General features: G+C 45.0%; 3 protein-coding genes and 1 pseudogene across 3 annotated transcripts; 2 read left to right on the forward strand and 2 right to left on the reverse strand.

Moving 5' to 3' along the window:
• The first annotated feature begins 7,568 nt into the window (after positions 1 to 7,568).
• LOC142244415 (cyclin-G1 pseudogene) lies at positions 7,569 to 7,919 on the forward strand (annotated as a pseudogene).
• Positions 7,920 to 16,014: 8,095 nt separating this feature from the next.
• Positions 16,015 to 135,738, reverse strand: SH3BP5 (SH3 domain binding protein 5). The gene is made up of 9 exons (XM_075315214.1): positions 135,493 to 135,738; positions 85,823 to 85,885; positions 57,836 to 57,964; positions 32,743 to 32,907; positions 26,920 to 27,050; positions 22,934 to 22,976; positions 22,052 to 22,268; positions 19,905 to 20,165; positions 16,015 to 18,009 (listed from the first exon to the last, which is right to left on the reverse strand). Exons 1-9 carry the CDS (start codon positions 135,574 to 135,576, stop codon positions 17,798 to 17,800), a joined length of 1,305 nt encoding a protein of 434 aa, XP_075171329.1. The 5' UTR covers positions 135,577 to 135,738; the 3' UTR covers positions 16,015 to 17,797.
• A 51,963-nt stretch (positions 135,739 to 187,701) lies between these two features.
• Positions 187,702 to 206,034, reverse strand: METTL6 (methyltransferase 6, tRNA N3-cytidine). The gene is made up of 6 exons (XM_075315215.1): positions 205,870 to 206,034; positions 202,587 to 202,897; positions 196,810 to 196,944; positions 191,994 to 192,164; positions 191,459 to 191,600; positions 187,702 to 188,237 (listed from the first exon to the last, which is right to left on the reverse strand). Exons 2-6 carry the CDS (start codon positions 202,884 to 202,886, stop codon positions 188,098 to 188,100), a joined length of 888 nt encoding a protein of 295 aa, XP_075171330.1. The 5' UTR covers positions 202,887 to 202,897; positions 205,870 to 206,034; the 3' UTR covers positions 187,702 to 188,097.
• EAF1 (ELL associated factor 1) lies at positions 205,803 to 231,313 on the forward strand. Its single transcript, XM_075315216.1, has 6 exons — positions 205,803 to 206,030; positions 210,631 to 210,725; positions 216,371 to 216,507; positions 219,667 to 219,830; positions 223,322 to 223,537; positions 229,499 to 231,313. The coding sequence occupies exons 1-6, from the start codon at positions 205,925 to 205,927 to the stop codon at positions 229,543 to 229,545; spliced, it is 765 nt and encodes a 254-aa protein (XP_075171331.1). The 5' UTR covers positions 205,803 to 205,924; the 3' UTR covers positions 229,546 to 231,313.
• Positions 231,314 to 279,541: the final 48,228 nt, after the last annotated feature.

Raw genomic sequence — 279,541 nt, forward strand, 5'->3', positions numbered from 1 at the left:
GCAGTACTGATATTTTTTCCAAAGTGGTAACTGAGGAAATACAGAAAATAATTTGTAAATATGCTGCTGTTGATTCCAATTTATCCTTCCAGAAAAGGGAGGCATTTTCTAATTTGACGAAAAATGTCAAGATCACTATCAAACTTTGAGAAGGGTTGGAAAAAGCTTATGAATAATAAGTACTTTAAAATGTCATTCTAATCAGACTGTACAACGTATGAAATTCTTCCTAAGAATCCTACTGTAGACCACGCTTAATTATTGAATAGCTTTACAATAGCATTACTGATTAGTGTCGTCCCCCCAAAAAATTATTTGACTTTCTATTTCCAAAATATCCTTTTACTGCAATGTTTTATGCCCTCCCCAAGATCCATAATGGATTGAGTCCTCTTTGGAGACGTCGCATCATCTCTGGAATGGATGCGGTTTATCAAAACTCCACAATCCATCTTCACCAACCTTTACATAACTTTGTTACATCATTGCCATTGTATCTAAGGGACAGCACTGATCTGTTGACTAAACTGTAGGACATTACAGTTGATTCTGGGACCATCTTGCCTCAATTCATGTAAAATCTCTATATAGCAGTTTCCCCTCCCACATCGAGCCTGATTGATGTGGAATATTACGTTAACATGAGGTACACATCTTATACAATTACATAGTTACTTAGGTTGAAAAAAAGACCTAGGTCATTCTAGTTCAACCTCCCTCCACCAGTTCTACATTTGGTCACTAAGTAATTTATAACCGACAATGTTGTGTGTACTGAGGAAATCATCCAGCCCTTTTTTAAAAGCTGTTATAGTGTCTGCCATTACTACCTCTTGTGGTAGGGTATTCCATATTGACTGCTCTAACTGTAAAGAGCCCTTTCCTATTTAGCTGTTGGAATCGCTTTTCTTCCACTCGCAGTGAGTGCCCCCTGGTCCTTCGTATTGTCTTTGGAAGAAATAAGTCATGTGCCAGTCCTTTATATTGACCACATCACAGTAGATTCATGTTGAAACTTCTCTCTGGCTATTTCTAAGGAACCTAATGGCTCTCTCAAGCCCACCATCCTTTCTAAACCTACAGCAACGAATAACTTGCTGAGATAGGAAAGCCATCGTCCAATTAGTTGGAATAAAGGTATCCCATAGGAATAATCCGTTAGACCGCAGAAATTGTTCAACCCTTAGATTTTCAAACTCAGGCCACTATTCTGAAAAGGAGATTTACTCAAAAGAGCTATCCACCAGCTATTGTCAATTTGGCATATAAACATGCACAATTAGATTCATACTACCCTGTTTCCCCGAAAATAAGACAGACACTTATATTTTTTTTTTTTGCCCCGAAAAAAGCATTAGGTCTTATTTTTAAGGGGTGTTTGATTCTCGAGGAGACATGGTTGGGGGTAAGTTCACCCCCCACAAAAGCAGACCCCCCCCTTCTTCCCAGGATTGTCATAGTTACCAGCTCCGTGCGCCTGTGTGGCTCCCGGATCTCCCTGTGATCTCCCAGCAGGTGTGCTTCACACCTCCCCTGTGTCCTAAGTCTGGCGCGCCCGCGCGCGCACACACACGCAAGATAGCATACACACATATAGACACCCACACATCAGATTCCATATCATTTTTCTCTGTGCAGCATGCTGTCCTTCCCTGCGTGTGACTCTTTGGATAATTGTTACTCATTCTTGACTTGGTCTACATTTGATTTTGGGTTTTTGTATTTTTTAAGTGCACTTTTAATATATACCTAGTAAAAAATACTTTTTGCGGAGGTTTGTTTTGTTTGGTTGTAATATGTATGGGAAACCTGGAGAATTGAATTGTCAGAAAAGTTAAAGGATCTGGGGTGTCTGATTTGAGACTGGTAATGTTATTGTTCTCTTAGATGAGCCTCAGCCAGACATGTCTGGCAGCAGCTCTGTCAAACAGAATACAGCTGATGGCTCAGCAGAGATAGCTGCCAGCTTAGCAATCGTTCAATGGACAGCCACCTAATGTGCAGAGGGAGCAAAAGCTAGTGAGTTGAGTTTGAATAGGTTTTCAGAGTTATATTACTAACTTGTGACAAAGCCATCAATGACAGACCTGTCTAGCATGTGCATGGGGAGCTAATGTATCACATTTAGCACCTGCTGCATCCTCTTCATTACCTTTCTGTACACAGAGTGCTGCTCAGAAGTTGTGGCAGTTTCTAGAGCTGCAGCTCAATTCCAATCATTTGAGTAGGAATGAGAAGTCATGATATGTAGTATGCATGTGCCTACAGCCTTTGCTAACAGGCCTTGGGTCTCTAGCAAATAAGTATGAATACTTTCGCCCCACTTCAACATAATGATGAAAGAAGAACTATAGTCTAAATCGCTTTGAAAAGTGGCAACATTTTGCTCAACACGGAGTTTGAGACGTTGAGCTGTTTCATGACAATTTCACCCAGATACCTCAAAATGGGTGGAGCTGGGGTGGGATGCCACAGCTAGTCTAATTCAAAAAGTTACGGTAGTCACTCTGCCTGGAGTAAGATTTATAGCGAGGCACAAACCTTGTCATACACGCCTGATTCATTAAAGGGAATCTGTCACCCACACTCCTTGCCATAGAAATAGACATGGAGGATCTGATACAACTGCACAATCACCCTAATCCCACCTTTTTTTTTTTATTATTATATTAAAGTACACTGTCCGTATCCATTCTCCTTCCAACCTCTAAGTGGTCATCATCCTGACTCCCCCCAAGCCTGGCCACTGTCATTATTGACCAGTTCTTCACCTAGCTTCTACACTGTCTCTCTGCTGACATTCCCACCACCATCACCAGTGACAACATTTCCGCTGGCAGCCTCCAAACTCCTGTCAAGTGCTTCTCAAACTCCCATACATTAGAACTTGAGACCAGTCTCTGCTCTCTGCCTAACCTCACCTTCTCCCCTCTGACCACTATCTCATTCCCATCAACCAATTCTATCAGCTAGCACAACCACACAGAAACCTCACTCACGCTGACTTCTTCTGTCCTCCATATCTTCACTCCATGTAAGGCTGGGGCCACACGGGGCACTACTGCGATGCTCGCATGATACTCTGCTCCCGCCGGCAGCACAGCAGGAGCAGAGTGTCATGCTAGTATCCCTGAAACTGCGGTCCGACCAGGCGAGCGGACCTCAGCTGCGGGGGGGGGGGGGGGGCCGGGCCGGGCCGGCACGGAGGAGGGGAGGGAGGGGTTTCTCTCCCTCTCTCCTCCATGGCCGTCTATTGCGATTCTCGCCCTGCACATGCGGTACACTAGTGTATCGTGAGTGCAGTGTGATTTCTCTCTCGCCCCATAGACTTGAATGGGGGCGAGAGAAAAGAGTCTCGCATTAAAATCACAGCATGCGGCGACTGTTTTCTCGGTCCGATTAGCGCTGAGAAAATAATCGCTCATGTGTGCTGACACAGGCTAGAATTGGTCCGAGTGGAATGCAATGTTTTATCGCACTCCACTCGCACCGATTTTCTCGCCGTGTGGCTTAGGCCAAACAGACAGTGTCACTGTTCTCTACAACACCACACTCGGCTATTGACTTTGCCATGCACAAGATGGGTGACCAAGTGTGAAATCAATACACAAGCTGGCACGCCAGCCTCACTAAAAGGATTCAGCAAGTGTCCAGGGTTGCTGAGCGGCACGGCACTAGAAGAAAATGCACTCACAAGAAGACTTCACGTTGAAACAAGGAACTTTCAAATTCAAGTTGGCTCTTACCTTTGCTAAACAGGAGCACTTCACAACCCTCATATCTAATTTATACCACAACCCCAAACAGTTATGAAACACCTAATGTCCCCCCCACCACCTATCAATGTCTATCTGACCTCTCTAATCATTGCAAAAGACTTTGCTACAAATTTCACTACTACTCGCATCTCTGCAGCATAAATTGACATGTTGCATCTAGGGAAGCTGCACTGTATGTCAGTTCTCAGGTGAGAAAACAGAGCGAAAGTCCATAGCGCCTCAAACCGAGATAGTGGGCGCAGGTAACTGAGGTCTCCTGCAGAGAACACTGTGTCTAGGACGCAGCATGTGCGAATTGTGGGCACATACCTTAAATCTCTGAAAAAACAGGATTCCCAATGGAAAATTTCCTGTAATGAGACAGAGGGAGTCATTTTGACCTCACATCTGGCCTGTTGTTCAGCGGTGTCATCTTTTTAGGTGTGCACAAAAGTGCAGTCATTAACAGTTTTTTTAACTTTTGAAAAGATGTACACCTGAACATAGGTCTAAAAAGTCCAGAATACCTCTGCTCCCTCATTAGTGAATTAATCCGTTGCAGGTTTCACTTGAATCACATATTTTAAAAATGTAGATGGAAACCCCAATGTAAGTGCTCAGCTTAAAGGGAACCTGTCAGCAGAAATTTCGCCCAAAACCTAAAAGATTCCCCCTCTGCAGCTCCTGGGCTGCATTCTAGAAAGGTCCCTGTTATTATTGTGCCCCATGTGAGACCAAAATAAAGACTTTATAAAGTGGTACCTTTTTGTATTCAGATACTGTAAATGTGACACGGGGGCGGGCTCTCTGGCATCCGTTATTCTGCCTCCTGGTCCTGTATGCCGCCCCCATCGCTCCTTTCCATAGCTGATGCACCGTCCACTGCTCCAGCCATCCCCGCGCATGCCCAGTGCCAGTCTCACGGGACTGAACAGTGTGACCGCTGGTGACGTGTGCGCAGGCAAGTGATTATGGCCGGGGCTGTGATTGTTATCAGCAAGTACCCGCCCATAATCTCGTGAGCGCGCAAACCTCACCAGCGGTCACACTGTGCTCAGGGTAGTGCTAGACTGTATGGGCTGCTTCCAGGGATGACGTCCCTTTTGTCACGTGATAGTATTTTGAACACGCCCCTATCACGTGACAAAAGGGACGTCATCCCTGGAAGCAGCCCATACAGTCTAGCACTACCCTGAGCACAGTGTGACCGCTGGTGAGGTTTGCGCGCTCACGAGATTATGGGCGGGTACTTGCTGATAACAATCACAGCCCCGGCCATAATCACTTGCCTGCGCACACGTCACCAGCGGTCACACTGTTCAGTCCCGTGAGACTGGCACTGGGGATGGCTGGAGCAGTGGACGGTGCATCAGCTATGGAAAGGAGCGATGGGGGCGGCATACAGGACCAGGAGGCAGAATAACGGACGCCAGAGAGCCCGTCCCCGTGTCACATTTACAGTATCTGAATACAAAAAAGGTACCACTTTATAAAGTCTTTATTTTGGTCTCACATGGGGCACAATAATAACAGGGACCTTTCTAGAATGCAGCCCAGGAGCTGCAGAGGGGGAATCTTTTAGGTGAAATTTCTGCTGACAGGGTTTCCTTTAAAGCATAGGATAAATGGGAAATGATCTAAAATGTTCTGCACCAAAATCGCCACCAAATAGCATTCAATTCAACCCATGAAAACTAAAAGTCCCCACTCAGGTCCATCATTGGTTCACAGAAATATAGGGAGGCTTTCACATTACTGGTAGCACAAAGGCACTGGAAAAACCGCTATACCCCCCCCCCCCCCCCCCCCTCAAAAAAAAAAATTAAATACAGCAATATCTGCGCTCCCAAATCCAAATGCACCTTCTCTTCCGAGCTTCCCCATGTGCCTAAACCACAATTAGCGTCCACATGTTTGGCAGTATTGCAGTAAGGAGAGCCCGTCTAAGGCTATGTGCGCACGTTGCCTTTTTTGTGACCACAAAGATGCAGCGGTTTTTGGCTACAAAAACAAAAAAAAACGCACCCGTGGCAAAAACGCATGCGTTTTTGTTCACTGCGTTTTGCTGCGTTTTTCCAATGCATTGCATGGGTGGAAAAATGCAGAAAATAATTGACTTTTTTCACCTCAAACGCAGCTAAAAAAAAAAAAAAAAGTGCGGTCAGCAAAAATGAAAACTTAGACTTTGCGGGAGAAGTAAAGTCATGCAGTTTTCTAACCAAAAACGCCGCGAAAAATGCACTTTGTGCACATAGCATAAATTTACGTGGTGCAGGTTTCCAGAAACATTGACCTGAGCACAATGAATGGGCACTACAATGTACTGGGCACAAGAACTTATTCACAATTTTTAATTCTGCAACATTCACTGTTTTTGACACCATGGGTGTTTTCCAGAGACTAAAATCGCCACGACACCCATAGATGAATTCCCAGATGGGTGTAATTTCTAAAATTTGGTCACTTAAAGGGGGATTTCTTCTGTTCTGGCACTTAGGGGCTCTGCAAATTGAGTCCACAAACTTCTAGGAAAATCGGTGCTCCAAAAATCAAATAGCACTCCTTCCCTCTCTGTGGGGCAGCCAAACAGTCCTGTTACATGTGGGGTATTTCCACGTTCAAGAGAAATTGTGTAACGCATTATTGGGCCCTTTTTTTTTTTTACCTACTTCATTGTGAAAATTGAAAATATGGGGTTAAAACATTTTTGTGATAAAATTGTAATTGTTTTGTACACCGCCCAATAGTACAAAATTTTGTGACACATCTGTAGTGTCAATATGCTCATTGCACCCCCTGGATGAATTCACTGAGGGGTGCAATTTGTAAAATAGGGTCACTTGGTGGGGGGGGGGGGTGTTCTGCTGTTCTGACACCTCAGAGGCTCTGCCAATGTGACATGGCACCCGCAAATCATTCCAACTAAATCTCTGCACTCCAATATGGCATTAATTCCATTCTTCACTTTCTACTGTGCCTCAAAAGTAGTTTTCAACCACTTATGGGGTACTGGCTTTCTCAGGAAAAATTGCACAACAAATTGTATGGTTCATCATCTCCTGTTACCCTAGTGAATTTAGCCAAAAAAAAAAAAAAAGTTGCATTAGCCCCCAAATTTGCCGAAGATTTATATTTTTCATTTTCACAGCTCAACATTATAAAATTCTATAAAGCCCCCGGGCGTTACAAGTGCTCAAACATCGAGCTAAATTTCTTGAGGAGCCTAGTTTCCAAAATGAAGTCACTTGTTGGGAGAGTTCCACTGTTTAGGCACATTATGGGCTCTCCAAATGCAACATGGCGTCCGCTAAGATTCCAGCCAATTTTGCAGTCAAATGGCACCCCTTCCCTTCAGAGTCCTGCCATGCGCCGAAACAGTTGATTCCCACCACATGAGGTATCAGCGTACTTAGGAGAAGTAGCACAATACATTTTATGTTGCATTTTTCTTTCCTGATACTCTTGTTAGAAAAAAAATAAGCTATTTGGTTGAAGTAACAATTTTGTGGTAAAAATGTAATTTTGGAGTAGAGGAGACCTGAGGACGGGTGGGCGCTGGTTTGGGGTGGGGGACGCTTAATGAATCAACTTCTCCGAAACATCCAACAAGAAACCATTTTCCAAGAAACTTTGTAAGACGTGGACCTCCCGCACCCCGGACAAGATGATTGACCTTCTTGTAACGTCAGACGCTCAGAGCCTTCTTTACCAGCTGAACTCACTCTTGGAGCGGGAGCAGAGGTGCCAGCCAAAAGCTTGTGGTCTGCGCCTGATAGAAACTGCTCACGACAATGGCCTCCGGAGATACATATGGCGGTTGAGATACAGGATCAGAAGCTGCTTGAATTATCAGATGTAATAGAAAGTCTCCAGAAACATTCCAAGATCAGCAGAGGAGACCTTTTGTGCTGGAAAGAATTGGTATCGAAGTGCCTCGCAGAATATTCTTCAAGCAAATATTCAAAGCCAAACGTTCAGAAGCTGAAGTGGATTGTATCTGGCCGCACGGCGAGACAGCTGAAGCACAGCTACTACAGGATAGCACATCTGCCCACCATTCCAGAATCTGGCTCCTAACACAGGTTTTGTAAAAACTGACCTGTGCCCTGGACACTGGACCTCGTGCTGGATCCATAAACTGTGAAGCCTAAAGATGACTTAGCTGCTAGTTAAACAAAATGTGATATAAGGGTCGTCAAGACTTGGAGAAATGTGCACAGGACATGAGGCCCGGTGTTGGTAGGACTCTGCCTTAGGCGGAGCGCAGGTGAAGACCTGAAGGGACTGCTGTATGTTCACTACAAACTGGATGCACAATTTTGTGGGGGGAAGTTATGCAGAACGGCCAACGAGGGATTTTCCAAAAGCCAATTCCTACTTCTCATCCCTCCCAGATGTTAGTGTTGGGATACAACTGCAGTCCGTCCATTCTGCATAGGTCAGTTTTTTTTATAAAGCAGTCTGGCTCCAAATACTGCGACACGAATGTGAACTGTGACTATACCACACATGGAACATCAATATTGGCCTAACTCCATGTAAGCTCATGGCCTGTGTAGTTTCTCCAGGGAAAAAAGCACTTTACTAGTTTTTCATGTCAAGCAAGACACAACGGTCATACATGAGCTGTTAATGCAGATTTGCCCCTTGATAATATTTCTGTGCTGTGCGTCACTGAAGGGCTAGGATTTAAGTTATTAAAGTAATTAATTTGACCTTTATAACCTGATTCTGGATGGAGGCCTTCTAGGTGCTCTGTATAAGCTGAAACTTGGTCAAGGTTACTAACGGTACATGGACATCTCCTGTCCAGAAGGAAGAGGAGCTCGATCCCATGGCTTTCTGACACTAATGACAAATTAAGTAGGATTGAGGTCACTTGGTATGTAGTGAGGAAGGACAGACATGGGTACAGCCTCCATTACATTTCAGAGTTTTCTTCTACTGGAAGTGATGTATTTATATTTATTAGATGGTATCGCCAATCTACAAATGGCCTGATACTAGAGCTGCCTACAGGCTGGTACAGGCAATGCAAGTGTTACAAGGATGTGCCTCTGTACAATGCAGTAAGAAGTGAACCTTTCAATAAATGTATTGAAAAGAAAAAAAAATGTAATTTTTTTTATATTCCTGGCTCAACGTTATAAGCTTCTGTGAAGCCCCCGGGAGTTGAAGGTGCTTGCCAAACATCTACATAAATTCCTTGAGGGGTCTAATTTCCAAAATGGGGTCTCTTGAAGGGGAGCTCCACCGTTTAGGCACCTCAGGGGGACTCTAAACACGACATGTCTGCTAATTTTTCCAGCTAATTTTGTTTTCAAAATTCAAATGGCGCGCCTTCCCTTCCGAGCCCAGTCGTGGGCCCAAAGAGTAGATTTCCACCACATGTGTGAGGTATCAGCTTACTCAGGAGAAATTGTACATTTTCATTTCTTTTGGCTATCTTTTGTCATCTAGGCCCCTCAGTCACTTCAAATGTGATGTGGTCCCTACAAAAAGTAAATTGTAAATTTTGTTGGACAAATTGCACTGATGTAGAGTAGACATGAGAAAGTTATTTTTGTCTGACATGACTCAGATTTTTGGGCATAAAATTGCAAAGTTTGAAAACTGCGACATTTTCAAGATAAACACAATAAATCTGCCTAAATTTACAACTATCATTAACCCCTTCACGACCGCGGGCCGTAAAATTACGTCCTATTTTAACGTGACTTAACGACCAGGGACGTAATTTTACGGCCTAAACTTCATTTGATTGCCGTGGCCATAGCAACGGCTTTCAAATGATGTCCCCTGCTGTTTCTTACAGCAGGGGGACCTTTGCTTGACCCCAGGGGGGGCGGCATCGCCACCCCCTATCGACGATCGATGTGATTGGCTGTTCAAATCTGAACCGCCAACCACATCGATCGCACTAATTTCGGCAAAAATAATGCCCGAATTAGTGCGATCCTGTGAGATCCAGCTATGAGATGCCGCAGCTGCAGCAGCATATCATAGGTGGACCTCAAACATGCCGCCCCCAGCCCCTGCAGCACTGATTGGAGCGATCGTGCTATGACGCGCAATCGCTCCAATCAGTGTGCAGTGGGGCGGTCTGATCTGCCGGTGGCCGCCCTCCCCAGGCCTGTGCTGGCCTGTGAGCCCTCCCCCAACATGTCTGCAGCGTGGAGTGGCTGGTACTTTTGGTACCACGCCACCGCTGCTGCTGCCGCCGCCCGCCTCTGATGTCTCCGCCGCTGCAGCTCTAATGGTAAGTATTCCGCTCCCTGCGCGCTCCCGTGAAGGCCCCTGCGCGCTCCCGTGAAGGCCCCTGCGCGCTCCCGTGAAGGCCCCTGCCCGTGCCCCCCCCGATCTGCCCCCCTACGCCCCGATCTGCCCCCCCCCGGCATCCCGATCTGCTACCACCGCTGCTGCTGCAAAGTGAGTACTGTGCTCACTTTGCAGCCCGTGCGCGCTCCCGTGGTGCCCCTGCGTGCTGCCGTGATAGCCCCTGCCGTGCCCCCCCCCGCAATCTGCTCCCCCCAACCACCACCCCCCCCCCGACATCCCGATCCGCTCCCCCCGCGATCTGACTGCCTCCCCCATTATTTCTATTCTGCTTCTGCAGCTCCCTCTCCGGTCTCCCCCTCTGCTCTCCCCCCCCTCCCCCCTCTGCTCTCCCCCCTCTGCTCTCCCCCCTCCCCCTCTGCTCTCACCCCCCCCCCCCCTCTCCCCCTCTGCTCTCCCCCGACGTCCTCTTACCTGTCTTCACCGGCCTGATCACATCTGCGTCCGTCGCTGGGTCCTTCCTGGGCATTCTGCTGATCTGCCTGCTGCTCCTGTAAAGCTGTCCATCTCTCTGCCATCTGTTCCTCTGCAGCTCTTCTGGTCAGTGATCCTCCTGCTAGTCCTGTGGGTACTGTGAGTATAACTTTTTTTTTTTTTTTTTTCCGTATCCCCTGTCCATTTTTACACCTCATCCGTCCGTGCGTCCCGCCAAGCGCTGATCAGGGATGCAGATAACGGATCTGCATCCCTGCTCAATTTTTGGCGTGACTTTTTTTTTCCGTATCCCCGACGCTTTTTGTATCGCATCCGTCCGTGCGTCCCGCCAAGCGCTGATCAGGGATGCAGATAACGGATCGGCATCCATGGTCAATTTTTGGCGTGACTTTTTTTTCCGTATTCACGACGCTTTTTGTATCGCATCCGTCCGTGCGTCCCGCCGAGCGCTGATCAGGGATGCAGATAACGGATCGGCATCCCTGCTCAATTTTTGGCGTGACTTTTTTTTCCGTATCCCCGACGCTTTTTGTATCGCATCCGTCCGTGCGTCCCGCCAAGCGCTGATCAGGGATGCATATAACGGATCGGCATCCATGGTCAATTTTTGGCGTGACTTTTTTCCGTATTCACGACGCTTTTTGTATCGCATCCGTCCGTGCGTCCCGCCGAGCGCTGATTAGGGATGCAGATAACGGATCGGCATCCCTGCTCAATTTTTGGCGTGACTTTTTTCCGTATTCACGACGCTTTTTGTATCGCATCCGTCCGTGCGTCCCGCCGAGCGCTGATTAGGGATGCAGATAACGGATCGGCATCCCTGCTCAATTTTTGGCGTGACTTTTTCCGTATTTGCGACGCTTTTTGTATCGCATCCGTCCGTGCGTCCCGCCAAGCGCTGATCAGGGATGCACATAACGTATCTGCATCCATGGTCAATTTTTGGCGTGACTTTTTTTTTACGTATCCCCGACGCTTTTTTTTATCGCATCCGACCGTGCGTCCTGCAGCGGCCGATCAGTGCACTGCGTCTGTGCGTTTGAAAAGTCAAATGGCGCTCCTTCTCTTCTGAGCCCCGCCATGCGCTCAAACAATTACTTTCCACCACATATGAGGTATCTGCGTACTCAGGAGAAAATGCACAATACGTTTTATGGTGCATTTTTTTCCTGTTACCCTTGTGAAAAAAAAAGCTACCTAGTTGAAGCAACCGTTTTGTGGTAAAAAAAAAAAAAATTCTTTTCACGGCTCAACGTTATAAACTTCTGTGAAGCCCCCAGGTGTTCAAAGTGCTCACCAAACATCTAGAAAAATTATTTGAGGGCTCTAGTTTCCAAAATGGTGTCACTTGTGGGGGAGCTCCACTGTTTAGGCACCATAGGGGGTCTCCAAACGTGACATGGTGTCCGCTAATGATTCCAACCAATTTTGCTGTCAAATGGCGCTCCTTCTCTTCTGAGCCCCGCCATGCGCCCAAACAATTACTTTCCACCACATATGAGGTATCTGCGTACTCAGGAGAAAATGCACAATACATTTTATGGTGCATTTTTTCTTTCCCGTTACCCTTGTGAAAAAAAAAGCTACCTAGTTGAAGCAACCGTTTTGTGGTAAAAAATTGTTTTTTTCTTTTCACGGCTCAACGCTATAAACTTTTGTGAAGCCCCCAGGGGTTCAAAGTGCTCACCAAACATCTAGAAAATTATTTGAGGCCTCTAGTTTCCAAAATGGGGTCACTTGTGGGGGAGCTCCATTGTTTAGGCACCTCAGGGGGTCTTCAAACCCAACATGGCGTCCGCTAACAGGTGCAGCTAATTTTGCACTCAAAAATTCAAATGGCGCTCCTTGCCTTCCGAGCACTGCTGTGTGTCCAAACATTTGATTTCCACCACATATGAGGTATCTGCGTACTCAGGAGAAAATGCACAATACATTTTATGGTGCATTTTTTCCTGTTACCCTTGTGAAAAAAAAAGCTACCTAGTTGAAGCAACCGTTTTGTGGTAAAAATTTTTTTTTTTTCTTTTCACGGCTCAACGCTATAAACTTTTGTGAAGCCCCCAGGGGTTCAAAGTGCTCACCAAACATCTAGAAAAATTATTTGGAGGCCTCTAGTTTCCAAAATGGGGTCACTTATGGGGGAGCTCCATTGTTTAGGCACCTCAGGGGGTCTTCAAACCCGACATGGCGTCCGCTAATGAGTGCAGCTAATTTTGCGTTCAAAAATTCAAATGGCGCTCCTTCCCTTCCAAGCTCTGCCGTGCGCCCAAACAATTGATTTTTACCACATATGGGGTATCAGCGTACTCAGGAGAACATGCACAATAAATTGTAGGGTGCACTTTCTCTTTTCTCCCTTGTAAAAATGAAAATTTTATGGCTAAAGTAACATTTTTTGTGTTAAAAAGTAAAATTTTCATTTTTTCCTTCCACATTGCTTTGGTTCCTGTGAAGCACCTAAAGGGTTAATAATCTTATTGGATGTGGTTTTGAGCAGTGTGAGGGGTGTAGTTTTTAGAATGGGGTCACTTTTTGGGTATTTTCTGTCACCTCGGCCTCTCAAAGTCACTTCAAATGTGATGTGGTCCCTAAAAAAATTATTTTGTAAATTTTGTTGGAAAAATGAGAATTTACTGATGACCTTTGACCCCTTCTAACTTCCTAACGGAAAAAAAAATTTGTTTCGAAAATTGCGCTGATGTAAAGTAGACAAGTGGGAAATGTTATTTAGTAACTATTTTGTGTGACATATCTCTCAGATTTATGGGCATAAATTTTCAAAGTTTGAAATTTGCGAAATTTTCAAAATTTTCGCCAAATTTCCTAAATTTTCACAAATAAACGCAAAAAATATCGGCCTAAATTTACCACTGACATGAAGCACAATATGTCACGAAAAAACAATCTCAGAATCGCCAGGATCCGTTGAAGCGTTCCAGAGTTATAACCTGTCAAAGTGACACTGGTCAGAATTGCAAAAAATGGCCCGGTCATTAGGGTGTTTTAGTGGCCGGGGGTGAAGGGGGTTAAGTACAATAAGTCATAGAAAAAATGTCAATCACCGGGATCTGTTGAAGCATCCTAGAGTTACAAACTCTGAGTGACACTGGTCAGAATTGTAAAAAAAAAAAAAAAAATGGCGTGCTCAGGAAGGTGTTTTTCAGGCGGGGGGGGGGGGGGGGGGAAAGGGGTTAATTCCTTTACCTGATCGATCATAATAAAATGACATCACACTTTCCCCATCATATCCAATTAAAGCTTGTAACATTGACCTACAAAACTGTCCATAATCTGTCTCCCCTATATATCTCTGAACTAATCGGATTTCTTCCAACATGTAATATCCGCTCCTTCCAAGACCTCATTCTCTTCTCCACACTCCTACGTTCCTCACCCAACCTCCTACAAGACTTCTCCAGAGTATTCCCTATCCTCTGGACTTCTGTGCCCAAACATGTCCAATTACAGAATGTCTGTCTGATCCACCTTGCAGCCTGCAATGACCCCACTGCCTCCTCACCGCCAGCGGAGCCCCTGAAACCCTCCCAACCTACTGCTGTCCTCCACTTTGTCCTGTAGACTATAAGCCCACAAGGGCCAAGCCCTCCACTTTCTGTTCCAGTTTGTCAATGTTATTTTGTTCATTGTATGCTGTATGTAAATTCATTTTCACATGTAGAGCACCATGATATCTATGGTGCTCTCAAAATAAATACATTTTTTCCTTGGTTTCTCTTTGTCTCATGGCCAGTGTGAACATGGTCTCACAAGTTCCATGTATACCATCTCATACTCCGGCTCACTTTTTGTTTTTATGTAGTTTTTTTGTATTCACTACAAACAGGGAGTGGCCCCCTTCTCAGCGAGCTGGACATTTCATTCTGTGAATCCCCCTGACTGTGTGTGTCCTGTTGGGACCCGGTCGCTCTCAGCCCTTAGCCACATTGAGGCCTATTTTAGACCCATGGTAAGGTTTTAATATTCGAGAGTGTAGGTACTATCCCAACTGGGTACACCCTTGACGTTTGGTGGGATAGCTTTATGCTTTTTTTGATCAAAAACAGTGTTTACTAAGTACCCTATGTTTATATGCACTATGCTTTTATTTAGTTACAGCAGGGTATGTTTTCACAATTTTTTTCCCTTGGTTTCTCTAACACAAACAAGTACGTTATCCCTGAGTGAAATTTGCTGTTAAAGGGAAGCAGTCACCCGGATTTTCCCTTATAGGCATGTCATTGTTGGAAGGCTTTGTACACCTTTCTATTCCATATCTGTTCCATTATATCTAAAATGAAAAGTAAAGCAACTTGTACCTCCAGCTTCTGCGCAGACCTATGTGTGGCCATACAACAAATACGGTATCTATCAGATTCACTCATACACCCTCTATCTGTTCCATGCATCTTCCTACATCAATTTGGTAGATTTGCATAAAGTAGAGGACAGCTGGAAGGTTACATGACCCCAGCACGGGATATACAAGTTTTGTTCTTAAGACATTTATCTAGATATGAATATTTATAATTAATTCTGTTTGTAAAGTTGCTTCATATTTTCATTTAAATGCATTAGAATAATAAATAAAAAAAATTGTTTGCACTGATACACTGGCACTAAATCACCTTCATAGAAATATTGAGTGATACACTGTTGGGAGTACTTGAGAAATACTTGCCATATGCTAATTAGGACATATTTATGTAATAGTGGGACTTAGGAAGACCCAGAAAGTCAAATTATGCAATTCTTAAGAGAAAAGTAACATAATAAAGAATAGGAAAAAGAATAAGTCTGTCTAATTTAACATCTCAGAACATTGGTCTTAATTGATGGGTGACATGAAATGTGTTACATCGGTTATAGCTAGTCATGAGCATGACCATGCTCAGTACTAGTGATGAGTGCGCACGACCATGCTCAGGTGCTCTGTACTAGTGATGAGCGGGCACTATCATACTCAGTACTAGTGATGTGTGAGCACTACCATGCTCGGGTGCTGGGTACTTGTAACGAGTAGTTGGATGCTAGGATGAGCACAACTAGAGTACCTTAGTATAATGGAAGTCAAAGGGGGAACTGGAGCATTTTTCCAGGAAATCTTCCACAAAAATGCTCAGGTTCCCCCATCGACTTCCATTCTACTCAGGTACTCAAGTCATGCCCATATGACTGCTCGTTACAAGTGCAGAGCACCCAAGCATTGCAGTGCTCACTCATCACTAGTATCCAGCACCCGAGCATGGCAGTGCTCACTCATCACTAGTATCCAGCACCCGAGCATGGCAGTGCTCACTCATCACTAGTATCCAGCACCCGAGCATGGCAGTGCTCACTCATCACTAGTACCAAGCACCTGAGTATGGTAGTGCCCGCTCTTTACTAGCTAGAACATCTGCTGTAGATAAGTGTCAAAAGCTCTTTTATTCAGAAATTGCCAGTTAACATTTACAAGAGTTTAAGAATAACAGGAAATATACAGACATTATTTGCATGAAACACCCTTTAATACACTTAACTGTACAGAAACATACAAGTTGTGACACAAAACAGACAACGGGACGGGTCACATTCCAGTAATACTAAAGTGAAAATGATACAAAGCAACCAGATTAGTAACATAGAAAATACGCCAGACGATGCTACGCAGCTACTACAAACTAGCAGCATGGACTCCGCCGACTCGGGAGAGCAGCATCATCGCCTCTTCTTCCTACATCAGTAAGACCATGCACTATACATGGTGGCCACATATCCGTTATCTCTACTATATATCTAGGGCAAGGTACAATATGAAGATGGGAACTGAGAAGACTGCACAGACCTTTACTAAATCGATCTTCCCATATTGCTTACCCCAATGTAAATAATGGGGTCATGTAGACACCGTAAAGCAAATAAAAAACAGTGGTGTCTAGATCGGAGGCCAGCTGTCATGACATGAGCTAGGATTATATTATGTTGTCTTGAATGACACATTTAATCTTCATAGAGCTAAACTGGTTATGAAATTATCAGGATTCGGAGTATTTCTATGGCACAAGGTAGAAGACAGTCTTATAAATATAGTGGTCATTATCACTTGTCTATATATAGGGTAAAAATGTAAAATAGCCATGTGCCCACAATAGGGTAAATAGGTCTCTTATGGCAGGCAATGGATAATTCACTCATCATTTTTCACATTTTCTTAAGTCATATTTCATTAAAAATAAAGGCCTAGTGGGGGGGGGGGGAAGAGTCGAGAGTTTTAGGAATTAATATTTGTAATATAGCATTATAAAACAGCTAATTTGATTGACAATTCTGTATGATATTGTTATCAAAAATTTAATAGAGAATTTGGAGAGAAAAAAATAAAGGCCTAAGTGCAAATTTTTAGAATTTAATTTTTGTATTTTTTGTCTAATATACTTATGTGCTGTAATAATGAATGTAGATAAAAAGACTTGAGTAGACAGGTTGGATAGATGACAGTGTAGGAAAATGCTGATGCAGCACATTTGGCAGAATATCTTGCTGGTTGGAAAATATACTTGAACTGACTAATTTGGGGAGCAGCTTAAAAGGGATAGGAAAAGAAAAGGGAGACACGCCAATTCGATGTGATTCTAGCTCTACACAACCACTAGGCTTCATTCGATATACTGGTCAGTGTCCAGAAGATAAAATAGCGTTATGGTTGACTATGACTAGTCTTCATGGGGAATGGATGGCTGGGGATATGAATATGTACAAGAAAGTGCACAGGAATATAGAGGAATAATGGCCTACATGTGTAACTGGAAAGGTTCAAAAAAATGGTTTATATGATGCAGCTAATAAGTCTAGTTCACATTGAAGTCTTATGACCATGACATTCAATGGGAGACAGAGGGCAATATTATACACTGGACGGCAGCATTTCTGAGTTACCACGCAATACAGTCGTATATAGCAAAGACTCGACAAACAGAAAACCTTGTTGCTAACACTCATTTTAGGATTTCTCCCATTTGGCAAAGACTCTCGGATGCATTGCTTCAGTTATTGCTCTAATTATGGATTTCTTGCATTTCAGTCTTGGTTTCAGGTTATATGGTGAGTTAAGGCAGCAAACAGTAGAGTGGCCGCCTGCTGGCAAGCCAACTGTTCTTGCCTCATCACGCCGGCTCATGCTGCACATCCATCCTTCAAACCAGGTTACGTCCCAGCAGTAGGCACAGCAAGTGCCGAGAGAAAAGTTGTTGGCACATACAGTCTGATCCCTAATCCATATGTCACATTATTCACACTGCATTGACCAGCATTTGCGAAGCAAGAGACTGAGATTGCGGACATTTCTTTATGTCTGCACCACTTTCAATATCCGCACGCTCCAAAGACAGTCGCTTCATCTTGTTGTCCAGAATAGGGACAGCTCTGGGCTTGATGATGCTACTGCCGCTGTTGTTATTTATTCTGTCCTGGGCTTTGTTTTCCGATCCTTCAGCCCGACTGCCTTTAAAAAAAAAAAAAAAAAAATTAAATTACAGAACAATTAAAATCCTGTTTCCACATAAGAAGTTTTTGCCACACTGTACACGCCAATACACTATCTAGCAAAATATGTTCAAAGTAAGTGCGTGCGTGTAAGCAGTCAAAGGGGTTATCTACTAAGGTTTTTTAGTGCTCTTTGTAACATATAAAAGCCTTATACGCACCACCCACATTCCAGCAATGTGGATGCCAAGATGTACGCTGAGTGAGTGCTGCAGCCTATCAGTAGCTGTTGTGCTAAAACCTTCTTTGAATTAAACTTGGTCATTCGAGTTGTGTGTCTCGGTAGAGCCAGCACCAACATCGTTGGAGTGGCGTTAGTGTGGTAGACAACTAAAGTTTTTCAGTTTTTGTTTTAAATACTGTAGTCCACCATGTAAGAAGGTGTTATCCAAGTAGTGGTCAACCTCTTAAAAAGGAACCTGACAGCGAAGCAGATCTCTGTGGGAAAGTCCATCCACCATCGGCACTTGACAGCCGTAGTTTGGGGTCTAGTGAGTGTGATTTCTGAGGGAGGGGGAGGAACTCTCCTCTTTTTAATAGTGCATTTCATTAAAAATGTTTTCCAGAACAATTACATTGTTGGTTAATTCTAAGTTTAAATCTCTACTATGTCAAGAGAAGGGATCTGGAGAATCACACATAATAGGACTAATCTCATTGATGTTCATAAAAATGTATGAACATTATTGTCCCCCCCCCCCCCCCCCCCAGTCTAGCATCGAGGATCAAATCACCTGGATCCAAAGACTTTTCAACCCCAAAACACAGAAGTTTGAAAAGATAACCCCATAAAACTCATCCTAGTTAGAACTTTTATTGCATTAAGGGTAAAATAAGATATCTGTTTTGCCTGTAGTGTTTTTCCTTCGTTTTCTAACTTACATGTTTTCTCATTTTTAATCAGATTTCCTTGATAATAAAAGCAGTTAGCAGTTTGCACCATAAATACTGTATCTCATCGCATCCTGGATCCACCCTACAACAGGGGCCAATAGACCCCACTGACATATATTGAGGTCACCAGATTCTGATGCCTCCAATGCACATTTGGATATACCCTTAGCTAGCCATAACTTTTACTTCCCAATTTAGTGAGCCATTTTTGCTATTAGAACATTGGTTGGGACATATTAATTGATATTTATTAAGATATGAATTGCTTTTACCAGGAGTTAATCTGGTACCTTATTACCCCAATGTACATTTAATTGGAAATACCCATATAAAAACAGTCTAACAATGGCATTTATTAATGACAATCAATAGTGGAGTCAACTAATATATACTGAGCACGTTACTTGCGTACAGTTTCTATAACATTCCCTTTCTTAAAATCAAGTTTTTAGATCCAATGCGTGGTTGAAAAATTGTTGATAAAGTTTTATTTTTCACATTACGTTCTGTATTTACACACTGGTCACTGGGGATATTCTAGACCTAAAACTTCCTGGTTTTCCAGGAAATCAACTAGTAAATTTGTGAGACTGACCAAGCACCTATTTCATGGTATTGAAATAAGTGTGTGCAGAGGTAATTGTAAATGGAGGGGGAGAAATGGGAGCTAAGACATTACCTGCTGTGATTCGTGTATCCTCTGTCATCAGCTGTATATAAAAGTGTTTCCTGTCATTGTGATCCTGACTGAGATGATAATGTGACCTCTGAAAGGTGTTCTGCAAAGAACAGGAAGTAGGGGGCTAAAACAGCCCCAAGTGGCCAGTGTGAGAAATGCAAATTGTAATAAACTTTGGCAAACAACATTCACCATCAAAACCTGATTTAAACAATAGGTTTAATAACAATAGGTTCCAGTGATACATTCCCTTTAATCTGCCTTATGTTTCATTGACTTACCTCTTTCCACATCACACTCGGGTGATGACGCTCCACTGCATTCACTTCGAGGACCAAGAACAGGTGATATCAGTCCAAATTCAGAGAGAGACATAGGGCTGGACAAATCTAAGCTGCCGGGTCGGTGTGCAGGGGGAAAAGGACTCGGAACCTCTGAGGGACTTGTTGGGCCAGAGCTAAAGCTTGATAGAGACTGAGTCTCAGAGTCTTCTTCAGAAACCAGACTACTGAGATTGTCATCTTCAAAAACCTCAGAAGTCACTGCAAAAATTAAAAATGACATTTTAAAGTACAAGAATTGACAAATATCTTTTTCAAGCCTGCATACTTAAATAATCATTCTTAAAAATGTCCCATGATGGAGGTTTGCTTTATTATACATAAATCAGAGCTATATGTAAAAAGAAGGACAAACCTTGGGGAAATCGCAATTCAGGCAAACGTACTTTAGCTACAACTTCCAGCAATGATTGGATGTATTGATGGAGGTAAAGGTGGTAATTTAGGGTTATTTTGCACATGGGGAATCGCTATAATATCTTGGACTGCTAGATTAGTTCTCGTGGGGACACTTTGACCATCACCCAGTCAACGAAAACCCTCATCTCACCTTCACAAATCACTCTTAAGAAGTCTCTTATTCGGTTTAACATTTATCAATATGACAGGCAGTCTAAGATGGAAATGAATAAAAGAAAGATGCGGCATGGAGTGTTGAACAAGCGCAATTAGATTTTAGAACAGCGAAGATATATACCATGGACATCACTCATTCAAATGTTTGGAAGTTAAAAAAATTTAAAAAAAAAAAAAAAAGTATACAGCTAGCAATATAGGCAATAACCATCTTAAGAAAGTCGAGGAGATCCATCAGAAGAAGAGCTGACTTTGCGCTTTCCTACCACAGCTGGCACTTTGTGGCAAATTTATGGAAACTGTCTTAAGGAAGAGATAGTCTTCTTTCAATAGAAAATAATCACAACACAGCCTTCATTTCGCAAACTCCCCTTGAAAATAAAAACCATGTTTAGATTATTGCCAATTGCAACCAAAGACTGTTTCCACAAATCTGCCACTTACGAATTACTATCATTCCATGGAACAAAAACATTTCACAAGAACAAGGCCAAATCTAATCATATGTACTCAGAAAAAAAAACCTTTAGATTCTTCTTGCTCTGATAAACATTTTCAGAAGAGAATGAGCGGCTGTCTGGAAACCTTATGTCAGAAATTAGACAAAAGTAGCAAACTGCTCTCCAGAATAACAACATCCCACGTCAGTAAACAAGCAATGTCACGCAGGCGACAAGGCCGGCTCTTTCCTGTGCGGCAGAACAATCACACCACTTGACTTGCTTTTGTCAGGTCATCCCCTTCGACTAACTACAGGATGTTGGGTTTTGACTGCAGTAGTAAGATGCCTTTTATTTGCTGGCATTTACGGAAGATCTGTATACACCATCACCTTCTGACATGATTTAGTTCAGCACTAAACACCATTCTGTATCGTCTTTTTAAGCCATGTTCAAAATTGTTTGCCAGCCAAATTGTTACCGTATCTTTGGATAGTCAGAATCCAATTCTGTTCACCATAGAGCAGTACCTGATCCATTACAAGGTGAACACTAGCAACGCTGAACAGACCCAATTGACTTATGTTAATATTTTTGGGAGCCATCATCATAAAATGTATACAAATGAAATAAGTTATGAAACAGACTGCAGTAATCTCAATCTACCGTAGAGGCGGCAGAAAGAACTGTTTGACTTGGTTATACGTCTGTATGAATAGAAGCACAAGATTTAGACATAGTATCAGTCAAGTTCTCTCATTTCTAATGATGTATTATGATACTCATCAGCACAGAATATTCGACCCAAAAAAATGACATGGTGATAAAATTAAATCTTTGTACATCTCCATCATATCTTGGTCTGCCACAATGGTTGTCACCTATCTAAAGCTATAGAAATCTCGATATAGGTGGGCACTCTTGTGTAGTCACCGAAAGCATCAATTAGTAGACAATATATATTATAAAAATAAAAAAAAATATCTAATGGAGTGCGCAGATATCTATACACACGCACACAAATACATTTTTGTAAACGTAGGGTGAAAAGAACAGAAAAAGTCAACTTACTGGAAATTGTGTCCGACTCCAGCTTACATGCCGAGAGATCTTCTACTGAATTATTGCCCTCAGCGCCAACTCCACGTCCTCTTGGGCCCATAGCTGAAGACCGCCTACGCTCATGTATCTCATCAGAAATCATCTCAAGATTCTTCAGAGCAGTCTTGTATTCACCTTTTGCCAGGGAAAGCTTGGCTTGAAGGTCATCTACAGTCTTCTTCAGTTGCTGAAGATAGAGGGTAGGTCATTACTGATAAAGTACACCCCAATTTATACCACAATGTAGTCATGAATATTTGTCTAGCCCACTGTTTGATAAGCAGCAACTAATTAGATAGCTTCCTAACTTGGCTAGAGGACCACCAATACATACATGTTTGACTACTTTTGAGGAATGTTTTCATTGTGGATAGATGGTCAATGCGCACCCTGCCAATAAGTGTAGGTGACATTCACATAATGTGAACCAAAGATGATCTCTCTTTGCCAACAATGTGTACCTTATAGTGGAAAAAGTTAATTTATTATTATTATTATTATTATTATTATTATTAATATTAATATTTGATTTATTTGTTATAAAACTTAAAATGCATTGCAAAGTTAAAGAGGAGGTGAAGAGGACGTAGCTCCAAGGAAAGTCTGTTTAGGGGTTAACAACATCAGAGTTAGAGTCCACACAAATACAGGTATGAAAAGATTGCTTTATTTATTTAATTTGGTAGCTTACTCTGTTCTATAGGAATTGTTCTACTGGGTCTAACCTAGTAGCAGGGGTAATAGCACATAGCTACTTGATACTTAGGACCAGTCCCTATGACTAGATGTGCATACTTCTCTGCCTATATGGGTTTCCTATTAGGTTCTGGTTAATCAGAATTCTGTACAAACCTCAAGCTGCAGGTAATACTTTGCCTTCATTTCAAAATAGGGTCTGTACAGGAAAAATAGAAAGAAATATTGGTTATCAAAAAGACTGGAATAAAGAAAATGTCAGGCAGAATACAGAAACAGTGGGTAGCAGAGAATCAAACGCAGGTCAGCAGCCCAATAATAGTAAACCAGGAAAACGATGAACGGAAAATGCGCTCAGCAAGAGAGGTCCTAGCCCTGAACTAAGAACAAAAACCCCCTCCATACAGAACAATACGGAAAGCAGACAGGAGGCGATTTATATATCTTTCCTACAGAACAAGGACCATGCCCTGGGCTTTACAGTCATATGACGAAGTAACTGTCCTTTCCATATGCCCCATTACTGGGAATTTGAGATTTAAAAAAAGTTTCAGATTTTTGGATAAAATGTCATATCAATTACTATAGCCACTTTGAAACTGAAAAATATGATTTTTACATATGTTAGTGGTTCTGTTTAGTTATTAAAATTGCAAGTTTAAGTCTACAATCTGATTTCCTTCATTCATTGTGAGACCCCCTGATATGCAGTTTGTAGCCTGATCCAAGCCTCAGTTTTCTTCTTCTGTGGGAGTGACTCTCCCAGTAATACAGGCTGGAAGGTGAGGTCTCCGTGTATCCACAGTACTGAGGTATTTAGAAACAAATCTATCATTACAATTTTTATACCACATTTTTTTCTCTGTGCTATCCTACTTTTTAGACTGTGGTTTTATTTTGCCTTCGGTTATATACTTTCTCCTCTCTGCAGAAGTGCTTGTTTTTGTACACGGATCTCAGTGTGCAATTTACTGCTTATTAAAATTTGCAGCTGTTGTTCACATATTAACAATTGTTTATATCTCAATGCTTAAGATATGGACCACTGCTACTGTCTAGCTTGTCGGCACTGTGCTGAAGCTGGTCATGATTAGGAGCGACAGCGCACTCCAGCAATACTAGACAACTTCAAAAAGAGTGCTTACAAGCTCAATAGCAAAGAGCTTGTAAGCACTGCACATTTTGCAGTTTAGAAGTAGTGGTCTCCAAGGTAACTAGGTAACAAAGCAAGTAAACAAGTGTTAATCTCAGAAACAGCTGAAAATTTTAATAAGCAGGAAGTTGTAAGATTGCTTGTATTTTAGAGCACTGACAACCCATTTCTGAAGATGGGAAGAACACTTTAAAGACCAGATTAGAAAGGACAGACAATGCACATATATCCATGGAGAATTCCATGATCTGAGCACGCATTCCTGCAAATCACAGAACTTCTACTGAAATCAAAAAATAATTAACACCTATGGGCAGAAATAAGCTAAAAGTATACATACTTTCTGCAACCTCGCTGCACTATCAATGCAATTACCAGCATGGGTTGCTCTCATTAATTCAGGATTACGGCCTGAAAACACAAAACCATAACATCCATCATCCATTCAACCGAACAGTGAAATGCCTCTTATTTCATTACTGACCCCAGATGTGACTTATTCCCGAACCCAAAATAGCCGACATATCTCACTGCTTTCCTGGCAGAAAAACACCATTCTATTAATATCGCTCCCTGACACACATGAGCAGAGCGAACCCGCTGTCTCTGGGGCATCATTACCACATAAGCAATTCATCTAATTATAGGGTATAAGAGAGCACTCCTAACACGACATAATGCAACTGCTCATCTGCACAGTACGTAGGAGGCATTTCATTGCCCAATTTCCACCAAACTGCAATCTGTTCAACACCAAGTGAAGGTTCATACATCCACACTGTAGAATACCGCAATGAGAGGTTTAGTCTATTCGTACAAGAGCAGTGGAGTATGTGGCACTACTATTGCCAACAAGATGACAGCAATCACAAATGAACCCTATAGATCACACTATAAAGGCAATGAGCACCATCAGTCACTGCTGGGATGCATCCATCAGAGGAGATGTGGCACATTGACCTGCAGGGGCGGCCATATTATTGGTGCATTCTGTGCAGCCAACGAGGGGCCCAAGACAGAAGAGGGGTCATTTCCAGCTCCAAAGCAGGTGGAATTGTACTTTATGACAAGTGATGAGCAAGCACAACCATGGATCGGGTGCTCAGTATTTTTTAAGAGCAGCTGGATGCTCGGATGAGCAAGACTCAAGCACCCAAGTATAACTGAAGTCTTCGGAGGGGGGAAACAAAAAAAATAAATAAATATCGGCCATTTTTCAGGGAAATCTTCAAAAAAATGCTGAAGTCCCCCCTTGACATCCATTATACTTGGGAGCTCGAGTTGCACCCATCCATGCATCCAACTGCTCTTAAGTATCGAGCACCCGAGCATGGTCGTACTCAATCATCACGATTTATTATGAGCTATTGGCTGCAAAGGGCACAAATATTGTTTGAGCACAGGGTCCCTCTTCTGCCTATGTCCGCTCCTGGTACAATGGCGTGCATTATGGACAGAAGTCATGACTTCCTGACTACCATTCAAATTCCTCCTACTTGTTATCATGCAGATAAGAGTTCGGACCTTAACACTGATTATCTCACCACAATGAGCCAGGTCTGTTCAGGGGTGGGATATATTAGGCAGAAAGTTAACCATCAGTGTTTGAAGCTACTGTTTTAAAAGCATGAAAATAGGCAAACGCCAAATTTTAATTGAATGAACAAATGAACAAAACAGATGTTTTGTGGGGGCCACACGTATGTAGTGATTAGCACTTAACACTAGAAGTCCCAGAGAGGGATCATTTAACATTTCTACAATTGAAACCCAATGGAGCTCGAAATTCCTGGGACTTCTAGTGTTAAGGGGATTGGCCACTACTTGGACAGCCGCTTCTCAATCACTATGATCACGTCAAGTAAAATAAAAGTTCACTCTCACACCGATGCTGGCGTTTTTCCAGCAGTGTTGCACTTGCTCTCCTGTGGTTTACGTGACATTATTAGGTCATGTGATTCCTGCAGCCAATTGAAGGTCACTTCACACAGACAAATCTGACATGCTGAGGAAGTGAGAGTGAAGCAGGACAATGTCACACAAGCCCTGGGAGATCCAGTGACAAAAACACTGGAACGGTGCCAACACCGAAGGAGAGTAAGGCTGTTATTTTATTTGGGAGCAACATGACGGAAAAGGGATTGTCTGAGTAGTTGACAACCCCTTACCAAAGTGTTATTAGAAAGGACAATCGATGACAGAGTAATGCGCGAACACAGATTACCAAGGCATCTATGGAAGCAAAATGCTAGCCTCTCTGGTCCAATCCTATACAGGCTTCTGAAATTCAAGGCGCAAAAAAAGTTGAAGTGGTTTTTCAATTGGTCTTTTTTTAGCTAGTGTTGTATTAAAATAATAAAAATGAGCTTGTTCTCGCCCTCCCCAGACCCAGCCTCTACTCTCCGCCACGGCTCTGGTCTTCATGTTTCAGATGCAGTGGTGACACCATGACTACAGCACACTTTACGACAGAAGAGAAGCTGCAGTCAGTGATTGGCTGCAGCAGTGATGTCCTATGTAGTTATTACATCAAACACTGCAGCTAAATAACAGAGCGGAGCAGTGCCGGAAAGCCGGCGCTGGGTGTGGGGAGGGCGAATACTAGCTCATTTTATTATTTTAATACGGCTGGCCAAAATAAGCCAAACACCTAAAAGTGAAAAACTCTTTAGTTCTGGCTATGATAGAAAGGCGTCATTGTTAGTCAGATGGCTACATCCAAAAGTAATTACCTGTTACAACCAATCATGGGTACCATTTATGATACTTTACCTAGTGTATTAGTCGAGAAGAATGGCAGACCAACTCATAGTGACCATAACCAACATAGGACAATGAAAATGATGGTCTAGTATGTCCCACTGGAGGAGCAATCACCGACAGTTTAAACCTCTAAGACCAGGCTCCTAAGCAGGTGCTGTTCCCATGTCTGATGCTTGGATCAGCCCGATAAATAACCCATTTGTAGTGGTGTTTTCTGGATACCTACTTGGATTTGTTTATGCTTCTCCTTAACTTCTTCTCTAATTGTTTCATCCTTCCCATGGCTGCATTATATTTAGCAGCCGTTTCTTTGTGTACCAATTCACTACGAGTCTTCTTCTGTTCTTCTTCCATAACCTAGAATATAAAAATAACCATGACACATCACTCATCTCCTATAGAAAAAAAACAGATACTGATTTATTACTATATATTATAGTGTAAGTACAAAGCAGCAGAACAGCGGAATATTCCACATCTCTTCCTCAAACTCAGACCTATTATTTGTGTAACCTAAATAGCATTGTAAGAACTGTCCCTGCATTGTAAAACCATCAAAGATTTGATCAGTCAAGCAGCGGACATGAACACAATATTGACACCGATCAGTGAACATTCTCTATGTTAGTACCTTAGAAATGTATTAAATGGGTTTTCTAGTTTACAAAGCTAGTTTTCCTTGGAGAGTTCTGAATTCCAGGGTAATTCTATGTTTATCGATCACGGATTCCCATCTCTTGCCAAGATGGAAAGTGGTTACATAGAGCGAGTCTTTGGAGGATCTGCTCACCCCCTCTCCAGCAGCACAAAGAGAACTAATTCATTTGAATATGAACTGTGTAAAGCATTTTTTTTCTGTAAAGAAATGACCCTTGCTGCACTTCTCTGTGTTCATTGATATTATTTTATGTTGAACTTGAAATGTATGTGTGTTGCCCAGGGTTATGGGGTACTCGGTCCGGGGCGGTGTATAACTGCGTAAATGTCACTTGGTGGCAGTTGCCCGGTTCTATGCCCTGGGGGCTTTTTAAAAAGGGGAATATTTAGAGGGGATAATAAAAGAAAGTTTATACGTGACGCCACTTGCGGTTTGCGGCTACGTGGATGGAGCCACAGCTGCATAGTTCTCACTACTGGGGCTGGTGTTATTGGCAGCCTGGATGTTAGGCCCTCCACAAGCAGGGCCAGGCCCCAGAGGATAGGTGAGGTAGATGGGTGTTGAAAGAAGGTAGGCCACACCAGGGGTTGCAGTGTAACTGGTTGTTTTACTCACGGCAAGGTGGAAACTGGTCACCCGAGAAAGGCTGGTGCTGACCGCAGGTCCCCTTAGTCCCAGTCCCAGTGCTGGTTTAGTGACCTGGTGGCTTCTTTCCCCTGCACCTCTCTTTGGTTGGTGGGTCCCTGTGGCTTGGAGCGGCTGGGGTCCCCTCCTGGTTGTTTCTTAACGGCAGTCCGTATGACGGTAGCGTGAACCCTGTGGGGTCAGAGTCTCTGGTCCTATTCCCCACTTCTCCCGTTGCTACTGAGTCTCGAACTTCAAGGTCAGTGAGGTCCTTGATGGTCTCCTCACTGTGCAGATTTTATCAGATCTGCTTGGAGCGTTTGCCTGACCTAAGATTCTGTACCCAGTCTGTGCTATGGTTCCGGGAGTACTCCACCGGCAACCAACCGCCTGGGCCCCCAGATCACAGTCCTGTCAGTGCGTCCGCTCACTTCCTCTCTGTCACCGTCTCCTACAGACTACTGTCTGACTGTCCACGGTCTGCCCCTCCCACCTGGTTGTCTAGTGGACTGGATTGGCTCCACCTCTAAGTGGCCATCCATTAGTCCAGCCCTAGCCTGGTACCAGTCTATCGGGAATTTGGGGAAAAACAGGGATTAATGGGAATGTTTTTGTTGTTACCAGCACTGGTTTTCCGGGTTCCTGGGGGTAGGCCCTGCATCCTGGTGGGGATGCAGCACCTTGTAGCTTCTTGATGGCTTCAGGGGCGCTACATATGTGCGTCAAAAACCACAAAAATCTACTTCAGGTCCAAAAGGGAATATGGAGCAAATCCACTTAAACATCCATAGACAAAAAAAAAAAACAAAAAAACATAACCTTACCACTGATCATTAGGGTTCCTAGGAGGGGAACATTTTAATAGGAACTGGTTGTCAAGAAATGTTTGCGACAAGTGGTCAGATGTGAACATTCTCACTAACTTTGTTCTGGCAAGATCCATATCCAGGAACAGACATCTCACTAGTGCAACCTGTGCAGTTGCACAGGGGCCCAAGGGGTTGCGGGATCCATTACTACCTCCAAAACAGGTGGAATTGTGAATTTTGATATGAGTTATTGGACTGAAAAGGGCCCATACACGGTTCTTGTACAGGAGACCATTTTTGTCTGTGTCCACCAGTGTCCATATCCTTTTATTACAAGACGCAAATGATGAAGGTCTTTTTGCGGTGTCCATTTTTGTGTTTAAATTTGAACCTTCTTATAGTACAGCTTATTAACAAGAGCGTCTACCATTACTAAAGGGCGCTTTACACGCTGCGACATCGCTAGCCGATGCTAGCGATGTCGAGCGAGATAGCCACCCGCCCCATCATACGGCCGATATGTGGTGATCGCTGCTGTAGCGAACATTATCGCCACGGCAGCGTCACACGCACATACCTGCTCTGCGACGTCGCTGTGAAAGGCGAACCGCCTCCTTTCTAAGGGGGCGGTTCGTTCAGCGTCACAGCGACGTCACTAAGCGGCCGCCCAATCAAAGCGGAGGGGCGGAGATGAGCGGGACGAACATCCCGCCCACCTCCTTCCTTCCTCATTGCTTACGGGACGCAGGTAAGGAGAGGTTACTCGTTCCTGCGGTGTCACACGTAGCGATGTGTGCTGCCGCAGAAACGAGGAACAACATAGTTACTGCAGCAACGATATTTGGGAAGAGGGGGGGGATGTCACCGATTAGCGATTTCAAACGTTTTTGCAACGATTCAAAATCGCTAATAGGTGTCACACGCAACGACATCGCTAAATGTGCGTCACAAATTCCGTGACCCCAACGAGATCGCATTAGCGTTCTCGTAGCGTGTAAAGCCACCTTTAGTCTTCTACACAATCTTTACATACAGAATGGTGAGTGGTCAGCACAGTTTTCCCAACGGGAATCAATTTATTACCCCATCTGAGAGTAGAAATGATGTAGGGGCAGAGACCCGGATTCCAGCGATTTATCACTTACTGGGCTGCTTGTTGCAGTTCAGATAAAATCATTGTTATCTGCTGCAGATCTAGCAGTTCTCAATGCTTAACTCTGTCTAACCCTAGCTCACACCACTGATTGACAGCTTTCTGTGTGGACTGTGCATAGGCAGAAATTTAATAATCAGTGGTGTGGGCATGGTTACACAGAACTCGTTAATACGGGGGGCTACATGGCAGAAGATTTCTTCATCCTCTAGTGATAATCTCCTGCTGATAAAACAGTTGTCGCGGGCAGAGGAGGGGACGCTGCGCTCTCCCACTGCTCGGGTCCGGCTGCTGCTGCTCGGTGGTGGCTCGAGCGGTGGGCCGGATCCCGGGGACTTGAGCGGCGCTCCTCACCCATGAGTGAAAAGGGGGGTTTGATTGTGGGGATTTGGTATTGTCCGTGACGCCACCCACGGTTGTGGTGAGATTGGTGACACCACCGCTGCTCTGGACGGGGATCCCGGGAGCGATGACAGGGAGCAGCCTGGATCTTAGTTCTTCCCTCCGTGGGTAGGGGGTCGGTTGTCCCGGGGCCCGGTGATGGGGGTAGGGATGGATGGCAGGCGGGTTACGGGGCCTGGTGAGGTGCAGGGTCGCGGGGGCAGCGCTGTGCCGCACGGCACGGTGGTACTCACTCAGCCAGTAACGAATACACAGTCTCCGGTGAAACAAACGGCTGGATGGACGGGTCCCACAGACGGCTGCGGTGTTACTCCTCCCGGCAGGTTGATGGTGACTGCCTTTCCCTGCACCTGTGTAGTGTGTACGGTTCCATTGGGTTCCCACCGGTAACCCGCTCCCCAGCTTGAAGGTTGCTGAAGGAGCCCCTTTTGCCCGCAGGCTATGGCCCTGGGAACCTTAGCCTTGGCGGTGACTGTGTTTCCCTCTCTCGGTTGGACTGTTGCCTTCTGTCGGGACTTGGCTGCTGGGAAACCCAGGAGGTTCCCTTAGCTAACGGATTTGGCAAATTCACGGCGACTCCTAGCCTTGCCGGGGTCCGTAAGCCCCTGCCGGATGGTGCTGGCTTCTCTTTGCGTACCGGTCCGGTACCGCCGGGCCACCGCCCGTCCACGGTCCTTATGGCTAGCTCCAATAGGACTCTCCTGCAGACGGTCACCACCATCTGCCAACCTTGCTGTTCCATCCGGGCCACACACCCGGACCAACTTCTGTCTGCTCCTCTACCACTTTCCTGCCTCTCACTTTCACTCCCAAAACTCAACTCCTACTTTTCCCGCCTCCAGGACTGTGAACTCCTCGGTGGGCGGGACCAAACGCCTGGCCCAGCCCCTGGTGTGGACATCAGCCCCTGGAGGAAAGCAACAAGGGTTTTTGTCTGACTTAGGTGTGCCTGACCGGGAGTGTGGGGTGTGTTGGTGTTGTTCTGTGACAACCTGGCTTGTCCAGGGCGCCACACAGTGATTTTGTTAAAATTACAGCAAGCAGTGCAGCAAGTGAATCTTGTCTTTATATCATGCTGCTCTCAGACTAGGCGGCAAAACACTGGTGACATTCTCTTTTAACCACAGGAGTTTAAGGTACAAATCTGACTAAGGCTGACGTTCCCTACTAGGCTTCAAAAACGCACCGATAAGGTAACAGGCTTTCTATGAACACTGGAACTAGTAAGTGGGGGACAGTAGAAAATTTACAACAGTGACTGAACCCGATGGGCTGCACAATAGATGTACATGGCTCTGGAATATGTTAGTATTACTTAAAGCAACAAAAATACAATTAAAAAAATAAAATATCCACAAAACTTTCCACATTATTACATCATTTTCACTTCCATTTGTGTGACTTCTCTACAGTAGGTCTAGCTAGTTCTATGTGATGCAGCTTCGTACCTCCTCCATATTATCGTGTAAAACAAAATCTGACCCTCAAAAGAAAATTGTGAATTTCAGTTTTCATTTTTCACATAACCTTTTTATGTGCCTTAAAGTGTTTTTCCTTATGGAGCAACGCCCTTCTCTAAATATCAGCACATGGCTGTGTATTTTAGCGTCGCTACATTGGTGTAATGCCTCCCAGAAATGGGCTAGGTACATTATTCTCAAGAAGACCAGGGTCATTTTATTCAAGAAAAACATTGAGATGATAGAGATGGTGTAGAGATAAGTGAACTTGTGGAAGTTTAGTTCGGTGGGTTCAGTCAGACTTTAGATAAAGTTTGGTTTGGGACCCAGACTAGACCTGAACCCCAATGGGAGTCACTAATTGGACAGTTCCAGTCTCCACTCACATGCAGCCAGCCATAAACAGGTCACCTCCGGGGGAGGGACGGTGAGGTTTTTCCTTTTTTGCGCACACTACATCTGATCATGCTGTTACCCCCAGTGTGAGACGATCAAACACTGCAAGCGGCTCGCACTGGGCTGAGCACAGAGTGTACCCGAGCACAGCGACGCTCAGCCTAGTGGTTTGAATATGTAAGGCACCCAAACTCCGGACCCAAACTCAGGTTTTTTTTGTAAAGTCTGTGTTTAGTACCAACACTGAACCTCAGAATCACTCATCTCTAGCGAGAACTTAAAAAAAAAAAAATATGTAGCAGTGTCAAAGTAAGCCTCCAACAATATAATTTATCATGAAATATTTCATTTTTGTGTCCTACAAATCTGCAAAAACAGTCTATGCCCTGAGATCATAAAATGAGGTCAACACTTTTCTGATAAATGATCACCAAGGTGAAGGTGAAGAGTGAGACAGAATCAAAGTTTTCAACTGAAAGAACTCCAATTATTGAATGATGGCATACAATATATGTTCTACAATAAACGCCAGTGGTTTGGGGCCTACCCGCTGCGTGGCATGGTTCAGCATCTCCTGCCAGGCAGAATCAAATTGCCGCTTGTCATCTTCTAACAACCGCTGTTCTGCGAGGGATATGGTCTCCTTAGCTGCTCGAAGAACCTCCGTGGCCCGTTGGAAATCTTGTGTTGCTTTCTGCGCTTCCAACTGAGCCTGAGTGTGAAAAAAAACAAATCACTAATTAATAATCCCAAGAAACGCTATACCATATCTTCCTCAAAGTAAACGTAAACCTTTAACATCAGACCACTTTAGGGTAGAAACACTCTGTGCTCATTATTTGAGGTCAGAACTCGATTTTTTAAATAAAACTCTAAAAATATAATCATAATTTCCATGGCGCCAACATGTTCTACAGCGCTTTACAATTCAGAGGTTCATATACAAACAGTCATAAGTAGCCGTTAAAGAAAATACAATAATAAAAGCAAAAATAAAGACATCTCTGTTCGAAAGCACTTACAGTCTACAATGGGATGAGGTAGAAGTGCTTATTTACACCTACGGTCCAGCCATCTCAGAGAAATGGGGGATGGATAAAGACTGCGTGAGCCGGTCACCAGCCAATCTTTGTGAGGCTTTTCAATGTGGTCGAGTCGGATGTTTGAGAAGTAGGTGACGGGCTTTATAAAAATTGACTTCGATTAGGGGAGGTGATAGGCCACCCTAAAAAGATGTGTTTTTAGAGAACATCTAAAGCTGTGTAAGTTGTGGTTCGTCCTAGTTTCTTGGGGTAGAGCATTCCAGAGGATTGGTGCTGCTCAGAAGAAGTCTTGGATACGGGAGTCGGAGATTCGAATTACGGTGGATGTTAGTCGAAAGTCGTTTGCAGCGTGTAGAGAACGGGTAGGGTGATAGAGAGGAGAGTAGAATGTAGGACGTTCCGCACTGTGGAGAGCTTTGTGGGTAAGGGTAAGCAATTTAAAAATGAATCCTATGATGTATTGGCAGCCAGTGCAATGACCAGCACAGAGCGGAACCATCCGAGTAATTGTTAGCCAGGTAGGTGACCCTGGCTGCTGAATTAAGGATGGACTGCAGAGGAGAGAGTCTAGTTAGGGGAGGCCAATTAAGAGAGACTTACAGTAGTCAAGGCGAGAGTGGATCAGGGCCACGGTGAGGGTTTTTGTAGCTTTCATGGTGAGAAAGGGGAGGATTCTAGAGAGGTTCTTCAGGTGTAGGCGACAAGAGTGGGTGAGAGATTGTATTTGGGAGGGGAAGGAGAGATCGGTGTAGAGTATAACACCCAGACAGCGAGCCTGCGGCCTCGGAGTTATTGTGGCGCCGCTCACAGACGGAGATGGGAAAATTAACTGCTTAGAGACAAAAGTTAAATTCTGATTGATGGTAGCGGTCATTGGGCAAAGTTAAAAGGATTACTACATGCGGTTATTATTGAGGTCACAGCCCATCTGCTCCCTCACAGCAGAACACTGCAAGCAGGAGACGCGCTGTGCTGCGACAAGCGGTGAAACACCGCCCACAGCTCAGAGAGTCAGGAAGACTGCAGCTGGCCGCAGGGATGTGACGTGTGCGGAACTTGACGTGACGTCACCGGAGCAGGGAACAACGGTCTGCAATAGTGCCTCTCACAGGCACGATTGCCAACATAAGGTATTTGAGAGAAACATTGTTTCTCAATATATCATCGAACTAAACAAAAAATATGGGTGAACCACCGTTTTAATGGGAAAGCCCCATAATGTCTGCTATTGCTTTAGATGAAATTCGTTGATTCTCCAGTATGAGGTTGTGCACAACATCGACGATCTCCGGAACAACCACTATCAGTCGTCCAGGACATTCCTAATTGGTGCTGAAGTGGCCTGTTTTAAATTTGGCAACCCATTTCTTAACTGTGGAATACGAAGGACATTGATCCCCCAATGTCTGCGACATACCACCATGAATATCCTTCACGGTCTTTCTTTGCAAAAACAAGAATTTTATTACTCCTCTGCTCAGTTGCTGTGAATATCGCATAAGACTCCACCATTTTGTTTTCCCACGTGTGTATGTTGAGGAGAGCCATAAGATGAAATACTTAAATTAACCTCTGGACATAGAGCACTGTGAGAAGTGTGTGCAATTAAATCAATTCTCTATACATAAGCCAGTCACTCTTCAGAGGAAGCAAAGATGGCCCCCGATGACATCACAGACCAAACCATCAGCATTGATCCACCAGATGACGTCCCTCCCATCACCATCACCATGGATCCATCCGATGACGTCATAGACCCACCTACGACACCCACCAATCAGCTCATGGACTAACACATTGTTCAACCCACTGACCAATGGACACATCCAAGTATGCTCACTGTGGGGCTGACCATGCCCCTTTGCAAGGTTATATCAGAGCAAGCTCAGTTGTAATAAAGCAGAGCATGGGCTGACTTCTGTCGAGGAAAGAGGAATATCCGACTGTGTTTGATCTCATTTTTCAAGCATGCCCTCGATCCACACCAATTAGGCTAGGCAGTAGGCAACTAGTGATCTCTGATTAAGAGTTCATCCTAACACATAGAACACAGTTCCATAAGCAACAAACACTAAATTTTGAAAACATATATTAGACACAAGGCTTTCATGTGATGCAACATTCATTACCATAGAAACAAAAATAAGATCACAAAGCCAAAGACTCATACGCAGCCCATCATACCACCACCTTGCAACTGATACCGTATATTGCCGGACTCCAGTGTTGATAGCCACGACCATGGACTGAACAATGTAAGAAGATTATGTGAATCCGATGAATACAATTTTCATACTTTTATTTGCGCATAACATAATAAAACTCCATAGTGACGGAGATTTACAATTCACACGCGTTTCTGGCACTATGCGCCCTTGATCACTGAATAAAACATCGTGGAGTTTTATTAGGTCATGTACAAGTAAGGTATGAAGATTTTATTCATCGGATTCACCTGATCATCTTACATTTACTTTTACTTTATTTCCATATATGCATTTATGCCGAGTTATATGCCAACATTCTGCCATTAAAAGGGTACAAGTTTTAATACCTGCAGATTTTGGACAAAAAAAAGTGACTGATTTTATGCAACACCTGTTATTTTTGAAATTTGGGTGGGAAGGTGCAGCAAGTGTAGGCTTGTCCCTTTAGACTGATGACGTAGTTAAAAGGGAACCTGTTAGGTCCCCAATGCCCTCCACATGTGCATGCCAAAATTCCCTGCCTAGGCAGCCTCTGTATAATTCTACTCACTAATGTCAATGTTTGCAGAAAACATTTATAGAAGTACACTGTTCCCGTGACTAATAGATGGGGACGTTGTTGCCCCAAACTAGTCAGCCCCCTTTCCATGTTATCACGCCCCTGTGGGCTGTGGACATGATTTCCAAGAGCCGGTGTCATCGCAGCAGCTGGAAATCTTGTGTATGCAAGGGGATCATTTCAGCAGCGTAAGTGCACCTCTGAAGCTAGGCAGCATATACCTGGCTTCAGAGTCACACTGGGCATTATCGAACTAACATCACGCGCAGTGCGCCTCTCTGAAGATGGAAAGCGTACAGCTGGCTTCAGAGTCACACTGGGCATTATCGAACTAACATCACGCGCAGTGCGCCTCTCTGAAGATGGAAAGCGTACAGCTGGCTTCAGAGACGCACTGGGCATGATCGGACTAACATCATGCGCAGAGAGCCTCTCTGAAGCCGGGAAGCGTACACCTGGCTTCAGAGACGCACTGATGCTGCTGAAATGAGCCAAGTACATGCACAGGATTTCCAAGAGCTGTGATGATGCTGGCTTTTGGAAATCATTATCACACTCACGGGGACGACTACAGTGCCCCTTTTACCAGTCAAAGGCCTAATTAGCATAGAAACAGCCCATTTCATAAATACCTTTTTTAAACTTTGATTTTACTTAATGGCATACACAGGGCTGGTTAGGCAAGGAATTTTGGCACACACTTGTGAATGCTGCTGGGTTCCCTTTAAAGATAAAAGGCCTCCAAAATGCAAGCTGATAATCTTCAGCTAAATGAAGCTCGCACATAAAAGCAGTTTTCGGTGTCTGCCATGGTCATTAAACTATATCAATTACTGAAAGTAGACGGTGGCCAGTGAACCAGAACAGATAGATCGCTTCCTGTCACAACATAGACATCAATACAACAAAGGTATCTGGAAGTTTAAGCACACTGCTTATACGTGGAGCTGAAAATTACGGTTTCCTGTTATATCTAATGCATCTATGTGTATAACACAAAAGAATAAATACAGAGAAAATCGTATGATATATAGACTATAGTCTATATATCATACGATATATATATTCCCACAAGGTGTCCACTGTAAACTGCCGCAATTCCGCACTTGGATTAATACTCCTCAAAAGGAGCAAATCCGCGTCCTTCCTATCTGCTGGCAGCTTCCTTTGAAATTCTCCATGTGTAAGCATAGCATAAATGCCTGCACATGGCGGGTGCTCACACAATCTGATCCAGATATGCATGAAGATTCTCACATTCAAAGCATTGTATATCCAGCACTTTACTAATGTAATTCATCCACAGGAGCATCTGCCCATTTATTTCACACTAGAAGGAGGTGTTAGCTATAAGATATTCATTGAGAGACCTCAGCAATTTTGACAAAACTCAGGACAAACTCTAAAGTCTATATCTTTACTGAATCGTGTCTCCCTAAGGTATTTTTTCCCTAAATTTATGCATATTTATCCATGGTGAAACTCAAGGCTCCTGGACCTTAATGCCATGTCTATATAAACCTATAAAAACTACCACAAACAAAATGTAAATTAAATAATCTACCGTATATTGTAGCATTAATTACAAGATTAAAATCTATTAAAAATACAGTTGTGAGGCAAATCCCGGGATATGAAGATGAATTATGACTCCAGTCATAATCCCTCATCACTCCCTGGCAGTGCCCCCTCCCTTCTTGTTCTCAGTGTTCCACTTACACCTCCATGGCCATGTCCTGTGATATGGAAATTAGGTGGCTTGGGGACAATGGACACAGGATGACTCCCTGCCGTGACCCTGTAGTGGGGGCTGCTAGCTAGTTAGCAAGGCTATGGAAATAGCCAGACAGAACGACTCCAGTAAAAAAATGGTTCATATCTCGCAAGCCATATTTCCGATAAATATGGCAACCATAAAAATGGTGTCTCCGCATGCGGACGATGCCGGCACACCCTTTTTATGGGAGCAGGACATTGGGAAATGCCCCAGGCGTGATATCAGCCAATGGGGAACTGGCAGACAGGTCATGAGTCCCCTCATTCTGTAGCTAAATTCATAACTGTCACAATGAGAGCATTGGCGTCCGCCTACGACGCTCCCAGGCCAAGTTATGGCCATATTCCATGTTGTGGATTTTGTCCATAACTCCAGCCAGGGGTGGAGCAGTGCTCCCTCTGAGGTCACGAAGGTAGGAGGGGACCTGGATTGGCCCAGGTTGATAACCCTACTTCGGCCATTTTCCAGTGTTCTTTTCGCTGGGGGCACGTGTAGGAAACATCTGTGGGAAGGATCCTAGAAACCTGGGTACAGCGCCCCCCTGTGGCCAGACGCAACAAGGTAACTGCTGGAACTGTGTATGCCTGTTTGTAAACCATGCTTTATCTGTAACTGTACTCTGACATATGTATATTCTGTAGATTCCCTATTGTATATATTGTAGTTCTAGTGTGCTTTAGGCTGATTAAATTATATAATTAATCTTGGGCTGTTCTGTTATCTCGATCTTGAATCCCACGTCTGTGTGTTCGGCTAATAGTTACCGTAAATCGGTTGGTGGCAGCGAATTGTGCCAAGGATTATTGTGGGGAGGCCAGTGAGATTCGGGGAGATTTTATATATTCCGCCCGCGGAGGTCGGGGGAATATATACCTTACTCTCACCGGGGACCCTTCAATAATCGGCATAAGTAGTATAGCGGCCTCCTTGCTTATGGTCGGGCAATTCCATAATTGGCCTGACTATAAGAGGGGCGCTAGAGAGCGCGTCACGTGCTCTGTCTGTCGGTCGGGAGGTATAAAGGAGGGGTGACCCCCACTTGTTACCCCCCGATTGTGACGTACTGGTAGCCAGCGCGGGGGATTTCTGAGTGACCCCCCCGGTGGTTTGTGACAACAGTAAATAATGTTATTGATCAAATGGGGGTATACATAATTATTGCACATACATATAAAAGGACGTCACTTATGATAAATATGCTGGGGATATGAATATAGCTCAAAGCCTCCAACTATTTCGCCCTTTGAAAAAACAATGGCAAAATAGCACATCAGGCGCATACTGTGGAGTACAATCCAGACACACATCTATCTAATATTATATACACACACACACCTATTTTGCCTGAGTGATCAGTGCCTGATTAAACACGATTAAGATGTAGTGACTGCTACAGTGTTTCCCCAAAAATAAGACCTAGCAGGAGTTTTCGGCAAGGCTTAAATACAAGCCCTACCCCTAAAATAAGACCTAGTCTTGATTCAATAATAAGTGCTCATGCAGCTAAAAAAGTTAAAAAATGCTGCAGCACACTTCATTATAAAAAGCAGATACCCCCCAAAAGAAAGAAGACCGAAGACCCCACAATCATATTCACCAGACACCGACTGGGAGCAGTGTAACGCACCAAGGACCTGCGGCAGAATGCACACCCACACACATCAGATCACAAAAAAACAAACAAACACACATCAGATTACTAACACACACACACACACACACACACGCACACACACACGCACACACACACGCACACACACCGATATTGAATGCTTCAGGGTGGCATAAGGACCTGCTGTGCAGTGCCAGGACCTGCAGGTGGAACACATTGAGGACCCTGCGGTGGAACGCATCAGAGACAGGAGAGCAGAGTCCCCTCCTGGCTGGAAGCAAGTGGTATCTCCGAACGTGGTGTGTGTGGGCGTGCGTGCAGTGCGTGTGTCAGAAGGATTGGAGGACGGCGTGGAGCATATCTGCTGGAAGCGCCCACCGGAGATCACAGGAGGACTTGGGAGCCACGCAGAAACCCGGTGTCTGGTAAATATGACCATCCTGGGAAGGTGGATCTCCATTTTTTTTTTTTGAGGGGGGATAAGACCTAGCACTTTTTTCGAGCCAAAAAAAAAATAAATAAAAAGACTGTCTTATTTCAGGGAGACAGGGTAAGCTATCGATGTGACAAATATATTGTTCAACTCCTTGCATAATTTTTGCAGGGCTGTATGTACAGTATATCACAAAAATGATTACACCCCTCACATTTTTGTAAATATTTTATTAAATGTTTTAATAAGAGTACAGAAGATATGAGACTGATGCAATGTACCATAGTCAGTGTACCGCTTGTATAACAGTGTGAATTTGGTGTGTCCTCTTAACTCAAACACACAGCAATGTCTAAACTGCTGGCAACAAAAGTGGAGTACACCCCTAAGAGAAAATGGACAAATTGTGCACAATTAGCTATTTTTTTCCCAGGTGTCATGCGGACTCAAGTGTTACAAGGTCTCAGGTGTCAATGGGGAGCACGTGTGTTACATTTGGTGTTATCACTCACACACTCTCTCATACTGGTTACTGGAAGTTCTACATGGCACCTCATGGCAAAGAATTCCCTGACAATCTGAAAAAATAAATAGTTTCTCTACATAGAGATGACCTAGGCTATAAGAATATTGCCAACAGCATAAAACAGAGCTGCAGCAAGATGGCCAAGATCATGCAGCGGTTTAACAAGGCCGGTTGCACTCAAAACACGCATCGCCATGGTCGACCAAAGGAGTTGGGTGTACGTGCTCAGCGTCATATCCAGAGGTGGTCTTTTCAGAATAGACGTATGAGAGCTACCAGCATTGCTGCAGAGGTTAAAAGGGGTCGTTGGTCGACCTGTCAGTGCTCAGACCATATGCTGCACACTACATCAAATTGTTCTGCACATCTGTCATCCCAGAAGGAAGCCTCTTCTAAAGATGATGCACAAGAAAGCTCACAAATAGTCTGCTTGTCTTAATCAAACTAAGGATATGGATTATGGGAACCACGTTCTGTGAACCGAACAAGTTTATTTGGACTCATCAGATCACACGGTATCAAGCATGTGTGGCGACAACCAACCAGGTGAGAAGTACAAAAATAGTGTGTCCTTCCCAAAGTCAAGCATGGTGGTGGGAGCATCATGGTTTGGGGCTGCATGAGTGCTGATGACCGTGCGGAGCTACAGTTCATTGAGAGATCTATGAATGCCAACATGTACTGTGACTTCCTGAAGCTAAGCATGATCCCCTCCTTTTGAAAACTGGACTGGAAGGCAGTATTCTAACACTATGACGACCCCCAAACATACCACAAAGACCACCACTGCCTTGCTAAAGAAACTGAGGATAAAGTTGCTGGACTGGCCATGTCTCTAGACCAATACTCTATTGAGCATCTGCAGGGAATCTTCAAACTGAATGTGGAGGAGCGTAAGGTCTCGAACCTCCACCAGCCCCGTGAGGTCGTCATGAAGGAGGGAAGAGGATTCCAGTGGCAACCTGCGAAGCTCTAGTGAACCCTAAGCCTAAGAGTAAGGGTAATGTGTGCACGCTGCAGATTTGATGCAGAAATTTTCTGCATTAAAATCTGCCCCTTCTGGCAGAAAAACACACAAAAAAAACGCATCTGTTTTTGTGCCATGCTGGGTTTTTTAATGATGTCAATGGGTGGAAGTGCTGAAAAAGAAAAAAAAAAAAATAATGAAATAATACACCAACAATTGACATGCTGCAGTTTATTTTCTGCACGAAATCTGAAAGTTAAAAAAAATAAATAAATAAATAAATGAAAATAAATAAGCATCGTGCGCACAGCTCTTCAGAATTCTAATTGACTTTGCTGGCGTAGCTGGCATAAAGAGCCATGCAGATTTGGGCCACAAACTGCACCAAAAAATGCATCATAGTGACTGTGTGGCGTTAATTAGAGCAGGGGTCTCAAACGCTATCGGTACATGGGCCACACACAAAAAAAAAAATTTATCTGGGGGCCGCCTTGTTTGCAGAATAAAGTGACATTTTTAGTGATACCATGTATTTTTTTTTTCTATACACCTTTGTATCACTATTTCTGAACATTTTTTGCTAGTTTATTTTATTTCTTTAAAAGACATTTATCGTATGGTTATGGTACAGTTTTATAGCTTAAGACATTACGGATGTGGCAATAACAAATGTGCACTATTTTGGTTTTTTTAGTTGATATATGAAATAGCATTTTTAGTGTTCAAGAAAAGTGGGTGGGGGTTTTTTTTTGTTTTTTTTACACATTTTGTCCCCTTCTTGTAAGAGATTGTTTAACAAGCACCATTTAGTAATTTTAGCCAACATCTTGTAGTAATCGTCCCATCCTGTAGTAATGTTCAGCATCCTGATCCTAATCCTATAGTAATGTGCCCCATTCTGATCCTGTAGTAATGTGCCTCATTCTTGTCCCCATCCTGTAGTAATGTGCCCATGCTGGTCCCCTTGTAGTAATGTGGCCATCATTGTCCCTATATTGTAAGTAATATGCTCATGCTTATCCTCTTCTTGTAGGAATTAGTCTGTCCTGGTCCTCTTGTAATAATGTCCCCATCCTGGAGTAATGTGCCCATCCTTGTTCCCTGTAGTAATGTGCCCATCCTTATCCTCATCCTGTGTTTATGTGCCCATCCTTGTCCATGTCCTGTAGAAATGTGCCCATGCTGGTCCTCCTTTAGTAGTGTGTTCTCTGGATTTTATTATTTTTAATAATTTGCATCTATACTTTAGTTAAATAACTTTTACAACTGAGGTGTTTAATATATTAATATAGCTGACATCTATTCATGAGCTTTATTGCCATGTATGAACAATAATTTTATATACTCCCTCTTTGATTTTTGTTAACCTGATTTACCATATTGATTGTGGTAATTTATATATATCATATCATATCTCTATAGAAAGTTTTTGGGGAATATGTTAACAGAATTGGTTGGTCACGTGGCTCTGCAGCTTAGGCAATTTTTTGTAGGTTCCAATTTAATGGTAAGTGTATGTAGCAGGACCCTCTCAACACCCCACGCAATTTGGTGTGCTTTTTTTTTTATATAGTCATTTATGTGCTCGCTGTTACAAGAGTCTGGGTCAGAAAGCACCGGCGCACCCTAGGCAGCTGCACAGCGGCCCAAGTAGTAAGGAGATCCTATTCCACATCCAAATTATTTGGAATTGTGCAAAGGGCCCACATTTTGCTCTTGCACAGGGGCTGTCCTAGTCACCTCTATAGATAGGGGTTACACTTGTCAGCACAGATCTTCCTCTATTCTCTAAATTCTATCTTTTACATGCAGACGTTAAGAAATACTAATGCTCTACACGTAGAAGGATGTGCTGAAATCATGTGTTCCCCACCCCAACTGTTCAGTGTTTAAACACAACCTAATCAGAAGTCATCCTGAAAACTGTGCCAATATCAGAGGAGAACGTGCTTAATGTCACGATGATTATGCCAGCTCCATATTTTCTGCAGCGACAAATCCAGCTTAATGGGTCTCTCAGATGTTTAAAAAAAAAAGGAAGTGGCTGATCTAAAAATAACAGGAATGCGCTGCATTGAAATTAATCTTGTGCTTCATTAGACGACTCTCACCCCTCCCCCGTGTTACAGTTTCAGGTGTAAAAGACTGCAGTGTGAATATATAATAGGCTCAATGTAATACTGCACAGGAAAACCAGTCCCAAACATCGTATATAATGTATCACTGAATGTAAAACCACTATACAAATACAACAAACGTTTGGTTCATAGGAGTAAATGTGGCAATCACAGCCATATTCAACTTGTGTTCTTTTTAGTCAGGATCACTGAGCCAGTGTTCGGAGGAATTGAATGCCTAGATCCTTAGACATAAAGCCGACTCGAACCTTGTAGAAAGCAAATGAGAAAGCCATGGAACCCATAGGGTGGAGGGGCGACATGACTAGAGGGAAGGGAAGGAGTGATGGGGTTAATGGAAACAGGAATGGTTTGTTTATAAGGCAGAGTAAAGGGATTGGTGGGTAGGAGGAGTTCCCTGGAGGAAGAGGTGGGACAGTTGAGGGGTGTAAGTAAAGGACTTTGACTTACCCCCTCTCTCTTGACTTCCGGATATGGAACGATCTGACTGGAGAGGTTCCTATAAGGTGTCAGGACGTCACCTTCTATTTCTCCATGGAGGAGTGGGAGTATTTAGAAGGACACAAAGATCTGTACAAGGACGTCATGATGGAGGTTCCCCAGCCCCTCACATCACCAGACTTCCGGATATGGAACGATCCGGGCGTGCGACAGGATGGCTGCTACCCGGGAGCAGCGGATTCATCATGGCAGTGCACGGGCCCCTGGCAGCGCGGTCCCACGTCTTGGCTGCTGGGGGTTAACCCGTTGGCACTTTCCCCTCGCTCCCCTGTCAGCTGCGGGCGGCGTCCCCCCTCCCTCATATCTCAGGTACTTGCCGTGTGCGGGGGGAGCGAGGAGGAGATGCGAGAGCCCCTTCGGGGACCCTCCGCGGTAAGACGTGGGCAGGGCAGTACTCAGCTGCTGCTCCGGCCGCGGGAGGAATCTCCGTCCGGGCCACGGCAGCCGGGAGGGGGGCGTGGCTTGGCTGCGGCCTACTTCCGGTCCGAGCCGCGGCCTGGATTGCTGGATGCGGCGGCTCCCGGACGGGGAGAGCGCCCGGCGGTGACAGAGGCCAGCTTTACCCCTCGCGGAAGGCGGGGGGGGGGCCGCGGAGCTGCAGCCAGTGGTGGGTCCGGCACCAGGGCAGGCGGGCCTGGGGCGACGGGTGCCCAGGAAGCGTCGGTGAGTGGGGGTGACGGCAGGGGCCCTGCAGTTCCTGCTTGGTCACCGAGATCAGGTTGCAGCTCCCGGCCGCGGAGGGCCCAGCGGACAGAGGCTTTCATGGGGCCCAGGAGGGCTGGATGCGGCGGCTCCTGGCCAGGAGAGCGCCCGGCGAGGACGGAGGCCAGCGTTACCCCCCCCCCGCGGGTGGAGGGGGGGGGGGGTGGGGGGCTGCAGCCAGCAAGGGGTCCGGCACCAGGGCAGGCGAGCATGGTGCGACGGATGCCCGGGAGGCGTCGGTACGTGGGGGTGACGGCGGGGGCCCTGCGGTCCCCGCCTGGTCACCCAGAGCAGGCGTGCAGCTCCCGGCAGCGGCGGTCTCCCCCAAGGGGGGGAGGGCCCGGCGGACGGATGCCTTCTGGGCCCAGGAGGGCAGGAGGCTGGCGGCTCTGGATGGGAGTCTGCTGGCAGCGGGTCGGGCCACAGGTACCCCCTGTCCTTGCAGGTAGAAAGGGGGGGTCAGGCCAGAAGATAAGGCCCGCAGTGGCAGCCCGTAGGACGGGACGGTTTCCGGGGTTGTCGCCGCGGGACAGAAGATGGAGCTTGGAGGATGGTGCCCACGCGGCGTACCAGGAGGACGGCCGTGGTGGTGGCAGCGCTTCGGCGGCGTCTGCATTACATGAGCCAGAGGCGGTCGGCTCCAGCGAGGAGGAGGAGGAAGCAGCGACGGATGAATCAGACGTCCGGATGGCGTGATTTTTATTCCAGGATATGCCGGGTCGCGGTCGGGTGAGACGGCCGTGGATTTGGCAGGGCTGGGGGGGGGCGGCTGCGGACACGGCAGCGCCGAGTGGGTTGGTGTTTTGACCAGGTATGGGGTTTACTGAAGTGGTGTATACGGTTGTGGAGAGTGCGCATGCACCGCCGGCGGCATGGACGGGATCGGTGGTTAGTAGGCGCAGGTGCGGCAGGCAGAGTGAGGGCGCATGAGGCGGCAGGGGAGCATTTTCGGGCAGAGGCGGCAAGGGCTGTGACAGAGTGAGTGGTGAGGAACGAAGAGGTGGTGCGTCTGGCTGACAGTGGCCAAGTGTGAGAGGTATGGGTGCTTCAAAGGCCCGCTGGGGGGGCTCACTTGCTGGAGGATGTGAGGGATAAGATTTGAATGGGGAACATGTAGCAATAGTTTCGCTGCTCCCCCGGGAACAGTTTCACCTGGATTAGGTTAAGCCAAGTGATTCCAGGAAGGATAAGTAGAGGGAGGGGAGCGCCGGTGGAGGCTCACCCTCGTACATTTGCAACGTGGCTGCGGGCATTTGCGTTTTTTGGCAAGGGTATCGGGGGAAGGAATTGGGTAATTGGTTCGGCATGGTTCGGTTATATGGATCCATTTGGGGTGGCTTGTTAGGTCATATGGCGGTTTATTCTGGCTTCAGTACGCCGAGTAATTTCAGCAAGGGAAGGTGTTGCGTGCCAGTATGCGGTAGGATCATACGGGCACATCCTTATGGCTGCAGTGGATGGCGGCTCCTAGTCAGCCCCCCCCCCCCCTTTTTGGGGGGTAGTTGGCTGTTCGGGGCTTGGAACCCCGGCGACACGGACGATGAGGGTTTTTTGGGGGGAATAGAAGGATGGGTGGTGCAGATTTGGCGCGGACGGTTGTCTTAAGCATAAGTGTTGTAAGTGTTGGGTTGTGGTAAGGAACATAGTAATTCTGCGTCATTCTATTTATATTGGTGGATCTTTGCCTCCTTATTGGAAGTTTGCGCTGGGCTAGGGGACACCTGGTGGTTGTCAGTGGAAAGAGGGGTCAGGAAGTGGTGTTGGGCAGGATGGGTGGGCCATTCGGGGCCCTCCTTGTCACGATTGGGTTTCTCTGTTGGGGGGTAGTGCCGGAAATGAGCCGTATATAGATGTATATATTTCGGCTTGTTCAAAACGTATCTTATCTGGAGGAGTCATCGGTGTATGCCTGCTTGGCTCCAGAATTGTCGGCGGTTTATTATGTGTCGTTTGACAGAGGGTGGGATTTGGTAAAGGCGGTGAGCCGGGGAGCATTGATGGCAAAGGCGAATTTGGAGGCGGCATTTAGGTTGTTACTGGTCCACCCTGCTAGCTAGCAGTTCTGGTGCTGCGGTGGGGAGGGGAGTTATTATTATGTTGATCGGTGGGTGCTAATGGGTTGTTGTACCATTTTATGTTCCTTTGGAGGCGGTTATTTCTTGGTGGAGTGGTTTGTGCGTGGTGTGTCCCAGCTTACACCTCTTATTCATTATAGGTTGATTCTCTTTACATCGGGTTGGCGGGTTGATGATTCGTTGAGGTTGATTGTTTTATTACAGATGGTGGTGGATACTCTTTTGGGCCTGTTGGCGCAGGCGACGACTGAGGGTCCAACGCCAGTGATACGGTTTGTGGGGATAAAGTTTGATGTTATGGTCAGAGGGGTAGGATTTGTGGGTAATTGTGTGGTCCTATGGGCTGCAATAGAGGCAGTTAGGTCAGCTAAGACGGTGCGGTTTCAGGCGGTGCAGTCTTTGCAGGGGCGGTCGAACCACGGGTGCAGAGTTACGCCGCTGGGGTGCGTGTCTGCTGGACGGCTGGCGATGGCTGCGCCAAGGGTGCAGCCATCGGATCCTTTGTGTGTGGTCACGAGGGAGATCAATGATGATCTGATGGTGTAGGAGGTTTTTTCTTACGGCGATTTAGTGGCCGCGGATTGTGGCTGGGTAAGGTGCTACCTGATGGAACGTAGCTGCGGTACTCGGAGGCAGCGGGTCCAGTTGTTTTCTGGTTGGGCATTGTGGGGTAGCGCTTCCAATCGGTGGTAGTGGTCGGGTGGTGGAGGTTGGCAGTTTTTTCCAAGAGGAAGGTGTGCTGTCATTCTGGCTATCAGTTGGTGGAGAATTCGATTAATAGTTGGTTTGCTAATCCTGGGGCCAAGGGTGGCGTACTTGCGACAGTTGGTTTCTCAATTGGATGTGTTTTTAAATAAAAAAAAAAAAAAATGTTATGCGTGGCGCAACCAGTACTGGGGTTCGCCTAGGGAATAGCAGCTGCTGTGTTTCCTTCCAGTTCTGCAGGTCTCGGGAGTTGAGGCCGGGTAGCAGACGAGGTGGGCACGGTGTGTCCGGAGGGCTTGTGGAGTCTGGTGTGGCTGTGTTGGGGAGCGGCTCGGTGCCCAGTGACTGAGGTTATTTGGGGCTGATATTCAGAAGTATGGGTGGCGCGGATAACGTTTGGGACAATGTGTGAGGAAGGCCCGGTGGAGTATTTGATGGTGGCGTTGGCAGTGGTGAGTAACGGTTTTCAGGCTGCTAGGCCGGCGTCCGCAGTGGAGCAGAGGGTGGCGGCTGTGGCTGTCTTGTTAAGGATTAGATGTGGAGAGATGTTTTCGCAGGATCTTAGGGCGCGGCAGGCCTTGAAGGGTTTGGTCGTAAGGGTGTGAGGGAGCGGGATACAAGGGTCCGTCTCCGTTGTTTTGTGGCAGCGTTTGGTGAGTGGTTTGTGGCGGCTATGTTCATCTGAGCATGAGCGGGTTTTTGTTTCCCTTGTCCAAAATGGTTTGTGTTAGCCTTTTGGGGGGCTTTGAGATTGTGGGGTTGGTCAGCCCATCTACGGTCAAGAGCGGAGGTTGGATGTTGGAGGATGTGTCCGAGGTGGTGCAGTGGGTTGAGCGCCGGCTTTGTCGCTCACCGAATTAGATTAGGCGGGTGGTGAAGGTTGGTGTTGTTATACGCGGTCCCGGGTGCGGAATTATGTTGTGAGGGCGCCCAGGCTCATTATTGTGTCGCGTTTGTTAAGGTACCATTTTGTGGCAGTGCTGCAGACTTGATTGCAGGTGGCGGGGGTGGGCGCCCGGAATACTATGGGTCGTATTCCTTCTGGATTGGGCTGCCACGGAGGCCCCTCGGTGGGCTCAGAAAAGGGGTTGTGAGAAGTATTGGGAGGTGGGAGTCCTCTTGTTTCGGTGTTACGTTTGGCCTCAGTTGTTATCGGGTTAAGGCAATGGGGGCATTTGAGTCTTTTGGGAGTGGAATGGGTTGGCGTAACAGGTTGGTGTTATCTGTGGGTTTATAACCCCTGGGTTTTTGTGGTGAGGGTGTGCCTCATTTGGATATTTGGGCATTCGTTGGTTCTCGGGGCCTCGACGGTCTGAGGCTCGCCTGAATGTTGCCAGTTGGGTCTGGACGGGTCGATGGTACTGGTCCAGTAAATTGGAGGCAGCGATTTGGTATCTCGAGAAGTTATTTATGAATGTTTTAAAAAAAAAAAAAAAAATTGTTGGTTGTTGCATTGTGTAAGACATACCTGAGCTTAATCGTGGGGTAGTTTTGATAGTGTGACCAGGTTGGAATGGCGTGTGGCTCGTGCGATAGGCAGTATCAATCGAGCCTTATTGGGGGGGCGGCGCCAAAAGTTGGTGGCGCTGAACTGGTGGTTTTGGGGATGCGATGGGGGTGCATCTTCACGTGCTTGGTGCTGTTTTGTGGACGCTGGGATTGCGTGGAGGTGTGGTACAAGCTTTTGGTGTGTGGCGGGTCCAGGCCACGTAAGGAGTCACGTGCCCTGTCCTGTGGCGGGGGGTAGGTCTGGTCCAGAGGCGGTTGAAGGCAATGGTAACTGGACAGAGAGACACCATCTTGGTATGGTGGCTCCAGGTTCCGGGATGTTGCAGGCACGGGGTTCTGCAAAGTTGGGGGGTTAATCCGTAGGTGATTAATACCTCATCTCTGGGTCGGTGTGTTGCGGCCAGGGATACTGGGGTGAGAAGTGGTTCCTGGACTGGGCCTACTCAGGGTTGTATATTTACTGTATTGGTTACTGTGTTACCTATTGTTATTTGTTGGGGTCGCCTGTTGGACGGCGCCCCCTTGTGTTAGTATGTAAATAATAGGTAATAAAGGCTGCTGTGGCCAATTTTAAACCAAGTCACATGCAGTTCGTGTATTATTTACAGATGGTATGGGTGGGTAACACACATACAGCACGACTGGAGAATCCTTCCTCAATGGTCAAGAAAGCCATGGAACCCATAGGGTGGAGGGGCGACATGACTAGAGGGAAGGGAAGGAGTGATGGGGTTAATGGAAACAGGAATGGTTTGTTTATAAGGCAGAGTAAAGGGATTGGTGGGTAGGAGGAGTTCCCTGGAGGAAGAGGTGGGACAGTTGAGGGGTGTAAGTAAAGGACTTTGACTTACCCCCTCTCTCTTGACTTCCGGATATGGAACGATCCCCGCCCACCCTCCCTTGTGTTTAATGCCGAGGGGAATTTGGTCTGGGTTGTTTCTTTGTCACAGCAGCGGGGGGTAGGTCTGGTCCAGAGGCGGTTGAAGGCAATGGTAACTGGACAGAGAGACACCATCTTGGTATGGTGGCTCCAGGTTCCGGGATGTTGCAGGCACGGGGTTCTGCAAAGTTGGGGGGTTAATCCGTAGGTGATTAATACCTCATCTCTGGGTCGGTGTTTTGCGGCCAGGGATACTGGGGTGAGAAGTGGTTCCTGGACTGGGCCTACTCAGGGTTGTATATTTACTGTATTGGTTACTGTGTTACCTATTGTTATTTGTTGGGGTCGCCTGTTGGACGGCGCCCCCTTGTGTTAGTATGTAAATAATAGGTAATAAAGGCTGCTGTGGCCAATTTTAAACCAAGTCACATGCAGTTCGTGTATTATTTACAGATGGTATGGGTGGGTAACACACATACAGCACGACTGGAGAATCCTTCCTCAATGGTCATGAGAAGCCATGTGGTGTTAATTTAAATGGATTGTCAAGAGAATGGGATCTGCTCAGTAACACCCAGCAGTGGCTGCTGCAGACTTAACACGACTGGAGTCTGCAGCTCTGTCCATGTCTTTATATTTGGTGGCCTCCAGGGTAAATAATAGCCATTATACACAGGGCCAACCACTCCACTGTCCATCACAACAAACTCCCTCAACGTTACAGATTCCTCCTCCCCTCTCGTATGTGCCTGACTAGCTACACCTATCCGACTTCACAACATGCCAAGTGTAAAATTCATCTTACACTTCTGTGCATTGTCTGCTCCTGTCTGGCTGATTTTTCCTTCTGCCCTGTTCAGCAGTATAGCTGCAGTATGATTTTACATCATTAGCTGGGTCTACAAATTGTCTCTCCAGGAAAGGAGACAAACTAGCCCAGTGCCACCTATTGGAAGTAGCGATCCTAAAAGTCACAAGTGGATTTTTAACAATCCTTTGCATATGACTTCGGATATATAAGCCAGATCAGAATCACAATTTTCAGACACTGTTTCGGGGTGTTTGCCCCTCGTCAGTGCAAAGTATGGGGTGTCTGATCTGGCTCTGAATAGCTCTCCAATAGGTGGCGCTGCGCTAGAGTTGTCTCCTTTCCTGGAGAGACAATTTTAATAATCCCCAGAGGGGCATTGCAGCTATAAGTCCAGTCTCCTTAAGGAGAATAGTGTTCCCCCCGTAGCTGGTTCTAGTACATCTCAACTCTCCTGCAATCCTCCACAATGGTAGCACAGAGTGTTTATTGCCTGCTGCTGACAAATCAACTTTATGAAACTGCAAATATCACTTTATTGATACATACATTTTCAACAGCAGGCCAAAAAAAAAAAAAAAAAAAACAAACAAAAAAAAAAACAACTAATTTCAGCCTCTCTATACACAGAGTCCAATCCTATAGTATGCCTTTTCTTTCTGTCCCCTGCATACAAAGCTCCAACCTGCAGTACGTCTCTCCTCTGAACCCCTGTACACAGAACCTCGTTCTGCACTATGTCTCTCCTCAGCTTTTCTGTACAAAGTCCATCCTGCAGTACACTGTATCTCTACACTCAGGTCCTTGTATGCAGCCCACCCTGCAATAGGTCTCTTCTCACAGCCTATTATATACAGCTGATACTGCAAAATGACACTCCTCCTAGTTATCAGCACCAAGATAACAAATATTCCAGATTATAGGCATTGAAGAGTATAACAACAACTATCAAGACAGGGAAAGTTTATGTTCCATCCTGGGACTAGGTAATAATAAAAATATGCCACAGGGAACTGTGTCCTTACCCAGGGTGAATGGCCTACGCCTCATAGTTCCAGGTACTCCCATCTGCACCTCAAAACCCAATCACCTCACATCAGACACTGTCAGACACACCAGTGGGTTGGTCTAGTTGGAAAAAGGGCCACCCACCTAGGTGTCAAGCAGACTGAAAGAGGGAGAGAGAAGAAGTAGGCTCCAGAGATTGAGGAGCTGGGAGAGAGCTCCTGGGGAGCTAGTGAGACTGATTGGGTCACAAGAAGTGACTCGGGTCCAGAGGAGTCGGGGACCGGTTGCAGGGACGTTAGACAGGGTATGACGGACATAGTCTTGGAGGGACTGTCGGCACCAGAAGGGCCCAACAAAACAGACCGGTACCTAGCATGATTGGGTACAAGGACCCTAGGTCAGGAGCAGATTCAACGTCCTGACAATTCACCTGAAAGGGAGAGGATCTTCAAGGACTTCCCTACACACTCAGAGATTGAGAGCATCAGCACAACGAGGGGGACAGGGTTTTTCCAGACACAGCAACCTACTAAAGTCCCAAGTGCTAACCCTTAAGAGCACAGCTACACTAAACTACACATAGTGATCAGGGCCCCCAACAGCTTCAAGCCACGGGGACCACCTACGGACAACAAATTGTGCACGGAGGCAGGCTCCGAATCACTAAGTGGGACCGGGTACTTTGACAGGCTCCCAGCAGCTATACGCAGAGACTTAGGTTTACCTACAGTGTGTGTCTCCTTTCTCCACCTCATCCAGCACCAAGACTACCCGCAGTGAGTACCCTGATCCCTGCACCCTGTCCTCCCAGGACCTACCAACCCCTTGAGCCCGGGGCCTTCCCTACCGACGGAGGGACTGACACCTTGCGGCTTCACACCATCTGCCCTTGTCCTCCCTTCAGCAGCGGCAGTACTCCCATTACCGCAACCCGCAGATGGAGTCTCGAACTTTTTCGCTGTAAATAACCCCTTTTACGAATCAGTGTGTCCGCCAAGCCTGGTCCGGACCCCACGAGCCACGACGATCCCGGATCTGAGCAGCCCAACCAACACCGGGGCGGCACACTTAAGAAGGAAGGAAAAAAAAAACAAAACATGGAGTAAAATGTAATCAAAACCTCGCATGTAAATAAGCATGGTATTTCTGGAAAGGTCATCTTATCACGACAAAAAATTAGCCCCCATTCAGCGCGATCTGCAGAAAAATAAAAAGCCTATAGCTCTCAGAATATACGGATGCATAAATATTTTTTCTCTAAAATTATTTTTATTGTGTAACAGCGGCAAAGTATACAAAACTTACATAAATGGTATTGCTGTCACCTAGATTGTCATAAGTTTGTCTTTTCAGTGGTGCATAAAAGCATTGTTGCTCACAATGTTGTACACTTATGAAATGGACAATACTGAACAGAGGCCAGACAGAGTCAAAAGTAACTCTGCTGTAGTGAATGGATGTGTCATCTGAATCACATCCAAGATTTAAATGGAAACCCTGATATAAGTGCTCCGCATAAAGCACGGGATAAAATAAATGCAAAATCTTCTTATGTAAAATGTGCCCAATAAAAGATGCAAATCCCCACTCAGGTTAGTCATCTGTAAACGAAAATATAAGGGGCTTCCATGTCACTGGTAGCACAAAAGCTCTGGAAAAGTGAAAGGCTCCCCCCCTAAATAAAAGGAAATCCCGCAAAATCTGTGCTCCCAAATCCCAACGCCCCCCATCCTTCTTGCTCAGTCTCTGTGTGCCTAAATCATATATAGAGTCCACATGTTTGCCATTTCTATAGCAAAGAAGCCCCTTTAATTGGGTGTGTTTCTCCAGAAGAATGAGCTGGGCACAATGTATCGGCACAACCACTACACTACAATGTATCGGCACTACAATGACAGATTTGACATTTTCGCACAGCATTATCCATTACTGTTCACTTCAGGAAAACACTCATTAAAGTCTAATCATCCCTATACCTGTAGATAAACCAGCAGAGGGAGGGATGTCATTTCAAAAATGGGGTCACTGGCAGTTGGGGGCTCTGTATATGGGGTTCGAAAACTACTGCACGAAAACTTGTACTCAGAGTGAAAAAAAAAATTGCTCGCTCTCTCCTGAATCTCACCTTGTGGCTAAACAGTACTGTACAGCCACATATGGGGTATTGCCACGTTCGACAGAAATTGCTTGACAAATTTTGGTGCCATTTTTTTATGGGGTTAAAACAAACTGAAAAAATTTTCTTCACCTCAGATTGGCATAAATTTCTGTGACACATCTGTGGCATCAATATGATAATTGCACCTCTAGATGAAGTCATTGAGAGGTGTAGTTTGTAGGATAGGGTCACATGTGTTCTCCTAGTACCTCCAGCAAAATCTGCGCTATAATATGATGTTCATGTTTTTAATCACATATGGGGTATTGACGTACTCCGGAAAAATTGCATAACAAATTGTATGGTTCATTTTCTCCTATTACCACTTTTGAAAATGAAAAATTTGGGCAAAGCAACATTTTAGTACAAAAAAAAAAAAATATATATAATTTTCATTAACTCTCCTGTTACACTTGTGAAAGTAAAAAAAAAAAAAAAAATGGGGCTGAAGTAACATTTTTTGGGAAAAAAGTAAAATTTATTATTTTTTCCCTTCCACATTGCTTAATTCCTGTAAAGCACCTAAAGGATTAATAAACTTCATGAATGTGGTTTTGAACACTCAGGGATGCAGTTTTTTTAACAAATAGTGTCACTTGGGTATTTTCTGTTACATAGGCCCCTCAAACTCACTTCAAAAGGTGATATGGTCTTTAAACAAATAGGTTTTGTAAATTCGTTGAACAAAATGAGAAATTGCTAAGTTAGAAGGGTTAAACGTTTAACAAAAAAATATGCTTCAAAAATGGTGCTAATCTAAAGTGGACATGTGGGAAATGTTACTTATGAACTGTTTTGTTTCACCAAATTTCCAATATTTTCACCAACGCAAAAATAACCTCCTAAATTTATATATATATAATTTATAGTATAATGAAGTCCAATATGTCACGAAAAAACAACGTCAGAATCGCCGGGATCCGTTGAAGCGCTCCAGAGTTATTACCTCAAAGTGACATTGGTCAGAATTCGAAAAATTGGCCGGGTCAGGAAGGTGGAAACAGGCCGGGGGTGAAGGGGTTATTGGTGAGATCCGCCACTACACCCTTTCCTGAAGCCGCAAACTGAACATCTGTAACAGAACCCCCATTTTAGGTATAGAGGAGAATCCAGAGCACCATAGGCTGCACTTATAATGCACACCTACCTTGCCTAAAGGAGGTATGAGCTACTTTGCAAATTTCTTTCTAGAATTTTACAGGAGGCCTAAACATAGCCTCTTCCAAGAGACACTCTAAGGCCAACAGTGAGGCCTAATGCCCTACGTACGCATGACCTATTTTACTTCCCTCCTCTTCATTGTTCAGAGAAGCCAGCTGTCTGTGACATCATTAGTGTTTTATTAGAGAAGGATGTGAATTTATATAACATGGATTCTCAGCTGACTCACGAAAACAAGGCTTGTGTATATCACAATGACTATTTTAGAGCACAGTCCCGGTTAGCATTGCAATGAACAATAACTCATGAAGTCATCCAAACAATATAATAATACGAGACACCCTATTATTAGTTTCTCCATTTATGTCGAGTAGAAGATTGGTTACTGGAAGATTTCGGTTACTTATCTTATTGCTGATCTGCTTTCACAATGTCTTTTTAGTCAATGGGAGTTTTAAAAAAATTGGAACATTGTTCTAAGAAGTCAGAAGGCCACTTGTTAGGCCATGTTCCCGCATTGCGTTTTTTGCTGTATTTTTTATGCCAATAAAAATTTGCTTTTTGCAGTACCAGCAAAAGCTCTAAGATTTCAGAAATGTCCAACACTTGTTAGAAATTGGAAAATTGCTGCATTTTTTTTTTTTTTTTAAACTGCAGCATGTCAATACTTTGTGTTTTTTCTCCCATAGAAAGCAATGAGTAAGGGTACGTGCCCACGATGAATTTTTAGTTGCTGGGTATTTTCGCGGCATTAAAAACGCAGTTATACAATTCAAGCAAGCACTGAGTTTTCGTGTGGAATTTACCCACAGCCTTGCATTAGAGGAGTTAAATCCACAGGTAAATGCACATGCATTTAGTGCGTTTTCTCTGTAGAAACACATTAAAAACTCATGGAATCCACACCTTAGAATGTCAATGCCAGTACGCTTATTTTTTATGACACACTACATCTGAAAACGTTGCTTTACCCCCAGTGAGAGCCTTTCAGAGACTGCGACTGGTTCTCACGCAGTGAAGCAAGCCTGTGCATTGTGGTCGTTGTTTCAAGGTCAAAACGTACAAGCACCCACGACACTCGGTCAAGCTCCTCGGGTACCCAAGCGCTCCGATGCTCAATCAACTAACGAGCATTGCCAAGACGCTCATCACAAGTTAGAACAGATCTAACAGCAATTAATTTGTCCAGCTTAGAAAAAAAAAAAAAAAAAAGAACTGATTTTAGCTTAATCAGTTTTTTTACTGTAACCTGAAAACAGCATGCTCCAAGAATTAAAACACAAATTTCAGCCCTGCTGTCTTATTTCATAGTCTGCTTATGTTTACTGGCAATTTTAATTTAAGCCTCTTATCTTTATTATTAGTGGGTCTCAGCAATTGTAGTTTGACTCCACCCCCTCTGTGATTAGCAGCTTTGCTCTATGTAAATGTACACTTGGGCGGAGGAGCTCTCAGATCTGCCACATAAAAAAATCTAAAATCTTCCACTGTCAGAACGGCTGCACCCAGTAATATAAATAACACATTGCTGGAATCAGGGCCTCTTTGCCTATATCATGCTGCTCTCAGATGAGATAGCAAAGTTTAAATAATATGCAATGTTTCCTTTAAAACCTTTCCCTATGCTGTGTAGGCCAATGGTCATTTCTAATAGATCAGCGTTTATACTGAACAAACGTTATATACAGTGGAACCTTGGTTAACGAGAACAATCCGTTCTGGGAGTGTGCTTGTTAACCAAGTTACTCGTTCAGCAAAGCAAGATTTCCCATAGGAAATCATTGCAATGCAGACAATTCGTTCCACAACTTGTTAAAATGTCCCATCCTAGTCCCTTATGCCATTAAACACACGCACAAACACGCACACACCTTACCTTCAGTTCCATCGCCGGCCTCCTGGGTCTTGTAGTTCGCCGAGAGGATTCCTCCCTCGTCACAAACTACAAGAACCATGAGGCCGGCGATGGAACAGAAGGTAAAGTGAGCATAATTCTGTATGTGTGTGCGTGCTTGTGTGTGTTTGCGTGGACTGCAAGAGCGGATTACAGCGTGGTGGATGTACGGAACCGGAAGTGTGTGCGGTATTTTGCTCGTACAGCAAAGCTTCCTTGTAAACAAAGTTACAAATTTACAGAAAGCTTTGCTTGTTAAGCAAAATTCTCGTTAACTGGGTTACTCGTTAAGCGAGGTTCCACTGTAATTGATTTTCACACTGTACATTTATAGGATCCAAAACTTTCCATAATAAAATAATTCCTATACAGTCTCATGAAGATTTGAGACCTTAAATAACTCACTAAAAAGTTTCCCAAGAAACACAGATTTGTTCTAGTCACATGCCATCCTTTTAATTTTGCTCAAAGACATTGAAGTAAAACAGGAATCTCTAAAGCTGGAGGTCAAAAGTAATACATGGGATTATCTTAAAAATAGAAAATCTGAATATTTTTTTTTTTTATCTGCTACATCGACTTTATATTATAGAGTTAAGACTTGACCGGCCATAAAAAAAAAACAGAAGAAAAAAAAAAAAGAAATGTGCATTGGTACCTATATTTTCAGCCATACAAGTTCTTGCTGATTTGATATTATTCTATTTAAGTCCTCTGCATTATAAGCATTTCCTAAATATGCAGTGAGTAACAAATTTTTTTTTAATGGGACTCAGATCCTACTGTAACGGGAAATGCGTAAAGGCAGTCAATCCCATCCTAAGAGGTGTAACTAGAAGATCCGAGCAGCATGACTGTCACTTAACATAGAGGATTTGGGCTATGTACTGGTACACTGTTTTATGGGACCTGACAGGCTCTTTAACCATTTTCCAGTTCCTAAGTAGAACCTCTCTGCAGGGTCATTAGTTACATACCTGTCTGGCCACTTTCCTGGCCTCCCAGTATGGTTTGGAATCTTCCACAGATCTCCCGATTTTTTTCACCATTTCATCCAATTTCAGAGTTGCTTCTGTCAGCACAGAGCGGAACTTCTGTCTGGCATCCTGAAAAAGACAGAAAGATGTTCAACCTTTCCTGTCAAAATATATCATTAAAAAGTTTCCTCTTGCAAAAAGAGAAAATGTTATGTTCAAAGTATGAAAAACCTACTTGAAAAATTTTGAAATAGAAGAATTTGGATGTCTGAGTCTTCAGTAATAGTTCTCCTACTCGCATTACAAGTTAAAAATAAAACTCCGTAATAATTTTAAAGGTAAAATAACACACACACACATTATATATACACATAGTATTATTTATATATAAATATAATATATTTACTGTGTGTACATACATACATTATAAATATATATATATATATATTTTATTGTTTTTTACACACACACACACACACACACACACACACACACACACACACACACACACACACACACACACACACACACACACACACACACACACACACAACCTAGAAAACAATTCAAAATAATGAATAGTGATGAGTGAGCACTACCATAGTTGGGTGCTCGGTAATCTGAATGAGAATTTGGATGCTCGAGCATGATGGAAGTAAATGGGGAACTCAAGCATTTTTCCAGGAAATGCTCAAGTCCCCCATTGACTTCCATTATACTCTGGTGCCATTTATCCAAGAATGTGTACATTAATTCTTGAACAAAAAAAAATAATAAAAATAAAATCTATTATTAAACATAGTGATGACCAAAGCCTTTACTCTTATCAGCAACCCATTCCCAGATCATGTCTTACGGCTAAGTGTTGCCGACCTGATCCACACTTGCACTTCTTAGCATTTCCCTTGGTAATTTGTTGACAGAGGTTATCATACTCTGTTGGCCATTTTCAGACCATTATCCCACAATGTCTCTTTGCAGAAAGCAGTAAGATTTTTGCCCTGAGAGTCCTCCACGATTCCTTTCTTGTACGTAATGCAATAGCTCTCATTTTGTCCACATATCTGGGGGTTAATATATTAGTATGGTATATTTCTTGCTCATCTGTTTACATACAGTACTGTACTATAAGATTTATAGACTCATCACCAAAAACAAAAAAAAACAGACACCCAGACACCCCCAAAAGAGTCGCACTCAAAAGACCCAAAAACAAGGGTTATGTGAGGGCCTTGAACTCACCAACCATTACTTTGACTCATGTGGGATCTTTTAAGTGCTATTCTTTTGTAGGCATCTGCTTTCCTTTATTGAAGGGTCAATCTGCCCTGCTGCACTCATTTTATTGCCTATTGACATTTTTTATGAAATGTAACCAGGGCTTATTTTTGGAGCAAGGCTTATATTTCAAGCATAAGTGAAAAAAAATTAAAAAAAATAAATCTGAAATTCATGCTAGAGCTTATTTTAATGGTAGGTCTTAGTTTGGGGGAAAACAGGTATCTATCTTCATGAGAGCTAACCAAATCTGCACATTAAAGTTTAAGGAAAAAAAGCATTTGTCAAGTATTTCTCGATGGGAAAACAAATGAATGGGTTCAGGAACAAAAATTAAATTAAACATGGCGCTCCATTAAGCGGAAGAAACATCAAGAGATTTGGCTGCATAATATTATGCTAACGCCTAGGAAAGTAAAATGTCTTGTCAATATGAATACAGACCTGAGCCACACCAATATTCGATTAATTTTGTCATCATTCATGGACAATCTTAATATATAGGGTGCATCCAACAACCAAAGATGTAGCAGTAAACAAGAAATTTGCATGTATTGGCATCATAGAAACTAAAGAGAATAGTACAGTATACCTTGGTAAACATGTCTTACTTTATATATGTTAAAATGTAAATCGTATCTACACTGAATGAGCTCTATTCACCACACTGAGCGTGCACCTCTACGCACAGCTGTCATACAAAAGCTGTTTACTGGCACCTTACCTGACTAATTTTTTTCCCTTGCTTAAGCTAGCTAGTATTCAGCACTATAAGAATAGCTAGACAAAGTATAATCTATGTTCTTTATGTTTACCTAGCATTATGTAACAGGTAAAGTTGCATTTTAAGTAGTTTCTAGAGCCAAAGTAAACTAGCTGAGACGCGAGGCACACTACCCAAGACACAGTCCAGTTAATAATTAACTAAGAAATAGCCCTGTTCCATTTCTGCAAAACTAAAGCCAACATGGTTGGTTTAAGAGGATGCTGATATATTTTATTACAAATGTTTATTTGTATAAATCAATAATTACAAAAAAAAAAGATGAGAAATCTTTCTTACATCGGTAAATGTTCCAGTAAACAGACTGGAGGGGTATGAAGCTGTTGTAGGCATATAGTGATGTTACTGGCGATATTGGGCTTTTAGAAGTATGTTCATATAATACAGTGCGTCCACCCATATGCTGTCCACCGCCATTAACTTGAGAACGGCGGCAGCTATAGGCATAGAAGTGGTGTCTAGGTATAGTAAAGTAGCCATGCGCTACGCAATGAAACCACCTATAGTGCCACCTGGTGGAAAACAACGGAGTTAGCATTTTTATCTCGAAAACGGAACGAAAGAGAAAAAGTGAATTACAAAGTTGCAGGGCATCATCAATTCAATACAAATCGACACCTTGCATACAGAAATGTTTGTTTTAAATTATTTATTTAATGTAAAATAACAGCGTGGGGTGCCCTCTGTTTTGGATTACCAGCCAAGGTGAAGCTGCCAGCTGTGGTCTGCAGGCTGCAGCCGTCTGCTTTACCCTAGCTGGCTAGAAAAGATGGGGGGACCTCACGACTTTTTTTTATTATTTATTTATTTTTTGGCTAAATACAAGGCTAGGCGCCCTTTAGTGCCACATGAAAGTCACTAAAGGGTGCCAGCTTAGAATATGCAGGGGGGGTGGGATATTATATAGGTCTTTCTCATCTATTCATCTATCCATCTTTCCCTCTATCTCATTATCTGTCTATCGATTATCTATATTATTTATTGCATTTATTGCAGTTCAACATAAAAAAAAACCGCAGGGACCAATCTGCGGAAAAACCGTGGCAAAAACGCATGCGGTTTTCCCGCGGTTTTGGTGCGTTTTTTTTACCGCAGGTGCGGTAATCTCAACTCCCAGAAGTTTCTCAAGAAATTTTCTTGAGAAAAAACACTTTTCTAGTGCGCACATAGCCTTAATACCAATTCTAATTGATCCATGAATCGCTCAATAAATTTTGGGGTTCAAACATTTTACCATTAAGTTCCTTGTTAGAGAACAGCAAGTTGTGAGAAAAGTAGTGAAACATTGAACAGATGGACATCTGCATTGAAAAGTTTAGAGAAGGTTTCATTAAGTTCACCTGAAAAGGCTACAGGGCATTAGGGATTATCCTGAAATTTCACCCGAAAGACAAAATATCCATCTATACACACACACACACACACACACACACACACACACACATTTAATTTTCCTGTATAGCAGGACAAGCATCTGTTATACTGCCATGTTACTTCTACATGTGTAAAAAACATGTTGACAGGTCACCTTTGGTTACGGTTTGAGAGATCTCCCCCACTTTGAATTTAGTACAGATCAGTTTATTTTAACACTATTTTAGGAATGGAGACATGATGATGATTTTTCTAATTTCATCTCATCATTGTAGGATAAGGTAATAACAGATGGTAAACCCAGTATCTGAATAAATCAAAACATAATTGTAGGTGAGGTACAGGAACAAAGACAAATTGATATAACCATTGATTTACTATGCAATCCAAAAATCCAGGCATAACAGACTAATGGAAAATTATTATTATGACAACATATTTAATTGATGTAGCCTAAAAATCTGTGAAGAGGCCAGGACAAATGAATATGTGACAATTTCAGTAAATACTAAGAGAAGGAAAGCAAGGGCATACCATCCATAGAGGCACACCATGCAGCTGCTATAGGGCTCGTGAGTTTGTGGGGCAGCCAAAAAGTATCATGTCTGCATACTCCATACCCCCCAACTATTGTGGACCCAACACCTCTTTAATTAATGGACAGCATTATGGTCAATACATCCCTTCCTCTACACAGTCTGAGCCCCCAAGCCCCCCCATACACACACACACACACACACACACACACACACACACACACACACACACACACACACTACAGACCAAACGTTTTCAGGACTCTGAAAGTTGTAGATTCACATTGAAGACATCAAAACTATGAATTAACACATGTGGAATTAAATACTTAACAAAAAAGTGTGAAACAACTGAAAATGTGTCTTATATTCTAGATTCTTCAAAGCAGCTACCTTTTGCTTTGATTACTGCTTTGCACACTCTTGATAAGCTTCAAGAGGTAGTCACTGGAAATGGTTTTCAACAGTCTTGAAGGAGTTACCAGAGATGCTTAGCACTTGTTGGCCCTTTTGCTTTCACTCTGTGGTCCAGCTCACCCCAAACCATCTCGACTGGGTTCAGGTCTGGTGACTGTGGAGGCCAGGTCATCTGGCGTAGTACCCCATCACTCTCCTTAGTCAAAATAGCCCTTACACAGCCTGGAGGTGTGTTTGGGGTCATTGTCCTGTAGAAAAATAAATGATGGTCCAACTAAACGCAAACCGGATGGAATAGCACGCCACTGCAAGATGCTGTGGTAGGCATGCTGGTTCTGTATGCCTTCAATTTTGAATAAATCCCCAACAGTGTCACCAGCAAAGCACCCCCACACCATCACACCTCCTCCTTCATGCTTCACGGTGGAAACCAGGCATGTAGAGTCCACCCGTTTACCTTTTCTACAAAGACACAGTGGTTGGATCCAAAGATCTCAAATTTGGACTCAGACCAAAGCACAGATTTCCACTGGTCTAATGTCCATTCCTTGTGTTCTTCAGCCCAAACAAGTCTCTCCTGCTTGTTGCCTGTCCTTAGCAGTGGTTTCCTAGCAGCTATTTTACCATGAAGGCCTGCTGCACAAAGTCTCCTCTTAACAGTTGTTCTAGAGATGAGAATGTGTGTCCAAATTTTTGGTCTGGACTGTACATACATATATATACACACATATCTATATCTAAATATATTACTCAGTCACATTTCCAGATTTACAACTTTGGTCTTTGCAATCTGAGGCGCCACACAGCAGGCACAACCAAGTGTTGCCATCATGTCCCCCCTATAGCAAAACAGTGATCGAGGAAGCAAATCCAATACTTCCATTACAGTATATTGTACAGGGGTGGTAAGTATATTACAGCAATTATTAATCTTACTGGAGTTGTAAGGTTTTAACGTTCCTGTCTAATGTTTATGGGGCCTTAACCCACAGCATTAACAGTTGAACCCGTCAGTAGCAACGAGTTTGGTCACCCCTTAGGTAATGTTGAGGGACATAAGGAACCAGAATATCTGGCAAGTTTACAAACATATATAAATTTTGTTCATCATGGAAAGTTTATAAATGTATATATACAAGTTTAATTACTCTTCCAATCTTTTCATGTATTCTAAATGGCGCTAAAATAACCAATTACCATGTCTACACTATCAAAAGAAATTGTAAGGAGTTGGTCAGTATACAGTCAGGGTCAGAAATATTTGGACAGTGACACAAGTTTTGTTATTTTAGCTGTTTACAAAAACATGTTCAGAAATACAATTATATATATAATATGGGCTGAAAGTGCACACTCCCAGCTGCAATATGAGAGTTTTCACATCCAAATCGGAGAAAGGGTTTAGGAATCAGCTCTGTAATGCATAACCTCCTCCTTTTTCAAGGGACCAAAAGTAATTGGACAAGGGACTCTAAGGGCTGCAATTAACTCTGAAGGAGTCTCCCTCGTTAACCTGTAATCAATGAAGTAGTTAAAAGGTCTGGGGTTGATTACAGGTGTGTGGTTTTGCATTTGGAAGCTGTTGCTGTGACCAGACAACATGCGGTCTAAGGGAACTCTCAATTGAGGTGAAGCAGAACATCCTGAGGCTGAAAAAAAAAAAAAAAGAAAAAATCTATCAGAGATAGCAGACATGCTTTGAGTAGCAAAATCAACAGTCTGGTACATTCTGAGAAAAAAGGAATTGACTGGCGAGCTTGGGAACTCAAAAAGGCCTGGGCGTCCACGGATGACAACAGTGGTGGATGATCGCCGCATACTTTCTTTGGTGAAGAAGAACCCGTTCACAACATCAACTGAAGTCCAGAACACTCTCAGTGAAGTAGCTGTATCTGTCCTCTAAGTCAACAGTAAAGAGAAGACTCCATGAAAGTAAATACAAAGGGTTCACATCTAGATGCAAACCATTCATCAATTCCAAAAATAGACAGGCCAGAGTTAAATTTGCTGAAAAACACCTCATGAAGCCATCTCAGTTCTAGAAAAGTATTCTATGGACAGATGAGACAAAGATCAACCTGTACCAGAATGATGGGAAGAAAAAAGTTTGGAGAAGAAAGGGAACGGCACATGATCCAAGGCACACCCCATCCTCTGTAAAACATGGTGGAGGCAACGTGATGGCATGGGCATGCATGGCTTTCAATGGCACTGGGTCACTTGTGTTTATTGATGACATAACAGCAGACAAGAGTAGCCGGATGAATACTGAAGTGTACCGAGATATACTTTCAGCCCAGATTCAGCCAAATGCCGCAAAGTTGATCGGACGGCGCTTCATAGTACAGATGGACAATGACCTCAAGCATACAGCCAAAGCTACCCAGGAGTTCATGAGTGCAAAAAAGTGGAACATTCTGCAATGGCCAAGTCAATCACCAGATCTTAACCCAATTGAGCATGCATTTCACTTGCTCAAATCCAGACTTAAGACGGAAAGACCCACAAACAAGCAAGACCTGAAGGCTGCGGCTGTAAAGGCCTGGCAAAGCATTAAGAAGGAGGAAACCCAGCGTTTGGTGATGTCCATGGGTTCCAGACTTAAGGCAGTGATTGCCTCCAAAGGATTCGCAACAAAATATTGAAAATAAAAATATTTTGTTTGGGTTATTTGTCCAATTACTTTTGACCTCCTAAAATGCATGGCATGCAGAGCCCAACTCGCGAAAATTGTGTCACTGTCCAAATATTTCTGGACCTAACTGTAAATGGAGGCAGACTACAGAGAAAGCTGAAGCTCAAGCTCAGACTGGGTACGATTGAAGCCAGGGAAAAATCCTAGTACAGTCTTGTTTTACGTATGCCACAAGTTCTATCTCCAAGAATCTTTCTAGTCATCATTGGTTGGAGTATTCTTTCCTCAGCCATCCTTTCAGAGTAGAATAAAATATATCAATGTTATAACATTGGTATTGAGAAATATATTTGGTCAAAATTTTCCAGAACGAACACACGCACACCTTTCCCCCCCCCCCCACTATATCCCAGTCTGTTAAATTAACCTTTGCTTCTATTCTTCCTATATCAGTTTGTACTTTTTCATGGTACAAGCCCTTGGCATAGCCCATCATCTTCAGATGACGGCCATACGCAGCCCAGACCTCTGACTCTGCCTCTGTAAACAGCTGCTCTCAAAATCACTTCATTAGTCTTATTTTAATATGTATGAGGCAGTTTAGGGAAAAAACCTAAAGAAAATTCTGATGATATAAATAATAATGCCATTTCTATGTAGTGTTAGCTACCCAAAACAAAATGGGAAAGTACAGGGAAGTTATACAAATCAAACTTCTCCTTTCACTTTGAATAAACTGATTTTACTTACACACTTCGCCCTAATACACTGCTAAATGGAACCTCAGAAAAAGACTTCCACTTTCATTATGGGCCTTTATATAATGTATACTGCCCTCTAGACTGCACAGACAAAAACAAAGAACCATTGCATCCAAATAAAGGCCCGTCCTAATGAAATAAAGACAGACACCATTTTGTTGGCAGATATCGGTCACAGCTTTACTGATATATTATTATTTTACAAACTTTTCCAAACTCATTAAAACTTGTAAAACATTTTATAAGCTTTTTCCAAACTCTTTAGAACTTGTAAAACATAACTTGACTCCAGGTGAGAAGGGACACTACCACAGGACCAAGGACTTCCGCTCTCTCACCAGAATGCTGTTGACACATGCCAAGGAGGAGACCAGTCTCAAACTGAACTCCGACCCCCACCATTTGGAAAAAAGGCTTGCTCCAGGCCGCCCTGGATCATAGATAAAATTGTATCCAGACCGATATCTGCCAAGAGCACACCATCTTGAAGCATTAACCTTCAGTTGTCACCTTCCAACTAAAATCATCGGAGCAGACAACTGCCTGCTGATGGCAACCACCTCCAACAAGACCTGAGCCATCTCAGGCCTCGAACCCAACCACTAAGCAGTTCGACAGAGTAGAATCCAAGATTGCGACTGTTACCAGCTCTCTGAACAGCCCAAAACACGTAGAAATGGCCAACAATCCAAAAACTTTTTTTTTTTTTTTTTTATAGCAATGCCGAACCTTTAAAGAAATTAAAGTAAATGTGCTATAAAATTGGTTACTTCCTGCAATAAATCGTGCGATGCATATCTGACAAAAAAGCAGAGCGCAATTTACCAATATGCACTGTATATCAGAGTCTGATAAAGCCCGCCCTGGCAGCCTTAGTGGCTGCCACAATGAAAAGGAATGAGTCCCAAAGTGATCAGCGGGTGGAAAAAAACGCAAGCGGTGAGGCAGCACCGAAAAAAGGAGCGGTAAACTGGTACCTAGTAAGGGGGGAACCATCCTAATAAACTAACAGTGAGGTACCAGTAGACCGACAAACGAAAATTCCATCAAACGCAAAGGGCAGGTAGGGCCAGGGGAAGGAACAGTCTAATCCCAGAATCTCTGGCCACTTGGTCAGTTTGGGCTCCTGAATGCGGATACGCATGAAGGGTCAATAAGTAGTATGGCACACAATTGAAGGCAACAAAACTATTCTTGGACGGTGTGGCGAGTTCACTGACTCTGAGGGCCCAGAAAAGGCCAAGTTAAAGGTTGTGGACAACAGGGATATCTCCCGTGGGATTGAACAAACAGCCTGCATAGTCGATTAACTGAAGAAGCATCAGGTAAAAAAATTGGGATGCCTCTTATCTATGGATTGGTGGGACTTAAACCAGCCATTAAAGGGATTTGCAAATAACAAGATTTAGTAACGTAGAACATCCCATCAAAAAATGAAACAAAATACAAATAAATGCTTCTGGGCTACAGAGGCGAAAGAACCAAAGTTATAAAGGTGCATCAAATATTAGAGGGTAACCTCCGAACAGGTAAAGTTATCAGAACCGAGGGACCAGCTACCAGCATACCTATACCTAACCACTGTTTCACGCCTATCCATAAAGTTGCCACTTTGAAGGGGGATCTGAAGTCCTAATCTCTGTCAGGAGTTGGTCCCGACAAGATCTCGCAGCGGTGTGGTAATGGCAACCCACCGGGCTGGCATTGGGTACCAGCTGAAAAATCCTGCAAACAGAAACGAGACAATCAATATGGAGCATTACTCTGAGAACCTGTAGCCCATGCTCGGATCCAAATGTGTATTGTATGCAGCGTAACAGCAAACAAAATATTACAGTTGGCTAGTGACTTGTGGCAAAACTCCACAGCAATGACAATAGGGAACGATTCTGAAAGGGAAAAATTAGCAGTAAAACAAAAAGTTAACAAGGTGAGGGCCAGGTGCCCCGGCACCACTGATTGCCAAAAACAGCGCTAAAACCATCAGAAAAAAGACGCATTGGTGAGCAAAAATAAAACCTGGTTAGACACCACAGAACACATGTTGTACATGCACTCATTAAGGTGAAAAGGAATTGAGACCAAATCAGTAAGTCAGAAGTAATACGTAATCCTGTGGTCAGGGTGAAGCGCCCTTCTGGTGGACTTATGAATCCTGTGGTCAGGGTGAAGCGCCCCTAGTGGACAATGAGAGGCGGTGAACTGCATTTGGCGCAATGTAACTTTCCTGTAAAGACACAATTACTTATAACTATACTATGCCTGTAATTCTAATTAGCTCGGACTGTAATTCTGACCTTTCTAATGCTGCGGTTCAGTAATATAACATCACATAAGCAACAAAATTGTCCGACAGAATTACCAATTAGACAAAGTGAATGTATTTTCATGGTATGTAGAAAATCCCTTTAAGCTGCACCGTACAAAAACAAAACCCACACTCAATTGAAACAGGGTCTGAATCTTTCGTGCCCTACGTTTGTTTGGGGGCAAAGGGACAACAAACTCAATATCAACTGAAAAAAATGGCAAAAATTGTTTGCATTCATCGAAGTCACTAGAGCAATTAAAGAAAATCATCAAGTAGTGAGTGACAAATTTTGAGACCGTCTCACACCACCGCACCCATTGAAGAAATGAACTGAAGAGTTAAAAATAATGGAATGACAAAGCATCCCATGGGAAGTCAAGAATCGCAACAAAAATTGCCCTACATGCAACAACCCAAACTATGGAACAGTACGGATGAACAGGTAACGGACAAAACACAGATTCAATATCAGATTAAGCAAAAGTGCACTGCGTCCGAACTCCCGTATAAGAGAAATTACACTGTAAAAAGACACAGAAATCAAAGCTTACTCAGGAGGGATACCATGATTAACAGACCCACCGTGTGGGTGAGATACAGTAGGTGGTGTATCAATTGAAATCTACTCGGTTCCGTTCCTTTTAGCGACAATAAGGGAGCAATTAGGAAAATTAAATGGAATAAATAAAGTGAAAGAAAAATACAAAACTGATATGACCAGCCACATCCTTATTGGGATATTTGTCAAGCCACAAGGGGCATCTCTGATACCTTTACCGGGGTCGTCTGAGACATTCGTACCATTTTTACCAAGGACCTTGGAAGAAGGGTGAGGGCATCTAACAGCCAAGTGGCTCCGCAGCAAGCAGAACACTCGTGCTAGGATTGCATAACCCAAAGAACTAGAAGTGTCAATCATTAAACAACCAACATGCTCCTGGGCGGCGCACGGCCACCATGGCTGGACCTTGTAAAGCTCCCGGCACAGTGGCCGTGGATTGAAAAGTGGTATACTGGCTTCTGTACGGTCATTAACCTAAGCCAGAAATCCATGGCTTGGACACCCAAACCAATGCCAGGGTGTAGGGGCAAGCCAACGCTGAAAATCCTCATAATACCAACTACACCCATAACCACCGTGAGTTTATAGGAACTATAAATTAGGTATTGATAAATGAACATTTCAGGACCACGGTCGGGATGTTTCTGACCCAGGACTGAAAAACCTGTAGCCAATTACTAATCGTTCTCGTGACCCTGGGTTTCTTATCATAAGTACTGGGACAAATATAAACGTGGCTTAGTCAACATGATGCTATCCCAGGGGGAGTATCCATCAAAACACCACCGCTGACGTGCAGCACAAGACCGCCAGGCATCCTCGAAGCGCCCGATCTCTCAAACAATGAAGATGGAGAATGCCACCTTAAGGAGCTGTAATGCCTTAATCCCCCAAGCCTCCGTGAACACGCCGGATGTTGATGTGGATGCCATCTCTGTGGAATTCGCCGTAGATACACCACCGCTGACGTGGGAAGGGGCATACCTCACATCCCCGGGCTGTTCAGTAGCAGACCAAGTCCTCTGTGTCCTCGTAGGCTGCACCATAGATGTTCGTGCACACTCATCAGTCACCCTCGAGACGCTTGAGCCCTCAAAAGGAATTCGAAAGGCGACTTCTACCAGATGAGTGTGAACGCCGGCTTCTGTGTGTACGGGAGAAGTTACGTGAAGAATGCCTCAAGCGCCTCCTGCACCAATCCGGCGAGCGACGCTGATCGTGCAGATCCAACCGATGCAAGGCTATGTGCCCACGCTGCGTTCTATCCCTACAGAAATTTCCGCAGCGATCTGAACAGCACACGTGCGCCCCAAACCGCCGCAGAGACAGTCCGTACTGAAAAGCCGATTTCATGCGCTCCGCACGCAGCCCCCCCCATAGACAGAGCAGGGGCTGCATGCCGAGCGCACCAAAGAAGCGACATATCACTTCTTAGAACGCAGCGCCCCGGCAGAAGCCGAAGCGCCGCGTTCCAATACGCCATGTGGGCATGAATTATGCACAATCTTCATAGCTTGTGCTGGGGACGCAGGACGCATGCAGCCACGCTGCGGTGCAGAACGCAGCGTAACTGCATGAAAACACGCCACGTGGGCACATAGCCCAACGCAGAGGGGAAGCGGGACCGATCACTGGTAGGACATAAGCAGGACCCCTGTGGTCTGCAAGGATTTAGACATTGTGAAAGTAGCTGTGGATGTGAAGAAGGGGACAGCTTACGCATCAAGGGTTAATTGAGAACGTGGCAGACCATCACAGGTATGCAGCACAGGAGGGGATTTAGGGGTGGGGGGGCCAGGGATACAGGCTGGTGAGCAGACACACTGCCCAAAACCTGCAGAAGAGGAAGTGGTGTCATTGTCCATGGCAGTATATGAGGGGTTAAAGTAATACTGCTGTGATGCTAATGCACTAGAAGTGCTGAGAGCTGCAGGGGAGATGAAGGGGGCGTGGAGCAAACTGTGCTGTGTGAAAACAACAGGGAGGGGGGCTGAGGGAGCAACAGTTGTGAGGTGTTTATTAAAGCCTGCCTGCCGTGCTAAAGGCAGGGGCAGGAAAAACAGGGATGCACGTGGGGCAGGGGCCCGAGGGAAGCACCTAGGAGAAGAAACACTTCCCCGGCAGGTGCTGCAGGCTCTGCAACATAGCCCCTAGCTGTGACTGAGGAGAGCTGAGCTCTGCAAATAAATGAGCCAGTCATCCCTAACCTTCATGCCACGCATGGGCCTGCAGCGTCTCAAGGATGTGAAGGTCCATCGGGTTTCTCCTGCTTCCACCGGGCAGAGCTGCTCCGGATCCTGGGACACCAGGGGAAGAGGCCGGACACCGGCCCAGACCCCAATATATAGGTAGAAATTACACCCTATAGGTGGGATTGGGAATTCGGGAGGGGCCAGGACGGAGTCCCCTCCCAAACACAGGAAGAGCAGGGCCTGGACGGGAGAGGGGGCTGGACAAAAACAGCATTGGGGTTAACCCCTTGCTGCACAGTCTGGGGCAGTTTCATTATGCACTACACTGCCCACCATGTCATACTGTGATCACAAAACAAGAGTAATTACAGCAGTATTGTTAAAGGGCATTTACAGTGAACGTTGACTGACTATAGAACATTACTTGGTATATCGAGGATAGGATTTTTTCAGACCTCTCTATCCCAATTAAAGGGAATCTGTCAGCAGGTTTTTGCTATGTAATCCGAAGGCGCTGCAAGAGTTAACACAGAATTCAGGGATGCCTGTCTTGTCAGGGTCTGTTCTGTGGTTTTCCTGGAATGTTTGTTTTAAGCAGCAGGACTTCTTGTTCAGGCTACAATGTCATGGGCACAGGAGTTCGGCATGCCCCCTCCTCTGACACCTCATGGTCTATGCACAATCTCCATAAAGAGCCTGGGGTAGACAAGACAGCTCTGCTACATGACTAAATCTAAGTGATACATTGTTGGATTCAGGGTCTCTATCTATATCATGCTGCTCTCAGATGAGGTAGCAAAAACCTGTAGACAGATTCCCTTTAAAACCCTGTAGACCCTTTAAAATCATGTCACAAAATGCACACCTGCCTGCCAACTAGAAGAACCCTCAGTCTCGCCCTCTATTTCATGCACAGTGGAAAAATACATGTTATAGACCTGGTATGGCAACTTAAAACGGCAGTCCATATGGAGGAGACCACTTAGCTATTACTTTAGATAGGCTTTTGTGAATCTCGCAGTATAAAAAGGTGCTTATAACCAAAAAGCTAAACTATTAAGTCTTTTATATTGTTAAAAACTTTGGGAATAACTAAATCTTTGGTTAGAAAAAAAAAAAACCTACTTACATAATCTGGCCAATTATTTACAAGGCATAATCTATACAAAGCAAAAATTACAATAGACATTACTATGGGAGGAGCGAGCTTTACCATGCTCGGGTGCTCGGTACTCATGTACCGAGTAAAATTTAAAGTCTATTGGCATCTCGAGCATTCTTCCGGAAAAATGCATTAGCCCCCTCCCCCCCATAGACTTCCATTATACTTGGTACACGAGTCGAGCCCGTCCAAGCGTTAAAATGCTCGTTAGGAGTACAGAGCACCCAAGTATGGTAGTGATCGCTTATCACTACTCATTAGGTTTTGCTTATGCAGCACCACTGCTTAATCATCTATCGGGGTGCTCGGCCAAGTATTGCTGGTGCTCAGATGCATCATTTGTGAAAGATCCGACATAAAGCCAGCTCCCCTCAGTGAATGATGGGAGCAGACATCCCAGTGAGAGCCGCTTGCATTCTTTGAATACCGTTCAATAGTGGTAAAAACCACATGATTATAAAAAAAAAAAAAAAAAAAAAAACACGTGAATCAGCTCACCATGTAGTCATTCCATTCAAATTCGGACGATGCTTGTGGGTCAAGAAGGCTGTAGTCAATCAATAAGGATGAGATGCAAAATTGTTAAAAATACTAACAAAATCGCAAGACACAAGTCCATCTCCATAGATCTTGATAGTACTTTGTCCACAGCGTGCAACATAAGAAAGAAGTTTACAGCCCATGACACTGTAGCTGATCTCCAAGGACGTGGAAGGCAGAAAAAAACTGATGAAAGGTTGCAACGCAGGATAGTCCGGCTTGTGGATAAGCAGCGCCAATCAAGTTACGAAGAAATTCAAGCTGTCCTGCAGGCTCAGGGTACATCAGTGACAGTGCAAACTATCCTTCCATATCTGAATAAACTGAAACGCTATTGCAGGAGACCCATGAGGACTTCATTGCCGATGCAGAGAGGGGGGGGGGGGGGGGAAGATAGAGTACAGTTTGCCAAAATGTAACCGAGTAAGCCAAAATCATTCTGGGAAGCATCTTGAGCCCAAGATAGAGCTTTTTGGTAAAGCACATCAGTCTACTGTTTACAAAATATGGAATGAGGTCTACAAAGAAAAGAACACAGTACCTACAGTCTAATATGGTGGAGGTTCAAGGATGTTTTGGCACTGTTTTGCTGCCTTGCACCCGGTGCCAGAGGCATCATTAAATAGGATTAACAAAGGATTTTGGATTGCAATGAAATGGCCAGTGTCTGAAAGCTGGGTTTGGGTTCTAGGTCATGGGGATCCAACAGGACAATGAACCCAAACAACTTCAAGAAGCACCCAGAAATGGGTTGAAACAAGATGCTGGAGGATTCTGAAGTGGCAGCAATGAGTTTAATCTAAATACCATTGAACACCTTGAGGAGAGATCTTAAAATTGCTGTTGGGAGAAGGCGCCCTTCCAAAATAAGAGACATGGAGCAGGCTGCAAAAGAAGAGTTGTCCAAAATTACAGTTCAGAGTAGTAAGAAGCTTGGACAGTATAGAAAAAGGGTTTGATTGCAGTTATTTAATTCAAAGGGTGTGCAACCAAATATTAAATTTGAGGGTGCCAACAATTTTGTCCTTCCCTTTTAGGGGTGGTGTGTGAAATTAATGTCCAATTTGCATTTTTTTCTTCTGTTCCAAAACATACAAAAAAGGAAATAGAGGTGTATGACCAAAAAATGTGCAACTCAATTTTCTAGGAGAAATACTTCATTTTTTGTAACAATTTCAAGGGTGCCAACACTTTCAAATCATGGCTGAACTTATATATTCAATAATGAAAATTACTAAATAAGAATGTTAGGCTTTAAACCAAATCTTTTTAGAATTAATATACTGTGCCCATTTGTTATAATCAGCTGAAGACTGAATAGGAAAACAAATCTTTCAAAATGAAACTGAGTTTTTGCATTTATGTCACTTTATCCGGGCGTAGGCAGCATTTAGCAAGCACCAGAATATAGAGATGCAACATATTTTGTCCCTGTTGTCTATTCACAACATAGACTTAAAGGGTAAAACCCAGAAATGGTTGATTGAGTTTTTTATTTAACTCCTAACTAATGGTTAGCCCGGGAGATCATAGTAATAAGTAATGATGGGCCAATGATCAGGCAATGTTAAAATAGAAAAAAAATAAAGTACTGTGTGGTTATCTGGGAGAGCCATCACATGAATGCGGAGGTATCCGATATATCTCAGAGCTATAAACACATTCTGAAATTAATTTGACCCCCCTGCATTTTTGTTTAGGACATATTAGGTCTTTAGTTAGCTAGATATGCTTTTTCTGTAAAGCCTTATATTAGCTATATCATTTTTACTGAAGTCACAGACAGGCCACGGCTAATAACTGGCACGGAAAGTCTGACAGAGGAGTAGGTTGGGATATATACAGTATGACCTGTTGGACAAAATTTTTACATATACACACTATTCTCTATATATATATATATATATATATATATATATATATATATATATATATATATATATATATATATATATATATATATATATATATATATATATTTTTTTTTAAAAATGTAATTTTATGAAAGAAATATGCATCTTTCCACACTGCAGAATTCACTGCTCATATGTCACAGGTGTGTCATATGTGACAGCCAGTCATGTGGTTTCTGGCAGTAGACGGTCATAATGTTTGGCTGTGCAGAATGCTCTCTGACTTTCCATTGTTCCTGCTGTCAGTATTCATTGGTATAGGTAGATTTCCTGTTAGATTCAGCGCTATTCGTTTTGGACCTAGCAGGAGCTCAACTTCCACCCAGCTGTTGATTATCAGTATTCCCTTGGTGTTTAAATACCGCTTCCTTTCTTTCACCTGTGCTGGTGATAGTTTCAGCACCTTCAAGCCAAGGTTGCAAAACAGGTGGCTTGTACTACTCTGATATCGTTGCTGAAAGCTCTGCTGAATTTCTACCTAGTAATCTTTTGAACAGTAGCTCATGCATTTTCCCCCCTATGTGTCCTCCTCATGTCGTCTATAGTGTTTAGCGGGGTTGACGAAGAGCTCACACCATCCGTCCCCTATTTAAGGCCCAGCAATAAGGATATCTAGGGTCAGAACCCATTTAGGGTGGTGAGGGACCCCAGGGACCAGCAGTAGGTTCGGTAAGGGGTCACCATCTTCCCTCTCCCTAGACTCAGGATTTCCCTTCCCTTTTGTTGTGCGCTTGGTACTTCCCCGTACCGAGCGGGACATCAAATCTGTCTTTGGTGAAGACGGATTTCAGCTCTCTGAGGGATCAGATTACAGTAGGTGTCAATAAAAGTCACTGTATGAGAAAGTACACATGGCACTTAGCTCAGATTCAGTCCCTCATTATTGCTATATTCAGTGCATGAATTACAATGATGAAAGCAGAAAATGTAGCACCCTTGAGGCTCCAGTCGCCACAGAGTATTCCACCTTATTTAAGGTGCAATATTCGCCTCGGTTAAGTAGGGGGTTAATCAGGTTTAGAAGGTAAATCATGGTAGTGCCAACCTATAGAAGTCTAAGGCTATGTTCACACACTGCATCTTTTCTTAACCACAAAGATGCAGCATTTTTGGCCCATATTTTAAAATCTATTGACTGGAAAGGCTCAAAAACGCTGGAAAAAACGCAAAAAGAATTGGCATGCTGCATCTTCAAAAACGCAGCCAAGATGCAGACAAAAAAAAAAAAAAGATGCTTAATGCGGACAGCAAAATAGAAATCTCAGACTTTGCTGGGGGAAGGAAATGCATATATTTGGGTGCTTCTTGGTCACCTCAAAAATGCACCAAAAACCATGTGAACATAGCCTTACAGTGGGTACGGAAAGTATTCAGACCCCTTTAAATTTTTTACTTTTTGTTTAAATAGTTACATAGGTTGAAAAAAAAAAAAACAAAAAAAAAAAACCTAGGTCCATCTAGATCAACCTTCCTCCACCAATTCTACATTTTGTCCCCAAGTCATTTATACCAAAGTATGTTGTGTGTACTGAGGAAATCATCCAGCCCTTTTTAAAAGCTGTTATAGTATCTGCCATTACTACCTCTTGTGGTAGGGCATTCCACAGTCTGACTGCTCTAACTGTAAAGAACCCTTTCCTATTTAGCTGTCGGAATCGCTTTTCTTCCACTCGCAGTGAGTGCCCCCTGGTCCTTAGTATTGTCTTTGGAAGAAATAAGTCATGTGCCAGTCCTTTATATTAACCACACATGTATTTATACATATAAATGACATCTCCTCTGAGACGTCTTTTTTTCTAAGCTAAACATATCTAACTTTTTCAACCTGTCATCATATGGGAGGCCTTCCATTCCTTGTAATAGTCTAGTTGCCCGCCTTTGAACTGACTAACTTCTGAATGTCCTTTTTAAAATGTGGAGCCCAAAACTGGATCCCATATTCCAGATGTGGCCTTGCAAGTGATTTATAGAGGGGTAACAATACGTTGGGATCATGGGATCTAATCTCTTTTTATACACCCTAAAATCTTGTTTGCTTTTGCAGCTGCTGCTTGACATTGAGTGCTGCTGCGCAGCTTATTTGTAATGAGAATACCCAAGTCCTTCTCCTGTTCTGTAGTCCCGAGTTTACATCTATTGAACCACTTCTTTAATGAGAAAAAGAATTAAACTTTTTTGAATTTACTAAATGGCTGCAATGAAACAAAGTGAAAAATTTAAATGGGTCTGAATACTTTCTGTACCCACTGTATGAGAGATTAGGGGGATCAGGATGATGAAGGAGCAAGAGGCAAAACATTTTTAAGAAAAAAAAATAATACAGGATACAAGTGATATAATGGCCAGATAGTGTTATTGAGAGAGGGTGGGGAGGGGGAAGTAGCTATAGACAGAATTGAGGGGGGGGGGGGGGGAAGTAGCTATGGATACAGTATGGGGTACAGGATGGGGGGGGGAATTATCCATGGACAGTATGGGGAGTAAGGGTTAAGGGGCGATGTATACAGATAGTATGGGGAGTGATTGGTGGAATGTATGCATAGTAGGTGGACCAAATGGGAAAAATTTTGAGGACACAAAATAAAGAGTGAGGGGGCAAATTTGAGGATATGGAATAAGGAGCAAGTGGGCAGGATGGCTGCAGACAGTATGGGGAGCGGGGGGGAATTTATATGGACACAGTACGGGAAGTGAGGAGGGCTGAGTATGGAGGTAGTGAGGAGACTGTACGGGATGAGAAAAATGTGAGGGGGAACAGAATAGAGAATGGGTACGGGCGAATGGGGCATTATGGGGGGACAGTGTGAGGTCATAGCGAAGCGGGGAGTGTGATGAGTGGGCACAATATAAAGGTTGGGCAGTATAAGGGGACACCATGTGAGAGGACAGTGTGAAGTGCATGTACCATAAGAGGGAGAGTGTGCATCATATTTTGTGCACAGCAAGGTGCAATTATTTATTCTAGGGCACAGCGTAGGGCAGATAATTTTATACAGGAGTATTCTAATCATTCTGATATTTTTAAGAATATTTTGCCAGAATGTGTTTCAGAAGACCGGAGAAGATGGAAGTCTGCAGAGACTAGCTGTGGATGTGAACAGTAATCCTGGCATCTGGACAAGAAACGACTCCGATCAGAGACTAAGGGGTACTTTTCACACTACGACATCGCAGGTGCGATGTTGGTGGGGACAAATCGAAAGTGACGCACATCCGGCGTCACTGTCGATATCAGAGTGTGTAAATCCTTTATGATACGATTAACGAGCGCAAAAGCGTCGTAATCGTATCATCGGTGCATTGTCCGACATTTTCATAATTTCGCTGCAGCGACGGTACGATGTTCCTCGTTCCCCTGCAGCAGTACACATCGCTGTGTAAGAAGCCGCAGGAGCGAGGAACATCAACGTATCTGCGTCCTGCGGCTCACGCCGGCAATGCGGAAGGACGGAGGTGGGCGGGATGTTTACGTCCCGCTCATCTCCGCCCCTCCGCTTCTTTTGGCCGCCTGCCGTGTGACGTTGCTGTGACGCCGCACGACCTGCCCCCTTAGAAAGGAGGCGGGTCGCCGGCCAGAGCGACGTCGCAGGGCAGGTGAGTGCATGTGAAGCTGCCGTAGCAATAATGTTCACTACGGCAGCTATGACAAGATATCGCTGCTGCGACGGGGGCGAAGACTATCGCGCTCGGCATCGCAAGCATCGGCTTGCGATGTCGTAGTGTGCAAAGTGCCTTTAAGTCATCTATAAAAAAGGTACCTGAATTTAAATGTTTGTTATACTAATTCTCATCATTAGGCCTTGGACCAAACTTGTGCTATATGATAATGACCCTCGGCTCCTGCTCTGTTGCAAGTATTAGCGAAGTGTCATGCAACTTGCGATCAGATGACAGTTGCAGGAGAAGAGGGAAGGGAGCACTTTCTCCCTCTTCTCTGCGGCCTGTCTCTGCATACATCACACTGCACTCTGATGACATCTGAGTGCAGCACAATATTTCACACTCTCCCATAGACTTGTATGGGTGTGTGAGAGCCAAAACGCTCTGCCAAACAGCATGAGGAGATTCTTTTTGCCATATTAGCATGAGAAATCAATCGCAGATGGACACTGCCCTATAGTTCTACACTGGTGTGAGTGCAATCCGGTTTTATCGAATTGCATTCGTCCGTGCAAAACACAAATGGAACTGAGGCCTTACTGTGGTTCCTGTATGGTTCGCATGACTGATAATAGTAAGGAGATGCTTGGGAGTTAACGGGAATCTGTTACCAGGTTTTACTACCCATCTGAGATCAGCATAATGTAGGGACAGAGACCCTGATTCCAGCAAAGTGTCACTTACTGAGCTGTTTGCTGTCATTTTGAGAATATCAATGTTTTCTGTTCTGCAGATGTAGCAGTATTCAGAGCTCAGGAATATGCTGCACTACCTGGCAGCAGGCCAAGTAGTCCTGTAATGATAATCTACTGCTGATTAAACAATGATTTTAGCAAAACTACACTAAGCAGCTTAGTAAAGTGACACCACTGGAATCAGGGTCTCTGCCCTACCTTATGCTGCTCTCAGATAAGGTGGCAAAAATCTGGTGACAGATTCCCTTTAAAAGTGTGACAAACATGCAAAAAGATAAATCAGGAAGGGGGATCTTTTTACACCTAAGCCTGCAACGTGGACAATAGGATATCTTCTACTTCTACAGGAAAGGTTTAATCATAATCATAGTCACAGATTCTTTACTGTAAGAACATTGAGACTATGGAACTCTGGCAACTAAAATTAAAAAAAAAAAAGGACTATGCTTTTCTTGAAAATTATAATCTTGCACGTTATGGACACTAGATTCTGTGCTGGGACGTTGATCCAGTGAACTAGGTCCAATAGCCATATGTGGAGTCAAGAAGGAAGGTTTCCCCTCATATGAAGCCATTGTCTGCTCCATGGGGTTTTTGCCTTCCTGTGGATAAACATCTTAGAATCTCGGAGATTGGAGTACCCCTTTAAGTCATCCAGTTCAACCTATATCCTATCCCAATATGTAGTAGGTGTAAATCATAATATTAGCAAATTCCTTCAAATTAGAAATATAGTACATTTCTCCTGATTAACTAGGTCTCTTACTTCATGTGCAGGGTATTGCAGGTTAGGTATCCATGTTTACAAACACTAGCAACTGTCACTATGTGTGATTGTTACCATGGATACCTAAGCTAAGGTTTTTATTCACCTGACTGACCAAAAGAGTGTCCTTATAACGTTTGCTAAGCCTGCTTTCACACATCAGTTTTTTGCAATCAGGCACAATCCGGCGCTTTGCAGAAAAAACGCATCCGGTTTTTTTTGCTGCCGGATGCGTTTTTTCCTTATAGACTTGCATTAGCGCCGGATTGTGCCACATGGCCTTGCGTTGTGTCCGTTTTTGCCGGATGCTGCATATTTAGCTGATGCGGCGGCCGGATGGAACGTTGCTTGCAGTGTTTTTTGTCTGCGGCGAAAAACCACATCGCGCCGAATCTGGGGCGATTTACAATGCAAGCCTATGGACGCCGGATGCGGCAGAAAACGCATCCAGCGGCTGGATGCAGTTTTTTTGAACTGCACATGCTCAGTATCAAACCAGATCCGTCAAAAAAACAGATGGGCCACATGGGAAAAAAAACGTATGCAACAGATCAGTTTTTTTTCGCCGCATCCGGTGCATAGCATTTTGAGCCGGATTGTGCCTGATGCAAAAAAACTGATGTGTGAAAGCAGCCTAAGGCTTCTTTCACACATCCGGCTTGAGCTCTGCGGCTCAATCCGGCTGTGCAAGCTATGCAACGGATGCGGTGAAAACACCGCATCCTTTGCATAAGTTTTTCCCTTGCGGCCCGTCCGGTTTTTGCCGCTTGCAGCATGCTACTGAGCATGCGCAGTGGCAAAAACCGCATGCGGCGGCCGGATGCGGTTTTTGCCGCATCGCGCCGCATCCGGCCGCCATAGGCATGCATTCAAAAATGCGCCGCATCGGCCGAATGCGGCGCGATGCGTTTTTTTTTGCCGCACGAAAAAACGTGCTAGGCAACGTTCCATCCGGTCGCCGCATCGGCTAAATCTGCCGCATGCGGCAAAAACCGGATGGAACGCAAGGCCATGCGGCACAATGCGGCACTAATTAAAGTCTATGCAGAAAAAACGCAACCGGCAGCAAAAAAAAAAAAAAAAAAAAAAAAAAAAAAAAAAAATCGGTTGCGATTTTCCTGCAAAGTGCCGGAGTGTGCCGCATTGCAGAAACTGGAGGTGTGAAAGCAGCCTACACCGCCATGTAACAGGATATTTTTTTTTGTAACTGCATAGGAAAGAACTTCAGTATGTGATTGGCGTGGACCACTACAAAGTCAATTATATAAATCACATATAATATAAATTATAATAATAATAATAATAATAATAATAATAATAATAATAATAATAATAATAATAATAATAATAATACATCTTTTTTTCTATAGCGCCGACCTATTCCGCAGCGCTTTACAATTCAGGAGGATCATATAAAAACAAGTAACAGTTATAGAAAATACAATATTTAGAGGGGGAAAAAAAAAAAAAAAAAACCCTGCTCGTGAGAGCTTACAATCTACAATGAGATATGGGGGGGCAAGGTACAAGTGCTCATTTACAATGACAATCCAGCCATCTCACGGAAATGGGGGATAGATAATGGCTTCGTGGACCAGTGGGCCAGAGCCTAGATACACACAGTTACAGTTTATATGGAACAAAAAATATTTATGATCAAAACAGTTACCATTGGGTGTAAAAAAAAAAAAACAAAACAAAAAAAACAGAAATTATTCAAAATACCGTACTATAAAATAAATAAATAAATAAAATGTCAGAAAACCACTATAATCACTAAATAAAAAAAAAAAATATATAATAAAAACACAGAGGGACCTTTGGATGGATAAATTCATAATAATCAGCCTTTTGTGGAAAGGAACAACACTTTGTGCCACAATTGTTCACCCATTACACAAAGCCCTGCCTGACATTCCCTCTGGCTGTCCCAGGGAACACAATGTCTTACGAGGCACAGCGATTATTATATTTCACATCAGATTTTGTCCTATGTGACTGTTTGTACTTTGTACTAGTGTGACCTTTCAAGAAAATCGACAGCAGCTAAGAAAAACGTCTCAAAGAACATACATTGACCTGAAGATCTGGCAAAATATTAACAGAAAAGTCAATTTGGTGTTTGCGAAGTTAAATTGTCTGACAAAGCGGGAAATAAATCACAAATGAGATTATGGAACTTTACAGGAATTGCTCAATGTCAAATAAATCCTAGTCATGACTTAGGGCGGCTTTGCACGTTGCGACATTGCACGTGCGATGTCGATGGGGTCAAATCGAAAGTGACGCACATCCGGCGTCGCAGTCGATATCACAACGTGCAAATCCTTTTTGATACGATGAACGAGCGCAAAAGCGTCGTTATCGTATCATCTTCTGCAGCCTCCGACATTTCCATAATGCCGGTGCAGCGACAGGTACGATGTAGTTCCTCGCTCCTGCGGCAGCATACATCGCTGTGTATGAAGCTGCAGGAGCGAGGAACTTCAACTTACCTGCCGCCGGCTGCAATGAGAAGGAAGGAGGTGGGCGGGATGTTTACATCCTGCTCATCTCCGCCCCTTCACTTCAATTGGCCGCCTGCCGTGTGACGTCGCTGTGACGCCGCACGACCCGCCCCCTTAGGAAGGAGGCGGGTCGCCGGCCAGAGGGACGTCGCACGGCAGGTATGTGCGTGTGAAACTGCCGTAGCGATAATAATCGCTACGGCAGCTTTCACTATATATCGAACGTGCGACGGGGGCGGGACTATCGCTGCAGCATCGGTAACACATTGTTACCGATGTCGCAGCGTGCAAAGCCCGCCTAAGGGTACCTTCACACTTTAGCGATGCAGCAGCGATCCGACCAGCGATCTGACCTGGTCAGGATCGCTGCTGCATCGCTACATGGTCGCTGGTGAGCTGTCAAACAGGCAGATCTCACCAGCGACCAGTGACCAGCCCCCAGCCAGCAGCGACGTGCAAGCGACGCTGCGCTTGCACGGAGCCGGCGTCTGGAAGCTGCGGACACTGGTAACTAAGGTAAACATCGGGTATGGTTACCCGATGTTTACCTTCGTTACCAGCGCACACCGCTTAACTTAGCGTGTGCAGGGAGCAGGAGCCGGCACTGGCAGCGTGAGAGCTGCGGAAGCTGGTAACGAAGGTAAATATCGGATAACCACCTTGGTTACCCGATGTTTACCTTGGTTACAGCTTACCGCAGGCTGTCAGACGCCGGCTCCTGCTCCCTGCACATTCAGGATTGTTGCTCTCTCGCTGTCACACACAGCGATGTGTGCTTATCAGCGGGAGAGCAACAATAAAAAAAACGAACCAAGGCTGTGTGTAACGAGCAGCGATCTCACAGCAGGGGCCAGATCGCTGCTCAGTGTCACACACAGCGAGATCGCTAATGAGGTCACAAAAACCGTGACTCAGCAGCGATCTCAGTAGCGATCTCGCTGTGTGTGAAGTACCCCTAAGAGCTCGTGTTGACGGCTGTAGATTCTCTCTTCCAAAAGACAAGGGCCAAATAGGCAAATGACACTGATCAGAGCGTCCGCATAGTCTCAAATGGGAGAACCAAAGCACATTGTGAGAAGATGGGGAACCAAATTTCTCCATCTTCACTTTGTTGTGTAAGTGTGAGGAAATTGGGCTGCCCTCGGATGTCATCGGAGTGCAGTCTGATGATTTCCCACACACTCACTGACTTTCATAAGAGAGTGTGATCAGAATATTGGATCCAACTTATACAGCAATTTTCTTTTCCTCTTGCACAAACACTGAGGAAAAAAAAAAAAAGTGATGTGCTCAACCCCATAGACTAAACATTGGTCCAAGTGTGATTTGATGTACTCGGAATCAAAATACCCTTGGGGCATGGGCAGACTGCTGTATGTGCAGACAATGTCTTTTAGATACCAAAGCAACTGGCTTTTTTTTCTTTTAGGTGAAGCGGCTTCTAGAAAACTATGCCGTTTTCCTGGAGCAGCTGCGCCAGTGTCTTTTCAGACATTTTTTGCAGGGACCCTACTGCCAACATGTTTTACGCGATACTTTCAACCATTGAGGGCAGGCAGCCTCCTAGCAGAAACCACCAAAATAATGAACATATTAGTTCTTTTAAACGCTTTACGATTTGCAAACCATAAAGCAGTTAAGAGAGTCAACATAAGATTTAACACGTGCACAACAATCTCGTTTTAACATTGCTGCGCATCATGCTCCTTTTATAGAGGGATTTTTCAGGGATATTCTAGGTGTAAACCGTCGGAAAAAGATGACTTGTGCACATACACATAGATAATAGAGATGGCCATGCTAAGCAATCTTAATACTCTACTGCAGTGTATTCTTCGCTGGGAAAAAAGCAACACAAACTGCCAAAAAGGATAGCGATCAAGGTTATAAGGATTAGTTCTTAATCAAGTAATTCCCTATCCATAGGAAAGGAGATAACTCATGATCCAACAAAAAGCGTTTTTTTTTAGATCGGGGCTGTAGGACCCTAGAAACCTTCAGTCCTGCCCTGATGAAATGGAGGTGTACATAACAAACATTCGCTTTATTCATGATCTATGAGACTCCCATATACAGCTGAGTACCAAAAGTCCCAGAGACAACGAATGCAGTAGATGCGAAGCATGTGCTTCAGCACTCCTTTCAGGATGAGGCAATAAAGCCCCTTCTCGGAGTGTCAAATCCATTTCCGCATCGTTCAATTTAAGGTAAAAATGACCTGTCCACACGATTCTTCAGATCAGAAAAATCAAAATCTGTAGATTTTATGGCTTTGCAGCTGTATATTGCTCAGGCCAAAAGACTACTACTACTCCAGCAGGATACAGCTAAACCCCCACTAGGTGGAGGCAACACAGGTGCAAGTAGAGCCATTCACACTCACTTCCAAATATGGAGGAGGTGATGGCTGGATGGTAAAACTGCACACTGGTGGCTTGCATAGAGCACTGTTCACACTAGCAGACGCACAGTCACAAACCCGCAGCCTATTAGGTGACGCCCATACTATTAGATCAGGCGGGCTGCCAAGCCGTACCCCCACTGTGCGCTACGTAGGGACAGAAACTCTGATAGCAAGGCCTAACAAAAAGGGGCCTGGCTGTATCCTGTACAAAAAAGTTTGAGGTTTTTTGTTAGCGTTATGGCCATAAGACGTAAGCCTACAACCCTCGTCACGGGAACCTCATGCTTGTAGGTCCCTACACTATATATAATATAAAAAAGCAAAAAAGAAAATATCATTACTTACAGCAAGATGGAATTGCAGCTGTATATTGCTCAGGCTATGCAAGCCACCAGTGTGCAGTTTTACCATCCAGCCACTGGTGGCTTGCATAGCCTGAGCAATATACAGCTGCAATTCCATCTTGCTGTAAGTAATGATATTTTCTTTTTTGCTTTTTTATATTATATATAGTGTAGGGACCTACAAGCATGAGGTTCCCGTGACGAGGGTTGTAGGCTTATGTCTTATGGCCATAACGCTAACAAAAAAACCTCAAAAACTTTTTTGTACAGGATACAGCCAGGCCCCTTTTTGTTAGGCCTTGCTATCAGAGTTTCTGTCCCTACGTAGCGCGCAGTGGGGGTACGGCTTGGCAGCCCGCCTGATCTAATAGTATGGGCGTCACCTAATAGGCTGCGGGTTTGTGACTGTGCGTCTGCTAGTGTGAACAGTGCTCTATGCAAGCCACTAGTGTGCAGTTTTACCATCCAGCCATCACCTCCTCCATATTTGGAAGTGAGTGTGAATGGCTCTACTTGCACCTGTGTTGCCTCCACCTAGTGGGGGTTTAGCTGTATCCTGCTGGAGTGGTAGTAGTCTTTTGGCCTGAGCAATATACAGCTGCAATTCCATCTTGCTGTAAGTAATGATATTTTCTTTTTTGCTTTTTTAGATTTTATGGCTTTCAAAATTTCTGAACTTAGTAAAAATTTGGTTTCCCTATTTTTTGAGACCCAGACCCAGGACTATGAGGAAGCTGTAGAAGGTCCTGTTTTCTTGAGGAACAAGTTCTTAGTATTTAATAGTATTAAACAATACATACAACTTTTCATTTTATTTGCGATGGTGAACTTTAGGAATTAACTACAACAAAACTGGATTTCACCTACAGCTCAGAGTCAGTCAATTTCTTAAGCAATTCCTAAAAGCTACAAGATTACATAATAATGGAAATACGGCTGACTACTTCTGAACCACAGGATAGTTATTTCACCACAATACAGGAAATACCAAGCTAAGAAGCGCATTGTTGAGAGCCGGGGCAATAAAGATTGTGATGGATTTCCGCTCTTCTAGCTTTATTTTGACTAGTTCTAAACAGATAATACATGACTACCGGATATGGATATATTCTATCACAGTATCACATGGAATAAGTCTTGGCATACCTCAAGTTCAATTTCCCTTCGGTTGATATCATCCGTTGACTGATTGAGCTTCTCCAATTCTCCCTGGGGTTAAAAAAAAAATAAAATAAAAAATTAGTTAACTAGAAAAAAAACAGCATAAAGAATTTAAACTATGTTGTTTTTTTTTTTTAATAGTAGATGTTAGGCCATTAACAGTCGAAAAACAAAAGGTTAATATTTGACCAGGTCTTTAAGAAATACCCATGCACAAAAAAAAAAAAAAATGAAGGAGGTTTGTATAAAGCTTAGGGTAGAACTTGCAAATTACAGGACTTCTTGCATTTACACTACTTCTTTATATATTCTCTTATTCCTTAGGTTAAGTGGGAACCTGTCAAAAAAAAAAATAAAAAAAAGCTATTAACCTGCAGATAGGTAGGTTAAAAAACTGCCTGTATGCTGCACTGAAAGCATGGCTACCAGGAGTAAAAGCACTTTATTCATCCAGGCAGCCTCGGCCTTTCAGTCATTCTCCGCGCCACCGTAGCAGTTTCACTGACCGCTTAGTACATAGTGAAGTCTGAGCCGGCTGTCCATCAGAGCCGGCTGTGGTTACATCCGCAGCCCACTATGTACTGAGCAGTGACTGTGAGAGCCATTAGAAATTATTATTGATGAGAAGTGGAGGGTGTTCATGTAAATGTATAGTATCTGTGGAACACGGGGTGATCTGTATAAATGGAAATTCTATGTCAGAAAAACAGATTGTTACTTTTAAAATGTCTTTATTTACTTTTATATATTCCTTCCCATCAACAAACAGTCTACGCTAACTGCTAAAAATGTACTTTTGTTAAATATCTCATAATATGTAGCTACACATAATATTCCATACCCAGATGTGTATCCATCCAACCCCTTCACACACCATAGGTCTCATGCCAACACAGCAAACACTTTTCTCCAGCATCAAAACCAGACCAATAGAGGAACTGCCAGAACATATCAGGAGATCAGGTCAAGTTAATTAAATCAAATATATGAGCTTATTTGGTTTAGAACAAGGTCATGTGTGTGAACATTACTGAGAACACCATTTCTGGATATCATATGACGTGTACCCTGCATTTTCAACCAGCTTTGCCTTCTGTAGTGGTCCTTCAGTTAGTAGGTAGACACTAGCTCCTAAGATGTCTCTGATATACAAACACAAGGACACAAGGGATTCCTGCTTCTATGTAACACATGGCCCTAAGCAGAAGCAGCAGCATAGAGATCATCATAAAGCAATAACAAAACAATGTAACTGTGAATCCAGCACTAGGGTGAGGTGAACACCTTTTTCACTAACCTATTCCGTTGAATAGGTGAGTTTGGTCTACATATTGGAATAAAAGTAGGACATCTCAGAGTTTTTGTTTTTTTTTATGCAAACTATCATAAAAAAAAAAAATTATGTGAATGGGTCCATAAGGTATGAGAGCAATCCGTGAAAAAAGCAAACAGTACACGAACAACAAGCACAGATTTGGCAATGAGGCCTTAGGCGGGCTTTGCACACTACGACATCGCAGGTGCGATGTCGGTGGGGTCAAATTGAAAGTGTCGCACATCCGGCATCGCATGCGACATCGCAGTGTGTAAAGCCTAGATGATACGATTAACGAGCGCAAAAGCGTCGTAATCGTATCATCGGTGCAGCGTCGGCGTAATCCATAATTACGCTGACGCGACGGTCCGATGTTGTTCCTCGCTCCTGCGGCAGCACACATCGCTGTGTGTGAAGTCGCAGGAGCGAGGAACATCTCCTACTGGCGTCACCGCGGCTTCCGTAGGTTATGCGGAAGGAAGGAGGTGGGCGGGATGTTTACATCCTGCTCATCTCCGCCCCTCCACTCCTATTGGCCGCCTGCCACATGAGTGTCACTTCCTGTTGATTAACTAATTTGGTTCTCGTGCTGTCACAATGACGCGTGAGCCCGAACTGCAATTACCGAAAGTGCTGGAACAGCGCCAGAATGGGAGGAGAGTACAGGGTCTTTAGTCAGAAGGGACTTGTTCCAATAGTGGGCAACCCCTTTAAGTGACCTTTTAAAGAGCTCATTCAGATGACCACAGTCAGTGTACTCAACGGACTGCAAACTAATCCAATAATATCAAGAGTCCCTCTTCATACAAACGATTTTTTTCACACTGACCTATGGTCCATGTAGAAACATTGCAGCTTGTTCTAGTCAGAACCAATTTACAGGCCGGACATGTGCATGTCAATAAGAAGCAGCTCGACTGGCCAACCACAATCTGGTCAAGCACATGGAACCAGCAATATCTGTTATGAACTGGTAACCGTGGACGATCACAAAAAATCCCTTTAATCAGGAAAAAAAAACCCACAAGTGTAGTTGGAAACTAAGCTGACAGCAATCTCCTATCAGACAACACTAGAAGTAGCAGTGGGATGTTCCTAACACCTAGACACCTCGTAACTGCTGGAGAAACTTGCTACACCTCAAAGATAGAAATGAGGAATCCTAACTTGCCTCAGAGCAGTCCCCAAAGGAATAGCAAGCCCCCAACATGTAGCGACGGTGGGGAGAGGGGAAAAAAAAAAACAAAAAAAAAAAAAAAAAAAACACCCGTAGGTTTAAAGCCAGCAATTAAGCAAAGAGAAAACCTGCAGACTTATCTGGAGTGAATTCTGGCGCAGGATAAATTGAGGAAACTGAAAAGGACAAACTCCAAGCCATCTTCAGAGGCAGAAGAAAACATTTATCACCGGCAGCAGCTAAGCAAAAACTGCTCTCCTATATACACGAGGCTGGTCGGCAATAGAACTTCCTGGATTGCCAATTAATACCAACACCTGTTTGAGTCACAGATTCAGAATCAGCTTCGTTACCATTCCTGGCCACTAGAGGGAGCTCCAAGCCGGCACCCACTCGGATGACATTCACAACACATCTGCAATTTATGAAAATGACTGGCTCAGATTATTAATAAGGCCACCTGAATCTGGTGTAAAAGAGGTTTTTTATTATTTGTTACACAAATTTCATGCCTGTAAAAGTTAGAGATATATCGATATATTAATGCATATTTAATGTGTATAAGTGAGCATCAGGGAACATGAAAAAAAGAGAAGAAAGATGTAGCTTAGGCCTTGTGCACACACTGCGTTTTTACCCGCGGTTTTGCTGCAGAAATTTCTTGAGAAATGTTTGTATTCTTTCTGCAGACATTTCCCAGCAAAACCTATGGCTGTGCGCACACTGCGTTTTTTTCCTCAAGAATATTCTTTCTGCAGAATTTTCTTGAGAAAATTTCTTGAGAAAATGTGCATGTCACTTCTTTTCCGCAGGTACCTGCGGTATTTCACGCCATTCACTGTAACGTAATCGCGCAATACCGCAGGTATACCGCAGGTAGCAAATGATGTGCGGTATACCCTCGGTATAGATGCGGTTTACCTGCGGTAATGTTCATCACTGCCTGCGGTTTGCAGGGAAGTTATGTCATTATGACAGGAAGAGGAAGCGGAGCAGAGTAAACACATATTGAATGTTCTCAGTGAGCGGAACAAAATTATAATCTTGTGATACCTTTTAATGGCTAACTAAGATAAAATAAAGTGATGTTACAAAGCAAGCTTTCGAGACATCTCAGGTCCCTTCATCAGGCATGGTATGACAAAATATCTGAAGAAACACAAATATATGCACAGAGCAGAGGGATGGCATAATAAAAGACATTTAAATAAACAAACACTGAGCTTAGAAAGTTAATCCTTAATTAGCTTTGATTAGTGGTGTGAGAGTTTTATTGTCCCAATATCCATGTAGGATCAAAGGTCTGGTGAGTCTCTGGAATGACTCCTCAGATTTTATTGAATGTTCTCAGTGAGAGAGATCCTCAGATTTTGTAGTGAGCCATAAATCCTCCTGACTTGTTGAGTCCTGTGTCCACAGAGTTAAACATTTTAATGAATTTGTATTCCCAAACCCTGTGATGGCTCTGTGATCTGAAGTTGCCTTTTAATATAAAAACTTTCATTTGGTTTATCTTGTGTCCTGAAGCGCAGAAATGTTTGGCCACAGGTAAATGGATCCATAAAGAGCGGCGGTCGGCAGCAAGTGACAGCAGTGGCAGAGACAGGAGGGCTGGAGAAGGTGATTAAAGATTTGTTATTTTTTTCTCTGACACGTGTCTTCTCTCTGGTGCGTGTCACACGGGACCGCATCGACACTACATCCGTGTGGTCCGTATGCGGGCCGTGTGACACCCGTGCTGCCGGAGAAAAACGGACATACATCCGTGTGGAGCACACGGGCTAACTTCTGCTCCACACAGAGGCACGGGCCAATGGCTGTACACGTGCGTGCACATAAACCCATTGATTTTAATGGTTTAACGTGTGCCCGTGTTTCCGGTATATGTGGGCACGGACCTAGCACGTATCGGAGACACGTGCGTGTGAAGGGGGTCTAGGGCAGTGTTCACACATTACCAAATACTCAAAGTTTTTTTTTCCTCATTATTTGTAGCCTAAACAAGGAGTGAAACAATCAGAGGAAAAGTATAATAAAAATACGGCACCACTTCTGTATTTCTTACTCACTCCTGGTTTTAGCTTACAAATACCAAAAAGTAAAAATTTCACCAAATACTGAACGTGTGCACATGGCCCCAAGACCGAATTCCAACGTTGCCTAAATATTGTTTTTCGTTTTCTGACAACACAATGTTACTCTTCTCTGATTATTGCATAATTTTGCTACATTTTTAATGCCTTTTTCTATGTGCAAACTTTGCAGAGATTTCTGCACCAAATCTGTATCTTGTGGCACAAAAAAGAAAAAAGCATTTGGGCTTGAATGATGCTGGCAAATGCAGAAAGAATGGACATGCTGTAGTTTATTTTCTGCATCAAACCCGCGAGGAAAAAATAAGCAGTGTGCATGACACTTCAGAATTCTCAGACTTTGCTGGCATAAGGACTTCATTGAAGTTTTGTTACAAAACTGCACATAAAAAACGCAGTGCATGTGCACACAGCCTCAATGTCTAAGCAAAGTAGGGCTATGTGCGCACGCTGCGTTTTTTTGAAGCTGCGTTTTTTTGTGCGTTTTTGGCCACTAAAAACGCACAAAAACGCACCTGCGTCGAAAAAACGCATCAAAAACGCATGCGTTTTTACCGCGATTTGGTGCGTTTTTGGCTGCGTTTTGCCGCGTTTTTGATCTCTGCGTTTTGCTGCGTTTTTCCAATGCATTGCATGGGTGGAAAACGCAGAAAAACGCAGGAAAGAATTGACATGTCCATTTTTTTTTTTCAAGCTCAAAAACGCAGCTTAAAAAAACAGTTGTGTGCGGACAGCAAAAATGAAAACTCAAACTTTGCTGGGGAAGCAAAGTCATTTTTAGACCAAAAACGCACCCGAAAAACGCAGCGAAAAACGCACTGTGCGCACAGCCTAGATGTGATTTTTTTTCCCCTCTCTATAACCATCTATGTCCATTTCTATCCATTTTTGTAATTGTTGCTCATTATTCCTAGCAGTTTTATAAGAGCAAAAGGGGAAAACAAAAAAAAAAAACAAAAACAAAAAACACACAACACCCACTGACTGTCTTTGCTCTAGAAAAAGTATACCAAATCCTCCTATGCTCCTCAATGTGGGCAGTGGTTCATAGGTTGAGCTGCCTGCCGGGACAGCGTGACTGATCACTCAAATCGGGACAGTCCAGCTGAAATCAGGGATGGTTGAGAGCTAGGAGCTCTCTGTGTGTGAATGGTGATGTGACAGTTGCCATGCGTGTAGTACCGTAAACCCCATGTCCAGGTTCTCCTTCTTTACAGTCTTATATTAACTAAACAAAGACAGTAATAATGTAAAAAGAAACAAAGGTTACAATCCTTTTAAAGTTCAAACATTTACCAGGCATTTCCTAAAGCAGAGTTAAATTGCTGTAAACTTTCCAGGAATGTTAACTAGAAACAGACAGCGTGGATCTTATTACAGAAATCTGTGACTATGTCCCAGGACGGCCTTTGCTGCCATAATATTCAATCCTAAAACAACAAACCAAGATTGGATTGGTTACAAGACCCTTAGTTGATGCACGGCTATATCTGCAGATTGGAAGGTCTTACATTGTCCAACATGTTGAGAGTTATAGCTTCACAAGACCAAAAAAAAAAAAAAAAAAAAAAGCTCAAATCGGATAGAAATTAATAAAAAAAGTAACTTGGCCATAAAATACAATAGCCATAAAACAATGTAATAAATACGATCCAGTTAAAGCTCTGCTACATCTTACGGCTGGAATGCTCCTCTGGACTTGTCTGCACAAGGCTCATTTACATGCATAGGAGGAATGCTGAACTTTTCAACCTGAGCTACACATTACAGATAGGCACTGGCAGCGCATGGTTAATAAAAGTTTAATGCGTTTGCAAGAAATTATCCACTTTATACTGATCTAATGGAAAAAGAAAGGCCCAAGTGTAATGGGCGATCCTTTTCATGCATACTGCATGTATCATAGGTTTTAGTTTGTTCAGAATAAAAGTATGAAATAGATCACGTCTGTTAAGCGCTGTGGCATTAATAGCGCTATAAGCGAGTAAAATAAATAAGAACAATCCTCCTTCAGTCTTAAAGGGGTTGAACGGTCTCAAATAAGTCAGCAGTCACTATGTGTCGCACTATAGATCCTCCGGTGTCAGAACCGCGAGTATGTGATATGTATACTCCCGGACAGAATCCGACTAGATGGGCACAGCCTAAATCAATACACTTGCTTTGAGTGTGGTGGTCTCCATCTAGTCTGCTTCTGGCAGGGAGTATGTGCAGCACCCTGGGATATGCTACCCCAGTGGTCTGCAGGATCCTAAGGCTATGTGCGCACGTTGCGTAATTGCGACCTGCACCGCAGCGTAACTGCATGCGTCCTGCGTCCCCTGCATAATCTATGGAGATTGTGCAGGAGCAGTGCGCACGTGACGTATTAGAGCGCAGAGCTTCGGCTGCTGCCCAAAGCGCGCGTTCTAAGAAGTGATATGTCACTTCTTCCGTGCGCTTTGCCTGCATCCCCCACCCTGTCTATGGGAGGGGCTACAGGCAGAGCGCATGGAATCTGCTTTTTTTTCCATTACGGACTGTTTCTGCAGCGATTTGAAGCGCACGTGTGCAGTTCAAATCGCTGCAGAAATTTCTGCACTGACAGTACGCAACGTGCGCACATAGAGGGCATTCCAGAAAGCCTTAGGCTGACAACCCACACCTCACACACAGGTAGGGGCACATTACTTGAGAACTGGGAGCAGCATGTAGAGGGTTAACAGTGGGCAGATGTGAGAACCAATCCCTTAGCTGTTAGCCTGGGGAAGGGGCATGGCTAGTGGGAAGCAACAAGGGTTGCTAGGCAGAGTAGGCAAAGGAAAAACGACAGTTGAAGGAGTGACAGTTGAAAGGAGTCAGTGAGTGAGAAAGGTGTAAGGATTGTGAGGAAACCCCAAAGGGCAACTAGGAGGTAGTAGCCGGAGGGTAGATAGAAGATCCCAGGTACTACGCACGACGGGGTACTGGACCCCAGAGTAGACAGCTCCAGGCGGACTGCTGATCCAGCCGTATATGGTGACTTCCAGGGTACCACACCACCCATAGGCTCAGGGACACAGGCTCATATATAGGACCCGGGAGAGGACACCAAGAAGTAGCCTACCCTACAAGGGACCGCAAGGCCTGTCATACTGGGCTCGGAAAAACAAAGGAGCGGAGCGCTGCAGGTCACCAACAGCTTCAGGCAAGGGGACCATCAGCTCTGCATGTGCACGGAGGGCTCAACTGGGTCTCAAGTCAGCACCGGGACAAAGGAAAGTCGGTAGACCAGCCGTACCAAACTGCACTTGCAACATCCAGTGAGTAAATACCAGTTAATCTGCAAGAACTGTGTCGTGTCTATTACCGGTACACCACAAGGCACAGCACACCTACATGGAAGTTAAGCCCCTACTGGAGGAGGGCGCAAACACACTTGCTGCTATACAATGTGACCCTAAAACCACAACAGCGGCAGGACATCTTATTACCGCAACCCGCCAGTGGCGTCACGAGTGACATACAAAATAACCCTGTTACCGAGCGCCCCCCAGGTCACGGAACCGGGCACGGCCACCTGTGACGGTGATCCCCATTATCCACCACTCAGAACCGAGTATCCCAAGGGCCTAGGGCATGGCAGCGCTCTACATATGCACATCACATACTCGCATCCACGTGACCGCCGTTCCGGCTCGGACACCGAAGAATCCTAACAGTGCGGGAGATGTGAGGATTCACAAGTCTGCAGTCACAGTGTCATAACAAGCAGAAAGCAGAACCTAGGTAAGACATGACAGCCAGGACCTTCTTGTTGTGAGACCTCAGCATCTGAGGTTTAAAACCAATACAAAAATTTTAATATTCATTCTATAGTAGTTTAATTTTGACCATAGACTATAGTCGCATTACATATGGAGCGGTCATTTGTATGTTGCCATGGTTGGTGAATGGTACTTGTTTTGCACTATTAGGCTGGACTCACACGAGCGTATGGCATTCGATGCGAGAGCATCGGATGCGATATGCTAATGTCCCCCGGCTCAGGCTCTGCTGCGGGCGTGAGCCGGGTGTCATGCGACTGTAACCCGATCTTGCGATCGGGTCACAGCTGTGAAGCTGAGTGCAGGCGCTGCGGAGGAGAGGGAGGGGTTAATCCTCCCATCTCCTCCACTGTCAGCCTGTGCGTATATCGCACTGCACTGGGATAACATCCGAGTGCAGTCCGATGTATCTCTCGCATCCATTCACTTGAATGGGTGCGAGAGATACGGCGGTAGCAGCAAAACGCAGCATGCTGCCGCTTTTCTCGCATCCAGAATCTGGATGAGAGAAAAGCTGACCAACAGCTCAACCTCATTGCCTAACATTGGTCAGAGTGCAATGCGAGAATTTCTCGCATTGCACTCGTCCGATTTTCACGCTCGTGTGAGCGTACCCTTACTTTGATAGTTTAGTGAATAGGATGGTTTTTTCAGTAACTGTGGATTATTTGGAGGAGGCACCTACTGACACATGGGCATGATATTGCTTATACTTAGGCACTGTATGCCCACACCATATGAGGTGGCACCAACTGAAAATGCCCCACAGGGCACAATCCAATATAAAGCCTTGTAAGAGCCAGAACTGTTCTAATTTAAATCCAACTTGGGGTTTTCATTTCTAACAAATTTAAAATAATATGCTGGGCAATCGAAGACTTTATGGCCTCATTGTCCACTATTGACAACTATGTAAGACACTTTTTAATGGAGTGATCTTTTGAAACTCAGAAAAAAAAAAAAAACAGACAACAAGAACAAAAACACTACAACAGCCTCAATAACAAAAAAAAGCTGTCACAAACCACCGGGGGGGGTCACTCAGAAATCCCCCGCGCTGGCTACCAGTACGTCACAATCGGGGGGTAACAAGTGGGGGTCACCCCTCCTTTATACCTCCCGACCGACAGACAGAGCACGTGACGCGCTCTCTAGCGCCCCTCTTATAGTCAGGCCAATTATGGAATTGCCCGACAATAAGCAAGGAGGCCGCTATACTACTTATGCCGATTATTGAAGGGTCCCCGGTGAGAGTAAGGTATATATTCCCCCGACCTCCGCGGGCGGAATATATAAAATCTCCCCGAATCTCACTGGCCTCCCCACAATAATCCTTGGCACAATTCGCTGCCACCAACCGCTTCACGGTAACTATTAGCCGAACACACAGACGTGGGATTCAAGATCGAGATAACAGAACAGCCCAAGATTAATTATATAATTTAATCAGCCTAAAGCACACTAGAACCTACAATATATACAATAGGGAATCTACAGAATATACATATGTCAGAGTACAGTTACAGATAAAGCATGGTTTACAACAGGTATGCAATTCAATCAGTTACCTTGTGCGTCTGGCCACAGGGGGGCGCTGTAGACCAGGTTTCTAGGAACTCCCGCAGATGTTTCCTGCACGTGCCCCCAGCGAAAGAACCCTGGAAAATGGCCGAAGTAGGGTTATCAACCTGGGCAGATCCAGGTCCCCTCCTACCTTAGTGACCTCACAGGGAGCACTGCTCCACCCCTGGCTTGAGTTATGGACAATATCCCAACATGGAATATGGGCCATAACTTTGCCTGGGAGCGTCGTAGGCGGACGCCAACGCTCTCATTGTGACAGCTATGAATTTAGCCACAGAACGAGGGGACTCATGACCTGTCTGCCAGTTCCCCATTGGCTGATATCACGCCTGGGGCATTTCCCAATGTCCTGCTCCCATAAAAAGGGTGTGCCGGCATCGTCCGCATGCAGAGACACCATTTTTATGGTTGCCATATTTATCGGAAATATGGCTTGCGAGATATGAACCATTTTTTACTGGAGTCGTTCTGTCTGCTAGTTCCATAGCCTTGCTAATGAGATACAACTCTTGTTACAGGGTGACGGCAGGGAGTCATCCTGTGTCCATTGTTCCCACACCACCTAATTTCCATATCACAGGACATGGCCATGGAGGTGTAAGTGGAACACTGAGAACAAGAAGGGAGGGGGGCACTGCCAGGGAGTGATGAGGGATTATGACTGGAGTCATAATTCATCTTCATATCCCGGGATTTGCCTCACACCTCCCCCCTTTTGAGGGCGCTAGGGGGCAGCACACTCCGGTGTTCCCCCGTGCGCCCGTCCGCGACCTCTCCTTGTCGGGACAGCCCGTCTGCGTTACCGTGGTCACGGCCCCTTTTGTGGCGAATGGTGAAGTTGTATTGCTGGAGCGCAAGGCTCCATCGCAACAATCGCCCATTCGTCCCAGAGACGGTGTGCAACCAGCTGAGGGGATTGTGGTCCGTCTCCACGATGAAGTGGCGCCCGTATAGATAGGGTTGCAGACGCTGCAGGGCCCACACTATGGCCAGGCACTCCTTCTCCATCGTGGAATAGGCAACTTCCCTTGGTAACAGCTTCCTGCTCAGGTACAAGACTGGGTGCTCTTGGCTCGCAGAGTCCACCTGGCTGAGCACCGCACCGAGGCCGAAGTCACTGGCGTCGGTCTGTACTACAAACGGCCGCGTGAAGTCGGCTGCCTGTAGCACGGGCGGGCTGGACAGGGCGTCCTTTAGGGCCTGGAAGGCTGTCTCGCAGTCCATTGTCCAATCGACTGCAGAGGGCAGCTTCTTCTTGGTGAGGTCCGTCAAGGGCTTTGCCAGGCTACTATAGCGTGGAACAAACCTCCTATAGTACCCGGCGGTCCCCAAGAAGGACATCACCTGCTTCTTGGTCCTGGGGGTGGGCCAGGATGCGATGGCCTCCACTTTCTCAGGCTCGGGCTTCAGTGTTCTCCCGCCTACCCGGTGACCGAGGTACTGGACCTCGCTCATGGCCAGCTGACACTTTCCCGGCTTGATGGTCAAACCTGCCCGGTGGATCCGCCTGAGCACCTGTGCTAGATGCTCTAGGTGGTCCTCCCAGGTGGGACTGAAGACGGCAATGTCATCCAGGTACGCGGCCGCGTACCCTTTAAGTCCCTTGAGCAGGGTGTTGACCATCCGCTGGAAAGTGGCGGGGGCATTCCTCATCCCGAATGGCATCACCGTGGACTCGTACAGTCCAAATGGGGTAATAAAGGCAGAGCGTTCCCTGGCCTTGCGAGTCAGGGGGATCTGCCAATATCCCCGGCTCAGATCCATGATGGTCAGGTACTGAGCCCCGGCCAACTGATCGAGCAGGTCATCGATGCGTGGCATTGGGTACGCATCGGCGACCGTGACCGCATTGAGCCCCCTGTAGTCCACGCAGAACCGAGTGGTTCGGTCCTTCTTAGGGACGAGGACTACAGGCGAGGCCCAAGCGCTGTTGGATGCCTGGATCACCCCCAGCTTCAGCATCTCGTCAATCTCCTGGCGCATGTGTTGCTGCACCTCCAGGGAGACCCGATATGCTGAACGCCGGATCGGGGGATGATCCCCAGTGTCCACGTGATGGACAGCCAAGTCAGTCCTTCCGGGCTGGTTGGTAAACAACCCCCGGAAGGGGAGGAGGGTGGCCCACAGCTGGGACCGTTGGTCTTCCAAGAGCTGGTGGCCAACCTCCACATCCTCAATGGATCCGCCTGCCCTAACCTGGGCTAGCATATCCAAGAGGGTTTCCGCTTCTCCCTCCTCGGGCAGGTTGCACACGGGGAGCGCACATGCCTCCCGCTCATGATGTGCCTTCATCATGTTCACATGGAAGGGCTTCCGCCTTCCACGGGCAGGGTCCAGGGTGACCAGGTACGTTACAGGGTTGAGCTGCTGGTACACGAGGTATGGGCCTTCCCAGGCTGCCTGAAGCTTGTCCTGTGGTACGGGGACCAGTACCCACACCTTTTGACCCACTTGGTAGGTCCTCTCACAAGCGTTCTGGTCGTACCAACGCTTCTGATCGGCCTGGGCTTGAGCCATATTGTCGTGTACCAGTTGCGTCAAGGCCTGCATTTTGTCCCGGAAGCGCATGACATACTCGATAACCGACACTCCAGGGGTGGCCAAATCCCCTTCCCAAGCCTCTTTCACCAGAGCCAGGGGGCCCCGCACACGTCGCCCGTACAGGAGCTCAAACGGTGAGAATCCTGTTGAGGCCTGTGGAACCTCCCGGTAAGCAAATAACAGGTGTGGGAGATACCGCTCCCAGTCACGCCCATGGGAGTCGACCAACATCTTAAGCATCTGCTTTAAGGTGCCATTGAACCGCTCGCACAGGCCATTAGTCTGTGGATGGTACGGGCTGGCCACCAGATGTCGCACCTGGACTTGCTTACAGAGGGCCTCCATCAGCTGGGACATGAATTGGGTCCCCCGGTCAGTGAGCATTTCCTGGGGAAAACCCACTCGGGAGAAAATCTCCAGCAATGCGGTGGCCACCTTGTCAGCCCGAATGGACGACAAGGCCACTGCTTCTGGGTACCGGGTGGCATAGTCCACTACCGTCAGTATGAAGCGTTTCCCGGAGCTGCTGGGGATGGCCAGCGGGCCGACCAGATCCACAGCCACCCTCCTGAAAGGCTCATCGATGATTGGCAGAGATACTAGTGGGGCTTTGGGGCGTGGCCCCGCCTTCCCCACTCTCTGACAGGTTTCACACGAACGGCAGTAGGCAGCCACATCGGCCCCCATTTTTGGCCAGTAGAAATGCTGGTTTAACCTGGCCTTGGTCTTAGCGATCCCTAGGTGTCCGGCCATCGGAATCTCATGTGCGATCCGCAACAACTCCGTCCGGAACGGATAGGGTACCACCAACTGTCGGTCCCTGGGCCACGCCTCCGGTGAACCCTGCTGGACCGTGGCCCGGTACAGCCGTCCTTGGTCCCAGACCACTCGCTCCGGGTCAGAGTCCGAGGAAGGCTGTGCCGCCTGCTCCTTAAGAGCTTTCAGGCTGTCGTCAGCTTCTAACGCTGCCTGAAACCCCTGACTAGATGTGGCCAGAATCGACGAGACTGTCACATCTTCAGTCAGTACCCCGGGACCTGTGTCCTGGCCTCCACCTGACTCGGCTGCCACTTGGTCAGAAGGGGAAGAGCCATCGGACCTCCGGGAGGCCCCTTGGCTTCCAGCACTCCCACTGCGGGTGACAGCGGCCACAGCCGCTGCGACCGTGGGTCGTGCCTGCTCCTCCTCCGTTCCTGACCAAGTCGCCGGTTCAGGCAGACCTACCTGGCTTCCTGACACCCCGGTTGTGGGGGAACCATGCACCGAGATCTTACCTGGGAGCACTTCCGCTCCTGGACCGGCCCCAATCTCACCTGCCTGTTCCCCTCCTGCAGCAACAGAACCCCGCTGTGAAATCTCTGGGGACCCCACATTTGCTGTGGTAGCCCCCACCCCACACACTGGTCCTCCCCCTGCAGCACCCTGCTCTCTGCTTATCCCTGCAGAGGGCAACAGATCCCAGCTCACAGGCTGGTTACTTGTAGAGGCATTGTCACACCTTTCTCTGACCCCCTCCCCTGTCACAGCTGCAGCTGAGTGTGTGTCTATGGTGTCTATGCAAGCAGAAATATCAGAGTTCACTCCCTCCTCCCTTACATCATTCATAGATAACACATTAACATTGTTAGGAGTCATGTCAGTACGGGCTGAAGGTTCAGCCCTTGGGGGGGGCCCAAACTGGGAGGTTATCTGCCCCAAATCTGTCCCAAGTAGCACGTTTGCAGGGATCCGATCAGTTACCCCCACCTCCCTCACCCCCCGCCCTGCGCCCCAGTCCACATAAATGTCAGCAACAGGCAGCACCGGGTCAGTGCCTCCAATCCCGGAGACAGCGAGGGTTTTTCCAGGGATCAAGTCTTGGGGGGACACCATCTCAGGCCTCACCAGAGTCACCTCCGAGGCGCTGTCTCGCAGTCCTATGGTCACAGACCGGCCGACGGTGACAGGTTGGAAGCTGTCCAGGGACCTACCACCACCCCCACCCACACAATACACCTTGGGCGGCCCTTGGGACGGGGACGGAGCCGGGGCCTTGGGACGCTGAGGGCACATGGCCTTGAAGTGTCCAGGTAGGTTGCACTGGTGGCACCGTCTTGGTTCCGCCACGGGCCTGGAGAGGGGAGTTGAGGGGGACACCCCCTGCAGTCTAGGGGCAGGTGGGGCAGTCGCAGAATTCATCTTACCCCCTCTCCAGGTGCTGCTGGTGGCCGCTCTCCTGGCCTCAGGGGCCCGGTTGTTGGTGTAGTCATCGGCAAGGGCAGCTGTAGCCGTGGACCCCTTTGGCTTCTGGTCTCGGATGAACTGGCGGAGATCCTCAGGGCAGTTCCACAAGAGTTGCTCCGTGATGAACAAGTCCAGGATCTCCGGTCCGGTGGAAAGCTGCAGGCCTTGGGTCCAGTGGTCGGCAGCTCGGGCAAGTGCCCGCCGGTGGTCAGCCCAGGAGTCCTTTGGTCCCTTCTGCAGGGTCCGGAACTTCTTGCGGTAGGACTCCGGAGTGAGGTTGTACTGTTGGATCAGGGCCCGCTTGATGGTGTCGTAGCCCTGATCTGCCTCAGCAGGCAAGTCACCAAGGATATCCAGGGCCTTACCCCTTAAACGGGGGGTCAGGTATTTGGCCCACTGGTCCTTGTCCAGATGGTGCTGCAAGCAAGTCCGTTCAAAAGCAGTCAAGAAAGAGTCCAAGTCTCCATCCTTCTCCAGCACTGGGAAGTCCTCAACACGGACCTTTGGAAGTTTGGTGTCTCGAAGGTCACGTGTGGCTGATGAGGGCCGGAGCTGAGCTAGCTGCAGCTGGTAGTCACGGTCTGCCTGTCGCTCTCGCTCTCGCTCTTCACGCGCTGCCTGCCGCTCTCGCTCCGCAGCCTCACGCTCTGCGTGCCGCTCCGCAGCCTCAGCGTCACGCGCTGCCTGCCGCTCTGCCCTGCACTCTGCCAGGAGTTCCTTGTAGCCCTTCTGGTCTCCAGCCTGGAGAAGGGCCATAGCCATTTGAAGAAGGCTATCCGAGCCTCCCAGGCTCGGTGGAATGGCACGTGGTGATCTGCGGCACGCTGCAGAGCTAGGCGATTCACTGTCCCTTTCAGAGCGGAGGGCTGGCATCTGGCTCGTTGAGGAACCTTGGGTGAGCTCCTCCTCATCTTGTCCAGCAGTGCCAGGTTGCGCAATGTCCTCGGCAGAACGGTTTTCTGGCGTCGAGCTCCTGGAGGACTCGTGGGCAACCTCCTCATTGCTGTCCACAGCACCGTCCTCCCTCTCTTCGGCTCCTGCCTTAGCATTGGCCAGTTGCATAGCTCTGCTCCTGGTGCCATCAGCCATTCTTGCAGACTTTTGGTCACTGACACAGAACTGACACCTGATGCCTCCACACACCTTACAGTATCTGCACTCTGACACTCTAGTGTTGAGCTAGTCTGAAGACCCCAGCAGCCACAGCTGCTGCAGGCAGTCTTTAGTGTCTGGGAGTATGGGTCTCACACTCACACACACTATTATCTCGATCCCACCGCTATGCCACCAATATGTCACAAACCACCGGGGGGGTCACTCAGAAATCCCCCGCGCTGGCTACCAGTACGTCACAATCGGGGGGTAACAAGTGGGGGTCACCCCTCCTTTATACCTCCCGACCGACAGACAGAGCACGTGACGCGCTCTCTAGCGCCCCTCTTATAGTCAGGCCAATTATGGAATTGCCCGACAATAAGCAAGGAGGCCGCTATACTACTTATGCCGATTATTGAAGGGTCCCCGGTGAGAGTAAGGTATATATTCCCCCGACCTCCGCGGGCGGAATATATAAAATCTCCCCGAATCTCACTGGCCTCCCCACAATAATCCTTGGCACAATTCGCTGCCACCAACCGCTTCACGGTAACTATTAGCCGAACACACAGACGTGGGATTCAAGATCGAGATAACAGAACAGCCCAAGATTAATTATATAATTTAATCAGCCTAAAGCACACTAGAACCTACAATATATACAATAGGGAATCTACAGAATATACATATGTCAGAGTACAGTTACAGATAAAGCATGGTTTACAACAGGTATGCAATTCAATCAGTTACCTTGTGCGTCTGGCCACAGGGGGGCGCTGTAGACCAGGTTTCTAGGAACTCCCGCAGATGTTTCCTGCACGTGCCCCCAGCGAAAGAACCCTGGAAAATGGCCGAAGTAGGGTTATCAACCTGGGCAGATCCAGGTCCCCTCCTACCTTAGTGACCTCACAGGGAGCACTGCTCCACCCCTGGCTTGAGTTATGGACAATATCCCAACATGGAATATGGGCCATAACTTTGCCTGGGAGCGTCGTAGGCGGACGCCAACGCTCTCATTGTGACAGCTATGAATTTAGCCACAGAACGAGGGGACTCATGACCTGTCTGCCAGTTCCCCATTGGCTGATATCACGCCTGGGGCATTTCCCAATGTCCTGCTCCCATAAAAAGGGTGTGCCGGCATCGTCCGCATGCAGAGACACCATTTTTATGGTTGCCATATTTATCGGAAATATGGCTTGCGAGATATGAACCATTTTTTACTGGAGTCGTTCTGTCTGCTAGTTCCATAGCCTTGCTAATGAGATACAACTCTTGTTACAGGGTGACGGCAGGGAGTCATCCTGTGTCCATTGTTCCCACACCACCTAATTTCCATATCACAGGACATGGCCATGGAGGTGTAAGTGGAACACTGAGAACAAGAAGGGAGGGGGGCACTGCCAGGGAGTGATGAGGGATTATGACTGGAGTCATAATTCATCTTCATATCCCGGGATTTGCCTCACAAAAGCGCACAGACAAAAAAAAAAAAAAGGCAGACATTTCCCAACACAAACACTATCAATGCACTGCAGGATGTAAGCAGACCTCCATGATAACGGCTGAGGCAGCACATGTGCAGAATAATGATAAAACCACCACTCGCACCCCTACCATTCATTGAAATGGTGGCTGCCTAGTGTTATAGATGTTAACAGATACAGTACAGCTTGTATAGGGCGCCAGCCTCTAAGTGACACCCGTACTATTAGATCAGGCAGGCTGACCAGCACTATATATTAGTGCACCTCAGTGGGACAGATCCCTCAATATCCAAAGACAACTACTACCACATGCAGTACATTAAAGGGGTTGTCACCTACTTCGCAACCCCTTCTCATTCCCCTTGTTTGCCCCCCATAAAAATAAGCCTATACTACCCTGAGGAGCGACCGTGGTTTTAGCAATGTCAAATGTCTAGTTCCCTTTGTCCACGTGACAATGGTATAAAACAGGAACCCCGTGACCAATCAGTGCTGGCTTCCTTCACCCAGTCTTCGAACATTTGAGCAGGACGTCAGTGAAGCGTTCACATCCTGTTTAAAATGTCCAAAAGCGGGGAGACAGACGCCGGGCGCCAATTGGTCAAGGGGCGCTGGACATCGCTGGAACCGGGGTCGCATCGGAGGAGAGTAGAGTATAGGCTTAATTATTTTTGCAGAGGTGAAAAATGGAAATGAGTAGGGGTTGTCAAAGTAGTGGACATCCCCTTTAATATTACATCTTTGAGGTGTAGGTAAATATGTAGGTAACATTTTTGTTACTTTGTCAATACAATACTCACAAACAAAAAGTGCTATGTGTGATAGGTACACACTGGATATATAGGGTATCCTGGGTTCTAGGGACCTGAGGTGATGTAGTCACGGATAGGATATAGTCCTCAAAATTAGGGCAGCAAAAGGGAAATATCTGTTCCTCCACTATATCCTGCCTAACAATGGGGCTTTAAGCACCCTAAATTGAGTGGTGCCCCCATTCAACGATGGCTGTCCCCGATAGACCCTGTCTACCCTGTAATACCCTTCACCAACTTCCTATAAAGTGCAAGACAATAAAAACACTTCAACACGCATCCACACCAACCAGGAGAGGAGGGGTGGTTTTACAAAAGCATGTATAGAAACCTCCCAACAAGGTGTTCTAACGCAATGATAGTGTTGCATGTTCAGAAATGGTTCAAAATACTGATACAAAAAAGCCCAAGGGTCAATCTCAAAGCAATAACCAGATATAGAATATAGCTCTCAGAATCAGAACATGCATCTTCATGGTTCAGAAGCATGTTCGGAGAAGTGGCATGCGCTTCTAAGCGCCAGACCAAAAATCTCATGCCAGTCAAGAAATGTGGGAGATTTCTGGTATATGGAACGCCACGGGTCATCATGAATTAGACAATCTGTGGTGTCCTCAACCCACCGCACCCCCTTCTAGCCCCAACCATACCCATTTTGGTGGAGTGTCGATAAGCTGAAAACGTTAAAAAAAAAAAAAATTTACTTAGGCCCAAGCCAAGTAAGTTGCGCGAAAATCTTGTGACTTTTCAAAGTTTCTACATCACTTACAGAAAACGAAAAAATTATAAAATGACAATCTAAAGCAAATAAAAAAAAAACAAACAAAAAAAAACACACTTTACAAGTTTGGTATCATGTTGTACCAAAACGCAGAATTATTTTACTGCACAATGAGCACGTCTAAAAATCAACCGCAGAAAAAGCAATATTTGAAGGGTAAGGGTATGTGCACACAACATCTTATTGGGACAAATTCAAATTGCAAAGTGCTAGAAAAAAATAAAATAAATAAAAACAAGCCAAAAATAATTAACAATACATAGCAATATCTAAGAGACTTGGGGCTCATGCGCACGTTGCCGAATTTCATGCATTTACGCTGCGTATTGCATCGCAGCGCAGCGTAAATGCATGCGACCTGCGTCCCCTGCACAATCTATGTAGATTGTGCATGAGACGAGCGCACGTTGCGTTTGAGAGCACAGCGCTTTGGATGCCAAAATTTTGTTCCAAATCGCTTCATTCTAAGAAGCACAATGTCAATTATTCCGTGCGCTTTGAATGCAGGTCCCGCTCTGTCTATGGGAGAGGCTGCATCCAGAGCGCATGAAATCTGCTTTTTTTCTGCAGAAACACTATACTCATTATGCAGTGTTTCTGCAGCGATTTGACACGCACATGTGCTGTCAAATGCCTGCAGAAATTTCTGCAGGGACACGACGCACCGTGCGCACACAGCCTTAGGGTTCGATAGCTGAAGTGGCTAAAATAAGTCACAGGTTCATTATTCAATCAACTTCCGCTTGGAAAATGCCAGTATCTTCTATATGTAATTTAAAAAAAAAAAATGTAAAAATAAAAACCCTGGCGGCAAAGCTCCAGAATAGATATCCAAAAAGATAGCATAGAAATGCTTCAGGGAAAACACCGCCAGTGTATTGCTTCAAAAATAATGTGGGTATGCCGGAATCTAAAAGACGCCATGTCCACATGTCCTATGCCACCTGCATCGCAACTGAAAACCGAAAATGCACTTTAAAAAAAAAAAAAAAAAAACCATGCGTAGCAATTAGTGATGGCATACCCAGACTGTAAAAGTCCGGATCTGCGCGGTTTCAAAAGTATCAGGGTTCTCGGGGAACTCCGGCTAATCGTCCGGAAACTCTGGAAGGGACACAAAAATAAAAAAAAAAAATAAAAAATATATAAGAATAAAACAAGCGTGTTATACTTACCAAGTCTCCGGCTTGGCTGTAACTGCTTCCAGGTCGCTCATTCGTCTTCCGGGGCCACTTATTAGCCTCATACATATTCACTGCTTCCCCCACCCATCGGCAGTCATGGCATCTGTGATTGGTTGCAGTCAGACGTAGCCTGTGTGACAGCACGTCCTACTGCTTGCAATCACAGACCTTGTCTGCATGTCACTATCGTGGTATAAAAGGAATAAATTGGCAAAGGGTCCCCCTGTATTATGTTAACCAGCACACAAAGCATACGGCCAAAGGCTACAGCCCCAGCCGTGCACTTATCTTGGCTATGTATCAAAATAAGAGTAACCGCATGTGGCTTTTTTTAATTGTTTAAATAAAGACAAAACACGGTCTCCCCCAAATTTGATACCGGTCCATTATAAACCCCAACAGCTTTGTCTCTGCCTGAAGCTCACAGCCTGCCATCATTGTTCTATGGCCACGTGCTGTGTCTTCAGATGTAGTAGAGCTGGATTCGCCATGGGACCACGTGTGGATTACCTCGGACCTGGGTGTTTTGGGGGGTTAATAAATTGGTGAAAGATGGTGTTTTTTGTATTATTTCAAATAAAGGATTTTTTGGTGTTTGTGTTGATTTCTTTTCACTCACAGATTAGTATTGGGGATTGCATAGACGCCTCGATTTATTAATATAGGGCTTAGTGGCAGCTGTGGGCTGTTATTAATCCCTTCTTACCCCAATTGCCACTGCACCAGGGCAAATCGGGAAGAGCTGTGTAAAGTTCCGGGCTTGTCACATCTAATGGATGCAACAATCCTGGGTGGCTGCAGGCTGACTTTTTACGCTGGGTATCAAAATTGGGGAGGATGGGGGGGGGGGGATTTGGGGGGACCGCACGCCGTTTTTTTTAAATTCTTTATTTAAATAATTTGGAAAAAAGAAAAAGAAAAAAAAAAACAAGACGCATTCAGTTTCTCTTATTTTGATAGACAGCCATGTTCAGTGAAAGTCTGGGGGCTGAAGCCTGTAGCCGTATGCTTAGTGTGTGCTGGATATAATATTGGGGGACTGTACACCAAATTGTTTATTTTTATACCACAATACAGACCAGCAAAAAGGGTCTGCGATTGGTTGAAGTCAGACGCTGTCACACAGGCTGGAGGAGTGTCTAACTGCAACCAATGACAGACTCCAGGTGGGCGGGAGAAGCAGTGAATATGCATTAAGGTAAACTGACCGGAAGCAGTTACAGCCGTGCCGGAGACTCGATAAGTCTAGCACGCTCGCACTAAACCGCCTATCCTTTCTACCACCATTTTCAAGCGCCGGATTCTGGTCCTGTCATTCCCGGATAACTGGGAGTCTGCCCATCACTAGTAGCAATGTAAAAAGGATATGCTGTGCTTTTTTTGTTTTGTTTTTTTTTTTAACTGCTTCAGGCTTTGAAAGCTGTGAAACATCTTAGAGAAATAAGTAGACTAGTCTTTAGATGGATTTTGCTTAGAAGCCACTACTATCATACACTAAATTTAAAAAAAAAAAAAAAAAAAAGGAGGTCAAAGAAAACACCAGGAAAACTAAAGTTTTCCTGATAGCACCTCCAGCTTCAAAAACAATGTGGTCTGCTGGTGCATAAAAGACATTGTGCGCATGTACCCCAACAATGCTGACCGAGAACGAGGTGTCAAACGTTTCTCTTTATCTGAATATGCCTCTTGTTGCTTTAAGAAAAGAGGAAATGGATTAGCTGGTGAGGGATTACAATATACAATGAATATCCCACACATCTGTTTATTTAACACGGAGGAAATTGAATATTTCCTTTGTGAGAAAACTGTAGGGTCGTCCTGCCTACATCCTCTTCACAAACATTTCAGTGAATAGTAAAGAAACTAATCCAATCTCACAATAGTTTGCAAAATTTGTTAGACCATGTCAGAACAAATACAAGACTCACAAAATGTCTCAAATTATTCACTTTGTACCTTTATAGGTGGGTTTAGGTGTTCACTAAAAAAGGGTCATATATAAATTAATAATAATTATAATAAAATAAAAACAGCAGCAAATGTAAATTATAAAAAATATATAAGAACCTCTCTAAATCCATTTTACAAGCAGCTGGCATAGGACCCTTATTACTTATATTAAACATTTAAAAAAAAAAACAAAAAAAAAAAACCTGATCGAGGAATAGATCCACATCACCACTTCTGCATTTTTCACCTACTTCTGGTTTTGGCTACAAATACTGAGCTAAAAAAAATCTCACTTAATACTGAACATGTGTACATGGACTAGGGCGTTGTATATAAGTGGGGTTATCCAAGTTCACATGTCCATGTAATATTGCACTTGAAAGGAATCCAGCAGCAATCATATCTTAACAGGACCAAAAAAATAAATAAAAAAAATGGGAAAATGGATCTGCTCGGCTATGTTCACACAGGGCAGTTTTGCGCTTTTTTTGCTATGTCTGCAGTACATATTTAAATAAAAGTTAGTTTTATTCGAGGAAAAAAAAAAAAGCAGGTGCAGAGGGGTGTGTGTGTGTGTGTGTGTGTGTGTGCCCGCAGGGTGATGCAAGCCCCGCACCCAATCACCGCCAGATTCTCTCTCCATGAGCAAATAAACAATCACCAGGAAGCAAGAGCAGCCGAAGTGTCACTTTATGTTGATGAACTCATTTAGTCTGAAGGCGGGGAGAGAGAAGCCGGTAGTGATTGGACGCAGGGCTTGCGTTTGCAGTTATCAATAGCGCTGGAACTGTGCCAGAACGGGAGGTGAGTACAGGGTATTTTATTTCAACTAAGTAAAACAAGTGGAATCAAAGGAGGTTTTCCTGGTACTGAACAACCCCTTGAACTTCATGCAATGCTGCGTCGGCTGTCAGTCAATTCAAGGACGTGGTTACAGCTGATGTTCACTCTGTACTGAGCGGTAACTGAAACCCTGCTAGCCGTGCCCCTATGACTGACAGCCCAGAGAAACTAGTGGAATCAGAAGGGGTTGCCCCAGAAGTGGACACCCCCTTTCATTTTCGTCAGCAGGGCTCTCAATGCAGCGGCTGAACAGAGTCAAAACACTATTAGGCTATGTGCGCACTTACCGGATTTTGCCGCGGATTTGCTGCATGTTTCGCTGCAGAAAATGTTCATAACATCTCTGCAGTGAATCACCAGCAAATCCTATGGAGAAAAAAAATCCTGTGCGCACTGGGCGGAATTTGACAGCTGCATGTTTTGCTGCGGGAATCCCGCAGCAAAAACAAGTGCATGTCACTTCTTTTCCGCACATCGCTGCGGGATTTCACTCCATTGACTCCAATGTTAATCATGAAATCCCGCAGGGAATAACGCAGGCAGCAAATTCTGTGCGGTTCACTGCGTTTTCCTGCATTATTCCCTGCGGTATTTCGCGGTTTACCTCCGGTAATGTGCATCGCTTGTCTGCGGTTTGCAGGGAAGTGATGTCATTACAGGAAGAGGAAGCCGTGCAGAGTAAACACACACACAGACACATCACAGACACAGAACACAGACACAGACACATAGAACACACATAGCAAGCAAACGGAAATATAGAAAACAAAGAACGTGGGCTCCGCTGCATATTTACCTTCCAGCCGAGGTAAGCACACAGCGGCGGCCCGGTATTCTCAGGCTGGGGAGGGCGAGGGGCAGGGTTAATGTCCCCTGCCTCACTCCCCCTCCCGCAGCCGAGAATATCAGCCGCAGCTGCCCCGGCACTGTCGCATGCGTTATGCGGCAGCACCGGCGTGTCCTCGGCTCTTCCTGCCGCCGTGTAGCAGTGGCAGCAGGGTAATACAAGGGGTTAATGATGGTGGGGGACCACCGCCATTAACTCCAGGCTTGATCATGGCAGCGTCTATGTGACAGCTGACATGATCAACCCGTAAGTAAAGTGAAAAACACAGACACCGAAAAATCCTTTATTTTAAATAAAAAAAACAAGCCTCGTTCACCATTTTATTAACCCCTCCCGCACCAAAGCTCCGGCGTAATCCACAGGTCCTGCGCTGCTTACATCCAGCCGCGACTGTCACAGACACAGCACTGAATGAAAGCAGCAGACAGCAGAGGTAATTACCGGTCATTTCCCACGGCCGGTAATGTGAACTCACTGCTGACCGTGGGAAATGCAGCGATCTGTCCTCTATCTATCTATCTATCCCTCTATTCTTCTGTCTATATCTACCATCTCAGGATTAAATGATTTTTTTTTTTTTTTCTTCAATGTGCTTTATTGCATTGAATGCAATAAAGCACATCCCAACCCGCACGCGGCAAAACCGCGGCAATACCGCGAACAATACCGCGGTAAAACCGCAGCAAACCGCATGTGGTTTTCGGGTGCGGTTTCCCACGGTTTTTTACCGCGGGTGCGGTAATCTTTGAGAGCATGCGGAATTTTCTCAAGAAAATTCCATTTCCCAGTGCGCACATAGCCTTAACCTGCAGATTAAACCCATATCAACAGGTCAATAGCGCTTTGTTTTGTTTTTTTTTATATGACCGATTCCCTTTAACTTCCTGTGAATTTCAACAAAACACACAAGTCAGATTTTACAGCATAAGGCTACATTCACACGACCATCCCATTTTTGCAGTCCGCAAAAAACGGTCCTGTTTTTTCACGAATGCATCTGTGTGGCATCCATGTGACTTCTGTTTTTTTTTTTAGCGGAACGCAAAACACGGATGCAGATAATTAGATATGGATAAAGGGATAGATAAAGGAATGAATGAATGAATGAATGAATGAATGAATGAAGGGTTAGAGGGATAGCTAGAGAGATAGATGAGAAAGATATATAATGTCCCACTCCCCAGCATTTTGTAATCTTGCACCCTTTAGTGCCTTTCATTTGGCACAAAAGGATGCCTAGCCTTGTATTTAGCCAAAAGATAAAATTTAAAAAAAAAAACAAAAAAAAAAAACTGTGGTCCCCTCAATTTTTTGTAGCCAGCTCGGGTAAAGCAGACGGCTGCAGCCTGCAGACCACAGCTGGGAGCTCCACCTTGGCTGGTAATCCAAAACAGATGGTACCCCATGCAAAACTTGGAGTCCCCCACCCCCCCCAAATTGGATAACCAGACAAGGTAAAGCAGACAGGTGTGGTGCCGTATTCTCAGACTAGGGAGGTCCGCGGTTCTTAGACCCTCCCCAGCCTAAAAATAGATGCACCAATGCTGGTGATTTTCCCCAGCTCATCCTGATGCCCTGGTGCGGTGGCAAACGGGGTAATATATGGGGTTGATACCATGTGTGTAATGTCACCTGGCATCAAGCCCTGGGGTTGTGATGTCACAGCGTCTATCAGATACCAGACATCACTAACCCATTCAGTAATAAAAAAAAAAAAAAAAAAAAAAAAAAAAAAAAAACACACCTCACATTCCGTCTTTCAAAAATTTATTGAAAAGAAAATACAAATCAGTGTCCAGAGTAATCCAATAAGGGAATCCCACGATGATCCATTCTCACTGTCCCAGTCAACGAAGAACATAACGTTCCCCATTGGCTGGGAGTGCAGTGCAGTGACCTGAGCTAACATGAGGTCAGCCCAGGTCACTGCAGGGCATGACCAGCACTGACTTCAGGAAGTTAGCGAGGTACTTTACCTGCGGTGTTGGAAGCCACTGCACTCCTGACAGAAGTCAGTGACCAGCGCTTACATGTCCGCCGCGTTCTCACATCACTGTGACGTCACCTCTAGTCACAGTCTCGGGTCGCCCGCGAAAGGACGTGGCGGGTATAGAAGTCAGTGACAAGCGCTGACGTCAGGAGGGCAGCAGATTTCATCACCGCAGGTAATGAATTTTACTAACCTCCTGACTGCAACGCGCACCACCCCCGCAGCTGCTCGCACTGCAGTGCGGGCAGATGCTGACACTGCAGTGGCGGCGCAGGAGCACTCGACGGAGGTCACACGGAAGTGCTTCCGTGTGGCTTCCGGGGATTTTGCGGGCCCATTGACTTGTATTGAGTCACGGTCCGTTATTACGGAACAGAATAGGACATAATAACGGAACGGACATATGGCATCCGATGTGTTTTTTTTATAGGATCGGATGCACACGGAAGTGCTACCGTGTGCCATCTGACCCTACACAAAAGACATTAAAAAGATGGTCCTGTCAGTAGGTACGCAAAAAAAAAAAAAAAAAAACACAACAGGAACTGAACAGGACGAACTGAACAGGACAAACGTAACAGTCGTCTGAATGAGCCCTTAAGCAAAAAAAAAAAAAAAAAAAACACACAGTGGGCCATGAGATTTACATAAACTGTAATATTGGGTGTTTTTTTTGTAAATGATAATATGCTGAAGAAAAATTGCAGCAAATACTCATTGTAAAAATTTAGCTTTATGTTGCAAATTTGCTGTAGAACGTTTCCACAGATTTCACCCTTTGAAATATAAAAGGATAAAACTCACATTTAATCTGATGGACAACAGTGAAAGATATCCTGGAATTACATTATTTTTTCCCCAACACCAAAACAGAACCAAAACCACCAGCAGAGCACATACTGTATATCGTTTCCAAACTGAATCTTCTTTTTTTTTGTCTAAACTTTGTTTCTTTTTATTTTAATGCACAGGAAATCTCCAATATAAAATAAACAAACGGATGATAAATAATTTGTATACATGACATCAATGAAATTATCTTAGTAATGCTGGCAAAAAGCCCACGGCAAGGCTGAAGGAGAGATCGTACAGAAGGTTGGGTAAAGTCCTGTGTAATTTCCTGCTGACTCAAAACAGCTTATGAAAATAAAATTAAAAAAAAATAGGAGTATTTGTAAACGGAGCACACAGGCCCTGATTCAGCACAGTTTTTGCCAGCATTCTAATGTAAAACTGCTTGAAATGTTGCAAATTTATTTTTTTTTAAACTTGTTTTATTTAAAGATTTTGTTTTTGTTGTTTTTTTTTTTATTGTTGCAAAATTTTAAACACAACTCGTAATTGCACAAAAATTTTACTTTTGTTGTTTCTATGCCAGTCCTGGGCAGAACGGACAAACCTGAAAGTGGGCAGAGTTTAGTTGACTGGGGTTGTGACCAGAGCCTATAAAATTATCAAAATTTGCACACACAAAAAAAAATTATGACAATTTTATTCCAGTCACAAACTGGAATTCATTTTTCTTACAGTTATGCACAGCAGCAGAAAATGATGCGCTTAATTCATAAGCAGCACAGAGCTCCTAAGTAGGAGTTAATCGAACCAGCCAAAATCCGGGCCCGGCGGATCACTGCCGGATTGGGGGAAAAAAAAAAATTAAAAAATCCGGATCCACTCCGGATTCCGGTGCCCATATAAGTGTATGGGGACCAGAATCTGGATATTAACCCCTTCAGCCCCCGGGCACTGTTTTTGCATTTTGTTTTTTGCTCCTTTTCTTCCGAGAGCCGTAACTTTTTCATTTTTCTGTCAATCTTGCCATATGAGGGTTTGTTTTTTTGGGGGACGAGTTGTACTTTTAAATGAAACCATAGGTTTTACCATATAGTGTACTGGAAAACAGCAAAAGAATCCCAAGTGTGGGAAAACTGCAAAAAAAAGAGTGATCGCACAATAGTTTTTGGGATGTTTTATTCACCGTGTTCACCATATGGTAAAATTGATGTATCTATGTGATGCCTCAGGTCGGTGCGAGTTTGTAGACACCAAACATGTAAAGGTTTACATGTATCTAAGGGGTTAAAAAAAATTCACAAGTTTGTCCAATAAAAGTGGCGCACGTTTTGCGCCATTTTCCGAAACACGTAGCGTTCTCATTTTTCGGGATCTATGACTCAGTGACTGCTTATTTTTTGCGGCTCGAGCTGACATTTTTAATGGTACCATATTTGCACAGATGCTACGTTTTGATCGCCTGTTATAGCATTTCGCGTAAAACATGCGGCGACCAAAAAGTGTAATTTTGCCGTTTGGTAAACGGCGTAGTGGCTAAAAAATTCCAATCAGATTAATTGGTTTTATATTTTGATATATCGGGCATTTCTGAACGCGGCGATACCAAATGTGTATATTTATTTATTTTTTAACCCTTTAATTTTCAATGGGGTGAAAGGGGGGTGATTTGAACTTTTAGGTTTTTTGTTTTTTTTTATTTTTTAACTTTTTTTTTTACTTTTTTATTTTACTAGTCCCCCTAGGTTGCTATAGCGATCAGCAATCCGATCGCTCTGATCCATCTGCTGACCACAGCTACACAGCTGTAAACAGCAGATACGGTCACTTCCTGTTTCATTCGGCCCCGGGCCGGGTGAAGCGTCATAGCTGCAGGCGTCATCACATGACCCTGTGCTACCATGGCAACCACCGAAAGTCACGTGATCACGCACGTGACTTCCAGTGGGGGCGGCGGTAAGTAAAAATCATGGCCACGCACATAGATCTCGCTGCCAGACTTTGGCAGCGAGATTTAAGGGGTTAAATGTTGCGAGTGGAAGCGATTCCACTTGCAACAACATGCAGGCACACGTCAGCTGTTGAAAACAGCTGATGTGTGCCGACCACTGCCTGCCCGCGGCAGGGGGCGGGGCTTAACGTGACACGCTCCATGACGGATAGATCCGTCCAAGGTCGTGAAGGGGTTAAAAACGTTTGTTGAGGGGATAGATTGGTAGGCGCGCACGCGGTGTACTCACCATATGCTGTGTCATGGCCGCATGCTTCTTCCGGGTCACGCTTTTCCCTTCCGCAGCCAATTCAATATTCATTGTTTTGCCCGCCCACCGGCGCGTGTAATTGGGTGCAGTTAGACGCGCCTCCACCCTGAGTGGCAGTGTGCCAGCTGACTGCAATCAATCACAGGCAGCAGGACGGCCGGTGGGCAGGGAAAGCAGTGCAAGTGTCTGCGGGTCAGAATGGTGAACCTGCATGTGTTTCAGAAACACATGCACGTTCCTGTCATAAGTGTGCGCGGCTGTGTCGGTGATGACAGAGCATGACCGCTGGCTCTGCAGACAACGACTGAGCCGCGATGACTGCACAGCAGGGAGATACTGTCATAGGCTGGGGGCGCGTATGCCTGCAACCAGACGAGAAGATGGCCAGTGGGCGGGAAAAACATTGAAAGCTGTGTGTATACGATGCACAGTACAGGAAGTGAATGTGCATCCTGGAAGCAGTGTGCCGCCATGACACCGAGTCTCGCCAAGTATGAAACGCTGTTTTATTTCTGTTTTTCTTTATTTTTCAATTATTTTCTCCAGTGCCAGATCTGGATCGTGCACCCGGAATGCCGGCATCTTTGAAACCCGCGGATACGGACTTTTACAGTTCCGATCCGCTCAGTCCTACTCCTAATAGATTGGGCACACCTTACCCCAGGACACTCTTCATTAAAGGCCCAGTCACACTAAACAACTTACCAGCGATCCCAACAACGATACAACCTGATAGGGATCGCTGGTAAGTTGCTAGGAGGTCGCTGGTGAGATGTCACACCAAGCGACGCTCCAGCGATCCCACCAGCAACCTGACCTGGCAGGGATCGCTGGAGCGTCGCTACACTGGTTGCTGGTGAGCCGTCACACAGGCAGATCTCACCAACCAGTGACCAGCCCCCAGCGCCGCGTGGAAGCGTTGCTGCGCTTGGTAACTAAGGTAAATATCGGGTAACCAACCCGATATTTACCTTGGTTACCAGCGCACACCGCATAACGCTGGCTCCGTGCACACCTAGCCACAGTACACATCGGGTCAATTACCCGATGTGTACTCTGCTACGTGTGCAGGCAGCAGGGAGCCAGCTTCTGCGGACGCTGGTAACCACGGTAAACATCGGGTAACCAAGAAGCCCTTACCTTGGTTACCCGATATTTACCTTCGTTACCAACGTCAGCCGCTCTCACGCTGCCAGTGCCGGCTCCCTGTTCCCTGCACTCCTAGCCACAGTACACATGGGGTTAATTACCCGATGTGTACTGTGGCTACGTGTGCAGAAAGCCGGCACTGACAGCTGAGAGCGGCGGACGCTGGTAACGAAGGTAAATATCGGGTAACCAAGGTAAGGGCTTCTTGGTTACCCGATGTTTACCGTGGTTACCAGCGTCCGCAGAAGCTGGCTCCTGCTCACTGCACATTTAGTTGTTGCTCTGTCGCTGTCACACACAGCGATGTGTGCTTCACAGCGGGAGAGCAACAACTAAAAAATGGTCCAGGACATTCAGCAAAAACCAACGACCTCACAGCAGGGGCCAGGTTGTTGCTGGATGTCACACACAGCGACATCACTAGCAACATCGCTGCTACGTCACAAAAGTTGTTCCTTAGCAGCGATGTTGCTAGCGATGTTGCTTAGTGTGACGTGGCCTTAAGACTTCATTAAACATTAGAATGATGAGTTGGAGGCACAACCTTGTAGGCAGAGTAATAGGTCCTTTAGTAATTGCAGCCATCGGACACCAACGCCACTGCTACTCTCACGTTTAGTGGCCTACAATTTTCACATACCCCCAGACATGGAAGCAGACATGGTGGAGGTGTTGGTCTGCTACTTTCATCACAACGTGCTTTCCAGATTATCTCCCCGGTAGCCTCACTTAGGTTTCTGTCAGACTTCAAGTCCTTGTCCCTGCGAGTGGCAGTTGTGTACCATCCTACAGGCACAACCAACCATTTCCTGGATCACGTTACCACCTGACTTCCAAATCTGTTATCCTGTGACATTCCCACTCATGGGGAACTTTACCAATCCTATTAAACCCCCTCTCATCAACTGTACCACATCCTCTCTTGGCCATTCACAGCTTAACTCTCCAACTTATGAAGACGAGAATCCGATGCACCTAGTCTTCTCCCAGCTCTTCTCATGATATGACTTTAAAAATTCCCGTCTCGGACCACTTTTTTTCTGTCAATAACTGATATCCGGCTCAGAATACCCCCATTTTCCACATACAGAGATCTACATGGCATCAATTCAAGCAGCTTGTCAACAATCTACAGCCGTCCTTCGCTCTGATCTCCCCCGCCCCTCCTCTATTCCGCCTTAACATTGTGACATTTTAAAAAGCCATTGGAAAACATGCTGGATGAAGTGGCACCCCCGCAGAAAGGCCTGACAGACGCCCACAACCCTGGCACACATAGCAAACATGGTTTCTCAAACAGTGTGTGGCGCCCTGGACAAGCCAGGGGCCACAGAGAACAACACCCACACACCCCACACTCCCAGCAGGCACACCGAGGTCAGACAAAATCCTTGTTGCCTTCCTCCAGGGGCTGATGTTCACACCAGGGGGTGGGCCAGGCTGTTGGCCCCGCCCACCGAGGAGTTCACAGTCCTGGAGGCGGGAAAACTGACAGATTAGTTGGAGAGGTGAAAGTGGAAGGAAGCGAAGTAGCAGTCGAGCAATCTGAAGTTGGTCCGGGTGTGTGTCCCGGACGGATCAGCAAGGTTGGCAGACGGTGGTGACCGTCTGCAGGAGTGGCCGATTGGAGCTTACCGTAAGGACCGTGGACGGGCGGTGGCCCGGCGGTACCGGACCGGTACGCAAAGAGAAGCCAGCACCATCTGGCAGGGGCTTACGGACCCCGGCAAGGCTAGGAGTCGCCGTGAATTTGCCAAATTCGTTAGTGAAGGGAACCTCCTGGGTTTCCCAACAGCCAAGTCCCGACGGAAGGCAACAGTCCAACCAAGAGAGGGAGACACCGCCACCGCCAAGGCAACCGTTTCCCAGGGCCAGAGCCTGTGGGCAAAGGGGGCTCCTCCAGCCCATATCCAGGCTGGGGAGCGGGATACCGGTGGGAACCCATTGGAACCATCTACCGTACATAGGTGCAGGGAAAGGCAGTCACCATCAACCTGCCGGGAGAAACAACACCGCAGCCGTCTGTGGGACCCGTCCATCCAGCCGTGTGTTTTACCGAGAACGGTGTCCTCATCATTGGCTGAGTGAGTAACACCGTGCCGTGTGGCACAGCGCTGCCCCCGCGACCCTGCACCTCACCAGGCCCCATAACCTGCCTGCCATCCATCCCTACCCCATCACCGGGCCCCGGGACAACCAACCCCCTACCCACGGAGGGGAGAAATAACAACAAAGCTGCTCCCTGTCACCGCTCCCGGGATCCCCGTCTAGAGCAGCGGTGGTGTCACCATCGTCACGGACAATAATCAAAACCCCCACAATCAAAATCCCCTTTTCACTCACGGGCGAGGAGCGCCGCTCGAGTCCCCGGGATCCGGCCCACCGCTCGAGCCACCACCGAGCAGCAGCGGCAGCAGCGGCCGGACCCGAGCAGTGGGAGAGCGCAGCGTCCCCTCCTCCGCCCGCGACAAGTGCTCCAGGGGGTGCAGGGCTTCAGTGGAGAACATCACTTTTAGGCTAGAGACACGCTACCATAGATTCTCTAATCCGAGTGAAAGCTGGTAGATTATGCCAATGACACTGATCAAACTCTGATATGCGTTTGAAATGAGGGTCAGCAGCAGTGTCACCCGATTCTCTCGGATGAGAGAATCAAAGCATAGTGTGAAGAGAAGATGAAGAACAAAATCTCTCCATCTACTCCATTGTGTGAGTCCAGGGGAATCTTTATCAGAGTGAATGGCCATTCTCAATCGTTCAGATAGCAGCATACAGCGATTTCTATTTCATTCACTGACAGATGATGACTGAAAAAAATTGGGCACCAGCAGTGTTATTACAATGATCCGAGTGACATCAAAACTCGAAGAAATAAAAACCATACTAAAATCGGATAGCACTTATCCAATTCCTACGGTGGTGTAAGCGGCCTCTTAGCAGAAGACTTCATCCACTTTAGGTTCATGCTAACAAAAAAAAAAAAAAACTTCACGGCTTTCAATTTGGTCAAACAAGCCTACTTCTCTGCCCTCATCACAAAACTATCCAACAATGCAAAACTCTTCAAAACTTTCTATCTTCTGAGCTCTAAAAGCACAGGTCAGCACTGACGATCTGACCACATATTTCAAACAAAAAAAAAAAAAAACAAATAATATCGGTCAGGAATTTTCTCCCAATCCCCTCAAGGCTTAGATCCCATCCCTGCCTCAACCTCCAATTCAATTTCCGCCTTTGAACCGGTCACAGAAGAAGAAGTAAGGCTTCAAAAGGAACCTGAAAACCCACCTCTTCCGACAAGCCTACAATCTGCAGTACCCCTCAGTCCACCATGACACTGCACGACCATCTCTACCCTCACCTCCTGTATCCTCACCCATTCCTTGTAGACTGAGCCCTCGCAGGCAGGGTCCTCTCTCCTCCTGTACCTGTCTGTGCCTTGTTTTGATTATTGTGCTTGTCCATACCATGTATACCCCTTTCAAATGTAAAGCGCCATGGAATAAATGGCGCTATGGTAAATAATTAATTATTAATTATTATTAATACTGAGCACGCTGCATACATTTTTGCACGAAAAAAAAAAAACGCACCGTGTGGCCAGAAAACGTGATTTTGGTGAGTTGTTTTGTGAATGCAATGGCTGGAAGGGATAAATTATAAATATATATATATATATATATATATATATATATATATATATATATATATATATATATATATATATATATATATATATATATATATATATATATATATATATATATATATATATATATATATATATATATATATATATATATATATATACATACATACATACACACACATACACTTAGCTAAAGGGGAAAAAAAAAAAAAAAAAGAAAGAAAAGACAAAATTGACACTTTTTTGCACCAAGAACTGCAAGACTTTGCTGGAGGGACATGCAGATTTGGGCAACAGTGTAGTCAGAAGGGTAGAATTTTTTTTTTTTTAATATAACCACATAAGGATTTATATTCAAGTTTATACAGCCTTCAGACCACCCCTTTAAGCTTAGTGGTTTTAATCCATTCTGAAAAAAAACAAAACATACCAATTAGGCTATGTGCACACAGTGCGTTTTTCACAGCGTTTTTGCGCATTTTTCGGGTGCGTTTTTGGCCTCAAAACTACATGACTTTGCTTACCCAGCAAAGTCTGAGTTTTCATTTTTGCTGATCGCACACAAACTTTTTTTTAAGGCTAGGTTCGCACACTGCGTCTTTTTGACGCTGCGTTTGTGCGTTTTTGGCCTCTAAAAACGCACAAAAACGCACCTGCGTCGAAAAAACGCATCAAAAAAATGCATGCGTTTTTGCCGCGCTTTGGTGCGTTTTGCTGCGTTTTTCAAATGCATTGCATGAGGGGAAAACGCAGAAAAACGCAGGAAAGAACTGACTTTTTTTTTTTAACTCAAAAACGCAGGTAAAAAAAAACAGATGTGTGCGGACAGCAAAAATGAAAACTCAGACTTTGCTGGGGAAGCAAAGTCCTGCAGTTTTAAGGCCAAAAACGCACCCGAAAAACGCGCAAAAACGCCGCGAAAAACGCACTGTGCGCACATAGCCTTAAGCTGCGTTTTTGAGCTTTAAAAAAAAAAAAAAAAAAAAAACTGGACATGTCAATTCTTTCCTGCGTTTTTCTGCGTTTAATGGAGTTTCTGCGTTTTCCCCCCATGCAATGCATTGTAAAAATGCACAAAAACGCAGCGTCATAAAAACGCAGCGTGTGCACATAGCCTTAGGGTGCAACCTTGGTGAGGCTTAGAGGCTCAGCGCTCCATTCTGCACACCCTTGCCTGAGTGTTTGAAAGTGCGGACTTATGTGGAGTGGGCAGTGTAGGCAGAAAAAGCTCAGGCAAGCCAGCACCGGCGATTTTTTTTGTGATAGTTATACTACAATATTACAGTACATGCAGAAAACATTGCAAAACTTCCTAATTATTAATAATAGAAGAGTCAGGACAACTAACTGATTTCTACTGGAGTGATTGACAATTGCCTGTATTTTGGGGCCTCCTGTCTCTCTTGACATCATCTGGGGGCTCGGGCGGTTTAGTTTTAATCTCCTGAGCTTTTGGAGCTGCAGACAGATAAGTACAGTGGAACCTTGGATTACGAGCATAATTGGTTTCAGGAGTGAGCTCTTAAACCAAGTTACTCTTATATCAAAGAAAATTTTCCCATAGGAAATAATTGAAAACGCAGACAATTCGTTCCACAACCCAAAAATATTTCCAGTATTTATACAAACCTATTACAGTAATACAATATAATGTACTGTATTCATATAAAATTACACTAATACAAAATATGGTACAGTAAAAAACAAAAATTAAACTGTACGTCAACCTACCATACAATTGTTGATGTGTGGGAGATACAATACAAGCAATGTGCTGTACTGGTTATCAATAAGAACATACAATACTGTATCAACCAATGGAAATTGATAGACATGCTGTATAGTATGTGTGACGCCCTGGACTAGCAGGTAGTCACAGACAGGCCCTTGCACAAACACCTGTCCCCTAACAAGGTAACAGCAGCCAACCTAAAAAAACCTGAGTCACCCCTCTCAGGTCTTGACGTACACACCAGGGGGCGAAGCCAGGCGGTCGGCCACGCCCACCGTGGAGTTCAGATAGCCTGAGGCGGGAAAAACACAACAGATCTGTTGTTAGGAGGGAGAGGAGAATAGTCTAGAAGGCATAAACGTCTGTCAGGGATCTGGGTCGTAGCTCAGATACCCTGTGGCCAGGAGACAGACGGTGGTTGCCGCCTGCAGGAGCCGGGAAGACTGCTGGCGGAACCGTAAGGGACCGGGACAGGGTAGTGGCCCGCCGGTACCAAACCGGGGAACCGACTGGAAACCGGAGCACCAGGAAAGGTACTCAGACCCAGAACGAGGCCCAGAATCCATTGGACAGAGTTAAATTCACTGATTGGGGTCTGGACCTTAGGTTCTTTCCCACCCAAGTCCCGACTGAAGACAACAGCCCAACGAGGGGGATAGAAAGCCACCACTCAGGCAGAGAGATCCCACGGGCCAGCGTCTGCGGGCAAACGGGCTTTCCCGGCACACACCAAGCCGGGGAGCTGACTACCGTCGCTGAAGCATAGGCAGTCAATCTACAAAACGTAGAGGAGAAAGGCGGGAACCACCAAACCGGGTGGGGGACCAGAAACAGCCGGCTGCAGGCACCGACCACAATCCTTTTGGTTTACCAGAGACTCCGGTGGATCTGTCATAGTGAGTACAACAGTGCCCTCGGGCCGCGCACCGCACTAACACGCCCGCACCTCGCAACCACCGGGCCCCAGGACCATCATCCTCTGCCCACGGAGGGGTCAACACCAGGCTGCACAACACCGTCCCCGGGAGCCTAGTTAATGGCAGCGGTGGTGTCCACACTCACCACAACCTGTGGGTGGCGTCACGAACTTAAATCCCTAAACACCACGGCCCCAGCCGTGAACCTCCCCACCGAAAGCCCTCACGTAGCGCCAGCCTCCCTTCAGAGCGACGTGACCTCCGGGTCCGGAGGTGCTTGAGCCACCCACTGATGAGCCCGGATCCGAGCAGCTCGGCTGCCAGCTGAGCCCCGGGGCGGTACACATGTACTGTACAATGGTATACTGTGTACAGTATACAGTACATATTTATAGAAAGTTACCTCTAGAGCGTATCAGAGCGTGATGAAAGGATGGAACTGGAAGTGTACACGGTGAGCATTTGCTCTTATTGCAAAGCATTGCTCTTAAAAGAAGTTAAAAATTTTTAGAAAGCTTTGTTTGTTAAGCAAAACGCTCTAAAACAAAGTTACTCTTAATCCAAGGTTCCACTGTACTGGTAGATTCATGCCACTCTGCCCATACAGACTACATTAACTCTTGGGCCATGTTTTCATATGTAGTTGGGACAGATAGCTAGGTGTATGGTGACCATTACTCTCTTTTATCCATTGAAACTTGATCCTGCATGGGTATTGGGACATTTGTAAAAATAGCAGTATTATATATTGTATATTTGCACCATCACCTATTCTATGATTTATTATATTGTTTCATAAAACAACCGGTCCTCAAAAAAAAAAAAAAAAAAAGTCATAATTCTGAAATAAGCAGAATTACCCAACTCTTACTGTAAGGATTTTACATTTTGGTTAATACAATTGATACTCACTGGGGAAAACGGCAAGAAATCTAAATCTAGGTCAGGGCTATCCATTAGCAAAATGTATCTAAACAGTCAGTGAACTCAGTATGGGATTGTAAGGCAGAGCGGCACAGTCTGAGCTGGAAGGCAAGTTATAGAAATACTGAACATTCATACAGAAAGTCAGCGACCTGAAAACTAAACGCTCAACTCCTCCGCCAATATGCCAGTCACTGTACAAGTATAGAAAAGAAGCTCTGCTGCAAGGCAAGTTTTAACCACTAAGCCAAGAAAGCTGCTCAATGATTAGTGATGGGCGAGTTCTACCATGCTCGGGTGCTCGGTACTCGTAACAAGCAGTCGGACGCTCAGACAGGCGCAACTCGTGTGCTAAGTATAATGGAAATCGGTGGGGATCTTGATCTGATGGAAAAATGCTTGAATCCTGAATGACTTTCACTATACCTGGGTGCTCAAGTTGCAACCGTCTGAGCATCCAACTGTTGGTTACAAGTACTGAGCACCCGAACATGTTAGTGCTTGCTCATCACCAATTCTGATATTTTAGAAGCGATGCCTGCAGACATTAAAAAATGATTACTAAAACAATTGTGATTGAAAGTACTATAGTTTCTTCTGACTCAGCATAGGAGGAAATGGCTCTCCCACCTAACCATGGGCGTACCCAGGATCAAAACTGGGGGGGGGGGGGGCAAGCCATGGTCGGTCAAGTACCCATTACTTGACGACACTGAAGGAGGACATATACATTATTGGGAGACGCTGGGGGCCTGTGGGATATAAACATTACTGAGGTACAATGGGGGCATACACATTACTGGGAATGTTGGGAGGCATGCACATTATCTACTGTACCCTCACCCATCCCCCTCACCCCACTATACCAGTGCACGACCAGCTCTGCCCTCATCTACTGTACCCTGCCTCACCCATCCCCCTCACCCCACTATACCAGTGCACGACCAGCTCTGCCCTCATCTACTGTACCCTGCCTCACCCATCCCCCTCACCCCACTATACTGCTGCACAGCCCATCAGCCTCACTTCACTATACATATAGAATTATATACAGAAATTTTCAAGAAAAAAAAAAAAACCACTCATGACAATACAAATAAAAAGTCAGGTTTTAGTGACGTCTTTAAAAACAAAGCTGGCCGACACACACAAGTACAAGATAAAAAAAAAGAAAACAGTGGCAATAACGCATTTAAGGCCTCCGGCTCTGGCTCTCCTTACCTGGGCTTCTATTCTCATGTACCGGACCCACTTCAGGACTGGAGTGACAAGGTCCTTATTGCAAAGAGTGAGAAGAGGCGGGGTCGACGCCGGCGTGCGTTCCAACGCTTATAGATCGCCGTGGGAAGAGGAAGCGACGTGAGGGGGTGGCCGCTGCAGGATGACAGCAGGAGGTTGGGGCAGGTCCAATACGCTCCACTCTCCACATTGCAAAGAGTAGAGAGAAGGCGGTCTCAGCATGCATTCCACTGTGTAACTAATAGGTGCGTGCCCTGCCTGCTTCTAGGGGGGGTGGGGGGGGGGCAGCTGCCCCCCCTGCCCCAGCGTGGGTACGCCCATGCACCTACCTGTGTCGAAACTTCAGTAAAACATGTGACCGACCAAGTTTAGCGATCTACTCTGATGTTCTAGGCCATCCTCCTTCAATCCTGGCCTCCTATAAAGGCCCATCAAACGCCCATGACTTTTCATGCATGTATAAAATTGGTACGAGGGGCAGTGTTTTTGATCAGATTTTCAGCAATATTTGGCGAGTTGGCACTTTAGTTTTTACCGTCAGTGATTTTTGCATCTGTATAAATTACAAAGCTTTTCCTATCCATTATATATAACCACGGGCGGCACATAAACTTAACATGATATGAGGCATCAGTGTAAATGACGGGCAGCACCCAAATCCACAACAAGCCATTTTTCTTGTGGGCACGGAGAGTTTTATGTCCAGATTTTCCTCACAGAATTGAATTAGATGCTGAAATGCGTTTTTTGTGTGCCTAACGCACAAGCAACGTATGGAAACCGCACATGACTATATCAATAGAGTTTTGTCAAAGCCAAATACCAGGGAAACACAAAAACTAAGCAGCTTTATTTAAAAGCCTGAGACAACAAAAGGGCAAAAATCGCAGAGTTAAAAATGTTTGTAGGGAAAAAACAAATAAACCAGGGTGGATAAAAAGCAATTTTTTTTTTATTTTTATTTTTTTTAAATAAAAACATTGATTTTTTTGATTTAAATCGGATTTTTTTGATTTAAAAATCGGATTTTTCTCAATAAACTGCTTTTTGAGAAAAATATTTTACGATCCAAATGTTCTATCATGAGATAAAGCCGAGTTGTTTAACTCAGTAGAATAAAGGCTGTATGTGTGTAACATTCACAATGCCATGCTCTTCCAGAGGTTTCTGTAGGATTAGTGCGCAGTTTCTCTCCTATATTATCACAGACGCTCGCTTTACTTACGCAGTTCTCAAAACTGAATTTGACTCCGCAGAGGTCCCAGCCTCTTCTTCACGGCAAAAATATTACAACATGAACAGAGTTGAGAAAAAGACCTTAATCCTATTGTTCTACAAACCTATGAATACAGAATCAACCCCTTTAGTGCCAAGTCCAAGAAGTTAGACAATAGGTTTCTGATTGTTTGGAGTGGAATAGATCTGCACAACACAAGAAGAATGTGAATCTAAGTGTGAGGAGGAGGAAGGGCAAGCAGACAAGAAAATGAAAGTGAAACTTTGAGCACAATACTGCAGCATAGCCACAGACAGACAAGTCTGGATCTGTTTGTGTGTACGATCTGAGGTTTATTACATTCTTTCCTTATAATGGCAGCAGGCCGTAAAAGAGACCCAGTTTGGGAATATTTTAATGAAGCTCCTTCGCCTATCGGTAAGGCAGGCATGCGTGCAAAATGCAAACGATGCAACAAAGAGATGCAAGGCCTGGTGGCGCGAATGAGGCTACATCATGAGAAGTGCGGTGATGAAGATGACCAAACAAAGACTTCTGAACAGGCAGGATCTTCAGGTTGGTAAACATTTTTATTGAATCCTATTTCTAAAGACTGAACTGTCATGTGTGAGAAAAATTATATTTCTTATTATTACTGCATGTTACTGTCATTTGGTACAGTTATGAAGAAAAACAAATATTCCTTTTGGGGCAGGGGCAGTGATGTGTTGTGTACAATAAGCAGAAATTGTATAATAAACAATAAAATAACAGCATTGACTTTTTTTGTTTAGGGGAATTCATGGATTCTGGAAACTATCCACCTCCAAGATCACCATCATCCTGTTCTACAGTTTCAGAGTTATCCATCCAGGATAGTGCTTCATTAGCAGCAGCATCATCATCAGACACCCACAGCCACATATCACCATCACCCAAAAGGAAGAAAAAACCTTTACCTCCTGGAACCACCATAGATAGGTTTGTGATAAGAACTAGCAGATTAGAAAAAGAGTTGATTGATGAAAAAATTGCCCAGTTTATTTATGCAACGAACTCTTCTTTCCGTCTGACTGAGAACCCACATTTCATTAATATGGTTCAGTCACTGAGACCAGGATACAGTCCACCCAGCAGAGCTGATGTTGCAGGGAAGCTGCTGGATCAAGTGTATGACAGAGAAATGGAGCAATGTGCAACAGCTCTGGAGGGTAAAATTGTTAACCTAAGTATTGATGGGTGGAGTAATGTCCACAATGATCCTATTGTATGTGCTTGTATAACAACAGAAGAAGGTAAAGTCTTCCTTGCACAAACAACTGATACATCAGGAAATGCACACACAGCAGAATACTTACAAGAAGTGGCAGTAAAGGCTATAACGACATGTGAACAAAATTCAAATGTCTAGTACGCAGTTTGGTCACTGACAATGCTGCAAACGTATCCAAGATGAGAAGAGATTTAGAAGAGCAGGGAGGGAATACAAAGCTGCTAATAACATATGGTTGCAGTGCTCATTTGCTGCACCTCTTAGCCAAAGACTAAAGTGTTTAAGAAATAAAGGCTAATGTTGAAATTGCTAAATACTTCCGTAATAATCATTTTGCTGCAGCAGCTCTGAAAAGGATGGGTGGAACCAAGCTAACGCTCCCACAAGATGTTAGATGGAACTCTGTGGTGGACTGTTTTGAGCAGTATATCAAAAACTGGCCTATTCTGATGCCACTTTGTGAAGAAAATCGAGATAAAATAGATGGCACTGTCACGGCCAAAATCCTCAACATTGGGCTTAAGAGAAATGTTGAATATATGCTGAGCTTCCTGAAACCCATCTCTCAAGCTTTAAACAAAATACAGAAAAATAGCTGTTTTACTGCGGATGCTGTTAAAATTTGGAAGGAACTGAGTGAACACTTAAAAACAGAACTACACATGGACAGAATTAAATTACAAGCAGTAAAACGAATGGGACAAGCACTGACTCCAGCTCATTTTTTGGCAAATATTGTCAATATCCAATATCAGGGTCAAAACCTAAGTGCTGAAGAAGAGGAGTTAGCTATGACATGGGTATCCAGCAATCATTCATCTTTAATGCCAACTATAATAAACTTCAGAGCTAAGGGGGAACCATTCAAGAAATCTATGTTTGCTGAAGATATTTTAAGGAAGGTCACACCAGTAAACTGGTGGAAGTCACTTAAGCGCTTGGATTTAGAGACTGTTCAAGTAATGATTTCACTTTTAACAGCAGTAGCTTCTTCTGCAGGCGTTTAAAGAATATTCTCTTCCTTTGGACTCATTCATTCTAAATTGAGAAAATCGGTTGAGACCCAATAAAGCAGGAAAGCTTGTTTTTCTTTTCCAGATTATGAATAGGAACAAAGAAGATGATGATGATGATGATGATGATGAAGATGACAACAAGTGAGCTACAGAGTACAGCAGGGACAGTAGTATTTAAGTTTTTCATGTGTCAGCTGGGCTGAGAGTCTAAGTGTCTTAAAATATATATATATATTTTGTTTAGCCAAATTAGTTAACAAACATGGATGTTTGTTTAAGCAAATAACTTATGCTGTAATGTTGTTATTGTTTCAGTTGAATAAATCTATTTAAATTGTTATTAAGGTCAGGATTATTTTTCTCCTTCCTAAGTACAACAGAACAGTGGTGTCCAAATATGAATGATTAACCCATTAAACTGGGGAGAAAAAAGTAATATAAAAAGTGATTCTAAAAATCTTCATCTACTTGCATGTTAAAGTAGCAAGAACTAGTTTAGGTAGAAACTTTGACTTAAATCACTGATTTAAATCAAGCCTTACTGACTAGTGATTTAAATCGTGATTTAAATCAGTTAGATTTAAATCAAATCCACCCTGAAATAAACACTACACTCAAGGCGCAAAGAAAAACTGCAAGCGCCCTCGTTTCCTTAAATTTGCAACAACAAATACTCTTCGTGGGAACAGAGCCTGAGGGCCCTTACCAAGAGCAACAGAGGTAGAATAGGCGGCGTGCTGGGGAAGGAGCTGTGTACATCTTCAAGAAAACATTAAGCATATTTCTACAAAAATAAATCCTGTAGACATGTCTAAAATAGGTAAAAGGGGAAGACAACACATCCTGAACATTACACAGCTTTGTAATCTCACCTAAAAAAAAAAAAAATATATGGAGGAGACTTTACAGCAGCAAAGCATTTTCTGCTGTCTCCTGGTAGTGACCAATGGAGGAAATAAAACACTCTTGGTCATAGATTTGCACCATAACAAGAAAGCCTAGCCGTGCATGCTCACATTTCACTGTGGCACTGCAGATAGGCACACCACCAGTACCCGCGTATATATGGCGGTGTGGACGGCTCCCAGCTGGTGCTGTGTCCTCTGTGCCCTTCCAGAAGGAACAGTAAACAGTTGCTTATGATAACAGGACACCTGCAGGTCTGTTCCCCATTCTACAGCTATTAGCTGGGCTCCGCAGTGTCTTACCAATTTCAAGATTTTTGTTTACTATCAGTGGATAAAAACATGGTGAGTATTCAGAGGCTGAAGGCACAGTATGTTTTATATAATGACAGCAAAGATCCTGAAAACAATGAGACATTGTGGGGCCCTGCAGAAAGCTTCTCACCTGTAGAATGGGAAGTAGACGTGCGGCGCCTGAGGAGTCCCGTCACCTGCTCTATACTGCGGAGCCACAGGGAACTCCTGTCCTGACGTATGTTGGGAATGTAACTCCGTAACATGTCATTTCATGGAGAACACCACTTTTTTTTTCTGCTGGAAGCTTATGGTAGAGCAGGGGCCAAAAGACGTCTTAGGCCAGAGTCACTTGCTAGTGCCTCGTGTGTAACTCGCGCGAGTCTCTCAATGAATCACCCGGCATGGCCGCACACTATGCATACAGGAGCGTCTGAGCTGCATAGATACATGCAACCGATCCGCTCCTGTCAGGGGAGTGTGCGGCCAAGCCGGGTTCTACCATGAGAGACTAGCGCGAGTTACACGCGAGGCACTAGCAAGTGTGATTATGGCCTTAGGGTGGGTGCACACAATCAGCACACACTACCTCCTGGACGCAGCGTGTCCTCTCCTGCGAGGGCTCTCTGCAGGAGACCGCAGTAGCTCATGCGCACACACAATCAGGGTCCGAGCCGCTACGGACCTGGTCAGTGTTCTCCCTGCAGGGAACACACAAGTCTACACAGCATAACGGTTAGTTCCCACGTTTCAGATTTGGGTGCAGTTTTTCTGCACCTAAAACTGCATCTGCATCTCTTGGCAGGAAAACGTTGGGGGGGGGGGGGGAGACACATTTTCTGCGAGTTTTTTTTATGGTTTATTGCATTGTTAGGAAAAAACACTGGAAAAAAAAACGCAGAAACAATTGACAATTGTTTGGTGCAGTTTGTTTTCTGCAAAGAAATCTTCAAGGAAAAAAAATCTGCAACATGAGAACAGCACTTCACGATTCTCGTAGACTTTGCTGGGACGAGTTTTCCCTTGCAAATTGAGTAAAAACTGCAAGGAACCAAAACAAAAAAAAAAAAAGTGTTAAAGACAAAGAAAATGCAGTGTGTGCACACAACCTAAATTGACATGCTGCAACTCGGGAAGCCGCACCGTATGCGTCAGTTTACATTGTCGAGAAAAGAAGCACAGTGGGCAGGAGATTTCTGTAAGGCTATGTGCGCACTTTGCGTTGAGTTACTTGCAGTTGTAAACGCATCCTCTGACAAATTGTCTGTCAAATTTGGTTTTGACCACAAAAACGCTAAAAATACGCTTGCGTTTTTACCGCATTTTAGCCGCGATTTACATGCTTTTTCATTGCTTAAAGTGAGATGCGTTTTGAATACAAATACTACTAAATAAAGTTTAAACATTCAAACACTATGAAAAAAAAACGGGAAAAATTGATAACAAATATAATGATTAAAATCATGCACAAAATAGCTAATTTTATTAAAACAATTGACATGCTGCTTCTTTAAACTCTGACTTTTTGTCAAATTTTCTGCAACTGAAACGCTGCGCTTTTAACAGCATTGTGAGCACAAAAAAAATCCCTTTTTCCCATAGGCTTTGCTTGAAAATCAAAACGCGTGCATTTTGACATTAAAACGCTGTAGTTTAAAACGCAAAGTGTGCACATGGCCTAAATCCCATCCACTGTGCTTGTACTGCAGTGAAAATACACTGAGCAAAAAGCTATTAGGCTATGTGCCCACGCTGCGGATTTACCACGGATTTTGCCACGGATTTGCCGAAAATCTGCAGCAGCGGCACTTCCAAGCCATTTGAATGGCATTTTGGAAATGCTGTGTCCATGCTGCGGATTTTTCCGCTGCGGATTTGCCGCGGAAAAATCTGCAGCATGTCAATTGTTTGTTGCGGATTTTGGTGCGGATTTGGGTATAGAATGGGAAAAAAAAAAAAAAAAAAATCCGCGGCAAATCCGCGGGTGCGGATTTGCCGCGAAAGTCGCGGATTTTCAGGCAGAAAAGTCCGCAGGTACATTCTACCGTGGACATATAGCCTTACTGATCGTAGCCACGCAGCCTTAGGCTAAGTTCACATGTTGCTCTTTTTGCATGAGTTTTATGCAAATTAAAAGCTGCTTTTTACAATACCAGCAAAAGCTGAGATTTCAGAAATCTCATGCACTCATGCTTGTTTTGTTTTTTTTTGGCTGAAATGGAGAACTACTGTGTTTTTGAAAGAAGCAGCATGTCAATCCTTTCAGGGTTATTGCAGATTTTTCGCCATTGAAAGTAATAAGACAGTGCAAAAATGCACCTACTGGTTAATACACCAACTATTTAGACGTAATGTAGACAAGTTAAACACCAAATAAAGCAACTTTAAAAAAAAAATAAAATAAAAAAATGTAGCAGCAACACAGCAAAAAAGTAGAAAAATGTGCTTTTTGAAGCAGCTTTTTTTTACTGCTAAGAGCAGGTTTAGCTGCTGGAAAACAAAAATTTGAGCATAGCGTTATAGCTCTGTTGTATTTAAGGGGGGGGAGGGATGTATGAAGCCATATTACTGCCATGTACATGAATGCCATGTTATTCTTAGTACAGCATTGAAAAGCTAGTAAAGGGAACCAGTCATAAAAATGCTGTCCTTTTGACAGAAGTATGTTATAATATAGAGTGGGTAGTAGATTTAGTAGGACTTGTCATTTATTGACCAAAATCACTGCAATTGTGGACTTAAGGTGACGGGCCTAATCAATCCGCGTCCAGTGGGCGGGCCTAATCAATCCGCGTCCAGTGGGCGGGCCTAATCAATCCGCGTCCAGTGGGCGGGCCTAATCAATCCGCGTCCAGTGGGCGGGCCTAATCAATCCGCGTCCAGTGGGCGGGCCTAATCAATCCGCGTCCAGTGGGCGGGCCTAATCAATCCGCGTCCAGTGGGCGGGCCTAATCAATCCGCGTCCAGTGGGCGGGCCTAATCAATCCGCGTCCAGTGGGCGGGCCTAATCAATCCGCGTCCAGTGGGCGGGCCTAATCAATCCGCGTCCAGTGGGCGGGCCTAATCAATCCGCGTCCAGTGGGCGGGCCTAATCAATCCGCGTCCAGTGGGCGGGCCTAATCAGTACTCAGCAGTCTTTGTATATAAACTCCTAGAAGGAAGCGCAGAGTTGTTCCACCTATTGCATGAGCAGGGATATAAATCAATAAATGACACGTTTTATAGAGTCCATATATTATGGCCTCCTCCTGCTCTATAACCATGTGACTAGTTTCCTCTATGTACAGTTCCTTTAATATAGACATCTTGACAGTTTCTGATTTTAGTGATTTTTTTTATCTTTTTGCTAAATGACAACAGGAACCATAGTCAAGTATAATTAATCTCAAGTCATAGATGCAGGTCAGCCTTATTATCTAGCTGGGATAAAAGAGCCCTATTGGGGGTAAATAACTTATTTTTTTTTAAATGCCATTTTTTTTTTATACACGTTGTGTATTTCTTCACTTTCAGGAACCTTATAATGATTGTGTGCAGCAGAAAGTGAACACATATACCATAGCACATGATCTGTTACAGTTATAAAACCATCTAGGATGTATTCAGCAGCCGCTCATCAGACCACCCTCATTTACAATTAGATACACCCTTCAGGCAATTACAGAAAGTCCAATTAGATTTGTTGATTTGATTTAAGGAACAGATGTGATGAGACTTAACAAAAATCTCTTTCTCTGGCTGTTTACACACACACGTCACTGAGTAACCAGAAGCCAAATTACTGCTCCAACCATATTAGATATAAAGCAAATTCGACTATCAGATTTACTCCATTTCTTATGTACCAGGCCTATTAAATCAGCAATCACGAGAAAAGCACCTTGGCCAAAGCACGCAAATGCCCTGCAATCCTTTGTTTCCTCACCATGTGCTACAACAAGTGCTATGTGGTATTGTGGGCATAAGGAATATGGCACATTTACCAAATTGTGACATATGATTATACACAGACTGATATACACATCACACCCCAGACCTTCAGAGCCCTACACTACTGCAGGCTTGTACATGTTGCCCTGCCAGTGTGAGGCACATACCCAATGCTGGGTCAAAGGCCCACTGCCAGCCAATGATTCCCATACCAATGATGAGAGATCCCTGGATCATCTGACATTGTGATGTGTGAGCTCAAGTGTTGTCATTCCAGCACTTATTGTAGACCAGTCTCATGCCGTGCCTCCACACCGTGTACTGTAAACCAGTCTCATGCCATGCCTCCACACCGTGTACTGTAGACCAGTCTCATGCCATGCCTCCACACCGTGTACTGTAAACCAGTCTCATGCCATGCCTCCACACCGTGTACTGTAAACCAGTCTCATGCCATGCCTCCACACCGTGTACTGTAGACCAGTCTCATGCCGTGCCTCCACACCGTGTACTGTAAACCAGTCTCATGCCGTGCCTCCACACCGTGTACTGTAGACCAGTCTCATGCCATGCCTCCACACCGTGTACTGTAAACCAGTCTCATGCCATGCCTCCACACCGTGTACTGTAAACCAGTCTCATGCCATGCCTCCACACCGTGTACTGTAGACCAGTCTCATGCCGTGCCTCCACACCGTGTACTGTAGACCAGTCTCATGCCGTGCCTCCACACCGTGTACTGTAAACCAGTCTCATGCCGTGCCTCCACACCGTGTACTGTAGACCAGTCTCATGCCATGCCTCCACACCGTGTACTGTAAACCAGTCTCATGCCATGCCTCCACACCGTGTACTGTAAACCAGTCTCATGCCATGCCTCCACACCGTGTACTGTAGACCAGTCTCATGCCATGCCTCCACACCGTGTACTGTAGACCAGTCTCATGCCATGCCTCCACACCGTGTACTGTAGACCAGTCTCATGCCATGCCTCCACACCGTGTACTGTAGACCAGTCTCATGCCATGCCTCCACACCGTGTACTGTAAACCAGTCTCATGCCATGCCTCCACACCGTGTACTGTAAACCAGTCTCATGCCATGCCTCCACACCGTGTACTGTAGACCAGTCTCATGCCATGCCTCCACACCGTGTACTGTAGACCAGTCTCATGCCGTGCCTCCACACCGTGTACTGTAAACCAGTCTCATGCCGTGCCTCCACACCGTGTACTGTAGACCAGTCTCATGCCATGCCTCCACACCGTGTACTGTAAACCAGTCTCATGCCATGCCTCCACACCGTGTACTGTAAACCAGTCTCATGCCATGCCTCCACACCGTGTACTGTAGACCAGTCTCATGCCGTGCCTCCACACCGTGTACTGTAGACCAGTCTCATGCCGTGCCTCCACACCGTGTACTGTAAACCAGTCTCATGCCGTGCCTCCACACCGTGTACTGTAGACCAGTCTCATGCCATGCCTCCACACCGTGTACTGTAAACCAGTCTCATGCCATGCCTCCACACCGTGTACTGTAAACCAGTCTCATGCCATGCCTCCACACCGTGTACTGTAGACCAGTCTCATGCCATGCCTCCACACCGTGTACTGTAGACCAGTCTCATGCCATGCCTCCACACCGTGTACTGTAGACCAGTCTCATGCCATGCCTCCACACCGTGTACTGTAGACCAGTCTCATGCCATGCCTCCACACCGTGTACTGTAAACCAGTCTCATGCCATGCCTCCACACCGTGTACTGTAAACCAGTCTCATGCCATGCCTCCACACCGTGTACTGTAGACCAGTCTCATGCCGTGCCTCCACACCGTGTACTGTAGACCAGTCTCATGCCGTGCCTCCACACCGTGTACTGTAAACCAGTCTCATGCCGTGCCTCCACACCGTGTACTGTAGACCAGTCTCATGCCATGCCTCCACACCGTGTACTGTAAACCAGTCTCATGCCATGCCTCCACACCGTGTACTGTAAACCAGTCTCATGCCATGCCTCCACACCGTGTACTGTAGACCAGTCTCATGCCATGCCTCCACACCGTGTACTGTAGACCAGTCTCATGCCATGCCTCCACACCGTGTACTGTAGACCAGTCTCATGCCATGCCTCCACACCGTGTACTGTAGACCAGTCTCATGCCATGCCTCCACACCGTGTACTGTAGACCAGTCTCATGCCATGCCTCCACACCGTGTACTGTAGACCAGTCTCATGCCATGCCTCCACACCGTGTACTGTAGACCAGTCTCATGCCATGCCTCCACACCGTGTACTGTAAACCAGTCTCATGCCATGCCTCCACACCGTGTACTGTAAACCAGTCTCATGCCATGCCTCCACACCGTGTACTGTAGACCAGTCTCATGCCATGCCGCCACATTGTGCCCAGCAGCCTACATATTACATGCCACCCTGCAGAGAATGTCTTGTGCCTGTATATAATTCATGTTACCATGTTTCTATATTGCACCAGGGCAGTAATGTCCTCATAGACTGCACCATCATGTAGGACCCCTCTGGTGCCCACACGCCATGCTGGAATATCGCACAGTACCTGCCGCAGCCGGGCACACACCTCCTGCCGGCGTCTGGGTGGCACACAATGGCAGTGCCCGTGCAGTCGTACCTGTATTCTGGGGTCCACCTCCTCCTCCTCTTCCTCGGGCTGCACAGTCTCCTGGCCTTTGCCTCGTATCCCCATTGTGTCCATTATGCGGCAGACATACGTGAGTGGTGTCCGGAGGCTGCCGGGCACCGGAGGACGCAGTGTGAGCGCTCCCCGCCTCGTCCCGGGCACACACTGCACCGCCGCCGCCGAGAGCTGCTCAGCCTGGAAATGAGACGGAGGGAGGAGCAGCGCCGCCCCCGATCACCGACAGCCGATCTATGGCAGGACTGGCTGTGTCCGCCTGTCTGTCTGTTTCTCCTACATGTTCTTCTGTCAGCCCCTTCAGCCATCTAATAACCATATATTCCAGTCTGTCAATCATTCTGTCTGTCAATCAATCTGACGGAGTTCACACAGAGCGTTTATTTGCCATATTTTCTGCAGGTGTCTGCACCAAATACAATGGAAACATCAGACTTTTGCTTTTTTCTCCATTTACCTATTTATTTCTTGCCCTTTTTGGTGCAGATTTGAATCAGTGTTTAACCCCTTCTCCCTCCCGACATTTTTTTTCGTTTTTACCTCTCCTTTTTCCAAAAGTTATAACTTTTTCTCATTTTTCTGTCAATCTAGCCATATGAGGGCTTGTTTTTTGTGGGACGAGTTGTACTTTTGAATGACACCGTTCATTCTGCCCCATATTGTACTGGAAAACGAAAAAAAATCTAAAGAGTGCTAAGTGCCGGGAAACTGCAAAAAAAAAGTGTAATTCAACAACTGTTTGTTTGTTTTTACCGTGTTCACTATATGGTAATACTGACCTGGCGGTATGATCCCCCTCGTCAGTGTGAGCTTCTAGATACCAAACATGCAAAGTTTTACTTTTAGGTAATTCGTGAAAAAAAAATCAGAAATTTGTAAAAAAAATAAATAAATAAATAAAAAAAAATAGTTACGTTTTTGTCGCCACTGTTCGCCGAGATCTGCAGCTTTTGTCGCCACTGTTCGCCGAGATCTGCAGCTTTTGTCGCCACTGTTCGCCGAGATCTGCAGCGTTCTCAGTTTTTGAGCTCTGGGGCTCAGTGATGGTTGGGTTTTTTTTGCTCCTTGAGATGGCGTTTTTAATTATATCATTTTTGGGTAGATCTGATGTTTTGATCGCCTGTTATTGTAATGTTGCAGCAACCAAAAAACAAATTCTGGCGCGTACAACAGAAATGCAGATCTCATATGAACGCTGGCGCTCATCAGGTTACCCCTCTCTGTCATGATAACCCATCAGCACCCCGTGATCACGTCATGGGGCCACCAATGGTGGCAGGAAATGGCACATTAGGCCACATTCACACTTCCGTTGTTTTAAATCAGTCACAATCCGTCGGCTTGAGGAATTACGGTATCCTGTAAAATATTTTGCAGGAATCAATTTTTTCCTCATAGACTTCTATTAACGTCGGATTGCGAAGGATGCGTTGCATCCGCCGCGTGACGGATCCGTCGTTTATTGACTGACCGTTGGGCAGTAGGAGCGCACAAATGTAACGTTTTTTGGAGCTGCAAAAAAACGCACTCAGCAGGTGTACGGCGCAATCAAGAGCAATAATGGCTGTCTATGGTGCTGGATTGTGTCGTAATCCGTCACACGACGGACTCCAGTGCTGGATTCCGTCATGCTCTACTGAGCATGCCCAGCATGTCTGGCACTCCCATTGGGCTGTCCCAAACACAAACGGATCACGATTGATCCATCAAAAAAACGGATGCACAACGGATGTAACAGATGCGACGGATTTTTTCACAGGATTCCTACGATCGGAATCCTGTGAAATAACACATCCGTTGCGTCATTTGACATCTAAAAAATGACAAATCCGTCATTGTGTCGCAACGACAAACCTGACAGATTTAAATCAACGGAAGTGTGAATGTAGCCTTACCTTCCGTCAAGCGTTAAATCCCTCATTCACAGATTAACAGCAGGATTTAACTGATTAATAGAGAGATCCACCGGCGCCTGTTAACTGCGCATTTTATGGCTGATCAAGGCAGCCGACATGTGGGAAGAAACATGCGGGCTCACCGTGCCAGCCCGCACTAAAGGGACAGACACAACCTATTAATGTACCGGTACTTCAATGGTTGTGAAGGGGTTAAGATCAAAATAGCATAGCACAAAAAATGCTATAGCCTGCGTGTTTCATCCAAAGAATAAAAACATTTCAAAAATACTAATTGTGAACATATCCTAACAAAACGAAACTTTTAGCCACCACTGTGACCCCTGAATATATACAGTGGGTACAGAAAGTATTCAGCCCCCTTTACATTTTTCACTCTTTGTTTCATTGCAGCCATTTGGTACATTCAGAAAGGTTTAATTTTTTTTCTCATTAATGTACACTCTGCACCCCATCATGACAGAAAAAAAACAAATGTAGAAATTTTTGCACATTTTTTTTAACAAAGAAAACCTTAAATATCACGTGGCCATAAGTATTCAGACCCTTAGCTCAGACACTCATATTTAAGGCAAAAAAACGCAAACTGCATGTCACTGGATCCTGTTTTTATGGATTATTAGGGTATGTGCGCACGTGTGCGCTCTGCACCGCACCGAAAATGTGTGCTTCAGAGCGCAGCTGAAAAGCTCCGTTCTGAAGCGCATGGTGCCGGCAGATTCGTGCGCTCTGCATGCTGCCTTTCCCTATAGACAGCATGCAGAACGCACGAAAGAAGTGACATGTCACTTCTTAGAATGCAGCAATTCGGCAAGCAGCCAAATCGCTGCGTTCTAACATGCCACGTGCGCACGGCCCCTGCACAATCTCCATAGATTGTGCAGGGGACGCAGGGCGCATGCAGTTACGCTGCGGTGCAGAACGCAGCGTAACTGCATGTAATACGCACACGTGCGCACATACCCTTACAATGCATGCCACTGCTAGTGACCTGAACGTTTTTTTTACTGGATCCATTGAATGGATCCTGCAAAAAAACGGATCGTTCACTTGCATTTGCATGCGTTTGGGTCCTGTTTTCCTGCTTAGTTTTGACGGATCCGTTTATTCTATGTCATCTGCCATTCAGCTCTGCTACATGGCCGGTGACAGCAGCCACAGACAGAGTGATGTAGCAGAGCTGAATGGCCGGTGACAGCAGACACAGACAGAGCGATGTAGCAGAGCTAAATGGCCGGTGACAGCAGACACAGACAGAGCCGCACGATCAGAATGAAGTCGGATGAACGTCACCTGACTTCATTGTCATCCCGTGGCTCTGTCTGTGTGGCATGGCCTGATTTTCGGTCACCGGTGAAGGTCTCACCGGTGACCACAAATCCCCCGAGTGACCGCAGTGATCTGCGCTATCAGCAGTGCCGTCACTGAGGTTACCCGCATCCACAGCTGAAGTCCTCCTGCTGAGATCTGTGGCCACGGGTAACCTGAGTGATGTCATCGCTGATAACGCGACTCACTTCAGTCGCTGCAGGGAGTTCACAGAGAGCGGTCGTGGTCTGTGACTGCTCTCTGTCAGCTTCTGATGTAGTAGAGCTGACAGCGTCGTGGGACCTTATTGGATTACGTCGGAGATGGAAGGGTATTTGGGGACTTTAATAAAATGGTGAAAGAGGTTGTTGTTTTTTGTCATTTATTTCAAATAAAGGAATTTTTGGATGTGTGTTTTTATTTTCTTTAACTAACAGGTTAATCATGGAAGGTATCTTGGTGAGACGCCTGTCACGATTAATCTAGGACTTAGTGGCAGCTATGGGCTGCTGCCATTAACTCCTTATTACCTCGATTGCCACCGCACCAGGACAATTCGGGATGAGCCGGGTACAGTTCCGGGACAGTCGCATCTCATGGATGCGGCTATTCCGGGCGGCTGCTGGATGACATTTTTAGGGTGGGGGGAGCTCCCCATAACGTGGAGCTCCCCATCCTGAGAATACCAGCCTTCAGCCGTGTGGCTTTACCCTGGCTGGTATTAAAATTGGGGGGGACCGCATGCCGTTTTTTTGTTAATTATTTATTTTACTTCATGATATAGACCCACCCACCGGCAGCTGTGATTGGTTGCAGTGAGACAGCTGTCAATCATCGTGGGGGAGTGTCTGACTGCAACCAATCATATGCGCCGGTGGGCGTGGAAAGCAGGGAATACGAGACTGAATAATGAGCGGCCGGCATTTTCAAAAGTGAAGAGCAGTGAGACCGCCATGCAGCGCCGCACCGGTGATTGGGGATCGGTGAGTATGAGAGAGAGGGGGTGAGAGGGATAGACCGACATGGACAGAGACAGAGAGAGACTGAGATAGAGACACACCGACCGACCAAGAGAGAATAGAGCCGTTTAATTTAAAAATAAAAGTTAGAAATTGATACATAGATATATAGATTTATAGAAAGATAAAGATAGATAGATAGATAGATAGATAGATGCATAGAAATATATATATATATATATATATATATATATATATCTCTCTAGACATGGATAGGAAGTAAGCCACGTTAAGGAACTTAATATAGATCGATAGATAGATAGATAGATACAAAGATAGTTTAATTTTGAATATAAATTATATTAAAATTTATAAAAAAAAATATTGAGAGATTGCTATAGATAGATTTGTTAAGTTAGATGAATATTGATAGATATAATGAAAAATAAATATATATTTAATGTACATTAAAATTCCATTTTATTACTATATATATTTTAAAATAAAACTATATAAATGTTGTATGTAGATTTATAGGGCTAAATAAAGATTTTGAAGACTTTAAAACAAAACTATGTTCTTCTGATTTTGTTTGTCAAGGGAAAAAGGATCCTTTTTGCCGCATACAACCGATATTGTGAAAACACAATCTGGTGCCCATTGAAATACATTGCAGCTACTGCTGCAATGTACAGGATCCGGTGAGCTGCTGTTTTTGGTCTGAGACAAAAACCGCTGCATGTAGCGTTTTTGAAAGATGGTTAAAAACAGCAACTCACAGGATCCTGAATCTGCCACATGCAAACGGATGCAAACGCATGTTGCTCCGAGTCCATTGACAATGCATTGAGCAGACAACGGATCCGGCAACATGTAGTTTGCGTTTTTCTGCCGACCGGCAGAATACCGCTGATGTGAAGCTAGCCTATGTCAGATGCTGTCTATTTCCTTGTGATCCTCCTTGAGATGGTTCTACTCCTTTATTGGAGTCCAGTTGTGTTTAATTAAACTGATAGGACTTGATTTGGAAAGGCACACACCTGTCTATATAAGACCTCACAGCTTATAGTGCATGTCAAACCAAATGAAAATCATGAGCTCAAAGGAATTGACCAAGGAGCTCAGAGACAGAATTGTGGCAAGCCACAGATCTGGCCAAGATTACAAAATAATTTCTGCAGTACTCAAGGTTCCTAAGAGCACAGTGGCCTCCATAATTCTTAAATGGAAGAAGTTTGGGACTACCAGAACTCTTCTTAGACCTGGCCGTCTAGCCAAATTGAGCAATCATGGGAGAAGAGCCTTGGTGAAAGAGGTAACAAAGAACCCCAAGATCACTGTGGCTGAGCTCCAGAAATGCATTAGGGAGAAAGTTCCACAAAGTCAAATATCACTGCAGCCCTCCACCAGTCAGGCCTTTTTGGCAGAGTGGCCCGACGGAAGCCTCTGCTCAATGCATATGAAAGCTCGCATAGAGTTTGCAAAAATACAAGTTAAGGACTCCCAGACTATGAGAAATAAGATTCTCTGGTCTGATGAGACAAAGGAAGAACTTTTTGGTAATAATTCTAAGCGGTATGTGTGGAGAAAACCAGGCACTGCTCGTCACCTGCCCAATACAATCCCAACAGTGAAACATAGTGGTGGCAGCATCATGCTATGGGGGTGTTTTTCAGTTGCAGGGACAGCACGACTGGTTGCAATTGAAGGAAAGATGAATGCGGCCAAGTACAGAGATATCCTGGAAGAAAACCATTTTCCAGAGTGCTTTGGACCTCAGACTTGGCAGAAGGTTCACCTTCCAACAAGACAATGACCCTAAGCACACAGCTAAAATAACAAAGGAGTGGCTTCAGAACAACTCTGTGACCATTCTTCCCAAGCAGATCCCTGACCTAAAACCAATTGAGCATCTCTGGAGAGACCTGAAAATGGCTGTCTACAAACGTTCACCATCCAATCTGACGGGACTGAAGAAGATCTGCAAGGGACAATGGCAGAGGATCCCCAAATCCAGGTGTGAAAAACTTGTTGCATCATTCCCAAGAAGGCTCATAGTTGTTCTAGCTCAAAAGAGTGTTTCTACTCAATACTGAGCAAAGGGTCTGAATACTTATGACCATGTGATATTTCAGTTTTTCTTGTTTAATAAATTTTCAAAAATGTCTACATTTTTGTTATTTTCCCCCAAATGACTACAATGAAAGAAAGAGTGAAAAATTTAAAGGGGTCTGAATACTTTCTGTACTGACTGTAGTATATCACAAAGGTGAGTACATTCCTCACATATTTGTAATTATTTTATTATATCTTTTCCTGGTACAACACTGAAGATATGACACTTTGATACAATGTAAAGTAGTCAGTGTACAGCTTGTATAACAGTGTAAATTTGGTGTGTCCTCTAAATAACTCAACACAGCCATTAATGTCTAAGCCGCTGATAAGACAAGTGAATACATTCCCAAGTGAAAATGGCCAGTTGCCTTAAGAAGTTATTCCCATCTCCAAGATCCTATCCCAATATGTAATAATATTAAGAAATACCTCCAATTAAAAATGTAGTATAGTTCTTCTGATTCACTATGTCGCTTACCTCATGTGCAGGGCATTGCGGGACCTTAGGTATCCATGGTTACGACTACGCATATGGTGACAGTTAGTTGCTCATGGCCGTAACCATGAGCAACCCTGCATCTAGGGAAGGGGGTAATGGTGACTCCTGACCAAACCTAGGTTCCGCACCTATGCACCAATCCGGATACCTGACCCTAGAGCTGGGTCCCAGACAGGGAATGGGTGGGGTGAGCTCTTTTTCAACCCTAGTAAAGACTAAAAAAGACACAGGGAGCACACACATGGGGAAGTGCATGAACAACTTATCTCCAGATGCCTCGGGAAGAGGTTCAGCAAAAATCAGCAACGATCCTACAAATGAGTGCAAGCCACCTGCCTGCATCCAGAGCTTAAGGAACTAAAATTTCACCAGCACAAGTCCAGGGAAAAACCCAAAGGGAACTACAGATGATTAGCAGCTGAAGAGAATAGGAGCTCCCTAGGGTCTTAAAGGATGAAAACCCAGCAGAGGAGATGCCTAGTACACTGATTACTGACAACAGGAATAATAGAGGCTACAGTGCCTTGCGAAATTTTTACATCATATTATCTGGACATGGATGCTGGAAATATTTTTCTTTTGCTTGGATTCTTCAGTCCGGCCAGCATACTTTCCATGCACCTGTCCCTCATTCAAGTCTCCACGTGGATCGGGTGAGCTGAATCTCTTTCCTTACCAGTGCCTTGCGAAAGTATTCAACCCCCTTGAATTTTTCAACCTTTTCCCACATTTCAGGCTTCAAACATAAAGATAAAAATGTTAACGATATGATGAAGAATCAACACCAAGTGGGACACAGTTGTGAAGGTGAACAATATTTATTGCTTATTTTAAACTTTTATATGAAATAATAAACTGAATATTGGGGCGTGCAATATTATTCGGCCCCTTTAAGGTAATACTTTGTAGCGCCACCTTTTATTGTGATTACTTTGGCGTAGTGTTGGGGCTCTATTGCATTGATCAATTCAGTAGCTAAATTTCTCTGGATTCATATGTTCAGGGCAGTAATGCAGATTCCATTTTTCACATTTTCACTCTTACATATAGCTATTGGATTTTTCAAGTCAGTATTCACACAGCAGTTTCTGCTATTGCATGTATTCCCCTTCCATAGTCACTGGTGTGCATACCTTTATCTCCCCATAGTGATGTTTTTTTAGGTTTTTGCACCCAGTTCAGACTTAGAATGGTGTTCCAAACGTTATTCCTTATTGTGATTACAGCTGCAAGTCGCTTGGGGTATGTCTCTACCAGTTTTGCACATCGAGAGACTGAAATTCTTGCCCATTCTTCCTTTGCAAACAGCTCGACCTCAGTGAGGTTGGATGGAGATCGTTTGTGAACAGCAGTTTTCAGCTCTTTCCACAGATTCTCGATTAGATTCAGGTCTGGACTTTGACTTGGCCATTCTAACACCTGGATACATTTATTTGTGAACCATTTCATTGTAGATTTTGCTTTATGTTTTGGATAATTGTCTTGTTGAAAGACAAATCTCCGTGCCAGTCTCAGGTCTTTTGCAGACTCCAACAGGTTTTCTTCAAGAATGGTCCTGTATTTGGCTCCATCCATCTTCCCATCAATTTAACCATCTTCCCTGTCCCTGCTGATGAAAAGCAGGCCCAAACCATGATGCTGCCACCACCATGTTTGACAGTGGGGATAGTGTGTTCAGGGTGATGAGCTGTATGGCTTTTATGCCAAACATATCGTTTTGGCATTGTGCCCAAATAGTTTTTGATTTTGGTTTCATCCGACCAGAGCAACTTCTTCCACATGTTTGGTGTCCCCCAGGTGGCTTGTGGCAAACTTTAAACAACACTTTTTATGGATATCTTTGAGAAATGGCTTTCTTCTTGCCACTCTTTCATAAAGGTTAGATTTTTGCAGCGTATGACCGATTGTTGTCCTATGGACAGACTCTCCCACCTCAGCTGTAGATCTTTGCAGTTCATCCAGAGTGATCATGGCCTCTTGGCTGCATCTCTGATCAGTCTTCTCCTTGTTTGACATGAAAGTTTGGATGGACGACTGGGTCTTGGTAGATTTGCAGTGGATACTCCTTCCATTTCAATATGATCGCTTGCACAGTGCTTCTTAAGATGTTTAAAGTTTTGGAAATCTTTTTGTAAACAAATCCAGCTTTAAACTTCTCCACAACAGTATCACGGACCTGCCTGTTGTGCTCCTTGGTCTTCATGATGCTCTCTGCGCTTTAAACAGAACACTGAGACTATCACAGAGTGGGTGCATTTATACGGAGACTTGATTACACACAGGTGGCTTATATTTATCATCATCAGTCATGTAGGACAACATTGCATCATTCAGAGATCCTCAATGAACTTCTGGAGTGAGTTTGCTGCACTGAAAGTAAAGGGGACGAATAATATTGCACGCTCCAATTTTCAGTTTAATCTTTTTTACAAAAGTTTAAAATAAGCAATAAATTTCATTCAACTTCACAATTGTGTCCCACTTGTTGTTGATTCTTCACCATAACATTAAAATTTTTATCTTTATGTTTGAAGCCTGAAATGTGGGAAAAGGTTGAAAAATTCAAGGGGGCCGAATACTTTCGCAAGGCACTGTATGTGGGGCTATGGGCAATGTATATAGGAGGCTGTGTGGGACTCATAATATATTTAAGAGGCTATGTGGGGCTCATATTGTATTTAGGAGACTTTTGTGGGGTGCATATAGGAGGCTATGTGAGCACTCATACTGTATATATGGGCCATGTTGGGGCTCATAATGTATCTAGGAGACTATGTGTGGGCTCATAATGTATTAGAAGACTGTGGGGGATCATACTGTATATAGTGAGCAATGTGGGGGCTCATATTTTACATTGTGGGGGCTCACACTGTATATAGAAGGGCTATGTGGGGCTCATACTGTATATAGGGGCTATGTGGGGCTCATAATGTGTATAGAAGGCTGTGTGGTGCTCATAGTGTAAATAGGAGGCTATGTGGGGCTTATATTGTATTAGGAGACTGTAGGGGCTCATACTGTATATAGTGTTCAATGTGGGGGTTCATACTCTACATTGGAGGCTATGTGGGCGCTCACACTGCATATAGAGGGGATATGTGGGGGCTCACACTGTATATAGAAGGGCTATGTGCGGGATCATACTGTATATAGAGGGACTATGTTGGGGTCATACTCTATATAGGGGCTGTGCCGGGGGGGGGGGCATAGACTGTATGTAAAGGGCTGTGTTGGGGCTCATACTATTTATAGCAGGGCTGTGTGTGGGCTCATATGGTATATAGTAGGTTCTGTGAGGGCTCATCCTGTATGCAGGAAGCTATGCGATGGCTCATGCTGTATATAGGGGGTCGCTGTGTGTGGGCTCATACTGTATATAAGGGCATGTCAGCATACTTAATTCTGCTCAATATTAAGTGATACAATTAATATAAATTATAATTAATATGTTACTATTAATATGGAACAAAATGAATTTAAGCCTATTGGTTCGGCCTTCCACAGCATGCACAGTCTCTTATGTGGTCTCTCGGGAAAATTAATTGTCCACCTCTGGCTTAGATAAATAGTAATAAGCTGGCAACAGAAAGGTTATACCTGGCATGCAGTGGGATAGCCCCTGCAGGTGACATCACTTGTCTGTGCCAACTTACTATTCATCTGAGCTGACAACAGAGCACGCGCTGTGCACATCACACAGTACGCAAGGACAGAGCATGGATGAGTCCTTGAAACGAGCATCACTGATGACGCTTCGTTTCAGGTAGTGGGCAGAGACTGTGGCGGTGACCACAGGCTCTGCCCCCTGCTCTAATGACACTTTGTTTGACTATACCAGCATGCACTGGGAATTCTCAAACAAAGACAGGAAGTGGAAAAAAAACAAATAGAAAAGCAGTTTGATAGAGTAATGAGAAAAGGATAGGGAATTTTTAAAGCAAGTATATAAGAAAATAGCTTAGATTATGGCATCAAATAGAAAGGAAATAGGAAGTAAGGACGAATATGGCTTTGCCTTTGTACGACCCCTTAAAGGTAAGTTATATATAAGGTATAGTTATATATAATTATGTGTCATATCAATCACAAACCAGCCCCCACCCGACCTTAAACCAGACTCCAAATTATTCCTTTACAGGCAACAGACCAGATGATCATCTACTGTCACCTTCCATTCCTGTGCTTTTCTGCATTTCAAGGCACTGCTGCAGCTAATGTCCTCACAAGTCACAGGACATTTTGTGCATGGCTAGCGCGGAGCAGATTTAGAGCAGGAACCAGGTGAGTAGGTGACGTATCTGGGAGATTTGCTGGCTCTTCAGAATCTCTTTTAATACATGGCCATTATAAAGTACCCAGCCATTTCTCCTCACTGCTCTCTCCATGTAGCTCCACAATCATGTACTATCTGGTGTCTGCAGCAGCCTCAGTCAGAGACAGGTCCTCTTGGTTCGCCATTGCTTTAAGGGGTTTTATTTAAGGACACAGTAACACCCAATAGGACCAACATTTATTAAAGCAGTGCACATACATGTATCTTTGAGCACTCACGTCTATGCACTGATATTGGTGATGGCTATGTGTCTTGGATTAGGAGCCTGGTGTAGGTGCCATCTAAGATCCCTTATGACAGTGAGATAACAAAAAAAGGGAGAGTGATTAGATGAAAGGTCAACTTTTTGTGCCTAGAATCTGGCAGGTAGTGTACCTTGTAGAGTTTCAAAAACTAGAACCTTCACAAAAATCTCAGCGTTTCTTGGGTATGTCTTAGGGGCTTACAGCCTGTAATCTGGTGACCAGTCTGAATGGAAATTAACACGTTCCACTTAAAAAAAAAAAACAAAAAGAAAAAAACATTTCTCCGTATTCAGATCAGAACACACAGTCCGACCAGTGGGTTTCCTGTCCTGAGCTAACTGCATTATATTTACATTTGAGGCAGGTCTAAGGGGTACTTTGCACACTACGATATCGCAGCTGCGATGTCGGTGGGGTCAAATCGAAAGTGACGCACATCCGGCGTTGCAGTCGATGTCGTAGTGTGTAAATCGTTTTTGATACGATTAACGAGCGCAAAAGCGTCGTAATCGTATCATCGGTGTAGGGTCCGACATTTCCATAATTTCCCTGCAGCGACGTTACGATGTTGTTCCTCGTTCCTGCGGCAGCACACATCGTTGTGTGAGAAGCCGCAGGAGTGAGGAACATCTCCTACCTGCGTCACCACGGCTCACGCCGGCTATGCGGAAGGACAGAGGTGGGCGGGATGTTTACGTCCCGCTCATCTCCGCCCCTCCGCTTCTATTGGCCGCCTGCCGTGTGACGCCGCTGTGATGCCGCACGACCCGCCCCCTTAGGAAGGAGGCGGGTCGCCGGCCAGAGCGACGTCGCAGGGCAGGTGAGTGCAAGTGAAGCTGCAGTAGCGATAATGTTCGCTACGGCAGCGATCACATGATATCGCAGCTGAGACAGGGGCGGGGACTATCGTGCTCGGCATCGCAAGCATCAGCTTGTGTTGTCGTAGTGTGCAAACTACCCCTAAGGCTAGGTCCACATTTCCGTTGTTTAAGATCAGTCACAATCCGGGGCTCTGATAAACAACGCAATCCGTTTGGCGGATTCCATTGTACCCATAGACTTGTATGAGCGGCAGATTGTGACTGATGACGCTGCGTTGCATCCTCCGCCCTACTGATCAGTCGTGGAACGACTGACCATCGGGCGGCAGGAACGCAGCATGTAACATTTTTTGAGCAGCGGAATCCTTTTGATTTCGCTACTCATGCTCTCTCTCGGCGGCCGAACGATCAGCTGATCAGCCGGCAGCCGTCTTCTGTGAGCGATCAGCTAATCACCCGGCGGCCGGCTAATGTGAGCAATCAGCTGATCGCTCTCTCTCTCACGTTTAACAACGGAATCCGACAATGAATTCTTATTCTTATCATCTGTTGTACAACACATCAGTCACAAGCATCAAGCATCGCATGTGACTGATGCAAAACAGCGGAAATGTGAACCTAGCCTAAAAGGGAATTTCTCTCCTATACTGTTTTCATTACAGCATATGTGTCTCTCCAGACTCTAGACAGTATGGTTAGACCTCAGTGGTATCAGAAGAGCTCATATAAATGCGGAACAACAATGTTTGTTATTGTTACAAGGTACAGCAAGAAAGGGCAACAATGTTTACCTGCCCAGGCCACAGAAATAATTTACTAAAGGGCAGATGGGGAAATATAACTCCAGATGGGGACCTTGGATCAGCAACTTCACAAGAACACTTAAAGCATAGCCGGCTGACGACAAGAACAACCTATTTAATTGACAACACGTCATAAATATAAAGTGTGGACAGCAGTGTAAACAGATTGCAGAAACTACAAATGATAACTTGGGCATTGAGTGAAAAAAAATTAATGTAGGATAAACTGTCACCGGTTCTACCTGGTTTTCTTCCCTGAACTTCCCCAGTTCCCCTATAACCGTCCCTATCTATCCCCCCAGTTACTTTACATTAAAGGGAACCTGTCATCAGAAATTTAGCTTTCAACCTAAAAGTTTCCCCCTCTGCAGCTCGTGGGCTGCATTCTAGTAAGGTTTCTATACTTTTTGTGCCCCCTTTTAAACCAAAATAAATACTTTATAAAACTGTACCTTTCGATTTGAAAATCTTGGAAAATATCCATGGGGGCGGGCCGTGTGGCGTCCGTTGCTGTATCTTACGCCGTCCCCCATGCTTCAAATCATCCCTCAGAACGCCGCCCACTGCGCCCGAGGTCCCGTGCACGCCGGGACACCTGGTGACGTGGTCGCAGGCACGAGGTTATGGGCGGCGCTGTGATTGCATCGCAAGTGCCCGCCCATACTCTCGTGCCCGGCCCTTTCCCCCACTGCCTCCAGCTTTCTGCGCCGGCCCGACGTCACCTCCTTCCCATCGTACCCTGCAGCAGGAAATAGATGGGAGGAGTGGAGCAGCACAGCACAGGAGAAGCAGAGGATCTGAGCGACGTACAGAGGGGAGAGCGCGCCCACGAGAGTATGGGCGCGCACTTGCGATGCAATCACAGCGCTGCCCATACTCTCGTGCCTGCGACCACGTCACCAGGTGTCCCGGCGTGCACGGGACCTCGGGCGCAGTGGGCGGCGTCCTGAGGGATGATTTGAAGCATGGGGGATGGCGTAAGATACAGCAACGGACGCCACACGGCCCGCCCCCATGGATAATTTACAAGATTTTCAAACCGAAAGGTACAGTTTTATAAAGTATTTATTTTGGTTTAAAAGGGGGCACAAAAAGTATAGAAACCTTACTAGAATGCAGCCCAGGAGCTGCAGAGGGGGAAACATTTAGGTTGAAAGCCAAATTTCTGATGACAGGTTCCCTTTAAGTATTAAACTCCGTATCTTTGATTGTGGAATGCGAGCACAGATGAAACGTATTGATCTCATTTAGTAAAATGTACATCAGTGATTTACGGTGTTATTTAGTACTATATTCATAAATCATAAAGAGTTCTCTTATTTTTAATTGTTAGGAACACTTCCCCCTCCCCCGATCCCTTCCCATTTTCTCCAATAATATTCTTCTAATAAGATGTTACCTCATTTACCCTTATTTCCCCCCTCCCACATAAATTGGTATATTTATCTGTAATGTCTGTGTTGGAATAAATCTAATAAAAATATGTTGCACCACAAATCCACTAACAGGATGCAGCAAAACCCTGTAACAAAGATGGGAGGCAACAGGTGCAAAACAAAAAGTACCTTTAAACATCATTGCCCTTTCTTGCTGTGAAGTTTTCTGATTTTTTGGGGGATAATTCCTCATCTTGTGTGGTTTAGCTTTACAATGTATAGTAAGTTAGGAAACCGAAACCCAAAAGGTTTTTATTTTGATTGTGTATGTTTGGCGTTTGCTCTGAGAGATGTTCCCATTGGATATGCTGGAGAGATCCACAAACGCCTATTAGCTTAACAATGTAAAGAGATTGTCTGTTAGCATCTGTTAAGCAGGTGTAAGTTAAGATACTAAAATACCCATTTTCTGCTGTATTGGAAATAGCAGTATATTTGAGGAAATATGGCACTCTTAGGATATGCAGGTGCTTGAATAGGGTCACACTTGATAATTAAAAATCTAGAATGAATCCAGCACATATTTATGTGTATCATCCAAAGTATATAAGGTAAGTGTACAATGGGATACAGTGGTACCTCGCTTAACGAGCAACCCACTTAACGAGAATTTCGTTTAACAAGCAAAGCTTTCTGTAAATTTGTAACCCGGTTTACGAGAAAGCTTTGCTGCACGAGCAAAATGCTCACCGCACACACTTCCGGTTCCGTACATCCACCGCGCTCCAACCCACTCTTGCAGTCCACACAAACACACACAAGCACGCACAAAACACACACAAACACGCACGCACGCACACACATACAGTATTATGCACACCTTACATTCTGTTTCATCTCTGGCCTCATGGTTCTTGTAGTGCGCTGGTACATCGCGACGAGCGAGGAATCCTCGCAGCGAACTACAAGATCCAGGAGGCCGGCGATGGAACGGAAGGTAAGGTGAGCATAATATGTGTACCTTCCGTTCCATCGCCGGCCTCCTGGGTCCTGTAGTTCGCCGGCTGTGTATCGGCAAGCATTGCGACGAAGCAGGAACTTCCGCTGTCAGTCACTACTCAAGGGTAGCGCGCTGACCAATCAGAGGCAAGCGGCTCCTACCTTTGACGTCAGCGCTCTGGGTGCGGAAGTTCCTCCCTCGTCGTGATGGTAACCCGATACACAGCCCGTACTAGTGAACAGCAAGTCCCAGGAGACCGGCGATGGAACGGAAGGTAAGGTGAGCATAATATGTACGTGTGCATGCGTGATTGTGTGTGTTTGTGTGTGTTTGTGTGAGTTTGTGTGTGTTTGTACGTGTTTGTGTGTGTTTGTGCATGTGTGGAATGGCACAATAGGGGACCAGGATGGGACATTTAACAAGTTGTGGAACGAATTGTCTGCATTGCAATGATTTCCTATGGGAAATCTTGCTTTGCTGAGTAACTTGGTTAAAAAGCACACCCCCAGAACGAATTGTTCTCCTTAACCAAGGTTCCACTGTATTTCAGTGCCAGAAGACCTTTATCAAACATACACATCAGTGTTTGCTTTGGGAAGTATGAGCCATCTAAAGGCAGAGTAATGGGCGCTAGGGTTAGAGTAAGAGTAATCTCTGGTTAGTATGTGGCTCCCTTTATTCTAGTGGGAATAGCAGTATGTTTTAGTGTGTGTGTGTGTGTGTGTGTGTGTGTGTGTGTGTGTGTTTGTGTGTGTGTGTGTGTGTGTGTATGTGTGTGTGTGTGTGTGTGTGTGTGTGTGTTTGTGTGTGTGTGTGTGTGTGTGTATGTGTGTGTGTGTGTGTGTGTGTGTGTGTGGTGGGGACAACGCATGTAAGGATGGTCTCTTGGCAACATAATGCAGCTTTATTGAAATTATTTGCATAAATTGGTAGCTTATTTTTGGCACGTGTCAAACTTTTTCATACTTTCTACAGTATGATCTTAACGTGGTTTTAATAGATTTGTTACATAGGATGATGCATCTTTAGGCCCTGTGCGCACTGTGAAATGGAATTTTCTTGAGAAAATTCTGCATGCTCTCAACCGCACCCGCGGTAAAAAAACGCGGGAAACCGCACCCGAAAACCGCATGCGGTTTGCCGCGGTTTGCTGCGGTTTTACCGCGGTATAGTTCGCGGTATTGCAGCGGTTTTGCCGCGTGCGGGTTGGGATGTGCTTTATTGCATTCAATGCAATAAAGCACATTGAAGGGAAAAAAAAAAAAAAAAAGTCATTTAATCCTGAGATAGTAGATAGATAGACAGAAGAATAGATAGAGGGATAGATAGATAGACAGACAGATAGAGGGATAGATAGATAGAGGACAGATCGCTGCATTTCCCACGGTCGGCAGTGAGTTCACATTACCGGCCGTGGGAAATGACCGGTAATTACTTCTGCTGTCTGCTGCATTCATTCAGCGCTGTGTCTGTGACAGTCGCGGCTGGATGTAAGCAGCGCAGGAGCTGTGGATTACGCCGGAGCGGTGGATTACGCCGGAGCTTTGGTGCGGGAGGGGTTAATAAAATGGTGAACGAGGCTTGTTTGTTTTATTTAAAATAAAGGATTTTTCGGTGTCTGTGTTTTATTCACTTTACTTACGGGTTGATCATGTCAGCTGTCACATAGACGCTGCCATGATCAAGCCTGGAGTTAATGGCGGTGGTCCCCCACCATCATTAACCCCTTGTATTACCTTGCTGCCACTGCTACACGGCGGCAAGAAGAGCCGGGGACACGCCGGTGCTGCCGCATAATGCATGCGACAGTCCCGAGGCAGCTGCGGCTGATATTCTCGGCTGCGGGAGGGGGAGTGAGGCAGGGGACATTATCCCTGCCCCTCTCCCTCCCCAGCCTGAGAATACCGGGCCGCCGCTGTGTGCTTACCTCGGCTGGAAGGTAAATATGCAGCGGAGCCCACATTCTTAGTTTTCTATATTTCCGTTTTCTTTCTATGTGTGTTCTATGTGTCTGTGTCTGTGTTCTATGTCTGTGATGTCTATCTGTGTCTGTGATGTGTTTGTGTTTACTCTCTGCACGGCTTCCTCTTCCTGTAATGACATCACTTCCCTGCAAACCGCAGACAGGCGATGCACATTACCGGAGGTAAACCGCGAAATACCGCAGGGAATAACGCAGGAAAACGCAGTGAACCGCACAGAATTTGCTGTCTGCGTTATTCCCTGCGGGATTTCATGATTAACATTGGAGTCAATGGAGTGAAATCCCGCAGCGATGTGCGGAAAAGAAGTGACATGCACTTGTTTTTGCTGCGGGATTCCCGCAGCAAAACATGCAGCTGTCAAATTCCGCCCAGTGCGCACAGGATTTTTTTTCTCCATAGGATTTGCTGGTGATTCACTGCAGAGATGTTATGAACATTTTCTGCAGCGAAACATGCAGCAAATCCGCGGAAAATCCGCTGCAAAATCCGGTAAGTGCGCACATAGCCTTAGAAACACAACCATGCCCAACCCGTTTCAGTTTTGCTGAGAATATGCACCTCCACTCCATTCAGGTTTTCAGGGTCTCATTGTAGAGATATCCTATAAGTTAGGCTGAGGCCACACGGGGATTACTGCGAGTGCTCACATGACACTCGGCTCACGCTCGCAACAAAGTGGGAGCCGAGTGTCATAGGAGTGTCATGCAACTGTGGTCCAATCGTGCGATCAGACCACAGTTGCGGAGGGGAGGGCCGGCGCTGCGGAGGGGAGGGATTTGTGATGCCATGGACCTGTCAGGTCATCACAGAGTTCTGCACAATCTTTCTCTCCCTGTGCAGGGCTCAACCCCCCGTGGTTCTGGTTCCCCATCTTGCGGTACTGCCTCCACCAGCATTCACAAATCCTAGTTGCATCTCACACCACACCTGTCAGGCACACCAGTGGGCTGCTTAAGCTGGAATAGGGCCGCCCACCTAGAGGTCAGGCAGGGAGGTGACAAGTCAGTTGAGTGGTAGCCCTCGAGCTGTGAGGAGCTCGAGGAAGCTGGAAGATGGAGCTCCCAGGGGAAAAGCAGACTAGGTCGCAGACGGTGGTCTGGACCAGGAGGAGTCGGAGACCCGGTTGCGGGAGATTGGGACTGGGTGCTTGGCTAGTCTTGGAGGATAGCCAGCAGCCACAGTTCAATAGCCAGGCTGGGACCGAAGGTACGACGGGGTACATGGACCTTAGGTCGGGAAGAAGCTTCAAGCAACCCAGCAATTAACCTGTGGAGGACAGGGCCTATATGGACTGTTCCCATGAAGCTCAGAGATCGGGGCCACTAGCGCAACGAGGGGGATAGGGCTTTCCAAGCAAAGCAGCCCACTGAAATCCCAAGCGTGAGCTCCTGAGAGAAAGCTCCTCTTGCTACTCATAGCAGGGAGCAGGGCCCAGAAAGCTCCAAGCTGATTTGCCACAAAGGAAACTCTAAAATACGGTGCCAGGAGGCGGGCCACAGACCACCAGGCAGTACTGCAGGGGACGGGACCCGGACGAGCTCCCCAAGAGGGAAGCGGCACCCAGAGACTTGGTTTACTACGTTGTCAGCGTTTACTTTCTTGCTGAGCGAGTATCTGATTAACCCCTGCAACCAGCGAGCCTGCGCTCCCCCTGCACCCTCATCCCATCATCCGGGGTCCCGGAGCCTTTCCTAACCCGTGGAGGGTAACATCATCTAGCTGCCCCACTCAATCACCCCGGGTACTCCCAACGGCAATGGTGGTACTCCCTATTACCGCACACCACGGGTGGCATCACAAACTGTTTATCTCGTCTTCATTCGGGTGTGACCCTTAGCCCCCGAGTCCGGAGACCCTCGAGCCACGAGCAGCGACATCCGGATGCGAGCAGTTTGACCGTTGCTGGAGGCGGTACTGATTTATCTCCCTATCTACTCCATTGCCAGCTGATGCGAGAGTCGCACTGCTCTAGCGTTACACGGTGTAACGCGAGAGCAGTGCAATGTTTCTCTCGATCCATAGACTTGAATGGGTGCAAGTGAAACAAGATTGCATTCCACCTACAGCATGCTTCGACTGTTTTCTCGGTCTGATTAGGGCTGAGAAAACAATCGCTCATGGGAGCTGCCCCAAGGCGTAATACTGGTCTGAGTGGAATGCGATTTTTTTTTTTATTACATTCCACTCGCTCCGTATTACTTGCTGTGTGTGCTGACCCTTAGGGGATAACTCTCTGAAACGTGGGAGTGCAACTGTGATTTCCAGGGATAAGCAATTTGTTTCCTAAACTAAATATAGAGTGTAAGGGCTTGGTTCCACTTGCTCATAGCTTCCAATGCGAGAGCATCGGAAGCGATATGCTAATGACCCTCTGTTGCCGGTGTGAGCCGAGGGTCATGCGACTGTGATCCAATCTTTCAATCGGATCACAGCTACGGAAAAGAGGAGGGGAGAACTTTCTCCCTCTCCTCCCTGGTTTGTCTCTGTGTACATTGTACTGCGATTGGATGACATGTGAGTGCAATGCGATGTTTCACATTCTCCCATTGACTTGTATGGGTGCATGTGAGCCGAGACTCGCTGCCAAATGCAGCATGCGGCGATTTATTGCTCATGCCGAAATGGCATGAGAAATCAATCGCAGATGGACCCAACCCCATAGTTTTGCACTGGTGCAAGTGCAATCCGCTGGTTTATCGGATTGCACTCGTCCGTGCCAAACGCAAATGGAACCGAGGCCTAAGATGGTGACTCTAGTGTCTATAGTACTATGACACTAATTAGGGCGTGTTTGGCTATTCACATACCTCCACCCATGGGTGTGTCTCATATGCTACAATGATGTCTGTTTGTTTGACACATGGTCAGTGTGTGGAGGTTGTTATACATCAAGAAGAAACCTCTGAGATAGTCCTTCATCTGTTTTTTTGCAAACTGTATGCGGGCTTTCATATGTCTTGCACTGAGGAGAGGCTTCTGTTGGGCCCCTTTGCCATAAAGACCCAACTGTTGGAGGGCTGCAGTAATAGTTGACTTTTGGAACTTTCTCCCATCTCTCCACTGCATCTCTGGAGTTCAGCCACAGCGATCTTGGAGTTTTTCTTTACCTCTCTCACCAAGGCTCTTCTCCCATGATTGCTCAGTTTGGCTGGATGGCCAGGTCTAGGAAGAGTTCTGGTGATCCCAAACTTCTTCCAATTAAGGATTATGGAGGCCATTGTGATCTTAGGAACCTTGAGTACTGCAGAAATTCTTTTGTAACCTTGGCCAGATCTGTGCCTTGCAACAATTCTCTGAGCTCCTTGGGCAGTTCCTTTGACCTCATGATTCTCATTTGGTCTTACATGCACTGTGAGCTGTGAGGTCTTATATAGACAGGTGTGTGCCTTTCCAAATTAAATCCTATCAGTTTAATTAAACACAGCTGGACTCCAATGAAGGAGTAGAACCATCTCAAGGAGTATCACAAGGAAATGGACAGCATGTGACTTAAATATGAGTGTCTGAGCAAAGGGTCTGAATACTTATGACCATGTGATATTTTAGTTTTTCTTGTTAAAAAAATTTGCAAAAATTTCTACATTTCTGTTTTTTTTCTGTCAAGATGGGGTGCAGAGTGAACATTAATGGGGAAAAAAATAACTTTTTGAATTTACCAAATGGCTGCAATGAAACAAAGAGTGAAAAATGTAAAGGGGTCTGAATACTTTCTGTACCCACTGTATGTCTTAAAGGGAACCTGTCATGTAAAATAAACACTATTAACCTATTGACATGAGGTTAATCTGCAAGTTATTAGTTTTAAAGCCTTGAAGCTGCTGCAGTGAAAGCTCAGTAAGGCCTAAAACACACTTCCGCAAAAAAAAGTACGTGTCTCACGGTCCGGTTTTCGGGTCCGTGTTCCATTTTTTAGGGGCGTTTCTCCGGTACGTATGGCATCCGTGTGATGGCGTATGCGAGCCGTGTGTGCGTGTGGTATGTCCGTATTGACATAAAATACGTACGTGTGCTGTCCGTGTGCTGTCCGTTTATAAAGGCCCGCATTCTTACCCAATTAACGTTGTTAATCATTCATCATGAGATCCTGGTGTTTTTGTTTGCCATCAATTGACCTGATAGATTGGTAACAAGTGTTTCAGATTTCGTGATTAAAAATGGACACGGACGATACATGCTGAACACGGACATACTCCGTGTGCGGTCCGTGCAGGCACGGACCCATAAACTAAAGCGGGTCCGTGCCTGCGTGCTGCCGGCCAAAAACGGAAATGTCGTCCGTGTAGAAAAGCACACACACGTACTTACAACACGGACACACGTTCCGTGTGATTTTACATGTGAGTGCCATCTACCATTGAATAACATGGGTCTCCGTGTGTACGTGTCTCCGGTACGTGCAAATACGTACCGCACACGTACAAAAAAAACGGATGTGTGTTGCGGGTCTTATTGGGATAAAAGGAACTTTATTCCTGCCTGCAACCTGACTGAAAACTGGAAGCTGCTGGGAGGAATACAGTTAATTTCCTCCCTGTAGCCGGTCTCTCAGTGCTGCAGCCACGCGGCTTTAGAACGCTATTAACCTGCAGATTAATCCTATATCTGCAGGTTAATATCTTTTTTTTTTATACATGATAGGTTCCTTTTAAAGCATTTGTTATTTAGTAATTTCAGAAACGCTAATACAGTCATATGAAAAAGTTTGGGCACCCCTATTAATGTTAACCTTTTTTCTTTATAACAATTTGGGGTTTTGCAACAGCTATTTCAGTTTCATATATGTAATAACTGATGGACTCAGTAACATTTCTGGATTGAAATGAGGCTTATTGTACTAACAGAAAATGTGCAATCCGCATTTAAACAAAATTTGACCGGTGCAAAAGTATGGGCACCCTTATCAATTTATTGATTTGAACACTCGTAACTACTTTTTACTGACTTACTAAAGCACTAAATTGGTTTTGTAACCTCATTGAGCTTTGAACTTCATAGGCAGGTGTATCCAATCATGAGAAAAGGTATTTAAGGTGGCCACTTGCAAGTTGTTCTCCTATTTGAATCTCCTATGAAGAGTGGCATCATGGGCTCCTCAAAACAACTCTCAAATGATCTGAAAACAAAGATTATTCAACATAGCTGTTCAGGGGAAGGAAACAAAAAGTTGTCTCAGATTTAAACTGTCAGTTCCACTGTGAGGAACATAGTAAGGAAATGGAAGAACACAGGTACAGTTCTTGTTAAGCCCAGAAGTGGCAGGTCAAGAAAAATATCAGAAAGGTAGAGAAGAAGAATGGTGAGAACAGTCAAGGACAATCCACAGACCACCTCCAAAGACCTGCAGCATCATCTTGCTGCAGATGGTGTCAATGTGCATTGGTCAACAATACAGCGCACTTTGCACAAGGAGAAGCTGTATGGGAGAGTGATGCAAAAGAAGCCGTTTCTGCAAGCACGCCCCAAACAGAGTCACCTGAGGTATGCAAAAGCACATTTGGACAAGCCAGTTACATTTTGGAAGAAGTTCCTGTGGACTGATGAAAGAAAGATTGAGTTGCTTGGTCATACAAAAAGGCGTTATGCATGGAGGCAAAAAAACACAGCATTCCAAGAAAAACACTTACTACCCACAGGAAAATTTGGTGGCGGTTCCATCATGCTTTGGGGCTGTGTGGCCAATGCCGGCACTGGGAATCTTGTTAAAGTTGAGGGTCGCATGGATTCAACTCAGTATCAGCAGATTCTTGACAATAATGTGCAAGAATCAGTGACGAAGTTGAAGTTACGCAGGGGATGGATATTTCAGCAAGACAATGATCCAAAACACCGCTCCAAATCTACTCAGGCATTCATGCAGAGGAACAATTACAATGTTCTGGAATGGCCATCCCAGTCCCCAGACCTGAATATCATTGAACATCTGTGGGATGATTTGAAGCATGCTGTCCATGCTCGGCGACTGAACTGGAATTGTTTTGTAAACAGGAATGGTCAAATATACCTTCATCCAGGATCCAGGAACTCATTAAAAGATACAGGAAGCGACTAGAGGCTGTTATTTTTGCAAAAGGAGGATCTACAAAATATTAATGTCACTTTTATGTTAAGGTGCCCATACTTTTGCACCGGTCAAATTTTGTTTAAATGCGGATTGCACATTTTCTGTTAGTACAATAAACCTCATTTCAATCCAGAAATATTACTGAGTCCATCAGTTATTAGATATATGAAACTGAAATAGCTGTTGCAAAAACCCAAATTGTTATAAAGTAAAAAGGTTAACATTAATAGGGGTGCCCAAACTTTTTCATATGACTGTAAAAAGCTGTTAAGAATAAGAACTAAATAAAAACCAAGTTATATGCCTGTTTTTCATATTCAAGAAATAATCAAAATGTCGAACAGAACTAAACCCAGGATGTGTCTGATCATTGGAAATTCTCATTTATATGACCTGAAAGCTCAACATCTGCAGCTTCTGCATCTTGACTTTTAATTAAGCGTCCTGTGAATCATTGTAATAGTTGGGTAGGAAAAGACCGGGGACATCAATCATGTCTATCTGGTTTGACCTCTGACTGTTTTTTTTCCTTGTGACCTATATTTTCGGGATTGTAATTAGGAAATCATAAACGAAACCTGGCTGGCTTTTCATTATTGTTGACTCATATTAATAATCATTTATATTTAATGAATTCTGGTTCATGTAAGGGTCGCATTGAAGTTAGTGCTTGTCAGAACAAGTCATCACTTGTCACATCTATTTGCTAAACAGCTACAAGTGCATAGAGATAAACTATGTCTATGGGAAATCCCGCTTCGCCAGGTTTATATGAAGTATTAAACATGGCTATCATTTGCATTTTATATAGATATATATATATATATATATATATATATATATACATCTTTATTTGCGTGTTAGAACAACACAAATCTTACAAACAAATCCATAATTAAGGTCTAAATTGCATTAAATCCTAAAATGATATAACATTATATACTTGTTAGCGGCTAATGAGCAGTTACTAACCAGACAATTACAATAGTGGTTATTCTAGTATAAACCTTATTAGATCAAACACTGACATTTCAAAAGCACAGAAGGGAGGAGTGATTTGGGTTAATATACATCAGGGGAAATAGGTATTGAACACATAACCAATTTCTAAGTAAATATAATTCTAAAGGTGCTATTGACATGAATTTCTCACCAGATGTCGGTAACAACCCATACAATGCATACAGGCAAATAAATCAAACCATAGATGTTCATAAATTTAGTGACGTGTAATAATGAGAAATGATACAGGGAAAAAAGTATTGAACACGCTTACTGAAATTTGTTTAATACAGTGGAACCTCGGTTAATGAGTAACCCAGTTTGCGAGTATTTCGCTTAACGAGCAAAGCTTGCTGTAAATTTGTAACTCCGTTTCAAAATACTCACCTCGCACACTTCCGGTTCCGTACATCCACCGCGCTCTAACCCCCTCTTGTAGTCCGCACAAACACATAAACAGGCACAAACACACACAAACACACACAAACATATTATGCTCAACTTCCCTTCCGTTCCATCGCCGGCCTCATGGTTCTTGTAGTTCGCCGATACAGGATATGTATCGGTAACCATCGCGACAAGGGAGGAACTTCCGCTGTCAGCTGCTACTCAAAGGCAGCGCGCTGACCAATCAGAGGCAAGTGGCTCTTTTCTTTGACGTCAGCGCTCTGGCAGCGGGGGTTCCGGCATCGGTCGCAATGGTTACACAATACACATAATGTATTGGCGAACTGCAAGAACCAGGAGGCCGGCGATGGAACGGAAGGTAAGGTGAGCATAATATTTTTGTGCGTGCGTGTTTGTGTGTGTGTGTGTTTGTGCGTGTTTGTATGTGTTTGTGTGTGTTTGTGTGTGTGTGGAATGGCACAATAGGGGACCAGGATGGGACATTTAACAAGTTGCGGAACAAATTGTCTGCATTGCAATGATTTCCTATGGGAAATTTTGCTTTGCTAGACGAGTAACTTGGTTTACAAGCACACAACCAGAACGGATTGTTCTCGTTAACCAAGGTTCCACTGTACTTCATACACAAGCTGTTGATGATGACAGCTTCAAGGTGCCTCCTGTATGGAAAAACTACCATACTTATGGCCATGTGATATTTCAGTTTTTCTTGTTAAATACATTTGCAAACATTTTTTTTCTGTCAAGATGGGGTGTAGTGTACATTAATGAGAAAAAAAATTAACTTTTTTGAGAATCTACCAATTCGCTGCAATGAAACAAAGAGTGAAAAAATTAAAGGGGTCTGAATACTTTCCATACCCACTGTATATATTATACCGTTTACAATATAGAAATCCTTCCCCCTACAATCCCCATAGTAAATAAGACTATGCTGCTTCTTTCATATATGAAATCAGTGACTAGTCCTCTTCACGTAAAAAAAGGTTGCTGTAAAGACATTGGGAATGTTGTCGTTAGTCTGAACTGCTTCATCCTTCAATTGATTATAATACTATTTTCCATCTGGCAGAGAAGTAAAATTACTTGTATTAAACTTTCACCCGTCACACTTGTTGATGCTATTCGCACATCAAACAGTATGTGGTGGCAAATTTACAGATTTATTCTGCATCACATATTCATTATCAGCAATAGTTATGTTGTACTTAATATATCATTATTCATATGAATCTAATGTCGAGTATAATATACTATAACAGGGACACTCAGGATCTTCGGATCCAAATGAACAGGCAGTACTTCTTCTATAAGAAGATATTAAAGATTAAAGGGTTTGTCTAGGACAATTTTATTTTTTAATTATGGGCTTAAAGGGGTTGTTCAGTCTAAAATGACAATTCTGCAGTCACTGGAGGTATCACTCTATATGACTGCAGACTTGGGAATCCTCCCATCTCCCGCGCTGTGAGGATTTGCCGGTGTCAGAGCCGGGAATAGCCATGGGAATGCAATATGGAGACTCTCGAACTTTATCAGACTATATGGGTGCAGTCTTGCGCAATACAAGTGTATTAAGCAAAGCTGTGCCCATCTACTTTGATTCTAGCCGGGAGTATGCATATCACATACTCATGGCTATGTGACCGCCGTTTTCGGCTCTGATACCAGCAGATCTTCACAGCGCACAGTGCAGGAGATGGGAGGATTCACAACTCTGCAGTCGCATAGAGTGATGCATAAAAGAACTGCAGACTTGTGGATTTAGATTGACCAACCCCTAGGAAAGAACTAACATGCAAGTAGTTGATACCCAGCACTGGGTCATTGCCGCCACGGACCGCTCTTGTCAGCGATTGTGCTGCGTCACGTCAACAGAGGAGCTGTTCCTTTTCTAGGCTGCTCTGACGATGGGGTATTACTGCAGACATCATGCTAATTGTCAGCTGGGTAGTAGTGGGAAGCCGGTTGTCAATCAGCACGACATTGGCAGTAATAGCTCGTCAACAGAGCAGAGAGGAAGAGAAGCTGCTGCTCTGTCGATGTGACATCAGCAGAAGCTAATCGCCAGCATCAGTGGTCTGTGATCGCTCTGTCCAGCAGATATCTGAACTGGACAGCCAACTACCTGCATGTTAGTTTTTAGGCCCAAAGTTAAAAAAAAAATAGTCCTGAACAACTCCTTTATTAAGGAAGATTGTGTTACAAGGTATTTTTAGGGCTAAATGTAGGACTGGTCTGTTTATTAAAAGAAAAATACATTATTTTTTGTTTGTGTTGCCCAGGACTATGGGGTACTCGGTCCCGGGCCATATATTTATGGGGATGCTGTCACGGGTGAATGCTGGCCGTTGCCCGGTTCCGTGACCCTGGGGAGATTAAAGTAATTGGTGTAATGCCACCTGCAGGTTACGGTTAAGATGGTGGAACCGCCACTACTGAGTTTGTCATCCCTAGGGCTGGTAGTAATGGCAGCTGTGGTAGTAGGCCCTCCACAGGTAGCGCTGAGCTCGGGAGATGTATGGTGGAAACTTTCGCCGAGGAAGGGAGGCCGCACCATGGGTTGTAAGTTAACAGTCTTTACTCACAGTTGAGCCCTTGGACGGCTGGTTCAGGTCCCTGTATTTCCAGTGCCAGATGACTCGGTTGCTCTGTCCCCGGCACCCTCAGTGTAGTTGGGTCCCCGTAGCTTGGAGTTGTTTGGGCCCAATCACTCATCTTACAGTTATAAACAGTTTATATAGAGATTATAATATCCATCACTGAACCCTTAAAACTTCAAGGGGTTATCCAGAACTTTTTTTTTCCCTATGGAGCTAAGCACCTGTTGGCAAAAAGCTAATTACATGCCTGTTCTGTCTGACGATGACCTATCCTGGGTCAGAGCTGTTAGGCTATGTGCACACTAGGCGTTTCTGCGTGTTTTTTGGGTGCGTTTTTGTGCGTTTTTGGACTCCAAACTGCATGACTTTGCTTCCCCAGCAAAGTCTATGACTTTTCATTTTTGCAGTCCGCATGTGATAGGGTGAGAGTGTATTGATGACCTTTATTCCCTGTGAATGCAAAATGCTTATTTACTATTCATTGTATGCATTGTTACTGACCAGCCACAAGAGGCCACTGTTTTGCATCTGCCTTTGACTGTTTAGTTACTATAGCAACAGCTCAACTGACTTTGGCTGTGGACTTGGAGACCTGAGGAGGTGCTGTGTGTGAGCTGAAGGGAAAGCGAGAGGTGTGCGTAACAGAAAGGAGCCGCCGCAGAAACACTTTGAATTGGGAGAAGACTCGTATTAGAGTTTAGTGAGGAGGACCGTGACGCATGTGAGCAGCATCCTGTGCCGGAGATCACCATTCTACAGTTGCTGACTATACTGGTCACCGTGAGAGGATCTTCATGTCTCTGTTTATGGCAGCTGGACACCATAGTACCCGGGTACGGTAGGCTGGGCCCAGGACTGCGTGCACGCAACACTTTGTTTTGGTACCAAAACACATATCTGTTCTGCTTAGGCCAACTATATATACACAGTAAGACTTGCCGGCTCTGCTGTGTCAGTTTGTCAGTTACCTTTAAAACCTTAAAGAGACAGCGCCACATGTTTGCATTGACTGTTGCTTTAGAAAGTTTCAAGGACTGTGCTGCTGAGCTGTGTGGTTCACCTTCCCACTTTTGCCATCTGCCTTATCTGTGAGGCTTCAGCAATTAAGGGTATTCAGGGGTGTTAATGGGTTTTGTTTATGTTTAGGTAGATAAGTAGTAAGCTCTTGTGCTGCACCACTGGTAGGGCGTGTTCACACACACACGCACACACACACACGCACACACACACGCACACACGCACACGCACACACGCGCACACACGCACACATGCACACACACACACAATTACTCCTGCTACCCAGAGGGATTACCAGGTATTAGGCGACTGTTTAGACAGTCCCCTGGTTAGGCAAAGGTTGGTGAGAAGGCGGCATAAATCGCCATTATGGGTGGTGCAGCACAGGGGTGTAGGATTTTGGCCTTGTAAACATATTGTTCTATTCTTTCTGTTTTATGCATTTTTTTGTTTTGGTAAAGTAAAACAATCATTTATCAATCCAACTGCCTAGAGTCCTTTTCCTGGTGCATGGTTTTGCTGCATACTGGGGAGCCCACCCTGTACACGACTTACATTTTTGGCGTAGTCGTCAGGATACAGCAATTGCCATGGACGGGAACGGAGAGGCACTAGTAGTCCCGCCCCACGTGTCAGATCAGCCGACGCCCCTGGTATTAGCTCAGATAGAGTACTTTCCAGCAGGGACTTTGTTCCCTCCTTTGGTTAGGGTGGATGGTGGCAACATCAGCCTTCAGAATTGGATGGAGGGGGTTCGGAGTGCAGTTAAGATATGTAACTTGATTCCAGAGTTACAGGCAGAAGTAGCTCTGAATGCTCTAGACTCGAGGGTGATGCCCGATGGACACTGGTGCGCCCTAAATCCGAGAGAGAAACCACAGAGAAGGTATTTACCCTGCTGGAGAGGATCCATGGGGCCCATGTGCAAGTGGCACAGCTGAGAAGTGGATTCTTCAATCGGTCACAGCGTGAAGGAGAAACACTTATGCGGTATGCGAACGCCTTGCAAGAAGTAATGCAGGAAATCCGGAGACATGACTCAGTGGGCATGGGCGCCTTTCAGGAGCTGGAAAAGATCCTGAGGGACAAGTTCATTGCTGGAATGGCTAATAAGTCTTTACAGGATAAGCTCAGAGAGATGACTTGGAGCAACTCAACTCTGACATTTGATGACAGTTATCTAGCAGCTTTAGAACGGGAGAAGGAGTCAACTCCTGTGATCAAGAAGTGGGTGAGCAGTGCCCATATTGCAGTGGGTCAGAAAGGATCAGGAGAGGCGGCTGTCCTGAGGGATGCGATCCAGACTTTAACAGAACAAATGCAAAAATTCCAACTGAAGGTAGCTCAGGTGAGGGACCAACCACTTCACTCACCTCCAATTGCTCCACGACCCCAAGTCTCTATATGCTCCACGACCCCAAGTCTCTATGGCAAAACCGGCCAGGAGACGGAATCCAATGAGGTACGATACATTGGGACCCCAACCCCGCCGTGGGCCTCAATGCTGGCGCTGTCAACAATTTGGCCATATCGCCAGAGACTGCTCTGCACAGATGGGGGCCAAGTTGGCGTTAAACTACCGGCTGCCGCAGTAGTTGGGTGTCCTGTGGCGGTACACCAACAATCAAGCCCAGTGTATGAGGAACACGAGCTGTATGCCAGAAGCCCTGTAATAGAAGCTGAGTTAGAAGGTCAACGGGAACGCTGCCTAGTCGATACCGGATTGGAATGCACAATTATGCCGCTGGAATTCTTTGAGAGACATTTTGGGCACTTGATGGAACCAGAAGATGGAAGTGTCATCTGGCTGACAGCTGCCAATAACAATGAGATGGATGTACAAGAGATAGTCTGGATGCATATCCAATTGTTCGGCCAGAGCATTGGTAAGAAGGGGGTTGTGCTTGTGAACCATCTGTCTTGGAGAGGATTGGACATGACGCTGGGTATGAACGTGTTGAGAGATCTAGATCACCACATGTATGCCAAGGAAGGGCCTACGTATTGGTAACGGGCCACCACGCATCGTCCGACACAGAAAGTTCTACAGCAAATGATGAGGAGCTGTAGCTTGCAAAAGAACGTCAGGCGTGGTCAGCCCATCGGACGAGTGACGGTGCAGCTAAAGACTCAGGTGAAGATCCCACCACAACAGGAAAAAATATTGATGCTGCCTGTGGGTGCTGGGAGATGACTGAATGGGCTGGAGGTCCTGATCGAGCCTGTGACTTAAGGGGAAGCATCCACCCGACCACTGATAGCCCAGGCTCTTGTCACCGCAAAGAATGGAAGCACACCTGTACGATGCATTAATGTCCTAGACAGTGAAATAACCATTCTTGGCAATACCCTTCTGGCCGAAGTCTATGTGCTTGATGGGGAAATTCTTCGGCGGAGGGGTTTCACGCTACTGCCAGATAGGTCAGCCTGGACTTATGCCGTAGGTGTTCAACAAAGAGAGACCCCGACAGCTGAATGGAGTGGCCAAGTGATCATGTCTCTGATGGGAGTGGACTGTTGAACCCTCACTCCAGGGCAACAAAAGCTTCTCGAAGACACTCTTTGGGAATACCAGGAAGTTCTCAAGACATGATGAAGACTTCAGGTGTACTTCCGCCATTGAGCACGAAATTCCTACCGGTGATGCTGTGCCAATCCGGGAACGCTATCGGCAAATTCCACCCAAGATGTATCAGGAGGTGAATAATATGGTGGCCAGCATGTTGGAAAATCAGTGATCCAAGAGAGCCAAAGTCCATGGGCAGCACCAGTGGTCTTGGTGAGGAAGAAAGACGGATCCCTCCGGTTCTGTGTGGATTACTGGAAACTGAATGCCCAAACTGTCCGGGATGCCTACCTTCTTCCACAGATTGAAGAGTCGTTGTCTGCCCTAGGTCATGCAAAGTTTTTTTTGACTCTTGATTTGGCCAGTGGGTATTGGCAGGTACCGGTGGCCGAGAAGGACAAGGCGAAGATGTTTTTCATTCTACCTATGGGACTCTACGAGTTTAATCACATGCCATTTGGCCTGAACAGTGTCCCGGGGACCTTTCAGCAGTTGATGGAGCACTGTCTGGGTGACCTCAAATTTGAGTTGGTATTGATATACCTGGATGATGTGATAGTGTTCAGAACTTCATTCGAGGATCACCTCCAAAAATTGCAACAGGTCCTAGGGCGGTTGCGAGACCATGGACTCAAGATCAAGCCCAGGAAGTGTCAATTGTTTCAACATCGGATAGAGTACTTAGGACATGTGGTCACCACAGAGGGGGTGCATCCAGTTACCAGTAAGGTGGAGGCAGGCCAAATAACCTACGAGAGGTGCGGGCCTTTCTGGGTCTGGCCGAGTATTACCGAAGATTTATACCCAAGTTTGCTCATCTGGCCGGCCCGAAAAATGAGTTGCTGAGGGGCACGGCTGTGGAACCCAAGACTCAGCCCATCGAGTGGGGACCATATCAGCAAGAAGCCTGTGAAGCACTAAAAAAGGCTTTGACGAGTGCCCCGGTTCTGGCCTATGTGCGTTTCGATGCCCCATTATTGTTATATACTGACGGGAGTTTACATGGTCTGGGGGCAGTACTAACACAAATTCAAGATGGATGTGAGAGAGTAATTGCTTATGGCAGTAGGTCTCTGAGGGAGTCAGAGCGCAACCCTGACGACTATAGTTCCTTTAAGTTGAAGCTTTTGGCACTGGTATGGACCATGACGGAAAAGTTTGCTGAGTATCTGACGGGTGCCGAAGTGACTGTAATGACTGATAATAACGCATTAGAACACTTAGGGAACGCCAAACTAGGAGCTCTTGAACAGAGGTGGATGGCTCACCTTTCCAAGTACCAATACCACATCCAGTTTCGGTCAGGAAGTGAGAACAACAATGCTGATGCACTCTCCCAAGTTCCTGTAGGTTTGCCCACCCAGAATGCTGATGAGGAGCTAGAGGACATTGAAACACCGAATCTCGGTCGACTACCTCTATTCCAGAACTTGACACATTCAAGTGGGGTGGCTTTTGGGATGCCAATGGTGTTGGGGAAGGCTTTGGATGATTGGGGGAGAGTCCAGGATGGCTGTCCGGATCTACAGAGAGTGAAGGAGTGAGTCCGGACCAAAGTTTGGCCACGGCCGGAAGAGAGGGCCTGCCTGACCACAGAAGGCCAGAAGTTTCTGAGGCAGTGGGATAAGCTAAATGTTATCTAGGGAGTCCTGTACTGGACTGTATACTTAAAGTCTGAGTTGCAGTACCGACAACAGATTGTTACCCCTATGTCTTTGGGATCAGAGGCCGCCCGGGAAGCCTATGAGAGGGGCGCCCATTTTGGAAGCGATAAGACCTACAAGTAACTCCAACGGCTAGTATATTGCCCTGACTTGGGAGATATGGTAACTGAGGCATGTCTTAAGTGCCGAGCTTGCGGGTTGAGTAAGAGTCCCGAACAACGGGCCCCTGGCCTTGCCATCTTCATGTCTGCACCCCTAGAAATCTTGATGATCGACTATGTACAGATTGGGAATTCTGCCTCAGAACACTCATACTGCTTGGTCATGACAGATCATTTTACAAAATATGCAGTGGCCGTACCCACCATTGACCAGACAGCAGAGTCAGCAGCTGAGGCAGTTTGTAAACACTTTATACAGGTGATTGGGTGTCCAAAGAGGATTCATTCAGATCAGGGGGCATGCTTCCAGGGCACCCTGATGACTGAGCTGTACCAGCTTTATGGCATAGAGGGTTCCCGCATGACCCCCTATCACCCCTAAGGGAATGGGGCATGCGAGTGATTCAATCGCACCTTGCTCCAGATGCTGCAGACTCTGGAGGACAGTCAAAAGGCTCGGTGGCCTGAATACTTACCTGAACTGATGTGGGCCTATAACAACAGGGTACACAGTACCACCGGTTACTCACCACATGTGCTCATGTTCGGGAAAGCCGAACGGGAAATCGAGGATCTCCATATGCCTGATTCAATGGAGCCACCTCCAAGAAATACCACTGCATGGGTGCAAGAGCACCGGCATCGACTGAGAGCAGTGCACAAAGTTGTGGGGGGAGCCTCAAACAAGTGGTACACCCCAATCCGGGACCCGTGCAGAAAGACGAGTATGCTCCGGGTGACCGGGTGATGGTTAAGGCCAAAAGGCCAACTGGGAAGTTGGATGGGTGGTGGGAGGCAATCCCATATGTGGTGAAAAGGAGGGTAGATCCTGCCATCCCAGTCTATGAGGTGGAGCCAGTGGGGACTGGGGGACCCTCGTGGAACCTTCATCGTAACATGTTGAGACACTGCACCTTTGAAGAGCCCAAGGCGACAGAGGAGGTGCTTACCCCTACTTTGAGTACAGCGGAAACCCCTTTAGTTGAGGAATGGTGGGTTGTCCCTGTCCCAGGACCAACTGAGGTTCCGTCTGTGATAAGCTTGCCACCCCGGGAGGGAGCTGCGCAACTGGCATCCCCTCCCTCAATGAATGTACTGGAAGTCCCCAATCCTACAACTCTGTGTAGGACAACCAGGTCCAATGCTGGTGTACCTCCACAGCGCTATGCGCAAGACAAATTTGTATGGAAAGGGTTGCCGAGGACATCAACCTCAAGTGGGGTGGCAATTGATAGGGTGAGAGTGTATTGATGACCTTCATCCACTGTGAATGCAAAATGCTTATTTACTATTCATTGTATGCATTGTTACTGACCAGCCACAAGAAGCCGCTGTTTTGCATCTGCCTTTGACTGTTTGGTTACTATAGCAACAGCTCAACTGACTTCGGCTGTGGACTTGGAGACCTGAGGAGGTGCTGTGTGTGAGCTGAAGGGAAAGCGAGAGGTGTGCGTAACAGAAAGGAGCCGCCGCAGAAACACTTAAGTAAATTGTGAGAAGACGTGTGTTAGAGTTTAGTGAGGAGGACCGTGACGCATGTGAGCAGCATCCTGTGCTGGAGATCACCATTTTTCAGTTGCTGACTATACTGGTCACCGTGAGAGGATCTTCAAGTCTCTGTTTATGGCAGCTGGACACCATAGTACCCGGTAACGGTAGGCTGGGCCCAGGACTGCGTGGACGCAACACTTTGTTTTGGTACCAAAGCACATATCTGTTCTGCGTAGGCCGACTGTATACACAGTAAGACTTGCCGGCTCTGCTGTGTCAGTTTGTCAGTTACATTTAAAACCTTAAAGGGACAGCGCCACATGTTTGCATTGACTGTTGCTTTAGAAAGTTTCCAGGATTGTATTGCTGAGCTGTGTGGTTTGCCTTCCCACTTTTGCCATCTGCCTTATCTGTGAGGCTTCAGCGAGTAAGGGTATTCAGGGGGGTTAATGGGTTTTGTTTATGTTTAGGTAGATAAGTTGTAAGCTCTTGTGCTGCACCACTGGTAGGGCGTGTTCATACACACACAATTACTCCAGCTTCCCAGCGGGATTAGTGTGCGCTCACACATCCGGCTTTTCGCCGGTTTGATTGATGCGGCGCACGCCAGTACAGTATGATACAGTACAGTGGCAGCGCCTCAACTTACGGGTCACATACTCCGGTCACATGACAGCATGTGACCGGCGCTTGTTGCGCTGCCACTGTACTGTATACACTGTACTGGCGTGAGCCGCACCCGTCAAACCGGCGAAAAGCCGGATGTGTGAGTGCACCCTTACCAGATATTAGGCGACTGTTTAGACAGTCCCTTTGTTAGGCAAAGGTTGGTGAGAAGGCGGCATAAATCGCCATTACGGGTGGCGCAGCACAGGGGTGTAGGCTTTTGCCCTTGTAAATATATTGTTCTATTCTTTCTGTTTTATGCATGTTTTTTTTTTGTTTTGGTAAAGTCAAACAATCATTTATCAATCCAACTGCCTAGAGTCCTTTTCCTGGTGCGTGGTTTTCCTGTATACTGGGGACCCCACCCTGTACACATATTTTTTTTGCCGTGGGTGTGTTTTTGTGCGTTGTTTGCGGCCAAAAATGCAGCGTTTTGGAGAAGTGCAAAAAAGTCTACTGCGCACATAGCCTTAAGGATCGGTCTTGTCGAAGTTTGTCTTGTTTCCTGTGATGGTCTTGAGCAGAGTTGTCCCATAAGTTTTATACACAATTCTGCATCATCATTAGCTGCTGTGTATATGCAAAAGCTCACAATGAAATGAATGCCTCTAGTGTTATTACCGGTACTTACTAGAGCATGGATGGAATAAGTATACACTGCAAGCAAGTACATTTTTTTTTTTTTTACTATAGGCTTAGAATGATAAAAAAAAATATATACGGAGTAATTGCTAATCGATTGCGAAGATGAAATGTGATCCAGCACCAACAACAAAAGTTTAAATCTCTTAATTTTTATGATTTTCAAACCATTAGTGGGTTCTTACAGTAACTAAGTCAAAATGTTTCCGCTTTCTGCTGCTCCCCTGAGTATGTTTTATTTATTTCTTTATTTTTTTAATATTCCATCCCGTTACCGAAGTATGGGCCTATTTTGAGTGGCAATTTCTAGATCACAGATTCTCAAAGAAGAGTTTTTAACTTTTTTATTGGTTCCAGAGCACAACTAATCTAAGGGAATCGATCATTTATGCAGGAATTGGCCTGGTGCGTCTGTGCGACACATGATTGCATGGTCTGATCTCCCTGGAGTGGTGAACTGAATTGATCTTTTGACTTTGTGGATCCTCTGTCGATACGGTGACATCGTCGCTGTTGCATTCTATATCCTCGCCTCCAGCCATGACATTTCTACACAGACGTGACTGCTCACAGGCATTAAGCGACTTACTGCAGCGTTCACTTGTCAAATGTCACCATAGGAGAAGATGACACCAGATCAGCACCACAGGAGTGATGGTGTGCACTTTTTTTTAAAATTTCAGTTTATATGTTAAAAAAAACAACATTTTTAATGGTAAAAAAGTGTCATACTTTATTTTTCATTTATTTATTTATTTTACATTCTATCACCTTATTGAAAGTAATATTGTTTTGCAATTAATACCATACATTAATTTTGCCCAACATCTTGTAGTAATGTGTCCATCTTTGTCCCCTGAATTAATGTGTCCATCCTTGTCCCTTGTAGTAAGGTGTCCATCTTTGCCCCTGTATTAATGTGTCCATCCTTGTCCCCTGTAGTAAGGTAGCCATCTTGTCCCCTGTAGTAATGTGTCCATCCTTGTCTCCTGTAGTAATGTCTATCTTTGTCACCATCCTGTAGTTATGTGCCCATCTTTGCCCCCATCTTGTAGTAATAAGCCCATCCTTGTCCCCTGTAGTAAGGTGTCCATTTTGTCCCGTGTATTAATGTGTCTATCCTTGTCCCCTGTAGTAATGTGTCTATCCCTTTCCTAGTCCCATCATGTAGTAATGTCCCCTGTTATGCTGTTGTTCACATACACACACACAAAAAAAATCTTCTCAGCTCTCCTCCATTTCCTCGATGTCCCTTTACCTGCTTCTTGATGCCCGCAGGCCTCTAGATCCTGTGAGGATTGTGGCCTGGTACAGGGGGCCGCCACAGTCAGCGCTTAACTTCAGTTGAATGATTTGCGGTGCCGAGCAGAGAATCTCTCTGTACAGCTATTCCAATGGCAGCCACCATCCAATCAGAGACCAACAAGTGATGTCATACACCGACATCAGCTGCTGGCCTCTGATTTGCTGGTTGCTGCCATGGTTATGTTTGCAGGGAGCTCATCTCTGTGCGGTGATGAAAATCATTCAACTGAAGTCAAGTGCTGACTGTGGCGAACCCTGTCCACCAGGCTGCAATTTACAAGGGGGTCTGTGGGCCTGCGGGCCGCAAGAAGCAGCCTTACGGGCCACATGCGGTCCACGTGTTTGACACCCCTGGTTTAGATCGAGGCATATTCATGTGTGTGAATGGCCCAGTCACAGTCCAGAACTAAATCCCATTGAGAATATGTGGAAAGACTTGAAAATTGCTGATCACAGACATTCTCCATTCAATCTCACTAAGGCCTCTGCCACACTCACGTGAAATTCACGCACGTGCCGAGAGACACGTATTTTCCCTGCGTGTTGCATGCAGGTAAGTACGTGTCTCTGGTACATGCGGGCCACGTGTGTTCTACGTGTGCTATCCGCGATAGCACACGTAGAACCGGTAATTAACATACTCACCTGGTCCTTCCTGATGTCCGCGCTGCTGTCCATGGTGCTGATACTCGGTCTCCAGCCCTCCCGTCTCCCCGCTGCTGCTGCTGCCAGGCAGTGAAGTGAATATTAAATGAGAATAATGAGCGGCGGTCGGCAGCAGCGGCAGAGACAGGAGGGCTGGAGAAGGTGAGTTAAGGTTTTGTTTTTTTTTCACTGACATGTGTGTTTTCTCCGGCGCGTGTCACACGGGACCGCATCCACACTACACCTGTGTGGTACGGGCCGTGTGACACCCGTGCTGCGGGAGAAATCACTGACATGTTAGCGCTTTGAAAAACGCACACACGTACAAACGCACACGGACACACGTTCCGTGTGGTTTTACGTGTGTGTGCCTGCTACCATAGGGTAGCATTGCTGAACGTGTCTCCGTGCCGCCGGTACGTGTAAAAAATGACAAACTCGTGCCGGCAGCACGGATGTGTGTCGCAGGCCTAAGCTAGAGGTATTTTGCAAAGAAGAATGAACAAAAATGTCAGCCTCTAGATGTGCATGGATGGTAGAGACATCCCCAAAAAGACTTGCAGCAGTAATTACAGCAAAAAGTAGCCTTACAAAGTATTGACTTGGGGGCTGATGACAAATGCAGACCACTATTTCAGATGTACAGTATATTTTTTAAATATTTAGAAAATCATGTATCATTTCCTTTATACTTCACAAATACTTGCTACTTAGTGTTGATCCATCACATAAAATACCAATAAAAACATTGCTGGTGTAATGTAAAAAAATGTGGAAAAGTTGATTAATACGAAAAGGTTTTCAAGCCACTGTAAGTTTGAGTGTTAACATAAACTTGATGTATGTCATTAAATGTATAAAAAATTATGAAACGCTTATATTTGTACTTGAGTAACCATAGAAACAGCAGATTAAGACCTCATTCACATGTCCGTTGTTAAAACACGCATGTGAAAAAAATAGTATCAGTGTTCAGGATCAGTGTGGCATCAGTGTGTGGTCCGTGTGTCCATTTTTGCCATCAGTGTTTTTCATGGATGGATAAATAAATTACAAAGCCTCTTGTTTCCTATGCAATGTTACATATGTGCAACACATGGATGTCATCAGTATGCTGTACGTGTTTTTCACAGACCCATAGCATTGTATTGGCCCGTTTCCATCCAGGACAACTGAAAATAATGGACATACCTGCATACGTTTGGCGAGGACACACGGCCCGTATAAAACCTGGACATAGGAATAACACCATAGAATAGAATAGGCACTTTTATCAGTGAAAAAAATAAAATTAAAAGGATACAACATGTAGGTGCAACACTGATGTGTGAATGAGGCCTAAAAGATTTAAAAAAAACCTCTGAAGCAGTAACATCGGTGTCAGTCTCAAACGTTTTGGCCACAACTGTACATTTGAAATCTAACAATTATGTTAACAAGCCATAATGATCCTCCTGATTCCTGCCACATAATTAATTATACATTATTATTACTAATTCAATTCATCACTAGAGGCAAATAGAGGGCAGTGGAACGAAGACTGCAGTCATTGCCCAAAAATACCAGCACACTACCACCATCTAGTGGACAAAGCCAAGTAACCAAGATACTGAAAATGTTCTTCAACAGAAAGATGTGATAACTTGGAATAATGCCTGCTGTATATTAGTCAACTCAATAGTAGATTTAATACTAATTGCCCCAAGTGACTTTTGTGGATGAGGATATGTACAAATTTCTGTTAATCTTTTCCACTTGTTCTTGTACATTCCTGTTTCGAACAGAAAGAGGAACCCAATTAATTTACACAAGGTCTGTCTGCTTTCCATTAGTTGCTTATTTTTAGAGCAAATAAAGAAATCCCCCATGCAGAACTTTCATCCTTTCGAGAAAAATAAATTAATAATAACAAAACGGAAAGCAGACAGGATACCATATAAATTAATGGGTCCCCTCTGATTCCTTTGAAACAGGAATGCACAATTCCATTTATCAGTTTCATTTATCTGTTCTGCTTAGAAGAAACTAAGAAAAAGGAACATGAGAACAGTGCCTTAAGGCCCCGTCACACTAAGCAACATCGCTAGCAACATCGCTGCTAACGAACAACTTTTGTGACGTTGCTAGCGATGTTGCTGTGTGTGACATCCAGCAACAACCTGGCCCCTGCTGTGAGGTCGTTGGTTGTTGCTGAATGTCCTGGGCCATTTTTTAGTTGTTGCTGTCCCGCTGTGAAGCACAGATCGCTGTGTGTGACAGCGAGACAGCAACAACTAAATGTGCAGGCAGCAGGAGCCGGCTTCTGCAGAGGCTGGTATCCAATGTAAACATCGGGTAACCAAGAAGCCCTGTCCCTGGTTACCCGATATTTACCTTTGATACCAGCCTCCGCCGCTCTCACTGCCTGTGCTGCCGGCTCCTGCTCTGTGCACATGTAGCTGCAGCACACATCGGGTTAATTAACCCGATGTGTGCTGTAACTAGGAGAGCAGGGAGCCAGCGGTCAGTGTGCGCTGCTCTGTGCACATTTAGCTGTAGCACACATCGGGTAATTAACCCGATGTGTGCTGTAGGAGAGCAGGGAGCCAGCGCTCAGTGTGCGCTGCTCCCTGCTCTGTGCACATTTAGCTGCAGCACACATCGGGTAATTAACCCGATGTGTGCTGTAGGAGAGCAGGGAGCCAGCGCTCAGTGTGCGCTGCTCCCTGCTCTCTGCACGTGTAACTCCGTGCAGTGGTAACCAAGGTAAATATCGGGTTGGTTACCCGATATTTACCTTAGTTACCAAGCACAGCATCTTCCACGCTGCGCTGGGGGCTTGTCACTGGTTGCTGGTGAGCTCACCAGCAACTTGTGTAGCCACGCTCCAGCGATCCCTGCCAGGTCAGGTTGCTGGTGGGATCGCTGGAGCGTCGCAGTGTGACATCTCACCAGCAACCTTTTAGCAACTTACCAGCGATCCCTATCGTTGTTGGGATCGCTGGTAAGTTGCTTAGTGTGACTGGACCTTAAGGGTCACAGTATATAGATGTATTCACAATGGTTTGACCAGCAAATATCTCGCCCGACTTTCGCATAGACTAGAATAGAGCTGAGCTCTCATGTGTTGTAAATTATTATTATAGCGCCATTTATTCCATGGCGCTTTAAAAGTGAAAAGGGTATACATAAAAACAAGTACAACAATCATTAAGAATACAAAAACAGACTTTTATAGGAGGAGAGAAGGCCCTACATGGAATGGGTGAGGGTACAAGAGGTGAGGACAGAGCTGGTTGCACAGTGGTGTACTGGACTGAGGGTTATTGTAGGTTATAGGCTTGTTGAAAGAGATGGGTCTTCAGTTTCCCCTTCAAGCTTTCCAGGGTAGTTAAGAGTCTGATATGCTGGGGTAGAGCATTCCATAGTATGGGGGAGGCACGGGAGAAATCTTGTACGCAATTTTGGGAAGAGGAGATAAGAGAGGAGTAAAGAAGAAGATCTTGTGAGGAATCTGAGGTTGCGTGCAGGTAGGTACCGGGAGACTAGGTCACAGAAGAGCACTTCCTGGGCGTCTGCATCCTAAGCTGTTTTCCCACCCAAGACCAACCTCTTTAGATTGATTGCTCACTGTCTGATTTCCTTGCCGGACGTCACACAGACCGTGAGCTACCAATCAAGCTCAAGAGGCTGGTGCTGGATAGGGAAACAAGCTCAAGAGGCAGAAACTCAAGAAGTGCAGTGTCACATCCAAGGTACTTAATTACTCATTTGCATAAAAATTGAAATTTCTGATTTCTTGGGAATGCAGGTACAGATAGCAAATCAAGGTGTCGATGCATTTGCATTTCAATGACCTGCATGCCTACATAAGGATTGATCTTACTGATAGATTGCCTTTAACATACTTTTACAGTCCTCTAAAGTGAAATAGCACCTATGATAATTATACCTGTAGCACAGATTTCACTAAGTTAGTGTTTAAGAACAAAAGGTTTATTTCTTTTGCAAAAGAGGACTTTTAGATTCATCCATGATGTGGCCAAGGGCTCAGTGCATGGAGGAGCCCCCTCAACCAGCATGCCGCTCACCTCCCCCCTTAGCTTAATAGAAGGTAAATCTCTACTACAGGTGTGCTTTCTATAGGGGTTACGTCCCTTACAGGACTGTGAAGTAGTTTAAACCAAGTTTTGGGGGTGAGTCTTTTTGAAGAGTCACAACAATTGCATTTTTCACACACCATCAAAGATCCAGTAGGTTCAATGAGCACATAAAAACACATTGAAAAAAATATATCATCGGTTTCTTGGATTATTTTTTATCATTTGTCATACATGTTCAGACCATATGCAACAGTTTATTAATAATTTGCAAGACCGTTTACATATTCCTATGTTTAAGAATTGCAATCTAATATATAAAGCTGTGTGTGTGTGTGTGTGTGTGTCCGCTAAAGGAATTCGCACCGTCGCATTTACAATCACGAAATTTTGCACACACACCCCATGTGACTCAGGGAACGTCATAGACTATGTTTGAACGGGAAAATGTAACCCCGTGCTTTACAGTTACGCTACAAAAAACCTGCCGCCATTAAAGTGAATGGAGCTGCAAGCTAGTAGGTTATTAATAGGAGCTGTAATTGGGTGCTATAAGAACAGAATAAATTGTTAGTATAAGAAGCTTAGGTGTGAGGTAATAAGATGTCGGCAGGGAGGCGGATAGACAGAGAGAAAGAGACAGAGACATACACAGAAAGTCAAAGAGACAGACAGAGAGACAGGGAAAGAGAAAGGCAGATAGGGAAATAGACAGATGGAGAGACAGACAGGGAAAGAGACCGAGACAAGTAAAGAGACGGGGAAACGAGACAGACAGACAGACACAGAGATAGACAGAGAGACTGATACAGAGACAGAGACACACAGACAGACACTCATAGTTACATAGTTACTAAGGTTGAAAAAAGACCTAGGTCCATCCAGTTCAACCTTCCTCCACCAGTTCTACATTTGGTCACAAAGTCATTTATAACCAACAATATTGTGTGTACTGAGGAAATCATCCAGCCCTTTTTTGAAAGCTGTTATAGTATCTGCCATTACTACCTCTTGTGGTAGGTGTGACGGGGTGTACAGCAGAGCAAGGAGAGACAACAGGCCGAGGATGATCCAACAGGTTTACTAACAGGAATACAGGAACAGCACACGACAAGTCCAAATAAAACAGATTCGGGGGCACCTCCCGATAATCCAAAGTGCCAGATCACGACGTAATAGTCCTTTTCAGAGTCCCAAAAATCCCACACAATCCACTGGACGGCGAGATCTGTCCGCAGAATCAGATCTCGCTCCCTTCCTCTTCAAAACTCAGCTCCCAACTAACTGCTCTAACATGTTCTTCTCTCCTGGGATCAGCCCCTTAGGTGGGCACACCTCCCCCTGGCCATTTGATGCATGAATGGACTTTAGACTGCTGGCTCTGTTCTGTTTACCAAGTTGTAGATTGGAGAAGTCCCATGCTGAGAAGAACAATATATATATGCAACCCCCACCAAATCAATGACAATAGCTACTGCTGAAGCCTGATTGCAATATGATACAGGCTGGGGGGGTATGGTCACTTACATCCCAAGACATAGTATTACAGCAAATACAGTGAGAAGGTAAAATACATCATGACAATTCCTTTCCCTCCCAACTTGTTTACGTACTAGGGACCTCTACAGGTCGCTGGTTAAGTACACGCAGGCATGGCTGACAGGACTCAAGGCTCCTCTTGCCTGGACAGTCCATCTGCATTTTGGTGTTGGCTGCCCCTTCAATATTGTATGGTAAAGTTATAGGGCTGCAGAGCCAGGCTCCATCGCAGTAATCGTCCATTGTCCCCAGAGACTCTGTTCAGCCAGGTGAGGGGATTGTGATCAGTAACCACAGTGAATTCTCGTCCATACAGATACGGCCATAGTTTCTTAAGGGCCCACACTACAGCCAGACATTCTTTTTCAACAGTTGCATAGGCCACTTCTCGGTCCAGCAGTTTCCTGCTGAGGTAGGCAATAGGGTGTTCGTCCCCAGCTGCATTCACCTGGCTGAGGACAGCTCCCAGTCCATAAGCCGAGGCGTCCGTTTGCACAATTAATCTCCGCTTGTAGTCTGGAGCAGCCAGGACAGGATCGCAGACCAGAGCGTCCTTCAGCCGGTTAAAAGCCTCATCACAGGCTGGAGTCCAGGTCACCAGCCGGGGCATTGTTTTCTTGGTCAGGTCGGTAAGAGGCTTGGCCACAGTACTGAAATGAGAAACAAATTTTCGGTAATAACTGGCAGTGCCCAGAAAAGCCATAACTTGTTTCTTAGTTTGGGGTACAGGCCAGTCTCTAATAGCCTGGATTTTGGCAGGCTCAGGACGGAGCTTCCCTCCTCCCACTCTATGCCCTAGATATTGGACTTCACCCATCCCAAATTGGCATTTATCGGGTCGAATAGTTAGGCCGGCTGCCAGAATCAGGTCCAAAATAATGGCTACTTGATTCAGATGTTCCTCCCATGTGTGGCTGAAGACGGCGATATCATCCAAGTAGGCACAAGCAAAGTCACCACATCCCCGGAGGATCTGGTCCACCATTCTCTGGAAGGTGGCCGGGGCATTTTTCATTCCAAAAGGCATGCTTAGAAATTCATACAGACCAAAGGGGGTTATAAAAGCGGACCGTTCTCTCCCTTCATCCGTTAGAGGGATCTGCCAGTATCCCTTACTGAGATCCAAGGTAGTGACATATCGGGACCCAGCCAGTCGGTCTAGAAGTTCGTCAATACGAGGCATTGGGTAAGGATCGCTGACGGTATGGTCGTTTAGTCGCCGATAGTCCACACAAAATCGAGTACTCCCATCCTTCTTGGGTACTAACACCACAGGGGAGGCCCAAGGGCTATGGGAGGCCTGGATTACCCCAAGCTGTAACATCTCCTCCAGTTCGTGCTGCATGGTGTTTCGAACTGATTCAGGTACCCGGTAAGGAGCCAGTTGTATGGGACGGATGCCCTGAGTGTCCACATGATGTTGGGTGACGGTGGTTCGACCTGGTTGGGATGAGAAAGCAGCCCGTCTCTGTAGAAGCACTTCCAGCATCTGGATTTTCTGTAAGGAGTCCAGGTGATCTCCCAGGGGAACCTGTTCCACAGTGGATGGGGCTCTCGCTGCTTCCACGAGATCAGGTAGAGAGTCCTCATCCTCTTGACCATCTTCTGAAGCCAACCGACAGCTTGCTATCATTGGAATGTTCCGGTCATGGTACTCCTTAATCATATTCACATGGACAGTCTTTTGCCTTAGCCCCTGATCATCTAAAGCAAGAAGGTAATTGGTATGATTCAGTTTTCTGAGAACCCGGAAGGGACCCTCCCATGTGGTCTGCAGTTTATTCTGCCGATGGGGAACAATCATTAAGACTTGTTGTCCTTCTACAAACTCCTGATAGCGTGCTTTACGGTCATACCATGTCTTCTGTCTGGTTTGAGCCATACGCAAATGACTCTGGGCAAAACTAGCAAGTTGGGCCAGGGTTTCTCGCAGCTTTAGGACATAAGGGACAACAGGGGTTCCTGTATCTTCAACTTGCCCCTCCCAGTATTCCTTGAGCAGGGTTAAGGGTCCTCGGACCTTTCTTCCATAGAGTAGTTCAAAGGGGGAGAACCCAGTGGACTCCTGGGGAACTTCCCGATAGGCAAACAAGAGATGGGGTAGGTACTTCTCCCAGTCTGAATCTCGGTCCGTGAAGGCCCTCAGCATATTCTTCAGAGTGCCGTTGAATCGTTCACAAAGTCCATTTGTTTGGGGATGATACGGGGTCGTTCGGATCGCTCGTACTCCACAGGTGCGCCACAGACACTGGACCAACTCTGACATAAACTGGGAGCCTTGGTCCGACAAGATCTCACTGGGGAATCCTACTCTGGTAAAAATAATAACCAAGGCCTCGGCCACCTTGGCTGCAGAGATACTTGACAAGGCCACGGCTTCTGGATATCGGGTGGCATAGTCCACAACAGTGAGAATGTACTGCTTTCCAGATTTACTTGGTTTAGCCAGAGGTCCAATGATATCAACAGCTACTCTTTGAAAGGGTTCTTCTAATATAGGGAGCGGTTGCAGGGGTGCCTTTGGGTGATCTCCGGGTCGCCCTCTACGCTGACATATGTCACAAGTTCGGCAGAAATGCGCCACTGCTTGGGAAATCCCCGGCCAATAAAAAGTTTGAGTCAATCGTCTCTCGGTGCGGGTTTTGCCTTGATGGCCAGCCGTAGGAATGTCATGAGCCAGGTGTAATAGGGGAATTCTGTACTTCTGAGGAACAATCAGCTGTTTGCTATAAGTCCAGGGCTTATCTAGGGAGTCGGCATTGGCAACCCGATACAGAAGTCCATTTTCTCTGATAATTCTTTCTCTGTTCTCCCCTAGCTGCCCTATTTCAGCTCGGGCTCTAAAACTAGCAAGTGTGGGGTCAGTCTCTACTTCTTGTCTAAACTGAACCTTATCCCAAGTAACATTCATATTATCCCCACAAGAAGAATCACTCACCGGCTATAATGGCAGTTCTGGTGGCCTCATTTCCATGGATGGGTTGTACACGTCCACATGGGCTGCTCTCTTGGCTTGACTTCTGGTTACCGCACCGACAAAGTGGCAATGAAGATTCCCCACATCATTTCCTAGAAGACCGTCTGCAGGGAGGCCGCTCATCACACCGACCACACATTGTTTTGCCCCAAAGCCATAATCCAGGGTCACACTCGCTCTTGGAATATATCTCTGGGTACCTCCTGCCAGTTCAATGGCAATTCCTGGTCCCTTTTAAATTGCTTGTGGTTGAATTACTCGGGGATTGGCTATGGTGAGGAAAGCCCCAGTGTCACGGAAGCCAACAACTTTTTGGCCATCCAGCATGACCTCCTGTAGATGTTTGTCCTGAAGATCAGAAGAACAGGTGGCTGGAGCTCGCACCCCATAGACTCCGGGTAGGGGAGCCAGGATATCTGAGTCACTTGGCAAGTCATCAGGCACAGAATCCAGCTCTTCTCCTGGTGAAGGTGTCTGTAGATAATGAACAGGCAAAGGCGGTCTGTAGCTGTTCTGTCTCCGAACACCTGGACATTGGAATTGCATGTGCCCAGGCTGCCCACACCCATAACATCTGCGCTCTGGGATTCTTCCTCTACGTCGTATTCCCAAAGGTGGAGCATGAGTAATGTGAGGCACAGTCACACGAAGGTCCCCATGAGTTGACGGTCTAGGGTGATGGTGAACATTGGGGCCAGAAGGACCAGGGGCTGCCAGCGTTGGGGGTTTGGTGGTTTTCTTCTCACTGGGTAGTAGTTTTTTCCACTGAGGCTTGATGGTGAGAGCCTCATCAGCTAGAGCTGCAGCTTCCTCCACAGTGGCTGGTCTCCTTTCACGCACCCATTCCCGGATCTCAGCGGGGCACTTGAAGTAAAACTGCTCTTTTAGGAGGACCTGGAGGACGGTCTCCAAGGTTAAGGCCTCCTCTGCCTCCAACCAACGATGCCACGGATGTTTGAGTTTGTGGGCATACATCTTGAAGGACACTTCCTCATCACATGCTAAAGTACGGAACTGAGTCCTGTAAGTGTCTGGCGTTACAGCATAATGTTCTAGAATAGTCTGTTTAATATCCGCATACTCACAGTTCCACCGAGGGTCCATAGCTCTATAGGCTGCAGCAGCTCCACCCTCTAAGAGCCCAACCAGATGCCGGACGCGCTCCCTTTCTGGGACTTCCATTAATCGACACTGATGCTCAAAGTCCTGGAAGAAGCCCTCAATGTCACCAGCAGCCTCATTAAACTGCTTGAAGTCTTTGCGGGACACCCTGGGAAGTTCCCTCATGATGGGTGCTGGGGTTACAGTCTGTCTGGAACCTCTCGCGGCTTCCACAGCGAGCTGCTTATCCAGCAATGCCATCTCCTCCATCCTGCGCTCCTTCTCTTTAGCTCCACGCATGACCTCCATCTTATATTCTATGGTGGTCTCCTCTCCCAGCAAGGCCATCTCCTCCTCGTACCACACAACCCATTGACTTTTTTGGGTATTTACCTCCGGCTCCCGTCTTTGCTCCCCTTGCTGTGGAAATTGTTCCTCGGTGCCATCTTGCAGGCAAGCGTTTTCCAATGCCTCAATTAGTTGCTCCTTAGAGAGTCCTTTGTAGCCGACACCTAATTCACGGGCCTTTGTTTGTAGGCTCACAATAGTCCAGTTCCTGTATCCTGAGGTTCTGGTTTCAGACGTTGATTGGCCGTTGTCCTCCATTTCTTCTGCTCTGATCCCACCGCTGCCACCAGTTTGTGACGGGGTGTACAGCAGAGCAAGGAGAGACAACAGGCCGAGGATGATCCAACAGGTTTACTAACAGGAATACAGGAACAGCACACGACAAGTCCAAATAAAACAGATTCGGGGGCACCTCCCGATAATCCAAAGTGCCAGATCACGACGTAATAGTCCTTTTCAGAGTCCCAAAAATCCCACACAATCCACTGGACGGCGAGATCTGTCCGCAGAATCAGATCTCGCTCCCTTCCTCTTCAAAACTCAGCTCCCAACTAACTGCTCTAACATGTTCTTCTCTACTGGGATCAGCCCCTTAGGTGGGCACACCTCCCCCTGGCCATTTGATGCATGAATAGACTTTAGACTGCTGGCTCTGTTCTGTTTACCAAGTTGTAGATTGGAGAAGTCCCATGCTGAGAAGAACAATATATATATGCAACCCCCACCAAATCAATGACAATAGCTACTGCTGAAGCCTGATTGCAATATGATACAGGCTAAGGGGGGGTATGGTCACTTACATCCCAAGACATAGTATTACAGCAAATACAGTGAGAAGGTAAAATACATCATGACAGTAGGGCATTCCACAGTCTGACTGCTCTAACTTTAAAGAACCCTTTCCTATTTAGCTGTCGGAATCACTTTTCTTCCACTCGCAGTGAATGTCCCCTGGGTCCTTAGTATTGTCTTCGGAAGATATAAGTCATGTGCCAGTCCTTTATATTGACCACACATGTATTTATACATATAAATGAGATCTCCTCTGAGACGTCTTTTTTCTAAGCTAAACATATCTAACTTTTTCAACCTGTCATCATATGGGAGGCCTTCCATTCCTTGTAGTAGTCTAGTTGCCTGCCTTTGAACTGACTCTAACTTCTGAATGTCCTTTTTAAAATGTAGAGCCCAAAACTGAATCCCATATTCCAGATGTGGCCTTACAAGTGATTTATAGATGGGTAACAATACGTTGGGATCACGGGATCTAATCTCTCTTTTTATACACCCTAGAATCTTGTTTGCTTTTGCAGCTGCTGCTTGACATTGAGTGCTGCTGCTCAGCTGATTTGTAATGAGAATACCCAAGTCCTTCTCCTGTTCTGTAGTCCCGAGTTTACTTCCATTTAATGTATACGCAGTTATAGGATTACTCCGTCCTAGGTGCATTACTTTACATTTATCAACATTAAATCTCATTTGCCAAGTATCTGCCCATTCTGACATCTTATCCAGATCTTTTTGTAATATTATACTATCAAGGTCAGTTTTTAATATCCTACATAGTTTGGTGTCATCAGCAAAGACTGACACTTTACTATCAATCCCATCCACAAGGTCATTAATAAAGAGATTAAAAAGAATTGGTCCTAGCACAGATCCCTGCGTCACCCCACTGCTGACTATGGCCCATTTAGAGAATGTTCCATTTATGACTACTCTGTTTCCTATCTTTTAGCCAATTCCTTACCCAGTTGCATATAGTTTCCCCTAGTCCTTGCTTCTGGAGCTTTAGTATGAGGCTATTATGTGGTACAGTATCAAATGCCTTTGCAAAGTCCAAATAAATCACATCAGCTGCATTACCAATATCCAGGTTTGCACTTACCCCCTCATAGAACCCCAACAGGTTGGTTAGACATGATTTATCTTTCATGAATCCATGCTGTCAGTTATATTATTTTCTGCAAAATATTTTTGCATGTCATCCCTTAAAATGCCCTCAAAAACTTTGCATACTACTGATGTCAGGCTTACTGGACGGTAGTTGCCTGGATCTACCCTCTTACCTTTCTTAAATATCGGTACCACATCAGCAATCCTCCAATCCTGAGGCACCAACCCTGTTACAAGCGAGTCTAAAAAGATAAGATACAGCGGTATATTCGTGGATCAGTGCCATCTGGCCCTGGGGATTTGTCAATGTTTAATTTACTCTTACATAGGCGTACTTCTTCTTGTGTTAAATTAATTATATCGGGTGGTGAACTTTGATTTTTCACTTGTTGAATGATCCCTGGTACAGTCAGTTCCTTGGTGAACACAGAAGAGAAATGCCTATTTAATATCTCAGTCTTTTGTTTGTCCTCTATAACTAACTTGTTATTATATTTTAAGGGGCCAATACTATCCTTTGTTTTCCTTTTGGCATTAATGTATTTATAAAAGATTTTGGGATTTATTTTAATGTCATTGGTGATTTTTGTTTCAGTAGCTAGTTTTGCTTGTTTGATTTCTTTTTTGCATTGCCTATTGATATCTTTATACTCCTGAAATGCTATTTCTGTATTCTCAGCCTTCAAGATTTTAAACGCCCCTTGTTTTTGTTTTATTATACTTTGTACAGTCTTATTTATCCATAGTGGTTTCTTTTTATTCCGGGACGTTTTATTACCAGAGGGTATACGTTTTTTACAGGACTCTAGCAGTATATCCTTAAACTTTCCCCATTTATGTTCAGTATCCCCAGTTACCATGACTTTGTCCCAATCTACACATTTAAGCTCTTCCCTTAATTTGTTGATATCAGCTTTCCTAAAATTCCAGGTTTTAGCATTTCCCCTTTGAAATGTTTTATTGAATATTACGTTGAAGCTTACCATATTATGATCGCTGGTGCCCAAGTGCTCCCGGACCTGTAGATCTGAAATTGTATCCGGTCTATTTGACAGGACCAAATCTAGCAAATTATCTCCCCTCGTCGGTTCATCTACCATCTGAGAGAGGCAATTGTCTTGACTGGTAGATAAGAATTTACAGCTTCTAGCACAACCAGAAGATTCTATGTCCCACTGAATGTCTGGATAGTTGAAATCCCCCATAATAAGAACCCGATTATTATTATTAGCTGCCTTTTCAGTTTGTTCCAGCATTTCACCCTCTATTTGTTCAGGTATGTTAGGAGGCTTATAGCAAACTCCAATTAGCATTTTTCCATTATTCCCCTCCCCATGTACATTTACCCATACTGACTCTACATTGTTGCAATTCCCCCCCAATGTCATCATTCAACACAGGTTTTAGGGTAGATTTGATAAATATACACAAACCACCACCTTTTTTGTCTTTCCTGTCCCTCCTAAATGTACTATAACCCTGTATGTTTGTCACCCAGTCATGGCTTTCATCCCGCCAGGTTTCCGTAATGCCGACCACATCATAATCCATGGTTGACATAAGAGTCTCCAATTCATTCATTTTGTTTGCAAGACTTCTTGAATTTGCCAGTAGACATATAATCCTATTAATACCTTTATTACTCCTAGCCTCCCTACGTTCCTTGCATGTCCCATCCCCCCCTAAGCCTTCATTGACCCCTACCATCTCACTGTCTCTATCTGCTCTATCCATCCCCTTTTTTGCTCCACTACCCTCCCTCCCCCCAGATCCTAGTTTAAAAGCTCCTCCATCCGTCTGACCATTTTCTCCCCCAGCACAGCTGCACCTTCCCCATTGAGGTGCAGCCCGTCCCTACCGTAGAGCCTGTAGCCGACTGAGAAGTCAGCCCAGTTCTCCATGAACCCGAACCCTTCCTTCCTGCACCAATTTCTAAGCCACGTATTTATCTCCCTAAGCTCCCGCTGTCTTTCTAGTGACGCTCGTGGCACCGGTAGTATTTCTGAAAACACCACCTTGGAGGTCCTGGACTTCAGCTTCTCTCCTAGTTCCCTGTAATCATTTTTAAGGACCTTCCCCTTGCCTCTAACTTTGTCATTAGTACCAATGTGCACCATGACCGCTGGGTTTTCCCCAGCCCCACCCAGCAATCTGTCTATCCGATCCGCAATATGCCGAACCCAAGCACCCGGCAGACAACACACTGTTCGGCATTCACGGTCTCGGCGACAGATGACCCTGTCTGTCCGCCTAATTATAGAGTCCCCTACCACTAACATCTGTCTGGGCTTTGCTGCACTCCTATTTCCCTCCTTCCTACAGCAGTTGTTTTCCTGGTTGCTAGGAGCAACGTCCTGCTGTAGTGACCCTAGTCCTGGCCCTTCATTCCTAATATCAGCCAAACAGGCATATTTACTAGGTTGTGCCAGGTCAGGACTAGGCTCCCTGACACTTTTCCCCTACCTCTTCTGTTACCCAGCTACCTACCTCTGGGTCCTGATCTTCTCCACCTCCATATCACTGGCCCTAGCCAAAGAAAGCTCAGTGAGCTCTAAACTCCTCTCCAGGTTTGCAAGTTTCTCTCAGAGAGAGACAGAAAGTTACTATCCCGGGCAATGTCCGGGTACTACAGCTAGTGTATTCATAAACAACAATGCTATAGGTACGGTATACAATTTTATTTTTTAGTGTAACAATGCACGTGAATGGGGGCGAGTGTCATCCAATTTGCAAGCGTAACTAGTGCATGCTGCGATTTTTTCCCCACATACAGATTTAGTCAGTGAAAAGAAAAAAAACGCTCATCTACGCTGCCTCATTTTTTTTACTGAATGAACTCTAACCGAAAATACAAGTGTAGGTACAATCAAATGGATGCTGAAAAATAGTCATTTGCTATACAGCTAAAAAGCTGTATACAGATTATATCAGAAGCTTTTACTGACTTATAAACCAAATACAGTATATAGCCAACACCAAAAAATACAATATAAAACTTTTATTAAAAAAAATAAAAAGTTTACATAAAATTCCCATATAAACAGCCATCACTGAGGTTTATGAAATTTGCTTTGAACGAAAACCCGAGGCACACAGAGTCCTTCCTTCTTGTTCACCGTCTCTCGCAGCACGTACTCATTGGAGACTTCCCTGTACCCGGCTTTGGAGAAAAGAAGTTGCAAGTATTCTGAATAAAAGGGAACAATAATATGGTAAGACACCGTTATGTAAAAGACGACTTCTCATTTTCTAAATAATAAAATATGTTCAGGTAATACTTCTGTTTTCCTGGAGCTATATAGCTGTATGCTGCTTCTGTTTTTTTTGGTACCAGTAAGTTTTAACATATCAGGAAAAAATAAAAAAAATCTGTGATCATTTTTTTTTTAAATAAATGTATTGTGTGACTTGTTCTAAAGCCCGCTTTACACGCTACAATATATCTTACGATGTGTCGGCGGGGTCACGTCGTGACGCACATCCGGCATTGTAAGGTACATTGTAGTGTGTGACAGGTACGTGCGATTGAACGTTAAAACGTTCATCGCATACACGACGTTGAATCCTGACGAATTGCATGTCAGGTTGTTCAATGTTCCCAAGGCAGCACACATCGCAGTGTGTGACACCCCGGGAACGATGAACAGATCTTACCTGCGTCCCGCGGCTCCAGCCGGCAATGTGGAAGGAAAGAGGTGGGCGGGATGTTTATGTCTCGCTCTTCTCCGCCCCTCCGCTTCTATTAGCCGCGTGACGTCGCTGTGACGCCGAACGTCCCTCCCACTCCAGGAAGTGGACGTTCGCCACCCACAGTGAGGTCGTATGGACGGGTAAGTACGTGTGACGGGGGTTAATCGTTTGTGCGGCACGTTCAACAAATTTAACGTGCCACATATACGATGGGGGCGTTGCAAATCGCATACGATATCGTATGCGAAATTGCAACGTGTAAAGCAGGCTTAAGAGATCTATATGAAACCTGTAAGCACCAGGCTGTATCATGTATTTTTTCATCCTTAACCTTCTAAGAGTGATGTATGTAATTTTGTTTTTAAATAGATGCTTTTTAGCAGGAAGAGTTGTATTCTTAATACCTTTATTTAATTTATCAAATCATGTCTTGAAACCTGTAGAAAAATTATTTGTGGGTTGAAATGAAAACATTGTTTTTCAACTTTTGATTTTATGGTGTTCATTCTGTAGTTAAATGACGTGGTAACTTTATTCTTCTAGTTCGAGTGATTAGAGAAAAAAACAAATTTATATAGTTTTTTTTAGTTTTCTACCATTTAAAAAATATTCTGAAAGATTCACAACTTTTTTACTTTTCTGTTGATTGAGATGTGTGCGGGTTTGATTTTTGCGGGGTGAGCTATAATTTTTTAGTGGTGCCAGTTTAGGGTGCATACCACATTTTATTGCTTTAATTTTAATTTTGTTGGGGTGTGAGGGTCGAAATATGCAAAACCACATCAATGTCACAAAGCCCATGTGATGCTACCACCAGGGGGAGCCGGTACTCAGGCAGGATGTAGCGCTTCTAAGTGTAGTTAGGCTAAAGCCCATTAGAGGTCACTAGCATTTGCAGAAGAATGCAATAGAATGGTCGATCAAGCCGAAGGTCAGTGCCAGGAAGTCATGTATTTACAGAGGGATAAGCAAAGCCTAAGTCACGTGAGAGTCGAGGGTCAGAAAGCCAGGAGGTATTGTCAGGAGCCGGAGGTGAGCAGAGCCGTAGTTCGATAGCAAGCTGGGGTTGGAAACCGAGAGGACAAGTAAGTATTGAGGAGGGAGACGAGACTGGAGAACACAGCAGAGAGCGGGTTAGGGAGGGAGGTCAGAGAAGACGGGAAGAACGGAAGTCAGGGAAAGGAGTACTAGGTAGCGGGCAGGATCAGAACAGACTCACGGGAACCAGAAGCGCACACTAGAGAGCAAGAACTAAAACTGGGGGTGTACGGAGGAAAACAGTTCCAAGACAAGGCAGCGTGACCCCTGGAATGAGGCACAACAGAATAGGCTCCTCCCATCGGGCCTAACCCCGGAGAATGCAGACAGCGGAAAAACAAACACATACAATGGCTCTGCACAAGCAGAGTCTTACGTGAATCATGACAGCCCTCTTCATTATTACCATGATCTTGTGAATCTGATTAGACTGGTATACTTTGACTATCTATGTCAGACTGACTGCATGCTTTCTGAACATTTTCTTTACTCATACTTACATGTATATCAACATGACAGGCCTTCAAAAGGCTCCCAATAGCCATGAGGGCACATAGGCACCCCACAATCAATTTATGGGTGGACTTGGCCAATCTGCCAGTCACTGTTATCTGTGGCATATAAGGGGTTAAACTGATGCAAACAGAGCTAGCTATATTGCATAACACACGTGGCAACCCCTGTTTATGAAACCCCCCCTTCCCCAAAGAGATCTTTACGGTAACAGGGTCTTGAGGGGTGGAGAAGCCGGACCCGCAGGGATCAGTTAAGTGATGGGCCAACTTTTAATTAAAAGAGGGGCTGTGTTTGTGAGACGAACAGTTTAACTACTGTTATTATGACATCTACCTAATATAAATTGGTTGTTTTGTCCTGTTTTTTTTGTTCCTTAAACTTTGTGATATCAAGGAAAGAAATCTGAACCATCAGTTGTCTTCCCTGCAGCTGCATCCCCCTTCTCACTCCACTGCCAAATCTACTACTATATTTACAGTTTTATGGTTATTTTAGTAATGGACGTTTGTAGACAATGAACCTGGGCACAGAGAACCTGACGACAAAAAAATGAACTATTTTTTTAATTTTAATAATAATGAATAATGTTTGAAAAAATAAACAACAAATTCTTAATTTTTTAACCTCATGCTAAATAAAAAGGTATTCAGCTTCCATCAAAACCAGAATTTCCTTATTCAATTGAATGAGTTCTGCGTATATTGATATGTATGCATGCAAGTATCCATACACAGAAAAATATTGTTAACGTTTCCATAAAATACTTGGGGGAAAGATAAAATTTTACGGGCAAAGGCAAAGTTATGGGCAAAGGCTGAGTGCACCATCATTAATGTATGATGAGGCATTCGTATGATACTACTTACAGGCAATGACAGTGTGACCTTCAAGATACCCGCGCCTGGGCAATCTTCTCGAAAAAATGCTGACGTAAGAAATATGAAATGAGGGCAAGAGCACATAAAGGATTCAACCATTACAGCTAAGTAATCAATATGGTAATGATACCAGACTGTTTTATCTAACAATACATAAATGGTGAATAGTATATTGCTGTATAATATGTCTGGTATATACTCTACTATTTGTTTATCATTGTAGAACAGTGTAAAAACTGGGGAACAGAATATTTATGGTCAAAAACAAAATAATAACAAAAATCACCTGTAGTGAAAAAATAAGACCGGGTTCCATCTTGACGGACGTAAAAGTTTTCTCCAAGTCTGTTTCCCGATTTAAAGCGTAACATGGCATGGTCGTTCAGCCCGTAGTCCCGGAATAAAACGCAGCCGCCTGGTTTTAACACCTGTATTAACATATATAAAAGAGGGAGAAAGGGCATTTTTCAATGCATGTCAGACATAAAAATAAAGAAAGTAGAAAAGATGTCAGACTTTTCCCAGAAACACTGTCACTCTTGATCAAGGCCAGTGTCTGGTATTGCCACTGAGTCCCATTGAGGTGAATGGGGTTAGGTTGCAATATTGACACATGTAGTGCATAAAGAGTTATTCTTCTAACCTCTGATATTCTGTGCAAATGTTAATAGACTATTTGCTTTACTAAGATCAGACTTGGACAGAGTAGAAAAAAATAAATATAAAAAAAGCTGGCAAAACAGGTCTGGAGAACAGCAATTTGTATTGAAGAATCCAGTTAGTATCAGATAGCAGAACTTATTAGCTTCTCAGGTAAATACCTTGTAAATATTTTCCACGGCAAGGTGCATTTTGTCTGGATGGATAGCAGAGAGGACAAAGATTAACGTCGCCACATCCACAGTGTCTGCCGGGATCTCGTCTGTCAGATTGTCCTCTGTCAGATCACACTGGAAGGCTTTGCAGGTATCTGGATTGTAACAGGAATTTTGCTGTGAAAGAAAATAAAAAACAAATCCATAAAAAGGTTAAAGAGAGATTGTTTTTATTTTGCATTTTTATTTTTTTCTGTTTTGCACATCACAAAACGGTTAGAATTATCTAAAGCTGGAAACACAGGCGAAGACTTTGTGTCATGGCTTCTATTCATAATGGAAGCCAGGATGCAGTTGTAGGTCCAGAAACAGGAGACACCAGTGATTAGTACGGGGTCCATAATGCTGACAGCAAGAAAACCGCTGCAGGCTGTATATTCTAGGTTAAGGTGCCATCAAAGGAGGACGCCTAGCCACGGCTGATGGGCTCTAATGAACGGACCAATTTATGGACACCTTGCCGTGGCTGACAGGCTTTCATGATTTGGCCAATTTATGCACCAACTACCTTAATTTTTATAAATAGATTTCATATAGCACTAATGCAATTCAAGTTTCAAATGTCCAATGCTCCCATATATTTTGGCACTTACACAGTGCTGCTGTATTCTTTTGTGTATCATACAGTCATCACAGCTTGTAACTATTCACACTTGCTTTATTCTGTTTGGAGGGGAAGGTCAGTTTTTTTTGTTTTATGTTTTTACACACACACACACACACACACACACACACACACACACACACACACACACACACACACACACACACACACAGCAATATTTGGCTTTTAGTCGAATTTTATGCCAAATATAAAAAGCTCACACTACAGTGATATTTTATCATGACAGTAAGGCATTTAAGAAGCATGCAATAGTAATTTCCTCTTATCAAACAATTTATTGAAACAAAGACAGACAACTGTGGTGGATATAGCCACCCCAATTGTCAATGTCTCAATAACATGTCATGTTGCCTTACGCATCAATTACACCTTGACAACAACTTCTCCTGCTGTTCACAAATGGAGTTATTGTCTGTGGAGGCATGGCATCCCACTCTTCTTGAAGGGTGGTCCTCAGGTCATTGAGGTTCTGGAGTACAGAGTTACAGCCTATACACGGCGGTTCAGCTGATCCCATAGGTTTTCTATGGGTTTCAGGTCTGAAGAATGTGCAGGTCACTACATTTGAGGTACTCTAGTCTCCAGCAGCCGTTCCCTAATGATGCAACCTCGATGAGCTGGAGCATTGTCGTCCATGAAAATGTAATTAGGCCTGTGTTGTTCATGCAGAGGCACAATGACTGTATTAAGTAATTCAAGTAGTAGGGGCTTGTCACTGCACCAAAGTGTAGGTCAGTTCTGTATTCACTAGACACCCCTACCCACACTGTAACACCATCACCACCAATACTCGTCTGGTAAAAACCGTGGCTGATGTATAGTCTCCTTGACTTCTCCAGCATCATTCGCAACCATCAATTCTGCTCAGTGTGAATAGATTTTCATCAGTGAACAGCACAGAGGTTCACTGGTTCTTCGTCCAGTGTAGATGCTCCCTGGCCATATTATACGATGACGCCTGTACCTAGTGGTGTGGATAGGTACCCTTGCATGTCATCTAGCATGCAGACCACTCTGATGTAAATGGTTTTGAATGGCCTGACATGATACTTATGTGTCTGGAGTTGTGTGGCATTCATCATCCGGATCCAAAAGGTCATTGTTCACTAATGACAGTGAAGCTGTCATCAGTGTGGGAGGTGGCCAAAGGATGTGCACTTCTATGCCTTTCTGTGACTCTTCCAGTCTCTCTGTATCTCTGTTGCAACCTGCCGATGACACTCTGTAACACGCTAAGCTCTGTGGCCACTAACATCTAAAAACATCTTGCATGAAGCCTCAAAATGGCGAGCTACTGTTGATCAATTGTTAGGTATCATCTTGGTCTCATGATATCAAAATGTGAACTGCATGATGGATTACTGCTTAACCCCTTAATGACCCATGACGTACTGGGTACGTCATGGATCGTGTGCCGGTAAGCCCCGCCCCCTGCCGCCGGGAGGCGGCGGCGATCCGCGCACATATCAGCTGTTATCAACAGCTGACATGTGTGCCTGCTAGCCGAGGGTGGAATCGCTTCCACCCGCGGCCATTAACCCCTTACATTTCGCTGCCAAAATCTGGCAGAGATATGTATATGGGCGCCGCCATGACAGTCACTTACCCCGCCCCCACCGGAAGTCACGTGACATGATCACAAGACTTTCGGCGGTTGCCATGGTAGCACAGGGTCATGTGATGACGCCTGTAGCTAACATGACTCACTTCCTCTCAATGCCGGAATACAGCCGGCATTGAAAGTAAAGCAGCAAATCTGCAGTTCTCAGCTCTGTAGCTGAGATCTGCAGATAGTGCAGAGCGATCGGATTGCTGATCGCAATAGCCCCCTAGGGGGACTAGTTAAATAATAAAAAAAAAAAAAAAAAAGTAAAAAAAAAAAATTTAAAAAATTAAAAAAAAATAAAAAAAATTCTAAAAGTTCAAATCACCCCCCTTTCACCCCATTGAAAATTAAAGGGTTAAAAAAAAAAAAAATACATATTTGGTATAGTCGCGTTCAGAAATGCCCGATCAAAATATAAAATCAATGAATCTGATCAGTAAACGGTATAGTGGCAAAAAAATTCCAAACGCCAAAATTACGTTTTTTGGTCGCCGCAAATTTTGCGCAAAATGCAATAACAGGCGATCAAAACGTAGCATCTGCGCAAAAATGGTACAGTTAAAAACGGCAGGTCAAGACGCAAAAAATAAGCCATCACTGAGCCTCAGATCCTGAAAAATGAGAACGCTACGGGTTTTGGAAAATAGCGCAAAACGTGCGTCACTTTTTTTGGACAAGCTTGTGAATTTTTTTTAACCCCTTACATACAAGTAAACCTATACATGTTTGGTGTCTACAAACTCGCACTGACCTGAGGCATCACATAGATACCTCAGATTTACCATATAGTGAACACAGTGAATAAAATATCCCAAAAACTATTGTATGATCACACGTTTTTTGCAATTTTTCCGCACTTGGAATTTTTTTGACGTTTTCCAGTACACTATATGGTAAAACTCATGGTTTCATTTAAAAGTACAACTCGTCCCGCAAAAAACAAGCCCTCATATGGCAAGATTGATGGAAAAATAAAAAAGTTACGCCTCTCGGAAGAAGGGGAGCAAATAACAAAAACGCAAAAAAGGAAAGTGCCTGGGGGCTGAAGGGGTTAAATGCCAATTCTACTTGAACCACAAAATTTATTGTGAATTTTGCCATTAAGCTCCTTGGAGAACATCAAATTATGCAAAAAGTAGTGAAACATTGAACAGTTGGACATGTGCATTCAAGAGTTAGAGAAGGTCACCTGAACTGTTAGAGGGCATTTTAATATTAAAGTATAATAGAATTGTAAAGCTTGTCAGAAGTGAAGAAAGTTCATATTTTATTTGTTAAAATTCTGCTCTGTTCCTTACTTTATGCTAAAGGCCAATTAAAGCAAATGGATTTCGGGCATCAGCTCTGCAGTGAGCGTTCAATGGTGATGTCCTAGGGGGGTGTGTCCTGTGATCCTCAGCAGGCTGTGAGTGACTGGGCATGTGCATAGAGAGGGAGAGAACACTGCATTCACCGCACTGAACAATCTTATCAGCTTGTGGCTTTGGACAGAGAGGATTGTATTGGGTGGTGCAGAGTGCTAGATTACATAATAGCACTAGGACACATGGCGAGTAAAACGGACCGAGTGGAATGCAATAAAGAAAAAAAAAAAAAATCTCATTCCACCCAGACCCATGTTACTCTATGTAGCCATTCCCATCTGCGATTCTTTTCTCAACCCTAATAGAACCGAGAAAACAGTCGCAGGATAGTGCGGGTGGAATCCGATCCGTATTCACTCACACCCATACAAGCCTATGGTTGTGAGTGAAACATTGCACTGTACTCTGATAACACCAAAGTGCAGTTTTATAATCTCATCAGCTGGCAATGGAGGAGACAGGGAGATTAATCCCTCCCTCTCCTCCGCGGCGCCTGCCCTGTCCAACGCAGCTGTGATCCAATTGCAGAATCAGATCACAGTGACATGACACTCAGCTTAGACTCGCAGCACAGCGGGAGCTAGTATATAGCATCCCATGCTCTCACATCGGATGCCATACGCTCGTGTGGTCCCAGCCATAATAATTAACTACATTACGGTATATGACTTATTGCTTCCGTGCAATATAATGAGCCGGTGTGATTCCTCTTTCAGCACACATAGTATTATTGTCTAGAAGAGTGTGTCAGGACAGCAAATTCTAGGAAAAGTTAAAAAAAAAAAATGTAAAACTGCAGTGATTTATCCTTCTTGAGACTGTTTAAGAGTCTCAGGTTGGTGCTTTGAAGGTGAAGTGCACGGGCACTGGCAGTGGGAGTGCGTGAGATGTAGGACAGATACAGCTTTGCCTTTAGGGAAATGTGGTCTACAGGCAAAAACAGAAACCTGGCAGAAAGTTCAGAATGTACACAATACAAACTGCAAGAATGGATGCAGGTTGGTAGAGGAGAGTTAAAAAGCAAAAATAAAGGTGACAGGGTGGAATTGGGGACTCATTACATTGAAGCCAGATTGTTTTTCTTTATTTTTAGTGCCTAGAAAATCTCTTCAATTTAGCAACCCATGCGATTAACGTAGGAACTGTACTGTACAATGCACTACAAACCTTTACAAACTGTATGGCTCTAGGAGAAAAGTCACAAGCGTATACAAAGAGGTTAGGGTCTTCTTGTAATAATGGAAATAAACAGTTTCCAACGCCACAACCAGCTTCTAACATAATTAGCCTTTGGTTCTCAAACTGAAAAACAGAAAATGGGACATAATTAGACCACTGTGGTGAATTTTTTTTTAAATGTCCCTCTTTATTTGCAATTGTGTGTATATGTAAGGAAAACAGCAATACACTCACTGGTCATCATCTTCTGCCATTTTTAGCAGCGCTCCATCATCACATGACCGCATTTGTGACCCGCTGAATCACACAATGTCTGCTATTTGAATGAATCTATGAGATTTAGAACAAGGATAGAGAATCTCAATCTGAGACATACATTGGGAAAGTGACCTAAGCTCAACACAGTAACATTGTGTGATTCGGCAAGGACACATAAGAAATCTGCAACAAAAAGAGGAATAAATATCCTCCAAAAATTAAGCATTACTTACAGCAAAGAATGGCAGCAGTTGTACATCGCCCAGGCCAAAAACTAGTACTCTAGCAGGACACCGCTAAACCCCCACTAAGTGCTAGATGATAAAACTGCACACTGATGGCTTGCATAGAGCGCCGTTCACACATGCAGATACACAGTCACAAGCCCGCAGCCTATTAGGTGACGCCCATACTATTAGATCAGGCGGGCTGCCAAGTCGCACCCCATCTGTATACCATACAGGGACAGGAACTCTAATATACAAGGCCTAACAAAAAGGGGCCTGGCTGCATCCTGTACAAAAAAAAAATAAAAAAAATGAGGTTTTAGTTGGTATTATGGCCAGAATACTGAAGCCTACAACCCTCGTCACAGGAACCTCATGCTTGTAGGTTTCAGGACACAAATAAGGCGACGCAACCCTGGGGCGCTGCTGAAAACATAAGATGACGACTGGTGGGTATGGTACTGTGCACATAAAAAAAAAAAAAAAAAAATCATCGGAGTGGTATGTTAAGGTATTCGTCAGCTCCACTGACATGCCTGTGTTAGTAAAAAATGTACATTTGTGATGAAATATCAATTTTACAGCACTGTGTTGCACTGTTACTCTGTTCTGCCTCCTAAACATTTATGGAAACAAATACCGATAGATATTTTGTCCAATCAGTGCTGAATGTGTCAGAGTATGCAGGGTAACAACCCTCAACTGGTGCCACCTGGTTGTCAACTTTTTCATAAATATTCAAGAAAAGGGACAGAGAAATGGCATAGTACAGAGTTAAAGGGGTTGTCGACAATTTGGACAGCTCCATCTTAATCTGTCTGTTTCCTCTTGTAAAATAATAACACTTCTATTAATCTCTGGTGCCGACACTGTTTCAGTGGTGTCTGCACTACCTCTCCAGGGAGTCCCGTGACATTATGTCATGTGATCCCTGCAGACAATCAGCTGCTTGACTGTCCCCCTCTTTCGAACAAATCAGGCATCCAGAGGAAACAAGAAAAAAAAAAAGAAGACGCATCCTCCCAATGTGAATTACGTCCGAATCAGAGTACAGTGAAGCGACTCTTAATGGTCTTCAGGGACTGCGTGATATAATGGGAGAGCATGTGCCAAAACTGCTTGAACAGTGCCGACAAAAGTTGTTAGGATAAGTGTTACCATTTTACAAAGGGATAACGTACAAAATTGAGAAAAAGATGTTAGAGTAGTGTACAACTCTTCAAAAAAAAATAAATAAAAAAAAAGTTGGAGAATGTTAGTATTTGTTAAAGCAAATGTGAACAGGGATGACAGTTTTTTTTCCAATATATCTTATTAACCCCTTTGTTTTTTTTTTTTTAGACAATTTCCCCAAAATTTCCTTGAACAAATTAAAACAGTTATTAAAAAAAAAGTATAGAAATAATACAATATACCCCAAGCTTTTTTTTTTTTTTTTTTTTTTTTTTTTAGTAAAGTAGACACCTGGTGTATCATACAAATACCACTCAACTCTTTCTGCTTATTGGTTTTTATGCAAAAATTGCAAAAAATGCCATGTTTTGTAACAAAAAAAATTATAAAAATTCAGTGTAGACCTATATATACACAAACACCCTTTAAAATACATTTTCCAGATATGCAAAGTAAATACAAGTAGTAAATAAATACATGTATCTTTACATATTTACCAGAACTTAAAGCAGAACGGTTTATCATATTTCACCATACAAACTACAAATGTGGCGCATCCGAGGCTTCAGTCGCCACAGAGGTACTGCAAATCATCCAGAGGTGTGGTATTCCATCCTGGGTATGGAAGAGGTCATCACCGATTCACACAAAAATACAACACTCACTCAGCAACACCTCATCAGACATGGTAAGGGCGTGATTATCCCCGAAGCCAGACCGGGGGGGTGGAGTCTTTTAGAGTGGGAATAGACAGTCAGTCGTGTAGTGAGAAGAAAAGAGAGGAGCAGTGGAGGAGCGAAGACCCGTGGCCTAGAGTTGGTACCGCTCGGTCCAGGCACAAGACAGAAAGGGTCCTAGAGACCAGTGCAACATCCTCCTGTGGCTTTTTTTCCATATACAATCTTCAGGAGGAAGGACTTGGCCACAAATTGGGGACTGGTCCCTAGGCTACAGGAAAGGAACCTACGTACTCCACTAGTAAAACCAGCGTCTGTGGTGACTGCAAGCACCGAAGCCACATCCGCACACCAATACGCTGAAGGGTAACCCAAAAGGACAAAGCGATAGAGCTTCACGCCACCCAACAGGGTCCACGGGCACTGGCACAGGGTTCAATGAGCAAGGGCGCAAGGCAGGAGGGAGAAACACCAGACTCAACCTCCGAACTACTCGGAATCGGCTGGGGCCATCAAAGTGAAATCCAACACTCCAAAGGCGGTCGTGTTACCTTGCAACCTGCTACAGTGAGTAATAACCTTGAGACTGCATCGCTGTGTCGCCATACTGTGCCTCCAGCCCAGCAACCCCCACAATCGCCTACTACTACTACACTCATCCGGCCTGGGGCCCAGATCTACCTGTGGAGAGCTGCACCATCTAAACTGCATCACCATCTGCCCCAGAGGTCCCCATCCTGCAGCGGCTGCACCCCAACTTGCCGCATACCACAGGTGGTGTCACAAATAAACTGTCATCATCCCCTTCCTATTCCCTAAACAACACCGCCGGGGTCACGGAACTGGGCCTTGCCACCGCGGCGCCCAAGGAGCAGAAACGCTGCCTGGTAACGAGTCACCCCAGGCCCCGATGCGGGCGTGTCATATACATTACCAAACTGATTTGTCAAATCTGTTAACGCCTTATTTCCCAAGGGCATAATAGTACATCATGGTGAAAGGTGTGGGTATATGGAGCAGACCTCCACAGAGGTCAGGTGTCAGCTGTGTCATACAACCAGCACCCGCCTTTAACAATTATCTCTGATTACTGCAGTAACCACTTAACACTGCTGATTTATGCAGATTGACATCTGGGACCTCACAGTTAAGGTGGTGTCACACACAGCGACAACGACGTCGCTGCTACGTCACCATTTTATGAGACATAGCAGCGACGTCCCATCGCTGTCGCTGTGTGCGACATCCAGCAACGAGCTGGCCCCTGCTGTGAGGTCGCCGCTCGTTGCTGAATGTCCGGCTTCATTTTTTGCTCGTTGCTCTCCCGCTGTGAAGCACACATCGCTGTGTGTGACAGCGAGAGAGCAACGAACTGAAGCGAGCAGGGATCAGGGAGCCAGCTTCTGGCAGCCTACGGTAAGCTGTAACCAAGGTAAACATCGGATAACCAAGGGAAGCCTTTTCCTTGGTTACCCGATATTTACCTTCGTTACCAGCGTCCGCCGCTCTCACGCTGCCTGTACTGCCGGCTCCCTGCACGCCAGAGTACACATCGGGTAAATAAGCAAGGGTTTGCTTACTAACCCGATGTGTACTCTGGCGTGCAGTGAGCCAGCGCTAAGCGGTGTGCGCTGGTAACCAATGTAAATATCGGGTAACCAAGCCCTTGGTAACCCGATATTTACCTTAGTTACCAAGCGCAGCACCGCTTCCACCCGTTGCTGCTGGCTGGGGTCTGGTCACTGGTGAAGATCTGCCTGTTTAACAGCTCACCAGCGACCATGTAATGACGCAGCAGTGATCCTGATAAGGTCAGGTCGCTCGTCATGATCGCTGCTGCGTCGCTATGTGTGAACCCAGCATTAGGCAGTGGAGTGCTGGCTGTCAATCAGCATGACAATGGCAGAGACGCCCTTTCTTGCTGGAGGAACTGCCCTCTTCACAAAAGCAGAAAGACAGATCTTCACATACAAGAAACCAAACAGAACCAAATGGAATAAGCAGAAACACTCTTAAGTGCAAATCCAGCAATTAAGCACAGAAACAGTAACCTTTACTGGAGTAGATTCAGGCACTGAATAAACGGGAGAAACAGAAGGGAACACTCCCAGCCATCTTCAGAAGCAGGCAGGAAACATTATCACCGGCGGCCGCCAAGCACAAAATGCTCTCCTAAATAGACTAGGCTGATCTGCAACAGGATTTCCTGGATTCCCATTTAATTCCATCACCTGTTTGAATGACAGTTTCAAACTCAGCTTCATTACCAGTCCTGGCCACCAGAGGGAGCTCCACACCAGCACCCACTCGGATGACATTCACAACACTCCACCCAACTCAGTTCCTAAGTGTCTCTCCTGCTGCTGAATCCTCACACTGATCAGTACAAGCTACAGATATTATAATTGGGCTGAATGGACGGAGACAGAATATACTTGGTCTCATATGCTATTTAATTCTGTACCTAGACTCATGAAATGCTCATCTTAAATAGGGATTATAGAGCCATTCTGACATGAATTTTCAATGCAAATACACCAGTGTCAACAGGTGTAAGAGAGCTATCCAATAATGTATGCAGTTTGTATTGAGAAATCTGCTGACAGATCTGCTTTGCAAACAAAACTATTTACTATCCAGATGCTGGTAAACATCATGAGTAAACAATTTGAAACGGCATGGTTTTTTTTTAGAAGTGTGTAAAAAAAACAAAAACAAAACACAGTTAAAGTAGTTCTCCAAGAATGTAATAAAATGGTCCCTTCGGATAATTCATACTACAGCCTGTCCTAGTCACTTGCCATGATGGGCTGCTGTCTGAAGAAGCCCAACTCCTGAACCTCTGTGTCTCAACTGAAAGAGGAGCTGTATCATAAGCACACATACTGGTGAGCTGCCAGGTAAGGGCTATGATAGGAAACAAATTAATTGTGTGCCATCAGCTAAGGAGAAACTGTATTTCCTCTCATGTCACAGTCCTTCTCAGGTGGTTCACTAGCATGTGTGCTTACCATACAGCTCCTCTGTCAGTTGAGGAACAGGTCTTGGGAGCAGTGTTTCTTCATTTTGCAGTCTGTCCTTACACGTAGTTAAACCGTGCTACTTGTTTAATTACCTCATGAGGCCATTTTTTATGTTCTTGGATAACGTCTTTAAAGATATATAATTTCACATTGTTTGTGGGGATAGCAAGAAAAAAGATCATATATAACAGAGTGGATCATTGCAACCTATTATGAAGCAGATATCACAGTAGCTAGCGGTGATCTCTCTCCCTACAGTCACTTTCTCCAGCAGCCCGATTCCCACCGATCATACATTTCTAACCCAGCCTGTGTATTGTTGCGGAGACGACCCTTTTAAGCCATTAGCAAGACAATACAATCCGTTTTTCATTTCAACACACGTTTCAGGAGAGACTGCGGCCCACCTCCCTGCATGCTTTAAATTCCTCAAACTCCCTGGTTGTCCAGTGTCTGTCCTTGAAGAAATTGGTGCTATTTCTCTTGTAGAAAAGGTCCCAGTTCTTTTGTGCTTCTTTTTCCAACTTGAGTTGCTTGAATTGAGACACCAGTGTAACATCGGTCAGGACGCTCGGGGCCACATAATTGGTTGGAAAGTCTAACTTATCAGTCTTTTTCTGAAAGGGTACTTCTAAAGAGGACGATCTTCCACAAGGAGAGTGCGTATCTCCCTCTGCCTCGTCCACACCCAGACAACTGGAGGCCATGTTTTTCCAATCTGGTGGAAAGAGCAAAGGAAATGGACAGCTGTTAAGATTTTTAATTTGTACCACCATATTCTGAAGCTCAGGACTTTTTTTTTATTTTTTTTTTTACTTTTTCAATAATGTACTTTCTTTGCAGGTTCAACTGTAGTTGTATTCGTACTATTTTGGGATGCTTATAAATTTTTTTTTTTAGCACTTTCTGTGCCCAAAATTTGTTTCGGGAATAAGCGAGGTGATTACATACATACATACATACATACATACATTTTGCAATATTTTAGAACAAGCAGGTGGAGTAGCCAGCTGACCTATAAAACAGGTACACTGACTCGATGCGGCATCGTAAATTGTAGAGAAAATAGAAAAAAATACAGCATTCTTGTAGTATTGAAAGAATATAAAACCACTTCTTAATTCATCAGGCACAAAAAAATATTTAACAGGCGCGTTTCGAGCATGTAGTGTGCTCTTAATATAGCATAGATTAACATATTTCAAATAACATATATATAATACAAAGTTATCCAATTAAAAAAAAAAGACCATGAAGCAATGGGAGAAACTTGTTTAAATAAAAAGAGAAAACAGGTGAAAATTTCACTCTTAATGATATCAAGTAGAATAACTGGTGGATACTAAGTAATAAATACAAAGTTGTGTTAGAATACCAGTGCATTAACATAAATTAAACTATTATATAGGAATTAATGTATGTCACTGATATTTTATTTTCATTGAATCCATTATACTCAAATGATACGATGCATTACACCGCTGAAAATTCATCTGGGTGTATTCACAGCTGGACGCACTTGAGTACCCACTCCCACTCCATACATAGGAAAAAATATTGCTTTGCGTCTCAAGTTGACGTTTTTAAGGGTACAATATTTGCACAGATGCTACATTTTGATCGCCTGTTATTACATCTTACGCAAAATATGCAGTGACCAATAACGTAATTTTGGCGTTTGGAATTTTTTTTACTGATCAGACTAATTGATTTTATATTTTGATAGAGCGGGCATTTCTGAATGTGGCGATACCAAATGTGTGTATATGTTTTATTTTTTTAACCCTTTAATTTTCAATGGTGCTAATGAGGGGTGATTTGAACTATTGGGTTTATTTTTTTAAACTTTTTTTTTATTTTACTGATCACTTGTTGCTTTCTGTAGATCACAGCTGCAAAGCTGAGATCTGCAGAAAAGCTGTAAGAGGAAGTGACTCATGTTAGCCCCAAGAGTCATCACAAGACCCTGTGCTACCATGACAACCATCGGATCCATGTGATCGCGTCTGTGTGACTTCCGATGGCACCGGGTAAGTGAATGCTTAGCAAGGCACACTGTTTCATCTCATTGTCACATTTTGACAGCGACATGCAAGAGGTTAATAGGTGCAAGTGAAACGCGAATCAACTTGTGCCTAATAGCCGCACATGTCAGCTGTTCAAATCAGCTGACATGTACAGGGATCGCTGCCGGCTGCTCACGGCAGCCAGCGGGGATTAACCTGACACAATCCATGACGTACCCAGTACGTCATGTGTCGTGTAGAGGTTTAAAATCCAGTGCGTTTCTTGACTGAAAAGTTTGCTGCAGTTATCACCGCCACGGGCGGTGAATTAAACTTCTCTATTCCTTGCATAGAAAAACCTGCAGGATTGGAATTGTGCACTGTAGTAAAAAGGAGAGAAATAGCTGACACATTATAGGCCATCACTGTCCACCCATCCCCATCATGTGACCCGGGCTGCTAGGACCTCTGATCTCTGGTGAGGTCACGTCAACTTCCGGAACTGGAAGTTGACCCAGCATCACCGAGGCTGGAGCCAGTCTCCCTGGGCACGTCACAGCCCAACAGCTCACGCGCTCTCTCTCCTTCACCGCTTAACAGAGCGCCGCAAACACAACAGATGCTGTAACGTGCAATGGAACTCTGCTCACAGCCTAGTCACTCACGGAGACTGGGCCTCTCCTCGGTAATGTCGGGTCAACTTCCAAATCTGGAACTTGACGTGATGAGGATAGCGCCGTTCACAGGCTGAATTGGAAAAAGAAGGTATTTAGAAAAAGCCTTCGGTCTCAGCTTTACATCCGTGTGGTCACTACGCTTTGTAGTGGACCACCTCTTTAACTTGTTTCTACACTTGCATATAAGTGACTGAGTTTACAGGAATGAAGCGGGAGGCAGAACTACTGAGGGATCCTGATATGACTTGTTCGGATTTCTGACAGTTTTCATGTTTCACCAATGTTCCCACATCACTTTCACTGATCCTCACCAACATTTAGATTTTACAGAGGTTGCCCAGACTAAAATGAAAAGTGACAGTAAGTATGGAAATTATGTATATGGGGGGGGGGGGGGGGGGGGGTCACGTGACAGCCCTCCCACACTGCGAGTATAGGAGAATCACGACAGTGTGCACATTGCACACTATCACAATTTGCCAGTCTGCAGTAACATCAGGTGATTGCAGACATTTCACATCATCCTCAACAATTCTTTTAAATTGGGGATATATAAGCAATTCTTTTAAATTGGGGATATATAAGCTCTGCCATTTTTAAAATGTCTGGTGTCACAGGAAGAAAAAAAAAATCTCTTTTTGTGTACAGATATAAGACGTGTGCCCTGGGCAGAGGAACAGGGGACCAAGGAAGAATCCCAGGGCGCTTTTCTAGTGTGTGTGTGAACAGGAACAGAGAGGTCACACCAATCTAGTGGACGAATATGAAAGTCACAGCTGAGGGGGGGACCAGGCATGTTGCGGAACCATGGAGGAACGTCAGTTTCTCCGGAGCACAATGTCTGCTGCACTCGGCTCTCTGTACTGTAGACGCTCTGTACTGCAGGACGAGCTCTATGATGTGCTGCAGCGCGTCACTATCTACGTTGTGCGGCACAGGTAGGGATCCCTGCACTCATGTCATTACTGCGCCTGCGCATCCTATGCGCTAGAGGAAGACGCACTTACCGTTTTGTTTATGTGATTACCGACATAGTGTGTGCAGGAGACTAGCGCTGAGGAAATGAACGGGACGCCGCCCCCACCGCCTCTGGACCGGGAGGAACACGGGCTGAGATTAGGGGAGAGCTTCGAGAAGAGGCCGCGCTCCTCCTTCCACACTGTGCGCTGTGAGTACCGGCCAGTGACGTCACCCCGTTTCTGCCAATCATGCGCCACCTTTTCCCATGACTTCACCCGTGGTTGTTGAGGGCTGAAGTAGTCACGCTGCTGACGTCATTGGTGTATATAGCGCCACTATGGCAGTGCATGTTCATGTTGGTGGCTCTTGCTGGGCACAGATGGTATTATTGTATGGCCTGTGCCTTGAGCGGTGGTGAAGAGATTGCTGTGGTGTGGGATTTCTTACTATGTGACAGCTATAACGTGCGCGTTGGACACCGTTCACACTACAAGCAGAGTCTCCGCTGTCACACGCCATTATTATTTACACAAACCCCTCATTGACTATCTGACCAAAGATTTTTCCCCCCTAAAGGGAATCTGTCACCAGGTTTTTTTCGATCCGAACTGAGAGCAGCATAATGTAGAGGCAGAGGCCCTGATTCCAGTGATGTCACTTACTGGGCTGCTTGCTGCTCTTTTGGTAAAATGACACATCTCTGATACAAAACGCCTAGTTCTCTGAATTATGAACACTGTATAACCCCGCGCACACCACTGATTGGCAGCTTTCTGGGTACGCTGTCTATAGGCAGAAAGCCACCAATCACTGGTGGGGGTGAGATTATACAGAGCTCATGAATATGGAGGATTGCATGACAGCAGGTTTACTAGTCCTCTAGGGATAATCTGCTGATAAAACTGTGATTCTGTTAGGGCAAGCAGCCCAATAAGTGACACATCACTGGAATCAGAGTCGCTTTTCCTACATTATACTGCTCTCAGGTGAGGTGACAAAAACCTGCTGACATATTCCCTTTAAAGCACCATGACCTTGTAGTTCTTTTTCTGTATTCTCTAATTGTGCACTTAGTAGCTCAAGTTAGTGAGTATAATGCTAGCTTGTCCCTTGTGTCTATTAGGCTACTTTCACACATCCGGTTTGAGCACTGCGGCTCAATCCGGCTGTGAAAACTATGCAACGGATGCGGCGAAAACACCGCATCCGTTGCATAAGTTTTTACATGCGGCCCGTCCGTTTTTTTCCGGTTGCGGCACGCTACTGAGCATGCGCAGTGGAAAAAACCGCATGCGGCGACCGGATGCGTTTTTTCCGCATCGCGCCGCATCCGGCCTCCATAGGTATGCATTGAAAAATGCACCGCAGCGGCCGGATGCGGCGCGATGCGGTGTTTTTTGCCGGAGCAAAAAACGTTGCAGGGAACGTTCGATCCGGCTGCGGCATCGGCTAAATCTGCCGCATGCGGCAAAAACCGGACTGAACGCAAGCCTCTGCGGCACAATACGGCACTAATGTAAGTCTATGCAAAAAAACCCGCAACCGGCGTTACAAAAGCCGGTTGCGGTTTTTCTGCAGAACGCCGTATTGTGCCGCAGAGCAAAAATCCGGATGTGTGAAAGTAGCCTTAGTCTAGGACAGGGGTCAGGAACCTTTTTGGCTAAGAGAGCCGTAAACGCCACATATTTTGAAATATAATTCCGCGAGAGCCGTACAATATGTTTAAAGGGCCATTGACAGATCAATCGCTCCAATGTTCACTTAGTACAGCAAGGAATGCTCCTCCCTGCTGTATAAAGCCACAACTGGACTGAAACAATGGTAATTAGCAGTAAAAAAATCAAATAAATAACTTACATTGTGAACTTGCGATGCATGACATCAGTCCAGCAGTCTGGCTTCTTCTTTTTCCTGCGCATGACTGGAAGCTGGCATTCTTCCCACCTGATGTTGAGCGAATGCCAGCTTTGAGGCATTCGCAGAAGAAAGAAGCTGGAATATTGGACATGTCACACAACGCATTGTCAGTTATGTCAATTATCTATTTTATTATTTTACAGCGAATTACTGTTTAGGTCCAGCGGTGGCTTAGTGCAGCAGAGAGGAACACTCCTTTGTGTACTAAGTGACCGATGGAGCAATTGTATCTGTCAGTGGCCCTTTTAAAAGTGTTGGTCTTACAGAAAATGAACAAAAAAGAGAGGCTCAGACCCAGGAGATACACACACAAGCCATACACAGCACTCAACATGCCGTATACACAGTACATAAGGAGAAGAAAAAAAGCTCTGCAGGTAAACATATGCACACCAGGAATTAGATATACCAATAAACCTCACAATATGAAACTTTATTAAGTGCCAAACACAACAAACACAGCACACATACACACCATATACACAGCACACACTCACACACGCCGAATACACAGCACACGCACGCGCCGTATACACAGCACATGCACGCGCCGTATACACAGCACACGCACGCGCCGTATACACAGCACACGCACGCGCCGTATGCACAGCACACACAGATATAAGTACCTGCTGCTTAGTTGCCCTGTAAGATCAGGTGCAGCACAAGTGATGGATGCAGCAGTTCAAGGGCTGGCTTCATTCTCCTCTTTTCTCTCCAAGAAAAGACCTTATAGACCTGAGCAGCAGAGCACAGAACTGGAGGGTGAGAGGCAGAACGCACGGCACTATACAGGCCCCTGCCCCATCACTCTGCTTCTATCTGCAATTTCACAGGGGAGCATGTAGGAGCCGGAGGGAGGAAGTCCCACCCCCAGTGCTGTCTGCCGGCAATAGACAAGATCAGCGGCTGCCCGAGCACTGCAGCCTCCGGGAATCTGCCCCAGTGCCCCGGGGGCCGCAGAAAAGGTCATCGCGGGCTGGATGTTCCCCACCCCTGCCTTAAAGGGACGGCAGGCACAGTTTCCTGCCGAGGACTGCGGTCCCCGGAACTCAGCCCAGGGACAGCAGAACTGAAGGCGAGTGGCCAAAATGCCGCCCCCCTGACATGTGCCGCCCGGGGCGGACTGCCCCCTCCGCCCCCCCCTTTGCTACGCCACTGCAGACCTGCGGGAGAGGCGGGGGGCGGCGGCCCCCCCCACCCCTCCACCGGCCAGCCCACCGGGAGAAGTCCCGCCCCTCCCGCCTGTCAGTCCGGGCCTGATCAGCGTGCACCGCGGCCTGATGGAGCGCGGTGCATGCATCCTTCCCATAGACAGGTAGGAGCCCTGTCTGCAAGCCAGATACGGCCATCAAAAGAGCCATATCTGGCTCGCGAGCCATAGGTTCCCAACCCCTGGTCTAGGAGGTGGAGATGCTGCAGAGAATTATCACGCTGTGTAGGAAATGTAATAAGTACAACCCACAGTCCCACCTGTAATGGGGCCAGGATTCGCACCCATACTTGTTGCGCTTGCATAGTTACCAACTGTCCTAGATTTACCTAGACCCCTAGGCTGAAAGGGATATGGTTAAGGTAAATACCACCTAAAAGTGGGTTTTCTTTGGTGTGCTCGGACATTTCCAAGTGATACGGAGTTGGGTCGGGATTTAAAGGGAATCTGTCAGCAGGTTTTTGATACCTCGTCTTAGAGCACCATAATATAGTAAAAGAGACTGTGATTCCAATGATATATTACTTAATTTACTGGGTGCAGCAGTTTTAACACAATCAGAGATCTTAAGGCCCAGTCACACACAACGACTTACCAGCGATCCCAAAAATGATACGACTAGATAGGGATCGCAGGTAAGTCGCTGGGAGGTCGCAGGTGAGATGTCACACAGTCAGACCTTACCAGCGATGCAGGAACAATACAGGTCGCAGTAGCGACCTGTATAACGATCTCAGCAGTCACTGTGACCCTGTCACACAGTGTCAAACACAGCGATGTGTCCTGCCCAGCAGGACATCGCCTTTGAAGAAAATGGCCTGGACCATTCTGCAAAGACTAGAGATCTCACAGCAGGGGCCTGATCGCTGGTAGATGTCACACATAACAAGATTGTTAACAGGATCACTACTGCGTCACGGAAACCGTGACTCAGCTGCGATCTCGTTATGTGTGACGGTACCTTTAGATGTTGCAGAGCTTAGAAGGCTAACCTCATCCAGACCACTACTCTGTGTACATTGTCTATTGACAGTGAGCTGCTTATCAGAGGAGGGGGTGTGGTCAGACTAGCAGGCACAAAAGACCTAGTCCAGGCAGTGATAATCTGGTAATAATACCTTTATTGTAAATAAACAGCACACAGCCTGATAAGTGACACATCCCTGAACTCAGTGTTTTAACCATAACATCATGCTGTCCTCAGATTACATAGCAAAATCCTGCTGAGAGATTCCCTTTAAATTCCCGCAGTATACACTTGAGTGAAATTGGCTATAGACCTGAATTTAGATGTCTGGTTTCATTCCATCAGAGTTTGGTCAGTGTGTTTGTGTTCACCATCGGTGAATTTCTTGTATGCAAAAAATATATATTGCAGTTTGTTTTACCCATTACAATATTAAAAACGGACAGTAAACGGACTGCACACAGATGGTATTCATTTCAAGAACCCACAGACTTATATGGGGGACTTTTATCTGTGACTCACATCAAAAATGGACGTCTTCGTGATTCTTTTTGGGGTTTTTTTCTGCAAAAAAAACTCAGACATTTGAACAGCTCCATAGACTACAACGGGGAAATGATCTCTCTATGAAAAAACAAGGCATGTAAATGTGGCCTATGGCTCTGGGAGAGATCATGGCTTTCATAGAATAATTTCTGCTTTTTGTTGCAGATGATTTTAAGCCAGCGTCCATAGACACTTCTTGTGAAGGAGAACTTCAGGTTGGAAAAGGAGATGAAGTTACGATTACTTTGCCGCACATCCCGGTAAGTGAAACGTTTCAGTGCGGACGTTTGGGTCATCCGGCCCGGTGTTCACTGTTAGGATAAGGCCACATGACTGTTTTCTCCACATCTGAGAAAATCGGTCTGACTATGATAATCACACTCTAACGTCTTGTAGGTGGAGAGCAAAAAAGAAAAACATTTTTTCCCACATTCTCTATAATGTCAGACTGCACTTGAATATCATCCGAGTGCAGTTTGATTTTTTTTTTCCACAGACCCATTGAGTTGAGCGAACCAGTGCCATCCGATTCTCTGAGGCAAATCATGCATGTTGCGATTTTTTTTCTTCAGACTAAACAGACAAAGGGGTACTTTGCACACTACGACATCGCAAGCCGATGCTTGCGATGCCGAGCGCGATAGTCCCTGCCCCCGTCGCAGCAGCAATATCTTGTGATAGCTGCCATAGCGAACATTACACATGCACTTACCTGCCCTGCGACGTTGCTCTGGCCGGCGACCCGCCTCCTTTTTAAGGGGGTGGGTCATGCGGTGTCACAGCGACGTCACACGGCAGGCGGCCAATAGAAGCGGAGGGGCGGAGATGAACGGAACGTAAACATCCCGCCCACCTCCGTCCTTCTGCATTGCCGGCGTGAGCCGCGGTGACACAGGTAAGGAGATGTTCCTCGCTCCTGCGGCTTCATACACAGCGATGTGTGCTGCCGCAGGAACGAGGAACAACATCGTACCATCGCTGCAGCGAAATTATGAAAATGTCGGACACTACACCGATGATACGATAACGACGCTTTTGCGCTTGTTAATCGTATCAAAAAGGATTTACACACTACGATACCGACAGCGACGCCAGATGTGCGTCACTTTCGATTTGACCCCACCGACATCGCACCTGCGATGTCGTAGTGTGCAAAGTACCCCTAAGGGTCCCATTACACGTAGCGACGTTCCAGCGATCCCGACAACGATACGACTTGGTCAGGATCGCTGGTACGTTGCTACATGGTCGCTAGTGAGCTGGCAAACAGGCAGATCAATTTAACGACGCAGCAACGATACGGCGATCCGTATAACGACCTCGGCGGTCGTTGGGCTCCTGTTACACAGGAGCTATTTAGACGACTCAGACCTCGATAGAGGCATAGTGTTTCCACCCAGGTGTGTCAACGAGGTCGCTCTTCGTTTTTTATGGCATCAAACAGCAATGCATGCTGCCCAGCCCAAAAAATGAACCAGTATGTTCAGGTACGATCGGCGATATCGCAGCGGGGGGCCAGTCGCTGCTATGTGTCACACGTAGCGAGATCACTAGCAAGGTCGCTGTTGCGTCACAAAACTTGTGGCGTTTCAGCAATCTCGCTAGCGACATCGCTATGTGTGACGGGGGCTTTACTCAGTCCAAGGAAAAAGTCTGACTTGCACACCCCATAGAATAACATGGGGATGAGTGCTATCTATCAAAACGACAAATAGCCCCAGTCCAGTTATATGATTATCTGCACTAGCCCTTATATGTCATATCATATGTGCAGTCAATCTAGATTTCAGCTAATTTCAAGAACAGTTCCCATTGTAATTACTCCCCGGGACTCCCTTAGGAATAATGACCTCACTGTTTACCTTGCAAAGCAGCTCCCTGTGTTAGTTCAGGTTAGTCCTTAAGGTCCAGTCACACATAACGAGATCGTGAACGAGATCGCTACTACGTCACACTTTCTGGATCGTTTATGAGTCGTTGTTGAAATCGCATGTTGGGTGTCACACATAACGAGTTTATGAACGAGCATGCGTCCCATATAACGATCTTTCAAATCGCTGGGACCCTGTCACACAGCAACTATGTTAACGATTCCAATCCCATTAGGGGCGTTGTAAAATGCAGTGAGTCACGTAGGCGTGCATTTGCGTCGCCTTTTCCATACCCCCCTCCGCTTTCATTGGCGGCCAATACTGCGTTCTGATTGGGCATGCAGGGGGCGTATCTAGCGGTTAAATTTTGGATCGCGTCACCCTTTGTCACTTCTTTTGCGCTTTGCTTTGAGATAGAACCTGCATCTCCACCCTGATTCCTTCGTCCATTGTACCCGGTCGCTTTGTTGGTGTGTTTTTCGGATCGAAGCCGCACCTGCACCTGGAGCTAACCAATCGGTGCAGAGAGGGGCGCGGAAACGGGGACGCAACAACACGCCTTCGTGCATCTCATCTAGGTCGTCAACGAAATCGTTAATAGGGTGCCAAACATACAGATTCATGCAGCCCAGCAGGACTCCAACGAGCCAGAAATGGCCCAAGCTGTTCGGCATCGATCAGCGATTTCGCAGCAGGGGGTGAATCGTTGGTACGTGTCAAACGTGACGAGATCGCAATTGAAGTCGTTCTTGCGTCACAGAAACTGTGACGTAGTAACGATCTCGTTTACGATCTCGTTATGTGTGAAGTGGCCTTTAGTTGCTGAAGGTATTTTCAGATTACAACACTGGATCAACTCTCTGTTTGGAGACCTAGTGCTGCATTATGGATCTTTGGGTAAGCAGTTATTTAATTTTCTATATCATGTGGTTGTGGAGATGGCCACCAGATTTTCAGTAGAGATTACAAATTCCCTGCCTCTGCTTGAGACAACACACAGTTTAATCAGCATTCTGTCAGCACTATGGGTGCTGAAACGTCCCTCCTCTCACTTTACAGATGGCATTGTCCATTACCTAAACTGAACACTCATCCCTCTGTATACAGTGTAACAGGAGAGAAAGCGCAGAGAATCTTCCTGTAATCTGTCCTTGTGTCTCTGCTGCTAGAGACTGGTGACAGATTACGTGTCACAACAGTAAGTAAAATGCAATTCCAAAAAATGGGAGACACTTTGTAGTTGGCTGATTTTTGTGGTTGATAACAGACGTTTGGGTAAAGAAAGTACTTTGCAGTTTTGTCCATCAGATGAACATAAGTTTATGGAAAAGCCTATCACTTTAGTCAACACATTCATTATATGCGATTCATATAAGAGAGGGAAAAGTAGAAAATACTGTTATTCTGTAAAGGAAACAAGACGATGAGCGTTGTTATAGAAGTTGTCCTATTTGTGATAGTATGGTGGTCGTCTTCTGATCCCTGGGACCCTATCATTTCCAGAATGAGGTTTTTCCAGGTCCTGCTGTAGGACAGAGTTGACAATGTATTCTCAGCCACCCGCCATAGAAATAGAGCTTTACATTCAGCTATTCCTGTAGGGAAGGGACATGAGACATATTGGGAGTAATTCACTAGCTGGGGTCCGGCCTGCCCTCAACATTCATTTTCTCAGCAATGGGATAGCAATTTGCATCCAGGAAAGTATGTTTGAGCCTTCTCAGCAGGGTAATACTGATTGTGATCCTAAATCTCCTTAGGGGATTACTATTGGACATCTTTGTTATCTGCTTACAATGTATCACTGTGGTTCTGAATGATAATACTTTATGTCCCTTGTCCCTGTGACACAGGCTGCCATGCCCTAACAGCAGGCATTGCCCTAACAGACAACCATGGGAATATTTCTAGCTCCCCAGTGATAAATGACATAGTCCCTGATGTAAGTGCTCTTTGACCATGCAGCAGTCAATCTATTAAGGGGTCCTCCTCCACTATTGGATTTATGCCTGGGCCCGGCCTGTGGACTAAAATCTACAAAGCGGCAAAGGATACACATATAGTATATTTTCTACGTGGCTGTAAAGTCACTCATGGAAATCATTATATGGGTTGTTGTGTCTCTCTGGGGAGTGGATATAATCACAGGTTGTATATGTTAATATGCAATACACTGTGCAGTAAGTGGGGAAAAAAAAACAGTACTGAATAACATTTGTGCAGTCTATGAATTTGATCCGAGAAATAGCATCGCCTCCATCAGATCCTCCTTCCTAGATGTCCTCAAATCTGACCTAATTATTTTTAAGGCCCTGTCACACACAGAGATAAATCTGTGGCAGATCTGTGGTTGCAGTGAAATTGTGGACAATCAGTGCCAGGTTTGTGGCTGTGTACAAATGGAACAATATGTCCATGATTTCACTGCAACCACAGATCTGCCAAAGATTTATCTGTGTGTGTGACGGGGCCTTAAGGCTAGAGAACAACCTCTCTATAGTAACTTGGGTTGGTGGGAAAGCGGTCACCACACAGGCAATCTCTCTAACAATTTCTGGGTATAAATGAATTGCCTCATGCACAGTCAGTTTTGATGAACAGTTGAACTCTGCTACTTCTTGCTATGAGAGATGAATCTTTTCCCTGTAGCAACGCTTTGCTGCTCCATGTCGTCCAAATACTTTCCAAAATTAAATTCCTCATCAGATGAGGTGAAGATACAGCGGCAGTAGCACTGTCAGGCCCCAAGTCCTCTTGCTCTTGGCAGTCCTGCAACCCACTCATCCTACTTATCATGTACGCAAAGTGAAGCACAGATTCATCTCAAATAATAGCCTAGATTTTTTGATCAGGATAAGGACAAACAATTTATAGGACATTTCCCAAATTCGTATGAAAAAATATTCAGCACATTCTGCATTCAACCGCTATACCAAATGTATTATATATTTTAGGAGTCTGTCCATTTTATACTGACTCCACCAAAATAGATGCAGGCTATGACTCCGACCTCGACTCCACAGCCTTGAAAGAGCCTCACCAACAAAACTTAAAGGGTTTGTCCCCTTTCAGAAAGCTCAGACACATTGGTTGGGGTAACTATAACCCCCCCCTCCCAAAAAAAAATATCACTTACCCAGCCTGGGTCCAGTGCCGGCTCGCTACCATTGCCCAGGTCTCCTGTTTGTCTGCAGTGGTGATGTGACGTTAACAGTGCATGTAGCAGGCATGAGCCGCGAAGCTCACTGATTGGCTGCTGCACTGTTACTATGACATCAGTGCTGCCAACAGTCAATGTAAACCGGCAGGGACTCAGTGCTGGTCCCTGGAAGAGTAAGTAATACTTGGTTTGTCTTTATAGCTATTGCAGCCATTGAATGAAGGTGTTCTGAAAGAGGACAATCCCTTTAATTAAAAAAAACAAACAAACTTCCATGCAGGAGACAGTAATTCTATAAATCGGCATGGTGAAGTTCTCTCATCTAGTTTTGCTCTACATCGGTGCCGTTATCTTTTGTGCCCGGTAATCTTCCCTGGATGTCTAGCTTCCGGCTTTGTCTCTAATACATTGTGTTCTTGGATGCCTGGAATTAGGTCATTAGTAGCTGCATATTTCCAAGGTGTAGCAGCCGAGTGCCTGGCAGACAGCAGGTCCCTCAGTATACATGTACATATTGGCTCCTTCTCGTGAGAGGCAAACACAACAATTATATCCTTTACAGAAATCAGCAGCGATCTGATAATTGTGTAGGGACCTGCAGGTAAATAAAAATCTTTCCTTCATCCCATCAGCAGACGCTGGCTGCTTTCCCTGCCTTCAGACAGAATACAGACTGTTGTAAGTGTAAATCTGCACTCAGCTGACATATTTCCAGGACAGGTAAAATAACTGGACGTATGATAGCCTTGATGTCTGTTCTTAAATAGGAAAGGGGTTTTTTTTTTATATAGAAAACATTTTACTACCATTTGAGGATGACCTGAACATGGGTGCATTTTTGCATTATCTATGAGGTATCTGTTCTGTATTTCAGGGCTCAACACCTCCCATGACTGTATTCAAAGGAAACAAGCGGCCATACCAGAAGGACTGTGTGCTGATCATCAACCATGACACCGGGGAATATGTTCTGGAGAAGCTGAGCAGCAGTATACAAGTGAAGAAAACAAGGTACATACAGCTAATTAGTCCTGGTCCCTGGGGCCCGGTGTTATGGCGGGTGTATTCCTTGAATAAAGTGAACAATGGTTATTATAATAACCTTTCCATTATAATAACCTTTCCCTCATTCTTTTTTTTATGCTTATTTTTTCACTAATTAAATTCTAATACTTTTTCATGTCATGGTGAAATTCTTCCAGGATATTTATTTCTAAATCAGATTTGTCACCATTTCAAAATACAAGCTATATACATTAGTAATTAAATCTAGTAGACCTGATGATGTTGATGTGATTACTCTGAAAATCCACATCAGAATGCCTGTGTAATCCTGATAGTAAAATGAGCAGTTTAGGAGTCCAGCTCTATAGTTCGAGAGCTCATAAGTTCAAGTGTATTCAGTCTCCCCCTGCACCTGACTGCCAGCTGCAGCTTGTACTGAGCAGTGTGAGCTCTCGGCAGCAGGAGGGACACTGAGGAGCTGTCAATCAGGTGAAGTGGGCAATTGAATTTAAACCTGCAGTTACCAACATACATCGAACCTCACCTGGATTTTCAAAACAAGTACACCATCTAGGGCAGGAAATCTATTTAATAATGCGTATAGTCTTTAGTTTGAAATCTGATTACAGAACGTGAATGTCACACTTCCCGTGTATGACAAGCCTGGTGGGGGGGGCATTCAGACCTACGTGCGTCTCACGCACAACAAAACACAACTAGCAAAGTGGACACAATAACAGTGAGAGGCCTTGGAATTAGGGAGAGGGGATGTTGGGACACCTCCTATCCTCACCTGCAGCTATACCTACTCTCCTAGCCAGTCCCTATAGAGTCTCTGCAACTGTCGCCGAGTAGGAACCTAAAACCCAGAGAAGACCCTAAAGATGCCCTGACTAGTGAAGGGCAGGTGAGGTACATTAGACCCCACCACTGCACTATCAAGACACAAGGTAAGGTAAGACAAACAGAGGGGAAAAGCAACAAAAAGGATAAAGCCTGAGAGTATTCAATCTTCATAGCAGAACCTTCCTCCAAGGCGGCCGGAGAACAAATGAGTTTGTATCATCAGCAAGGAATGCTGGGAAGACACTTCTGTTTAAACCTGAAAGGGTGTGGCTACAAAGAAGTTGCAGCTGAAACACTCAGCTAGGAACTGCTGGGCAACAAATCTGGAATTAACGCCTGATGCACTGAAAAAAAGAAACCACGTTTAGGCTAGCGCCACACATCCGTGCCTCCGGTACGTGTTTGGCATTTTTTACACGTACCGGCGGCACGGAGACACGTACAGCAATGCTACCCTATGGTAGCAGGCACACACACGTAAAACCACACGGAACGTGTGTCCGTGTGCGTTTGTACGTGTGTGCGTTTTTCAAAGCGCTGACATGTCCGTTTTTTCGCCGGCAGCACGGGTGTCACACGGCCCGCACCCGTACTACACGGGTGTAGTGTGGATGCAGTCCCGTGTGACACGCGCCGGAGAAAACACACGTGTCAGTGAAAAATAAAAAAAACATTAACTCACCTTCTCCTGCCCTCCTGTCTCTGCCGCTGCTGCCTCTTGCTGCCGACCGCCGCTCATTAATCTCATAGAATATTCACTTCACTGCCTGGCAGCAGCAGCAGCGGGGAGACGGGAGGGCTGGAGACCGAGGATCAGCACCACGGACAGCAGCGCGGACATCAGGAAGGACCAGGTGAGTATAATAATTACCGGTTCTACGTGTGCTATCGCGGATAGCACACGTAGAACACACGTGTCACGCACGTACCAGAGACACGTACTTACCTGCACGCAACACGCAGGGAAAATACGTGTCTCTCGGCACGTGCGTGAATTTCCTTAAATGAAGAGTCCCAGATGGAAATGAGGGATCCCAACCCTGAATTCGTCACTAGTTCCAAAAATAGAGAGACAACCGTGACAGTGAACCTTCAGTCACATGTTCTTGTACTAGACCCTTGAAGAATACCTATCGCCAGTCTGTTGCTGCCCTTTTTATTTAAAATAAATAGAAAAAGGGAGGAGGGTATAGTTCTCACCCTAGATGCGCCTCCCTTCTGTCTACTACCTACCGCGGATGTCGGCACCCTAAATTAGTGCGCAAATGGCGCCCCCACTGGACGGTGGCTGTCCCTAATCAAACCGTAATATGTCCTTTACGAAAGTCATGAAAACAGAAACATATCGGTAGGGTAGGGTTAAATTAGTAGACAGGACAATACAAACACAGGTGCCCCACTATCCGTCCGGATATAACTATGGGTACGTTTGCAACTGCCCTAAAAGATGCTTTAACAGAAAGGGCCTTATGCTACAGTCAACGAGCACACCAAATTCTTTGATAGAAGACCTGAAAAAAAAGACCAACCTCTAATGGCCCTCTTGGACCTCCACTATGAGATGTACAGAGGCCAGTAACCGCACAACCACTGTAGTTGCTAAACAATCAATTAGCACTAGCTAGATAAAGTGCAACATGCACATGGCTGACAGAATAAAGTGCATAATGCGATATAAATTGTGCAAACAACCCCACTCAAAAAAGTAGGAAGCTACTGTGTATTAGAATGCAGAAATTCCCAGGTCACACACCGATGTACATCATGCAGTCAAACCACAATAATATGATTATTTCTGCTCAATAAAGTGCATAGTGCGAATGTCTGGCAGGGTCAGATATTAAATGCAATAAACTGTGCAAAAAAAACCCATCTCAGACACCCAGATAACCTCTGTACACTAAGTGCATATGTTGCAGAATAAAGTGCTAATACAGGTCATGCAGTAAAGTGCTGAGTGGCCATTTGATAAAAATGAGGTAGTCAAAATAGTAGACTTATCGTCTGAGGTCACATGTGCGTATCAGCGATGCCTCGAAGTTGCCTCAACGCGTTTCTCAGTCATCGGATCGTCAGGAGGCTTGGTAAAAAGGTAATGTGCCAGGCGTCAGCAGGATGGCATGATAATGTGATAAGGAAACTTATCCGTTTCCTTATCACGTTATCATGTTTCTGCCGAAACTCTCATCCGCTAATTGTTACACTCCTGGTTTTCACTACAAATACTGAAATAAAAAAACTCAACAAAAAATCAGTGTGCATGAGGCCTAAGGGTTTTAATGGAAAAGCACAAAATATACCATTTTTATTTTATTTTAGGGCTGAGGGCAGCAGCAAGATTCAGTCCCGGATAGAGCAGCAATCTGCCCGGTCCTCACAGCCACCCACACAGTTTAAAACTCCATCAAAACCTGCAGGACCTAAAACTTCACCCCTGAAGGATCATCCATCCCCTGAACCTCAGCTTGACGACATCAAAAGGGGTAAGGCAGAAAACTGTACTCTGTAATGTGGAAAGGCTTGTGTCTTCCAGATTCACACATTACTTTTTTCATAACAACATAAGTGATTTAGTCTGTACGTAGCAGCCACATTCTGGCAAAACTACAGTCTAAGTCTATGCCAACATGAGAGTCAAACTAAGTTTTAGTGTTAGATACAACGTACAGCAAATTATACTTTAGTCTAAATAAAAGTATTGCATTTATTTGTCAGCGTAATAATAAGGCTTCTCAAGCTATTTTCCATGTTCACTATGCCTTTTTACATATAATTTTTGGCAGTTGGTTGAACCTTTTAAGCAACCTGTGATATGTGTGTTACAGGTTGGATGCAGGTGTATGGGGCGGGTTCAGGAGCTGAGCCTGCACTATACAATGCATGCTATGTTATACAGCAGGCACCTGCCTCAAACAGCTGAAGTTGGAGCTGGCCGTAATCACTGCTGTATAACCATTATGGGGCCTACTGAAGCCGCCCTTTACTGCTATCTTTCAGTATATAGTACAAATGATTACAGGTTCAAGTGCCTATTTAGAACTATACAAAATGTAAAGGTATTTAAAGAATTTTCTTTTAATCATAAAGGGGTAGAATTGCAAAGTGCGTGTAAAAACAGGTAACTATGCAAATTACCTTTTAGGCCTTGTGCGCATGGTGCGTTTTTGATGCCTTTTTGTTTTGGTGCAGATTTGGTGCAGTTTGTGGCCCAAGTCTGCATGTCTATCCTTCTACCAGCATTGGCAATGAGAATTTTGAAGTGTTGCGCTCTCGTTGCTTATTTTTTACTTGCAGATTTGGTGCAGAGAATAAAATGCAGCATGTCACATGTTGATGTGTTTTTTTTTCCTGCATTTATTGCATAGCCCTTCCACCCATTGACTTCTTTAAAAAAAAAAAAAAGCCATATGGCACAAAAACACACCAAAGCGCATGCATTTTTAGGTGTGTTTTTGTTCCTAAAGGTGCAGATTTCATGCAGATTTTTTTTTCACCAAATCTGCAGCGTGCGCACATAGCCTTATTAAAGATGAACAGTGGGGCACTAATTATTTTGTAGTTTACACCTTGTTGACAAGATAACCACTTATCTCTGCAGTCTGAGCAGTGGCTGATCTAGGCAATGAGTTTTTGCAAGCTCTTAACTATACAGCATATGCATGAGCTGCTCTGGAGCTGGCCACATTACTGCATAAGGCCAGTTTCAGCCCCATACTCTCTCCTGATGCAGAGGTAAAGCTACCTTATTTAGCACAATATGATACTGCACAGTTTGGGCCAGACACTTGCATATGCCTCTGAATCGAACTGTCAAGCTGGAAGCCGAGAGGCAGAGTAGTGCTCTCCTGAAGATAATAAGTAGGGTCCGATTACATGGAACAACCAGCGGCACCAAATGAACACCAATCGGTAAACCTTTAGGTAGGCTGAAGTAAACAATGGACACTGACCGACCTTTAAAGATTGTTTAGGGCACATCGGCTGCCGAGGTTTTCAGTAGTAAGAGTTTTCTTTATAAGGGACAATATACCGCCAAGAATGATTATCTTTTGCGTTGCACAAAAGATCAGTTCATCCGATAAATTTAGTATTTTGCTCGTTCATCAGGCGTTCAGCAGCCGGTTTACTTTATTACTAAGAACCTTAGTTCACGAATATCTTTCATTCTAAATGCACTATCCTTTAAACATTTTTTTCAACTATAAAAAAAAATGTGTACCGTATTTTTCGGACTATAAGACGCACCCTTGTTTTAGAGGAGGAAAATAGGAAAATAAAATTTTAAGCAAAAAATGTGGTCATGACACACTGTTATGGGGCGAGGATCTGCTGCTGACACTGTTATGGGGGTAATGTCCCCAAATTCTCTAACTCAGGTACCCCATCCTGGTAATGATCCTCCTGCCTTGTATATATATGTCCCTCATTCTGGAATAGCAAACATCCTGCTATATACTGCCATTCTGCTATATACTGCCATCCTGGTATGTGCTCCCATCCTGCTATATACCCCATTCTGGCATATGACTGCATCCTGCTATATACCCCATCCTGGCATATGGCCACATCCTGCTATATACCCCATCTTGGTGTATGGCCCCATCCTGGCATATGGCCGCATCCTGCTATATACCCCATCTTGGTGTATGGCCGCATTCTGCTATATACCCCATCCTGCTATATACCCGCATCCTGGTATGTGCTCCCATCCTGAAGAGGCAAAGAGAATGCCAAAAAAAGGGGATCACCAAAAATAGAAATTTTATTAGACAAATATGCACTGGACTAACACACAGAAACATTAAAAACATTTCAAATCCAAACAAGGAAAGTGAGACCACCCGACATCCTGAAATATTAATAAGGTAAACCAAATCAAAACACAGCAAATAAAATGTCATATCACATGCGACAAGATATAGAAAATGAGCAGCAATCTAAATAACATGAATGTGAATGTCATAGAAAACCACGCAGCAGATGGGTGAGTATATGCTCAAGTATTTAAACTGCGACTATTACAGACATACTGTATATAATGCCCAGTCATGATACATACCAAATAAAGAAGAGGGGGAGGGGGTAGTAAATGGGGGACAAATCAATAGCAATGAACAAAGAGGATGGGGTACAACCCCATGTGTATTGCCACCAAGTGGCTCATTTGCCCTTGAGAGAGCCACTTTGTGGTGATATACGTGGGGCTGCGCCCCATCCTCTTTGTTCATTGCTATTGATTTGTCCCCCACTTTCCACCCCCTGTGCTTACTTGGGGGAAGGTTATGCTCTTCCAGCATTGCAGCCTTGTTATTTTTCTGTTTGATCATTCTTTATTGGGATTTTTGGTGAGTGTGAGGGACCCACCGCTTTTCTATCATGTTATGAGCATGCTATCCTGGCACATCTACAGCATTCAATTGTGACTCTCTTTATTTGGTATGTATTATGACTGGGCATTATATATGTCTCTAATATTCGCAGTTTAAACACTTCAGCATATACTCACCCAACTGCTGCGTGGTTTTCTGTGACATTCACATGCATTTTATTTATATTGATGCTCATTTCCAATGCCTTGCCTCATGTGATATGTCACTGATTGCAATGTATGCCTACTCATATTATTTGTGTTGTTTTTTTCTGGTTTACCTTATTTATATTTGAGGATGGTCTCACTTTCCTTGTATGGATTTTAAATGTTTTTAATGTTTCTCTGTGTTAGTCCAGTGCATATTTGTTTAATAAAATTTCTATATTTGGTGATCCCCTTTTTTTGCCTCTTCTTGGTGTGATCCCATTTCAGGGAATTGGTGCCCTCCGCTCCTACTCCGCTTGCCTATACCTTGTAGTTTAGGTACAAGTGTATGGAGCGGACTCAAGAACTGAGTGTACCTGGTCAATTCATACTCTCTTTACGTGCAGAGCGAATGAGAATATATCCAAGGCTATTCTGACTATTCTTTCTTTATATTAGAGCTGAGGGCAGAGGTGGAGATTATTGAGCAGATGAGCAGTACCAGTGGCAGCAGCTCCTCTGAATCAGGAAGCTCTTCGGGAAGTGATGACGATTCCAGCAGTGGTAGAGAAGATGACACGCACACATCGCCCTCCCAGCAGTACAGCACCAGAGCGCCCATCTCCAATGGCACCAACAGACCCCAGGGAAGCACCCAGCTGATGAACACACTTAGTAAGTAGCGTCCTCCACTTTTCTGTCAGTGAAATAAAAATCACAGGAAATTTCCTATACGTGTTTGGAAAGTTAAAAATAATACTGTTGAAATACGTTGAACAGAATTTTGTTTTCTTTCACTGTGCACATAATAGCAAAGATCTTAGCAGTGTGTTGTAATAAATAGGTTAAAAAGTTACTGTATTTTTCACTTTATAAGACGCACCTGATTATAAGACGCAGCCCCAAATTTGGTGAAGGAAAAGAGAATTTTTTTTTTTAATATTAAATGGGGTCCATCTTATAATGCCAGTGTCCGTCTAACAAATCATATAGGGTATATGTCCCTCATAGCCCCCCCCATCCTAAAATTAGCCCCCATTAATCTGGATATGGCCCCCTTATATTGAATATAGCCCCCTTGTGCTGGGACACGTCCCCCAGTGATGCTACATGTCCCCCATTGATGACACACATCCCCTATTGCTGGCACATGTCCCCTATTTATGGCACATGTCCCCCTGTGCTGGCACGCGTCCCCTATTGCTGGCAGCCTGGTACAAGTCTCCTATAGCTGGCACAGGTCTCCTATAGATGGCACACGTCTCCTACAGCTGGCACAGGTCTCCTATAGATGGCACACTGCTCCTACAGCTGGCACAGGCCTCCTATGGATGGCACACGTCCCCCTATGCTGCCCATGGTCCCCTATGGATGGCACACGTCCCCCTGTGCTGCTCATTGCCCCTTATTGATGGCACGTGTCCCTCTGTGCTGCCCATGGCCCCCTATGGATTGCACACGTCCCCCTGTGCTGCCCATTGCCCCTATAGATGGCACACCTCCCCTGTGTTTGATATGGCCTCCATGTGTGCTGCCCATGGCCACTATAGATGGCACACCTCCCCTGTGTTAGATATGGCCCCCATACTGCTGCCCATAGTAAAATAAAACACTCTTTCCTTACCTTCTCAGCGCTGTCTCTCCTCGTGTCTCCCTCCGTGCTGCTGCTCCTCCTCCACTTCCTGGTTCTCGGTGCCGGTCATGTGATCGGCACAGCAGAGTGATATCATCTCTGCGTGCCTGATGACAGCTGCAATAGAGACACTGGGAGATCAGCGCTGGAGGTAAGTAAAGCTTTTTTTATTTTACTATGGGCAGCAGTATGGGGGCCATATCTAACACAGAGGGGATCATGTGCCATCAAAGGGGGGCGCAGGCAGATATAATATGCGCCGCTGCCCCAGCCCATCGCCACGGTGCGGTTTCAGCACCACGGTGATGGACAGCGGCAGTGCATATTATATGAGCAGGGGATCAAAGGCTCCCTCCTGCAGCTTTGACCAGCCCCCAGCACCGCTCCAGAGCTGCCCCCACCTCCCCTGGACCCTGCAGTGTGTGTATATATGTATGTATGTATGTATGTATGTATGTATGTGTGTGTGTATATATATATATATATATATATATATATATATATATATATATATATATATATATATATATATATATATATATATATATATATATATATATATACCCTCCCTCGTATATTCGGCTTATAAGACGCACCCCCTATTTTCCCCCAAAATTTGGGGGAACAAAAGTGCATCTTATAAAGCGAAAAATACGGTAAGTATATTTTAAGAATTATAAAAAAAAAAAGCTAGTTAGGTATAATCCACATCTCAATATTAGCCCAATATTAGCCCAAGTTTCATGGTGTTCCCCATTGGATTTATCCCCGGCTTCAGTAATGCTGCAGTATATGGCTTGTGTATCAATGCTATAGGATTATCCAGGAAGGTTCACCTTTCAGCAAACTATATAAAGTGAAAGCTGCACACCAATTCAGAGAAATATGAATGAGCATAACTGCTCTATAATACATAAGGAATGAAAAATACAATTAGCCATATGAAAAAATTGAAAAAAGTGAAATGTGACATTGCATAACTGCTGAGGATTATTTGAAAAAAAGAGATATTTAGCTAATTTATTGATCAATTCATTACTACCCCATAACCACTTCATGGTAATCTCTTATTTAAGGGGTCCCTAACCAAATGTTACCTCTATATGCGGTTAAACCCTGCTTGTGTGTATGGGTCTCTAACCAAATGTTACCTCTATGTGCGGTTGAAACCTGCTTGTGTATGGGAAGCAAGGGACCTGGCTATATAAGAAATTAAATAAACATGGCCACAGGGCGATACTGGGTTCTCAGACAGAAAAAACTGCATATCAATCAAAAAGACTGCTGGAACACCATTGTAAATGTGAACAGGGTGCTAGCCAAAATATACACAATCTATATGAAGTGAAAGCTGCACACCAATTCAGAGAAATATGAATGAGCATAAATGCTGTATGATCCATAAGGAATGAAAAATGTTCCCCATTGGATTTATCCCCGGCTTCAGTAATGCTGCAGTATATGGCTTGTGTATCAATGCTATAGTATAATCCAATACTTTTTTGGGTTGCTCCTCATAGATATGGATACAGCAAGCTAATGTCAGACAGGAAGGTTCACCTTTCAGGAAAGACTGCCAAGTGGCTGGAATGGCTACTAGCACGGCAGAAAGTATTGTTTCACAAAGGGTTACATGATGTCATGCCTTGGATTTGATCCGACAGCCTCCTATGCTGTAGTCCGTTTCCCTCTCCACTGAGCCACAGTCAAGCTCGGGAGCTCTCCTGGTTCTGAACACTTTGTGTGTTCAATGCCTTTCTGCCAACAAGTGTTTCCAATGCTGTAAGTCAGTCTGCCCTATCACCCGGCAAGTGTAACTATTTAAAGTTTCCCTGGGCTTACATTTCCTGCTGGTGATATTTCTGAAGTTGACCCCCTACTTGGAATTACAGCCTGTCTGCCAAGTGTTTCTCCTGGCAGATTATTATTTTTGGTTTACCTTATTTTTTACTCTGCACCTTCCCCGGATTCTTAAGGAGGTACATGAAACCCTTGATGGCCGCTTAGGAAGCAAAGGTCTGAGAGGTCATCTGAGTCTTTCAGTTGGGACTGTTTCAGTTTGCGCCGGAGCCTTTAGGGCATGCGCAGCTTGAACCTCTAGTCTGTTCAATAATCGGACAGGTTAGGTGTAGTAGTTTTGTGTTAGACATTATTTTACATTATTTTCCATGTGTGCACGTTGGTGCGCATAACACGTGAACTGTTACTAACATAGGGAAAAAAAGCCCATCACCTCCTAGTAGTGCAATAAACCAAATAAAATTCCAAGGTGGCGAAATAAGCAGATTATTAAGAATTGCACTTACCTTCTTGAGATGTCCAAATACAGCCACAACGCTGAATGTATATATAGTCAGTCAACCACTGCTTCTTTATCATACAGTTGACGAAACAAAAAATCTTTCCACAGGATAGTATATAATAATATTCATTTATATAGCGCTATTAATTCCACAGCGCTTTACATACAATGGCAACACTGTCCCCATTGGGGCTCCCAATCTAAGTGCCCTATCAGTATGTTTTTGGAGTGTGGGAGGAACCCGGAGAAAACCCACGCAAACACGGGGAGAACATACAAATTCCTTGCAAATGGTGTCCTTGGTGGGATTTGAACCCAGGACCCCAGCGCTGCAAGACTGCAGTGCTAACCACTGAGCCACCGTGCTGCCCCATTACTCAATAACAGAACAAAGAATGTGTCACATTGAGATAAATAGAAGTTACACATCATGCACAGCACGATTTGTCACTATGCGCAAGGTTAGAAATAGACAACTGCACTCACAGAGATGCACTGAGTCACATTAATGTGTGTGTGTGTGTGTAATAGCCTAAACGAACACCCCGCATACAGTGCAATGCACAGAAGTTGGATTTATGATTCCAACACACTCCCATTGAAGTAATTGAAAGTGACATGTTTACTGACAACTGTTAAGCATGCTTCTGTGATGGTATACTTGGAGAGGGAAAAAGATAAAAGTACAACTTTACATATGATGCACTAATTGATGCACCTGTTAGATGTCTGACCAAATTTGACATCTAGCCCTCACCGAAAATTAAAGAAACCACTCCAAATAAAATGTTTAAGGGTTAAGCTTGTGTGGAAATATTTACCGTATTATATTTATATGCAGGGCCGTATTTATCACTAGGCATTGGAGGTCCGAGGGTTGCGAGGGGCGGCGCGAGGGGCAAGAATTAAAAGAAAAAAAATATTTTTCAAACATTTCCCTCCCCAGACTCCAAACTAAAATTGGAGTCTTTGCAGGGGGAAGGAGTTGATGGTCCCTGAATTCATTTCTATTAGCATCTTTAAGATTGTAATACAAATCAACCTTTGTACCTGCTCCTCGCTGGGACTTCCGGGGTCAGTGGAGCTCCAATCAGCTCCCTGGTCCGGCGCTCTCACTGACTACGTCACGGGCAGCGCAATGAGTTTACCTCATCACCCTGTCGGTGTCTTTGCAAAGCACTGCTGAGGAGGACAAGCCGCCGGAGCCAGGAGCAGGTAGGCGCTCAGTTACCCGAAGATACTGGAGGCAGCCGGCGGGGTGTGATATCTATAGGGCAGCAACATGGGATTGGATCTGTATGAGGCAACAGCATGGGGTTAGATCTCTATAGGGTAGGGGGCAGCAGCATGGGATTGGATCTGTATGGTGCAGCAGCAAGGGTTTGAGGGGGCAGCAGCATGGGATTGCATCTGTATGGGGCAGCAGCATGGGGTTGGTTCTTTTATAGGGTAGGGGCAGCAGCATGAGATTGGATCTGTATGGTGCAGCAGCAAGGGGTTGGATCTCTATAGGGCAGGGGGCAGCAGCATGGGATTGCATCTGTATGGGGCAGCAGCATGGGGTTGGATCTCTATGGGGCAGCAGCAAGGGGTTGGATCTCTATGGGGCAGTAGCATGTGATTGGATCTCTATGAGACAGCAGCATGGGATTGGATCTCTATGCGGTAGCAGCATGGCATTGGATCTCTATGGGGCAGAGGGCAGCAACATGGGGTTGGATCTCTATAGGGCAGGGGGCAGCAGCATGGGATTGGATCACTATGGGGCAGCAGCATGGGGTTGGATTTCTATAGAGCAGGGGGCAGCAGCATGGAATTGGATCTGTATGGGGCTAGGGGCAGCAGCATGGGATTGGATCTGTATGGGGCAGCAGCATGGGATTGGATCTGTATGGGGCAGCAGCATGAGGTTGCATCACTATGAAGTTGGGGGCAGCAGCATGGGATTGGATCTGTATGGGGCAGCAGCATGGGATTGGATCTGTATGGGGCAGCAGAATGAGGTTGCATCACTATGAAGTTGGGGGCAACAGCATGGGATTGGATCTCTGTGGGGCAAGGGGCAGTAGTGTCAATTGTTTGTGTATGCCCATGAAAAGATATAATTAAATATTTACAAAATGTGAGGGGTGTACTCACCAATCTCTTCTCCCGCTTCCAGCGATGCTTTGGTCATCTTCTGTGTCATGTAGGGACTATTTCAGCTCATCATCTTATATTGCTGTTTAGGTGTGAGCTGGAAGTTGCTATTACAGTGTAAGACTATGGAGCCTCATTTTTTAGCCTCGTTTTGACACTCCAAACTAAAAATGACTTCTGGCTCATACATAGTGCACGGTGTGATTCGGGGAGTTAGTGCTTCAGTCATGTCAGTTAGAAAAGTAATCGAGCTGCACTGGACACTGGTGAAGACAGTAATCGGTACAGTATCTTAATACAAGTACACTACATTACATACATATTCCCATGATCATTCTGCTCTTCCTTGTGGCCAGGATGAAAATTGTTGCATTCTTGGGTGTAAAAAAGACCTAGTGTGTCTTACTGACATTAGCAATCTTAAAGCCTGTCCTACTGAAATTTTAAAGCCTATTTGTGAATTTGTTCTCTTTTGTGCCCTTAGTAGATGGTAATTGAGAAAGTATATGTATATTTTCCTCGTAATGCAATTTTTCTTCTGTTTTTTGTTTTCTTATTTTAGGACATGATCTACAGCTGAGTGAATCTGGAAGCGACAGTGATGACTGAGAAGACCTCTTCTTGAACAGAGTATATCTACTTGTGTACATAGAAGCACTGATGCACCCAAATACTCAAGCACTGCAATAGTTTAATATATGGCAATAGTTCTTTATCATAAAGTAGGAGATTAAAGTCTTATTCAGGCTTTTTCATTCTCACATATCCATATGTCTGCACATGTTTATCTTATAGTGGCAGCAAAACAGTGATGACAGTTGTCTCTAGACAGTGGGCAAAATCACACATCGTATGCATAAATATAAGGGAAAACTAGTATGATAAAATTATTCATGTATGTTAAAATTGTGTTAGCTTGTATGTATATATGTATTGACAAGATGTAAAGAGTTTATAAATGTAGTAGGATTTTTCATTCTGTGGCACATCACTAATATTCAGAGTTTACAGCAACCGTGAAAATAGTACAAGCAGCACCTTTTTTGTTCCTTCCCATTTAGTCCCTTCGCTCCTGGGTGATTTTCTGTTTTTTTTTGTTTTTTTCATCCCCTTTCAAGAGCCATAACTTTTTTTATGTTTCCTTAAATATACCATATGAGGGCTTGTTTTTTGCAGGATGAGTGGAACTTTTGAGTGACACCATTCATGCTGCCCTATATTGTACTGGAAAACGGAAAAAAAAATTCCAAGTGCGGTGAAATTGCAAAAAAAGTGCAATTCCACGATTGAGGGATTTTTTTTATTTAATAAAACTGACTTGACATTATGATTTCCCAGATCAGTATGAGTTCATAGATACCAAACATGTATAGTTTTACTTTTATGTAAGTGGTGAAAAAAAATTCTGAAGTTTGTAAAAAAAAAAAAAATGAATTGTGCTTTTGGCGCCATTTCCAAGACCTGTAGGATTCTCATTTATCGGGATTTGGGGCCGTGTAACGAACTATTTTTTGCGTCTTGAGCTAATGTTTTTAATTATATCATTTTTGGGTAGATGTTTTAATCGCCTGTTATTTCATTTTAATGCAATGTTGCGGCAACCAAAAAAACCTTAATTTTGGCGATTTGATTTTTTTTTTTTTTTTGCTACGACCTTTACTAATTGGATTCATTGCTTTTATATTTTGATAGATGGAGCATTTCTTCACTCAGCAATACCAAATATGTGTATTTTTTTACAATTATTATTGTTTTATTTTCAGTGGGGAAAAAGGGGAGTGATTTGAACTTTTAGGGTTTTTTTCATATTTTTTTTAAACATTTTTTTTTTTTAATTTTTTAATTAATTTTACTCGTCCCTTCTCTATCCGACCGCTTTACTGATCAAATGCTGTTCTCCAGTGAATGCCAGTGCTCTGCTGGAATTCACAGTAAGTGAGTCATGACAGAGGCAGGGGTCATCAGCTGTCCTCGCGCAATCATGATAATAGCATTATCCGTGCTGTTGTGCTTTAGATCGTGCTGTCAGAGTTTAACAGCATGATTTAAGGCGTAAACACCTGCGCATGTTAGGTGCACATGTCTGCTGATCAGATCAGCAGACATGTGTGAGGAAAGATGTGGGCTCACCGCATGAGCCCACATTAAAAGGAGGCAGGACACCTAGGACGTATATATACATAAAGGGGTTAATGGCGCTGATACAAGATTTCATAAAATATGTGCCCCCTTGACTTAGGCCAGCAGTGGACTTGTATTCTAAGGCCAGAATCACACTTGCTAGTGCCTCGCGTGTAATTCGCGCGAGTCTCTCATGGTAGAACCCGGCATGGCCGCACACTATGCATACAGGAGCGTCTGAGCTGCATAGAGATACATGCAACCAACCCGCTCCTGTCAGGGGAGTGTGCGGCCAAGCCGGGTTCTGCCATGAGAGACTCGCGCGAGTTACACGCGAGGCACTAGCGAGTGTGATTCTGGCCTAAAGGGTACTTTACACACTGCGACATCGCTAGCGATCTCATTAGCGACGTGAAATTCTAGATCGCAAGTGCGATCATTTGAGAGCACACATAGGTCATTTTACGCATGTGCGATCTCGAAAGATCGCACTTGCGATCTAGAATTTCACATCGCTAATGAGATCACTAGCGATGTCGCAGTGTGTAAAGTAGCCTTAAGGCTTCAACCTGCATACATTTTCCATAATTATGTATTTGTTTGCAGAAAGATCATCCATGTTGGTCCCAGAGCTTTACATTAACCCCTTCAGCCCCCGGGCACTTTCCGTTTTTGCGTTTTTGTTTTTTGCTCCTTTTCTTCCGAGAGCCGTAACTTTTTTATTATTCCGTCTTGCCATATGAGGGCTTGTTTTTTGCGGGACGAGTTGTACTTTTAAATGAAACCATAGGTTTTACCATATATTGTACTGGAAAACAGCAAAAAAATTCCAAGTGTGGAAAAACTGCAAAAAAAGTGTGATCGCACAATAATTTTTGGGATGTTTTATTCACCGTGTTCACTATATGATCAAACTGATGTATCTATGTGATGCCTCAGGTCGGTGCGAGTTTGTTGTCATGTTGACACCAAACATGTATAGGTTTACTTGTATCTAAGGGGTTAAAAAAAATTCACAAGTTTGTCCAATAAAAGTGGCGCACGTTTTGCGCCATTTTCCGAAACACGTAGCGTTCTTATTTTTTGGGATCTATGGCTCAGTGATGGCTTATTTTTTTGCGTCTCGAGCTGACGTTTATAATGGTACCATTTTTGCGCAGATGCTACGTTTTGATCGCCTGTTATTGCATTTTGCGTAAAACTTGCGGCGACCAAAAAACGTAATTTTGGCGTTTGGAATTTTTTTGCCACTAAGCCGTTTACCAATCAGATTAATTGATTTTATATTTTGATAGATCGGGCATTTCTGAACGCAGCGATACCAAATATGTGTATATTTATTTATTTTTTTAATCTTTTAATTTTCAATGGGGGTGTTTTGAACTTTTAGGGTTTTTTTTATTTTTTTTTATTTTTTAAAACTTTTCTTTTTACTTTTTTTATTTTACTAGTCCCCCTAGGGGGCTATAGCAATCAGCAATCCGATCGCTGATCGCTATCTGCTGATCACAGCTCACAGATCAATACAGCTGTAAACAGCAGATTCAGTCACTTTGGTTTTCCCTCTGCTCTCGGCCGAGGGAAAACGAAAGTGAAACATCGTAGCAGCAGGCGTCATCACATGACCCTGTGCTACGATGGCAACCACCGATAGTCACGTGATAACACACGTGACTTCCGGTGGGGGCGGCGGTAAGTAACAAACATGGCCGCGCGCATTTAAATCTTGCTGCCAGACTTTGGCAGCAAGATTTAAGGGGTTAATGGCCGCGGGTGGAAGCGATTCCACCCGCGGCTAGCAGTCACACATGTCAGCTGTTGAAAACAGCTGATATGTGTGCCGATCCACGCCGCCTGCCCGCGGCAGGGGGCGGGGCTTAACGGGACACGATCCTGGACGGATAGATCCATCCAAGGTCGTGAAGGGGTTAAAGGGAATATGTCAGCAGGTTATTGCTACCTCATCTGACAGCAATATAATGTAGGCAAGGAGATTCTGAATTCAACAGTGTATCACATAAATTACTGGCTGAAGCAGTTCTGAAACAATCAAAGAATTTAGATTCAGGGCTGTCCTGCCCACACCAGGCTCTCAATAGAAATTGTGCATTGACTGTGAGGTGTCAATCACAGCATGGGGCTTGCTGGACTGGTGTGCCCCTGAGCTTCTAGTCTAGTAATGGTAACCACAGGGTAGTTTACATAAACAATTGCACACACTGATAAGAAGCACCATTGCTTTTTGGTTTTTAACTCTTACAGCACTCTGTCCTCAGGTTACATAGCACAAACCTGCTGACAGATTTCCTTTTAAAGGAATATAAACCTGTAATGAGTTGATGCAAATTAAGGCAACATGTTTTTAGTGAAAGTGACAGATAAAATGAGGGCTATTACTTTGATATAGGCCTCCAGTAGAATTGGAATATTAATTAAATGGCTTAATTGGGAGCTATTATACAGCTATATATTATAAGTCCATAGTCATCTGTTCAATAGAATTAATCTTTTAAATATCAGGATAATTTACTATTATTTTTGTAACATGAACATTGAAATAGCAAACCATAAAAATCCCGGAATCTCTCTCTGCTATCTATAGTTAACACAAACTGAGAACTTTTTTTGATCTAGTTGGCTTCCAAGCAACATTTTACTCAAACTGAATAATATGCCATATCTATCTATCTATCTATCTATCGCCATACTTTATATGTACATACATACAGTAGTTTTTACCAAATGCTGAAGAAAAATCCATAAAACAAATGTTTTCCTTTTTTTTTCTTCTTCAGCATTCACTACTATTGCAATATGCCCCATGTTTTCAATTCCAAAGATGTGGATAGAAAAATCTGCAGCAAATCCATCATGTGTCAGGCGGAATATATTGTCATGTACATTTATGGCAAAGCTACAAAATATTCCAGAAGTGTATGGTAGATAAGAAGCCCAGAAATGGGACCTGCATGTATCTCAACAACAAGATCCTAATGGTTGCCACTGTCAGTGGAGGAGTGGTCTGATTCCCCCCTAATGTGTATGAGAATTCCTACAACCTCTACTGAAAAGAGATGTAGATGTGGGTTATTTCAAGGTATCCACATCTACTATACATTTATGGCAAAAACTGTACGAAATGGAGATAGATTGTGTTGCTGCTCCTGAGAAAAAAAACAACAAAAGTTTAGGGATGCAAATGTTTACTCCATTTTTTAGGTTGCAGCATAGTTCTTCTGTAAGCTCTGGTCTAGACATTTCTTTTCTCTGTGAGTATAACGCCAAATTCAGTCTGCGACTAACCAAAAATGTTGTCTTTAGGGTGAGTCATAAAATTGATGTATTCTCTTTAGAATAGTGGGCCCGATTCATCATTTGTGGGTGCTGGTGGGGTAGTTTAAGCTACGTTCCTTGTATTTGTTGACATGTTTTGCTCCAAACTTCACAAAATGGCCCATGTTCATTAAAGGGAACCTGTCACCAGATTTGGCGACTATAAGCTGTGGCCACCACCACATGCAGCATTTCAAAATACTGTATATAAGAGCCTAGGCCTCTCTGTATAATATAAAAACACTTTTATATTACTCATTTTGGGAGCGGTCTGGTCCGATGGGTGTCTCTGCTCTCCGGTCCGGCGCCTTCTCTCTGCTGCGATCTTCATCCTCCTTCTACCCAGCCCAGTATAGATGACTTGTTCTATTTTATCCGCACTCGCTGACGTTACGGTCTTGCGCAGGCGCACTTTGATCTGCCCTGCTGAGGACAGATCAATTACTGTAATGCGCAGGCGTGAGAAAAGGTTAAAAACCACCCACGCATGTACACTACAATACTTTGATCTGCCCTGAGTAGGCTGGATCAAAATGCACCTGCACAGAACCTCAATGCCGGCCAGTGTGCATGATGCATCATCCACAAGGAGGATGGCGATTACTGCAGAGAGGAGGCACTGGACCAGAGAGCAGCGACACCCATCAGACCGGACCGCCCCCCCCAGGTGAGTATAATAAGGGTATGTGCGCACGTTGCTTTTTACCTGCTTTTTTGCTGCTTTTTCTTCTGCACTGTTTAATGCCAAAATGGATGTGTTCTTCTATTCAAGCAAAGTCTATGGGAATTTGGGTTTCTTGTTCACACTATGTTGTTCAAAATGCTGCCTTTTTGTGGCAGAACTTTGGTCAAAAACTCAGCTTTTCAAAGAAGCAACATGTCAATTGTTTTTGCCATTTGGGTTTTGCACTGCAAAGCTGAGTTTTTGACCAAAGTTCTGCCACAAAAAGGCAGCATTTTGAACAACATAGTGTGAACAAGAAACCCAAATTCCCATAGACTTTGCTTGAATAGAAGAACACATCCATTTTGGCATTAAACAGCGCAGAAGAAAAAGCTGCAAAAAAGCAGGTAAAAAGCAACGTGCGCACATACCCTAAAAGTATTTTTTACGTTCTACACAGCGGCCTAGGCCCTTACATACAGTATTCTGGAATACTGTATATAAGAGCTCACTGGTGGTGGTAAGCAGCTTAGCAGTCGCAAAATCTGGTGACAGGTTCCCTTTAGGGTATGTGCGCACGTTGCTTTTTACCTGCTTTTTACCTGCTTTTTTGCTGCTTTTTCTTCTGCGCTGTTTAATGCCAAAATGGATGTGTTCTTCTATTCAAGCAAAGTCTATGGGAATTTGGGTTTCTTGTTCACACTATGTTGTTCAAAATGCTGCCTTTTTGTGGCAGAACTTTGGTCAAAAACTCAGCTTTGCAGTGCAAAACCCAAATGGCAAAAACAATTGACATGTTGCTTCTTTGAAAAGCTGAGTTTTTGACCAAAGTTCTGCCACAAAAAGGCAGCATTTTGAACAACATAGTGTGAACAAGAAACCCAAATTCCCATAGACTTTGCTTGAATAGAAGAACACATCCATTTTGGCATTAAACAGTGCAGAAGAAAAAGCAGGTAAAAAGCAGGTAAAAAGCAACGTGCGCACATACCCTTAATTTGCACAAAATCAAAAATGCTTATTTTTGTCTTAACCTTTTTTCCATGTTGTGCTAAAATGTGCTCAAAAACTTCAGACGAATATAAGATTACTCCAGAGGGAAAACTGTAGCACATTTGGAAAGTAATTTTGTGAGTTTTTAAAAAGTTTCAATTGATGAAACCCCACCACATTGGTGAACATAAATCAAGCAGGTGATCACATGAAATAACCTTTAAGAATGTACAAATCAAAATAATAAGGTGCAAATGAAAAACAACCAAAAACAAGGCAAAAAATATATATACATGCAATAATGATTTGGGCCCAGTGTTGATGGTAGAAATGACTGCTCTGTCCCCTCAACCCCCCACTGATTGCTATGTCTACAATGGTATCTCTGTAGTTTTCATTAGTATTTTTGTTGTTGTTGTTTTTTTATAACGTGGAGATATATTTTATATAGTGTATAATTTTGGTGAATATGTAAAGTACAGTAAGTTCTTTAAAAGGAATCTGTTATTGGGTTTTTGCTCATTTGAGAGCAGCATAATGTGGGGACAGACACCCTGATTCCCGTGATATATCCCTTACTCAGCTACCTGCTGTAGTTTTGATAAAATCATTGATTTATCAGTAGCTTATCATAGCTAGGAGACTAGTAAACCTGCTGCTTTATATTCCTCCATATTCATGAGCTGTGTATAACCCCGGCCACAGTACTGATTGCCAGATTTCTTCTTGTACACAGAGTAGCTGTCAATCAGTGGTGTGGACAGGGTCATCCAAAACTCAGCATTCTGGGAACTGGTAGATCTGAAGTATATAAAACAATGATTTTTATCAAAACTAGCAGGTAGTCAGGTAAGTGATACATCATGGGAATCGGGATCTCGCTCCAGATCATGCTGCTCAGATGATGTAACAAAAACCTGGTGATAGATTCCCTTTTAACCCTTGTTTTATCTGTATATATAACCTATATTTTATTAGGTATTTTTAATGTTATTGGATTGCTCATATACAGGTATGCGATATCAAAATAAAAGTGTATTTTACATGCCTGTTAAAAGAGGTGTACCTTATTTAACTGGATTGTTTTACTTTATATACATTACAATAGGGATGAAGTCAGTATTTAATGTTCAGTACTGTGCTGGGCCTGGTTATCTATTGGTGAAAACGTAAAGAGGTGGTCTGCTATAGAAAACCCTTGTCTATCACATGCTGTATGTTAGATGTAATATGTCAGGGAATTCAGCAACTGTTGAGTTCCTTTGTAGAGCAAATAAGCATTACACCGTTCCCATGAAAATCAATGGGCTCTTCATGCAAAGTGTCGGATCCTGAATAGTGCAACGTCATGGGTTTAGTATAGTGAGTGTTTTTCTAAATCCAAAGAGTAGATAGAATTCTAGCACCTCGTGTAAAAAAAAAATCAATCCTTTTTTCATTCATGATTATAAGCACATGTATTCCTGAGCAGTCTACACATTTTTGGGTGTGTCCACACTTAGGCTATGTTCACACACTGCATCTTTTCTAACCATAAAGATGCAGCGTTTTTGGCCCCAAAAAACGCACCCGCGGCAAGAACTCATCAAAAACGCATGCATTTTGTACGTGTTTTTGACACATTTTTACCACATTTTGCCCAATGCTAAAAAAGGATGCACTGTGTAGACAGCAAAATAGAAATATCACAGACTTTTCTGGGAGAAGGAAATGCATGCATTTAGGTGCATCTTTGTGACCTCAAAAATGCAGCAAAAACGCAGTAAGGCTATGTGCGCACGCTGCGTTTCTTACCGTGTTTTTTGCTGTGCGTTTTTGGGCTCAAAACTGCATGACTCTGCTTCCCCAGCACAGCCTAAGGCTATGTGCGCACAGTGCGTTTTTCGCGGCGGTTTTGCGCGTTTTTCGGGTGCGTTTTTGGCCTCAAAACTGCATGACTTTGCTTCCCCAGCAAAGTCTATGAGTTTTTATTTTTGCTGTCCGCACACAACTTTTTTTTTAAGCTGCGTTTTTGAGCTTGAAAAAAAAAATGGACATGTCAATTCTTTCCTGCATTTTTCTGCGTTTTCCGCCCATGCAATGCATTGGAAAAACGCAGCAAAACGCAGAGATCAAAAACGCACCAAATCGCGGTAAAAATCCATGCGTTTTTTTACGCGTTTTTTCGACGGGGGTATGTTTTTGTGCGTTTTTATCGACCAAAAACGCAGCGTCAAAAAAACGCAGCGTGCGCACATAGCCTAAGGCTACATGAGCGCGCGCTCCAGTTTTTTCTGCACACAAACTGCAACCAAAACTGCACCTTGTCAGAGAGAGCCTGGAAGTGTAAAAAAAAAAAACCCGCTTGTAATGTAGGTGCATTTTTGGTGCGTTTTTGATGCGCTTTTGTGACAATTGTTGACAAAGACGCTAGAAGAATGAACATGCTGCATCTTTTTTTGTCACAAACTTTTGACAAAAAAACGCTGACAAATAAACTGCAATGTGCAAATTGCAAATCTGACTTCTCATAGACTTTGCTGGGAAGTCAGATGTCAGAAAGTTCTGACAACAAAACTGCACCATAAAATGCGTCAAAAACGCGACAAAAAACGCAGCGTGCGCATGTAGCCGAAGATATTTCATTTTTGTTGTCTGCACAGTGTAGTTTTGTTTGGCTGCGTTTTTGAGCTAAAAAATAAAATAAAATGGTCATGTTAGTGCTTTTCTGCGTTTTCCCACCCATGCAATGCATTGGAAAAACGCAGCAAAACACAGTGAACAAAAACGCAGCCAGAAACGCGGTAAAACGTGGTGCAAAGAAGTGCAAAAACGTCAGTGTGTACACATAGCCATAATAGATGTAGTGTATGAGCCTTAAGGTCTTGCTCATGCTCACAGCAGTATATAATTAGGACGAGTGCTATCTGATGTTTTATCGGTTAGCACTCAGTCTAGTATTATACTACGGGGCAGTGCCGAACAGCACTTTGTTTTTCTCATGCCAATTCGGCACAAGAAAAAACTGCAGTATGCTGTAAATGGCAGCACAAGTCGGATGGTGCGCACCCATTAAAGTCTATGGGTGCATAGAAATCATGGAACTGCACTCGGATGAGTCCGCTTTCCATGGACTCAGAATGAAGAAGATGGAGAAATTCTGTTCTCCATCTTCTCCTTACCGTGTGTTACGATTCTCATCCTAGAGAATTGGATTACACTTTATCTGCTCAGAGTTTGAGCAGAGTGATAATTAGGCCGGCTTCACACTTGCGATTAACTCGCGCGAGTGCAATGCGCCCTCGGAAAATGTTAATCAATGAGGCAGCTCCCATCTGCTATTTTTTTCTCAGTCCAAATCGGACTGAGAAAAAAATCGCAGCATGCTGCGTTTTGGTGAGTTTCACGTGCGAGTCACTCCAATGAAAGTCTATGGGTGCGTGAAAAAAAACGGATGTCACACGGACGGCACACACACCATCCTAGTGACATGCGTTTTTCTAAATACATTTATCGCATGTTACAGAAAACACTGGAAATGAGTGAGGTTTGTCGATGTCTGTCAATCTCTATCTCTGTCAGTCTGTCTCTCTCTCTCTCTCTGTCCATGTCGGTCTATCCCTCTCCCCCCTCTCTCATACTCCCCGATCACGGGCGCGGCGCTGCATGGCTGTCACAAAGCTCCGGCGGCTTTTCCTCTTTTGAAAAAGCCGGCCGCTCATTATTCCATCACGTATTCACTGCTTTGCCCGCCCACCAGCGCCTATGATTGGTTGCAGTCAGACACGCCCCCACGTTGAGTGACAGCTGTCTCACTGCAACCAATCACAGCTGCCAGTGGGCGGGTCTATATCGTGCAGTAAATTTTAAATAAATAATTAAAAAAAAACTGCGTGCGGTTACCCCCAAATTTCATACCAGCCAGGGTAAAGCTTTACTGCAGGAGGCTGGTATTGTCAGGATCGGGAGCGCCACGTTATGGGGGAGCCCCCTACGCTAACAATATTAGCCTGCAGCCGCCCGGAATTGCCCTGGACTGTACCCGGCTCCTCCCGAATTGATCTGGTGCGGTGGCAATCGAGGTAATAAGGAGTTAATGGCAGCAGCCCATAGCTGCCACTAAGTCCTAGGTTAATCATGGCAGGCATCTCCTCGAGATACCTTCCATGATTAACCTGTAAGATAAAGAAAATAAAGACATACACCAAAAAATCCTTTATTTGAAATAAATGACAAAAAAACACCCTCTTTCACCACTTTATTAAACCCCCAAATACCCCTCCAGGTCCGACATAATCCACAGAGGTCCCACAACGCTTTCAGCTCTGCTACATCAGAAGCTGACAGAGAGCGGTCACAAATCACGACCGCTCTCTGTGAGCTCCCCGCAGCGACTGAAGTGAGTCACGCTATCAGCGATGATGTCACTCAGGTTACCCGCAGCCACAGATCTCAGCGGGAGGACTTCAGCTGTGGCTGTGGGTGACCTCAGTGACTGCACCGCTGATACCGCAGATCATTTAAGTCACTCAGGGGATTTGCGGTCACCAGTGAGACCTTCACCGGTGAACAAAAATCAAGCCGCGACACACAGCCGCGGAATGACAATGAAGTTCATCTGACTTCATTCTGATCCCGCGGCTCTGTCTGTGTCTGCTGTCAGTGGCTATTCAGCTCTGCTACATGGCTCTGTCTGTGTCTGCTGTCAGCGGCCATGTAGCAGAGCTGAATGGCAGATGACATAGCTGCTGAGAATAAAAACGGATCCCATACGGATCACACACGGATTGCACATGGACTACAATCATGAGAAAAATCATAGAATCACATTGCTGTTGCATTGCACAAGGATCAACAGTCGGACAGAGCTCATGCTACTTTCTAGCATGAGACTCTGTCCGATTTTACACTCGCAAGTGTTTTTCCAGCCTTAATCAGATTCTCTTGCATGAAGAATCTACACTTGTTTGAGCTAAGGCTGGGCTCAGATGGCCTTTTGGTAACCGGACCAGTCTCGGTCACAAATCGCAGACCTCACTGGCTCCATGTGCAGATTTATTTACTCGACCACATTGCAGATAGGTGGAAATCAAGACCTGCCTTTACATTGCAGGCATTATTCTGGTACATATAATAGACCAAAGTAGTGCATGCTATGATTTTTTCCCACATCAACCATAGGTCTGCAGGGAAAATCGGCCATGACAATATGCACTAAGACCCGCAACACACATCCGGTTTTTTTTGTACGTGTGCGGTACGTATTTGCACGTACCGGAGACACGGAGACCCATGTTATTCAATGGTAGATGGCACACACACGTAAAATCACACGGAACATGTGTCCGTGTGGTAAGTACGTGTGTGCGCTTTTCTACACGGACGACATGTCCGTTTTTGGCCGGCAGCACGCAGGCACGGACCCGCTTTAGTCTATGGGTCCGTGCCTGCACGGACCGCACACGGAGTATGTCCATGTTCAGCACGTATCGTCCGTGTCCGTTTTTAATCAGAAAATCTGAAACACTTGCAACCAATCTATCAGGTCAATTGATGGCAAACAAAAACACCAGGATCTCATGATGAATGATTAACAACGTTAATTGGGTAAGAATGCGGGCCTTTAAAAACAGACAGCACACGAACAGCACACGTACGTATTTTATGTCAATACGGACATTCCACACGCACACACAGCTCGCATATGCCATCACACGGATGCCATACGTACCGGAGAAACGCCCCTAAAAAACGGAACACGGACCCGAAAAACGGACCGTGAGACACGTACGTTTTTTTTGCGGAAGTGTGTTTTAGGCCTAAGAGTGGATATAACAGGTCTGTATGCCATCACCTGAATGAGCCCGTAGACATAGGGCAATTGGAGTTTTACATATTTCTCATTAAAATTAATGGGCTTTTCATGCAATGCGGGGATGTGTTGGATCCTGCATACTGAGATGTATTTTTTTTTTTTTTTTAGCTTTTCTCTTCTTATAGATAAAAATTATCAATGGGAATGAGTGTATAGATGCAACACGGTCAGACAACTTAGAAAATTTTCTAGCTTTATGGATCCCCTGAGTAGATTCCCATCAACAACCTTTCTAGAGTACTGCACCTCCCCCCATGAGCCAACCCCCCTTGAGAGGCTCATGGATGTGTAGCTTTGACCCCGGTGAAATGGAATAGGTGCAGGTCAACTCCCCACTCCACCCCCTCTTACCCTCCCCCTCTCTATAATCTCTGTCAGTCTATTCTCTTTTTACTTCTTCCTATGTAGCCTGTATTAGATTCTCTGTTCTTTTCTCTCTTTATTTTTTTTTTTATTATTTTCTCGTTTATTTTTCATAGAAGTACTTTCTCTCTTAGTAACCCCGGATAGGGGAAAATATTATTTGAAATGTTTGTATTGTATTGTTGAAAAATCAGTAAAATATTTTAAACTAAAACAGGGTAAAGGTACCACACTCCATTAAGACTTTATTGGGTTCCCAACAGTCAATAGCATATAGTATGGTCCTTTTTAAAATGTGGAGCCCAAAACTAGATCCTATAGTCTAGATGTGGCCTTACGAGTTGTATGAGTGAAGTGGTTTTCCCTTTGTTGATATAATGCTAGACAAGGGGTGTTCAACCAGGCCGACTCATGAACAGGGGTCCGTATGTTCTGAGTAAGTTTGCTGAGACAACAGTAGACCTACTGGACAATGTAGCCCAGGCTTACCCTGCAGGAATGTGACTAAGTGCCTATCAGGTATTCACCAGAGCCTTAGATGGTGAGGCTGGACTTGGCTGCCGATAGGCACCAGGTACCACTCCAAGGCAGTCCCCGAATCCCCAGTAGCTGATCCAAAAAGTAGCAGATGGCAGAGTCTGAGACTCAGACTGGAATTAGGACTGGGAAAAGGCAAGATGGAGACGGAGCCACAGGCTGGAGTCTGAACTGGCAGGAGGCACAAACTGGAATCTGGACTGGAAGCAGGTGAAACGGATTCAAAGCCACAGGCAGAAGTTTTGACAGGCAGCAGGCAAGATGGAGTCTGAGCCACAGGTGGGACAGGTGCAGGAACAGATTCAAATACAGAAAGGATAATGGGTGCAGGCCGGATCAGATCAGGTTCTGGTACAAATAGGACAGCTGGTTTAGGCAAGACCTCAGACAAGATGGGTACAGGTACATAGACCGGACAGGTAATGGAACACAGGCTAGAGTACAGGTTAAAGTACTGGCATGGTCACCGGTACAGAGACGAGACACAGGAACAAGGACTTGACAATATAACTAGAATGCACGGGACAGACTAGCAACTAACATTGAACAAGCACTTCCCAGAAGGGAAAGGTGCCTTAAATAGCAAGTGCCTCCTAGTTCATGTCCCAGAAGGGGAAGATGCCTTAAATTGCAAGTGCCTCCCAGTTCATATCCTGGGGACACTTTAGGCATGCTGTACCTTTAAGAGAGGGGGGAGTATCAGCTAGGAAGCCTGTGCACCACATGCAGGTCCTGGTGTGTTGAAATGCCGCACAGAAGGGCGTTCCCAGGACAGAGCAAACACGGGAGCATCCACGTTGGTGAGCACATACGCGGCCTTGGCATTGAGTAAAGGGCCCGTTACATTCTACGATATATCTAACGATATGTCGTCGGGGTCACGTCGTTAGTGACGCACATCCGGCATCGTTTGACATATCGTAGCGTGTGATAGCTACGAGCGACTGTGAACGAGCAAAAATACTCACCTTATCGTTGCTCGTTGACACGTCGCTCATTTTCAAAAAAATCGATCGTCCTTCTGCGCGCCGGTTGTTCATCGTTCCCGAGGCAGCACACATCGCTCCGTGTGACACCCCGGGAACGATGAACACCGCTTACCTGCGTCCCGCCGGCAATGCGAAAGGAAGGAGGTGAGCGAGATGTTATGTCCCGCTCATCTCCGCCCCTCCACTTCTATTGTCCTGCCGCTGTGTGATGTCGCTGTGACGACGAACGTCCCTCCCCCTTCAGGAAGAGGATGTTCCCCGCCCACAGCGAGGTCGTTCGGGAGGTAAGTACGTGTGACAGGGGGATACCGGCTTTGTGCGACACGGGCAACAAATTGCCCGTAACGCACAAACGATAGATGCGGGTGCGATCGCACATGCGAACGCACGATAAATCGAGGCGTGTAACGCCTTTAGTCTGCATCTCTTCTGGGAGGAAGAGGAGCAAGGCACAGACGCCGACACTGCCAGTCCTATCCTTCCAGCCCTCCTATCTGCGCAGCGCTAGTGAATCAGTCATCTGATATACAGCACTGACTGCACGGGCCCCCAACACAGGCAGAGTTCAGCAAGAGGGCCATTAGCCTGCGAGCCGCTAGCAGCATGGGGGCTGCATGCAGGGTACAGGCAGCGAGACCCGTGCACTATGGAATGTGTGGGAGGGTGCGGAGAAGGGGGGGGTGGGGACTCTGGAACACTGTACCTACCCAGCAGGGTGGCTACATGACGTTGGCTGTTATGCCTGTCTACAAGGCGAGCATAAGCTGCTACACTTGTCGTGACATCACAGGAAGCAGCAAAATCACGGCAGGAGCGGTCACATGACCGCTCTGAGCCGGGGAGAGGGGCTGACAGCAGGGCAGGTAGGTAATCACGATCTACTTACCTGCTCCAATGTAGCCCAATAGTATAATGACAAGAAAAAGGCAAAATAAGCCGGATAACCCCTTTAAGGACATTCTCAGAGCTGACAGGCTCTGAGAACAGGAACAGGTTGTGGAAAGAGAAGGCCAGATGGATGTTGCTTGGCAGCTTTGTTCTGAGTACAAGAAAGATAGGTAGAAACAAACTCCAGAATATCCCTCTCCATGGAGGACCACCCCTTCAAATGCATGATGAGTTAAATGGTGTTTCTTTACCTGGCATAGGCAGCTAATTTGGAAGAGTGACCATACTAGATTTTCTTCTTATTTAACTGAACAAAAGTCCTTCCTGCGGGAACTTGGGAAAATTCTGCAGGAGCCAAAGCAACCATCTCAGGGGACCCAACATGCTGGGGTTCGAACTCCTTTTATCTTGATGAAGGCATCAGTAACTGACCAACAGGCATGAAGCAGGGCCGGAAGACAAGGTAGTGGCTTAGAAAACTGGGATGGATTCATACAGATCAGACACCCCTTGTGGTAGTACTGACCCCAATGGAGCACCTCACAGGATTTCCAGTTAAGAAGGGGTTTGTGGGTACGAAGCCAAGGCAGCCCCAGGAGGAGTGAGTGAGACAGGTCAGGAAGCACTAGAAAGGAGATCTCTAAATGTAAAGTTCCAAGCCATAGTTCTCCCAGCTCAGAGACAAAGCATATGGGTTGAGATAAGGGTTTTTCATTGATCGATGACACCATTAGGCTATGTGTCCACGGTAGAATGTTGCTGCGGATTTTTCTGCATGAAAATCCGCGACTTTCGCGGCAAATCCGCACCTTTTTTTGCCGCGGATTTACCGCGGATTTTGATGCGGATTTTTTTTATTCCCCCATTCTATAGCCAAAATCCGGATCAAAATCCGCAACAATAATTGACATGCTGCAGATTTTTCCGGATCAAAATCCACGACAAATCCGCCGCGGAAAAATCCGCAGCATGGACACAGCATTTCCAAAATGCCATTGAAATGGCTTGGAAGTGCCGCTGCTGCAGATTTTCGGAAAATCCGCGCATTTTCCGCAGCGTGGACACATGGCCTTAAGGAACTCTGGAGTCGTTGGACAGGAATCTGATACCGATTCACCATAGTTGCATGAAGTCTCCAGCAGAACCAGAATATAGGTAAGCTGTCTGAGTGACCCATGTAACTCCATATAACAAAGATACAGACAGAGTGAATGGGGGAGAGGAATTGCACATGCCCAAAGTAGCCTATTCTACAGGCCCTAGGCTAGAATGTCCCAGACTCATGGGACAAGAACAGATAAAGTGTTCCATACCTATGCAGTAAAAGCACAGTCCCTTGGCATGACAAGGTTCTTGTCTTTGCTTAGTCAGCCTGACACTATCAACCTGCATTGGTTCTGGAGTGGTAGCAGGTGCTGGAGGCTGGGAAGTCAGCTGCCTCTCAAAGGTAGGGGACATGCGTATAGATCTATTTTCAGGAGTCAACTCTCGGGACCGTTCCTGGAACCTGAGATCGACCCGAGTAGATCATCCAGAGAAGTGTAGATATCACGATCAGCAAGTTCATCCTTAATCCTCCCAGACAGACATTCACAAAAGGCGGCTACCTACACCTTATTATTCCATCCTAGTTCAGAGGCAAGGGTACGGAATAAAACAGCATACTTACCAACAGTCTGAATACCCTGACACAACCACAGAAGGGAAGATGCTGCACAGCCGACACAACACGGCTCATCAAAGACCTTGCGGAAGGCCCCCAGGAAGACCTAGATATCCGAGGTAACAGGGTCTCTCCTCTCCTACAGGGGGTTGACCCAGGCAAGAGCCTTCCCACTTAGGTGGGACATTAAGAATGCCAATTTGGCCCAGACTGAAGAAAACTGGTGGGCTAGCAGTTCAAAGTGCAATGTGCACTGGTTGATGAACCTTCCACATTGGTTTGGGTTGCTGTCATATCATAGTGGGGCAGGCAATCAAGGGCCAGATACGGTCAGAGCTAGAGCATTCAGGTGGACATTCATGGAATAAAGGTTCCTTGGATTGTTCACCCATCTCTCTCTCTCTGTTGACTGTGTGATATCGGAGAAGGACCCCATGACATACAGGATGGGGCATTACTACAGGAAGGGGACAAGGATGGGGCACAATACTACAAGAAGGGGACAAGGTTTGGGCACATTACTACAAGACGGGGACAAGGAGGAGCACATTACTACAAGATGGGGATATTACTACAAGATGTGGATAAGGAAGGGGACATTACTAGAAGAAGGAGACCATGATAGGAACATTATTACAAGATGAGAACCTGGATGGGGAACATTACTACAAGAAGGGGAGCAGGGTGGGGGACATTACTGCAAGATGAGGACCAGGATGGTAACATTACCACAAGATGTTGGCCAAAATTATTATATGGTGCTAATTGTAAAACAATATTACTCACAGTAAGGGAATAAAATATATATATATATATATATACAGTTAGGTCCAGAAATATTTTGACAGTGACACAATTTTCGCGAGTTGGGCTCTGCATGCCACCACATTGGATTTGAAATGAAACCTCTACAACAGAATTCAAGTGCAGATTGTAACGTTTAATTTGAAGGTTTGAACAAAAATATCTGATAGAAATTGTAGGAATTGTACACATTTCTTTACAAACACTCCACATTTTAGGAGGTCAAAAGTAATTGGACAAATAAACCAAACCCCAAAAAAAAATATTTATTTTCAATATTTTGTTGCGAATCCTTTGGAGGCAATCACTGCCTTAAGTCTGGAACCCATGGACATCACCAAACGCTGGGTTTCCTCCTTCTTAATGCTTTGCCAGGCCTTTACAGCCGCAGCCTTCAGGTCTTGCTTGTTTGTGGGTCTTTCCGTCTTAAGTCTGGATTTGAGCAAGTGAAATGCATGCTCAATTGGGTTAAGATTTGGTGGTTGACTTGGCCATTGCAGAATGTTCCACTTTTTTGCACTCATGAACTCCTGGGTAGCTTTGGCTGTATGCTTGGGGTCATTGTCCATCTGTACTATGAAGCGCCGTCCGATCACCTTTGCGGCATTTGGCTGAATCTGGGCTGAAAGTATATCCCGGTACACTTCAGAATTCATCCGGCTACTCTTGTCTGCTGTTATGTCATCAATAAACACAAGTGACCCAGTGCCATTGAAAGCCATGCATGCCCATGCCATCATGTTGCCTCCACCATGTTTTACAGAGGATGTGGTGTGCCTTGGATCATGTGCCGTTCCCTTTCTTCTCCAAACTTTTTTCTTCCCATCATTCTGGTACAGGTTGATCTTTGTCTCATCTGTCCATAGAATACTTTTCCAGAACTGAGCTGGCTTCATGAGGTGTTTTTCAGCAAATTTAACTCTGGCCTGTCTATTTTTGGAATTGATGAATGGTTTGCATCTAGATGTGAACCCTTTGTATTTACTTTCATGGAGTCTTCTCTTTACTGTTGACTTAGAGACAGATACACCTACTTCACTGAGAGTGTTCTGGACTTCAGTTGATGTTGTGAACGGGTTCTTCTTCACCAAAGAAAGTATGCGGCGATCATCCACCACTGTTGTCATCCGTGGACGCCCAGGCCTTTTTGAGTTCCCAAGCTCACCAGTCAATTCCTTTTTTCTCAGAATGTACCCGACTGTTGATTTTGCTACTCCAAGCATGTCTGCTATCTCTCTGATGTATTTTTTTTTTTTTCAGCCTCAGGATGTTCTGCTTCACCTCAATTGAGAGTTCCTTAGACCGCATGTTGTCTGGTCACAGCAACAGCTTCCAAATGCAAAACCACACACCTGTAATCAACCCCAGACCTTTTAACTACTTCATTGATTACAGGTTAACGAGGGAGACGCCTTCAGAGTTAATTGCAGCCCTTAGAGTCCCTTGTCCAATTACTTTTGGTCCCTTGAAAAAGAGGAGGCTATGCATTACAGAGCTATGATTCCTAAACCCTTTCTCCGATTTGGATGTGAAAACTCTCATATTGCAGCTGGGAGTGTGCACTTTCAGCCCATATTATATATATAATTGTATTTCTGAACATGTTTTTGTAAACAGCTAAAATAACAAAACTTGTGTCACTGTCCAAATATTTCTGGACCTAACTATATATATATATATATATATATATATATATATATATATATATATAAAAATTAAAGCATGATTTTTTTTATCACTAAGAATTATTTTTTATATAAACTGAAATAAACAAAAAAGGGCAAATGTGTTTATAATAAACAGACAAATAATTTTTCAAAAAAAGTGATTCAAAGGTACGGTATATAAAAAAAATGGTATCACTAAAAATGTCACTTTGTCCTGTGGAGAATGCGCACGCCCCGAAATTATTATTTTTTTGCTATGTGTGGCCCATATACCCAGCCGAGTTTGAGACCCATGGTGTAAAGGCGCTCTTAAGCGGGCTTTACATGCTACGATATCGCTATTTGCTAGCGATATCATATGCAAAAGCACCAGCCCCCGTCGTGCATGCGATTTCGTGTGATCGCTGCAGCAGCGAACATTATCGCTACGGCAGTGTCACACGTACTTACCTGGTCGGCGTCGGCGTTGTGACTGCCGAACAATCCCTCCCTCAAGGAGGGGGAGGGACGTTTGGCATCACAGCGACGTCACCGCGACGTCACTAAGCGGCCGGCCAATCAAAGCGGAGGGGCGGAGATGAGCGGGACGTAACATCCCGTCCACCTTCTTCCTTCCGCATTGCGGCCGGCGGCAGGTAAGGAGTTGTTCCTCGCTCCTGCGGTGTCACAGACAGCGATGTGTGGTGCCGCAGGAGCGACGAACAACATCGATAATCAACCATTACCGATTTTTGGTTTTGGGACGACCTCTCCATGGTGAACGATTTTCACCTTTTTGAAGGTCGCTTAAGGTTGCTGGTGTCACACGCTGCAATATCGTTAATGACGCCGGATGTGCGTCACTAACAACGTGACCCCGACGATAAAACTTTAACGATATCGTATCGTGTAAAGCCCCCTTTACTTCCATGATAATACGGATCAATCTAACTTGCCTATAATACTGGGCCGTTTGACAAAGCAGCACCTCAGTATTTGTAGTAGTTTAGTACATTAAGTTTCTTTAAGCATATACACTGACAAGCAAAAGGGTAATAATGTTTTGAACTTTTGACTTTCAGGTTCTATATTTCTCCGTCCATTACAGCTTCGAAGATGAGACTACCATCAACTTACAAAGAATCCTCTTGGCTATCTCATACATAACGTTGACTTGCATCTTTTTAGCATATGATTAGTTATGCAGATTCTTGTCATGTCACTGCAATGTTACTGTTTTTCACCTAAAAATATACATTTTAATTTTTATTATTTTGTTATTTTTTATTATTACTTTGGCATTCAAAAAGGAGACATTGCACTCTGTAGTGCTAAGATATGTGTAACAATGAATATGGGAATATAGACCTACAATTTATGGGTGGACAGGAACCTACAAATGGAGAATTTATATAGCCTTAGATGAAGAGCAGGACGCTTCTTCACCCTTTCATCATTCCAGACTTGTGTACGGTGCTTGCAAGGACATTTGTGATCTCACTATTACAAAACATACAAGCCACCTCCACTGCAATGTTTGTTGTGAGAGAACTGATAGACCTTGTGATGAGCCATCTTATTTATTGATTTTTGCCTAGACATCCACCTCTTGGCTTTCGAATGAATGGACTGGCTTAATTTCATATTCTTCCAACTGTAATGGCACTCACATGATGCAGTTAGGCAATTTTCTTGGCTGAGAGACCGATATCAATGAGTTGGATGATGCTATTTCCCTTTTCTTAGGAAATCTTCTTCATGGCTGCTTCTCAACCAACCAGTGAACAGTGACCTTTCAGGTATCAATTTAATAACACACTGATCTATTAGGAATTGCGAGAACAGGTTATAATTTGTAGTATACAGGAAGAACATTTTTCCACCACCACAAGCAAAACTGTAACAATGCAGTGACATGACAAGAATCTACATAACTAATCATACGCTTACTAGTTGCAAATCAAATTTATGTATGAGATAGCCAACATGTGGCTCATGGGCCCATGATGTGTGGCTCTCTGCAGTATGCCAGCTTGGTACATTAGCCCCAGCTATGAAAAGCAGGTCTCCAGATGGTGACCTTTGTGAGTAGCCCCACACATAAGAGGAGATCTGGATGGGGTAAGTTAGGAACCCCTGGATCTTGGTACACTGCCTTGGTGGGATTTCTGTGAAAAAAGATTTGGCTGTTATTATTCTGCTAATTGGAGCTCTGGGTACCACTACTGAGATGGGAGCGGGATGTGGCTCACAACCCTCTCTTACTGCTGAATGTAGCTCTCAACATCAGAAAGGTAGGGGACCCCTGCTGTAGTGGATGGTGACATATGGTGCCTGAAAGTCACAGGAAATGTAGACATGTCCAAGACTACCTGTGTAGTCATTTTAGCTTTTGCCTCCTGGTATATTTAAGGGAGTCTGTCAGCACAAAATAACTATTCAAACCAAACATTGGTCATGCTCAGAGTACACCGAGCACCTAACAGTTTAATGCACACCTCTCAGCCTTTATCTCCTTTAAAGTCAGCTCTCCATGAAGGAAGAGAAGAAGATAGATGGAGATCAAATAGGTGGGAAGACAATCTGAACTGTTTAGGCACAGCAAGGGTGCACCAAGAGCCTGTGCTTCGTTTGACCAGTCATTTTGTGCTGACAGACTCTCTAAAACATCAGAAATTGATGGCTGCTTTGGGTATGGCTATTTTGTAGCTTGTAATTACTTTGAATTCTGTAAAACATTTAATTAATCTCAAATGATAAACTATATTTTTAACAACTGACTACAAACAAGTGGTACAAGTACACTGCAATCCCAATGCCTCTTGTTTGTGATGCCACTTGGAAGTGACCTAAATGAAAAGATCAACTTTATTCAAGGCCTTATTATGTGCAATTTTATTCTCAGGCACTGCTCATCTCCAGGAATAACTGAATGCATAATACATGTAAATAGTGTCTGTAACAGAGAATGAGAGAAATTTAAGGCTGGGTCTACATGGCAGGCCACATTGCCAAAATTATTCTCATGGAAGATTGTAGGGATAAAAATACAAAAACAAGCATATGTGAAGCCTTTCTAAGGTGCCACTAAAAGGTAGCACCAGGACTGGCTCCAGGTTTTTATGGGCCCCGGGTGAAAAAGTTTCAGTGGGCCCCATCCACACGCACATACAGATTCATACACATACAGGCATATGTACATATACATATTTAAAGAGAAATTCAGAAAAAGACCTATAAACAGACATAAATCTATACAGTCATATACACTGACACACAGACACACATTATACATTGTGAGACTGTGACCGGGGTTATCTATGACGGCCGGTATGTCTCGCCCCGGTTGTGCTCACTCCATGATAGAAAGTAAATCCACTCTAGGGTTAATGCTGTTTCCCTACAGGCTGAAGGAAGGGTTAAATGGAAACAGGAACAAGGGCAGGTGTGCCGGGTGTGAGGGAGTGAACAGAACTCTCTGAGCTCTCTGCTGGAGAGGCACATGTATATTGTTGTGGACTTTTGTTTGGACATTAAACCGTGTGCTGTGAACCTTAATGCCTGGATCCCGTGTCTTCTGCTGCGCAGCCGACCGTGCTACCTCACATATGGTGGAGAATCGGCGGGCATGCCAGCCGGTGAGGTGTAGCATCCATCCCTGGTGACCCAGTAGCACATGTCCTGGATTCGAGCAGCTATACTACAGCCCAAACCCGGCGACGCCATGGAGGACATACTACAGCAGCTGGCTCAGGCTAATGCACAGCAACAACAGGCTAATGCACAGCAACAACAGGCTAATGCACAGCTACAAGAGGCCAATGCACAGCAGCAACAGACCAATGCACACCTGCTCCGGGCGTTGGAACGTCAGCAGCAATCCTTGCAAGTGCAGGACAAAAGGCACCAAGAACAGCTGGTTCAGGCCAATGCACGTCAGCAGCAAGCCTTGCAATTGCAGGAACAAAGACATCAAGAACAGATGGTTCTCCTGGCCAAGTCGATCCGTGCCGGACCGGCAGCAACAACCCCGGGACCGGGTGACGACGGCAGCGTCCGGAAAGCGGTGAGACAAGCGTTGCAAAAGATGACCCCGGGGGATGATGTGGAAGCGTTCCTGGCAGTGTTTGAGAGGGTGGCCGAGCGGGAAAAGCTGCCGACCCCCCAGTGGGCTGAGGTATTGTCGCCCTATCTGACGGGGGAACCTCAAAAAGCGTACCTGGACCTCTGTACCGAGGACGCCATTGACTATGTGACCCTGAAAGCCGAAATACTGGCTCGGTTGGGGGTGAATACCTATGTACGGGCTCAGCGGGTAAATCAGTGGTTCTATGAGGAAGCCAAACCCGTACGCTCCCAGGCCTATGACTTATTGCATCTTGTAAAAAAGTGGTTGCAGCCTGACACTCTGAGCCCGGCGCAAATGGTGGAAAGGGTAGTAGTGGATCGTTTTGTGCGCACTTTACCCGTCACCGTTCAACGGTGGGTAGGACAGGGTGACCCGAGTACCCTGGACCAATTAGTGTCCCTGGTAGAGCGTCATGTGGCTACGCAGGACTTGATACGGGACACTGAGACTTTGCGTACCGCCCGTCGGTCCGGCCCCTCCAAGCCTAGGGCCAAGGACCCACCGCTGACAACGGTGCAGGAATCCCCTACCGTCCCGTCAGAGGCCGCGGCCGCCATTCCTGAGGTCCAGAAGGTTCTGTACACTAAACGACAACCCGTCAAGGGGGTTTCCGTCCCCATTAGATGTTGGCGATGCCAGCGGGTGGGACATATGGAAGCCCAGTGTCCACTCACCACGGAGCCCATGGATTGTGGGGTTACCCGGCAGGGTTCAATGTATGCTCAGGTGGTGTGTACCGCTGACCTGGTCTCCCCAAAGACGGAGCCCCACTTGTGCCAAATACAGGTGAATGGATGTCCGGTTACAGGATTGTTGGATTCCGGGAGCTTAGTGACCCTTGTGCGATCCACCTTGAGGGCTAAAGTAAAGGCCACCGGACGTACCGTGGGGGTGGTTTGCATACATGGGGACCGCCGAGACTATCCCACGGGGATTGTCACCATCACAGCACCTTGCGGTCAGGTGCAACATGAGGTGGGACTTCTTAACACTCTTCCTTATGACGTGATCCTAGGAAGGGATCTGCCCTATTTTTGGACTTTATGGAGGGGACCCCCTAAGTCCCCTCAGATATTGGTCAGTCCGGGACCTGAGCCCTATAATCCTGAATCCGGGACGCCTGCCGTAGGGGTCACCATGATAGGGACAGAGTGTGAACCCGATAGGTCACCCCTAGAGGTATTGGCAGGAGAGGCTGAAATGGTCGAGCCCATCCCGGAGTTGGAGGCGTCCCCGGATACGTTTGGGACAGCCCAACTCCAGGACCCTACGTTAATACATGCCCGGAGTCGGGTGACAGCAGTTGACGGGGTGGCACAGCTGCCCGGCGCCCAGGTAAGGTACCCCCATTTCGCTCTTAAGCAAGATTTACTCTACCGGGTAGATGAAATACGGGGCGTGGGGGTAGAACAGTTGGTGGTGCCCCAGCCGTATCGCCGGCGGGTCCTCGACTTGGCTCATAAACACCTGATGAGTGGCCACCTAGGGGTCAAGAAAACGCAGGAGCGAATATTGCAAAGGTTCTATTGGCCCGGGCTTTTTGGAGAGGTAAAACGGTACTTCGAAACCTGCCCGGAGTGTCAGCTTACCGTACCCCTGACCCATTTTCGCAGTCCGTTGGTACCGTTACCCATTATAGAAGTCCCTTTTGAACGGATAGGGATGGATCTGGTGGGGCCCCTCGTAAAGTCCGCTCGAGGGCACCAACACATCCTAGTGATCGTTGACTATGCCACCCGGTATCCCGAGGCGATACCTCTCAGACATACTGCAGCAAAGCTTATAGCTCGGGAGTTGTTTGCTGTGTTCTGCCGGGTGGGGTTGCCCAAGGAGATCCTTACGGATCAGGGGACCCCATTCATGTCTAAAGTGACCAAAGAGCTATGCCGGCTACTCCAGATCAAGCAGTTGCGTACGTCTGTGTATCATCCTCAAACGGACGGTTTAGTCGAGCGTTTCAATAAAACCCTGAAAACCATGCTCAAAAGGGTGATTTCAAAAGACGGGAAAGACTGGGATATGATGCTTCCCTATTTGATGTTTGCCATACGAGAGGTGCCACAGGCATCCACGGGGTTTTCGCCTTTTGAATTGTTATACGGGCGACATCCCCGGGGATTGTTGGACCTGGCAAAGGAAACATGGGAGCAAGAGCCCACCCCCCATAAAAGTGTGATTGAACACATTTTGGGTATGCAGAACCGCATAAGCGCGGTCATGCCAATTGTGAAGGAGCATCTACAGGAGGCTCAGGCCGCGCAAAGCGGCCGCTACAATAGACAAGCTACCATGCGGACCTTTAAACCCGGGGATCGGGTGTTGGTATTAATCCCCACGGCGGAGAGTAAATTCCTGGCTCAGTAGCAAGGCCCCTACGAGATAAAGGAAAGAGTCGGGGTGGTTAACTATAAAGTATTGCAGCCCGGTAGGCGGAAACCTGAACAAATATACCATGTCAACCTGTTAAAACCTTGGCAGGAACGGGAAAGCCTGATGGCTGTTTTTTCCCCATCTCCCTCCTCTTCGGGTCGTTCACCTCCGGCTCCAGTGACCTCCGGAGAGGACGAACCGGAAGTAAGGATTGGAGAAGCCCTCACCAAGACTCAGAGACGAGAGGCCAGACGGTTGGTTCAGCAGAACCCCGATGTCTTCTCCGAGCTGCCCGGTAGGACCAGTCTGATACGACATGATATTGTCACCGAGCCCCACCTGAAGGTACGCCTGAAGTCATACCGGGTACCGGAGGCTCGACGACAAGCCATATCGGAGGAAGTAAAGACAATGTTACGCCTGGGGGTCATCGAAAAATCCCGGAGTGAATGGGCTAGTCCGATTGTCCTAATACCAAAACCCGATGGCTCCTTAAGGTTCTGCAATGACTTTAGGAGATTGATCGAAATATCCAAGTTCGATCTCTACCCCATGCCCCGGGTGGATGAGCTGATTGATAGGCTGGGACAGGCGCGATATTTTACCACGCTCGACCTGACCAAGGGGTACTGGCAGGTGCCACTGACGGAGTCCGCCAAGGAGAAAACCGCTTTTGTTACACCGGAGGGTCTCTTCCACTATGTTGTCTTGCCTTTTGGGTTACATGGCGCTCCGGCCACGTTCCAGAGGTTGATGGACTTAGTGCTGGAACCCCACCAGGCGTATGCATCAGCGTACCTTGATGACATCATTATTTACAGCTCCGATTGGCAGACCCACTTGGAACAGGTACAAGCGGTGGTGGACGCGCTTCGAACAGCCGGATTGACAGCCAATCCCAAGAAATGTGCGTTGGGACTCACGGAAGCCCGCTACTTGGGCTACGTGATAGGTCAAGGAGTGATTAAGCCCCAAATTAACAAGGTTGAGGCAATCCAGAAGTGGCCTAGACCCCTGACCATGAAGCAGGTTAGGGCCTTCCTGGGTATCGTGGGGTACTACAGGAGGTTTGTAAAGGATTTTGCGGGACTATCAGCCCCCTTGACGGACCTTCTCAAAGGCAAGAAGTCCGTCATGGTGCGCTGGACTCCGCAGGCCGAGGACTCCTTCCGGGCCCTGAAGGGGGTCCTGTGCGGACAGCCCGTTCTCGTACACCCTGATTTCCGGAAGGAGTTCATAGTACAGACTGACGCCTCAGAGGTCGGCCTGGGGGCAGTGTTGTCTCAGGTGGTTCAGGGGGAGGAACACCCCGTCACCTTCTTAAGTAGGAAGCTCACCCCTCCCGAGCGGAATTATAGCGTAGTGGAGGAGTGCCTGGCGATCAAGTGGGCCTTGGAGTCCCTGCGCTATTACCTGCTGGGACGGCAGTTTCGCTTGGTGACGGATCACTCTCCACTGGTCTGGATGAGGTCCGCCAAGGAACGGAATGCCCGGGTTACCCGGTGGTTCCTTTCTCTGCAGAACTTCCGGTTTACGGTTGAACATAGGGCCGGTGGGTTGCAGGGCAACGCCGATGCCTTGTCCCGCGGGCCGTGTTTGATGGCGGGAGTTCAACCCCACACGCTTGAACTGAGGGGGGGGGTATGTGAGACTGTGACCGGGGTTATCTATGACGGCCGGTATGTCTCGCCCCGGTTGTGCTCACTCCAAGATAGAAAGTAAATCCACTCTAGGGTTAATGCTGTTTCCCTACAGGCTGAAGGAAGGGTTAAATGGAAACAGGAACAAGGGCAGGTGTGCCGGGTGTGAGGGAGTGAACAGAACTCCCTGAGCTCTCTGCTGGAGAGGCACATGTATATTGTTGTGGACTTTTGTTTGGACATTAAACCGTGTGCTGTGAACCTTAATGCCTGGATCCCGTGTCTTCTGCTGCGCAGCCGACCGTGCTACCTCACAACATGCACACACAGACACATTAGAGGTATTATTAATATGGGGAAGCCGGCAGCAGCCTCACTCACCTCCCCCGCTTGTCTCCTGTCCAGCTCCTCCAGGGCATCTGGCGGTGCTGCACCGATTGGTGGCTGTCACTAACAGACATGGCCACACACAGATACTGCTGTATATACATCACAGAAGAGGCTGGGGACATACACATTACTGGGGGGGCATACACATTACTGAGGAGGGGTGCATACAGCAATGGGGGGGCATAAAGCTCCAGGGCGGGATACAGCTCTGAGGGGTATACAGCACTGGGCTGGAGGGGGACATACAGCTCTGGCGGGTATACAGCACTGAGGGGGAAGGGACATAGAGCTCTAGGGGGTATCCAACACTGGGGTGATAGAGACATAGACCTCTGGGTGGTATATAGCACTGGGGTGGAAGGGACATACAGCTCTAGAGGGTATAGAAGTATGCAGCCCCCACATTACTCTATATTACATAATGCATCCATATTGCTCCACATAATTTAATGCAGCCTCATATTACTCCATATAATGCACCTGCATATTCCTCCATAGTGTTATGCAGCCCCCATAGTCCTCCATAATGCAGCAAATATTCATCCGTATAGAATAATGCACCAAATAATCATCCATATAATATAATGCACCAAATATTCATCCATTTAAAATAATGCACTAAATATTCATCCATATAATATAATGCACCCCAGATTGCTCCACATAATGTAATGCAGCCCCCATGTAGCAGCACCATGCAGCAGCCCCCGTGCAGCAGCCCCCATGCAGCAGACCCCATGCAGCAGCCTCCATGTACCAGCACCATGCAGCAGCCTCCATGTAGCAGCACCATGCAGCAGCCCCTATGTAGCAGCACCATGCAGCAGCCCCCCCCCCATGTAGCAGCACCATGCAGCCCCCTATGTAGCAGCACCATGCAGCCCCATGTAGCAGCACTATGCAGCCCCCCATGTAGCCACACTATGCAGCCCCATGTAGTAGCACTATGCAGCCTCATGTAGCAGCACTATGCAGCCCCAAGTAGCAGCACTATGCAGGCCCATGTAGCAGCACTATGCAGCCCCATAGTCGTCTGGCCACCATGATCAATACTAATACATACACACTTCCTGCTCATTCCCCGCTGTTCCTGTCTCCTATCCGTGTTCACTGTTCTGCCGCTCTTACAGCTCAGGACACAGGCGCGCACAGTAATGATGCCATCACGCTCCTCTGTACTGAGCTGTGAGAGGCAGAGCACAAACAGACACTGCAGGAGAATGATGAGAGAGGAAGCGCGCCACTCCCTCTATCATCATTGCTTTCAAATGTATCGGCATCTGTGATGCTGATACAATTCAAAGTGCGATCCTCAGCTGGGGGAGGGTGGGCCCGCGGAGGTGAGGGAGACTGGTGCAGCGCTGTTATTGAGCCTCTCCTCTCTGACTCACGGGCTCCAAAGTGGCCACGTGGCCTGCCAACATTGGCGGTACGCCACCCTGTCGTCTGCGAGTGGGCCCCCTCGGCGGTCCAGTGCCTCGAAACTTGGCCAGGTGTGCCGGGTTCTGACACCGGCCCTGAGTGGCACACTTCCATATAATTGAATTATAACTGTCCGCTAACTAAGCTTAGGGTTTTCACTGGGATTGTATTTTTTTAGTGCCTTGAGCAGGATTTGGTACCATCTTTATCCTGACGTGAACTCATTCTATTATTGGCACCAAATTTATGGCTTCCACCTGGAACTGCTTATAGTCACTGATTGGGGACTGTCTGCAACCAAAGGATTTTGCCAAGCTGACACATGGAAAATTAAGGATGTGATACATTTTGCATAATTGTGCCGGCCTGACATTTACAATCATTGGTTTAAGTTAAGGAAGCATTGCTCCAGACGAGACTCATACTGCTCTCAAGACATTTTGCTTAATCAGCTGCCTGAATATATCTCACCATAATTAGGTTACTTGCTCATTCCCATTACATTGCATTTGGGACTGATACCTTATGTCTCATTTGAACTGATGTCCAATTATAACCTAACAGATAAAGTAAACCTTACTTTGGATGGTGCTTATGTATACTTTTTATATATTTCCTTTTCATGTCAGTTTAAAATAGTTTTATTTTGCATTGAATGTGAACACTCATACTGTATGATAAGCATCCAAAACATATACATATGCATAAAGGAATTATAAACCTTTTAACTAAAGGCTCTTCCAACCTCTTTACCATCTAACATGCAGACAGTGGAGAAGGATCAGCTGGCAGCTGCCAATTGGCTGCAGATGTCAATGCCCATTTGCCCCTTGCCTGATGCTGATACTAGGAAACAAAAAGGGAAGACAGTATGGGGTCCTGGAGGAGTGGTGCCAGTACAGGAGATATCTGTAGGCTTCTCTGTTCTGCTTGAAATAGGTTTCTCCAAGTCAGCTATTACCAACTGGAGGCAGGGGAAAAAAGGCTGAAGCAGCATCTTTTATGAATATTCAGCACGCACAATTGATGGACTCACCTATTATATCACTGTTTCCTTACTCAGATGGGGCAAAAAATGATTTCTTCAGCAGAAAGATGTCTCACAGCTGTGAAGATGAATTTGACTTTAAGATGATGAGGCTGACTTCCTGAGCATGTACTGGACTGGTAGTCAGACAGGAGATCATATAACACAACTATCATAAGACGGGTTCAAAAATAACACCTCTCTGAACATTTCAAGCCATATTTGTAGAACATTTTGATGCCCTTTCACCAATCTACCTAGGAATACTTATAAAGCAATCTGGATTCACCCTCTTTCATGCAAAGTTGCATAGGGTTCATGTCACTTTGCAATTAGTTTTGAGGGCAATTGTGAAAAACAAGAAAAGTAGAGAGTTATGAGCAGGGGCGTAACGACCACGTTCGCAGAGGTCGCCATCGCAATCGGGCCTGGCGCCCGCCCTGCAGAGAAGCAGCCCGCTCCTCTCAGTGATAGAGGAGCTGCGCTGTTCAGTGGCAGACCAATCGACTGCTGTGGGGCCTGTGAGTCAGGGGGCCTGGTGCCAATCGTGGCACAGGCCCCTTGTCGCCCGTCATCGCACACAGCAATGAAGAGGGATGGAATGGAGCGCTCTGCTCTAATCCTTCCTCATTCTCCCCCTGTGCCTACGCTCGATGTCTCAGTACAGCAGAGCACGGTGAAATCATTACTGCGAGACTGCTGTGCTGAAACTGTAGAGCGCAGGATGCCCTGACCGGAGCAGCGGGGGAACAAGGAGAGAGGTGAGGAGTCAGGAATGATGAGAGGTGAGGACTTGTTTTTTTTTAGTCAGTGAGTACATGGTAGCCAGAGGCTTGTAGGGGAGCACTATACATGGAGTAGTATGGGGCTGCATAATACAATATGAAGGACACCTTATACATAGACTATAGGGGAACATTATACATGGAAGCATATGGGGCTGAATAATACAATATGAAGGACACCTTATACATGGACTATAGGGATGTATTATACATAGAGGAGTATGGGGCTGCATAAAACAATATGAAGGAAACCTTATACATGGACTATAGCAGGAGTCCCAAACTCAGCTGGAGATATGGGTGTGGGCTGCACATAGGAAACAAAATTGGGGGCGCATTCATTGCAGGACAAAGTGACATTTTTAGTGATTCCATGTTTTTTTTTTTCAATACACATTTGGATCACTTTTTTGAACATGTTTTGCTTGTTTATTATAACAAACCTGCACTTTTTTGTTTAAGTTTATACAGTGCCTACAAGTAGTATTCAACCCCCTGCAGATTTAGCAGGTTTGATAAGATGCAAATAAGTTAGAGCCTGCAAACTTCAAACAAGAGCAGGATTTATTAACAGATGCATAAATCTTACAAACCAAAAAGTTATGTTGCTCAGTTAAATTTTAATAAATTTTCAACATAAAAGTGTGGGTCAATTATTATTCAACCCCTAGGTTTAATATTTTGTGGAATAACCCTTGTTTGCAATTACAGCTAATAATCGTCTTTTATAAGACCTGATCAGGCCGGCACAGGTCTCTGGAGTTATCTTGGCTCACTCCTCCATGCAGATCTTCTCCAAGTTATCTAAGTTCTTTGAGTGTCTCATGTGGACTTTAATCTTGAGCTCCTTCCACAAATTTTCAATTGGGTTAAGGTCAGGAGACTGACTAGGCCACTGCAACACCTTGATTTTTTCCCTCTTGAACCAGGCCTTGGTTTTCTTGGCTGTGTGCTTTGGGTCGTTGTCTTGTTGGAAGATGAAATGACGACCCATCTTAAGATCCTTGATGGAGGAGCGGAGGTCCTTGGCCAAAATCTCCAGGTAGGCCGTGCTATCCATCTTTCCATGGATGCGGACCAGATGGCCAGGCCCCTTGGCTGAGAAACAGCCCCACAGCATGATGCTGCCACCACCATGCTTGACTGTAGGGATGGTATTCTTGGGGTCGTATGCAGTGCCATCCAGTCTCCAAACATCACGTGTGTGGTTGGCACCAAAGATCTCGATCTTGGTCTCATCAGACCAGAGAACCTTGAACCAGTCTGTCTCAGAGTCCTGCAAGTGATCATGAGCAAACTGTAGATGAGCCTTGACATGACGCTTTGAAAGTAAAGGTACCTTAAGGGCTCGTCTGGAACGGAGACCATTGCGGTGGAGTACGTTACTTATGGTATTGACTGAAACCAATGTCCCCACTGCCATGAGATCTTCCCGGAGCTCCTTCCTTGTTGTCCTTGGGTTAGCCTTGACTCTTCGGACAAGCATGGCCTCGGCACGGGTGGAAACTTTCAAAGGCTGTCCAGGCCGTGGAAGGCTAACAGTAGTTCCATAAGCTTTCCACTTCCGGATGATGCTCCCAACAGTGGAGACAGGTAGGCCCAACTCCTTGGAAAGGGTTTTGTACCCCTTGCCAGTCTTGTGACCCTCCACCATCTTGTCTCTGATGGCCTTGGAATGCTCCTTTGTCTTTCCCATGTTGACCAAGTATGAGTGCTGTTCACAAGTTTGGGGAGGGTCTTAATTAGTCAGAAAAGGCTGGAAAAAGAGATAATTAATCCAAACATGTGAAGCTCATTGTTCTTTGTGCCTGAAATACTTCTTAATACTTTAGGGGAACCAACCAGAATTCTTGTGGTTTGAGGGGTTGAATAATAAATGGCCCTCTGAATAAACTTTTCACAATTTAAAAAAAAAAATAAAAAAAAAAGAAATGACATTCTTTTTTGCTGCAGTGCATTTCACACTTCCAGGCTGATCTACAGTCCAAATGTCACAATGCCAAGTTAATTCCGAATGTGTAAACCTGCTAAATCTGCAGGGGGTTGAATACTACTTGTAGGCACTGTACATAAGAACGCATTTTTAATGGTAAAAAAATGAATGCTTTATTTTGATTTTTTTTTACCTCTTATCCCTTTCTTGTGAGAAATATTATTCTACAATTAGGAGCATCATATAGTAATCTTGACCAACATCTTATAGTAATGTTCCCTATCCTTGTTCCCTGTAGTAATGTGCCTCATCCTTGTGCCCTGTAGTAATGTGCACATCTCTGTGCTCCGTAGCAATGTGCCCATCCTTTTGCTCTGTAGTAATGTGCTCATCCTTGTGCCTTGTAGTAATGTTCCCATTCTTTAGTAATTTCCTCATTCTGGTCCCATATTATACCACTCTTCACATACGCAAAAAAAAAAAAAATATATTTTCACCTGTCCTCCATTCCCTCTGTGTCCTCTTACCTGCTTCTTGCTGCCCGCAGGCCTTTAGTCCCTGTGGTGATTGCGGCCATCAGCGATTCACTTCCCTTCAATCATTTGTGGTGCCGCACCACTCATCTGCTCTCTGCACTCTACCAATGGCAGCCGCCGGACAATCAGAGGCAAGCAGGTGATGTCATACACCAATGTCCCCTGCTTGCCTCTGATTGGCCGGCGGCTGCCACTGATAGAGTGCAGAGAGCAGAGGAGCAGCGCGGCACTGCAAATGATTCAAGGGAATTGAATTGCTGACAGTGCCGGCCCCCTGCATATGGCCGCAAGCGTCACAGGGTCTACGGGCCTGCAGGCCACAAGAAGTAGCCTCAGGGGCTGTATGCATCCTGCATGTTTGATACCCCTGGACTATAGGGGTGCAGTATAATTTATGATTGACTATGGGGTGAATTATAATACATGAAGGACTATGGGAGTTGCATTATAATCATTGGAGGACTATGTGGGCTACCTTATATATGGAGCACTATGGGAAATCCATTATAATACATGGAGGAGGGCATTCTAATGTATGAAGGGTTATGTGGACACATTATACTATATGGAAGGCTATGTGGGGACCATTATAGTATTTTGAGAACTGTATACAAGGGGGGGGGGCAAAGATACAAGCATGGGATGGGAAAGTTTTGTGCTGAGGAAAAGAGGCTCTTTTTTTCAGCATCCAGCTTTCCCATGCTCTGCTATACATCTTCCCTCAGCACCTAACATTCCCATGCTCTGACATGGGAAAGCTGGGTGCTGAGGGAAAGATGTATATCAGAGCATGAGAAAGCAGCATGCTGAGGGAAAGATGTATAGCAGAACATGGGGAAGCTGGGTGCTGAGGACCAGATGGACATCATAACATAGGAAAGATGGGTGCTGATAGAAAGAGGGATTTCAGATTATGGGAAACCTCGTGCTGAGGGAAAGAGCCAAGTGTCAACGTCATTATCCCGCACCCCGAGTGACGTTATCATTATCTCGTGTCGGTGTATGTGGTGGAGAGGGGGTGCCCAGGTCCAAACTTTGCACCGGGGCGCATCAAACTCTATTTACACCACTAGTTATGAGAATGTATAGAGTTAGGATAAAAACAATTGCACAACTAGAATACTAGATTATCGCTGACGGGTAAACATGATATTAATTCTTGCAGTCAGGTATGTTTTTCTCTGAAACTCTGTCCTTTCACAAGAAATATTTTTTGAGCTGTATGAATCAAGTGACAAATTCTCTTTTATCCAACAGCTTATTTAATTTGAAATGTGAATAGTATAAAAAAAATAAGTAAAAACAGGCACAAAGTAAGTATTACAGATAAAATAGTGTATACATATGCCTCAGTGGTCTCATGCTGCTTACTGCTAAGGCAAGTGACTGGCTGTAGTGGTCTTGTGGGATATGCAGACTGTATAGCGTATAGCATCTGATGCGATTTGCTAATGACACAGCTTAGACTGTCATTCCACTGTACTCTTGCATGCGAAAATTGGAGCACAGGTAAGAAGAAGGTAGAGAGATTAATTTCTCTATCTTCTCCATAGTCTTCCTTGGTGTATATCGGACTGCACTCGGATGTTATGCACTCATAGACTTGTATATGTGCAAGTGATCGACATGCTGCCAATTGAAGATCTGCTCTGCCTCATTGACTAACAATGGTCCTAGTACAATGCGAGATTTTCTTGCATTGCACTCATCCAATTTAAACACTGATGTGAGTGAGCCCTAAACAGTAGACGAATGAGAAGAATTAGGGAAGCAATGCTATAACAGAGGATAGTAAAGGCACATAAGAATATTATTTACTCACTTTAGCAGTATTTTTTAATTAACCTGGACCAGCAAACTGAGGGACAATTTAGAATTAGCCCTATACCTTATTGATAAATAAATTGAACTGTGTGGAGTACCCCTTATATACAATCAATATCTGTGTGTCTTTATAAAGTAAAAAAATTGGCTATTGTGCATTGAGACATTCAGTGATGGGTTGTCATTAAGGTTATGGGATTAGAAGTATGTTTAATCTTACCCTTTCAAACTCGTTGTATTGAATAGATTGAGGAAGGAAGGAAAGGGTGAGAGAAGGGAAAGCCGCCGAGGAATGGGGCATCGCTCAAATAAGGATGTAATCCATTGGCAGGTAGGAACAGATCTTACTAAGGATCAGATATTAAGATCTTTTTCATCTATATAAAATTGTTCCCTATATCCTAATACCTGTATGGAGTGATTTATAGGTGAGCTATCCCCTCCCACACTCTAATGGTGAACCTATAAGGTATTTAGGAGTTATACTAATATACTGGCAACCCTCATGCTGTGAAATAGGTGTGATATATGTTGTGTTTTGTTTAGTTAGGTTTTTAATATATTCTAATAAAGTGTAAGTTTTATCAAATATTGAGTATATTCTGTCACAAAAGCAATTTTGTATGCCTATATGTAAAAAGTTTTTTTCTTGAAAATCCACTTAACCTCCTCCATAATTCCCGAAACATGCTTGGAGTCTTTGATGTAGGTCGGTGATGATTATACCAAAGGCTTTAGCCTCTCATCCAAACAAGCTACAATATTGTCTAATGCCGGCGTCATACAAGACGATCTATCGAACGAGCGATCGTACCCGCCCCCATCGTTTGTACGTCAAGGGCAATTAGTTGCCCGTGGCGCACAAAGTCATTAGCCCCCGTCACACGCACTTACCTGCTGAGCGACCTCGCTGAGGGCGGCGAACATCCTCTTCCTGAAGGGGGAGGGACGTTCGGTGTCACAGCGACGTCACACAGTGGCCGGCCCCAATAGAAGCGGAGGGACGGAGATGAGCTGGACCTAAACATCCCGCCCTCCTCTTCCTTCCGCATTGCCGGCGGGACGCAAGTAAGCTGTGTTCGTCGTTCCTGGGGTGTCACACGGAGCGACGTGTGCTGCCTCGGGAACGATGAACAACCGGAGTACAGAAGGAGGACCGACATTTTGAAAATGAACGACGTGTCAACAAGCAATGATAAGGTATTTTTGCCCGTTAACAGTCGTTCAGTGGTGTCACACGGTACGATATGTCTAACGATGCCGGATGTGCGTCACTAACGACGTGACCCCGATGACATATCGCCCGATATATCGTACCGTGTGACGCCGGCATAATAGGGCTCCAATGCCTGATACTGTTGGTCTTAACGGAAGGGGAAATTTCCACTCATGTGTCTTAGGAAGCACATGGAATAAAGGAATTTGGGGATTTAATGGATTTATAAACTCCATTTGTTTTACAGTCAAAATACCCAAATCTACACCCTCCTGTAATAATTTCTGATATCCTATCCATATTGACTAGGTGGGATCAGAGTCAATTCGCCGATATGTGTCTTTATCATCCAGCATAAAATTGACCTCTTTTCATACAGTCCCCGAACCAATAGTGTTACTGACCCACCCATGTCAGAGTTTATGAGGATATGCGCAATTGATTTTAGCTGATTCAATGCCATATGCTCATGAGCTGTTAAATTGCTTTCACTTCGACCATCATCATTAGCGGCATGTAGCTTCTTTAGTTCTTCAAAAACCAATGACTGAAAGTCATCCATAAATAGGGAACGCGATGTCAATGGGTAGAAGTCAGAATTCGGTACTTGTTTTGAAAAATTTCCATCAGTAATTAGATCATCGTTCGTGTCATCACTATTTAAGGAATTTAAATTCATGAGTGTCATTTGCTCCATAAACGTGAGATTCTCATCATAGGGTGGCATGGTGGCTCAGTGGTTAGCACTGCAGTCTTGCAGCGCTGAGGTCCTGGGTTCAAATCCCACCAAGGTAACTATCTGTAAGGAGTGTTTGTATGTTCTCCCCGTGTTTGCGTGGGTTTCCTCCGGTTTCCTCCCACACTCCAAAGACATACAGATAGGGACTCTAGATTGTGAGCCCCAATGGGGACAGTATTGCCAATGTATGTAAAGCGCTGTGGAATTAATAGCGCTATATAAATGAGTAAAATTATTATTATTATATACATTGGAAAAAGTTTTTTCATCAACAACTCTCATTTCTTCATGATCTGTTGTAAAAAATGCTTTTTTCTGGTCAGCCTTCTGACAAATTAATTTACATCTTTATATGTTGAATAAAGGTCAAAATTTCTAGATGGGACAAAATTAAGTCCCTTGTTCAAAACCTTCAATTGGTCACAAGTGAAAACATTGGCCGATAAATTGAGCACAGAAAAGTCATTTTCATTTATTGTTTGCAATTTCTGAGGCATAATTGTGCAATTTTTTTGGCACAGTGTTTGCGACCCGACTTCCTTGTATGTTTATTCTATTGTATTTCCCTTTTTTCATATTTTGATCTAAAAAAATCAGATTCAATCTGTTCATTACTGGGATCCATATCTGATTCTCCCCCTGTGGTGTCTAGTTCCGTGGTTAAAAACTCACACTCTGTTCTGATTGATTAGATCTATGATTTTTGGTCACATTCCTCAAAATAGATTTTTGACTTTTATTCCTAGACACCCGCCAAGTATAGATTTTATATTTAACAAAGTCTATCTTGTCTCTTGTGAATTTTTTATGCTTCATGTCCATAACATCATCTTCTAATTTTTCCAACTTTTCAATAATATCCTTTTTAAGTCTGGCATAAGAAGCACCATCTTTAAATTTCACCAATGATGTTTCCACTTCTTTAATATCCCTTTCCAATTCAAGGATCCTGTTCCTTCTAAATAATAAGCTGCATCAATTTTATGGAACATTCTGATAAAACATTATTCCAAGATTTTAAAAACTTGATCAAATATAAATGTGTGATTTTTTTTTTTATCCGTAATCCTCATGGTATCATAAAGTTTTCTATATATTTTTCTAACATAGTGCGATCCCACCCAGTGTGCAGACGGGGATATCATTAGTCTTTCCAATTTTGATATATAATCCTTTAATCCTAAGTGCTCCGTATCACTCTTGGATGTGTCAGTGGAAAAAATTGCCGCAGCTTTACTGAGCCTGTCCTCATTATTTAAATAAAAAAAATACTGTATCTTGAAAAGAGACATCCATAATAAAATATAATATATATATATATATATATATATATATACATATATATACATATATATATATTTATTGTTTTTCTTAGTTTTTTAACCAAATCTATTATTTTTTACAGTCCATGATGTATATGTATGTCCATGGCTGTGTAGGGGTTAAGCTGAAATCTCGAAATGCGTATGTGTAACACACGTCACTCCCGGATAGTAGGTGCAGGAGGCATTACTAGGTTCAGACATAAGTGTCGAGTGATGGTGTGGCTTTTCTGTGGTGTTGTGCAGTTTGGGGTGTCACAGTGCTCCTACCTGGTTCCTGTCACTCCAAACCCATTCCCAGGGTCCATCTGTATGAGGCAGGTAGGTATCAAGAAGGCAGATTGCACCTTGGTATGAACAGTTCAAATGCTTTACTGGATAACAGTATGATGGTTAACATGTTCTGAATCACTTAGCTGCGACACTGGATCGCCATACAGGCTTTGGTTAGTTGGCAACTGGACTGATGCTCTGATATAGAAAATCTATTACTGTGATTGGGCCCTACTGCCATGGACTCCGAATAGACTGTCTGGAGAGATACAGGACATTAGTAGCCCTTGTAACCTGCTCATCACCTCAAGCTCGGCTGGTCTCAACTGCCAACTGTCACTGGTTACCACAGTGACCAGGTTACAGAGGATATTGATCAAACATCCTCCAATACAGTCCCTTGCCAAAACATACCACCACCTACTGGTCTCCAGTGGTATTACAGAGTAACAACTTACAGTACATTTCCCAGAATGACACCAGGCAATACATCAAATCATAAATTATTCTGCAGACTCCTATGAATGAAGACATTTTTGTAATGGCTCCTTCAGGGTCATTATATACCCCCTTGAGGAAGAACCAAGCCGCCCTCAGCTTGCCCAAGAGGTCTCTGCTAATTAGATAATGGGGCATTCTCCTTTAAACACAAGATATGTGGTGATGTACAGCTGAAAATAATGCATTTGTCCTACCACAGTGCAACTTTAGGATATTTCTGTCCCAGAACTTCACTTGAGTTCACAAGGCTACGCTTCATGCTGCATGTAGCTCTCATGTATGCTAAGTAGAGATGAGCGAACCGGTCGTGGTTCGGCTCGAGTTCGGTTCGCCGAACGGATGTCTCGTTCGAGTTTGGTTCGGCGAACCGGTTCGGCGAACTACTCGAACCGCATAGGAAACAATGGGAGGCAATCACAAACACATAAAAACACCTAGAAAACACCCTCAAAGGTGTCCAAAAGGTGACAAACAACTCACAACACAACACAAACACATGGGAAAGTGACAAGAACAAATTCTCATGCGAAAACAAAACAGCGTTAGGCATGGCATGCCTTTCTAAAATGATCTAAAACACCGCAAAATGACTCCAAGCGGAGTCTCCCTTTTTTTCAAAAAATTGGGCCACACAGACAGCCACCCCTTCAGTGGCAGCACTTGTGCCCCAGTTGTACACTTCACAGGTAGATTTGCATCAAACACATTCAAAAATACGCCATCCTTAACCGTCCCCAGGATGACACCGGGGTAGGTAGCTAAGTCTTTGCTGAACCATGACTTGTTCATCTTGGCTCCTTTTTAAAAACACAGTAAGCAAGGGTAACTCCAAGCAGAGTCTCCCTTTTTTCCAAAAATTGGGCCACACAGACACCCACCCCTTCAGTGGCAGCACTTGTGCCCCAGTTGTACACTTCACAGGTAGATTTGCATCAAGCACATTCAAAATACACAAGCATTTACTCTCCCCAGGATGACACAGGGGTAGTAAATTCCTTGTGGATCCATGACTTGTTCATTTTGATGAACGTTAGTCTGTCCACATTGTCACTGGACAGACGCGTGCGCTTATCTGTCAGCACACACCCAGCAGCACTGAAGACACGTTCAGAGACAATGCTGGCAGCTGGACACGACAAGATCTCCAAGGCGTAAGTGGAGAGCTCTGGCCATTTTTCAAGATTTGAAGCCCAAAATGAGCAAGGCTCCAGTTGCAAAGTCATGGCATCGATGTTCATTTGGAGATACTCCTGTATCATCCTCTCCAGCCATTGACTATGTGTCAGACTTGTTGTCTCTGGTGGCCTTGCAAAGGTTGGTCTAAAAAAAATTATGAAAAGATTCAATAAAATTGCTGTTACCAGCACCAGATACGGTGCTGCTGGTACGGTTAGACTGTTGAAGATGACGAGACCGTCCCATGTTTGTCGAGTTACAACTGGGAGATTCACTCTGTGCACCACGGGTGTTTGGTGGAAAAGCCGAGTTAAGATCGAGTAACAGTTTTTGCTGATACTCCTGCATACGTGCGTCCCTTTCTATGGGTGGAATTATGTCACAAAATTTGGACTTGTACCGGGGATCTAATAGTGTGGCAAGCCAGTACTCATCATCACTTCTAATTTTGACAATACGAGGGTCATGTTGGAGGTAGTGCAGCAAGAAGGCGCTCATGTGTCTGGCGCAGCCATGCGGACCAAGTCCACGCTGTGTTTGTGGCATAAAGGTGCTAACCGTTCTTTCTTCCACTGACATCTCCCCCCAACCTCTTTCAACTGAAATTTGACCAAGGTCTCCCTCATCCGCTGAGTCTTCCATGTCCATGGACAGTTCGTCCTCCATTTGTTCATGTTCTCCTGCACCTTCCTCAACATTTCGCCTGCTACCATGCGCCCTTGTTGATCCCTGTCCCCCATGGTCCCATGCCTGCTGCTTTGGTGATGATGAACGTTGAACCTTGGTGATGTTGTCTCTTGCGCATATGAATCCTCCTGTAGTTCCTCCCCTTCCTGTTGTCCCACCCCCTGACTCCGAATAGTGTTTAGCGTGTGCTCCAGCATGTAAATGACTGGAATTGTCATGCTGATAATGGCATTGTCAGCGCTAAACATATTGGTCGCCATGTCGAAACTGTGCAGAAGGGTGCATAGGTCCTTGATCTGAGACCACTCCATCAGGTTGATCTGCCCCACCTCTGCATCTCGTTGGCCCAGGCTATACGTGATGACGTATTGCACCAGGGCTCGGCGGTGCTACCACAGTCGATGTAACATGTGGAGAGTCGAATTCCAGTGTGTCGGCACATCGCATTTCAGGCGATGAACCGGCAGGCCGAAAGACTTCTGGAGCGATGCAAGTCGCTCAGCTGCGGCGGTTGAACGGCGGAAGTGAGCAGACAGTTTTTGTGCCCTGTTCAGAAAGCCATCTAGGCCAGGATAGTGTGTTAAAAATTGCTGGACAACAAGGTTCAACACGTGAGCCATACAAGGCACGTGTGTCACCTTGCCCAGGCGAAGGGCTGCACCCAGGTTTGCAGCATTGTCACACACGGCCTTACCAGGCTGCAGGTTGAGTGGAGACAACCATTTACCAAACTCAGTCTCCAGAGCTGCCCACAACTCAGCCGCTGTGTGACTCTTAGTTCCAAGACATTTCAAGACAAAGACCGCCTGATGCCGTTGCGCTCTGCTGCCAGCATAGTAATGAGGGGTGCGTGATTCGTTCTGCGCAGTTACAACGCTGGTGGCCTGACCAGGCAGGTTTCTGGCGGACGTGGAGGACCCAGATGAGGTTGAGGAGGCAGAAGCAGTGGAGGAACTTGGACAGACAGAGGATTGACACACAAGTCGTGGGGACGGCAAGACTTGTGCAGCAGACCCTTCACCATCTATCACCATAGTTACCCAGTGCCCAGTCAGCGACATGTAACGTCCCTGTCCATGCTTACTGGTCCAAGTATCTGTGGTGAAATGCACCCGTTCACACACAGAGTTTCTCAAGGAAGCGGTGATGTTGTGTGCGATATGCTGGTGTAGCGCAGGCACACCTTTCTCAGAGAAGTAGTGGCGACTGGGCATCTGGTACTGGGGCACAGCGACAGACATAAGGTCTCTAAAATTCTGTGTGTCCACCAGGCGGAAAGACAGCATTTCGGTAGCCAAGAGCTTACAGAGGGATAAAGTCAACCTCTTAGCTTTGTCATGGGTCGCAGGAAATGGCCTTTTTTGCCCACATCTGAGGGACAGAGATCTGGCTGCTGTGTGTAGACGGTGTTGAGTATGGTGTCCCTGGAAAAATGCAGGTTTGTGAGGAAATTGCAGGCGTAGACATGATGTTGCCTTCATCCAACGTTGGTGCTATCGATGTCTGAGAGAGCTGTACACACGCACTTGTTTCCTCTTCCAAACCAACTGACGACCTACCAAGCAAACTGCCTGTTGCGGTTACAGTGGTGGAAGTTGTGCATGGAAAACCAGGTGTGACAGCTGTCCCCACAGTCCTAGAAGATGAAGAGCGCGCGGATGCACTGGAAGGGGCAGGCGGTGGATGGTCCGCTCCGCTAGGCCGCATTGCAGCACGGTGAGCTTCCCACTGGGACATATGATATTTATTCATGTGACGATTCATGGAAGAAGTTGTCAAACTGCTGAGGTTTTGCCCTCTACTAACAGAATCGCAACAAATTTTTACATATCACATGATTTGGGCGATCTTTTGCTATGTCAAAAAAGGACCAGGCTAGGCAAGGCATAGAGGGCATGCGACCTGCTGAGCCACCCCGACTAGTGCTCAGAGGCAGAGTGGTGGCTGAGGATACAGTTGTAGACGTGCTACCAATACTCCTCCTCTGTCCAGGAAGGCGCAAGGTAACTTCGTCGTCAGTAGCATCCTCCTCCACCGCCTCTGTTGACCTCCTCGAGTGCCTGACTGTGGGTTGACAGTAGGTGGGATCTAGAAGTTCCTCATCAAGCGTTTGTGTTTGAACTCCCCTCCCCCTCAGACCGAGCCTCTTCCTGCCCTGACCAAATATTTAAGTTGTCATCCCAATCTGGTATCTGCGTCTCATCGTCATCAGTATGTTCCTCATTGTCTATTGCAACAGGTGTTTCAGTTTGTGAATAAGGGTCAACATTATGCTCAGAAACTTGGTCATCACGGCCTGAATCTGAGTCACAAAGGTTCTGGGCATCACTGCAGACCATTTCCTGGTCTGTACTCACTGTAGCTTGGGAGCAGACCTCTAATTCCCAGGCTATAGTGTGACTGAACAGCTCTGCAGACTCAGCCATCTCGGTTCCACCATACTGTGCAGGGCGGATGGAGACTTGAGAGCTGGGAAAAAGCAAGTGTGATTGGGATGACAACTCAGAGGACTGTTTTTTTTTGGATGCGGTAGTTGACGTGGAGGAGAGGGCACTTGTTGGACCACTTGAGATCCATTCAAGCATTTTCTTTTTTTGGGCAACATCTACCTTTGTTCCAGTTGTTCGTGTTCGTAAAAAAGGGAGCACATCTGATTGTCCACGGAAAGTAGTAGACATCTTACTTTTGCTGGAACATGGCCTATCTTCAGCAGATGTTAATAGAGCTTTGCCACCTTCCCCACGGACACAAACTTTTTTTCCTTTTCCAACACGCCTGTTCCCCTTTCCACCAGCATCTGTCATTTTGCCACTCATTTTGCTAGCGACAAGAATGTCCACTTAAAATGTGGTAGTAAAAATTGAGAGGTGGTGTAGATTGCAGTGGTGGTCTACCTTTATTGACAGCAGAATAAACAAAAATAACTATCCCGGACAATGAAACTATGGCCCTTAAAATGGCAGCACAGTTTGCTAGTATAATAGCTTAGTAAAAATGAGTTTGAGTGTGTAATGCAGAGGTGCTGCAAATAGATTTGCACCAGTGGGACACTAATGAAGTCCAACAGCCACTTTTAGGATGCCACTAAGTTTCCTCAGTGTTTGGTATTATAATGGCTTTGGAACAATGAGCTTGAGTGTGCAATGCAGAGGTGCTGCAAATAGATTTGCACCAGTGGGACACTAATGAAGTCCAACAGCCACTTTTAGGATGCCACTAAGTTTCCTCAGTGTTTGGTATTATAATGGCTTTGGAACAATGAGCTTGAGTGTGCAATGCAGAGGTGCTGCAAATGTCTTTGCACTAGTGGGACACTAATGAAGTCCAACAGCCACGTTTAGGATGCCACTAAGTTTCCTCAGTGTTTGGTATTATAATGGCTTTGGAACAATGAGCTTGAGTGTGCAATGCAGAGGTGCTGCAAATATCTTTGCACTAGTGGGACACTAATGAAGTCCAACAGCCACTTTTAGGATGCCACTAAGTTTCCTCAGTGTTTGGTATTATAATGGCTTTGGAACAATGAGCTTGAGTGTGCAATGCAGAGGAGCTGCAAATATCTTTGCACCAGTGGGACACTAATGAAGTCCAACAGCCACTTTTAGGATGCCACTAAGTTTCCTCAGTGTTTGGTATTATAATGGCTTTGGAACAATGAGCTTGAGTGTGCAATGCAGAGGTGCTTCAAATATCTTTGCACTAGTGGGACACTAATGAAGTCCAACAGCCACTTTTAGGATGCCACTAAGTTTCCTCAGTGTTTGCTAGTATAAATGGCTTAGTAACAATGAGCTTGAGTGTGCAAAGGGCAGGAGGGTACAGTGGCCGGGTTGTGGGTCAGTGTAGAGGAAAGGAAGCCTCACGTTCTATCCCTCCCAATGGTGAAATGCAGCAAGGAACTCTCTGACCTTAGCTACACAGACGCTCTTATCTGTAGCTGTTTAAAACTCTTTCCACGGACCTGACTGTCACCTATTGCTCTGAGCCTGCTGTAATTAGCCCTTAGAAGGGCTGAAAGAAACTTCTATCCCTATTCTGTATAGTGCTGTGTGTAGAGCGTACACAGCAGTATCGGAGACAGGAGCTGCACCTGCGGTGACTGACACCCAGACACAAAAGGCAGATAATGGCGTCCAGACGGGCAGATGCCCGTATTTATAATGCAGGGACATGTGACATGGATATCCTATCACACATGCCGTTGCTTCTCTGGCTAAAAGTCCACTTAGCTGTGTGTGTGTCTGGGATTGGCTGACATGCTGGCCCGCCCCACTACACGCGCGCTTAGGGAGGGAAGGAAGAACAGAAAAAAAAAAATGATCCCAGCAGCAGTGATCTGAACGCGCTGTCCCCGCACACTATACGCTGAAATTTCATAATAGTGTGAGTCACAGAGTGACTTACACTATTACAGCGGAAAGCCAGCTAGTAATTAGCTTGGCTTTTTGCTGCTAGAACCGTTCTCGAACGTAACTAGAACTATCGAGCTTTTAGCAAAAAGCTCGAGTTCTAGTTCGATCTAGAACAGCTGAACTGGAGAACCACGAACCGCGTTAAACTCTAATGCTAAGTGCCACAGGCTAATACCAAGTTCCCTGTCTAGGCTCTGACTATAGTGTATTTTACTTCTTACTAATACTTGACCTGTAATTAATCTGAATGCTTCATTACCTTGATACTTTTAGTGTATATTTGTGCATGCTTGTGACCTAATGCATAGGTAAGTACATTTCCTAGCATTACACTTAGATCCTCAGGCAGCACTTTTCTGTGGCAGCAGCACTATGGAAACCTTGAGACATCCAGCACTGGAACCATGGTCTCTTCTTCTTTAGGACCTGCAAAGCCTATCTATTCTACAAAACTCATAGTTAGCAAAGAGTCTATATTGAAAGAGCACTGAGTCTTTTAGTAAAGTGCAATAGATTTTGGACAACCATCACATTATGGCTCTTAAAAGACAGAAGGAGTCCTCACAATGGACACAAGTACTTGAACTGGATAACTGGGGTTAATGTATAAAACCAGAAAGACCACAAACTGGGTGCTTTCCAGTGAAAAACAGGATCACAGGCAGCTCAAGTATCAGTCTGAGTCCATTTCCTGGGCACAGGTGGTAAACCTCACATAACTGTAGGTTGAGGTACTTATTGCTAAAAAGTTGACTCTAGACTTTGGGTGTAGACTTCAGAGGAAGAGGAACTCCTTTCCGCTCTTGGTAACACTCATAACAGTGCAGATAAAAGGGAAGTTGTCCCTTGTTCTCCCTTTCAGATCTTATCAATGTGTACTGGGAATCATCCACCTGAACTGTACTTTTTGTAGGTTCAGAGTCTCTAAGCAGAGCAACCCTGGCCTCTAGAGAGACAATTTCTTCAAAGGTGGCGAAGGGGCAAGAGTTTGCTGCGGAGACACCGCTGGAACAATGCTCGGTATAGGTATCTTCACCAGGATCTGTGGCAACAGTGACAATTGATGCGGGTCAGGTAGAGAAAATATCTCGAAGGGAGACCCCCTTGAAGAAGACGATGGCCTGGTTGGCTGACTTTCTCTTGACAGTTGCTGAGGAATATGCTCTTGCAGGCATCTATTCAGCAGTTACTGTGGCCTTTTTGGGTACCTCAGTCCTCTCGATAAGTCAGGTAGACATCAGTAAAGTGACTGTCCCTAAATACATATGGCTCATGCTCCCATGTACTGTCTAACTTACTGGTAGGGTGATTGTTCTTTTGGAGATCAAAGTTTTACTTGTGTCTTAGTTGAGCCTTTTCAAGTCTAGAGTCCACAAATTCTCTGTCATCTTCCAAGTGACTCTTGTGCTCATTGACACAATCAGATTGAGAAAATAGAGGCACTGAGACTGGTCCTGAGATATCCAGAGCAATGTCAGCAGCCAAGTGTCCATGCCTTTCGAACATCAAATAGTAAGGGGTATATCCAGTAAAGCAGTGTGTGGTATTATTGTAGAGATACACTAGCTCCGGGAGAAGTCTTAGCCAGTTAGCTAGTTTGTGTGGAGGAAACACCTTGAGCATTCTAATAAGGGTTTGGTTCATCTTCTCACACAGACCATTTCCCTGCGGATTATAAGCTGTAGTTCCCAGCTTTTTACAATTATATAATGCACACAGCTCCTCAAAGGCTGCCCCCTGATCTGTGAGAATCTTTCTAGGGCTCCCATATGGAAAGATGAACCTTTTTCACAAGGCGGCTGCGGCGGTCCAGGCAATCAGGACTCTCACAGGAACGGCCACCATGAACCTTGTGTAGTGGTCAATGATCGTCAAAGCATATGTATACCCAGAGCAAGTGGGCTCCAGTTTGACATGGTCAATGGCTCCAAGCTCCAAGGGGCTCTTGCTCACGATGGGGTGAAGAGGAGCACGCTGATTAAGTCTTTCACCCCTGGCCACAGAACATGTGGGGCACCCTTGACTTCAAGCCTCAATGTCAGCTCTCATGTTAATCCAATAACACCGTCGTCTGATGGTGGCCTCTGTCTTCTGCACCCCAAAGTGACCATACTGGTTATGATACATGTCCAGAACTATTTAAGCATCCCTTCTGGGAACCACCACTTGGAAGATTCTCTCATAAGTGACTGGATCCAAGGTTCTTCGATACAATAGGCCCTGCAGCTTTCTCTGTCGCCAGAGGCGCCTCAGCTCCGCATCAGCTCCCTTCCTCTAGATTCTTTCTGGCGACATCAGCTGCATTCTGTGCTGAGGTCGCTTGTTGTGACGCCATATGAGAGGTTACCAGGGGATCCTCTTGGTGGACATTATACAGACTGGCTACAGCATAATATTTCTTCAGATCCACTGGTTGGTCCCCTAGATTGATCAAACAAATGGGTACTTGTTCTCTGGAAACTGTAACTAAACTTCTTGAGGCTAGGACAGGTAGTTCATCCCTCATCACAAGTCATAAGAGTTTGGTCTCTCCAATCTGAAGCGTGGGTTCCCAGTAGCCATGTATGGCTACTGACTTTCCATTGGTAGCTGTGATGTGGAGCCATGCTTTCGGATGTTGTGTCAGTTTGCTCCAATTTGGCACTATTCAAATGCCATATGCTGGATAGTGGTCACCTGAGACCCGGTGTCAATCGAGGCAGGGAAATTTACTCCATTAATGCTGACTTCAACTGTGGGACGAGAGCCCATGGACTTCGGCATCTAGGCTGGATCTATAGGACTTAAGGTGTCTCCTCCCGAGGGGCGTTCTGCTGCCTCAGGGGGTAGCCGTTTAACTGCCAGCAATCCTCTTCTCGGTGACCACGTCGATGGCAGAATTGACATTCTAGCCTTCGGGTTCTCTTGTACCAGGAATCTGAAGACCTTTCTGGGGGTCAGCGTCTGTTCTCTCTTGGACCTGGAGGTGGCCGTTCATGTTCTAAACTTGGAGGATCCTCTCTTCCCCGTCTAGAGGGGTACTCCAGTTGCTCCAACCGCTTCATCACCTTTTCCAGGTTTTTGGTGAGACGAGAGACTTGACCAGCCAGGATGGCTTCATATTCTGAAGGTGAGGCCCGAGCTCCTTGCTCAGCAATATGACTTGAAAGGGGAACTCTGTGGCAGGCTTAACCTCTCCATTTTCCTGGATCTCAGACTGAGGTTTCTCCTCCAGAATCACTATAGCCAATTCTATGACTTCCAGGAAAGATGTACTCGGATGCTGGATGGACAACATGTTTAGTTGACACTTCAAAGTCTAGTCCAACACACCTTCTATGAATTGTTCTTGAAGAGTCTGTTCTTTACCCTCATCTTCTCAAGCATCCACATGGATGATGGCACTCAAAGATTTCTAAGTGACAGGATAAAGTCTCTGTGCGACTGGGGTTTTTTCCTCGTTCAAAAAAAAAAAAATGCTTCTTCAACTCTGAACCGGTCGGTGATTCAAAAGTGGCCTTTAATCTCTCCAAGATCTGATCTATGGTTTGGCGTTCAGACTGAGGCCAGACTGAGGCCAGTACTTGAGCTCACAGAGTGCTGCTCCCTGTAGCTGGCCAATTAAGATATCAACTTTCTGCTCCTCAGTGATGGGGTACAGTTTGAAGGTATCACATAACCTATAAATTCCTAAAAGGAAGGTCCAAAAATAGACCAGAAAACGAAAAACAAGTGATATCCTATTAAAATAGATATTATGAAAGAGGAACCACTCAAAATGAAGAACCAGAAAGATAAATGTAAAATACAAAGATGTTTATTATCACAAAAGTGAACAAGTGTACAGTCAGGCTGACAGCTGAGAGAGACTGCTGCAGCACAGAAATGAGTTAACCATTAAATGCCCCAAGGAAATTAACACCGTTTAAGGCCTGCGCCACACATCCGTGCCTCCGGCACGTGTTTGTCATTTTTTACACGTACCGGCGGCACGGAGACACTTTAACCAATGCTACCTTATTGTAGCAGGCACACACACGTAAAACCACACGGAACGTGTGTCCGTGTGCGTTTGTACGTGTGTGCGTTTTTGAAAGCGCTGACATGTCCGTTTTTTCACCGGCAGCACGGGTGTCACACGGCCCGCACCCGCACCACACGGGTGTAGTGTGGATGCGGTCCCGTGTGACACGCGCCGGAGAAAACACACGTCATTGAAAAAAAAACAAAACATTAACTCACCTTCTCCAGCCCTCCTGTCTCTGCCGCTGCTGCCTCTTGCTGCCGACCGCCGCTCATTAATCTCATAGAATATTCACTTCACTGCCTGGCAGTAGCAGCAGCGGGGAGACGGGAGGGCTGGAGACCGAGGATCAGCACCACGGACAG

The sequence above is a fragment of the Anomaloglossus baeobatrachus genome, chromosome 6, assembly GCF_048569485.1.
Source record: "Anomaloglossus baeobatrachus isolate aAnoBae1 chromosome 6, aAnoBae1.hap1, whole genome shotgun sequence".
In the NCBI taxonomy this organism is placed as follows: Eukaryota; Metazoa; Chordata; class Amphibia; order Anura; family Aromobatidae; genus Anomaloglossus; species Anomaloglossus baeobatrachus.

Excerpts from the sequence above, each read along its gene's own strand:
- METTL6 (XM_075315215.1), bottom strand. The coding sequence starts at position 202,886 with ATGGCCTCCAGTTGTCTGGGTGTGGACGAGGCAGAGGGAGATACGCAC. Across the intron at positions 196,945-202,586 it reads AATTTAAAGCATGCAGGGAG|TTTGAGAACCAAAGGCTAAT; the intron begins GTGGGCCGCAGT and ends TCTGTTTTTCAG. Across the intron at positions 188,238-191,458 it reads GTCTTATTTTTTCACTACAG|AATACTTGCAACTTCTTTTC; the intron begins GTGATTTTTGTT and ends CCTTTTATTCAG.
- SH3BP5 (XM_075315214.1), bottom strand. The coding sequence starts at position 135,576 with ATGGACACAATGGGGATACGAGGCAAAGGCCAGGAGACTGTGCAGCCC. Across the intron at positions 22,977-26,919 it reads AGAAGCATAAACAAATCCAA|ACCCTATTTTGAAATGAAGG; the intron begins GTAGGTATCCAG and ends TTTCCTGTACAG. Across the intron at positions 20,166-22,051 it reads GGAGTCGGACACAATTTCCA|TGACTTCTGAGGTTTTTGAA; the intron begins GTAAGTTGACTT and ends TAATTTTTGCAG.
- EAF1 (XM_075315216.1), top strand. The coding sequence starts at position 205,925 with ATGAACGGGACGCCGCCCCCACCGCCTCTGGACCGGGAGGAACACGGG. Across the intron at positions 216,508-219,666 it reads ATACAAGTGAAGAAAACAAG|GGCTGAGGGCAGCAGCAAGA; the intron begins GTACATACAGCT and ends ATTTTATTTTAG. Across the intron at positions 219,831-223,321 it reads GCTTGACGACATCAAAAGGG|AGCTGAGGGCAGAGGTGGAG; the intron begins GTAAGGCAGAAA and ends TCTTTATATTAG.